The sequence below is a fragment of the Prionailurus viverrinus genome, chromosome E1, assembly GCF_022837055.1.
Source record: "Prionailurus viverrinus isolate Anna chromosome E1, UM_Priviv_1.0, whole genome shotgun sequence".
Lineage (NCBI taxonomy): Eukaryota > Metazoa > Chordata > Mammalia > Carnivora > Felidae > Prionailurus > Prionailurus viverrinus.
Window position 1 is genome coordinate 28,149,468 of NC_062574.1, and position 284,589 is coordinate 28,434,056.

Below are 284,589 nucleotides of genomic sequence, written 5' to 3' on the forward strand. Positions count from 1 at the left end.
CATTGAACTGGATGCAATTTGGCTGTGGCTCAATAGAGGGAGTAGAGGAGCTGAGAGAGGAGAGAGCAAAAGAACATGTCTGGCTCAGTTAAGTGTGCGCGCACTCTAGCCCTTGCCCTAGCCAGCCAGGAGGAGGAGGGGCGGGAGGGGGGGTGGTTGCCTGTAGCTGCTCCACCCTCACTTTGTGTCAGCAGGTAGAGAGCGTGATTGCAGTCCCAGGGGAGGGAGTCAGAGCTAGAACACCAATTACAAACCACAGGCTTCCTCCTCTAGGGAGTTGATCCAGAATTGTCTTTCTGGAAGGGAAGCACTCGAATCTTTCCGAACTTTCCAAGCCCATCCATGATTCAGAGATACTGCTTTCTCCCTCTGGGATTTTCTGTGTTCCTGGTAGTGAATTGTTGCTGATGTATTTTCTACTTTGCTCCTTTTCTCTCTCAAGATTTGATCATTTTATATGCTGTTCGGGGAGAAAAAGAACTTTTGTTAGAAAGGAGATTTCAGAAATGATTTTGGATCCTTTATAAGTGCTTTTAGAGTCTTGGGAACAGTAGCTCTAACCCTGGAGTAAATGTTTGCCTTTGACCTGCATGGATTATTTTTTCAGGCTGCGGAATTTCTCGGCACCTACCTACAGTGTGGGGCACTTGGTTTGGTTGCAGTGTAAGAAGGTGGAAGAATGAGCTGTACTTGGTTAAGCAGTTGAAACCTTTTTTGAGCAGGACCTATAAAAGCATAATTGAATTTGTTTCACCCCCGTGGATTCCAGTGGGCCCGACAGCGCAACAGGTTTGCAGATTTCTTTTGAAATTCTTATTTTTCTCCCTCTGCCTCAGCAAAAGAAAAGGATCTATGTTAACAGGTTCATGTTCAATTGCTTGGCTTTTCAGCACTTTTTCTGAAGACTTTATAAGACTTTTTAACTTGACCTCTGAACACGGCGGGCTTTATGGTTGAAGTGCATTTATATTTACTTAAGGGTGCACATTTTAATATCTTAGAACTCAGATTTTGTTTGTACAAAGACCCAAATTCTCAAGTGTGCCTAGAAATAGCACAGATCTACTCTACTCAGGCTTATTTATACTTTTTCAGGGTGTTCTACTTAGAGCCTGTAGACTAATCACCTCCCTACTCCCCCTATCTTTTATTCCCCGCCCCCTCAAGGAATTTGAAAACGTGTTAGGAATGGTCCTTTGTTTTACTTATGAACCTAGAAAATTACAGATTATAAAATCTGGATAATAAAGTAGTTTCCAAAATCATCTCATGGGAAATCAAAGTACTTGACATTCTCAAGCAGGAGAATAAAAGCTGGAATCCCTAACAGAGAAAGGAAAATAAAGATAGAAATATCAATTTTAACTGGGAAAAATAATTGAAAAGCTAAACTTTTCAAATATTCTTTGAATTTTGAAAGTTGGAAAAAGCGGTGATACTCAGGATTATCCTGTAATATGTGAAGACATATAAATTAGCATCTAATTTATAGACAAATTTAGGTAGAAAATTAAAAATGATAGTATATTTAAGTTCATGAAAAGTATTATAAATTCAATGGGTCTAGAACTTTGGCTACCCTAAAATACAGTTTAATGTGGAAACTTTTATGAATACGTGTTATAGCATCTTTGGACATCCCTCACGGTGTGGCCTGAAATATATTGTACCCTCTCCTTCTCCATTAAAACAAAAATCCTCCTATGACCATTGACAAGTTTTGTGGCTTAAAAAGGACCATCTCTTCATTTTCCGAGCTGGCGTGTTTCACTCTCACCTTCAGTGCATGGCTTTAGTTGTTTACTTTGCCTTGTTTTGTTCATTAACATTGGATTTAGTGGCTCAGCAACTTGATGCATATGGAAGACCAGCACCAAGTGATCTGACATAATAAAAATTCAGGATGTGACATTCAACCTCAAGCAAAGTTGGAAATTCCAAACAGAAGTGGTGATATCTTTACTAATAATAGTGAAGATGGGAGAAAATGACATCCCTGCAGCAGAAGTGGGCTGAAAACACCTTCTTCTCTGCCAGATCAGGAATGCCACCTGTTCTTGGGAATATACTTTAGAGAAAGGAAGGGCCAAAACTACGACTTGGCTTTCAAAAACTGAAGCATAAATTCTCTTTTCCTCCATATTTGTCTGGATCTGAGAACCTGCATTTGGTATTAGCTAGTGGAAGCAGTATGTATGGCCGAGGTGCATTGCTGCAGCTGGTAGCATGAGTGGTGGCCACCAGCTGCAGCTGGCTGCCCTCTGGCCCTGGCTGCTGATGGCTACCCTGCAGGCAGGCTTTGGACGCACAGGACTGGTATTGGCAGCAGCGGTGGAGTCTGAAAGATCAGCAGAGCAGAAAGCTATTATCAGAGTGATCCCCTTGAAAATGGACCCCACAGGAAAACTGAATCTCACTTTGGAAGGTGTTTTTGCTGGTGTTGCTGAAATAACTCCAGCAGAAGGAAAATTAATGCAGGTAAGGATAACTTTATTATGTTTCACTTTCCATCTGTTCGAAATGTGTCTTTCTTCTTTTGTCTCCCAAACCAAATACCATACAAGAGCTTCTGCTGTTGAGTTTTCTGTTTGTTCCATCTTTTAAGGATATTGCGTTATTGGCATTCTAAAGCAAATTCTTATTCTAAAAAAGAAACATACAAATGCCACATTTTAGAAGATAATCTGCTTATTTTTAACTCTGGTGTTACGTTGCCATTTTAGATCCACGTAAGACCTTTCTTTGCAAGTCCAGTACTCTGGACGCTATTTTTTGATAGATTAAATATATGGACTTGTATTTAATTGACATGAGGATCATACTTTATATCCTGTTTAAATTTGAAGTGAACACTGAGGAGGTTGATTTTTTTTTATTGAGTTAAAATTGGTATATAACATTATATTAGTTTCAGGTGTACAACATAATAATTTGATATTGTATGCATTACAAAGTGATCACCACAATAAGTCTAGCTACCATCTGTTACCCATACAATTGTAAGGAGGTTACAATGGTCAGCAGCACCCTGAAATTCTAGAATGCCCTTGGAGCATATCTGATTACTGTGTCACTTTTAAAATTCAGCCAAGCTTGAATGCTATGGCTGGCTTTATACCACGTGGAGCACCCTATAGCTAAGCCCAAAATGGAGAGGACTGAATTACAAAATGGACACAAGGTGTAAACTTGCCTCCTTGGTCTTGTCTATACATAATTTTATTTTTGAAAAAATTTTAATTTAACATCTATTTTTTATTGACCCACAGATCTTTTCAGACACAGTTTCTTAGGCTTTCAGGCTGTGAATTTTGCCTGTGATTCATTCATAGCCTACTCTTTATGTGTTGAATTTATGAACTGACTGGGTCCATAGCATTTCATAGATGAATTACCATTCCCCATGGTGAAGATAGAGCCCAAAGGGCTATACCTTTTTGCTGTGGCGTTCTAGTGTCTTATTCCATAAAATTATGTTGCTTATTGATTACAATTCATCTTATGAAAGGACACTTGCTGTAGCTCCTGGATATAGGTTAAAATGTTATTAAATATGATTTATTCCAGTATCCAAACTCAGATTTTAATTTTGTGATTTGAACAGAACCAAAGTATTGTATGAATTTCAATTTTTGTCTACTTAAAGGAGGTGAGAAAATTTAACAAAGTATAGAACTCTCTTTTCCAAACATGGATTTTAGCATATATGATTTAGTGGTTCTTCATGGTCACTTTTTAAGCAATATTTTGAAACTGGGATAAATTAAGTAGAAGAAGAATTGGATGACATGGAAGGCTTAACTATTCAGAGAAATAAACAGGCAAAGATAATGTATCTGGGAAAAATGGCCAAAGGCTTTTTGGATGAGTCTATACATATAATTTGAACTGTAGGATGGAATTAGGAATATTTAAAAATTGAAGTCACAAAGAATTTTGAATATAATTGGAAAGGAGACTTCCTGGCCTTGCCTAGTTAATACCCTAAAGCATGAGGTATGTGTTCCATTTTCATTTTTTACCCTAAGTAGTTTTACTATAGAACCATATTTTAATATCTCTGTGGTCTTTGGGAGCCATACTAAGCTTTGTGTCTTATTAATGTCCTGTGGCAGCATGTTCAATGGGTTAATTATATGCTGTATAAAATAGTGTCTCTTTTATTTTAAATGTGTTACCTTTTATTATCATAAACCTCTGTGTATTCAGAAAGGAAAAGGTATATAACAGAGACTAGCTGGTGTTCTCTTTGCCATTCATTATTTTACCAATCTTTATCATATCTTCTCTTGCTCTACCCTTTTTCTCTGGTAAATCCTGCCAATCTTTTTATTATTATTATTATTATTATTATTATTATTATTATTAACATTAACTATTAACTTTGAGCCTATCAGTATACTTTACACGTTTCTTTACTTTGTGAAGAGGGAATTTCATTGTATCTATTATTTAGCAAGGCCTTTCACCCTTTATTATAGGGTGGTTTGCATCATTGGCAATTTTTAGTCTTTCTTCACTTTTTCTGTCCACGTAAGCTTCTTTTAGGTCATTAATAAACTTGTACACAGGTCTAGTATTAATCACTGGACACTGTCAGCATTGGTCTTGGTTTATTGTCTATTAACCAATTCTTAATCCACAATAGCTACTAAATTTTCTTAATAGCTTCTTATGAGACTTTATTTTAAAAATACAAAGACAACTATTTGAATAATATGCACCAGTTTTTCTTTATCCACTATTTGATTAACTCTTTCAAAGAACTCTAGAGTGGCGATACATGGTTTCTAATTCTAGCATTCATGCTATTTGTTCCTTATCAGATTACACTACAACTCAGGTTTACTCAACTGTGGTTAACCAAGCCTTCCATTTAACTGAAGTTTATATCTCTTAAAGTTGTGCTTTGCTGCACTTTAGTTTGCTTGATAGATAGCTGTAACCTGGTGTCACAAATCTGAAGACAGTCTTCTCTATTGGCTTTGAGGAATTTTGGATAATTCTATGTATCCTTCTGCCTGTGAATTACTCTAGCTGCCTGTTAAGTTTGATTGTCTTCAAAGATGTTGTCAGGTCTTTTTAAGATTGAGGATGTAAGATTGGGGATGTAGGCGTTGGGAAATGTAAAAGTACAAGAACAATGATTTTAAAAAATAGTAACCTTGTTATGGTTTCTGGAATTCTCAGAGAGCTTCAGAAAATCTAACATTTCTTTACATTTTGCTCAATTAATCCATGTCAAGGAAATTTTCTAGATTTCCTAATTCTTTGTCTATGTCTGATAAAAAGGACTAGATGATAGTGATTATGATTTATTACTATTTTTATTTTTCATTTGAGTATATTCTTTTCTCCTGGTTTATACCATTGCAGATGGAAAATGTGCTAGAGCTTATGCATGGCCTAATTGTCCAGTTTTCTGGTTTATTTACCTCTTGTTGAGGTTTATTTCTATTATTTCTAGTAATGGTGTTGCTACCTCTTCTGTAAATGATTACAGTCCTATTTTCTTTTTCAATTCTTGTTCATTATTTATAAATGTCATTTGAAGGGCCAACTTGAAATCAATCTTTTTAAAAAAAATTTTTTTTATTTTTTATTTTTTTAAGTTTATTTATTTTTGACAGAGGCAGAGTGGAAGCATGAGCTGGGGAGGGGCAGAGAGAGAGGGAGACACAGAATCCGAAGCAGGCTCCAGGCTCTGAGCTGTCAGCACAGAGCCTGACACAGGGGCTCGAACTCATGAACCGTGAGACCATGACCTGGGCCGAAGTCAGACACTTAACTGACTGAGCCACCCAAGCGCCCCTCAATCTTTTTTCTTAAAGCAAAAAAAAAAAAACAAACAAAAAAAAACAAGAGGATTTTAGCATAGCACAAGAGAGCTCAACAATTCTTTGACTATCACACTCTTCCTGCTCAGCTGGTTGTCTTGGATTTTCTTAGGCTGTAGGATAAAGTTATGATCAAGATTAGAATGTACTGTCCTGTGGCTTCATCCCTACAGTGGGAGTTGTGGTGATTTGGCATTTGGCCACTAGCAGTGAACACCTCCTGGACAGATTCCCCCATACACAGTGTCTCTGCTTGTCCCTTAATTTACCTATTAGTCAACAAGTAGCTATCCTATCTTTGCATTTTTGCTTTATTTGTAGTCAGGGCCTGAAATGAATTATTTGAGGAGGGAGAGAAATCTTAATAGTTAAAGTTTTGGCCAAAGCCAGTGAGACGATGCTTTAGCAAACTGTAGTTGACAAAGTGACTACATTGTGGCTCAAGGGATTTGATTTTAGCTCGGGCTCTGTCACTAAGTAGTTGGGTGATTTGGGTCAAAATAGTTACTACAGTTTTCTAGGCTTTAGATTCCCCATCTGTAAAATTGAGAGATTCAAATATAATAATGCATAGCAAATTCGTGCTATTCAGTTTGCGTGTATTAGCTTATTGCATTCTCATAATAACTTTGTGAGAGAAGCGCAATACTTTTATTCTTCACATTTTATGGATAAGGAAATTGAGGCTCAAATATTAGTATCTGCCAAGGTTATGTGGCTAGTAGGGTGGCATAGTTGGAACTTGAACCTGAAAGCCCAAGCTTTTCTTGCTCTAAAATTCTGTACATCAAAGAATGCCACAGATGACCAGAACACCAGTGTAGACTTTGTATAAATGATTTATTTCCAGACTAGAAAGGAATGAAAATGATGAGTACTAGTTTCTGAGGTTGATCCAGAATACACAGTATCCTCCTAGTTTCTAAGAATCTCTGTATTCTGTATTCATTCTATTTCTCTCATTTGTGTTTCATTTGCAAAGATATTTGTAAATCAGAATGTTTATTTAAATTTTTTTCATGTTTATTTGTTTATTTTGAGAGAGAGAGAGAGAGAGAGAGAGAGAGAGAGAGAGAGAGAACATGAGCAGAGGAAGGGAGACAGATGAGAGAGAGGGAGACAGAATTCCAAGCAGGCTCCATGCTGTCAGCACAGAACCTGACATGGGGCTCAATAACATGAACTGCGAGATCATGACCTGAGCTGAAATTAACAGCCAGACACTCAACCGACTGAGCCACCCAGGCACCCAAAGAATGTTTACTTAATCAGTATCTACCTTTGTTTTTAATTAAAAAAAATTTTTAATGTTTATTTATTTTTGATAGAGAGACAGAGCACGAGTCGGGGAGGGGCAGAGAGAGAGGGAGACAGAATCTAAAGCAGGCTCCAGGCTCCGAGATGTCAGCACAGAGCCTGACACAGGGTTCAAATTCATGAATCATGAGATCATGACCTGAGCCAAAGTTGGATGCTCAACTGACTGAGCCACCGAAGCATGCCCAAAGTTTACTTTTTATACCATATTAAAGACATTTCTGGAGCTCATGGGTTTTTTTTTTTTGTTTAAAAAAATTTTTTTAATGTTTATTTTTGAGACAGAGAGACAGAGCGTGAGCAGGGGAAGGGCAGAGAGAGAGGGGATTGTGAAGCAGGCTTCAGGCTCTGAGCTGTCAGCACAGAGCCTGATGAGGAGCTTGAACTCAGAAGCCATGAGATCATGACCTGAGCCAAAGTCGGACGCTCAACCAACTGAGCCACCCAGATGTCCCTGTTTGTTTTTGTTTTTAATAGAAGGCCCTTTACATTTTATTCATTGGAAAATGTTGGAACTTTTTGGTACTTTTTTTCCCTTTAAATTTCTAAGTACAGTAGAGGAAAAAGATGTTATAAATGAGTGCTGTACTATTATAAATGTCCTGTTAGGAACCAGAATTGGTAGTACAGGGTATTGTTAGAGAAGAGTGTAGTAATGATGTTCCATTGAATTTATATAGTAGTTTTCTCCCAAGAAGCTTAAAATGATTCACAAATACCTGCAAGCCAAATAAGAATAGGTGATATATACTCCATTTTACAGAAAAGGAAACGTAATGGGGGAGAGAAAGCAAATAAATTATCCAAGAACAAAGTTGCACAGAGATGGGCCCAATCTGCTTTGCAGGAGATAAAGGAGTAATCCAATTTTTAAGGTATCCAAGGATATGGATTTCTCTGGGATCAATTCTGCAGAGTGGCAATCCTAAAAAGCTAAAATATTGTCAAAGAGTGAAATATCTACTCTATTTGAGCCTATGTTGCTCAGTGTGATAATTCAGTCAAAAAACTATTGGTGAAGCAATTTGCCAACTTTATGTCTCAAAAAGCCCTATGAGCCACTGCTCTAATCTGCATTCATTGTTCTTTTCAGCATTGTTATTATGATAAAAGTCAAAGTCTTTGCAACGACTTGTAAGGCTCATCAGGATCTGACCTGGCATTCTGATGTTTTGCTTCTTCTGCCCTCACTCAGTTCTCATCGCTCTGACCTCCTTGCTGTCCTTCAGTTAAACCAGGCATACTCCCACCTCGGGGCCTTTCCACATGCCAGTCCCACTTATGGGATTTATGCCCCAGGTATTTTCTTCTCTTAGTCTCTCAAATGTCACCCCCCCAAGTGTCAAATATGTCACCTTCTCAGTGAGGTCTTCCTAGACCATCCTATTCTGAAGGGCTCTTCCTATTCCCTCTGGGGCTCATATTCTCCTTCTCTGCTTTGTTTTTCTTTATGAACTTATTGCCATGTAACATATTGTAGTATTTTACTTTTGTACTTGTCTCTGCCCCCTCAGTGAAATATGAGCTCTGTGAAAGTAGGGATTTTTGTCTTCTTAGTTCAGAGCTATATTCTTGGGAGTAATGCCTTAGTATACTTAGTGCCTTAGACATAATAGGTACTCAATAAACATTTATTGAATAAATGTAAGGAACATGATGGTGGTGCTAAGTAACTTAATAGCTGGGAGATAACTTTAGGATAAAACAGATTTATTATGTCATCACATTTCTAAGTATACTGTGAGGTCAATTATTTTGAGTGCTTTGGGTTTGAAAGAACATGCTCTATTCCTTCACTCTGACTTATAGACAGCATAGTAGCTCCTTGATTGCCTCTTCCAAATTGTAAACATGGCTATAATCAATACATTTGCGGTGCTCCTTTACACAGCATTTTTACATAACATTTATTTGATTTAATAGATAGCTCAACATCTGCTTTTTAGGAAATTCTGATTTTCCAAGAAAGATTTATTGAGATATTGACTTTAAATCTGTGATTATCAGATATTGGTATATATCCAAAGGACCTCACCTTCTTAGTCCTTAAGCTTGTGATTCCCAATTCTGGTTTTGAGCTACCCTAACACAGTGATTCTTTATCCTTTTTTGGTGCCACAGACCCCTTTGAGGATTTGAGAAAAATTGCTGACTGCATGTATTTGAACATATAATTTTGCATAAAATCTCAGTGAGTTGAATCTTTGAGATGTAGGGATCTAAGGACTCCAGATTAATGGCTGCTATCCTAGAATAATCCCTATTATTTCAAGAAATGATATCAAATTCTCAAAACTAATTTACCCTCAGTTTACTTAATTTAAAAAGTATTTATAGGGGCGCCTGGGTGGCACAGTCGGTTAATCGTCCGGCTTCAGCCGGGTCACGATCTCGCGGTCCGTGAGTTCGAGCCCCGCGTCAGGCTCTGGGCTGGTGGCTCGGAGCCTGGAGCCTGTTTCCGATTCTGTGTCTCCCTCTCTCTCTGCCCCTCCCCCGTTCATGCTCTGTCTCTCTCTTTCCCAAAAATAAATAAAAACGTTGAAAAAAAAATTAAAAAAAAAAGTATTTATAGGGCGCCTGGGTGGCTCAGTTGGTTAAGTGTGTGACTTTGCCTCGGGTCATGGTATTGCGGTTCATGGGTTCAAGCCCCGCATTGAGCTGACAGCCTGCTTCAGATCCTCTGTCCTCCTCTCTCCCTTTGCCCCTCCCCCACTCCTCTCTCTCTCCCTCTCTCTCAAAAATAAATAAACACTAAAAAAAGTATTTGTATATATTACTTGAAGTCAAACAGACAACAATATTATTAGGCAGTTATAAGAAGGTTGGCCTAAGATTACCTCAGATGTAAAAACTGGCATGTGAGAAAGATCTGCTCATGTTTATTTAGTGAAGGAATTGTGCTTTCCAAATATTAAGTGAAACTCCATCAATTCAAGAAATGCTTACAACCCTTTCATCATGGTGGTTTCACTAAAAGGTCCATAAGAATAAAGGATATTTTACTTATTTGTTTTGATGTAGGTAGAACAATTGTAGCTGTATGTGTCTGTTTGATTACTAAATTCAAAAAACAGGCTGTAACACTAACTTTGGTTACTTTCTATTTTTTTGGTTTCTAGCCTTTAAGCTTCACTTCTACCCTAGGGTAGAATTCTTTGAGCCCTTAAAATTTGCTATAATGGAAAACTTTGAATCTTTTTTAAAAAGGTTTATTCTTTTTTTTTTTTTTATTTAAAAATTTTTTTTCCAACGTTTATTTATTTTTGGGACAGAGAGAGACAGAGCATGAACGGGGGAGGGGCAGAGAGAGAGGGAGACACAGAATCAGAAACAGGCTCCAGGCTCTGAGCCATCAGCCCAGAGCCCGACGCGGGGCTCGAACTCACGGACTGCGAGATCGTGACCTGGCTGAAGTCGGACGCTTAACCAACTGCGCCACCCAGGCGCCCCTAAAAAGGTTTATTCTTGCTAAGTTACTTTATATACTCTAATTTTTGTCTGGGCTCTAAACATTACAGTTCATGAATACATTTTGTTTTGATACTTTTTAGTAAGAGTTTGTGTTTAATATGCAAATTCAGAACACCAAAATAATAAAAATGATTTAAGTTAGAGGGTTTTTTTTTTTTTCCTGAGAATTATAAACACAAGGCTCACATTTTCCTTGGAGATAGGAAATTAGATTCTTTAGAAATTCTAATTCCTAAAGGCAGCTTGGGTAGCTCAGTTGGTTAAGCGTCCCACTCTTGATTTCAGCTCAGGTCATGATCTCACAGTTTGCAGGTTCAAGTCCCGCATTGGGCTCTATGCTGGCAGCATAGAGCCTGCTTGGGATTCTCTCTCTCTCTCTCTCTCTGTCTCTGCCCCTTCCCCGCTCATGCTCTCTTTCTCTGTCTCTCACTCAAAAAAAAAAAAAAAAAAAAAAAATCAAATCCCTGGATTTTGAAGCAGTGGTAGTTAAGACAGCAATATAACTATCTTCAAGACCACTGTATGGTTTTTTTTTTTAATCTAGGATACTTCTATTATGATGGAAATCAACCATAATATAACTGTAATTTAAGTAGCATATTCAGTTGTCATATGCCTGTCAATTTCGTGCATGCTTATATATCAAAAGGTTACTATTATGCATATTTAAATATATGATAATTGAGAAACACTGTTGCTATTGTTATTTCTGTAGAATAATTTGGATGAGACTGAAGGCCTTATGTTTTACGCCTATTTATCTTGCTAGTTCCTAAAAACTGATTATGGATTCCCATTCTTTTTTCCCTAAAAAGTACAGTTTGTGTACAGTCTTGTGAATTAGCCACTCAGAAAAATATTTTACATGATTCAGGTTTTAGGTTTTAGGTCCTTTAATTTTTGTATCTTCTATCTAGAACCATATAGGTATCTGACTTTACAATTCTGTGGCCAGTTTTTTTTAAACTTGGTGAAATACTTCTTTGGACTTACACTACAATTAAGTCCTATTCAGTTTTCCATACATAGGGTAAAATACAGTTTGGAGAGGGGAAGGGCAGAAGGGTAGTCTATTCCATTTATAAAATATAACCAGAAATTTCAAGCTAGAAAAACACCTAATCCAATCATTTGATTTTACAGATGAAGAAATAGACTCAGATTAGTAGTTTGCCAAGGAGCTGCCAATCTACTGCCATATCTTACTGGCCAGCATTTTTAGCAAACCTTATTTATTTATTTATTTATTTATTTATTTATTTATTTATTTATTTAAAACTTTTTGGGGGGGTCATTGCAAGGAGATTAAAAAGCAGATGTTGGCAGAGATTTTCCCCTGAGCATTCCATTAAGAAGATATTATAAACTGCCATAGGGTCTTTCTCCTCTTTGATCCCTAGTCAACCAGAAGGCATACTTTAAAATAAGTGAACAAACATAAAGTATCTTACCACAACTTAGCATTACTTCACATGGTGCTTATGTCATTTATTCTGCTGTAGAGTCACTGTGCACCACATGGCCTGTTGACCTGGATTGTCTCCTCAAAGCAGTGGAGGCTTCTTATGAAATCTAGGCCAAGAACCGTACCCAGACTGGGGGCAGCACTGGAGTCTCTCAGTGTCTTATAATGTGGATCTCCTAGTGCGTACCAAACACTGTGGCAGTTCCTGTAGGAGTACAAAGAACAGGACCCTAGCCTAGTCCATCGGGGGAGAACAGCAGAAGCCAGTATGAGATGAATGCCAAGCAAGAGGCTCAGGCATAGATGCTCTAGAGTGCTGATTTTCATTCTTTCAGGAGTCTTTCAAATGACTGTGGTAGTTCTGTTTCACAGTCCCCTAGGACCAAAGGAAAAACAAACAAAAAACACAAAATTTTAACCCAGACAACTTCAAGTGGCTTAAAGCTAGAGGACAAGTACAACCCAAACAATCATACCTTCTAATTTTACTGTTATCAGTTAAATATAGGTTATAATATTGTCTGTGTAAATATTCCTGTATGTATAATAATCATCTGTAGCATTTTCTTTAGAAATGCTACATTTTCTTTAGTTAGTTGAACTAAACACCATGGTTTTCTTCTCAAGTTGCAAACTGTCTTTCTAAAATGTACAAGAAGTTTCTGTTAAGTTGTAGTGAAATTAAAACAGAACATTTAGCTTTAAACAGAATGCAACGTATTAGTTCTGTTTGAATGGAGAATCTCAGTAGCTCAGTTTTAATTCTTTAATAACTGCATAAAAGAAGAAATAAATACTATGTAAAAGGTGAATATTTGAATATCATCTCTATTCAGCAAAATTTATTTCTAATTTTTTTTAACGTTTACTCATTTTTGAGAGAGAGAGAGAGAGAGACAGAGCGCAAGTAGGGGAGAGAGAGGGAGACACAGAATCTGAAGCAGGCTCCAGGCTCTGAGCCGTCAGCACAGAGCCCAATGTGGGGCTTGAACCACAAACCACGAAATCATGAACTGAGCCGAAGTTGGACACTTAACCGACTAAGCCAACCAGGCACCCCCAGCAAAATTTATTCATAATACCAAGATATTAAAAAATTATTGACTTTAGTCCTCTGTATCTGTTATTTCCATTCTCTAAAATATGTTGTGATTTTAGTATAATATGAGGAATATAGACACTTAACTCTAGAAGAATGTACATATCTGCTATGACAGCAGCAACAGGTTATCACCTGCTCTGAAGTTAGTAAACTGTATGGTTATACATCATATATTTTGATCATTGGAGATTATGTGGAGTGTAATTGTCCCCTTTGTAACTATGCAAAGTCCCTAGGTGCCTCATGACCATTTAAAAAATAAGAGTAAGTTGTGAAACCTATCATCTGTTGGGGTATGGTTGGTCGGGTAAGTAAATAATCTTTAAGATCCTTTCCAGCTCTAAACATTGAGAGTTTATGTTTACTTTAGAAATAGACTTATTGTATTAAAGATACATGTAACTTGCTTATTGATTTCTCTTCCCTGAGATAAAATTTGTTTTGTAGGTGGTACAAAAATCTGACCAAATTCCTTAAAATCACACAACAGATTGGTAGCAAAACGAAGTGTCAGACTCAGGTGCACTCTGGGTCCTCTGGTCCTATACTGCCTTTACATTCAGTTACACACACAAAAAGGAATTTTTCTCTGGAGATTTAGATTTTAAAATATCTGTTGTGGATTGAGGACCCTTATTCTAAATTCTTCATCAAGGTGTCTCAGTGATCAAACCACACTGACTTCAATCATGAGCCTACTTCTAAGTGAATCTGAACCTTTGGAAAGGCTTGGAAAAGCCACGTATAACCTAGAGCCAGTCTGGACCATAGTAGTAAAGGAGGATGATGCATCTGATTCTAAAATATTTGGGGGGGGGGGGGCGCCTGGGTGGCTCAGTCGGTTAAGCTTCCGACTTCAGCTCAGGTCATGATCTGATCTGTGAGTTCGAGCCCCGCGTCGAGCTCTGTGCTGACCCCGCTCGGAGCCTGGAGCCTGCTTCAGATTCTGTGTCTCCTCTCTCTGCCCCTTCCCCGCTCATGCTCTGTCTCTTTCTGTCTCAAAAATAAGTAAAAACATTTAAAAAAATTAAAAAAATATTTGGTAAAGTTGAATTATTGGAGATAAGCTAAATAATTACACTAGAAATAAGACTTTCAGAGCAGCTGGTAGGTGTTCATGTGTGGGGCTGTGGGATAGAGCTCTAGTATATAAGCATCTGGAGGCATCTGGGAGGAGTGGAAATGGGGCCATCTGATTAGTAACTATGCCTTGTTATTAAACCGTGACTTTCTGCATTGTACATCCTCAGAGTTGGAAAACTTCCGCTGGCAAAAAAAGAAGAGAAGGGCTGCGGTGCTGTTACTGAGGGCCATACAGTAGACACAAAAGCGCCTTCTTAGAGGCCTGCAGCAGAGGCAGCTTGTACAGGCAGGCCCAGTCCTCTCAAAGACTGGGAATCAGATTCTTTCCCCAGGGGGTTTCCAACTAGTTTGCACTTCAGAAAAATCTTTTCTTTCTCCTGCTGTTCACGCCCTGCAAAGAATTTTCTTCCAACCAAAGAAATTGTTTTATAATCAAAGATCCTTGTCCTTAGTTGTTGGACATCAAAGAAAGTTTGGAGGAGACTGGGGGATTATGTGAATGCCTCGAATTTATTTTGAATGCAAACTTGCAACATTAGCAGGTCCCCCAAAGAACATACTCCTCTCAGACTTGGGAGAGAGCCTAATATAACTAAGTCTGTATTCTTCCTTGGTTGGATGTGCCCCAGTAAGATACAAATGAGTTGAATAGCTCTATCTGGACTTAATTCCTGTATGTTTGGTTCTTGAGGTTCTTACTGGAAGAGAGACTCTTACTCCACCTGCCCTTTTAAAACCTGATATTGGGAAACGTGAACATTTGTTGGCAAACTTGAAACAACAACAACAAAAATCTTTTTTAACCTTCAACACTTCAACTCTTGGGAATTTGGGGTTTCTCCCAGGGCAGTTGATGATATCACCAATGTTGGGAGCCACATTCCCTGCATTCTCTGCTGTCTCCGAGGTGTTGATGATGTCATTTTCTCTCACAAAGGAAAACCTCAGCACCCTGAGGGCCTGAACTCAGGTCTTGGCAGGTAAATGAAGGAGGAACTTACTTCTGGATTTAAACTGTTTGGCACAACCATGTTAAATACTAGGGAGAATTAACACAGTAACTTTAAGAAATTATTTTCTGGATCAGAGCAATGATTGATTTAATATTTTGGTTCTTGCAATTGGGACATTTATAGGCTGTTGTTCTAAGACATTATGGCAGCTCCTCCTCCTCCTCCTCCTCCTTCTTTTAGAGAAAAAGAGTGAGAGTGTGAGTGGGGGGTAGGGGCAGAGGGAGAGAGAGCCTAAGCAGGCTCCACACTCAGTGAGGAGCTGATGCAGGACTCGATCCCATGACCCTAGGATCATGACCGAAGCCGAAATCAAGAGTTGGATGCTCAACCGACTGAAGGGCTCCTTCTTAAATATCCTCTGAGTCTATGAATTTTTCCAAGCTTTTCTGGAATCCAGTTATAAATTATCTGACTTTCCTTCCTAAAGCAGATTAACAACAACAAAAACAAGAATTAGAGAAAAATAAAGTGATGGATAGGACAGATTTAGGCAGAATTATGCCCTGGGCAAAGTACATTCTTGTTATTTTAATCTTGGCTCTGTGGTTATGAACAGAAGAGAGTATTTGGTCTAGGAGACTTCCAATCTCTTCTGTCCCTTCATTGCAACCACAAAGTAGTGGTTGGAAATAGAATTCCAGGAACACCAAAAATGCTCACAGTTTCCAATAGTGGCAGCTCCAGTGCCCCAACAAGGATTCTTTGAGCACTCTTCCTCAGAAACTTCTTGTGGTGTCCTTGTGGATAGGAGCCTACATCATCAATCACAAAGGCTTGTCCTGAAGACAAACCTGGTAAAAATGTCAGTTGTCTATCTTTGCCACCAAAACCAATCCTTTATGTTTTTACTCTGTTCTAAACGAATATGCTCTATAGGTTTTTAGAGGAAGACAGTTTCTTTGAAGGAATCATCAACTGCCCATTCTCACAAAATTTTAAATGCACTAGTTTGTTCTAGAAAGGTAAGTCAGGAGGTATAGGTTAGGCAGGATTTGACAGAGGTTTTTATTCCACTCAGCAGTGTTAAACTAACTTCCCTGTGTTACTCCAATGCAGACATTAGATAATAGTTTTGGGTTTTTTTTTTTACACTAAGAATATATGGGTAAAATTCACTGAAATACAAGAATATCCCTTTAGTTTATATAGGGGAACAGGGAATTGAACTGAAGGGAAGAGCCTGCAACTCTTCATTATTATAATCTGATGTCTCCTGAGTTGATGTGTACTGGAACTAAATTAATATTATTATATGAAATGCCCTAGTTTTTGCAGCAAAGGTATGGAACAGGATTTGGCATTTTGTTTCCATTTTTATTGTTTTGTTTTCTAAAGGGAAGTTTAGTTGGAGCCTGTCTGGCAGGATTCCATACTTCTACCAAACCACCTGCCCTGGCAGAGACAATGGAATCAAAAGTCAAGTTCTTTATGGAATCAAAAGTCAAGTTCTTTATGGCTGCACCTACCTTGTCAGTGCTACCAGAAGATCTGGTTTTCTCCTGTAGCCAAACTCTACCCAGAAACTATAGTATTTGGCACCTAAACAGTGGGTGCATATACCCCAAAACTTGGATGTCCCAATTTTAGGAGGACACTAGTACTAGTTCTCCATTGACATCTAAGGTAGTCTTTTGTATTGCATTCAGTGACTATTTTATTACTTATCAAATGGAGGAGATGTAACTTTCTGGTTCACTGGTTTTTAAGATTTTTGTCAGGATCTATCAATGATGATGAATCATTTGGTAATTTATGTGTAGAAATTGCCTTGCACAATTATGTCTCTGCTAAGCATGAAGGAGAATTTGAACTATCTAAAAGAGATCAGGAACATGATCTCCAAAGTCAGAACACCATGCAGTGTTTGCCGGGAGAAGAAGCTACCATTTGTCCCTGCTGCTCTTTCCATCTCCCAGAAATGTAAGTTACCCTCTGGGTCACCAGGTGAATGCTCTCTGATTAGGTAATTGTTTTGGAGGCCATCTAACTTCCATGATGAGGACATTTTCCTTTTGAATTATCAGCGTGTGTTTTGGGTTCCCTTAGGGTAGAGTTACTTCATTATGTTCTAACTTTATGTATAACTGGAGGCCTTCTGGCCTAAGAACATAATTTCTGTCACAAATCAGATCATTGAAAATAACACACCCACCAAACTCTTTGCACAGTATTCACATATAATAATATAATATAATAAGGCATAAAGGGTGTTCTAAAATGAGTGGCAACATCTCACAGTAAAAAGAGTTCTCAGTAGTCTTGTGTTTTAATCACAGCTCTAATCCTTAAGGAAAATTGTTGAACTTCTTTGAGTCTGTATCCTCATGATTAAAATGGGGATAATAGTAATAGTCTGCCGACCTGAAATGAAATGAGGATTGTCTTTGGAAATTACAAATGTAAGGTATTATTATTATTATTAATAGCAATTAGACTTGAGCTCTTTCTTATTCACCTAATGACTGTTAAGAAATATGAAGTTTCAGGGTTATGGATTTAAGCTTAGTTAACCTATTTGAATTCAATTTGGCATTATCCTGAAATAACTAAGTATAAGACTATTTATATTTTTTATGTGACCAAAAAGACAAAGCTTTAGATTCAAAATTTGTGGGTTAAAGGGCTGATTAAATGTTACCATAATGTAGTGGCAGGTAGCCTTAATGGCTTAGAGAATGACTAATGGCATATATGTTTTAGGGTGGGAACTTAAGTCCTGTTATGGCCTTGCTTGTGCCATGGTGAATCACTTGCCCTCCCTGGACCTTTGTACATGTGGCTGTTCTGTATTGGTGAGCCCATTAAGTTCCTTCCAGGACCAATGAGGTGGTCACTGACACAACACAACACAGCTACTTTCTAAGTTTTTACTTCTCAGCGTCAGAGGGATCCTAGAACCATATTATACATATTACTCTTACATTTTCCCTTTTGGAAATTTTGGAGTATTCTTTTCATTGCTGCTGCCGTGAAATGGTTGCTCAGAATGCTGAAGCTCTCAGCCTCCTGTGTAGGTTTACAGTTGTTTTCTAAGGGATAGAAGGAAAGGAGTTCAGGATTGAGAAGGGAACTAATTTACCCAGTTCATTATACTTGTACTGTGCTGGTCCCAACATGTTATTCTTTGAAGCTTGGCAGATAAGGTTCTAAAGCCTGCTTGGAAATTATCCCACAGGTCCCTGAGACTCCCAGCTCCCCATCTGAGAAGTGTTAGATCAAAATGAGAATAAACAGTTTTAAGCATAGCACCTATCAAATATTTGTAGCCCGGAAATCATTTTTGGGTAAAGATATCCTTTGAGGCATCTCAGAGACTAATATTCTGCACTATGGAAAAATCTGTATTCCATGCAATTACTTTATGAAGTCTACCCCCAAAATAGGTAAATAATGGGATAAAGGTAATTATGGGGTTTCTCATCTTTTCTGCTTGCCTGTTCCTTGTTGTGATTAAACACATGTGGCTTATAACTCTTTTAGAAACCAACTGAATTACCATTATTATACTTTCAACACTTGCATGGTATTATAATCCATTTCAATCATAGTGCAATATAGTGGGAGTCAGGAGACAAGTGTGTATGGGGATGATGGAGAGGGCAAATGTTTTCTCTTGTGTTGGTTTTGAGAAGTGTCTTTCTTCTCTTAAGGTATTTCTTGGGGAGGGGCGCTTGGGTGGCTCAGTTGGTTAAGCATCTGACTTTGGTTTGGCTCAGGTCAGGATCTCACAGTTCATGGCTTCAAGCCCCGTGTTGGGCTCTGCACTGACAGCTCAGAACCTGGAGCCTGCTTCAGATACTCTGCTTCAGATTCTGTGTTTCCCTCTCCCTCTGCCCCTCCCTCACTTGTGTGTGCACAAACATGAGCACGCCCGCCCGGCACACTCTCTCTCTCTCTCTCTCTCTCTCTCTCTCTCTCTCAAAAATAAATAAGTAAACATTAAAAAAAAAAAAGACTTCTTGGGGAAAGCTGTTTTCTTCCCGAGGCCTAATAAAGATTAGTGAGAGAGGTCTGTAAAGCTTTTGAAGCTCTTTGAAATAAAGGCATGGATAAACACTCAGTACCATTGTTATTATCATTACAAAGGAAAACCCAGCATGTGATGTTTTGGGTCACTTCCAGCGGCATTTTTTGATGTTCCTGATTCCTTTTTTGACCTTTGCCTCTTGATAGCTTTATACATTTATTGAGGCTATTGGACAAAGTCTTGCGATCCTAAGTAATAGGGTGTTAACAATGAATGACTGCTAGCCTCCATTTCTATGGGTCAAATGTCTGAAAATGTGTTTAAAGTAAGTAGGTGTCTGTCTGTCTTTGGATACCTTGTTGTTCAAGTTTGGCAATCTTGGTGGCAAACTTAATTTAATATCTGATCATTTGAATTTTTATTTCCAATTCTATTCCTTAGAACCAGAGTTTTATAGGGAAATTTTCATTAACTACAATAATTACTAAATAAACTGGGATATTTTTCTGTATTGTGCTTATAAGTTAGAGATAAATTAAAAGGAAGAAGCAGATAGAAAGGATATAAAAAACAAATAATGTGAGAACTTCCAGAAATAATACAAGAATTTCCTAGGGGCACCATAATAAGTTCAGCCAATCTCCTATACTTCAGAATATAAATTATTTCATGCTAAAAATGATCATAATGATATCTTGTATACCAAATAAAGATACCAAATAAAGGCTATATTATGTTCAGCATAATGTATTTAGGCAGGAAAGTATACTAAACATTTTGGAAAGGGTTTGTCTGGTACAGATTAAATTGGTCCTTAGCAAGCTAAATAAATCACAAACTTTTATTTTGTGCCTTCTGTATTCAAGGACTCATGCTAATCAGAATATTCTCTTCCCTGATTGGCAGCTATATTTGAGAATTGAGTAGAATTAATGCTCAATTTTTTTTAAATGCTGCTGGTCTTTCCTTTTGAGTTTGTGGGGTTGCTATGTGTTGCTAAAAAAAAAGAAAAGACAACCCTAGTTGATGAGTTGGGGTTTTTTGTTTTAGATTTAAAATGGTTATACACACACATATATTTTCCCCTCAATTTTTTCAGTTGACTTTGTTTTTTTTTTCAATCCCCACCCCAATTTATGCATCTATACACACACAGGTTTTTGTATTTCTAAGCTTAGCTTTTGCCAAAGAAATGTAGAAAAAAGAATTGAATATTTGCATCAGAACCAAAGGAAACTCAACAGATTCTATAGGAAATTGGATATGAGGATGGTATACATTATGCCAACCACTAATATAAAATTATTTGAAATTGGGGTACGTGGGTGGCTCAGTGGGATAAGTGTCTGACTTCGGCTCAGGTCATGATCTCATGGTTTGTGAGTTCCAGCCCCACATCAAGCCCTGCATGGGGCTGTCAGGGCAGAGGCTCCTTCAGATCCTCTGTGCCCTTCTCTCTTTGCCCCTCCCCGTCGTGTGTGTGTGTGTGTGTGTGTGTGTGTGTGTGTGTGTGTATGTGCGCGCGCGCGCAGGCGCGAGGGTGTGTGCGTGGGTGTATGCGCACACACGTGCGCACACTCCCTCAAAAATAAATAAAATCAAAAAATAAAATTATTTGAAATTAACAGCATGTTTAGCCACCCTGAAACTACTAATAATGGTAAATATGTGTTTATGTGTATATACACTTGAAGAATTGAAGATGAGTGTTTAGATTAGAATGAATAATATGTATTAGATATACTTATAAATGACATATTTTTTAAATGTTATTTGCAGTCTTATCTTTTTAAATATATTTTTTAATGTTTATTTTTGACAGAAAGAGCGTGAGTGGGGGAGGGGCAGAGAGCGAGGGAGACACAGAATCTGAAGCTGGCTCCAGGCTCTGAGCTGTCAGCACAGAGCCCGATGCTGGGCTCAAACTTATGAAGCATAAGATCATGACCTGAGCCGAAGTCTGATACTTAACCCACCAAGCCACCCAGGCACCCTTATAAATGGCATATTGTATATGCTCTATAGAGAATATATGTTATTTATATTATATATAGAACATGTATATGGAATATAGAATACATGTATATATTCTAAATACTTATTTTCCATCCTTTATAGGAAGCTTCTTCCTCTATGCGAACCTTAGACCAGTCTCTGAAAACAGTTGCCTTTGGAGACCCTAAAGGCAAATTACTTATGTGGCTTTTGAAATTTTTCCTATTGAGAGGATGGTCACAGGCAAAATGGATAACCTTAGGACAGTCCCCCTCTGTGTCCCTTTTCCCTGATACCTGTCTTTCAGTTAAATTTACCTAGCAGAAAACAATCAATTCTAACCCCAAAGTGGTGTCTTTTGCTTTGTTTCAGCCTTGTCTCAGATTCAGGATGTTGGGGTTGACTTTCTTCTCTTTCTTGTTGACTATCTCCTTCAGAATTTTTATCTACATAATGGTCCTGTTTCTTTTCTCTCATTTTCATTTTGGGGTCATTAAAGAATCTGTGCCCACTGTCAAATCAAATGTCTCTTCTCACTATGAAAATTTGCTATCACTTTTGTATCCTCCATATCATGTTGGTCTTACTTAGTTTGGGATTTTGACAACCAGGCCTGTTTCTCTGTATGCCATGTACTGCACCCGACTCACCGTATAGGTTCACTCATAATTTTGTCTAATAAATTGGTGTGTTGCTGCTATTGTTCCTCTGGAGATAGTTTTCTGCAGGCAGCATTAACAGACAGCTGCACATCAGATTACATACATGCTGACAGCAGTGTCTTCCCATCAGAAAAAAAATCCTTTTTTCCTCCCTACCAAATGAAAGCTCAGATTTTAGAGAAAATTACAAAATACAGAAAATGAAAGAGAAGAATTGAAATCATGGTATCTGTGGTTTTCTCTATCCTTAATGATCAAGCAGCTTCCTAGAGAATTTTATTATAATATATTGATGAAATGTTTATAGTCATCCCTTTGCAGTTTATTTAGAAAGTAGCTTCTAAGCAGCAGTTCCTGCATCATCTAGAAAACTTTTAGCTAGAGAAACCACATTTCTTTTCTTTCTCAAGCTGCAGAACCGGTCTAATCTTTTTTTTTTTTTTTTTTTGAGTTTGTTTAATACTTGATATTTATGGTGAGGGACTAAGTTACATGATCTTTCTTCCAAAAGAATATTTCTCAGATCTTTGTGTTTCATAGCTTTCTGATTTCATTGCCATAATAGATTTACTTGTCAGGGAACTGTGGATATCTCTAGGAGTTCAAGTGTACACAATAATAAACTATCTTTCATGAAGAAGGGATAACTTCATGGTATTGCTATGATAGTAGGTTTGGGTGCATCTTACCATGCATGGACCCAGAGCTCTGATCAAAAATAGTTGAGTCATGTATATGTTGAAACTAGGAACCTACCAACACATTATATTGCCTCATATTGACAATACCGTTTCCATAATCTTTGGATAGATAGGTCATGCTATGACAGACCATTTGGCTGCCTCAGAACTTTTACCTTATATTTTTACTCAAAGGAATTTCAGATCCTATTTAATATTTGCTAGTTTTGCTAAGTAGTGAAGGCATGGAGGTTGTAGTAGTAATCTTGTGAAGAAGGAAATCAGTGTTTCTTATCTATTTTCCATATATTGTCAATCTGTGCAAGTAAACCTATTATATGGAAAACTGATAAAGAACTTTGTTTTCTTCTTGATATACTTGCCTGCACAGCACCATGCCCCACTTTGGAGAACCCTGTGGTGGAGTTTCAGCTTTCTAGATAAGGTGGAATATCTGTAAAATAGCCGAACCATTGTGCTTCCACAGATTTTCACAACCCTGAAGGTGAAAGGAGTTGGGAGGATGAAAGAGGGTCATCCCCCCACCCCCAAGACTCCTAAAATTGAAAGACACAGCTGCTGTTCCAGTAGAACCAGTGCATCTGGAGCAGTCCAATTACTAGAGAGGTGACACTACAGCCTTCCTGGTATCCTCTAAAGTGTTCATCTGGTGACTCTTATCCTTCCCTGGGAATCATCTCCTCAAGTCCTTCTACCCTTTTGTTGGCCTGCTTTGAACTTCTTGGGTATTCCTGTCTTTTACAAAGCAAGGGCTGTAAGCAGTACAGAGTAAGTACTGCAGGTGTACTCTCTTCCATGCCGTATAAGGAGAATTGTTGAACTATCTTGTTTCTGCATATTAAAAACTGCAATAGCATCATCCCCTGAGTTCTTGTTTGTGTGACTTCTTCTGTTTCCCTAACAATTTTCTAAATTATTTCTTTTCATTTGCGCGATATCCAGTGCATTGATTTTTTATTCTATCTGATATCAAGTCATTGGTAACTACCTACATAGAGAGGCTAGAAGCATGTTCTCTTCCTTCTTTGAGGCTATTTTCTAGAAGAGTATGGAGCCATATTCTATGAGATTATCTGGAATTTCCTCATAAAATTCAACATCAACTGATAGGATTTACTTTTGTAATTTTACCCCTCAAGCTTACCACTCACTGGGACATATTGTTTCTATGATTTCTGTGCAAACAATATTTTTATTTGTATTCTTTTTTTTTGTATTCTAAAAATAAAATGGAACTCCATCTAATCTTACCCCAGGAGAGAAAAGTATCCCCATTAGATAGGAGTCTAGAGAATATTGGAGGTGCTTTTTGAAGCAACTCAACAACACCTAATTGTGTTTCTATTCAAGTTTTGTGCACATAAATGCACATGGGTTATGGCCTGTTGTAGAAAATACAAATATTACAATGAATCTCAAAAATCAGGTCAATTTCCTAATCTACACCACAATCAAAATAGTCACGTCACGTTTGCCTCCACCTCAAGGTAGATAGTATAACATGATGGCCTATCCCCTACCACACAGGGTGGGTCACTAGTTGCTTCATAATAGCAACATTGCTCAGCAAGTTAGGACAGGAGGATAAAACAACCGTATCTAGTTGAGGCTGCAAAGGAAATTCAAGGAAACACAATGTAATAATGATGACTATATTTACGTATGAATAGAAGAATATGAATTGCATGCACTGTCTCCAAATTTTCTTGCGAGAGTATTTTGTGATAAGTTATATGATGTCTGTTCCCTCATCAGGCCATGTATGGAAATAAAAAAAAAAACCACCCATATAACCCTTCCTTAGATTTTGAAGATATGTATTCCTTTTGAGAGAGTTGTAGTAATGATGGTAGTTCTGGAGTGAATGTGCAACTGTCTTATGTATTGACTTTAGATTTATAAGGCTTAGTTGTAGAAACTGCCATTTATTCCACTTTCAAATGTGTTCAGGGGCCAATAGTTACTTAATAAAGAAATAGTAGAAATTCCTACTGTCTTTCTTTGGAGTCCATAAGCTAGCATATAGTTAAATAATAACTAGACTTGGTGTTCACTGGCTTTGAGTTCTCTTTAATATTTGCTGCTTCCAGAAAGCTTTTCTGGCATTCTTGGTGTTAAGTCTATTTTTCAGTTATAAGCTAGCCAGTTTTCCATTATATCTCATAATTAGTAGTTGTATGTATTTGTGTGAAAAACATTTTGCTAATGTTCAAACAGCTGCCATTTTGTCTCTTGGGACTCACCTCAGTAGAGATGTCTTCATAGCTCCCTTTAACTTTATTTACTGTCATTTTTGAAATCTCTTATTCTTTCTTAGTCTTGAGATGATGTTCTTTTTCAACTTGTATATTACTCTCAGAAAAAGCAATATACTTCCATCCACCCTCTGTATGCTGCCCCATAGGAAAGCCAGCCTTACAGATCTAATGTCTTAGGGGCTTCTGTGTCCTGTGGTAGGTGCAGATTTCTGCTTCATTTCAAGGGTCTTATTTCCCTACTCTAATCAACCTCTAGATGCCAGCTGTGAAGACTCTTACCTACACCTCCTAAATGGCTTAGAGAGGAATCTGGTTCTTCTGGACTCCGTGCTGACCCTGACCCTTTCCCCAGTCCTGAGCAGTCCTGGAAACTCTGCCCCTCAGCACCTAATTCATGCCTGATATTCTAACTTTCTTGCCCTGGCCTCAGGAGAGAGAGCACATTCTGAACACTCCTCCTTTTGTGTCGGCATCTCTGTGAGGTGCTTTGGAAGGACTCCAGCCAGGCATGGAAGGGTTCTTTGATAATATCTGACGGGTGGGTAAGAATTTCGGGCACCTGGCCAAGATACACATAGCCTGTAATCGTTAACTCAGTCTGTAAACAGTTCAAACGGCACTGAGAGGCCGTCAGTTATTACATTAGAAGAAGCCTTTCATCTCTCTTGCTTAGAAGCCAGGCGTCCAACATTGGCCCCTACTGTGGCAATTGGAACCATAGTGCTCTATGCACAGCCACCAAGGTCCAAGACATGCAGGGACATACAATGGAGCCTGCTCCGACTGACTGACTTCCAAACGTTCAGCATTGGAGCAGTAACTAAATCATTAATTTCCTTTTGCTCTTCACCTGGCTGATGCTAGAAAGAAAAAAGAAAAAAAGAAAATCCTGACCAGAAATAATTAGGGGGAAGGAATTATCATCTGGGATTGGAAATTTCATTCTTCAGCTCAATTTTCCTACCCATATTCGTGTTCTGAAACCTTTACAACCTCACCATTTACCTTTTTATTTTTTCCCCTTTGCTCCAAATTGAATCCAACTTTGGTCCTCAGTATACCCCATACCTTGAATTAGCTTTACAGTTATTCAGTATTACTAGACCCTAGGTAAAAGGCACAATGCTGGGCCCTGGAGAGGGCCCAAAGGAGCATAAGATAACAGACATCCTGCCCTCAAGGTGCTTACTAATTGAGACCTTAAGATAATACTAGATATATACTAGAGATAACTACCACCATGGGAATTTATAATAAGTGCCAACTAAGGTGTACAGTGAGTTTCTGTGGGAGTTTACAGAAAGGAGAAAGAACAGCAACATGGACAGGAGTGATTAGGGAAACTCCCTTCCAATTCTATGACAGGTTTTTTTCAGTACTTTTCTTTTTGTTAGTTTATTTTCTTTCATGTTTCTCATCAATTTTCTTTTGCCTTTTCCATTAAATTGCTCATTTTGCTAGCCACATTTTGAGTGTTCCAGGCAAATAGTAAATGGAATCATTAAGCCTCTTTTAGAATTTTTCTGATGAATAGAATTTTGCAGAAGCAGAGTTTATGAGACCTGCCTTCCCCTGTGGTATTCTGGTACCAAAAGATGGTGCAGGAAAATCAAGCACAACTTATTCTAAGCATCTTAATTGTGGAAGGCCCTTTCCTAATGAATATTTTTGAAGATATTTACATTAGTTTTTAGGGTATTGTTGCTGAAGCAGTTTGTTCTCCATAGCACAGGAGCAAAATTTAGATTAGGCCATAGGTTTTAAGTAGACAAGAGAAATAAAACCCTACACTCATTATATTCAAGGTGAGCACCAAAGCTCCAGATTTTGCCCTTTACACCAGAATCCCAAGTGTAAAGCAACTAGACTCTTTTTCTCTACAAAACAGTGTCTTAACATTTGCCTTATTTACTTCAACTGAAGGAAGATGATAGAGCCATGAAATGTTCTTCCAAAAAAAAGCCAGGGTGGTGTATTGTATAGTCAACTTGACTGGGGCCCTCACGACTTAATTAGTTAGAAAGCTCTGATGTCGCGCCTTTTATTTTCTGTTTTGCTCAGCTTTCTGGATCACCTTTTCATCTCCTATACATATTTGGGGGTTTGCTTCTGACTTACCATCCAAATTTTCTTTACTGTTTCTGAATGTAGCTTTAGGGGAGGGAAGCACGGATAAAATAAAAGAGAAGGCATGGCTTGTGGATGTTCTCTGCTTCTGATTTCCCAATCTCGGATGATGAACATTTTCTGTTATCTAGGATGACTAACACTTTCCCCTACTTCCTAGAAAAAAAGCAGCTCAACATTAAAGAAAGAAGAAAGAAAGAAAGAAAGAAAGGGAAAGAAATCAAATCCTTTGGAAGAAAACAATAGAGAAAACGAAACCAAGTTTCTTTACCATTTGCTCAGCATTGTTATTTGTTCATGGTAAATAAGAGGGTGGTTATTGGAAAAGATGTGTTAAATCACATTTATACAGTAGAGTTGCAGAAACACAAAATTTATAAGGTATTTCTACAAGGAAGTTTTGTGGCTTGCTATCTGATCCACCCAATTCAATGCCCTGCTTAATTCTGAGGTCATTTACAGGTTTAATATGACAGGGAAATAATGGAGGAAGTCCCTGCTCTTCTACCTGAATATAGTCTGTTTTTTGGGAAATGATCATTCTTGAATTTTGACTTCCCATCTTCATCGTTTTCCTTATGTGTGTAGTACGGAAACTTCCTAGAATTATTTTGGTCCCTCTAGATCAGTGCTTCACAGATTTTAATGTATATCAGAATCAGTTTTAGAAGGCCTGTTGGGATGCTTGTGTGGCTTAGTCAGTTGAGCATCCGACTCTTGATTTAGGCTCAGGTCATGATCCCAGGGTCGTGGTATTGAGCCCTGGGTCAGGGTCCATGCTGAGTGTGGAGCCTGCTTAAGATATTCTCTTTTTCTCATGACCCCTCTCTGTATATAAAATGAAATGAAATGAAATGAAATGAAATAAAGATGAAATGAAATAAAGTTAAAATAAAATAAAATAAAATAAAATAAAATAAGGCTTGTTAAAATACAGATTGCTGGGCCCTACTTGCAGAGTTTCTGATTCAATATGTCTGAAGGTGAGGCCTGAAAACTTGGATTTCTAACAAATTCCCAGCTGATATTGATGCTGCTGGGTCTCAAGGACCAAATTTTGAGATCCACTGTTCTAGGTTACTGCCTACTTTATAACCATGAAGACTTTAACAGATATCAGCTGCCTTCATAGGGCACAGCATACAGCTTGCATTGAAGTGGCTGTGGCTTTAATATCCAAAAGTGAACCCTTAGTTATGAGAGAATTTGTCCTACTTGCAGAGAGTAAGTGGTGTGAAGGCTATATCATTTACCTATAGGCACCTGGCAGACGCTTTTTGACTTTTAAGCAGCAGGTAGCTGGTGGGAGCTTACTTTTAGAAAAACTACTAGCTGGGCTATAGAAGTAGTATGACATAAGGAGAATGAAACCCAATGCTTTTGATTGGTTTCTGTATCATCCTCAAAGAGGAGATTCCAAGGTTGCTTTGCCTTTAGGAGTTCTCATTTTTCTTCTCTTCACTGCCCTAAACTATAGAAACTTTTAGGTCATACATTAGATGGTATTAGAAGCTAAGTGAGTGGAATCTCATTCTAGTATGGCAGGCTACACAGCATCATCTCTTCTGGATTTCTTGCAGTGGGAATAGTTCAAGTGAACCAACAACCACAAGCTCTACTTTTAATTGGATTCACTTACGTAGCCGTTTTAACTTTTCCTAAGTGTTTTCATGCATTAAATTTAGTATTTACAATATTATATCCATAGTACTATATCTGAAAGATGTAAACAGTATTTGGCAAATTTGTGTCTCTAGTCCTGTCTTTTCACTCAAACTCTGATTCTTATTTCAAATCGCCTATAGGATTTAAATGTTCATCTCTAATTCAGAATTAGAACGAATTCATTTTCTTCTGTGCAAAATTAATTTCTTTTTCCAATGTCCATCTTTGGATTGATGCAACTCCCCTTCTACCTGCCGCCAGTTCTCCAGGTTTAGAACCTTTAACTCTTTTATTCTTGTGGTTCAGTGTGTCAGCAAGTACTTTCTACATTTCCTTCGTGATTTCTGTGATTCATCCTTTCACCTTCTAACTGTTGCCACCAGGGTTCAAGCTCTCATCATGTTATGCTAGATTCTGGAACAGCTCTCTAACTGGTTTTCCTACCACCAGTTTTCTTTTCATCCCATTATGGTTTTTATTCTGATACTAAATTGTGTTTAAAATACTGTTTTGATCATGAGATCCCCTTGCTTAAGAATCCAGAGTGGTTCCTTTTTCTCGTATGCCAGCAAGGTCTGGCTCTTATCTCAGCATTCAGTGGCTTTCACAATTTGACCCTACCTCAGCTATCTAAACTATCTCTGCCGGTCTATTTTTTAGTTACGTAAGTCTTCTTACTTTGAAGACTTGCGAGAGACTGGTCAAGAACCCCGCTTTTCCTCTCACTTGGCCCCATGTGTTTTCTCAAGGCTGTAGCTGGGAATTTCCCAAAATCCATTAGACAGATCCTGTGGATCAGATCCTGCTTATTTTCCATATGTGGTTATTCTTCTCTTATTCAAATCCTGAATCCCCAAATTCAAATTCCTTAGGGGCTAGCTTAATTCATCCCCTCCACAAAACCCACAGGACCTATGGGCTATACCACACAATGTGGTACTTGGTCATACATCATTTTATGTCACCATTTAGTTGTGTTTATGTGTTATCTCCCTAATAAGACTATAACCCCTGGGCTGGATCAAACATAATTTTGATGTTCATCAAACACTTGCCCACTAAGAGGCCATATTTCAGGCCCATTCTGATGTGCCCATGGGGCAAGACTCCATGTGTACCCATCCCGCATCCACTCAATAGCAACATTGTGTGACTGTCCATATCTTGACAAGGAACATTTGGAAGCTATTGATCTTCCCTGTAACAGTTTGGGAAGAAATTGTAGCAGCTGCTATTTTAGTGAGAAAGATGGCTCCAGAAATAGGCCTGATAGTGTCCAGGCTAAGAATCAAACTTAGTTCCAGACAGCAACTCTGCTAGTTAGGTATTTTGCTAGGAAGGGAGTTCAGCCTCTGAAGCATTTCATGTAGGTGTGGACTCTGCAATTAGATATGCTGCTACTTTCTGAAGTAAGCCTACCTAAAGGCAAAAGCATGGCCTGATGACTGGGTGATTACTCCCGCACTGTGAGTACTCATTTATAGGCTACATGGAAGTACCCACCCGAACAAACACTATGAAGAAGCAAAAGAAAGTGCCCAGGACCTAAGTGTAGTCACTGTGTCAACAGCAATATCAGATAGGGTGATTTTTATAGAGTGGGGGGTGTGGTGGGGGGGAAGAGTCGACGCACCTGTGTTTGGTGATTCAGAAACTTGGTGACCGCATTATATGGCACCATGAAGCCACCTTATGTTCCAGCCACCCCATGGTGGCTGATGTCATATAATTACCCACCCATTTGCTAACTGGACCAAGAGGAAATGGATTGGATGAAAGCCAGAATAAGGTATACCTTGTAGCTGAGCCACAGTCAAAACCTATGAAACCAGATGGCTTTTGGGGACTTTTTCCTATACCAGTGAAGTCATTGCCATTGTCAACCTAATAGTGGTTGGTTTTTATAGGTATCATGCATTTTTGCTTGCCTATTCCTCAGATATGTTCTCATCTGAATTTATTCAAATGAGCTCTGTAGCTCACAAATTACTAAATTATGCTATCTTAATCAGGAAAGGGTCCAGACAATTCCTGTTGGCTGAACTAGGACTGAACTTAATCCTAGACTGACTCAGCTTCTCTGTTAAAGTTGTTTGAAATTCTGATATCCCGCCAGAGACTGTTTCTAAAGAGTTCTCAGTGTGAAGTATGAATCACAAACAAATGGACTCTGGGGAGACCAAAAGCACAAGCTTTCAATGTGAATTCAGCATGCATTTACTGGTTGCCTGCTATTGTTAGGGCATTGTACTGTGTGGGAGAGAAAGAAATCTCTGCCCTCAATTTAGTAGATAAGGATGTAAAGCAGAAGGTGAAAAGTGCCACACAATAAATACAAGCAAGGTGATTGAGACATTTCAGAGGAAAAAGAGATTCTTCATGAAAGAAGTAGCATATAAACATGCCCTTGAATCTCATGGTTCGTGAGTTCGAGCCCCACATTGGGCTCACTGCTGTTAGCTCAGAGCCCGCTTTGGACCCTCTGTCCCCCTCTCTCTCTGCCCCTCCCCTGTTCACGCTCTCTCTTAAACAAAACACAGCACAACAAAATGAACAAACAGAAAAACACGCTGCCTTGAATGATAATAAGTAGCATTTTAAAAAGTGACAGGATAGGAGTAAGGCATTCCAAGAGAACATGAGAGAAGAGTAAGACAGTTTGGTTTGGATAAGCAGTATGGTACATTTAGGAGAGAAGTGGAGATAAAGTTGAAAAGGCAGAGGGGAAGAGGAAGGAATTAATACTTTTTTAGTGCAAGAGATGCTGGTACTTTAAATATGTTGTTTAATCTCTAGGATGATCTTCTTGGGTAGGTAGTGGTATCTGAATTTTTTTTATCCATAAAGAAACCAAGACTCAAGAGGCTAGCCTCCCCACTCAAAGTTACACACATTTTTCAAGTGACAGAGCCAAAATGTGAAACCAGGTGTTCTGATTCCAAAGCCAGGGCAGAGAGGTCTGAAGCCTTGATTTGATAGGCTAAGGAGCTTGGGATTTAATTCAGAAGGCAGTGGGGAGTCACTGATGGTATTTGAATAGGACAACAATATGATTGGTGCCGTATTTAGGAGGATTGCTCTTGCAAAAATACATGGAGAGCTTTAGAACGTTGAGAGACTGGAGACTAGTCAGAAGCCTATTGTAATGGTTCAGACTCCAGGGACATAGAGAGGTAGGTCTCCAAAGAGGAGTTTAAGTGATTGGATGCAGGATGGGGGGGGGGGGGTGTCATAATGACTCTGAGATGCTCGGCCTGGGTCTCTAATGACAGTACCACTAACAAAAACAGATGAGTTACGAGAGGTTATTGGTTTAAGGTGGAGTGCAGGAAGAAGATGATATGTAGGTTTGGTATTATCAGAGTTTGAAGTACCAGAGAGACTTCAAAGAAATAATGTGTGGCAGGCATTTTATAGTGCAGGATAACTGGACTTAGGAAACAAATTTTGGAATTAGCATTGAAGATATTAGAATGAATAAGAACCCCAGAAAAAAGGTAATAGAAATCAGAGAACATATGCTTATGTTTAAATGAAAGGAAGAAGAAAAGAGGAAGGCAGAGGCAACAAACAAATGAGGGACAGTCAGAGAAGTGGAAGAACTAGAACAGCATTAGGTCAGGAATAGCAGCAGGGAGTGTGTCAAGAAGGGATATTCCACAAGTCAGAAGTTAAGTCAGCGATATTTGTCTTGCTTTAGTGTCAATCCCCTTTCTTGGGGAACTGGCACCACTAGGTTCAGATATATTCTTTTTTCCTTTCTCTTTCAATTCTGTTATGGAGGAAATTAGTCAACCAGAACTGTTTCCCTATTAAAGATGTGTTTGGTGATCACATTTAAACTCGTGAGAGCTCTCAGTTTTACTGCTGGCAAAATAAAGTAAAAGTTTCAGGTCTTGACGTTTATTTCCCAAGAAGGCTTTTATAATTTTGATGCTTTTATTCCTTTACTCTGTGACTCTTTCTATGGTCAGCAACATCTCCTCTTGTTATATTTAGTACATGAAATCCATGCCCAGAATTCAGGGCTCCTGGTTGCAAGCCTAATATGCGTTGTGTTGTCTCTTCAACCTAATTTGTGAAATGGGTGGTACTAATAAAGGGAGAATAAAAGAGCTAATGAAGGATTGTAAAGCACTTTGCTAATATACAGCGCAACATAAAAGCCGATAATAGTCTTAATTCAGGGCGAATGATTCCATTAGCAAAGTAAAAATAAAAGGACAAAGGGTAGTGTTGCTTTGTACCTTGATAACGGCTACAAATCAGAAGTGCTGTTATTGATCCTCATTGCCCTGTGAACTCTCAACTCAGGAGTCTGGCTCCCCTCCCTCCTGACCCTCCAAGTACTTTCCTTACCCACTGGGTCTGGTGATGGCATCTCTCCGAATGTCCTGAGAAGTGCAAACAGGAACTTCTGTTCCACAGAGCCAACCTGATAACTGAGAAGACTCTTCTTCCACTTATCAGCACTTTGATTATCTTTTCATATCTCTCACCATCTGCGCTTAGCAAGAAAAATAAAGAGGTTTGAGCAATTAGGAAGTAACAAAGAACTCATAGTTCACAAAGAGCAAGTCAAGGGATGTTTGGAATATTTGAACATACGACCACACTTGGCGTGGGGTGGCCCTCTTACGTCCTCAGGACCAGAGCAGGCTGGAGGGCTGAGCAGGCTGCGGGGAAGCTGAAACCCATGTGGCTCCTCAACTGAAGTCTTTAAAATTCGGGCTTCAGACACTTCAACCCTAAAGAATTTAAGGATGGAGGAAAGAAATATAATTCATCTCTCATTTCATTTAAGGTAAGAAAAAATGTTATTTAAATATGTTACTTCATTTAATGTTAATCTGACCCACTCAGAAAAAATATGGAGTACTATTGGGAGTTAATCAACTCTGAGTTTTTCCAGACCTTCTCCCTGCAGATCACTTGCCTGGGTCCTCATAAAATCTTGGTAGGAACTGAAGTTCACCAGAGACACTCAGCCAACACCATGGCCTAAGGCCAGTGTGGTGGCCTAAGAGTTTCTTTGAATCAACACTATAGGGATAAAAAATAAATAAAACTGTTTTTAATGGTTTCTAAACGGTTCCTATCCTGAAGGAGCTTCCCATCAGATCTGGGAGATTAGGCAGAAGGGCCCAAAGGACAAGAGAACACTTCGAAAACAAAGCACGAGAATAAGTTGGTCTGCCCATTCGTTCTACATTTGCTCAGTATGTATGTGCTGTGACCTGTGAATGTACATTCCCTGTGTGTTGTTGGACAAATGGGCTTGAGCTGCTTGTGTGTGTGCACATGTGTATGCATGGCTGTAGATTTACAGTTAGGCTTTAGTCTCTTGAAAGCAGGAGCCCTTTCCCTTTTTTGGCAGGGGGGCTGCTTTCTCTCCCTTAAGGCTTATGCTCAACTCAGCACATTGATACTGAGGGAAGACAATAAAAGAATAACTGAGGATGGGTTATTAAGCAGGAAGGTTTTCCTGAAAGAAGTGAGTTTTGTTCAGGGTTATGGAGGAGATTTAGGTGTGATATAAGAGGGAAGTGACCTCTCCCTTGCTAAGAGGTAAAAATACTATAAAAGCTGACTTTAAAACTTTAACTTATAGGGAGTATACAGAAGGTTTTTGAAGAGAAAGCCAAAATCTAAAAATAAGCATATCCCGATCAAATGACAAGGCAACCACCAAATTGATTTGACCTCACATCTGTTTATTCAACATGCATGCATTTTTTTTTCTTCACATCTGTGTGCCTGGCATTCTGCTAAGTGATGAATAAGGCCTAGTCCCTGGCTTGAAGTAGCTCAGGATCTACGTTAGAGGGAGGAGGGAAGGACTAATATTTTATTGAAATCTAAGAATCAGGCACTCTACTGATACAACTGTAAGACGTTAAGTGTCATTTAAGAATTTTGAATAAATCTGGGGTCCCTGGGTGGCTCAGTCAGTTGAGCGTCCAGCTTTGGCTCAGGTCATGATCTCATGGGTTGTGAGTTTGAGCCTCGCATCGGGCTCTCTGCTGTCAGCACAGAGCCTGCTTCCGATCCATCCTCTGTCCATCTCTCTCTGCCCCTCCCTCCCTCCCCCTCTCTCTCTTTCTCTCCCAAAAGTAAACATTCACAGAAAAGAAGAAGAAGAATTTGGAATATAACACTTCAGGGGAACAATGGGGGAAAGTGTTTAATTCTGGGGACTTAAAGCCCAGTAGGAAGAGTAGAGAAGACTAGGCTGGAAGGTTGAGGGCAAAAAGAGGGGGAGAGCTGTAGGACTTAGACGTTGGACTCTTTGGCGCCCAGGGGAAGGGGAGGTACCATTTTTCTTTTCTATGCGGAACCAAGGAGATAGGGAAAGGCCCATGAGAAGAAAGTAAAAGGAATTTATCAAAGAACCAAACTACTTTCCCAGCTCATAAATTTTTTTTTAAAGATTTGTTGGGGCGCCTGGGTGGCGCAGTCGGTTAAGCGTCCGACTTCAGCCAGGTCACCATCTCGCGGTCCGTGAGTTCGAGCCCCGCGTCGGGCTCTGGGCTGATGGCTCAGAGCCTGGAGCCTGTTTCCGATTCTGTGTCTCCCTCTCTCTCTGCCCCTCCCCCGTTCATGCTCTGTCTCTCTCTGTCCCAAAAATAAATAAACGTTGAAAAAAATTTAAAAAAAAAAATAAAAAAAAAAATAAAGATTTGTTAAGGGCCAAGACAGTGTTTTTCTGATTTCATTCTCTTTAACTCCTAGAACCCTGCCATAAGAGGCTACTTACATATCTTGCTCTTTAGTTCCTAGGAGCCCAGGAGATGCTGGGAATTACTAGGAATTACTAGGGGTGCCTGGCTGGCTCAGGCAGTTAAGCATCCGACTCTGAATTTTGGCTCGGGTCATGATTTCGTGGTTTGTGAGATCGAGTCCCACATTGGCCTCTGTACTGATAGAGTGGAGCCTGCTTGAGATTCTCTCTCTGCCCCTCCCTCTGTTTATGCTGTCTCTCAAAATAAATATTAAAAAAAAAAAGGAATTACTAAAATAGGGGCGCCTGGCTGGCCCAGTCAGAAAAGCACGTGACTTTTGATCTTGGGGTCGTGAGTTCAAGCCCTGTGTTGCTCATAGAGATTACTTAAAAATAAAATATTTGTGGGGAAAAAAAGAAACTACTAAAATATTCAGAGGATGGAAATACCAACTGGCACCGATGCCAAGGTATCCAGGCACTATCCACGGAGACCCAGTGAAGTGCTGACCTCCAAATGGAAATCTCTTCTAGGCTCTCGCTACACCATCTTTCGCTTTTTCTTTTATCTCCTGCCTGGAAGGCTACACCATGGGTGGGAATAAAAATCTACTCTCCTGTTGCATCCAGGAAGCTGCCAGCAGTCTGTTTGCCTTGCTCTTTGCTGGCAAATCATTAAACAGTCCCCCCAAAGCAGGCCTCTTCCCCAGGGCCACCCCATGGACAAGGATTCAGAGCTGTGGTCAAAGGGCTGTCAGCAGTCAGGCTGGAGCCTTTGGGTTGTCTCCAACACAAGCCTCTTCTGACTGTTGCCTCTTCTGAACAGAAGCCTCCTTGGCCTGGTCTCAACCCCCAGTGGCTTCTGAGGAGAGACTCTGGGCATCTGAGTTGGCTGGTGGCTTGAATAATTTTGTCCTTCCCCTCCTAATGTAATTTCTAAGTACAACTAGGCCCATGCTCCACCCCTCCCCCTTCCCCTTTCCAATGTAAATGCAGTCTTGTGTGTTAGCTGCCCAGGAGCTGGGGCCTGGGATCAGCCAAGCAAATGCCATAACTTCCCATCTCCACTCACAATGTGGCAATTAAAATCTGAGCATAGATTTAGTTGAATTGGCCCATCTGGATACAATATCTGCCCTTAAAGGACTCATAAGCACCACAGCCAGCCAGTCATAGATGACTGGAACAGAGTGTGCAGGGTAACTTGAAATCCCTACAACCCCTGAGCAGGAGACTAGCCTGAAAGACACAGAATGTGGGAAATAACCAGATTAATTTATCTATTTCACACTCTTGTGTTAAACTCACCAAACTTAGAAATACTTGGGTAGTTCTGCCGGTAGTCGTGATATGCCTCTGGCATATTTAAATAAATAACCTGATTTCCTCAAATTTAATTTCTTTGGTCTTTTTTCACAAGGGCTGTCTGGTTTTAGTCTTTGGTCTTTTCAGCATTAAAATCTTAACGTCAATAATTACTTAAAAACAATAATACTAACACTGCTTCCAGCAGATTTCTAAATTCCTACCATCATCTCTGGCATGAGTTTGGCTGCAACAAGAACAGCAAAATCATAAAGCAGACTGTGTCAAGGCTGTTTGCAAGCAGCACATTGGGTTCAGTTGGAGCACTTGTGGGAGTGCAGTTAACTACTGTAGAGTTAAGAGTTAAGGCCATCCCGAGGAGGGGCTCTAGCCAAAGCCTCTAGAGCCCCTTATCCTGGAAATTTGACGGCAAGTATTGCCCTAGCAATACTGCCACCTGTGACAAGACCTCAGCTTTTCTGCAGATGACCTCTTTTAACAAGACTTTGGTAAATGAGGGACCTCAAGTGGTCCTTCCTATAGGATGGAGGTCAGTGAAGGTGGTAGGATCTCCCTGGGACAGTGGTCACTAACTGAGCAGCAGAATTCAGCTGATATTTCAGGACATCTTTGTATAGGAGTCTTGGAGGTTTGATCCCTGAGATCCTAACCTGGTGGAGGAAAGGAGTTCAAACTTCGTGCCTGAAGCATCTTCTAAGATCTTGACCTTTGTGGGCCTGAGAACCTGGGTATCCTATTTCATAGCTTTTCTTCTAAAGAGCACTGATGTAACTAAAATGATATTTAGTGGGCTCCCACTCCTTTGTTCCTAACTTCTTGATTAGCTTCTTGGTGCCCCTATAACTAGAGGTCATTCTGGGCTGAGTCGGGACAAACTCTGTTTCTGTGTGAGAATATAATGGACAAAAATAGCTGAGATTTTTCTCCTTCTCTCTGTCTGATTATTGCCAAATAAGCTTCCTCTCTGATTATCAGTTTATTTCAAAAGCAACTTAGTTAGCTCTTTCTTCTTTCTCCTCCCCTTTTTTTTTCCTGCCCATGACTCTGCTTATGACCCTGTGAACCACCCATACATAGATGCCAAGCAGAAAAACCACACCATGGGAACCATTTTCAGGTCATGAGGTCCATCTACATCATGGAGCTTGGATATGATCTGAGATGAGGATGGGTGAATTTTTTTTAATAATTTTTTTAACATTTTTTATTTTTTATTTTTTTTAACATTTATTTTTTGAGAGACAGAGAGACAGAGCATAAGTGGGGAGGGGCAGAGAGAGAGGGAGACACAGAATCTGAAGCAGGCTCCAGACTCTGAATTGTCAGCACAGAGCCCAACATGGGGCTCGAACCCATGTGCCTTGAGATCATGACCTGAGCTGAAGTCAGACCCTTAACCGACTGAGCCACCTAGGTGCCCCAGAGGATAGGTAAATTTTAAAATTGAAGAATGATGGGGCGCCTGGGTGGCTCAGTCGGTTAAGTGTCCGACTTCAGCCAGGTCACGATCTCGCGGTCCGCGAGTTCGAGCCCCGCGTCGGGCTCTGGGCTGATGGCTCAGAGCCTGGAGCCTGCTTCTGATTCTGTGCCTCCCTCTCTCTCTGCCCCTCCCCCATTCATGCTCTGTCTCTCTCTGTCTCAAAAATAAATAAAATGTTAAAAAAAATTTAAAAAAAAATAAAATAAAATAAAAATAAAATTGAAGAATGAAGTCTTTAATGTGGAGCAAGAGGGGGAAATTGCAGTCTGGCTGAATGACCATTATTTGGGTCCAAGCTTTTGTGAACTCTAATTTCAGGACACACCTTTCTCATCCTAAACAAACATGGACTATTCACTGGGAAAGCATCTCTGAGCAGTGTCTGGATCTGGCTGCCTTTGTTGTGGCTAGGAGAAGAGATGAGATAGGCCCTAGGAGAGAGGAAGGAAGCTGAGGCTGCCGGGAAGAAAGAGCCTAGGCCTGGAGGGAAAATGAGCAGACAGACCTTGCTTCTGTCCTGTTGCTAAGAATGATTCAAGTTTGAGCATTCTAGAAATGGAGGTCATGAAGCCTTTCATCCATTCACCGCAGTACTCAGCAATGTTTGTTGTACCACACAGAATACCTCCCATTGCATGTACCTGGAGGTGGCATGGTAGGGTAAACAGGGTACTGGGATTGAATTCTGGAGACCTCCAGGATTTAACTAGCTGTGTAACCATGGGCAGCCTGTGACTTGAGTCTCAGGTTCCTCATCTGTAAAAAAGGAAGTGTTGAAGGGCCCTTACAGGTATGAACCAGGCTCAGCTGTTAGCAAATCACATCTCTTTGTAAACTGTATGGCAGCTGGATTCAAATGAAATTTTATTCATTATTCCAGCAAAGACCAAGAGCCTCCAAAATGCAAAGCCTCAGACTAGACTTTTGATGAGCTCATTTCCCCCCCTCAGCCTTTGTCCCCCTGCTTCCTGTTGGAAGCTGGCACATCATTTCAGTTCTTCTCTTCTCAGCACTCTTGCTCACCAGCACACCTGTCCACTGGGGAGGTCTTCTGGATCCAGTGAGAAACACTGGAGGCCTCTGTCACCCATCCTCTCTCTGTCAGTCCACTCTCATCAGGGGGCCCAAGGTTGTGCTGCTGTAGCCCCACCAATATTATTTTCCTTCGTACCTTAAAAAAATTACACAATCAAGCAGGAATACATTTTCCTTATAAAAAAAAATTAACAGAATAAAGGGAAACTCCTTTTGACAATTTCCCCAGCCTCCCAACTTAATTCAGTAGGAAACTCAGTCATCCCAAAGACAGTGACAGGCTGAGGTAAGGAAGAGAATGAGGTCTCGAGGTTTCCAAATCCAAGCCTAAACAATCACCAGTAGGGCTTAACCTGCGGATGTGAGCTGGACCTCTTTCAATAAAAAGGACAAAGTGCCCAAACTGGGCTTCAGAGGCTATTTCAGTGCTGCAGGCAGGAAGCAGCAACTTCAGGCTGTTCTGTTTTTCCCAACTCCGGAGCTATAGGAGCTTGACTTTATGATGCTGGTGTGTCCCGGTGCTGGAGATAAGAGTCAGGTGGTTCTAAGTTCAGGTAATGGAGGTTGCATAGGAGAGATGGATTATAAAATCTGAAAAGAGGAAATGGGGGGAAAGGTGCCTTTGATGCCTGGCCAGTATTCCTGATTACAAAGGCAAAGTTGTAGCAGGCAGTAAAGTTACCTGTCCAAGGCCTGGGTGAAGGTCCGTATGTGGAATCAGAGAACTAAGAGATTATTGCAGCGAGGGGGGGGGGGGGGAGGAGGGTGGCTGGAAACAAGAGACAGTAGAGAGTTGCTTGCAAAAGCACACGCCCCAAGATGAGGAGATGCCGTGGATAAAGAAAGACCAGCATTAAGTTTGGGGCTCAGTTGAGCCCTGGAATGCCCTTTGTGAGGAGGTAATGAGATCACATGGCTTCCTTCATGGGAAGGAGGCGGGCTGAGAACTGGAAGAGCTTGTTCAGTGGGGTTTGGAGGGCTGAGCACAGGGGGGAAGTGACCGTGGATAATGAGCTGTCCCAGACTGCGCCTTGTAGAACACTGGCATTCAGAAGCACTGTTGACAATCGCCAAGGGAGTAGCAGTCAGAAGAAGGTCTTTGTCCCTTCCAGCAATAAGGAGGGATTTTATTATTGCAAATACGATAATAAAACAATGACCGTTTAATGAGCACTTATTGAGTGTCGGGTTCTGTGTGCTAGGTACTTATTATATCCATTATCTCCAGTCTTCATGATAATCATCCCATTCTGTAGGTGAAGAATATGAGGCTCAGAAAGCCTAGGTAACCCGTCCAAGGTCACACAGGCGAATGATGGAGTCAGAATTTGAGCCTTAGGTCTATTTTAGAAGGGAGGGGAAAATCAGAACAAATAAGTTAAAGGAGAAGGACAGAGACCTAGAGACCAGATCCATCTGAAAATATGAAGTATAACACATGCCACTAAAAGGACAGTATTCACGTCTTTACACAGGCATGGAAACTATGTGTGCAAAGCTGAGTTCTCAGCCAGAGTGGCCTGGACCCTGAAAGCAAGCTCAGGCTCCTCTTAATTTGCCCCTGAAGGCAGTGTCTGGAACAGGGGCATCCCATCTCCTGACTTTTCAGGAAGTCACAGATAGCCAGTCCTTAAGCCCCTCCAGTTTTCAGGGGCTCTCCCCAACCACACCCTCCCTGAATCCTACCAGTCAACTCCCTTGGCTCTCTCCTGGTGTCCTGAGAGGACAGGTGACATATCCTTATTAGGAGACCTTGCATCCTAAGGAGGCAGGTACATTTGGATCTGTTTTCTCTCAAGGGCCATCTCCCCAGCTAGAATTCCCTGCAGGAGGGAGCAAAGACAGCCTGTGGTACACCCAAGGAAGACTAAAACTGCCTTGCTAGGTAATGAGCAGTGTCCTGGCTGAATGGTCATCTTCTTTTTTTTTTATCTTCTTGGTTTTGTTTCTAATCTGAGCATACTTGAAAAGTCTTACTGTAAAAGAGTCCAACCATACAAAAATGCAGTGAGTATGGTTTTCATACCACAATACAACTATACAAGAAATAGGTTTTCTTGAGAGCTTCCCCTCACAGAGCAGCCAAAACAGAAATATCTAAGACACCCTTCTGATATTTGTCGACACTGGTCACCACAAATACGCTCATTGTTCAAGCCCAAGTGTTCCCTTGAAATCCATGTAGGCACATCATCTTCACCAGGGTCTAGGCTTCTGGGGTCTACTCCTTCTGGGGACAGTCTGGAGATTCCCACATCTTGGCATATCCCCAGATTCCTCCCCCCAATCCCCCAGGATTCCAGGGACTCTAATGGCCCCTGCCCTATCCCCCATACACACTCCTTTATGTCTTCGGGACACTCACATTTTCCTCAAGGAATTCAATCTTTCACAAAAGCCAGGAAGATAGGTCTTTAGCATCACTTGTTTTGGATAGATGCCCCTGAGGCAGGGAAATAGGAGAGGCTCTCTTCTTGGAGTGGCAGGAGAGAAAAGATACAAAATATAAATATCTCTCATTCTTTTCTGTTCTTCCACAACAGCAAAAAAGCAAAACTCAAATTAATATCTCAATATATCATTCTATGATTGAAATGTTCAAAGCAAACCACCAAAGTTTCTCTTCACTATCTCCTCGCTAAATCCTCTCTCAAAGCCATTGTTACCAGAATTTTGGTGTGCATTGTGTTGCCTTTAGAGTTAACTGTCAGCTATCTGGTTGTAGACCGTCGATATTTAATAAAAAAAATATTGATCCGGGTACCTACTGTGTGGCAGGCACTGAAGGGACGGTGGAGGTGAGTTATATATAGCCTGGGAAGAGAGGGAAGTAAGCAAACAACTGAAATACCACTGCATAAGTCGTGATGGGGGAATACAGGGAGCTAAGAGGGCCCAGAGCAGGGGCCTCTGACCTATCCTGACAGAGCAGCAAATGCCAGAAGTGTTTGGAGACATGAAACACGTTATTTCTGGACCATGGGTTTCAAGGGGGGAGAAGAAGTATGGGAAGGGAATGGGAAGCCATGGGGCAAGGTGTATAGGCATGAGCCCAGAGCAGGCAGAGCCTTTTAAGCTGTCTTTATAAATACAGACTTTATTCCAAGAGCTATAAGAAGCTTTTTAAGAGCTTAATGTGGAAGAATGACGCACTCAAGTTAGCATTGTAGATCACTCTGACTTCAGTGTGTAGAACTGAGAGGGGTGAAATGCCCCCAGTTATTTGGAATAACTGTGTTCCCAGTAAATTGGAACAGCAATGATGGTGGCCTATATTAGAGTAGCCAGAGTGGAAACGGAGGAAAGAGGACAAATAAGAGACATGTTTAGGAGATAGAATTGTTAGAAGCTGGTGATTGGTGGCTGTTGCTGGTGGGGGTAGGGGTGAAGGAGACGGAGGAGGCTAGGTGGAAAACATCTGTTTTGGGGAGTAGGTAGATAGCGATTCCCTAAAATAGGGAACACTGGAGGAGCAGTTTTGAGGGATAAAATGATTAGTTCAATTTTGAACATGCTGAGTTTGAGATGTCTCATTTAAAGCTTTTCATGTGCCTGAGTGGCTCAGTCGGTTGAGCGTTTGACTTCAACTCAGGTCATGATCTCGCGGTTCGTGAGTTCGAGCCCCGTGTCAGGCTCTGTGCTGACAGCTCAGAGCCTGGAGCCTGCTTTGGATTCTGTGTTTCTCTGTCTCTCTGTCCCTTCCCTGCTCACGCTCTGACTCACTCTCTCTCTCTCTCTCTCTCTCTCTCTCTCAAAAATAAACATTAAAGGAAAAAACAGTATAAAGTTCTTCGTGCAGAAATGTCCAAGCCCTACCTGTCGGGCATAAAGATCTGGAACTCATGAGAGGTCTGGGCTGCACATGTGTAATCAATGACTTCTGTATGGAAACGAAAGCTATTCACTGGTTGGAGTCACATAGGGGGTGCATGGAGGGTAAAAAGAGAGGAGGGCCTAGGACAGAATCCAATATTTCAGGGATTTGTTTAGGAATGTAAAATTAAGATGGTAAGTTTTCTTGGTCATGAGTTGGGGGAGGCATCGTGTTTTCAAAGTAAAATGGGAAATATTCTTAGTTTATTATTATTATTATTATTATTATTATTATTTATTTTTACTTTATCCTACTTCTTCCATTTCTTCTGATCTCAGCTGTGTAATTCTGGACATGTTACCCTTTTTTTTTTAAGTTTTTATTTAAATTCTAGTTAGTTAACATATAATGTAATATTAGTTTCAGGTGTACAATATAGTGATTCAACACTTCCATACACACCTGATAAGTGGATTTCTTAATCCCCATCACCTATTTAACCCATCCCCCCAACCACCTCCCCTCTGGTTACCGGTTTATTCTCTATGGTTAAACTATAGAATTTATTTCTCAGTTTGCCTCTCTCTCTTTTTTCCTCCCTTTGCTCATTTGTTTTGTTTCTTAAATTCCAGATGGGTGAAATCATATGGTATTTGTCTTTCTCTGACTGAATTATCTCACTTAGCATAATACTCTCTAGCTCTATCCATTCCATTGTGAATGGCAAGATTTCATTCTTTTTTATGGCTGAATAATATTCCATTATATACATACACACACACACACACACACACACACATATATATATATATATATATATATATATATGTATACACACACACACACACACACACACCACAGCTTCTTTATCCATTCATCAATTAATGGACACTTGGGCTGTTTCCATAATTTGGCTATTGTAGATAATGCTGCTATAAGCATCAGGGTGCATGGATCCCTTTGAATTAGTATTTTTGTATTCTCTGGGTAAATACCTAGTAGTGCAATTGCTAGATTGTTGGATAGTTCTATTCTTAACTTTTTGAGGAACTCCCATACTGTTTTCCAGAGAGGCTGCACCAGTTTGCATTCCCACTAACAGTGTAAGAGTGTTCCCCTTTCTCTGCATCCTCGCCAACACCTTTTGTTTCTTGTGTTGTTGATTTCAGCCATTCTGACAGGTATGAGGTGATTTCTCATTGTAGTTTTGATTTGAATTTTCCTGATGGTAAGTGATGATGAGCATTTTTTCATGTATCTCTTGGCCATCTGTATGTCTTATTTGGAAAAATGTCCATTTGTATCTTCTGTCCATTTTTAAAAATTAGATTGTTCCCTTTTTTGGGGGTGTTGAGTTATATAAATTCTTTATATATTTTAGATACTAACCCTTTATTGGATATGTTGTTTGCAAATATCTACTCCCATTCTGCTAGATTGCCATTTAGTTTCATTGATTGTTTCCTTCACTGTGCAGAAGCTTTTTATTTTGATGTAGTCCCAATAGTTTATTTTTGCTTTTGTTTCTCTTGTCTCAGAGATCTGTCTAGAAAGAAGTTGCTGCCTGTGCTCTCTTCTAGGATTTTTATAATTTCAGGTCTTACATTTAGATCTGTAATCCATTTTGAATTTATTTTTATATATGGTGTAAGAAAGTGGGGTCCAATTTCATTCTTCTGCATGTCGCTGTCCAGTTTTTCCAACACCATTTGTTGGAGAAACATTCTTTTTCCCGCTGGATATTCTTTCCTGCTTTGTCAAAGATGAACTGACCATATAATTGTGGGTTTATTTCTGGGGTTTCTATTCTGTTCCATTGATTTATGTGTATGTGTGTGTGTGTGTGTGTGTGTGTGAGAGAGAGAGAGAGAGAGAGAGAGAGAGAGAGAGAGAGAGAGAGTGTGTGCCTGTGCCAGTACCATACTGTCTTGATGACTATAGCTTTGTAATGTAGCTTGAGGTCCGGAATTGTGATGCTTCCAGCTTTGTTTTTCTTTTTCAAGGTTGCTTTGTGTATTCGGGGTCTTCCATACAAATTTTAGATTGTTTGTCCTAGTTCTGTGAAGAATGCTGTTGATACTTTGATAGAGATTGCATTAAATGTATAGATTGCTTTGGATAGTATAGACATTTTAACAATACTTACTCTTCCAATCTATGACCATGGAATGTCTTTCCATTTCTTTGTGTTGTCTTCAATGTCCTTCATCAGGATTTTGTCGTTTTCAGAGTAAAGATCTTTGTCTTCTTTGGTTAGGTTTATTCTTAGGTATCTTATTGTTTTTGGCACAATTGTAAATGAGATTGATTTCTTAATTTTTCTTTCTGCTGCTTCATTATTGGTGTATAGAAATACAATAGATTTCCATACATTGATTTTGTATCCTACCACTTTACTGAATTTGTGTACCAGTTCTTTTTTTTAAAAAAAATTTTTTTTTTTCAACGTTTATTTATTTTTGGGACAGAGAGAGACAGAGCATGAACGGGGGAAGGGCAGAGAGAGAGGGAGACACAGAATCGGAAACAGGCTCCAGGCTCTGAGCCATCAGCCCAGAGCCCGACGCGGGACTCGAACTCACAGACCGCGAGATCGTGACCTGGCTGAAGTCGGCCGCTTAACCGACTGCGCCACCCAGGCGCCCCTTGTGTACCAGTTCTAGAACTTTTTTGGTGGAGTCTTTTGGGTTTTTTATATGTAGTATCATATCATATGCAAATAGTGAAAGTTTTACTTCTATCTTGTCAGTTACTTAACCGCTTAATGCCTCAGTTTCTTCATCTTTAAAATGGAGACAATAGTAGTTTCTACCTTAACATAGCATTGTTACGAGAATGGAAAGAGTTAATACACAAAAGTGCTTAGACCCATCACTGGCCCACTGTATTTACTCAATAAATGTAAACTAGCATTATCATCATCCCCATTAGCTTGGACAATGGAGGGTTGACTCTGGGTTCATTTTGAGTTACAGGACTCCAGAGGCTGGAGTTAGATAGAGCTGGGTTCTAATCTTGTGTGACCTTAACTTCCCTGTGCCTTAAGCCTCTTTCTCTTCTTTAAATGGGAATGATCACACCTACCTCATAGTGAGATAACATCTAGAGGGCCTGGCAGGCAAGAGGTGTTTACTAATGGTTAATTTCCTCCCCCTCCCTCTTCTATAGTCCCTTCAGGATCAGGGAAGTCTGGTGACTCTGACACCAAGTTTTTTCTCCTGCATCACCTCAGAGGCATCCTACAATATAGCACTGCTTGTATATGCTGGTCCCCCCTGCGAGGGCCTGGGGGCAGAGTGGTGGTTAAATATTTGCAAATGTTTCTGTAAAGACAACTCTTGGGGCTCCTGAGTGGCTCAGTCAGTTGAGCATCCGACTCTTGATTTCAGCTCAGGTCAGAATCCCAGGGCTATGGATGGAGCCCCATATTGGGGTCCATGCTGAGCATGGAGGCTGCTTAAGGTTCTCTCTCCTTCTCCATCTGCCCCTCTCACCAGCTCACATGTGCTCTCCCTCTCTCTCAATTTAAAAAAAAAAGAATAAGGAAAAGAAAAGTTAAAAAAAAGAAGACAACTCTTCTCTGAAGTGACTTCCCCCCTCACTTGACACTCTAATCAGTGAGAGGCACGTTGGAATTATCTGGAGAAAGCTGGACCGTGGGTAGTGGTAGGGGAGCAAGCAAAGCAATAGAGTCCCATGGCTACGATTTGTAGTTCCTGAAGATCTCACATCTTTTGTTCTATTGGAACAGCTGACTTCTGACTCCTTACCACTCTAGACAGTCTTCTCTCATCACCTTTCTCAAACGCAAATCTGCAGTCTTCCCTCCTTGGTCTGGTGCTTGCCAACCTTTCTGGCCTCATCTCCTGCCTTCCCTCCACACCAGACCTAAATGCCTGCAGCCCCTCCTTGCCCTCTGCCTGTGCCTCCATGCCTGGGCACAGGCTGCTTCCTCTGCCAGGAATGTACCTTCCCCCTTCCTGCAGATCCAGTGGGTGAACACATATCTACTCAGTACCCAAGGACTCACTAAAGTCACTCTGCTCTCCTACATGGGATACTTAGTCCCCTCTCCTTGAGCCCTCCCACAGCATCACAACATCACAATACAATGTGTTTGTACACTTGTCTTCTGAGCTTCGTTAAGGCAAAGAGCCTATCTTATTTATTGTTGACTCCCCAACTCATTGTACAGTGCATGGCAACAAGGAGGCCCTCCTTGTTGAAGAAATGAATGGATGCATGGTTGGGCAAATGGTTGAATTTGCATGGTTGGGCATGGTTGAATGTTGAAGAAATGAAGAATGAAAAAATGAATGGATGCATGGTTGGGCAAACGGGCAGATGGACAGACTAATGGAACTTGTTGAGACAGGAGCTACAGCTTCAGTGAAGTGAGAACAACCCCTAATCTGGGCCCTGACGCTTTTCTGAGGGGGGTTGGGGTGCACATAGCATTTCTTCCACACTAAACTTTGACGACTACCAGAGTAATTCTCCTTAAATTCTGGGAGCAAGAATGGAACTCCTTCTCATTTCAGCTCCCCCTGCCCAAAGATTTGTATTCACAAGGATAGAATTCAAAGCAGGGTGGTGCTTGTTTTTGAGAACCTACTATGTTCAAGGGACTGCAGTGACATGGTGAGAAGAAATAGCATGGAAATGCTTTCAAAAAGTGACTGTGCTTTTATTTATTTGTATATTTTTAAAGATTTTATTTTTAAGTAATCCCACACCCAATGTGGGCCTCGAACTCACAACCCCGAGATCAAGAGTCACACACTCTCCACCAAATGAGGCACCCCCAAAAAGTGACTGTGCTTTTTAAATCCATCATCAGCACCAACATCTTCATGAATTCAAAATGCTCTCTGGTTCGTCTGATGGTTCTTTCTGGAAGTCCTTTAGACTTCAGCGGCAGTGGAGAAGAAGTATGGGCACCTCCCTCATACAAAATCCCCTTGTTTGCAGGATACACTGGGTTTCCACCACATAGGAACCTCCCACCCATAGGATTATCTAGGGCCAGATAAGTACTTTTTTTCTCATAGCACTATGGGAAGATTAGTTTCAAGTGGGTATTCGAATCATTTTGAGTGACAAGCGAGTATATAGAAGGACATTCTTGTCCTCTGATGGGGGATTCTCTGGTCTGTTACCACACTTTGGGCCCACTTCCCCCTGAGCCATTGCTCTGCACCAGCTAGGCTAAGGGCACAGGGTCTTGGACTGACCCTGCCACACCCTCAGAACATGTGCTGGCTCACCTCCACTGCATCATTCCCGGGGAAAGGATGAGCTCCTAGGAAGTGTGATGTTCAAGGCTCTTAGCCAAGGCTTATCCCCAGATAGTGTCTTCTCCCTGCTTCATCTCAGGATGGGCCCAGGGCAGGGGCAAAGGGAGATATTGAGAAGATCAGGGAAACACAGAGTGAGTAGACCCAAGCCACAGGAAAGATGGAGATGTCAGCGGGCATCCCAAGGAGGCAGGAGGCACCCGGCAGTACCCAGCACTGCCCTGGGAGAGCATGGAGGGAAGGCAAGATTCTGAAGGCACTGATATAGGCTCTTAGCCTGGGGTTTTAGAGCAGGTGAAAGAAGTAGGTGAGAGAGTCTGCGGCAGTTTGAGGGTTGTTGGGGCAGATTTGCAGCAGGCTCTTCATTGAGGTTCCCCCTTTTGGACACCCCTCGTGCCTACCTGCACCCCACCTCCATGTATCCTTGGCCCTGGTGGCCCTGAAATGACAACTGATGCTTACTAGCTTCCTCTGAGGCAATTTAGTAAGAAGGCCCATTAAGGAGGACACTTGGGATGAACGCTGGGAGTTATATGTAGGGGATGAATCACTGGATTCTACTCCTGAAATCATTATTGCACTATATGCTAACTAACTTGGACGCAAATTAAAATGAAAGAAAGAAAGAAAGAAAGAAAGAAAGAAAGAAGAAAAAGGAAAGAAAGAAAGAAAGAAAGAAAGAAAGAAAGAAAGAAAGAAAGAAAAAGAAAAAGAAAGAAAAAATAAGAAGGCTGATTGTTTCATAGCACTAGGAGACCTGCCTGGTCCCTGCCTGGAACAGTGGGGAAGTACTTGGCTCCCACAGCTTACTCCTGCTCCCTAGAGCCTCCCTAACCTCTCTCTCTCCCTCTCTCTGCAGTCCCACCCCCTGTACCTGTGCAATGCCAGCGATGACGACAATCTGGAGCCTGGATTCATCAGCATTGTCAAGCTGGAGAGTCCCCAACGGGCCCCGCGCCCCTGCCTGTCACTGGCCAGCAAGGTAGGTTCACACTTGACCTCCACACACTCTGAACTTCACCCAGCTCCAGGCTGTGAGAGGGCCCTTTGTTCTCTGTCCCCTTCTCACCTAGGAGAGATGTGTCCAATTTGCTCTGGTTTTCCTCATTCATGACTGGTTTGAGAGGGGTGGAAATTCAGGCCTCCATCCTTTCCCCACCAACCATCATCCACCAGCAGAACCTCTGACTGTCATCTAAGGCAGGTGCCCCACCCCATATCCTCCCCCATCACCTGGAAATTCTTAAACCCCTTCCCCTAACCAGCATCAGGGCAAAGAGGCGGTCAGTTGAAGGGCTTTTCCATCTTTCAGAAACATTAACTGAGGATATGCAAGAATAGCAGAAACAGAAGCCATGTTTCCTTAAAAAGTTCACATTCTTGGGGCGCCTGGGCAGCTCAGTAGGTTAAACACCAGATTCTTGATTTTGGCTCAGATCATGATCTCAGGGTTCATGAGATTGAGCCCCATGTTGGGCTCTGCACCGAGAGTGCGGAGGGTGCTTGGGATTCTCTCTCTCCCACTATTTCTGCCCCTCCCTTGCTCACGAGCGCACACATGCTCTCTCTCCTTCTCTCCCTCAAATCAAATAAATAAACATAAAAAAAAGTTCACATTCTTCCTCTAAGATTGCAAACCGGTGGCTCCACATTTCCAGAGGGCATCATTGGCTGGAGCTGGTGGCAGTTGCCAGGTTTCCACCATCGTGGACTGTCTGGTTTGCCATGCTCCTCACTGGCCTGCTACCTCTAAGGTCCTGTGAACATTTGTATTTGTTCTGCTCTAATGTTAGTTACTGTTGTCTGTGTGCTGACCATGTGCCACATGGGACAGATTCTTTATACATTATCCCCTTTATTTTACATGACAATCAGGAAAGCTAGACATTTTATTCTCTATTTGACATGTGAAGCAAGTGAGGGTCAGAAAACTTAAGTAACTGGGGCACATGGCTGGCTCAGTTAGAGGAGCATGTGACTTTTTTTTTAATGGTTTTTAAAATTTATTTTTAAGAGAGAGAGAGAAAGAGTGCAAGCCAGGGAGGGGCAGAGAGAGAGGGAGACACAGAATCCGAGGTAGGTTCCAGGCTCCGAGCTGTCAGCACAGAGCCTGATGCAGGGCTCAAACTCACGAACTCTGAGATCATGACCTGAGCTGAAGTTGGACTTAACCAACTTAACCGACTGAGCCACCCAGGTGTCCCAGAGGAGCATGTGACTCTTGATCTCAGGGTTGTGATTTCGAGTCCCACATTGGGTTGTAGACATTACTAAAAAGTAAATAAATAAACTAAAAAAGAAAAAGAAAAAAAAACTTAACTTGCCAGGGTGACCCAGCTGGGAAGGGGTGGAGCTGTGATTTGAACTGAGCCTTGTCTAGTTCTCAAACCTGGGCTTTTAATCTCTCTGCTCTGTTGCCTCCCATTTTGGCTAGGAACACTGAAAGCATGAGAAAAGATTCTCCTGGTGGCATAAGCCAGAGCATAGTTAGATTCTGTGTGGCACAGTCAGGTGGATTTGGTGGAAGGGGTCCAGCTCCCCGGTGTGGGGAAAGAGGACGGTGACAGTCCCAACCAGTGTGCCCGCTGATTGTACTCAGGCCCAGACTCTCCCTGGTTTCCAGATCCTACTGAGGGCTATTTCCTGAGCCATGAGTCTCAAGGAAACAGCCTGGGCTCTTACCTGGTCCCATGGAGGGGGAAAGATGTGGGCGGGGTTCTGATTGTGGCACCCACAGGTGGGTGGAGATATTCTCCCAGCCCAGGCCACGCTGATACAGAAGAGGGCTACGGAGGAGGTGGGTGGTCGGGGCCAGCACACGTGGAGAGTGTTGTCTCTGTGTAAGACTGGGCAGGTCCTTAATGGCAGCAGAATTTTGTTAGGTTGAAGGTACCCTGCTTTGGGCTATTTCACTTCCCTTGCTTTACAGAATATGGGCAAATGTCATTCATTTGCTCATTTGGTAGATGAGTGCCTAGTGTTACGTGGTATGAATGTGAGTGTGGAGTGTGTGTGAGTGGGTGTGAGTGTGTGTATGTGTGTGTGTGAGTGAGTGTGAGTGTGTGAGATACAGAGGTGGGAGAGGAGAGAAAGATGGGAGAGGAAGGGCTCAGAGAGGCTCTGCTGTTCTTCTAAAACAGTGTATGCGTTTCACACACATGTGAACACTGGGCAACGTGGCAGGACATTGTCCACGTAGGAGGTTTTCTTCTCGCCCCCTGGAGGATCACAGTGCTGTGGGAGGAATGAGTCCTGTGCACAGACACTAGGAAACAAGGAACGTGTGGTCGGTGCTCTTTTTAACCTTATTGGGCCACCACCATAAAATGGGACTTTTATTTTCTACCCCAGTGGTCGTTGTGAGGATGAAAATGATGTCTGTCAGCTACCAAATAGTGCCTGAGCTAAAATGCACAAAGGAACAAAAAGCCATTAGGGGTTTAGAAGAGGCACTTTGGCTGCTGCCCTAGGACCTGTTTTTCTTCCACAGCCTTTGTGGTCACTGCTCATGCTTCCTCCTCCTTCACTAGCTGCTCAGCTTCTCCATACCTGGCTTCTCCCCCACCTCGGTGGGACAGGATAGCTCTAGCCCCACATTCTCCAATTGGTCAGGTCAAGGCTTCCCTTGGGTTTCATCCTTTGACCTGACCAAGCAGCTCCTACCTGAGATCTGCTGGCTCAAAGGAGGTCTGTGAGGGTAGTAATGGAGGTCTTTGAGCTACTTCCAATGTTTCATAAGTCCCACAAGCTTAACTAAAATATTTGTATGTTGCTTTTGGTTACAAGTTATCTCATAGGAAAATGAATTGTACATAATGAATTCAGTTAGTTTGGTAAAATGTTAAAAAAACATATGGTTCCCACAAGCCAGAGGGGAAAGGTGGGTTTTAGTGATAAAAGTTTGAGAAATGCTAACCTCAATCAGCTCTGGAATATCCATCAGTAGTAGTGGTGTCATCACCATCAACAGAGCTGGGGCTCTTGAGACCCAGACAGCCCTGGGTCTGAAGCCTGCCATCTCCACTGCTCCTCAGTGTGACCTAGACATTTTAGCTCGCCTCTCTGGGCCCCTGTTTCCTCATCTGTAAAAGGGGAATAATAATGGGACTTATATCATAAAGTAGTTATGAGGATTTAATGAGACAGTACAGATGGAAGCTCTTATGGAAGCTCCATAAGACAGTACAGATGGAAGCTCCCATGCTAAGCACATAGTAATCACTGAATAAATGATTGCAATTACCACTGTTGTCGTCACTGGCATCATCATCCTATGCTTTTAACAAGATTGGGGTTTTTCTTTCATTCTTGCCTCTCTTGATCTTCTCTGAAACCCTCACCATAATTTTTCTGGACTCATCCATTCTTGTCACCACCACCGACTCCCTCCCCCTATCCGGTCATCCAACTTGGTTTCTGTTTCTCTATTAGCAACTCCACAGCCATCCTTGTGATTACCCAGGCCCTTATCACCTCATGCCTGGACTAGATCAGTGGTCTGATCAGCTGTGTGGCCCTAGGCAAGTTGTTCAGTCTCTCTGAGCCTCAGTTTCCTCAACTCAAAACTGGATAATTGTCTTATAGAGTTTTTGTGAAGAGTGAATGAAATCACATACCCAAAGCATATAGTAATAGCTGATATAACAATAACTAATACTTAGGGGACACTTACTATGTGCTGGGTACTAGCATAAAGCTTTGCATGGATTAACTTATACAGCCTACAAAACAACCCTGTGAAGTAGGGCCTATTATAATCCCCAGTTTACAGAAAGGAAAACGGAAGCACACAGCAGTTAAGTACCATACCCAAAGTCTAACAGCTAATAGTTGGTGGCATATTCAGGACTCAAACCTGAGCAGTCTGGGCAGAGTGGGTCTCAGTAAAGGTTAGTATCCCTTCTACTTCCTCCTACCCTTGCTTTCAAGCCCAGATGAATTGCACCTCTTCTAGTGAATCTTTCCTGACTGGCTCAGCCCAGCTAGCCTATTATGGAGGGATGCCTCTTTTCTGGCACACTGCCAGGGTCTCTGTCCATGCCAGGTTTCAGGGAGGTGCTTTGTGGGGAGGGGGAAACCAAGGCTCTTTCTTAACCCCACCCCCATCCTCAAACTCAGCTGAGTCTTAATCTGTTTTGTGTATTGAAGATTTGCATCAGATTGTGTGTGTGTGCGCGCGCGCGCGCGCGCGCGTGCGTGCGTGTGTGTGTGTGTGTGTGTGTGGTGGGGGATGGGCTTTCTGCAGTGAAAAAAGGTTTGAAAACTAGTGGTCTATTTCATTCATTTGTACTCTGGAATGTTATCAGCATTATATTATGGATATGTCTTTGGATATATTATGGATATGTACATATGGATATGTACAACTAGATAATGAGCTGTTCTAGAGGGCTTGGCCTTCCCTGGCTTGGTGCCCTGGCCACAGTAGGTACCTAGCCAATCTTTGATGAGGAGATTACAGAGACTGTCACTGTGTCTGGAGAGGAAAACCTACAGCCCAGAGAGGTACAGAGGGTAGTGTACGAGTCCTAGAGTGTACTAGTCCTGGTTGCTAGAGGCCGTGGGCAGCTTTGCTTGCTGCCCCTAGAGAGATGGCTGACTCTTTGCAGCCCCAAAAGAGATCTCTGGGTAATTTTTCTAAAGCCGAGTCTTCCCATGCAGAGGGCCTTCCTATTGTCTCTGCCTTCCAGATTCCGGTCTCCCAAGAAGTGCTTTCTTTTCTCCCTCTCTCCCACTTGCTTGGGGGCAGGTGGACCAGAGGGAAGCATGGATAGCCCCAGTGTGGGCTGCCATCTGGCCCCAAATCATGCTTTTTGGTTCCTAGAACTCTGAACACAGATACCCACTGCCTGAAAGTCCTGTTTGTTTCCCCTGTTGGCCAGTACTCTCTCTTTGATCCCTTTTTACAACTTTGTAATTATGGGCTGTAATGGGCTGGGGTGTTTGAACATCAGGGTAATTACTTTCCACTGTTCCTACCCCAGTCCTTCAAAGAGAGAGGGGTTGGTAAGTAAGAAAATCTCTGGAGAAGGAAGTCTGTGCCCTTCTCTCATGCTCTTTCAGGCCAGGCTGGGTCTAGGGTCTCAATCTGGGCATGAGACACATGAGGCCCTGTCAGCATGTAGGACCCAGGAGTCTCAATTCATTGACTACTGAGGTGACCTCCCCATGCCTTGGCCAAGTTCTAGACTATGACATTAGCAGGGGAGCCCCTCTCCTTTTCCTCTGGTGTGGCTCCCATACCCTGGCTTGGAGGGTTCAGAAGTTTCTCTTTGCCTGGGGTCACCTAGTTGGGCTGGACTTCTTGGGAGTAAATGAACAGGAGGACAATGAAGTCTGTGACCTCTCAATTTCTTCAGCAATACCATTCTGGAGTCCTGTGAATTTCCAGTCAATTAGGCTGGCGAGCCTGGGCCTGGGCTGGGCCTGGGTGCTGGTAGAGGGCCCAGCCCAGCTCCTCAGCAGCTCAAGGAGGGAGGGAGAGAGGGAGGAAGGGGGAAAGTTACTCTTCTGACCAAAACAGGGCCCCACTCGAGTGTCTCCACCACCTTCTTCCTGGGGTCCCCTGCCTGTGGGCTGCCAGTTCTGAGGGGGCCCTCTGGCCCCTGCTGCCTCCCGGGGAGTAGGGAGCAGGGAGCTGGAGCAAGCTGCTCCCCTGGCCTGCCTGGCAGGAGACCTGCCCGGACAGGCTCTCTCCGGGAAGGAAAGCAGAGATCAAAGCCCTAAGAGTGTGAGTAAGCCCCAGCCCTGGCTCCCCTTCCTGCCACCACTACTGGCAGAGGGATTAACTCCTTCAGTGCCTGCAGGAAGGCCGCAAAGACTCAGCAGGGCCCTGGGGGCACGAGGTCCCAGCCTGATACCAAGGCAAGATGAGCCTGTGCTGTGGGGAGAAAGGCTGGAGAGTGGCTGTGCTGGGCAGGGAGGCTGTCACAAAGGCAAGGCAGTATCTGTCTGTGGCTCCTTTGCCCTTGCACCTCCACCCCACCCCTGGCTGTTATCTCAGTTCTCTTACCCCACACCCAGCTTCTAGATTCCTGCTTTTTTTCTCTCTCTTTCTTTTTGGCTCTGCTCTGCTCTGCCTGGTTGGCTAGACCCTGCTCTTGGAGCCCTGGCAAGCATGCATGTGCGTACCTGCACAGTTGTGTCCTTGTGGTAATAGCCCCTCAGGTCCCTCCCCACCCAGCATCCAGTGCCACCTTCAGGGAAGGGATGAGGGATAAAGCACTGGACAGAGACTCCATTAAGTCCTTGAATTGTAGCCAGGAAAAGTGTGGCAGGGAGAAAGAGATCAAGAGATGGGCTGAGCCTGGGCTCTGCCATAGAGACCTTGGGTGACAGCAGGGTCCCAGGCCCTTGAAACTCTGCCTGAGCTGAGGGGATGCCCTGTAGGCTCCTCTTGTGAGGCAGGGCTGGATCTTAGAAAGCCCAGTTCTATTCTGAAGGAGTTCTCCACCTGTCTTTTCTCCCTCCCTTTCCAGGGACTGGTCACCCTCCCCCCACTCCCTGGGGTGGGGGTTTGTTGTGGTTCTGGCCACTCCCTTCTGTTCTCACACTTCTTAGTGAAGGCAGACTTGTGGTACTTTGAGGGCCAGGCAATGTCTTATTTGTCCTTAGCTCTAGAGCCAGGTCCACTACCTGACACCTACTAAACCCTTGTTACGGGTTTATTCCATGACAAAATGAAGGATTGAATGTTGTCCTTGAAGGCAGTGGGACCTGGGTGAGCTGAGGGCAGGACACGGATCGCACATGTTATATTTGAGTGTGCAAAGATGCAGTGTGTGCAACGTCCCAGGAAGGGACAGGCGTGTGAGGGGTGAGGCCGGGGCCTGGATGGACAGATGGGCCGTGTCCTTCTCTGACCTCAGCCGGACCTCTGCTGTGTGTCCCTGCAGGCCCGGATGGCAGGGGAGCGAGGAGCTAGTGCGGTCCTCTTTGACATCACTGAGGATCGAGCTGCTGCTGAGCAGGTACCCAGGGACATTGGGGTGTCTGAGGGAGCTGGATGGAGGGAGATAAAGTCATCTGGGAAAAGACAAGTCAGGACATAACAGCCCTCGTGGGCACTTTCCCTCCCACAGCTACAGCAACCCCTGGGGCTGACTTGGCCAGTGGTGTTGATCTGGGGTAAAGATGCCGAGAAGCTGATGGAGTTTGTGTACAAGAACCGAAAGGCTCATGTTAGGATTGAGCTGAAGGAGCCCCCAACCTGGGTAAGCACGCCAGATCTCCAGGCCTTGCCCTAGCGCCCGTTCTCACTGCCACTTTGTTCTGTAGCAACTCCCATCAAGAGCCCTTAGACTCCTGGAGCTAAAGAGTTTAGAAACCCTATAGTTCAACTTTATCCACCAGCTGTGTGCCTCAGGACAGGTTTCTTCCCCCTCTGGGATTCATCTGCAGAATGCATCAATTTGGCCAGCTGAGTTCTAAAGTTGTTTTCAGCTCTGTGGTTTCACGGCACAGAGGAGCAGAGCCAGAATGAAACCCTGACCTCCTAGCCCCTGACACCCTGGCTGGTGTTTCTCCACTAGCTAGAAACCTCACCCAGCTGTGCACTGGGTGGCTTCCACTTTGCAGAGGGTCCTTTTCCTCTTTTTCCCAAGCACACAGGTCTTCAGATAGTACCTCTCACAGCTGACACCTGGAGGACCCTCTCCTATGATTGACCTTGGGCAGACAGGGACCACCTAACCCCACCTGCAGGTTCCTCCTCACCTCATCCCCTCTGCTGGAAGACTCATGGGGATCTCTAGCCTTCACTCTCCTGAGCACCTGAATTTCTCCCAAATTGGCCCAACTCCTTCCAGAAATATGACTCTTTCCATCTCTGCTCACTCCTCCAGCCAGATTATGATGTGTGGATCCTCCTGACGGTGGTGGGCACCATCTTTGTGGTCATCCTGGCTTCAGTGCTGCGCATCCGATGCCGCCCCCACCACAACAGGCCGGTGAGCAGGGTGGGCTCCCTGGTGGAGGTGGCACGTTTATGCATTCGGGAGGGTAAAGAGCAGGAAGGGAGAAGTGAGGAAAGAAGATGCCCTTATGCTCTTGAAATAGTTTACATCTAAATACCCTGGCATCTGACTTGTTGATCTCCAGCAGCCTCTCCACATCAGCTTGCCCATTCATTTATTTATTCAGCAAATATAGAGACCTCCTCGTATGGACCAGGCACTGTTTCAGGTATTGGGGATTGTGCAGTGAACAAAAAGATCCCTCAGGGAGCTTTCATTCTCATGGGAAGAGACAGACAATAAACAAAATAAATAAGTAAAATATGTAGTATTTTAGATGGCGACATGTTCCAAGGAGAAAAATAAAATGGAAGAGGAAAAGGGGAATGTAAAAGGACAGAGTTAATTTTTATTTAAAAAATTTTGGGGCGCCTGGGTGGCGCAGTCGGTTAAGCGTCCGACTTCAGCCAGGTCACGATCTTGCGGTCCGCGAGTTCGAGCCCTGCGTCAGGCTCTGGGCTGATGGCTCAGAGCCTGGAGCCTGTTTCCGATTCTGTGTCCCCCTCTCTCTCTGCCCCTCCCCCGTTCATGCTCTGTCTCTCTCTGTCCCAAAAATAAATAAACGTTGAAAAAAAAATTTTTAAAAAAAAATTTTTTTTTCAATGTTTATTTTTGAGAGATAGAGAGAGACAGTGTGTGCAGGGGTGGGGAGGGACAGAGAGAAAGGGAGAGACAGAGAACTCGAAGTGGTCTCCAGGCTCCATGCTGTCAGCACAGAGCCCGACGTGGGCCTTGAACTCACAAACTGTGAGATCATTACCTGAGCCAAAGTCAGATGCTTATTCAACTGAGCCACCCAGGTTCCCCGGACAGAGTTAATTTTTAAAAGCAAAGCCAGGGGCGCCTGGGTGGCGCAGTTGGTTAAGCGTCCGACTTCAGCCAGGTCACGATCTTGCGGTCCATGAGTTCTAGCCCCGCGTCAGGCTCTGGGCTGATGGCTCAGAGCCTGGAGCCTGCTTCTGATTCTGTGTCTCCCTCTCTCTCTGCCCCTCCCCCGTTCATGCTCTGTCTCTCTCTGTCCCAAAAATAAATTAAAAACGTTGAAAAAAAATTAAAAAATAAATAAATAAAAGCAAAGCCAGAGAAGGCCTTATTGAGAGGACGACATTTACAGGAAAGACCTTAAATGGGTGAGGGGGTGATGTGTGCAGATATCTGGGGAGAGTATGATCGAGACAGAGAAAACGGTAAGGGCAAAGGCCTTGAGGCAAAAGCGTGTCCAGTATGTCTGAGTCACAGCAAGGGGGCCATGTGGCTGGAGTGCAGTGAGTGAGAGGACAGAGCAGGAGGCGAGGACAGAGGGTCCATGGGGGCCCCTTTTACTGGACTGTGTAGGCCATTGGCAGGACAGTGTTTTTTTACTCTGGGTGAAATGGGAGCTATTGGAGAGTTTTGAGCAGAAGTAGTACCATGATCTGACTTACATTTTAAGGCGGTGGGGTGGATATGTGGTTCGGTGGTTAATGGGATTAGGAATTCAGTTTGATGGGCCTATTTGATATCCAAGCAAAGATGTCAAGCAGGCAGTTGGATGAAAATTTTCTCCCATGGGTCATCAAGGAAAAGAAAGCTTGATGGTATGAATGGGGGAGTGGGGTGGGCGGGGCTTAGCCTGCTTGGCAGAGCCATGTATGAGCTTGAAGACAACAAACTCCTAGGAGTAGTCAATCGGCCATATGATCTAACTGGGTGACTGGGAGCCAAGCACAAACTTGAGGTCCAGGGGTGAGGGAAGAGGAGCCCTTGCCCTATTCTGAGCCCCACCCCTCTTCTCAGGATCCCCTTCAACAGCGAACAGCCTGGGCCATCAGCCAGCTGGCCACCAGGAGGTACCAGGCCAGCTGCAGGAGGGCCCGGGCTGAGTGGCCAGACTCAAGTAGCAGCTGTAGCTCAGCCCCTGTGTGTGCCATTTGCCTGGAGGAGTTCTCTGAGGGCCAGGTAAGGCAGGGCTTGCGGGCGACCTCCATGACCAGGCTGGGGAGGGCAGCTGGACTTCGGGAGGCTGGAGGAGGCACTCGGGCAGGTGTGGGTGCCCTGGTTGCATCTGTGTCCCGTGTATCTTGCAATGAGGCAGAGGTAGGAGACAGCACTGAGGTCTGGTTATTTTCCTGGTCTTACAGGGAAAGACAACTACTGTTCGTTGAGTGTGTACCACGTGCTAGGATCTGTAGTGGGTGTTTTAGATGTATTATCTCATTTTAGCCTCATGACAGTGCAGGGTGGGGGTAGGTTAGTTTTTCATACTCATTTTAGAGCGGAAAACTAGAGCATTTCTGTTAAGAAACTTGCCCAAGGTCATGCAGCTAAAGTGGCAAGATCCAGGTTTACCGGACACCAAAGCCCTTACTCTTTCTAGTCTACCATGGGGTATTTTACAAGAAGCTGAGGGCAAAAAGGAGAGGCCAGAGGGAGTCAGGGAAATCCTGGTTACTCCTGAACCTACAGGTAACTTTGGTTTGGACCCCCTTGTTTTCTCTAGGAGCTACGGGTCATTTCTTGCCTCCATGAGTTCCATCGTGTGTGTGTGGACCCCTGGCTACATCAGCATCGGACTTGCCCTCTCTGCATGTTCAACATCGTAGGTAGGAGGTGGGCCAAGTCCTCCCCTATGTGCAGGCAGATGGGTCTAGAACAAGGTTGCTCTCTGAGGGACGGTTTTGTCTTGAAGCTGAGGAGAAAGCAGGTCTGCCATAATAGTTCTTTAAGCTGTGTACTGCTCAAGAGTGCTTCCTGTGAAGGGCAGGGAGGGCCGTTCATACTGTAGACATCTTCATTACTTTAAACATTGTATCTTTATGACAACTTTGTTGATTCTAAATCTGGGTGGTTTGTATATTTATTATTCTGATTTTCTGGCAACAAAGTATCTTATTCTAACAAAACCAGGATATTATGAAAATTTTCTAAAAGATGAAAGTGAAGTATCTTGAGGAAGGAGAGCCTTTTCTAATCTACCCAAAGGTGCACTATGGACTGGTGGTGGCCCTGGGTCAAAGAGCCCCAAGTGGGCTGATGGGAGGAGCAGGGATGGACATACACAGTGGAACTTCCAGGGAGATAGATGGACTGGAAGGAGCCAGGGCGTCCCAGGGCACAGGCAGATTAGGAATGTCCTTGGTCCCTCAACTCTGACCGAACACACAGGCTGTGTGGGCTCAAATAGGTGCTACAGCCACACTCTTCTGAATGCACGCTCCATAGGTTTGTGGGGTCAAACACCTATGCTCTTGGTTCTTTCTTCCAGAGGGTGATTCATTTTCCCAGTCCCTGGGACACTCTCGATCTTATCAGGAACCAGGCCGGAGACTCCACCTCATTCGCCAGCATCCGGGCCATGCCCACTACCACCTACCTGCTGCGTACCTGTTGGGCCCTTCCCGGAGTGCAGTGGCTCGGCCCCCGCGATCTGGTCCCTTCCCAACCTCGCAGGAGCCAGGCACAGGCCCCCGGCACCACCGTCTCCCCAGAGCCGCACATCCTCGGGCTCCGGGCGAGCAGCAGCGCCTGGCGGTGGCCCAGCATCCCTACGCGCAGGGCTGGGGGCTAGGCCGTCTCCGATGCACCTCGCAGCACCTCTCCGCTTGCCCAGCACCCCCACGCCGGGCCAGGCCTCACGACAGCAGCGGTTCTGGAGAAAGCTACCGCACGGAACGCAGTGGCTACATGGCAGACGGGCCAGCCAGTGACTCCAGTTCGGGGCCCTGTCATGGCTCTTCAAGTGACTCAGTGGTCAACTGCACGGACATCAGTCTGCAGGGCATCCATGGCAGCAGTTCTACCTTCCGCAGCTCCCTGAGCAGTGACTTTGACCCCTTGGTGTACTGCAGCCCTGAAGGGGAGCCCCGGGGGGAGGAGACCCAGCCTAGTGTGACCTCTCGGCCCCGTTCTTTGGACTCAGTGGTACCCACAGGAGAAACCCAGGTTTCCAGCCACATCCACTACCACCGGCACCGGCACCACCACTACAAAAAGCGCTTCCAGTGGCATGGCCGGAAGCCTGGCCCAGAAACTGGGTTGCCCCAGTCCAGGCCTGCCATTCCTCGGACACAGCCCCAGCCAGAGCCGCCTTCCCCTGATCAGCAAGCTGCCAGATCCAACCCAGCTGCCCCCTCAGGACAGCTCCCCCATCCACAACGGCCCAAGGCCCTCGTCGAAGCAGCCGCAGGCCCAGCTGATGCCTCCAGTCCCAGTCCCAGCAGCCTCTTCCACTTGCAGAAATCCAGCCTCCCTGTTCGACATCCACAGAGGAAAAGGCGAGGGTGCCTCTCAGAGCCCCCCCCAGCCTCTCGGCCTCAGGACTTGACTGCACACCCAACTTGCCAGGTTTTCCCCCATTACGCTACCAGCTTGGCATACCCTTGGTCCCCAGAGGCCCATCCATTGATCTTTGGACCTCCAGGCCTGGAGAGGAGGCTGCTACCAGAAACCCCAGGCCCTTGTTACCCAAGTTCACAGCCAGTGTGGTTGTGTCTGACTCCACGCCAGTCCCTGGAACCACACCCACCTGGGGAAGGGCCTTGTGAATGGAGTTGTGGCACCCTGGAGGGCAGGTCATGCCCTTACCCACACTGCCAGGTGCTGCCAGCCCAGCCTGGTGAGTTTTCAGGGGGAGAGGGTGTGGTGGGGAGAGCATACTAGGGGTTACTGCAGGATGGGTAAAGTCAGCCAACAAAGGGTTGACGGAAGCTGAGAAGGGTGCAGTGGGGCGACATTCAAAATATTGAACAACAGGCATAGCATAGGATGCTGGCTGAAGCACTCTGACTCTGCCAGGTATTACTCCTTTAGTTGCCAGATCATAGGGCGGCCTCAGGGGAAATACAGTGTGGATGGAACGGCAGAAATCTGGCACTTGCGGTGGTTTGGGACAACAGCTCCAATATAATTGTGTCAATACTTTAATAATTAGTAAAGCTGTACCAATGCACACAGTTCAATTATTAGCTTTGAATACAAAGAAGGCCAAAAAGGGTTCCTCACTCTTGAGGAGAGCATGGAGAATTACTGATAGCCAATGATCCTAGGCAATATGAGGTGTTGTAGGAGAAATAATTGCAGATATCCACAATCCTAGGCCATATGAGAAGAGCTATGTAAATGAGAAAAGGAAGGAAGGAAGGAAGGAAGGAAGGAAGGAAGGAAGGGAGGAAGGGAGGAAGGAAAGGAGGAGGGAAGGAAAGAAGGAAGGAAGGAAAAGGAAAGAAAAAGAAAAAAAGATCACAGATGGTTCTCAGCAACCCTGTGGGTCCTTAGGTTTTCTCCTCTCCCCCTGGGGGTAAAAGAACAACTAAGGCTTCCCTTCTAAGCACCCTTGTTAATAAGACTGACCTCATTTTCCTGGGGCCTCAGTACATCCCTGATACTGTATTACAACCAACGGTGATAATATAAATCCTCAACTTTAACTTGGTGGGTTTTTTTGCTCAAATCCTCCTCTTCTTCCTTCAGAGCCCCCTACCTCCCCATTTTCCCCATCTTCTCCCATAGTGTGGATGACACAGCTCTTTGCCTACAGCTATCACTAGCCACCCCAAAAGGGAACCCAAAGGTCCTGAAACGTAAGACCTCACAGTCCAGGACCCCAACAGTTAAGATCTAGAGCTGTTACCATTCATTCATTCACTTCTTCCCTCCTTTTTTCTTCCTGCACTGTATGTTTGCTCTATGCTAGGTTCCAGGCTAGGCTCTGAACACATGGAACTTGTCAACCAGGAGATCCAGGTCTGTGGGGTCATAGGCATGTAAACAGTTACAGTAGAGAAAATAATTGCTTCCATAGAACCAGGTAAAGTAAGCTTTGGCTATGTGTTTGATGATTCCCTTTGGACCCTGTCATGTGCTGCTGGTCCCAGACCACCACTTCCCCTCTCTCCCATACTCAGAACCTGTTTCAATGTCTCCCTCTTCCCTGCTCCTCAAATCCAATCAATGCCAGATTCTGTTAAATGTATCCTTGATGCATTTTTTACCTTCTTCAAAACTGATGGCCCCTGCCTGTGTCTTGGATGCAGCCTAAAGATGGAAGCAGGAGCCTCCTACCCTTCCTTCCCCTCTTACAGGTCCATGAAGGCTGGGCACTGTACATACAGTGTTGTGTCCTACAGAGTCATGCAGCACAGCTACCCTGCTCACGTACTGCTGCCAGGCTCATCACCCTCAAATAAACTGTCCAGAAATTTCCAAATGTTCTCTTTTGTCCACAGTGAAGAAAAACCCATCCTGGTTTGGCCTTCAAGGCTCTAGCACCAGCTAGCCCCCATCTTCCTTCCCAACCTTATTTTTCCCTCTTCCCCTTCCTGTTCTTCCTGTTCTTCCCTGTTCCATCCTTTTGCCAAACCAAGTAAATACTTCTTGCAGTTCCTATAGCCCAGAATATTCTGCTGCCTTCCTATTCCCATAAATTGAGTTCTTACGTATTTCTGCAGGACCAGCTCATTTATCTTCACCTTCAGGAGGCCCTTCCTGATTGTTCCGCTGGAACATGATCTGTCCCCTTCCCAGGAAAGGTCTTAGGACCCAGTCCTGTCTCACTGGCAGAATTTCCCTTTGCATGCACACCTTCTCTTCTACAAGACTGTCAGGTTCCTGCTTTTTTTTTTTTTTCTGGTCTTCTATTTGGTGTGTGGTAACAGGCCAGATTCATGAGTGCTTAATAAATATTCATTGGGTTAATGAATGAATAGGAAGTATTTGTAACACACTGGTTGCTATATATGTTTCTCTTTCTCTAGCTTTTTTTTCCCCCCTCTTCCCTGTGTCCCAACTGGGACCCCTCCCAGCTTTCGATCTAACTGCCCCTTCTGGACACATTCCCTGATCCCCACCCTGTGTGGTTCCCTGCCAGCCATACTGTCTTGCAGGTGGAACAAGCAAGAGGCTGGCCTGACACTCAGTGACCAATTTCCTCTCCCTCTGTAAACGCAGGCTCAGAGGAGGAGGAGCTTGAGGAGCTGTGCGAACAGGCTGTGTGAGATGCTCAGACTTCACTTCAACCAAGTGTGCTCCGGCTGACTTGGGGGCCCTGTATGGCACAGAGTTATGCTCCTGAGAGAAGAAAGGACCTCGGAAAACACCCCTCTTTTTTGCTATACTTCCTGGAACCTCTGGAAGAGGGGTGGTGATGGTGGGGGGGCAGGAAGTGTTCCCTGCTCCTAGCTCTGGACCCTGCGTGCAGAATGCATTTGCAGGGCAGCAAGTCTGTGTCCAGCCTGGCAACTAGCTACTGCCTATGTGGGCTGGCTCCTTAAGGGAGAGCAGGAAGCTAGGTGTGGGTAGTTAGGTGTTGAAAAGGTGCTGCTTCTTTCCCCAGACCCTGCAGGTCTTCCTCATCCCAAGTCTCATGTGCATACCTGCCAATGGGTCCTTCTTACCTCCTTTCTTGGGTGAGTCCTGCACACCAGCTTTGACTCCTCGGTAAAGCTGCTGCATCAGCAGCAACCTGGCTCTTCTTTTCCTTCTTTGCAAAAGGATCAAGAACATAGGTGAGGCCTGGGAAGCTCTGCAGCTTCTCCAGGCAGTGCCTACCCTGGTGCATAAGGGAGAATGTTTTTCCCTTCTTGTTCTTAATTGTCAGATCCACTCTATTAAGTCAGAGGGGAGACTGTGGGAAGCCAGGGTGTGGAGTCGTGTCCCAGCACCATGTTCTGGCACCATGAAGAACCTGGGATGGACCCTCTGACTTTCAAACTCCCTTCTCTCTCCAGCAACTCCCAGTTCCTCTGGGTATTGGGGGGGGGGGGCAGTGGGGAGGGAATAATTCTTTTCTAGAGATTGCCTATCTCAAAGTCCCAAAGTAGATGGAAAGAAAAGGATTTCTGATGAACTTCGTCTAGAAAAGGGAGGATGGAATGAAGGTAGAAAAGGCAGAATTACAGCTGAACAAGGACAACGATGAATCTGGGGGTCTTCTCTCAGAGCAGGGATGGGAAACGGGAGAACAAAGGAAAAGCAAGGTGGGACATTTGGGTTTAGATGGCCCCAAGGCCCAGCTTCCCATTATAAGCCATATAGGCCAGGGATGCCCAGGAAGGTGTGCATGCAGGATATCTGGCCTGGGTAGCTGGTACTGAGTGGCAAGGGCTGAGGGGCCTCCTGACGGTGACATTCACCCCAGGGCAGCTTGACCATTGCTGGCTCCTCAGGCATTATCCCATTTGGAATGTGAATGTGGGAGCAAAGTGGGCACAGGACCCTACCTGGGAATCTTCTTCCCTCAAAGTCAGTGGGGAACTAGCACCTACCGAAGCACCCACATGGGTATTTATATCTGAACCAGACAGAAAGACGCTTGAATCAGGCACTATGTTGAGAAATGTATTTATTTGCTAATATATTTATCCATAAATGAGGTCTGGTCTTGTGGTTTTGTTCTCTCATGACTGTCACTCAGGGTAACAAATTCATCTTCTCCATTGACAGAAATAAATTATTTCTGGTATCAGAGGCTAGGCTCTGATTTATGAAAGGACAGGACAGAGTGGTAGACTAGGTAACAAGAATTGATTTGTAAGCCCCTAAAAACGATTTGGTGAGATAAGGGAAGGGGGAAGCATGACAAGATTCACACTGTGGTCCAGTCGTTATCAGACTTATTGTACTTTTCACTTCACACATTCTTATGATGCTTCAGTGACTTTGTGACCTTGGGCAAATATTCTGTGCCTCACTTTTTTCCGCCCATAAAATAGGCCTACTTCACAGAGTGGTTGCAGGGCTCCCATGAGATAAGCGTGAAAGTATGTTTGGAAAGTATCCAGTGACAGGGAACATTCTAACCCCAGTCACAGAACCCATCTGAACACACGCCCCCCTTGAAAAAGCTCTGTTTCAGTTGGGACGCCTGGTTGGGAGGATAGAACAGTAGGGCCTGAAACTACTGAAACTATCCCAGAGCTCCAATCCTGATAAACACAAATGACTGTGCTCTGCCTCCCCACGGGACTACGGTTGAGGATCAAGAGCTGGTGCTATGTTGGTATGAATTCCACAGAGCCTGGGGCAGCCTCTGCTCTCATCCTCACAAAGCACATTTCCCCCTCTGCTTCTCCAGGACAGGTTTCCTAGGGGGTGGTCATTGTCTGTTGCCCAGTTTTGAACAGGAGAGCAAAGAAACATCCAGCTTGCTATAGGGTGAAATCAAAACAAAACAAAACAAAACAAAACACAATCTCCAATCCCCTACAGATATTCTGAAGTAAAGGACCTGTGTCTAAATGCTGCACGAAACAAATTATCAGCTGGAACAAGGAAAGTACGTAAAGAGTTTTAAAAAATAATGGGCCTGGTATCCGCCATGGGCTCACAAGCCAGCATTCCCGTGGACGGCGAATGGAAACCCTTTACTGCTCTCAGGAAAGAAAGGGGCCGTCCCTGATTTTCCTCTCTGCAGAGATAATCCAGATGGAGACAGTGGACTCTGGCCCTGCGCTTTTAAAACGGGAAGACAAAAAAGAATCTCGGCTGACATCTGGGATCCTCCTAAGGGGACCGGCGGCCGGCTGCCAGCGGCCTAGATCAAACGGCCCGCCCCGCCGGGAGTTCCGGCCGGAGCCGCGGCGCGCTCCCGCGCAGGCGCCAGCCCCGCCACCCCTCCCCCACGGGCCCTACCCACAGGCGCAACTGCCTTCCCGGCCTCGCCCTCGCGCCCGCCCAGGTGGCGGGTGCGCGCGCCGGCCCAGGTGACTCCCGGCCGGCCCCGCCTCCAGGCGGGAGAAACCATCTCCTTGACCGGGGGGGGAGGGGGGCGGGGGAGAGAGAGAGAGGCGTGAGTCCGCGGCTCCCCACACCGGAACAGGAAGTGCGGAAAACCGGAAGTGGAAGGCATTCTGGGTAAATCGCTGTTTACTTCCTGCGGCTGAGGAGGCCGTGGCCCAAATCTTTGCTGTTCATTTGTCGGAGAGGATGGCCCTGGAGACGGTGCCGAAGGACCTACGGCATCTACGGGCTTGTTTGCTGTGTTCTCTGGTCAAGGTGTCCTTCGGGGAGGCGGTTGTAGGGGCGATGGGGTATCAAGGTGGGGGAAAAGGTGGAACGGAGCTGAGGGATAGCGAAGGGAAAAGTAGGGTCCAGGACCCCGGGGGTTGGCAGGGGATGTGGGAAGCTGCTGGAGGCCGTTGTTTAAGTCGGGAGGAACGCAGGCAGTCTTACATGATTTTGAATCCTCAGCACACAGGTCTGATCCTTAACAGACATTCAGTGAACTTCTGTTGAAGCCGAAGGCCACTGGGATTCAGAGGAGGGTGGGGATCTGCAGCTGAGGGAGTAGTCGGAGAGGATGCCTGACCCTGAGGAGACTAGGGAAAGGAGTAGGTAAAACATAGCTGGTAATAAGAGAGGGAGGACTGTGAGGGTGGAACTTTAGCAATGGGGCTGTGGGAGTGGTGGGTGGGGAATCTGATGAGACAGAGTCAACATAGGGAGGCTTCTACTTGACCAGGTAGAAGTATGGAGAAAGCTACTTCCTTTTTTGGCCTTGTTTATGCTCACTCCTTCTCCCTCTTTTCCCTCTCCTAGACTATAGACCAGTTTGAATATGACGGATGTGACAATTGTGATGCATACCTTCAGATGAAGGGTAACCGGGAGATGGTATATGACTGCACCAGTTCTTCCTTTGATGGGTAAGCCCCTTTAGAGTCCTTTGTTACACCCACCCCCACCCCACCCCATCCCACCAAGTAAATGTGAGGCAGACTTTTGAGACCATAATCCTAGTTGTTCTCAAAGTTATTTTGAGACATAGTAGTCCTGTGCTGTCCAGTACAGTTGCTACTAGCTATGTGTGGCATTGAGCACTTCAAATGTGGCTAGTCCAAACTGAGGTTTGCTCATACTGCAAAATATGCACTAGATTGACAAGACTTAGAACGAGAAAAAAGAATATAAAATATTTTAATTTTTCAAATATTAATTACATGCCAAAGTGATAATTCTTTGGATATACTGGGTTAAATGAGATATGGTATTGAAGTTAATTTCATCTTTTTGTCTTTACTCATAAACATGGCTACTAGAAAATTTAAAATGACTTGTGTGGTTTTCATTATATTTCTGCCGTACAGTTCTTCATTAAAGACGGTCAGCTCATTGTTGGTAGGGACTGTGTTTATCTTGTGCACCATGATTTGGCACAGGGCCTGGAAGGTGGCAAATGGCTAATAAATGTTTGTTGAATGCATGAAGATCCTTTCTGAAGATGAAGGTCAGGTAGAGTAATGGTAAATTATCGCCCGAAAGCTGTTCCCTTTAGATATGTCTAAGAGAACCTGTAAGAAAAATTTTCCCTTAGTGAGATTGTCCAATGGGGAGAAAGGGAAGTGAGAGTAACATAAGTAGCCAGGTCTCCATTTTTCCCCCAAGGTAGGAGCCAAGGGGCAGTATTTTGGGGGGGTTCAGGAGATACTTTAAAGTGTCTCTTGGTCTCCAGGCCAATTGAAGATTTATACACAGACTAGGCTCAAACCCAGTACCTGCTGAACCTTCAAGATGGGGCCAACTCCATCCCCTCTTTGATTTCCTTTAAGGAAACATGAAGAATTGGGCAAAAAAGATGTTGTCATGGAATCTTACTTCCTACACATGCATGTGCATAGGCAGAATCTTCAGTCCCTTCGATTATTTGTTTGCACTGTAACAAAATTGCTAACAAATGAATAAAAGAACTCCCATTTACAGGTAACGTACTGTGTTGGCTGCTCTGAAGGATGTCAAGAGTCACACAGTGATGTATTTACTAGTAAGAGATGCAGTGTAAAGTTTTGCATGTTAGAATTTTTTTTTTTAAAGTTGTAAGATATGTGTGACAGAAAATTTACCATTTTTAAGTGTAGAATTCAGTGGCATTAAGTATATTCACACTGTTGTGCAGCCATCACCACCATCCATCTACAGAACTTTTTTCATCTCCTCATTTCCCCCTCCGCAGAGCCCCAGGCAACTACCATTCTACTTTCTTTATGAATTTGCACTTGATCTTAGCCAAAAGGCCGAGAAGCGATTGAATTTGAAGTATACTGTAGGTGCTTCATATAAGCGGAATCATACAATATTTGTCCTTTTGTAACTGGCTCATTTCACTTAGTGTAATGTCTTCAAGGTTTATCTATATTGTAGCATGTCAGAAGCATTTTTTAAGCTGAATAATACCATTTTTGTATATACCACATTTTATCTATGTGTCGATAGACACTTGGGTTGCTTCTGTCTTTTGGCTGTTATGAATAATGCTGCTGTGAGCATGGCTTTACGAATATCTGATCAGGTCCCTGCCTTCACTTCTTTGGGGTATATATATCCAGAAGTGGAATTGCTGAGTTCTATGTTTAGTATTTCGAGGAACCGTCAGACTGTTTTTCGTAGTGGCAGCACCATTTTACATTCCCACCACCAGTTTCTCTACACCCTACCCAACACTTGTTATTTTTTGTTTTATGTTTTGTTTTGGTTTTGATAGAAGCTACCCTATTGGGTGTGGAGTGATATCTCTTTGTGGTTTTGATCGTCTTTCCCTAATCATTGGTGATGTCTTTTGCTAATCAGTTGTGATGTACTTATTGGCCATTTGTGTATCTTCTTCAGAAAAAAATGTCTGTTCAGGTCCTTTGCCCACTTTTGAATCAGGTTATTTGGCTGTTGAATTGTTGGGAGTTATTTGTGTATTCCCTGTGCATATTAGGTTTTGGAGAATGGGTATGTCAAAGGCTAATGGAGATCAGAGGAAGGCCAGATGAACTCAGCCAGAAGCAGAGGAGATAGCATATGAATCAGGCTCTTAAAGAAGTACAGGTTTTTTGAGGAAGGTGAGGTGAGACAGCATTTTAGAAAAAGCATTCTAAACAAGGGAATGACTTGAGCAAAATCAGGGGTGGGAAAACTAGGGTATGTTTGGAGAATGGTGGGAATTCTGTTTAGATTGAATCATAAGGTTGGGTAACAGACACTATAGGGCTAGAAAGATTGGTTGTGAAGGACAGAGGAGAATATAGTTTTGGTCAGGAGAATGGCCTGCATATGTGTCTGCTGCACATCAGTCTGCCAGGCCAGGGCAAGTATTACCCTGCGTAACCACCCTGGAGAATGGGATCAGTTCCACTCAGTGTGTGACTGAGAATGTAGGATTCGGATGGGGAGGAAGGCCCCCCAAATAAGAATCCAAGATTGTTGCCAAGAGAAGAGGGAATGGTTATTGAGGAGGTAATCAACAAATGTCAGTGTCTAGAACAGACCTGTCACAATAGGCAATCACTAAGCATTTGATTGAATCAACAAATGGCAGAAATGACCTCTGTAAGCTTCTGAAAGTACCTGATGTTTACATGTCAAGCCCAAAAGGCAGGCTTCTAGCTCTTCAGTAGCCTTTCTGTTGCCTGTGCTCTAGAATCAGAGGTATCCTAGGAAAAACTATTAGGATAATAAGGAGAGTTAATGTTTATTCAGCACCTATTCTGTGCTAGGTGCTTTTCATGTATTAGCTTGGTCTTTGAGTTTCATATGTGTGTTAGGCTGCACAGCTCATTAGAGGCAGATCTTGGCCCAGTCTAACTTATTTCTGGTAGGAGGACCCATTGTTTTCATTCACCCTCTGCCTTTGCATTAAGGCCAGCCCCCTAGTGGTCATGTTGGTTGTAATCAGAAGAGCTGGTTTCCCCGGGAGTCTGGGCTAAAGATGTTTTTGAGCCTGGTGAAGCTAGTCCTTTGGGGATGATGACTGACTTGTGATTGGCGGGCAAAGAAACTTTTTCAGTACTAACTTTTGGTCAGCTCCTTCGCAGCATTAGAAGTCACTTTCTCCTGCTTTCTAGCAGAGACTCAATACTTGGCTTTTTCCTGTGTTTCTTCTCCCAGAACTATTTTGCTGGCCTGTAGCAGAGTAACGTGGGCAGTTTCCTCCATCGCTCTTCTCTAGTGGGCAAGGCTCAGCGTGACTTCTGTTTCTTTCCCTTTCCCAGAATCATTGCGATGATGAGTCCAGAGGACAGCTGGGTGTCTAAGTGGCAGCGAGTCAGTAAGTTCTCCCTTCTCCTTTTCCTTCTCCTAGTTGTGTTGTTTCTGTCCCTTGGGTTCAGTGGGGGAGTCTTAAATCATTGGGTACGTGTCCTCAGAGTGAGAAAGATGAGAGTGTCCCGTCCCCTGTCATTTAACACTGTAGCCAAAAGAGGTGATTGCTCTTCTCGCGGCGCTGCAGCATTTCTTTCGTTTTGAGCTTAAACCTCCATTTGGTCTTTAGACTTAACTTACTCTCACTGCCATCCCTTTTCTTCTCTCTTAGGTAACTTTAAGCCGGGTGTGTATGCAGTGTCAGTCACTGGTCGTCTACCCCAAGGTAATAATAATCATAATAGCAGCTGATACTCATTTACTGTGCCAAGTGCTGAGGAAGTCCTTCTTGTGATTGCACGCTAGTCCTCACACCTCTGTGAGGGAACTGAGACACAGAGAGGTTAAATAACTTGTCCAAGGTCACCTGCTAGTTAAGTAAGGAGGTAGAATTTGAACCCAGGCATTTCGGCTCCAGAACCCTTGGTTTCAATGACTACAACGTGTCTTCCGTTTTTCTCTCATTTTTACCAAGTCATTGCCAGACACTTGCCTGAATCTTCAGTGGTAACAAGCCAACCTGGCGGGATCATTGATGAGCTGTCTAGGAACTCCACTTTGCTTAGGAACACGTTTCTTCCCACAAAGTGGTAGTAGAGGGACTTTTCTTATCCTCTGGAATCTTCCTCCCTCACAGAGCTGTTTCTTTTCCTGCCACAGGAATCGTGCGAGAGCTGAAAAGTCGAGGAGTGGCCTACAAATCCAGAGACACAGCTATAAAGACCTAGCAAGATGCATGGCTGCCAGCGTCTTGCCTCTGCCCCACCTCCTGCCTCTGTTTATTTTTTGTTGTGGAACTAAGGGGGCGGAACTTCAGATACTCCCCACCATCCAGTTCTGAGACTCAGCAGACTGTTGAGAGCACAGCGTGTCCCTGGGCCATTTTACCTTTGGACTACTGGTGGGGGTGGTTTGGGTTGGTGGATTGACAGAGACTGAATTGAATGGGAGGTAGGATACTGGTCTTCCTACTCAGAGCCCAGGTCTATGCCCTTACCCATGGGCAAGACTCTGGGTCAAATGCCAATAAACACGAATCTCTAGGAAAGTTCTTAAGCCCATGACAGACGCCTTACCTCCTCCTTCCTTCCTTTTACCCGGGTGCAGTAAAACCCCCTTAACCCTGTAAGCACCTTCCCAGAGCAGCAGAAGCCCTCCTGCTCTCCATTACCCATCTTTCAGGCTCCAGAGTTGCAGCCTTTCTAGTGTGCTTCCTTGGGTCCTGTTGGAAGGTCTGCTGTCCTGAGTCTAGGGAACCCCATCGTGCAGACTTTTGCTCTCTAGACCTGGCACAGCAGGTGTCCCCTGAAAGAAATCCTGAGATTTCATAAGTATTCTTTGCCCATTGACCATGTTTAATACACCGTCCTCCCCACCCACCCCCACACACACACTTTGTTTTCTTTTTGCTGCTCTTCCTATACCTTAGGCCAGTCAGTGGTAACCTTGGCCCTCTGTCCCCTACGTACTCACGTTTGCTGCTTCCTGTAACTGGAGACTGGTGGCTGCTGGGTCTTGGTCTGGTTAGTTTATGCCTCTGTAGGAGTTGGGCCCGTCCCTCTCTCCTTTGGCCTAGTAGGGGGTTTTGTTATTGGTCAAGACAAGTTACTTGTTTTGGAATGAAAATTTACCATAAATTCTTATTTACTTAAATTTCCACAAAGAATCCTATCAATATCCCCATTTTGATACCCTAAGTTTCTTGTTCTCCATCTGTAAAACCATGATAACACTCTGCCTGTTTACCTCAGTATTGTGGTGATTATAAAAATGAAGCAATGTGAAAATTCTAGAACTTAGGTTTTATAAAAGGTAAAATTCACCTACTCTCTTTTTATTAGTTATTTTTTAATGTGCACACAGTCAACCAAAATAGTGGGAGAAATGCCCAGAATCACCACTGCAGAATGAGCTCTTGACTCATAAGCAGAGGTGCCTACACTAGGACTTTGTGTATCTTAGCCACCTGGTGTTTCTAGTGAGTCAGTGTCTCCTGTTACCTGTGGCCTGGAATGTGTGGGAAGGAGGGAGAGGTGCTGACTTGGTACCACTGTCCTTGTCCTCTCATGGGCCCATGGGAAGGAAGCTGGTTGTGGCCCTGGTGGCTCATGTCGCTCACAGATCCTGAAACCAGAACCATTTTTGCTGAGGCCTTCAAGCTCTGAAGGAATGGTCTGTCAACCCCAATTTCAACTGAGTTTTTAGAGGATTTTTCCAACCCAGCAAACTGAAGGAGCTCAAGGGGTGGCGGTTTCTGTTCAGTTTCAATCTGAAAGGATCCTTGGGAAGTAGCCCCCATGAGGCCAGCCTTACGTTCTGGAGGGAAGAAGTGGGTTTCAGCAAGAGTGCCTAAGCTGTGCAGCCAACACCCAACTTTCACTGGCTTTTCTCAAAAAGTCCCTTGGAAATCCCCGGCTGCTGTCCTGCGTGTCTGACCCGGACGTGGCTGCTTGGTGAGAATGGAAACAGTTGTGGGGAGGGGAGACAGGAGGAGCCATGCACAAATAACCACACTCAGGCTGCCTCAGCCCCAGTCTGAGCTGAGGCCCTAACTGTTAGCCTCGCAGGAAGCGAAAGACACAGGCCCTGATGGTTGTGGGGGTGGGGTGGCCAGTTGCTGGAACCGGATCTCACAGACTGGTGCCAAGTGGGCCCTGCCTGGGAGCTGCTTCTGAATTGGCTTTCTTGTTTTCTCTGGTCCTCGAACCTGCTGATGGTGCCACTTGGCAGCTCAGACAGGCACTAAGGTGTGAGAGTCCGATCCCCTGCAGGGAGCCCAAAGAAACTGAAAGAGAGATCTCTGATCCTTCAAGGTTCCCTGGGAGAGAGCAGTGCTGTGTGGGAGAGGTTCCAGGTGCTGGTGCCACTGCCCCTATTGCACGTCCCTGAGGGCTGGCTATGCCTGCTCGTTGTTCCTGTCAGAGGTTCACCCCATTCTGACTCCTGAGGTCTACTTATGGTCTTGGCCTCTTGCTCAGTAATTTGGCTTCTCTTTTCAGCAAGCAAGGCTCCTCCCCCCTAGTTCAACAAAGACAGATGCAGGTCAGACAAGAGTAGTGGCCAGGCTGCCTTCCTCCTTGTCTGCTCATTCCTCATTCTCTACTTCCTACCCACTGTTGCCTGTGGGGTTAGGCTGGCTAAGTGGCAATGCATTGCTGAATGCAGCCTCTGGCCCTAGGCAGTGATTGGTGGCTGATAGAACAAGCCAGAAAATTCCAGTCAGAAGCCGTTTCCCCAAAAGTAATGGGGATGAGCTGGGGAGGGTTAAGCTCAGTCTGGGCTCTTTAGGTTTGGCCTCATTTTCTCTGGGCATGGCCACTACCTTCTTACTCCAAGCCTGTCCATAACTTGCCATTCACTTTTTAAAAAATATTTTATATTTGAGAGAGAGTGAGAGACCGATCATAAATGGTGGAGGGGCAGAGAGAGAGAGAGAGAGACAGAATCCAAACCAGGCTCCAGGCTCTGAGCTGTCAGTACAGAGTCCAGATGCGGGGCTCAAACCCACAAGCAGTGATACCATGACCTGAGCCGAAGTTGGACGCTCAACTGAATGAGCCACCCAGCCACCCTATAACCTGCCGTTCAATCTTCATGCCCCCTCCCTGATACCTGATCCTGCAAGTATATATGAAAGAGACAGGTAAGGTTGAAGAACAGACTGATGTCTTACTTTGGAAGTCTGGTTCATGTTGATCAGTAAAGCCTTTCATTTAAATAACTTTTTACAGTTGACAAAAGGGATTTCATGTCCATTATCGGATCCTCACAAAACCTCTATGTCATAGTTAACATCCTTACCTAGTGATGAACAGACTGACAGTCAAAGTTAAAGTGACTTGGCCACGATCAAGAAGTAGGGCCTTAGCTCAAGAAATACATTGCCGACACCCAAGGTAGGGCTTCTAACTCCTTCCAGCATAGTTATACCCAGACTCCTAGGGCTTGCTCCCTTCATGAGTATTCCACAGAACCACCTATGAGGCATTAGCTTATTGTTGAGTGAAAGTTACATGTCCCTACACATTGATCCCCCAAACACCCTATGCCCACTACTTATATCTCTAGTCCCCAAATCTAAAATTACCCCCAGAGGGGCATCTGACTTGGTCAGTCGAGAGAGCATGTGACTCTTGATCTCGGGGTTGTGAGTTTGAGCCCCACATCAGGTGTAGCGATTACTTAAGTAAACTTAAAACAAAACAAAACAAAACAAAACAACAAAAATTAACCAAAGAGGCAGTCTGGGGAAATGGCCCAGGGAGGTGATCCTTGGCATTTACTCAAGGATCCCTATGTGGGACATTGGGAAACTGGTCCAGCCCTTCTCCAGTTCCCTCCTGACTGCATCTTCTTTTCTACTCCAGCAGGTCTTAGGTATCTGTTGACCTGTGCCTCATAATCCCCAACCTCTTCTGCTTTTTTCCTACCCACACCTTCATCTGCAGCCCAATTATGGCACCTTCACCCTCCACTGGACACTGAAACTCGTGATGAAAACCTACATATATATCCAATTGGGGGTGTTGCTCCTGCCTCCCAGTCACTTCACTGCCTTAAAACAAAGTTTTCTCTCTATAAAATGCAGCTGACAAAACTCTGGTTTAGGTGGCAGGATAGTGATTACCTGTGAAAAGTGGGGGTGGAAGAAGGCACACCAGGGGGTCCTACGGTGTAGGTTATAGTGTCTCCTGATCTGGATGCTAGTTACATAGGTTTGTTCACTTTCTGAAAATTTATTGAGTTATATACTCATGGTTTGTTCACTTTTCTGTTTATATGCTAACTTCAAGTAAAAAGTTCACTTAAAGACAACAGTCCTATCCTGGGATAGTTGTGAGAAATACATTAATTTATGTAAAAGCAATTTGAGAGCTGTAAACTATAAAATGATTCTAAGGAATCATCTTTATCCAAAGTCATCCACCTCTAGATTAGTTCTAGGTAAGTGTGGCAAGAATGTTAGCCCTGTAATATTGTTGGACAATGCGTGTTTCAATACATCTATCATACATAGACATATCACAGCTGAAACATTTTCCTTTAAGCACCATGGCTTTTTATTTTAAAATTAAAAAAGTGTGTATGTGTGTGTGTGTGTGTGTGTGTATGTGTTTTAAATATATACTTTCTTGCTATTTGGATACAGGATTCTGGATGTGATTTAAGCTCTACTTGGCACAAAGTCATTGTTATAAACCTCCATTTCTGTATCATGTGGTGAAATGGTTCTGGGACTGATTATTTTTCTACCTCTTGGATTCATGTCAGCCTGTCAGCAGTCACTTCTGCTGCCCATGTGTAGCTGTCCCTCTTCCAGTCTTGTTTAAACTAAGAGAACAGACAGCCACACTTGGTAAAAATTGCTATAGGTGAGCCAGTAGGCTTAGACTGAGGAAGAAAGCACATGGCTGCCTGCCTGGGCCTTTGGGGCTCAGAGGCCTTACCCAGAGTGTTGGGGCTGTAGAGTTTCAGCAGATCAAACAGAGAAGGTGAAGGCTGGGAGAGTCCTGACTTAGGCCAGCTCCCTTCTCCCCAACACGCACTTTATGGGTGAGAAGACTGAGCACCAGAGACAGTGGTCAGTCTGACCCCAAAGGGGTCACTGCTACTTTATATGTCCTACACTGCTTGGCTTGGTGCCTTCTGCCTACAGATGTTTCTGTTTCTCTTTACTTTAAGATCCCAGAAAGCAGGAACTGAGTGCAGAGAAAACTGCCCTGTGCTGCTGGCACCAAGATGCCAGATCCTCTGAGAAATGTGACAGAAAACCTCTTTCCTCCAGACTTCTGGCACCCCTATTCCCAATACTCCTCCCGGAGTGGAGGGCAGGTGTCATGGGGTCATGGACAGAGGACATAAAGCCCAAGCTTTCCTTGGGGGGGGTCCATCCCACAGATGGAGGCCTGGGCCTGTAAGAAGTCAGGGGCCTGGCAGGCCCATTTTGAGAACTCCTATGTGCTGCTTCCTGCCTGTGCACTCTTTCCTCCACACTGAGCTCTTGTGCTGCAGAGAGAGCTTGCTTAACACCAGGGTGGAGGGACCCCAGCTTCTCTCCAAAATGGATTCCTCATTCTTCCCCAAACCTGACAACTGCCACTCTTTCAACCCTTCCCCCCATCCCGGAAAATACCTGGAAGGAAGTGAGTGCTCTGGGGCCACTAGCAGAGGAAGGGGTTTAACGGTCACCCTCTCCCTGGGGGCTTGAGTAGCAGAGGGCAGAGGGGAAATGCAAATCCGTGCTTGGGAGAAAGAAGGACTCTACAGAGAGGAAGAGGGTGGTGGCCATCACCCAGCTTTCCTCCTGGGCGGTGGTCCCAACTGGGGCTGCAGAGGCCTGGGGCAAGGAGTGATCACAGGTCCTGGTAGAAGCCAGCAGCTGCCCCCACCCTGTGCTGACAGCTGAGACACTGGCACTTTCTCTAGGCAGCTGAATAGACTCACTTCCTCAGCCCTGCATCCCAGGGCAGTAGGGAGATGGGGGCAGGGTGTGGAGCTCAGTGGGGCCAGGCAGGGAAGTTGGGGTGCAGGAGGTCAAGGTGGGCACATCACATCCCTGGTGAATGAGCCTGAGGAAAGAGTGTCTGTTCTGCTTCTGCAGCAGGAGGGACTAGGCTTAGATTAGAAGGACACCTCTGACCTCCACACCTCTCCTCCCCTGCTAGAGACATCAGAGGCCCAAACTGAGAACCACATGGTGTCCTTGCAAAAGGATCTTTCACAGCAATTGGGAGGTAAGAATCTGAGTGAGAAGCAGTTTTTGGGCTTCTAATAATCTACTGTATCAGCATGGCAATTACCAGGTTCAAAAGTGGCCACTTTCATTATTGCCTCTGATCCTCCGTACCACCTGTGAGGCATTATTCCCCTTTCACAGATGAGAAAACTGAGTTTCAGTTCTATCACTTGCCCAAGGTCAGTAGCCGGATAAGGCTACACTGGTGTGTCAGCCCAGCTGTCCTACGGCCTCTCTCGATTTCTGCTATGGCAGATGGGGACGTAGGGCCCATAAGTGGGGCAGAGGTGAGGGGGTCCTCTTTGTCTTCCTTTTGCCCCCTTGAGCCCCAGCCTGCAGGTGGGGCTTTCAGTGGGCGGGGGTCTACTGACGTCAGTAGGGGATGGGGATGAGGGCCTCTGAACACCTTCTCAGGCTCACTCACCCTTGGACCCTTCCTGGTGGGCCTGGGCCCCCTGCCTCAGTCCCCAGCTCCCATTTGGCCCCAGGCCTCTCACCCCGCCCCTCCAGCCACAGCCCCATGACGTGGTTGCACGCGCCCCATTGGTCAGCCTGGGAGCATTTGCCCTTATTTGGCCAGGCCGGCTCCAGGCCGGGCCTCCACCCCCAGCCTGGCCCCCACAGGCTCTTCTCTCTCACTTCGTCTTTTTGAGGTTTGGCTCTGGGGCCCTGGCAGGCGTCGCTTCAAACGCACTTTCTGGTTGAGTCATTTTTTAACGGCTCCAGGGCTGTGAGCTGCTTGCTGTGGCTGCTGGGGGCCCCAGCCTTCGTGGCCAATTCTCCCTCATCTGACTGCCTAACAGGCTCCCAGGGAAGGGGCTGGGGGTGCCATTTGCTGTTGGAGAGATTCTGTAGACCATTCGGTCACCCATTTAGAGCCCTCTGTCTCCCCTCCCCGCCCCCCCCCCCCCCCCCCGCAAGCCTGGGGAGCAGGGACGTCTGCCCGAGTTCCTCCCACCCCTTTTTTCCAATCCCCTTTTCTGGCTAGGTAGGTGAGCAGATGTAGGCCACATCTCCCCTCTCTGTTGGGTAACCCTCTGGGGTCTGGTTCTTCTCAGAGGCACTTTGAATTGAAATCCTTTAGGGGAGAGAAACGGGATGCAGACTGTTGGTTGGTTTTCAGGAAGGTGAAACTTAACCTCGCTGAGTTTCCGGTTCTTCATCTCTAAGTTGGGGATACCATCATTTACATCACTGGCTCAGTGTGAGGATCAAATGAGATTCAGACCAAATGTGTTTTATAAAGTTCTTTAGAGGCCTTGGCTGCTGCCCTCCCCCTCAGCTCTGTGTGTGCAACGTGGGAGTGAAAGAAGAAAGTGAGCCCAGAACAGTGCACAGTGCTGACCTCACCTTCTACCTTTCCAGCTGTCCCTGGGATATGAGGAATGCTGGGGGGGGGGGGGGGCAGAATGCTGGCAGGAGGAGATAGATGGACTAAGGAACACCCCCCCCCACCCGCCCCAGCCCATTGTCCCTTGTTCCCAGCCAAGATAAGGGGAGGATTCTGCTCTAGATCCTTCCCAGCCACCTGCCTTCTCTGAGTAATGGGAGCTCTTGCTCTTGAGCCAGCTGGGGAAATCCATCAGCTACCCAGTAGCTGGGCAGGTCTTGGAACACAGACCTTGCTGCTTCCTCCTCCAAGGTCCCTAGGCCCCCTCACTTTTGAGAACTTTCCAGAGTACAAATAGGTCCTTGGTCAACCTCCTCCTCAGTTTTATAGGTGAATAAACAAAGGACTAGGGGTTGGGGGTCAGATTCTGTGACTGGTCCAAAGTTCTACTGTAAATAGCCACAGGGTGGGGCCTGGGCCCCTAGTAGGGGCCCCTGCCTCCTGGTTTTGCCTTCTGTTTAGTGGTCCTAGTGTTGGGGTAGGGAGTTAGGCTGATGAGAGATCATAGTGGGTTCCAGGCACTGACACCCTACCTGGTCCCAGCTCTTGGGACACACACACAAAACGAACACAGAGTTTATTGGTAGAGGTTAAATCTGGAGCAGATGCAGCAAGTTAAACCAAGCACCTGTGTTGGAGAGAGCCAGGAGGGTGCTTTCTCTGCTTGTGTCCCCGGGAGATCCCAGTGGCCATCTGGTTTCATGGCCCCTCCCACAGCAGTTGGGGTGATTTTCTTCCTCACACCCACCCCCCATTTCTTACCTAGCCCATCCTGCCTCTTCCCAGATGTTATGGAAGACACCCAGAACTTGGCCTCAACTTGCTTTGTGACCTCAGGCTGCCGTCTGCCTCTCTGGGCTTGCAGATCAGTTTTCTGACTCAGGCTAGGTTACTACTCCCTGACCTTGCTGCTTAAAAGGCCTTGAATACTATGGTCTGGAGAGCTGAGCCAGAACCCTGTCCTAGAGCAGAGCTGGCCTCCCAGGGTGCATTGCAGCTGTCTCTCACCCCAGTAGAGCAAGAGAGCATGAAGTTGACCCTGCAGGATGTCTGGGCAGTGCAGACAGGGCTGAGCGGGAAACGTGCCTACTCTCCTCGTCTGGAGGCCTCTCTGCACTACTGGTACTCCCCAAGGCTTTGAGATGAGTCAGGGGACCTTCTTAGGTGCTGAGTTGACCTCTGCAAGGGACAGGAGCTGTCTTAGGTTCTTGAGGCACTTCCTTTTCTCAGAATCTGCTTCCTTTAGCAGCCCTTCCAGGGAGGGTGGTGAAAGGCCCCCACATTTGGGACTGTCGACTCCAATTTTCTTTAGTCCCATTTTGTAATGCTAGGGGCTCAGTTTCCATCCTTTGTAGCCAGGCGTGCCCCCCCATCCCCCCTGCCCGTGCTCCCTTGAGGGCGGGCCTGCTCTGCCTTCTGACTTCCTGTTTGTGAGTGGTTAGGTCCTGTGGCTTCTGTCTTGTTGTCTCCTCACAAGGCAGGTTATCTGGGCTGCCATCTCGGCCTGTCTTGCCAAGGCCCCAGACCTGAGCAGCTGCAGGGAAGACTTGGTTTTCCTCTCTGCCTTCATGTGCAGACAATGCCCTCGTCATTTCTCCAGCTGCTGGGCCTGCTCTCCTCTGCAAGTGTTAGGCCTTCAAAAGACTAATTTCCCCCTGTTTCTCCCCGTTGGCCAGTCAGCTTCTGCCCTATCCCCTCTCTTTCCAAAGCTCTTTCATCTGTGCGTGCCTTCTCCAGGAAGCCTTATCTGATGGGCCCCCTGTGACTCTGAGGTCGCCACTGCAGCATCGGTCAGGGCAGCTCCGTGGACCCCTCAACCCCACCCAGGACGAATTTGCCCTCGTTGCCGTAATTTTGTAAGATGTAGGTACGTGTGGAGGTGTGGAGGTGTGTTCTCCTTCACCTCTCAAATTCAGTGCTTGCTCAGGTAGGAGCTCTGAAGCTCTGGGCCTGCTTTGGTACAAATTGCTCTCACACCGACACATAAAACTCACACATCCTTCATATGTATCTGTGTCTTGTCTCAGACTGAGAGTCCCTGAAAACAGGTCCCATCCCCTTTTCTCCTCAGGCCCACCTTTACCTACTCGCAGCCTCAGCTTGGCACACAAAGATGGCTGCACCCTAGGTCAGCAAGGTTGGTGTAGGAGTGAGGGGTCGAGAGCCTGGAGTCCTCCAGGATCCCAGACCCCGGGGGCCTCAGCCCCGTCACCTGGTGAAAGGCTGTCCGCTTTCTTTTTTTCTGCCCCACCTCTACACCTTTTATCCCGGTCCCTACTTCCTCCTCCCCTTTTGTTACCTCTGAGCAGGAACATGATCCCTGGTCTAAGAGTGTCGGGACTGGGGAGGACTGTGGAGGACACTTCCTAGCAGAGTCCAAACGCGAGGCTGCCCAGTGAGTGTCTGGAGGAGCCCTGACTACTGCCACGGGGCGGAGTTTGAAGACTCAGCTTCAGCCCCTCTCCTCCACAAAGAGAGGCATCCTTTCTCAACCACCTCTTCTCTCAGCCTCTGGCCATCATCTCTCATCCCAGTGGACTGAGGCGACAGGCAGCCTTGGGGGCAGGAGCGGGAGTCCCACCTCGCACACAGAGGTGCCTGTGTTCTGAAGCCATCCCCAGGTCCCTCCGGTCACCCTGCCAAGTGCTGGCCTCAGATTCCCAAGTGAACCTTCCTGAGTGTTTCCGGGGAGGAGACAGGTGTCCCGGATGTGCCGCAGGGCTTCCTCCAGGTGTGTGTGTGGGCCTGAGCTGGGCTGTTACCCACAGCATGTCTGTGCGGCTCTGGGCCCGCTGTGTTTCTCTGGAAAGGAGACTGTGAATCTTTTGGGCCCTTTGGGCCCTGTGTGTCCGTGTCCGTGTGTGTGTGTGTGTGTGTGTGTGTGTGTGTGTCTGCACAGGCACCCACTGCTCTTCCCTCAGGTGCCTGTTGCTCAGTCATGCAGGACAAACATGGGTTGTACCAGCCTGGAGCGCACTTCAAGTCCAGTGCTCCTGTTCCAGTCACCTGGGTGGTTCCTGTGGTCTGTGTGTCCTTATTTCAGACCCGGCCCCTTCCTGGTCCTTGATTTTGTCTTGGGCCCTGTCCTGTTTCTCCTGGTTTGGGGCCCATCAGTGCTGGGAGCCATTGCTGGGCTGGGAGAGAAGTTCAGTGTGCAGCAACACTGAGCCCCACCTCTGTTCCACCTCTCTTCAACCCCAGCCTCAGGATCAGGATGGGAACCAGCAAAAACCCAGCCCTCCAGAAACCTCCTGACTCCAGAAGCTCTGGGGTAGACAGGCTGGGTCTCAGTCTCTCTGCTACAAAAAAAAAAAAAAAAAAAAAAATCAGTGGTGGTCTTTGGCCTTGAGCAGTGAGGACATATAAAAGAAAAGCAGCCTCTGTTGTCACAGGGAGCAGGCATCAGGGACACCTTCACCCTGCTCAGGACAGGAAAGGGGCTGGACTGGGAGACTGTTGAGGGATGTGTGGGTCCCCGGGAGGGAACCTCAGGTCTGACTTGCTGCAGGTCACATGTGGACGGAGTCTATGGCAGATCTGAGCCCTGAAGCCATGCCCTTGGATTCCAGTCTGTGACTCTGGTCTGCTGGGACAACATGCCTCTGAGGTGATAGCTCCAGGGGCACTCTAGGCACAGGGTGGTGGTGGGAGGGCAAGATGCTCCAGGAGGAGGGGCCCTGACGGGTGGGGGTCCAGGAACTCAGGTTACTGCACAACTTTGATATTCTTATCCTCTTATCGTCAAGGGCAGCCACTTCCCCTCCACCCAGGGTCTGAAGCAGTGGTGGTCTGTTAAAGGAGCACTGTCCCATTTCTGGCCAGCTTGCCCTTCTCACCACTGTCTCTTCAGATCCCAGTGGATGCAGGGCCCTGTTCTCCTTTTCTCCATCCCATTTAGGGGCCTGGGATGGATAATAATTCTCCAGGTTGAGGATTGCCTTTCCTGAAGGAAAAATGAGAGGCAATCTATCTCCCCACTGGTCCCTACTCCATGTCAATCCTCTTTTGGCCCTTGAATCTAAGAGTTCCCTGAAGTTTGTGTGGGCCTGACCTTGAATGGGGGTCTCAGAGAAGAGGCCCGTGGCCTTCTGGGAAGGAGTCACTGGGTGATTCTTGTCCACGCCTACCACCCTCCCATTCCCCTAATCTATTCCTCCTGATTCCAGAAACAAGCCCACTGAGAGGCTTGGAGAACCTTGGGGAAAATGCGTGCCCCAGCCCCCCACCCTGCTCCCCACCCCCAGCCAGGGGCCCTGGGATGGGCAGTTTCCTGCCTTCCCCATGGGGAAAGCGGGGGTGGCACGCAGGTGGGCGGGCCCCGTGCCCACATCCGGTGGCTGCCAGAACCTCCCCTCGGAGTCTCTTTCCCTTCACTCCTCCAAGCCCAATGACACCTATGCCCTGTCCTAGACCCTGGTCCTCACCACTGCTCTGCCCTGCCCTCCTATCCCTGTAGGCCTTCCAGGACCCCAAGGAAGCATAAACATCCAGTTTAGTGCCAACAGGTCCACCTGGCCCGAGTGTGACCTCTGTGTCGTGCCGAGGGCACAGGCCAGGTCTTCCAGAGGCTGGGTCTGGGGGAGGGGTCGCTTTGTGGGGTGCTGAAGCCTCTGACTATGTGAAGGATATTGTGATGTGCTGGCCTGGACCTCCCTTCATGCATCTATACCTTTGTGGCCTCTCTAGACAATACATACAGAGGAGCCGTGCCTTGGTCTGAATGTCACTGCTGTCCCAAAGGGAAGGGAGTTTTCTGGGCTAGGGTCATGGGGGTGGAGCTCAAAAAAAAGGTCCTTTTTCTTATGCTGCATTCAGGACCCTGTGTTTTTGGCACTCACCAAAGGCTCTGACAGGGAGTCCTTATCTCCTAGGGTCACCCCCAGTACCCTGAGTCAGTCCCAGGCTCTTGAACCATCCCCTGGACTCAGTGCCATGGGGGAAGGGCAGGCCCGGGGTCCCGGAAGCCACCTGTCCAGGGTGTGTGAGATGGTCTCTTCAGCCCCCCTCCCGCCAATACCCAGGCTTGTCTCTGGTTTCCTGTCAGTCTGTCCTCCCCAGGGAGGGGAGGGGCACGCTAATCTCCGCTGCGGTGTGGGGGCGGGCTCCAAGACCGTTGGGCGCCCTGAGATCTGGCCCACGTGGCCTCGGGGTTATAAGCCCTGCCCGCCCTGAAGGGAACCCCACTTGAGAGCTTGGAGCACAGGGCTTGCTCCGCTGGGCCTTGCAGCATCAGGTAAGGATCTGAACTTTCACTTCAGCCCCAACCAGGGGCTCCTCAACTCTTGGCTTCAAGGGGTGATGAGGGTTTTGGGTTGCAGGCTCTGGGTGGAGATACTTAGGGGAAGGACTTTGAGAAATTCAGTGCCAGGGTTTACTAGGGAAGCTCTAGGCAAAGAGGTGCAATAACCCTCAGGTCTGTTGGCCTTCATGGTGGGACAGCTGCTCAAAATCCTGGGTCTTGACTTCCCTCTAGACAAGGAAGGTAAAATGGCTCCTGGCCCCAGATGACGAAAGGAAGGGTCCAGGGCTTCAACGGATAAGGGCCGGAGAGTAGGGTGGGGATAACAGGGGGTGTCTGGAGGCTGAAAAGTGGGACTCGGTGTCATTGAGAGGCATTCAGTGTCTCCCTCCCCCCAACATGGCCACCACCTCTGCTGTGATCGCCTTGGGCTTCTGCCTAGGGAGCTGTTGGATGATGAGGGAGTCAGGGCCTTGGGCTGGTGAGGAGGCTGGGGACAGAGGCCTTGGTGGGAGGAAGCTGTGGCTGCCTCAGTTGGACTCTGGAGGGTGGGTAGTGTGGCTGGAAGGGGTCACCCAGGGCGTCAGAACTGGGGGTCAGAACCAGAGTAGCTATGGCCTCTACCTGAGTGTTTCCAAAAGGGGGGGGATGGGGTGGAGCTCTAGGGGGAAGGGAAGAGGGAGCCAAAGAGGAAGTGGGGGGAGGGAGGTGGAGGAGGCAAGATCTGGCGCCATGCTGAGTCACCGCCCACAAGGCCCAGAGAAGGCCCTCTGGGGGCCATAGGGCAGGGTGGCAGGGTCTTAGGAAGCCACAGGGAGGGCTGGGGGCTTTCGAAGCAGGAGTCAGGAGGAGGAGCGGGCGGCCTGAAGAGTACTCGCAGACGGACAGACAGACAGTGCAGTCACCCATAAAGTAGAAAGCACTACTAACAGCACTGGAGGGTGTAGTGTTTCCTACTTTATGGATGAGTGTACTGTGGGCTTCGGAGACCACGCCGCCGCCGCCCGCCGCCGACTTTCTGCACGCTCAGGATCGTATGTGTGACAGGTGAGCCCCTCAGGCACTTTCCCGACCCAGCCCAGATCTCTGAAAGGCCTCCACTGCCCCCCACGGCATTGTCCCTCCCGGTTCTGGCCAACCAGGAAAATTCCACATCAGCTCCTCTGCCGCCCAGAGGTCTGGGCGGGCTGCACATTTGGACTTGTCGCAGCTATGGAGAGGCCCCCCGCGCAGGGGTCCAGCCACAAGTGGACAGAATGCCAGGACGAGGAAGAGGCTGAAAAGGAGAGTAGATGGAGGGGAATGAGGGGGGTGCCGGGGATCCCAACACTAATAAAGAATGGATTCTTCTTCTGTTTTGTCTGAGACTCCATTGCTGGGTGGCACGGGGCCGGGGCGGGGGGGTGGGGGGGGGAGGTTGCTGAGTGGGCTTAGCAGGCACATGGATGGGGTGGGGACACAGAGGGGTTGGGAAGGAGAATCACCCAATCCCTTGAGAGAAATGGGCTTGGCCCTGCCTGTGAGACCAGAAGAGACCTCTGGCCTGGCCTGGCCTGGCCAGCCTGGGAGGGAAGGAAGGGTCAGGGGTGGGGTGGGGTGGGGTGGGGTAGTGAGACCTCCCTGCAAACCCAGGAAAGGGGGCAGGACATGGAGGGGAGGGGTTATGAGGGGCCCTCCTACTTTTTTCCTTTGCTCTGGCCCTGCCCTGACCTCTACTTGCTTTCTACACCCCTAAACTGAAGGTGGCCAACCTCCAGTTCCAATCCAGGAAAGTCCAGTGGGTCCTTGGTGGTGTAAGAATTGGGTATAAACACACTGCGGCACACACACAAAGCATCTTGTAGATAAAAAAGGGCACAGATACTCATATACAAAGCATACACAATCATGCATGTGCATTTCCACATAAGGACCCCACACACAGTGACATAACACACGTGACATGGCTGGCATGTCAAATAATGACCCACAGATATAGTCACACTCAGGACACATACATATTCAATAGTATACACACATGCAATGATATAAACACGTACGATGTGTGCTACGCATAGAAGAGCAGACAAACCCATAGTGATATTCATGTAATAAACACATTTGCTCCATACACACTCACTTATACTGACACATTCATACATGATTATAAATATACAATAGATACATGGTGGCACGTATATCTAGATACACAGATCTAAATAAAGCCATGTCATTGTCGTTACATATACTTACATGACTATATGAGAGTGTGTCATTATGTGTTGTGTAATGTCACGTAACGGCACGCATATACATGTATTGTGACATACGTGTTGTAATTTCTACACTCGAAGTCCTCCCTCAAATACACAGAATAGCACACACTGTGGCGAGCAGACATGTATGCAACGGCACACACGTAGAAACATGCATGCATATATATCCAATGAGACCCACAGAAACATAAGAGCACGCATACACACATACATGCTTCTGTGTACATACATAAACTAATACAACGGCCCCCTCCCACACACACTGACATAAATATATGCCTATTCTATACGCATACCTGCAAATAATGGCATGCATATGTCCCCTGACATAAACACCAGCGACATGCGTGTAGTGGTGCACATGCTGATCTACACACTACTTTAGGGAAGTGAGGATGTCACCTCATCCCCATGAACTCCTCGGCTGTTCCGTCAGCCTGGGTGGAGCCCACACGCAGGGGCCCTGTGGTTCAGTGCTGCTGCTGCTATTCCCCAAGGGTGCCACACGAGGGCCCCCAACCTCGGCAGAGACTGGCTTGTGTGCGGTTGGACTGAGTCCCACGTTCAGAGGGGAAAGGGGCTGCCTCTCTGAGGCCCCTCCCAACACCCCTGTCTCTGGGGATCCCATCTAGGCCCCCGCTCCCACATACAAGCTGACTTGTGGGTAGGAGAGTTCCCATGTCCTTGTCCCCCAAAGCCATTTTCCCATAGCACAAAGGCCTAAGGTTAGACGGAAGATGAACTTCCTTGCCGTTTGGGGCAAAGCCAGCCCAACAGCCTGTGTTGTCTCCCCTGTTGGCGCAAGAAGGCCAGATTGCCCCCGAAATGAAGTCTGCCAGGAGGAAGCTGAAGCAATTCTCTCAGTCAGTTTCTATCACTGTCTCTGCTTCTATCTTCCTGTTTTCATTCTTTTGATTTCTCTCTCTCTCTCTCTCTCTCTCTCTTTGTTTCATCTCAAATCCCATTTTTTCTCTACCTGCCCCTCTTCACGGCTGGCTCTGTCTATCTGTCATACCGCCTCCTGTCTCTGTCTCTACTGGTCTTGGGCTGGGGCCGATGTGGGGAGGACCATCTGCAGCCCCCTCGCCTCAGTACAAGGAAGGCGTGTGGGGAAGAGGGGCGGGAGGCCACATGTAGCGGGTACTGGGCTGGGATCCCGTGAGGAACCTGCTCTTCCCTCTGTCCCGACCCTGCCTGCTGGTCCAGCCCACCAGTCCAGCGCCATCACCATGGAAACCAGCAGCCGACTTCCTATTGGTGGGCGGGAGAAGACAGGGAGGGGGAGGGGAGGGCTGGCTCTCCCCTGCTCATCACCCCCATTCTGAGGCTCAGCCCTCCTCTGCGCCCACCATCTCGGGGCTCCGGGACTGTAGGGGACCCTTGCAGTCCCCAGAGCTGAGGCCAGCAGGGACAGAGACTATGAGGCAAGCAGCCCACCGACCCAGGCCTCCTTAGGACCAGCCGACTGCCCAGCAAGCGGGAGAGCAGCAGCAGAGAGAGGGGCAGGAGATAAAGGACCACAGCGGACGGTCGAGGATCACCCCCAGCAGCTCCCGCACACCCTAGCCAGGCTGAGGGTCGTGATGGATAGCCAGACTCACAGACGCTGACGGACACACAATGACACCGATGCACACGGCTGCACAACACTGAGCTGCTCAGACACAACCAGTGACAGCATCACACACTGCCACAGCCCTGCAATACAGACACCCACACACATACAGAAACAACTGGTAACTCCGAAACAGGCAGACGGTGACACACAGAGCCACTACCCCCAGCACACACGAGTGGGGGCACCTGTCCTCCAAACACACACAAGACAGCGCTGACCTGAACAGACAGGGCTGGAGACACACGCAAACCCTCAGCCAGGCGCTGCTGTTGGTGGCCTCTGCACATCCTCCCTGCCCCCACGGGGACACCCTCGCTCCTCCACACACCCGCGCACACACATAGCCACGAGCAAACATAGCTCGCATACCCCTAGCTTCAGCTCTGGAAGCTCGGACTCCTGCAGCCTCCTTTGTGGGTGAGGAAGAACAGCCAGCCTCGGATGGAGCCTCGGTGAAGCCAAGAGCTCAGAGAGGAAAGGGTCTGGCCTGGCATGACCCTCGCCAGCCCCTCCATTTGGCTGGGCGATGTCCCCCGGCCTGGGTCCTGGGGCCCCTTGGCAGTATCATGGAGCAACTGACACCTCTCCCACAGCTGGGGGACCCCAGAGCCATGGAGCCGTGGGCCCTGCCCGCCTGGCAGAACTGGACTCCAGGCCAGGGGAGCGAACCCGGAGGCGCAGCCCCAAGCATTGCTGAGATCCCGGCAGCTGGGCAGGTTGGAGAGCTGAGGCCCGGGGAGAGCTCCGAGCCGGAGCCTGAGGGAGCCCAGAGCCCCGGGGCTATGGGGGGCATTGACCCTGAAGGAACCAAAACCGGGCTGAACAGCCTGGGGCACCAAGCAGCAAGCTCCAGACCCAGCTGCCTGAGGCTGGAGGACGAGGAGGTGGAGGCTCTCCCTAAGGTAAGGGAGCTGGGGAGGGCTGGGGTCTCCAAGGTGGGGCCTCTACTGGTGCCCTCCAGCCTGGGCACGATATGTAACCCTGCTGCCCACTCCTCCTCTCCTGGCCTGTCTCTGTCTGTGGGTCCTTCTCTGTGACTGTGTGTCATCCCTTCTCTGGGCAGGAATCTCAGTGGCTCCATTTTTTGCCATATGTCTGTCCTTCTGACTCTCTGCCTGTCTGTCTACATCTGGCCCTGCCCCTGCCCCTTCCCTCCGTGAGTCTTTCTTTAACAGTCTGTCTGTGTCTCCTCCTCTGAGAGTCTCTGTCCTTGGGGGCTGGAGGATCCTGGGGGAGGTGGGGGTGGTGGGGGTGTATGGCGGAATCAGAGACCAGAGGAAGCAGATTCAAGGGAGGGGGCTCAGTGCTGGGTTGAGCCAGGAAGGACAAGGTTTGGGGTAGGTGGGAGCAGCCTCCTATAGAAGATGGAGGGACCAGGGCTTTGGGGGAAGCAAGGGGCCAGAGCGGCCAGAAGGAGCCTGGAGGGGTGGGGCTGGGAGCTTGGGCTGGCATTTCCCAGGGAGAAATGGGCAGAGATGGAAAGAACTGGGGACTAGCAGAGAGGGTCTCAGGGCTAGGGGAGGCCGGTGGGGGCCCCTTCTAGGCCTCTCATGCTCCTCTCTGAAGGCCTAGGACATGGGGGAGAACCTTCTCGTCTCCATGTCTCCTTAGACCATTGGGGGGCAGAATGCTTCCATAGGAGGGCTTTGACAAGGCAGGGTGTGTTTCTGAGGTGCCGTGTCCTGTCCTTTCCCATGCCAGGGCAAGCTGAGCATGGGCTTTGGGGACAGGCCCAATCTGGAGCTGCTGAGGGCCCTGGGGGAGCTGCAGCAGCGCTGTGCCATCCTTAAGGAGGAAAATCAGATGCTGGTGAGGCTTGGAAAGAGAGTCCTGGGTCCTGGTTGGGGCTGGGGGAAGGCAGACTCAGACACCCCAGCCCTCTGCCCCAGTGCCCTCCTCATCCCATAAAGCATCCCTCCAAGTGGGGGCTGCATGGAGGTGATATGATCCCAAGATGCAGAGAGGGTGAACCCCTACTTAGAGTACCCAAGGACTCCATCGTGAGCCCAGGGCTCCAATTCAAGTCCCGGACAGTTAGGATTGGGTCTGCGGGGTGCTCCCCGCACGCCCCAATTCTGGCTGACCCCTTGTCAGAGGAAGAGCAGCTTCCCTGAGACAGAGGAGAAGGTGCGGAGGCTGAAGCGGAAGAATGCCGAGCTGGCGGTCATTGCCAAGCGTCTGGAGGAGAGGGCCCGGAAGCTGCAGGAGACTAACCTGAAGGTGGTGAGGATGGGAGGCTGCTGGATGGAGGCTGGGTGACCAGGGAGAGGGGAGCCAGGCTGGGCCTGAGGGAGTGGGGTTCGGGAGTCATGGACTCCTGGCACCCAGGAAAGCGGGAACGCAGGGGCCAAGGTGTAGAAAGGGCAAATGCTGGCTGGGCTAGGAGGCTGAGGGTTTCTGGAGTTACCGGAGGGAGGGAAGCGTTGGGCGTTCCTGAACAGGCGGGGAGTTTCTGGATTACCACGTGCTGGTGCTGGCTGCAGCCTCCCGCTGAGCTCATCTTTGGGTGAAGGGCTGGTGGGGGCAGGGATGAAGACCCATGACAGTGGCAGCCCTCAATTAGCAGCAGCCTTTGGGCCTAAACTAGGATGTGGAGTTAACCCTTCCAGTCCTGTCTGAGAATTGCTGGGATGGGGTCAAGTGAGGCTAGTGGTCCCCTAAAGCCCCAGATACAGGGTAGAAGCAGGAGGACATACTTCTAGGTTTTCATCCAAATTCCTCCGTTGGGAGGAGCTGAGGAGTGGGGAGAAGTGCCCCAGCCCTCAGATGACCGTTGGCCTTACTCCTCCTCTGGCCAGGTGAGTGCCCCTGTGCCCCGTCCTGGGGCCAGCTTGGAGTTGTGCCGGAAGGCCCTGGCCCATCAGCGAGCCCGGGACCTCAGTGAGACAGCCAGCGCCCTGCTGGCTAAGGACAAGCAGATTGCTGCCTTGCAGCGGGAGTGCAGGGAGCTGCAGGCCAGGCTCACCCTGGTTGGCAAGGTGCGAGGAGGCCCTGGTCACCCCTTCCAGTTCAGCCCTCCGCAGGGCCACCTGCCTGGCTTGCGGGATGTGGACGAGATGTTGATGAGATGCAAATGAAGCGGGAAGGTAGAAGCTGCTGGGGAGTAGGTTCCCCTGGCAACGGCCCAGGTGGGAGCGGGGAGAAGGAGCCTGAACTGAAGGGGGTGGAGCTATGAATCCCAGACCTGGGAATTTCTGTGCTCCAGGCTTCAGGCTGTATGCCAGCGGGTTTGGCTGTACGAATCCACGCATACCTCACACTTGTGTGGAGCGATGTTCACAAGGCATTTTAGCACAGTGCCGGGCACACCGTGAGTGCCCAGTAAATGAGTTACTCTGACGGTCTGCACACGGGCTCGCGGAAGCATGTGGCTGTGCAGGCGTGCACCTATGGCCAGGCATGTATGCATGGGAGGCTGTGCACGTTCCCGCGCATCGGAGCCGCTCCGACACCGTGGAGCGCGGGCTCCGCCGGGGATGGTGGGGGGCGGGCAAGGGTTAGGCCTGACTCCTCTCCGTGTCCCCCAACCAGGAGGGCCCCCAGTGGCTCCACGTGAGGGACTTCGACCGGCTGCTCCGCGAGTCCCAGCGGGAGGTGCTGCGGCTGCAGAGGCAGATCGCCCTGCGCAACCAGCAGGAGCCACCCCCGCCGCCCCGGCCCCCGGGCCCCGCTGCCCCGGCCAGAGCAGGGGCGCCCGCCCCCGGGGCCCCGGGAGAGGTGAGCTCTGGCGCCAGGGCAGGTGTGTAGGCGTCCGGGGATGGGGGTGGGGGAGGCTCTGGTATCTCTCCCTGCACAGCGCTCGAGCCCCGAGGACTCGGTGGTGGCGTGCGCGCTCTAAGGGCTGGGGAGCTTTCCCGACCCCAGGGGGCAGGGTCGCCCGTACCTGCGCTGAGCCGGACCCGGGCGACTCGGGGTCCGCCCTCCGCAGGCCTGCGCCCCACGGGGCCCGCCCCGTCGCCCCTGCCGCGCCGCCAGTGGTACGGCCCGGCCGCAAATCCGCGGTTGCCCTGGCAGCCGCCCGGGGCCCAGCCCGCGCCGCCGCCTCCCGCCGCCGCCGCCGCCGCCGCAGCGCGGGGACGCCCCCTTCAGCTACCGCCTGGTCCTCCAGGCCCGGTCCCGGCTCCACGGGGGTGGCGGTGCGTCCCCCTCGGCTCCAGGTACGAGCGATCTTCGCTGGGTGCTGGGCGTAGGCGGCCTCTGTCGCGAGGGCTTGCGAGCCCACTCCGGACCCCCAGAAGTTATAGGTCTGGCTCCTCTCCATCCTCTCTACTGGGTCGGCACCTAGGTTCACCTCGTTCTGGAAACAGGGGTGGGAGAAGGTGGATTCCATAGGGACCAAGGCCTCGGTGCGGGGTGGGGGTGGGGGTGCTTCTTGCTCAGATTTTGCCCCTCTGCTTGGCCCAGGGAGGGAGATGCGGCTCCCATCAAGGCCTGTCCTCCCCTAGAGTTTGCACAGATAAATCTGAAGTGCGACAGGGTGGGCTTGGGGGAAGCTAGGAGGAGGGTCTGGCCAGGCTTGCACTGCTCTAGGCAAAGCCCACGTTTGGATGATCCAGAATTCCTAGCTCTGGGAGCACCGCATCCCTGGGGGCTCAGGCAGCCTCCTAGTTCTCTGCCAGTCACTGAAGGACACCCAGGACAGTTATTGAGTGCAGAGCAGGGCTGCTGTTGGAAGCTAAAAAGGGAAAGCTTTGGCCTGGATAAGGGACCCATCTCCCAGGGCACACATGGGTCTCAGGATCTCAAAGCAGTATGTCTGGAGGACACAGGGGCACAGCCTCTGCACTCCCACATCAGCTGGAGGCATGGGCAGGCAGCACCCCCTTCCCTACAGCCCCCATTCCTGGGCAGGGATCTCTTTGCTGACCGTGAGATGGCATGGGAGCCTGCCACAGACAGCCTGGGCAGAGGGGCAGGCTGCTCTGAGGCCCTGTTCTTGGGTGCCAGCCTCCCCACTGCCCCCTGCATTTGCAGGCCAGGCCCCAAGAGGATGTGGAAAACCCACCCACGGGCCTAGGGGAGCCAGAGAAACAGCAGAGGGTGCAGCAGCTGGTAAGTCCCAGGTCAAGGGCTGGAGGCGACCAGTTGTGGGCAGGTCTGCCTTCTCACATGAGGAGCCCTTGGTTCCAACCCTACAGGAGTCAGAGCTCAGCAAGAAACGAAAGAAATGCGAGAGCCTGGAGCAGGAAGCCCGGAAAAAGCAGAGGCGATGTGAGGAGCTGGTGAGCTCCCGAGGGCCTCCCCGAGGCCAGCCAGGTGGTGGGCTCCCTCTCAGCTCTGCTTTCACCCTTCTTGTCCTTCGGGGCTCTCCTGTCCTGTTTGGCGCAGGGTCCAGGTGGGGGAGGAAGACCTTGTCTGGGAGGGCAGGGTCCTCTGTGTGGGGAGAGGAGGGGTGTAGGTGCCAGACCCCCGCCCAGAGCTCCCCTGGTCTCTCAGGAACTGCAGCTGAGAGAAGCCCAGAATGAGAATGCCCGACTCGTGGAGGAGAATTCTCGGCTCAGTGGGAGAGCCACGGAAAAAGAGCAGGTAGCGGTTCTGCCCACGGGCTGTGGGGCTGGGCTTTGCTGGGGCCCTGGTCCCTGGGCAGGGGGCTGTCTTCTGTGCCCCCTGAACTGGGCCAGAGTATGAAGGGTACTATTCCCCCTGGTGAGGGAGCTGCTGGGACAAGGCTCACACACCCAGCTCCCTGCCACTCCCCCCTCTCCAGGTGGAGTGGGAGAATGCAGAGCTGAGGGGCCAGCTCCTGGGGGTGACACAGGAGAGGGACTCAGCCCTTCGCAAGAGCCAGGGCCTGCAGAGCAAGCTGGAGAGCCTGGAGCAGGTGCTGAAGGTGAGGAGATTGCATAGGTGGGGGGAGGGTCTTGGTCGCTGATGCAAGGAGAAAGTGGGACGGTAGAATGTGCCCTATGTGGGGCACTGGGGTCTGAGCCCCAGTCCTGGCACCACCAGCCTTGCCCTTCTCTGGCCTCGGTTTCCTTCTTAACAGAAGGCATCCGGAACACATGGTGTCCAGAGCTCCCACATCTTAGATCTACAGAAATGGTGGAGCCGGGCTCTGGCCTTGACCCAAGGTCTTGTGTTTTAGCACATGCGGGAGGTGGCCCAGCGGAGGCAGCAGCTCGAGGTGGAGCATGAGCAGGCTCGGATCAGCCTGCAGGAGAAGCAGGAGGAGGTCCGGAGGCTGCAGCAGGTGGGGGCAGGGGTGAGGGAAGGGTGGTAGGCTGCTGGACTCCTCAGTCAGCTGCTCATCCAGTGAGCATTTACTGAGCACCCACTGAGTGCTAGGCTTTGTGCTAGGCACTGGGGACAGCGGTGGGGAAAGATCAGGTCCCAGGCCAACCAGCAAATAAGCAGATATGCAAGTGAGGCAGCCCCAGTCACTGACGGGCCCTGGTGGGGGGAAGTGAGCAGGGTGGTGTGACGGAGTGACTAGGGTGGGGCCAGGGGCCACTTAAGAGAGGTGGGCAGGGAAGGCCTCTAATACGTTAAGGGTGTGAAGGAGCCGGCTGAAGAGCACTCCAGGTAGGAGAATTGAAGCGCAAATGCCCTGTGGCAGGAAAGAGCATGGGGGTCCAGACCAGTTGGCTAGATTATAATAGGTTAGAGAACAGCAGGAATAGGCAAGAGCCAGGTCTTGTCAGGCCTTAAAGAAGAGTGGGTATTTTGTTCTCTGAGGGGTTGGAAACTGTTGGAAGGTCCCAAGCAGGGGAGTAGCATGATCTGATTAATCATTTTAGAAGATCACATGAGCAGCACTGTGGAGGGTGGATTGGGGGAGTGGGTGAGGAGGCAGGTGGTCAGGTGTTGGGGCTGCTGCAGTTCAGGAGGGAGATGACGGCTGTCTGGATGAGGGTGCAGGCGATGCAGGTGGAAACAAGTGGAAGGATGTGAAGTATATTTTAGAGATGGAATTGACAAAACTCCATAGGATTCTAGTTGAGCTCCTGCTTCTTTTAGCCATTTGCTGAGTAAACCCTAATGGAGTGTGGGGCTCTTCACTCTCTAGGAGGTGATGGATGAAGGGGCAACAGGTGTGAGAGTTAGGGAGTCCTGAGTTCTGAGTCCTGTCTTGGCTAAGTTTGGGTTATGTGTTAAACATACAAGTGGACACTTCAAAGACAGTTGGATCTATGGGTTTGGAGGCATGGGGAAGTTGGTCATGGAGATAGGGTTCGGAGTCATCAGTGTGTCCAGTCGTGTGACTAGATGGGACTCCTTGGGAGAGCGAAGAGTGTAAAGTGCCCTGTGCCCATCCCTGTGCCCTGTAGCACCCTAACACTCAAAAGGGGCAAAAGAAAGGGAGCAGGTGAAGGAGGCTGAGAAGGAGCGTCCCAAGAGGTAGGAGGGAAACCCAGAGGGTGGATGTCCCAGAAAGAGAGAAACAGTATCAGACGTGCCTCTCCTTGACACCATTACCTTCTGGCCTAAGGTATGGTTCTGGGGTGGGATCTGGGAGGGAGGAGCCCTCAGCCTCCCCCTTCCCAGCTCCCCTTTCCTTTTCTTCCCTTGCTTTGCCCTTACGGCTCCCCCCTCCCATCCATCTCCCTCTCTCTCCTCCCCTGTTACTCACCTTTCCTCTCCAACTTTTGCCTCCTCCTACCTGTAGGCCCAGGCAGAAGCCAAGAGGGAACATGAAGGGGCTGTGCAGCTGCTAGAGGTAGGGTCCTTGGAAGTGTCCACCAGCAACACCAGTCTGGGGAGAAGGCAGGGACGTTCAGAGAGGGCTGGAATGGACTGTGTGGGTGTGGAGGGTGTGGGGTTAAGGAAGGGCCCTTAGGTGCTCCAGAGCCTCGGGAATCCCTTCCACTATTGGCCTACTTCTTAGGCAGGGGCACAGCTGGGCAGGGGCTCCTGGGTCTGGTGGCATCAGCCCCCACTACCCCCCACCCCCAGAGGCTGCCTTCACCTGAAATACCCTTCCATTTAGGAACTGCTCAGTCAGTCCAGGGAGCCGACCAGGTGGTGTCCACTTGGGCCCTTGCTCCCTCTCTCCCTCTCTGCGCAGTGACCCGTAGGGTGAAGGGTTAACCTGTCCTCTTTGCTTTCCTTTCCTGCCACAGTCAACCCTGGATTCCATGCAGGTACAGCCTCCTGACCCCCCACCTCCCTGGGTTGTCCCCTCCCATGCACCTGTTCAGGCTGCCTGAGCTGGGTCTCCTGCCTCAGGGCCCAGTGGTCCCAGCTCTCATGTGGAACAGAGGAGGGTGTAGCAGACCCGAGAACCTGTAGAAGGACTGGCATTCCTGCGGGACGTGTGCGCCACCTCCTCGGCCCAGAGCTGCCACAGTGCCTGGCAGATGCGGGGCCGACCCTCCTCTAAAACATAGCCGCTCAGACCATGAGGAGGTTCCTCACCAGTCTAACCCGTGACCCTCTTGATATTGGCCAGGAGAGAGTCCCAAATGTTGGGACTTTTCTGATACTTGAGAGAAATTCTTGAGAATTGGCTCCTTCCTGCCATAAAGATGTCCCTAGCTCCTGTGCAGGATCTCTCTTGAGGGTGGGGATTTGGGTCACTGACTGAGAGGGTGACAAGCAGCAGAGCCAAAGAAACTCCTGAGGAGACACTGGCAGTGGAGCTGGGAGTGGGAGCCATTCCTTTTGGCCCGGAAGCAACAGGAAGGAGCGAGGGCCACTGCCTGGGGTGTGAGGGTGTGCTGAGTGGGGGGTGGGATTAGCCCTTCTCCGGGAAGGTTGGGAGTGAAGGCCGCCCACAGCTCTGGTGTTTCACCCCCAGCTCAGACACTGCTAAGGCAGTGGGGCAGACAGGTGAGGGCTGGTGCCCAGGCCTAGGGCTGGGTGGGTGGAAGCTGAAGCCTAGTGTGGGGGCTCAGGATGGACTGGGCAGCTTTGCTGGGCCTGGTGGCTTATGGGAGGTCTTGGCCCAGGTCCGGGTTCGAGAGCTGGAAGAGCAGTGCCGCAGCCAAACAGAGCGCTTCAGCCTCCTGGCACAGGAGCTCCAGGCCTTCCGCCTGCACCCCGGCCCCTTGGATCTACTCACCTCTGCCTTGGGCTACAGTACCCTTGGGGACCACCCACCACCCCCCTGCTGCTGCTCTACCCCCCACCCCTGCCGTGGGTCTGGCCCCAAAGGTAAGTGGACCCCAGTGACATTTTGTCTGGAATGCTTTTGTATAGAGCAGACACTTCAGGGTCAGAGAAAGCGCACAACTCACCCAAAGTCACACGGCAAGTTAGGGCCAGGCTGGAATAAGGCTCTGATGGGGGAGAAATGAGATCACAAGAGTGGCTCTCCTGGAGTCTGGCCAGGCATCTCAACCACTGCTCCTCTCCTTCAGCAAGACCTCTGTGGTTATGGCTGGGAATTGGACACTAGGAATCAGCAGCCAGCAGTAAGGGTTTGTAAAGAGCTGGGCTGGGCATCAGTCAGATCCGGAATCCCCAGCTCCTCTCACTTAACAGCCCATGTGATTTTGAGTGTGCTGCTAAACCCGTGAGCTCTGGTTTCCTAAGCTGTAAGATGGGAATAATTCAGTGCACTTCATTGACCTGCTCTGAGGATCATGCGAAATAATGTATGTAAATCACTTCCACCTCTACTTAGTAAGTTTTCCTCAAATATTTCCCTCTTGTAAGGAAACGTGGCTATGGAGGGCCTGACCCCATATCCAAGCAGCCACCCCCGCCCTTGCTCCCCAGTCCCTCCTCAGGTCACAGATCCCATGTGCCATCTTCTCTTTAGACCTTGACCTCCCTCCGGGCTCTCCTGGGCGCTGCGCCCCAAAGTCTTCTGAGCCTGTCCCTGCAACCGTTGTCGGGGTCCCTCGAAGGACGGCCAAGAAGGCAGAGTCCCTCTCCAACTCCTCTCGCTCTGAATCCGTCCACAACAGCCCCAAGTCATGCCCCACACCCGAGGTCAGTGCTGGGGAGGGGCCTGGGGTTGGCCCTATTCTCCTCTGGGGTCCCCAGGGGTTGGGTGGCTGCTGGGCCTTGTGGGGGCCCAAGTTGGGAAGTGGAGCCAGGCCCTGGGAGAGAAGGGCCTGCAGATTCCTCTTTATGGGCCAGGAGCTCCGGTGGAGGCTGCCCTGCTCTCCAGGGCTCACCTGCCGGCCCTACTCTGGGCCGCCCAGCCCCACCCCTCTGGGGCTCACAGAGGCCCTGGAGTCCTGAGCCGGATGGAGGGAGACGCTTGGGCGCCAGGATCCATATAATGAGACTGTTCATGTGAGTGTCTGTAGCAGAAGCAGATGGTTGTGTGAGAAAGAACACGGGTTCTGGGATTCAGATCCCAGCTCTGTTTTAGGCAAGCAAGTGTCTGACTCTTTCTGGGCTTTGGCTTCCTTGTCTGGATTTTGGAGCTAATAGGACCTGCCTTGAAATGTTGTCGTGAGGGTTACATGAAAAGATAAAAGGAAGAGCACTACTGTAGGACGCGCAGTAGGTGCTTAACATGTGGCCGCTATTATTATTACCAAGTGCTTGATCACCTTGTCCCTCTCTCTACTTCTTCCTAAACCTCAGAAATCCGAGGGGGCAAGGCAGGAGCAGCCCTGCCGACCGGGGTTGGGGAAAGCGGTGGAACCCAGCCCCAACCTCTGCTGCCCCCTTGTGGGATGGAACGATGGTGCGGGCTTTGGCTGTGCCGTGGAGGGGCTGCGCTGTCTGCCCCCTGGGTGCCCCCCTTGCAGGGGCTTCTCAGGACCTTCTTTCTGCCTCCTGACTTCCAGCTCTTCACAGTCGGAGTGCTTTGCCGTGTTTTTTCCTTAAAGAGACAAACTGCCGTTGGACACCCACTGTGCATCAGAGTGGTTGGCTTCCTCTTCAGTGGGGAACGTGGTCATATTTACTGGGATGGTACAGTAGAGGCCAGGGCTCAGGAGAGATCCAGGTTATACTCACTCCCCTTTGCCAGGGCAGCTTGGCTCTGCCAGGATCTGCTGGCTTGGGTGCTGCTTTAGAAAACACGGAGGCTCATTGCTGCTGGCCTTGTCCAGCATGTGCTGTCTTTCCCTTCTCAAAGTAGTAGGTCCTGTGGCTCATTCTGGAAACCTGCCTGCTTTGCCGTTGGCCCTGGAGCCTGGAGAGGACTGGCCCTTTCTGTTTGCCTGCAGGTGGACACAGCCAGTGAGGTGGAGGAGCTGGAGGCAGACAGTGTCTCCCTGCTCCCAGCAGCACCAGAGGGCAGCCGCGGAGGAGCCAGGATCCAGGTGTTCCTAGCACGCTATAGGTGGGACCCTCCTCTTGGCCCCCCATTTCCCTAGTGTTTGGGGTGTATGGGAGGAGGGGCTGGGTGAAGATAGAGGCTTCTGGAGGTGGTGGGCGTCGTTCAGGGATCCCAGTTGGACATGTCCTCTTTGCCCAGTTGGGCCAGGTGGGCACAGTTAGCGCTCCACTTGGCTGACGGTGAAAAATCAAGTCTCCATAAAGGCCTAGTACAGCGGGAGAGAGGAGACGGGATGTGGGGGTAAGATGTGGGTCGCTGTCCTCTTCCTCCTCTGCATCTCCTTCAACAGCTACAACCCCTTCGAGGGCCCCAATGAGAACCCAGAGGCAGAGCTTCCGCTTACTGCTGGCGAGTACATCTACATCTATGGCAACATGGACGAGGATGGCTTTTTTGAAGGTAGGAAGGTGGCAGGGTTATTCTGTCCATCCCCCTGCTTTTGAGCCCCTCTTCACAAAGACCTCCATCCACCCACACGGTCTCCCTGGCATGCTCAGGCCACCAGGACGTTTCAGACTCAGCGAAAAGGCATATAGAGACCTGGCAGCCCACACAGAAGGGGTCTAGAAAAGGGAGCCACTGTCTGACTGCAGACCTACCCCAAGCAGGGCAGGGCAGTGCCTGCCACAGTCCAGATGATGAATGGGGTCACGGGGAATTTTGGCTGAATTTGCTTTTGTGCTTCCAGACAGGGCATGGCAGTGCTTAACACTAGTGACCTTGAAGTTGGGCATGTAGCAAAGATCTGAAGCTGGACTCCAGCTGGGTGTGGGGGAGGGAGAACTAGGGTCCAGAGCCCAGGAAAGGGTGTCAGTGAGTAGTCAGCAGGTGTCAGGGCCCAGGCAGGGCGTGGGCTTCAGGGCAGTGCTCCAGGGCCTGTGGGAAGCTCAGACACCTGAACAGAAGCCCCATTACTGAGACTGGGCAATAGGGTGGGGCCTGCCGAAGAAATGGTCTTGGGAGACCCAGGTTGGCCCTGGCCAGATAGCGGGGAGAATGGCCCTGGGGTGAGACTGGGTTGCGGTGTAGGCAGGGCAGGGTGAGGGCCATAACCAGGGGCGGGGATTTAGGAAAGAGGTTAGATCTGAATCCGTAACACCCAAAGCTTTGGGTTTGTAAGGCCAGGTCTTCAGTGCCCACTCAGCATGCCTTCCCCGGGCCCTGCATCTGTTCTTTGAGTAGCTGCTGTGAACTGCGGGGGAAGAGCTAAACTCCTCAGAGGGATGGGTGACCGAAAGTGGGATTAAATATTTCCCAGAAAACGACTTTTTAAATGAAAAAAACAAAAACAAAAACCCAGAAGCCAACAACTTTTCTTGGAGGGGGGCAGCAGGAACACAAATGTTCACTAAGCACAAATGATTAGAATTTGAACTATATGATCTGGGATAGGTTTAAAGACTCATGGAGACAACAGGGGCTGGGATGCCATGTTCGTCATCACACTTAGCTAAGCAACTGCTTCTTCTATGACTGGTCCTGCCTGGACTGCTGTCGGTGGTTCAAGCTTCGGGCATGTGTTCCTGCCTCTGACTAGGGCTCCAGCACCAGCCCAACAGGGCGGCAGATGTGCTTAGCGTGGAGGCTCCTACCTTCTTAAGTGTTAGTGCTGACATTAATATTCTCAGGCTCCCATAACAAATTACCAATAGAAATGTATTCTGTGACACCTCTGGAGGCCAGAAGTTTGAAATCAAGGTGTCGGGAGGGCCACACTCCCTCTGGAGGCCCTAGGGGAGATTCTGTTCCCTGTCCCTTTCAGCTCCTGGTGGTTCCAGGTGTTTCTTGGCTTGTGACCACGTCACTCCAGTCTCTGCCTCTGTAGTTATGTTACCTCCTCCTTCTCTTCTCTCAGTGTCTCTCCCTGTGTGACTCTTATAAGGACACTTGTCATTTGATTTAGGACCCATCCATATAATCTGGAATGATCTCATCTCAGGCCCCTTAACTTAATTACATCCGCAAAGATGCTTTTTCCAAATAAGGCCACACTCACAGGATCCATGGGTTAGGATGTGGACATACTTTTGGGAGGTCACCGTTTGATCCACTACAAGTGCTTATATTCTCTAATGTATTGAAAATCACTATTGTTTCTTCAAGTTCCCATGCTTTCCCCCAACTCCTAGCATAAGCAGAGAGCGAGGGTGTTGGGGAAGCTGGAAGTCCCCCCACTGCAGCTCAGACCTGTCTTCCTCTTCAGCACCCTCTTTCTTAAACCCTGGCCTCTGCTTTCCCTTCCTCCTAATAAGGCATAGCAGCCCTTGGCTCATCTGTCCCCTGGGAATCCTTCCCCTTCTCCCAAATTAGCAGTGACAGGGCATGCTGTGTGCCCACTTTCTTCCTTCCTTGACATCCCTCTGTTGTCATGTGTTCAGGGGAACTGGAACTTACCTTTGGTCAGCGCCTGGACTGACCACCAGTCATGTTCCTAGACACAGGCTCGCTATGGGTCCTCATCCCTTCTGGAACCATATGGGAATCTGTTCTCTGGCACTTAGGCCTTTTGTGGCTGAAGAGTCCTTCCCTCACCCTGATCAGGTGGTGCTTTCCTCTCCCTTTGAGGATGTCTGTTTTCCACAAAGGGAAGTTCAAGGGCGCCCCTGTCCCTACTACTCAGGCCCTTGGAGTTTGAAAGTTTTCAAATGTACAGAAAAATGAAAGAGTAATACAGCGAATACCTATATACTCACCACCTACGTTCAACAGTTGTTAATATTCTGCCATATTTGCTTTTTCCATCTGTAGGTTAAAAATGAAAAGTGATGTAAAAGAGAGTTGTAGACATCATGACATTTCGCCTAGCCCTTCAGCATGCATCTCCTCAGAACATGGTTCTCGGAGAGCCTTGTGGTGCTAGCACCTGGGAGCTTGTTAGAAATGCAGACTCGCAGCCCCACCCAGACCTAACTAAATTAGAATCTGCATTTTAACAAATCTTGAAGCGATTCATATGCACATTAACATTTAAGAAGCGCTGTCCTAGATCACCACAGTACTGTTATTACACCTACGAATATTAGCAATGACTCCTCTACTGCAGATGTTGAGTGTTCTTGCCTTTTAAAAGTGCTCACAGATGAATGTTGGTTTGGATCAAATGCTTAAGATCACCCACTAACCGTTGCTAAAATGCATTTATTGGACTGGTTTTTCTCTACCTCCTCTCTGTCTTCCCCTTCCCTGCCCTCCCTCTGCCAGGGGAGCTCATGGATGGCCGAAGGGGCCTGGTCCCTTCCAATTTTGTAGAGCGTGTGTCCGACGATGACCTCCTGACCTCCCTCCCTCCGGAGCTGGCCGATTTGTCCCACAGCTCAGGCCCCGAACTCAGTTTCCTGAGTGCAGGCGGGGGTGGCAGCAGTAGCGGGGGCCAGAGCAGCGGGGGACGCAGCCAGCCCAGACCTGAGGACGAGGCTGCGGGGGACGAGCTCAGTCTGAGCCCCCAGCCTGAGGGCCTGGGCGGGCCCCCTGCTGTGCCTTACCCACGGGGTCTGGTGGTCCTCAGGCAGCTGGCCCACAGTGTGGTGCTGGCCTGGGAGCCGCCTCCTGAGCGAGTGGAGTTACGCGGCTACCATATCTGCGTGAACGGGGAGCTGCGTCAGGCCCTGGGGCCGGGGGTGCCCCCCAAGGCTGTGCTGGAGAACCTGGACCTGCGGGCCGGGCCCCTCCGTGTTTCTGTGCAGGCCCTGACCAGCCAGGGCAGCTCCGACCCTCTGCGCTGTTGCTTGGTGGTGGGTACCCGGGCCGGGGTGGTACCTAGCCAGCTGCGGGTCCATCGACTGACAGCCACGTCTGCTGAGATCACCTGGGTGCCCGGCAATAGCAACTTGGCCCATGCCGTCTACCTCAATGGGGAAGAGTGCCCCCCTGCCCGCCCCAGCACCTACTGGGCCACCTTCTGTCACCTGCGGCCTGGTACTCTCTATCAGGCCCGAGTGGAGGCTCAGCTCCCACCTCGAGAGTCCTGGGAACCAGGCTGGGAAAGGCCGGAGCAGCGGGCTGCCACCCTGCAGTTCACCACACTCCCAGCAGGTATGCAGGCTTGCTTGGGCTTTGACACTCTGTAATACTCAGAAGGCCAGACCAGGGGAAGTGCATTTTCAGGGAAGTGGGAAACGAGGCTGGTGCCTCTGCAGGTGAGTGTCCTGCATACCTGGGTCTGGTACCGTCCCCCCCTCAGGCCCACCTGATGCCCCCCTGGATGTGCAGATTGAGCCGGGACCCTCCCCTGGAATCTTGATCATCAGCTGGCTCCCAGTAACAATTGATGCTGCTGGCACTTCCAATGGCGTCCGGGTCACGGGCTATGCCATCTATGCTGATGGGCAAAAGGTATGGCCTGGGGACTCTGGGTCTCTCCTTGGGATATGGGTCTCTCCTTGCCGTGCTCAGAGACCTCATCTCCCCAACCTGGCACAGAGATGCCCTGCCGCTGGCATTTGGGCACTGGGTGCCCATTTGGGCAAGCAGATAGGTCGAGGGCATGGGCTTTGAGAGCAGACGACTGTGATTCAAACACCAGGCCACCACTGAAGCCCTGTGGCCAGGAGGATTGAGTGAGATAAGACATGCCAAGGCCTTAGTGTGCTGCCTGGCATCATGCTGACTGCCGTTGCTAACCATCATCGTGTCTTCGACTCAGCCACCTCCACCTCTACCCTCTACCTGCAGATCATGGAGGTGGCGTCACCCACGGCAGGCAGCGTGCTGGTGGAGCTGTCCCAGCTGCAGCTGATGCAAGTGTGCAGTGAGGTGGCTGTGCGCACCATGTCACCCCATGGCGAGTCAGCTGACTCCATTCCAGCTCCTGTCCCCCCAGCCCTAGTGGCGGCCTGCCTACCAGCCACGGTCTCTTGCCCCTCACCGCGGCCGGGCTCGGAAGCCAGACCACCCCTTGCTCCAGCCTCCCCGGGGCCTGGAGACCCCAGCTCTCCCCTCCGGCGCCCTGACCCCCACGGAACTCGAGAGCCCCCCGGGGCCCCCCCAGCAAGCCCTCCCAGAGAGGCAGCAAAAGGATCCCCCGAGGAGCCCCCAGCACCTTGCTCCCAGGTACCCTGCTGGGGAGAGGGGGAACAGGTGGAGGCTGGGACAGAGGCCGAGGGCTTGGGCCCTTCCTCAGTACCCACCATTCCAGGAGGAGGCTGGGGCAGCTGTGCTGGGCACCTCAGAGGACGGGAGGGCCAGCGAGCCAGCTGTGGGAGAGAGAGCTCCTGACCCTGCAGCTTCACCGCTGGCCCAGGAAGAGGCCCTTCTGGCACCCTGCTCCACCCAAGGAGCTCTCGCCCAGCGAGTGCCCTGTGCTGAGGCCTGCCGCGGAGGAGAGGCAGGGTCTGGGCTGAGGCCCAGGGCTGAGGTACGGAGCTGGGGACACATTGGGCCACCCAGAGAATTGGGGCCTGCCTCCCTGCCTCTGCCAGCCAAAATCTGGGTGTCCTCTCCATCTAGTTTCTGTTCTGGTGTGTGCTCTGTGTCTGCTTCTTTGTCACTTTGTCTTCCCAGATTCCTCTTTTCTTTTTGGCTACTATCCTCTTCCCCCCACCCCCACCCTTGTGCACACCCCCCAGTTGGGACATGACTCTCTCTCCCTCTGCCAAGGGACCCCTGTCATTCCAGCTAGGGCTGATCCTACTGGAGCCCCCTATGCCTCCTCAAACCCCTCTGTCTTCCTTTGTCTCACCTCTTGCAGAGGGAGGACACGGCAGAGCTCGGGGTCCGTCTGGTGAACTCCCTTGTGGACCATGGCCGCAATTCAGATCTCTCAGACATCCAAGAGGAGGAGGAGGACGAGGAGGAGGAGGAAGAGGACCTGAGTTCCAGGACTTGCTCTTTCCAGAAGCAGGTTGTTGGCAACAGCATCGGGGAGAATGGGGCCAAGGTAACGGGGTGAGGATGGGCTCGTGGGCCCTAGACCTCTGGTTCTCGGGTCTCTGTCCTTCGTGTCAGCAGCTGCTCCAACCACCACTGAGTGCCAGCAACATTCTAGGTGTGTGGCCTGGGCCCTGTCCCGAGCAGTAGATAGGAAGTTACTCAGGATTCTGCCCTCCTGGGAAGAAAGGAGAGGCTGAGGAGCCCTCTTCTGCCCCTTCTCCTGCTCCAGCCTGCCACATGCAGCACCCTGGTCTCCTGAGATCCTTTCTGGGAGCCTCTGGGGAGGGGTGGGGAGGCCTCCCTGCTGTCACAGGTGTGGTCTGCTCCCTGCTGCTCCTGTCCCTCGGGCCCCAACATCTGTGCAGCCTGTTCCTGGGGTGTGTTCTCTAATTCCTCCTCTGGCTGTGCTCTGGACTTGCTGTGTGGCTTTGGACCAGCCCCCTCTCTGGTCTTTCCTCTTGTAGGAAGCTGAGGGAGGGCTGTGGGGTTGCATGGAACCCCTCCCCTCATTTGAGGACAAAGGTCACAGCTGTCTCCTCTTCCCACGGACCTCTCTTCCCCACTGCCCTTCCCCCCAGCCCCAGCCCCAGCCTGACCCCTTCTGTGAGACCGACAGCGACGAGGAGATCTTGGAGCAGATCCTCGAGCTGCCCCTCCAGCAGTTCTGCAGCAAGAAGCTTTTTAGCATCCCTGAAGAGGAAGAAGAGGAGGACGAGGAAGATGAGGTGGAGGATGAGGAAGACGAGGAGAGGCCAGGGGCAGGCTGTTCTTCTCGAGACCCCGGCCCACCCGAGTCTGCATTGCTGGGGCTGGGCTGTGACAGTGGTCAGCCTCGAGGACCTGGCCTGTGTCCCTTGTCTCCAGAGCCCTGCAGGGGTGGGGACCGCCTGGAAGACATACCAGGACTAGTTGGTGGAAGCATCCGGAGGAAAGGAAGTGGCTCCCCTGAGAAGCCCCCAAACCGCAGGCGGTCCCCAGATCCCCGTGAACACTGCAGCCGACTTCTCAGCAACGGCGGGCCCCAGGCCTCCGGACGACCGGGCCCCACACGGGAGAGGGGCAGCCCCCCTGTGGGCGAGGGGACCAAGGGTGTGCCAGAGGCTGGTGGGAGAGGGCGGCCGGCCCCTTCCCGGAGATGCTCCCGTGGCCGGGCTCCAGAATCTAGCCTGGCCGGCTGCTTCTCCCCCAAGTGCTTGGAAATCAGCATCGAATATGATTCTGAGGACGAGCAGGAGGCGGGCAGCGGTGGCATCAGCATCACCAGCTCCTGCTACCCTGGAGATGGGGAGGCCTGGGGCACGGCCCCCATAGGAAGGTCCAGGGGGCCTCTGAAGGCCAATTCGGGCCCCACCCCCTACCCACGCCTTTCGGCCTGGGAGAAGGGGGAGCCAGAGCGGAGAAGCCGCGGTGCGACTGGCAGAGCCAAGGAGCCACCCTCCCGGGTCCGTGCCCACTGCCCACCCTGGCGGCCCCCTGCCTGCTGCCGCCTGGTGGCTCTGCTTGCTGCCCACCAGCCACTCCCATTCCACGCTGCCGCCTCCATCCGCAGAGGTGGGGCTGGGCCTCTGGGCTCCCTCACCCGCCTCCTCCCACCCGCATTCCACTGCTTTGCTGCTTCTGCCTGTCGGAACTGGGATGCACAATATTCTGTTACCGCTAGTCGCCAATTGCCGCCAGCCAGCCCCCTGCCTCTGGGCAGGGTGGCCCTGTGCTTAGCTTAGTTACGTCTTCAGGACACTGACGGTGATGTCCAGCATCACCCGACCCCGATGCTGAGAAGAGGCCCTCCTCTCCCATGCTCCTCGGCCAGCTCTGAGACCCTCCCTCTTCTGCACTCACCAACAAGGGTGGCCGGAGCCGGGGTCTCCCCTTCCGCTCTTCCTCCCCCCGTGGGGGTGTCTGATGTCTCCGAGAGATTGGGCCCAGGCTCCAGGAGAGGAATGTTGTGTCCCGGCTCTGCTGTGCTGCTTATGCTGACGGGGCAGAGCTGGGGAGCGCGTGTGGGGTCCTGCCCCTGCTGATGCCCCACCAGCGGCTGGTGTGTCACTTCTCTCTGCTGCGCTCTCTTTGCAGGCAACAGAGACTGGGGAGCCCAGAGGGCAGGACAGCTCTGGGCGGAGGGGCCCCCTGCGGAGAGGGGCCCAGGCCCCCAGGACGGGCGGTACCGAGTTGGGTGAGCATCCGAGGGGGGCTGGGTGAGGCCGAAGGGGCCTTTCCTAACCTAACCCTTTGGCGAGACCTTACTGTCATCGCTCTTTCCACAGCCTCTCTGAGGAGCCCCCCGGCAGAAGCGCCGGTTTACCAGGACCTACCTGTCAGGGCCTTTGTGGCTCTGTTTGACTATGACCCGGTGTCAATGTCACCCAACCCTGACGCTGGGGAAGAGGAGCTCCCCTTCCGGGAGGGCCAGATCCTGAAGGTGACTGACTGATTGTCCAGGTCCCCCACCCTCTCTCCTCTCCTGTACTGGAGGTGTCCTAGCCTTCACGGGGGAGACCACAGCTTCCAGAGCCAGAGTCCTGACTCTGACACTTGCAGCTGTGTAACCTTGAGTAGATGCACTAGCTGCTTTGGACCTTAGTTTCCTCAGTGGTAAAATGGGGCTGATGTTCATGTCCACCTCCCAGAGATGGTTGAGGATTAGGTTCAGGGCATGTGGGTTACTTCAGTGGCCCGGGCACACTGCACAGTGTAACTGCTCCTGGTAACGTTACAGTTTTCACTGAGTCTACAAGTATTTACTCCAGGCTTTTTGCTGCTGTTCAGAGGTTACAGAGATCTAGCCTGGGGTAGGCTGGGGCGATGGACGTGCAGGCAGTGAGTGATGCTGTATGAATCCTTATTCTTGGCTGTTTCCCCCTGTTTCCTATTTCACGACCCACAGAAGGTAGAGCATTCTTCTTCAATTCTGAGTGTGGTGCTGTGGGGCTCAGGGCCTTGGAGCCAGGGAGCAAGCCGTATTGGCCTTTTGAGATGACTGGTCTTTGCCTGCAGGTGTTTGGGGACAAGGATGCCGATGGCTTCTACCGCGGTGAAGGTGGGGGTCGGACAGGCTACATCCCCTGCAACATGGTGGCTGAGGTGGCTGTGGACAGTCCCACAGAGAGACAGCAGCTGCTCCAGCGGGGTTATTTGTCCCCAGATATTCTCACTGAAGGCTCAGGTATGTCCTGCTGCTGTCCCTTACCTACCTCCCACCACCCCAGTTCCAACTCAGTCCCTCCTGAGCCATCTGTATGTCCAGGGTGGCCAGGGAACATCATTTATCCGGAGTCTAGCAGAACCTGTAGGGCCTTGTAGAGACCAGTGTGGCCACAGCAGTTCGCTTGCCACGTGGAACGGGGGTCTGTTGCAGAGGGGATGGGCCATGAAGTTTGGGTCCTTCAGGTCTAGGATGGGAGAGGAAAGCCCTTTAGAAACTTGAGCACAAGAACCCTGGCACAGTCCAAAGAGGAGACTCCAGAGACACTATTCTGTCCCCCTCCCTTGCCTCAGTTTCTCTCTTACATATACTTGCTTTTCTGGATCAGGGAATGGTCCCTTTGTGTACTCTACAGCCCGCACAGCTGGGCCTCCCCCCAAGCCCCGCCGCTCCAAGAAAGGTGGGTGAGACCCCCTTCTCCCTCGGGGCCTGTGAAGATGAGTGGGGGTGGGGAGCACTGCTTGGCTTTCTGGGGAGACATGAGTGGGGTTTTGAGCAGGTAAAGGGAATTAGGGCAGACCTTCATCCACATCCATTCCCTCCACTGGGGAGCGTCCTTTTAATGGGGACGGGGAGTGGTTTGCCGGGGCCTCTGCTCCAAAAAGCACCTGACTGTAAATTCTGTGCAGCCTGGAGCAAGTCCTTGACCTTTTCTGGGTCTTAGTTTACTACCAAATCCAAAGGGCTGGGCTCTGTTCCCTGAACATCTTTTCTCCTGTATCCCCTGCGTGAGACCGAGCATCCTGCCTGCCCTGCACCACCCCCAGCCTGGGATGAGGAGGGAAGTGAAGGGCAGGGCTCACCTGCACATTCTCTCCACAGCTGAGGCAGAAGGCTCTGCCCAACCCTGTGCAGGTAGGGGCCATTCCTGTGCAGGGGAGACTGGGGAGAGGTGGGGTTGGGTGGCCCCTCTGGGCTCTCTCCAAGGGCTGCAGCTAGTGGAGAGGTAGTGAATAGGGGCTCAGCAGTGTGGAGGATGCTATGGTGTAGGGGGTCCAGAGAGTCCCCAGTCCTCTCCCCCTTCTCCTGCAGGCCGCCCCCAGCAGGTCTCCTCTGCCAGCTTGAAATCCTCCCGTTCCATGGTGGCTGCATTTGACTACAACCCTCGGGAGAGCTCCCCCAACATGGATGTGGAGGTGAGGACCCCCGCAGACAGCCCAGCCAAGGGGGTGGTGCAGGGCCTCCCCAGGGCTGACGTCGGCCTCTTGGGCTTTCCACAGGCAGAGCTGCCCTTCCGGGCAGGCGACATCATTACTGTGTTCGGTGACATGGACGATGATGGTTTCTACTATGTGAGAACATGGGGAGGGGCGGGGAGTTGCTATATATACCCCCTTCACCAGCCCTTCCAGGGAGGGCTCTACCAGAGCCAGGGACAGGGATGAGCAAGGGTTCCTAAAGGAAACCTGGAGGAATGGACCAGGCATTGACATGGACCAGGCCATGACAGTGATGTTGACCTCAGGCTGTTCCCCCAGGGGCTCCAGGGCTGAGGGGGTGGGGCTGAGGCCTCTTTCCTAGTCTGAGCCTCATCAGCATCTCCTCCCCAGGGGGAGCTCAATGGACAGAGGGGCTTGGTTCCATCCAACTTCCTGGAGGGCCCTGGACCTGAGGCGGGCAGCTCAGACAGGGAGCCTGGGACATCCCAGGCCGAAAGTCAGGTCAGTGAAGAGCTGGGCTCCCAGCTCAGGAGTTGGGGCTGTACCCTGCCAGAGTGGTGGTGGGGGCTCAGACAGTGTTGTGGGAGGGGAGCAGTTGGCTATAATCTGGGGGAGCACTGTGCAGAGTGAGGCTTCGAGGGAGAGCCCTGCCAGGGCCAGCTCCCTCCCAGTATGTGCCGCTCTCTGCAGAGGAATGACGGCTGTGACCCTGATCCCAGGCCCATCTCTCCCAGCTACCCGCACCCCGCGGGCTGATGTCGGTGAGGGGCATTGTGAAAAAGGACCCCTCTAGCCCTCACACCTGTAACTAGTCATAGCCCGGGTTTCAGGGAACCTCCTACCCTGTCTCCCAGGTGTCTTTTAAGCCAGTTGCCCAGCAAGGCCCAGCAAGCTTCCTGGGTCCTTGTTCTTAGAGCTTGCTTCTCCTTGGGGTGGGTGGAATACAGCTGAGTTAACAGCCTGACGGCGCAGGGAGAGGGGATGGGTCCTGGCCCCAGGGGGAAACCCTGGGCATCTGTCCGCAATATTTACAGAAGCAAAGGCTGTGCAAAGCAGGACCAGTTCCTGTGAGCTGAGTGACCTGGTGACTGGGCAGGGAGTATGTGAGTCAGTCCATAACCCAACTCCTCTCTTTGTTCCCTGTTCTTCAGAGAATGAGGAGGAGACGAGTCCAGTGCTAGATGGAGATAGATATATATAGAGAGAGCAACATGTAAGTGGGGGACTGGCCCCCTCTGTTCATGTGACTCCCCACTCCTTACGTCACCATAATCAGATAGCACTCCTTTGTCCTGAATACTGGAGCTGACCTGGCTTCTCTGCTTTCTCCTAGGGATTGGGGGAGGGAGATCTTGCTGTGGAGCCAGATCTGGGTGCAGGATCATCCTCTCCTTTTGTTTTTACCTTGGGCAGTGCCAGCTGCTATAGGAATACATGTCATTTTAGTATATAATGCCCCATATTAGCTGACTCCTCATATTCTATAGCTCATGCGGCTTATAGAATGTGGTGTAACATCCATATTGTGACTCATCTGTGTATTATGATACCATATGACTATGGTATTATAATATTGTGATTATTATTGGTGACAGAAGGATGATATGGTAATTCCACCAGTAATAATAGTCTCCCCACCCTTGTCCTCTGCATCATGACCTGTTAGGGGATCAGATGTATGATTTTACTTCCAATTCTCAATTTTCTCTGCCAGAGAGAATAAAAGGGGGGCTTAAACGATTGAAATCCATAGATAACCCGAAACCATTCATCTCTGGGGCTCAGAGGCCCCTTTGTTTGTTTCCCCAGTAACCCCTCCCTCCTGGGATGCTATGGAAGGAGCCCTGGGAAGGCGTGGCTGGTTAGTAGTAGACACCTTGGCCTCTAGGTGCCGGCAAACCTCTTTGAGGGCAGGCCCTGCCATGTCACCAGGGCCTTGGGTTGGGGGGTCCTAGGCTGGGCACCCAGCTCTCTTGCCTCTGGTCTGGGCTTTATGGCTGGCTCTGGCCAGGAGACTGCCAGGCGGTGGTGGTGAGTCGGGGGCAGGCATTGAGGAAGGGACTGGAGGGCAGGGATGGGGAATTCGTTGGCGGGCAAGATCTGATTGGGCTGTGCCAGGCACAGGAGGTCGAGGTAAGGATGTGGGAATGGGGAATAGGGGTAGGGAGGCTTCCCGGTGGCTCTCCTGTTCACCCAATCCCTGTCCTTTAGGCCACTAATGGCACTGGCTGGGCCTGTGCCAAGAGGAGCCATTCATGGTTGCCAGTGGAGCTAGGAGGAGGTTCAGCAGGGGACATATGCTGACAGAAGCAGCAGGGCAGCCTCCAGAGCTAGCGGTGGGGCTGAGTGGTGCGGTTCTGGCCCTGGCTCCCCACAGCCCTCGGAGAGGTCATTTAAGGAAGAGTCCCAATCTCCTCCTCATGGGACTGGAACACTGCATCTGCTGGACTGGCTGAGCGTGCTGCTTCTGTCTGTGTGGCGGTGCAGGAACTGCTTTCCCTAGTGGGGCAGGGGGGCGGCGGTGGCTGCTTCTAAGTGGTCCTGGTCTTCCTTGCTGTGAGGGGGTGACATGGGGGAATTGGGGGCACCCATCCCGAGGGGTAGGTCTGAGGACTTCTGAGCTCTGTCAGCCCAGTACCCTTTAGGAAGACCCAGAGAAGGGGAGCGGCTTGCCCAGGTTCTGGAAGCAGAACTGGACTCTATGTCTGTCCCTCTGACTTCCAGCTTAGTGTTCCCTCAGCATTCACCTCTCTGAGCTCTGTGTGTTGGGGGAAGTGGGGGGGGGGGCTGGGTAGTGGGGCTCTGGTTCTTGACCATGGGTCTGTGACATGGAGGGCTCTAAGTACCTGAGATTGTAGGGCGAAGGTGTCAGGTTGGGGCAGGGAGCCAGGTCCTGACTTTGTCCCTTTTCTCTCACATTTCAGGACTGGGCCAGCTCAGCACAAGGGCCCCTACTGCCCAGAGGCTGGTCCTGTGCCCCTGGCCCTGGCAGCTTCCCCACAATTGAACTGGGGGGGCCACAGGGCACAAGCGAGAAGGTGTGGGGTCTCCTCTCCAAGGGAAAGCAGCTCCTAAGGAAACTGGGCTCTGGGAAGAAGGAGTGATGCTGTGGCCCATCCTACAGGCAGAAGCGGCCCCCTGAGGCCCCTGGGGTCACGGGGTGGGGAAGGCCTTGGACGCCCATTCTTCTGAGTTAACACTGTGGCACTTGGATGGGAATCAGAGACTCTTTGAAGGTCAGAGCTAGATGAGTCCTCAAGGATGAATCCTCTGGAGGGGCACCTTCCTCTTATAGGAGGGGAAACTGAGCCGCAGAATGAGGAAATCACTCGGTCAAGGTTGCTGAGCACCTCAGTCACAGAGCCAGGACCTGTGACTGCCCGTCCATCCACCTATGCCTACTTTCCCGCCACACGATGCTAGTCCCTTCTTTGATCCTCCCCGCTCCGATGGCGCAGGCTATCCTGACATGTCTTCCTTTCCCTGAAGGCAAGTTTGCACTGGATCCCCCTGGAGCCCCCCTCCCCATGGGGCAGGCGGGCGGAACCCTGTATATATGTACATACTCAGTGCCTCAGTCCAGCCTCCTCCACCTCGCTTCCACCGCACAGGCCCAGGAAGGAGACAGGCCATGCCAAAGCGGGCCTAACCCCGCTCCATAGTGCTCCACCCCTCCCTGCCAGCCCGGCCTCCTGGCCCCTGTGTGTCTCACCCCCAAAGGCCCTGGGGCCAGCGGGCAGAAAGCAGGAGTTGGGTTTGCCTTATTTTGCTCATTGGATTCAACTTCTCGTTTGCATCATTTTCCTCTGGCCCCTGTTGGAGTCTGGGGGCTGAGGAAGAGGACAGATTTATGCAGCTATTTTCATACATTCCCTGTCCAGAATGGGGTAGAGAGCTCTCCACCCTTACCCTCACCACCCCCTCTAATCCTGCGGCTGGGTGAGTGTCTCTGCATGTTTCCTTCACTGTGGTGGGAGATCGTTCGACTGAACCCCCACCCCCGGCCTTGGTCTCCAGGGGTGTGGAATGGTGGGGGTATTTGTTTAAAAAGACATTTTATTATAATAAAGTCTATTTTCACAAAACCCATGCTGGGCTCTAACTGGGGCAAAGGACTCCTCGAGGGGCGGGTCGTGCTGGGCTTTGCACTTGACTTCGGAACTCAGAAGTTACATCCGGGGATGACTGGGGCAAAACCAATGGACAAGAACACCAAGCAGCTCTTGAGTTTCTTTTCCACAGAAGACGGTGTGGCAGCTTCCCGAGCCCCTGGTGGCAGGGCCGGGTGTTTGGAGTTGCGGCGGGGTTCTGGTGGGAGAAAGAGACCTGGCGAGGGGACGGGAAACCCCAGAGAAGGCACCAGTTTCAGGGCGGCAGACTGAGCACCTCCTGCAATGTTGGCTTTCCTGTACTAAGTGCATAGAAACAACAGATGTAAGAAAAATGCAAGGAAACTATATAGTTCCACTTGAAAGCAGGAGGGCGGTGGGTTGGGGGGGGACTCTTAGTAGACTAGAACAGCAGAGAGAGGACAGAAAAACAGATGGGAGAACGTCCCCAGAAACCTCAAAGCAGGGTGTGTGTGTGAGTCCCGTGTGCTGCTCCATGCCTAGAGGTGGTGCAGACAGAGCAGAAGAAACCCTGGGGGCTACTGGCAGCTTGCTTAGTCCAGATTCTGTGTGGGGAGCAACCAGGTCAACTGACTGTTGCACATTCTCCTCCCCAGGGGCCAAGGGGCAAAGGTGAGGGTGTCTGTATTTATTTTTTATTTATTTATTTATTTATTTATTTATTTATTTTTTGAGAGAGAGAGAGAGAGGGAGCAAGTGAGCAAGGGGCAGAGAGAGAGAGAATCCCATGAGGGACAGAGATAGAGAAGTGGGCTTACCCAAAGTGGGGCTCGAGCTCGTCTGCCTCTAGATACAACAGCGGGAGTGGCAGCGTAGGTCAGAGACCAGGTGGTACTCTAGGTGGTTGGCGAGACCCAGGAGAAACCAGAAGTATCACTGCCCAGGCGAGGAGCCACCAAAGTGCCCCCTCCCTCTCTCCCCGAAACCCTGCAGGTCAGCAGCCTTGCTCACCCTGTCTTGCAGGGGCTCTCAACTACTAAGGCCAAGGCAAACTCAACATTGAGACTCGACAAACATCAGTTGGGATAATGTGAACAATGTTGAACTTTCTGACCTATGAACGCAGTACATCTGTCCATTTCTTTAGGTCTTTAATTTCTCTTGGTAATTCGATCTTGTCCATCTTCTGTCCAATTTATCCCTAATTATTTCATTTTTAACGATTTTATTTACTTTTTAAGTTTATTTATTCATCTTAAGAGAGTGCGAATCAGGGAGGGACAAAGAGAGAGAGAGAGACAGAGAGAGAGGGAGGGAGAGAGAGAGAATCCCAAGCAGGCTCCACACTGTCAGCAAAGAGCCCGACAAGGGGCTCAAACCCATGAATCATGAGATTGTGGCCTGAGCTGAAGTGGGATGCTCAACTGAGCCACCAGCTGCCCTAAGGTTTTATTTTTAAATAATCTCTACACCCAGGGGTACCTGGGTGGCTCAGTGGGTTAAGCGTCCGACTTCGGCTCAGGTTGTGATCTCACAGTCCGTGAGTTTGTTCGAGCCTTGCGTCAGGCTCTGTGCTGATAGCTCAGAGCCTGGAGCCTCTTTTGGATTCTGTGTCTCCCTTTCTCTCTGACCCTCTCCTTCTCACGCTCTGCCTCTCTCTGTCTCTCATATATATAAAGGTTAACAAAAATTAAAAAAAAAAATCTCTATACCCACCGTGGGGCTCAAACTCACATCCCCAAGATCAAGAGTCACAGGCTCCACTGAGCCAGCCAGGCACTCCCCTAATTATTTCATATTTTTGATGCTATTATAAATGGTATTGTTATTTAAAATTTCAGATTCTTTGTTCTTAGTATATAGAAATACAACTGATTTTTATATTTTGGCTTTGTATGCTGCAGCCTTACCAAACTCACTTATTAGTTCTGGTAGTTTTTGTAGGTTCTTAAGAATTTTCTACATATGTGATCATACTGTATATAAACAAAGAGTTTTACTTCATCTTTTCAAATTTTGATGCCTTTTCTTTCTTTCTCTCTGTCTCGGTCTTTCTTTCTTTCTTTCTCTCTTCCTCCCTCCATTCCTTCCTTTCTTCCTTCCTCCCTCCCTTCTTTCCTTCCTTCCTTCCTTCTTCCTCCACTGGGTTGGATGGAACCTCTAGTACAGTGCTAAATAGAAATTATAGGAGTGGACACACTTGCCTTGTTCCTGGTCTTAGGGAAAAAGAAAAGCATTTAGTCTTTCACCATGAATAATGATGTTAGTGACATATATTTTTGTAGATACCCTTCATCAGGTTCAAGGAAGTTCTCTTCTACTCCTAGTTTGCAGAGAGTTGGGCTTTTTGATTTGTTTTTTTAAATAGTCAGTAATGGATGTTGGACTTTGTCAAACGATCTTTCTGCATCTAATGGGAGGTTATATGGTTTTCTTTCTTAGTTGTGGTAAATTTCAGTGATTTTTCAGCATTAAACCAACCTGAGTTTCCTGGGATAAATTCCACTTGGTCATGACCTGGGAGGAAGATAGAGGATGAAAGCCTACGAGCTGGTATGTCCCCCTCCTGTTGAGTTTAAAGAGTGTGTACAAGGCACAGATAAGGGCGTTGGTGGGAGACTCACAGCTTAGAGAGACTCTGCGGTTATAATTTGGGCTCATCCACTGTTTCCACCCTGCACTCACCCGGGGGATCTTACTCATTAGGGATTCTCCATGTACTTGTGCCCAAGTGAGAACTTCCCATTAGGTCATAATAGTCTAGTCGTCAGGGTAGAGGAAAGGAGCTATGTTTCCACTCCCAAACCCAGCCAGGGTCCAGCATCACCATGTAACGTCCCCTTTCACAAACTTTTGCTGGCTTTGAGGGGTTGTTTTCCCGCCTTGCTGTCTCTACATGGTGGGCACTGATCTGATGAGGGCTAGAATGTGCAGAGAGGAGGGGGACTGGGTAGCTCCTCCTAGCCCCATCCCCTGCTGGAGAAACCTGGCCCCTCTCCCTCTTAGTCTGTGTTCCCCTTACCAGCACTTTTTATTTTCTCTTCTCCAACAATTTCACTTTTGTGTCTCATTTCTGTGACATCTCCATAGTCAGATTTGGCCGATGGATCCTGTAGCTCATGTTAATTCTGCTTTGCCTGAAATAGGGCTTAATTGAGTCTACTTGTAACAGAGAACTTAATTGTAGTACTAGTTGTGTAAAGACAATGGAGCAATGTCTTTCAAGTGCTGAAGAGAAAGAAATTTGAACTTGAGTTTTATACTTAGCCACATTATCAGTCATGCTACTGAAGTCTCCCACAGGGGAAATGCTTACCCCTTAATGCCACATATGCCGATGCTATCATTTCAATCTTTGGTAGTGTTTGACTTCATATTAAGTAAACCAAAGCCAAAGGAATCCAAAACCACTGATTATGTAAAAAAAAAAAAAAAAAAATCAAAATTTGCTACTTTGGGAAGGTAAGGTGGAGGGAGATGTTACTAGTTTTGTTTTGTCTTGCCTTTTTTTTTTTTTTGGTAATGAAGTTATTTTATTTTCTTTGTGAAACTGTCAAACAGAGGAGCATTGGTTTTAAAATAACCACCCTCCACCCAACCCTTTCAGTTCCATTCCCCAAATGGTAACCATACTTAATAGGCTTCTGTGCCTGTTTCCAGGATTTTCTATGCATATTTAAATGTATATATATATATATATGCCCATAGCATGCATGTGTGTCTGTGTGTTTTGCATGAATTGTATCATGTGGTATATGCTTTGTAACTAGCTCTTTTCTTTTGGCAACATATCTTTCTGTATTCCTATGTATAGACCTCCTTCATTAGTTTTTATTTTTTTTTTATGAAGGCCCTAACGTGGGACCTGAACTCACAACCCTGAAATTACGATTCACATGCTCTACCAGCTGAGCCACCCAGGAGCCTCCCTCCCTCCTTCATTAGTTTTAAAGGTTGCATAAAACACCATTATATGAATGACCAGTGGGTCAAAAATTTTTTTGATGGGGGCGCCTGGGTGGCGCAGTTGGTTAAGCGTCTGCTTCAGCCAGGTCACGATCTCGCGGTCTGTGAGTTCGAGCCCCGCGTCGGGCTCTGGGCTGATGGCTCAGAGCCTGGAGCCTGTTTCCGATTCTGTGTCTCCCTCTCTCTCTGCCCCTCCCCTGTTCATGCTCTGTCTCTCTCTGTCCCAAAAATAAATAAACGTTGAAAAAAAAAGTTTAAAAAAAAATTTTTTTTTTTGATGGACATATGGCTTGTTATTGGTCTTTTGGTTGTTGGAAATGAGACTGAAATGAACAGTCTTGGGCAGGTATCTTTATGATTTCCTAACAAAGCATCTGAAGGATACATTTCTTCTTGAAAGTAGAATTGTTGAGTCAGAACAAATGTACAGTTTGGATTTTGACTGACATTGTCAAATTGCCATCCCGTGTCGTGGGGGCCAATCTGCACTTATATTTTCACATACTGACTAGTGCTGGCTTTATTAGCTTTTTACAATTTTAACTAATCTGATTGGTAGAGTTGCTGTTGCATTCTTTTACTTTGAGTTTAGTGCTTCATGTTTTTAGTGTTTTTTTTTTAACTTTGTCTCATGGACACTTACCCTACCCCCACTACCAATAACCACAGGTATAAAGGGGTTTAATTGAATATCCATTAAACATTTGTATAATCATATCATTTGACTTGTCTTTATCTCTACAATACTACCCGAAACAAATTTGGGAACTATTTTTTGCAACTAACAAAAGCTTGAATAGTCACTTAAAATTTTTTTGTTTAAACCTTGTTCATTAGAGAACACAACCTTTCTAGGATGGGGGTAGGGGTTAAAAATGTCCAATGTTTTTCAGATCTATGTCTCTGCCTTCTAAAGAGAACTAAAAGAAGCATACTAAAACTTTTAAAGAAAGAAAACACTTATACGATTTTACAAGTTCTGTGGAGAAACTTAATGACAAAATTTATATACCTATTTCAAAAAGGGAGTACTTAGGAACAAACCTAACAAGAAGGTAAAACAATAACATTTCAATGAAGAGTATAAAAGTAGACAAATAAAATGATGTACTGTGTTACTCAAGAATGTAAATTCTAGGAGAGTAAGTGATTTGGTAATTGCTCTGTTCCTAGTTCCCAGAACAGTGCTGGACCACAGGTACTCGGGAAATATATGTTGAATGAATGGATGTATATGAATAGGAAGACAATATCTTAAAGATGCCAATTGTCACCAGATTTATGTATAAATTGAATACAATATCAATAAAAATATCAATAGGATTTCTCATGGAACTAGATATTGAAATATTCATAAGAGTAAATATGTTAGAATGTTGAAGATTCCTTTGAAAAGAAGAATGAGGAAGAAGAATTTATCTTAATGGAAATAAAAAATATTAAAAAGTTATGGAAATTGCAATGATAGTGACATAGGAATCAATAGACTAGTAGATCAGTAGAATAGAATATTCCAGAAAAACACACACATTTATGTTAAGTGAGAAAAGGCAGTATCTTATTTCAGTGGGGGAAAAAACAGAAGGCATTGGGACGACTGGTTACCCATTTGGAAATGAATAAAGATAGTCCACTCTTGCACTGTGCACTTACACTTTTCACACTCAAAAATTCCAGATGCTTTAGTGATCTAAATGTGGAAAATCAAAATATGAAGGTATTAGAAGAATATCCAGGAGAGTATGTTTATGTTCTTGAAAAAGGAAAGATCATTTTAAACAAGTCTGAAAAGGAAAATCCATAAAGGAAAAGATTGATCAATCTGACCACTTCGTAAAAAATGGCCCTATAGAGGTGCCTGGGTGGCTGGTCGTTAAGCGTCCAACTTCCGCTCGGGTCATGATCTCTCAGTTCGTGAATTTGAGCCCTGTGTCGGTCCCTGGGCAGACAGCTCAGAGCCTGGAGCCTGCTTCGGATTCTGTGTGTGTGCGTCTGTCTCTGTCCCTCTCCCATTCGTGCTCTGTCTCTCTCGAAAATAAACATTAAAAAAAAATTTTTTAATGACCCTATAAAAAACAAGTGAAAAGTTACAGGCTGAAAAATATTAACAATATACAAAACAGCTAACAGATTAGTATTATTCAGAATATATGGTAACTTTTACAAATAAATAAAACAATGACAATCCGATAGAAAAACGGACAACGCCAAACACAGGACATTTACAGAACAGCTAATTCAAATAAAAAGACGCTGGCTATTATCGAAAGAAATAAAAATTGAACGAATAATGTGATTCCAATCTTTGCCCTTGAGAATTTTGATAAATCTGGAGGACAGTTTGGTATTACGGATTTATTAAAAATTTTAAATGCACAAACCTGTGGCTCACTTCTCAATCTTACCCTGGAGGACAATGTGTGTGTGTGTGTGTGTGTGTGTACAGAGGCTTCTTGCTGCATTGTTTTTAATGGTGAAAAAATGGGAAAACAGTTCCCATCGAGAGGAATGGTCGCATGATGGAGGTATAACTTCACAGAAGAATGCACGAGAGGTTTTTAAAACAGTGAGATTGTTTTCTAAGTAGTATATGGTAGATCTGCAAGATGTCCTGTTGAATGACAGAAGCACATTGCCCAACAAAATGTTTGATGTACTATCATTTGTGGGAAAACAAAGGAAGACGAATATTTCCCACAGATCCATATATAAAAATGAATGTAAAGTAAAAGGCTTGGAGGGACAAACACAAAAATGGCAACAGGGTGTGGGTCTGAGGAGTGGAGGAAGGAGACTGGAATTAGGGATGGTGCAATAACCTAATCTAAAGAGAGCTTTCACAGGATTTGTGACATTTTAGTTTTATTCACAATGTATCCACGTATTACCTGTACAATTCAAAAGTAATTTTTAAAAATTTAAAGAGCAAGAAAAGAAGGTCTTTGGGCCACGTGCAATTGCTGTGTCTGAGGGGTCATTGACCCTGCCTCCGCCCAGCTTCCATAGCCTCCTTCTCTCCAACCACGCGCGCGCGCGCGCGCACACACACACACAGGAAATCTGGCGGTAATCCCAACTGAACTGTTTCCTAAACAGCATTAAGAAAGAGCGCACTGTTTTGCAAGCAGTAGCAGAGGGCCCGTTATCCCACAGGCAGTTGGACTTTACCCTGGGGTGGGGGTGTTTGGGAAGGTAAGTGGGGAGAAGGGAAGGCGCCGGCGCGGGGAGGGCTTGCGGGGGGGGGGGGGGGCGACTTCCTCCCAGGACTATAGTCTTGAGATGGAGCAGTTGCAGCGCCCTCCAGAGGCCACCCCCGGGATGGGAACTGGGGGTAATTTAAGGGCTAGGCTTGGCTTGTTTGGAATATTTCCTCCCACAGACATGGTCTCCTTCTGGTTACTTGCACGCTGAGAAGCCCTTTGGGCCTCAAATATGCCTGGGAGAGACAAACACGGCCTACATGAGGGATCAGCAGAGGTACAGACTGGACAGCATTGCGGTCAGCCCAGTTGATTCATTATTAAGTGGTTGGAAACATTGTAAAAGTCAAGGAGCATCTCAAGTATCTGCAGGTAAATGCAAGCCCACTGCTCCAGCCCTGAGCCAAAGGCAGGTGGTTTGGGATTGTACATCTTAAGAATTCTCCCACCTGCACAGCAGCAGAGAGTGAAGGGTATTTTAACATCATTCGTTGAAAAGGCTTTAGTTTTTCTTTTTTCTTTTTCTTTTTCTTTTCAATGTTTATTTTTGAGAGACAGAAACAGAGCGTGAGTAGGGGAGATGCAGAGAGAGGGAGACAGAATCTGAAGCAAGCTCCAGGCTCCAAGCTGTCAGCACAGAGCCCAATACAGGTCTGGAACTCACGAACTGCGAGATTATGACCTGAGCCGAAGTCGGACACTTAACTCTGAGCCACCCAGGTGCCCCCCCACCCTTAAAAAAATTTTTTTTCAATGTTTATCTTTGAGAGACAGAGCTGGAGCATGAGTGGGGGAGGGGCAGAGAGAGAGGGAGGCACAGAATCCCAAGCAGGCTCCAGGCTCTGAGCTGTCAGCACAGAGCCCAACATGGGGCTCAAACCCACGGACTGTGAGATCACTACCTGAGCTGAAGTTGGGTGCTTAACCGACTGAGCCACCTAGGTGCCCCTACTTGGTCAACTTCTAAACATTCTTCAAGATTGTCTCAAGCACCAACTCCTCAAGAAATCTTTCCTAAGTACCTCCAGTTTGTCCACGTGCTGCTCTTTGATGCCCCCAAAGAACACCGCACAAGGCTCTCATGTGCCATCAGTTTGCCTTTCCGTATTCTCCTGTGTGCTCCTTGAGGACAAAGCCCGCACTGTGCTCAGCAGGGTACGCCCAGTGGCCAGCACAGTGCAAGCGGCCCCTGCAAGGGCTCAGTACTTGTTGAATAAATGCCCGAAAGGTCAGGAGTGAGGTTGCAGAGGCCACCGGGTGAGGAGTGCTGGTGTGGAAGTCAGGAGACCTGACAGCTAGATCATTCTGAGCTGTGCCACACTGCTGCCTTTGACACAGTCGTTTCCTTCACTGAGCTCCATCTCTCTCATCTGAGCTGCAAGGGGCTTAAGTATCTCTGTCCTCTTGAGCCTTGACAATTCCCCTGAAAGGGTAAGAGGACGCTAATTGTCAGAGCTGATGAGGACAACGGGGAACAGGTGCGCTCAGGCATGGCTAATGGAAGGGTGAGGTGCAATCTTCGTGAGGCCACTTGACAATTTTTTTTTTAAAAAGCCTTAAAAATGTTGCTACCCAAATATGCATCAATTTTACATCTAGAACTTCTTGCCTGAGGGAATAACTGAAGATAGGACTACAGATTTAACCCCACAGATGTTGACCCTAGTACTGCTTATAACACTGGAAATGGGAAACAACCCAAGTATCTAACAAGAGAGAATTAGTGAATAATACTAGTACTTCATACACTAGTACATAGTACTTCATACAAAATATCATGCAGATATACAAATGAACTAAGTCTATATTTATTGACAGAGAGAGATGTCCAGGCTAAATTGTTAGGTACTAAAACTAGGTTGTAAGACAAAATTTAGAGTATGTTCTTATCACATTTTAAAATACATATTATATCTAGGAGCAGCTGGTTAGCTCAGTCGATTGAGTGCCTCTTGATTTCAGCTCAGGTTATGATCCCAGGGTCATGAGATCAAGCCCTGTGTCGGGGTCCATGCTAAATGTGGAAACTGCTTAAGATTCTCTCTCTCAGGGTGCCTGGGTGGCTCAGTCAGTTGAGTGTCCAACTTTGGCTCAGGTCATGAGTTTGGCTCAGGCTGGTGAGTTTGAGCCCCGCATTGGGCTCTGGGCTGGCAGCTCGGAGCCTGGAGCCTGCTTTGGATTCTGTGTCTCCCTCTCTGCTCCTCCCCCACTCATGCTCTGTCTCTCTCGCTCTCTCTTTCTCTCAAAAATAAATAAACATTTAAAAAAAAGAAGATTCTCTCTCTCTCCCTCTGCCCTTCTTCCCTGCTCTCTCTCTCTCTCCAAAAAAAAAAAAAATACATATTATATCTACATATAGGATATCAAATTGTTAAATGGGGTTATTTACGAGTAGTGGGATTATGAGGAGTTATTTTCTTCCTGCTTATTTGTATGAAAAATGACAAGCCTGGAAAGAAAAAATTTACCCATAACCTCACTTGATTATAAGTGATTTTGACTTATTTTTATTTTTGTTTGTGTTCTCTAAATTCTCATGAGTGGAAATATATTACTTGTAGGATTAAAAAAGTATTTTCGGGGCACCTGGGTGGCTCAGTTGGTTGGCGTCTGACTTCGGCTCAGGTCATTATCTCATGGTTCCTGAGTTCGAGCCCTGCGTCGGGCTCTGTGCTGGCAGCTCAGAGCCTGGAGCCTGCTTCAGATTCTGTGTCTCCCTCTCTGTCCCTCCCCGACTCGTGCTCTCTCTCTCTCTCTCTCTCTCTCAATAATGAATAAACATTAAAAGTATTTTCAAAAGTATAAAATTCTAGAATCTGATTCACAAGGAGCCACTTGTCCAAGTTCACACATAACAAGTTGTCGGCGGAGTCAGGCTGGAAGAATGGCCTCCTCCTTCATGGGCTCCACTGGGCTCCACTTCCCACAAGTGACAGGATCTGTGGGCATACCAGGAGGGTGTTCTGGATGTGTTGCTGTCCCTTGTTCCTCGGTCAAGATGTGGTCTGAGCATAGATGACAAGAGTGAGGGCAGGAAGGTGGCCGGGGTAGGAGGTGTGGCTAGACCAAATAACAGGGGAGCCTAACAAGGGCCCAAGGAGATGGACAAACAGCCATTAGTCATGGGGTACTTGTCCTGCCTGAGAATGGCAGCTGCATTGCCAGCACTCTTCAGGGGAAGCACTATCTCATTCTATTCCAGAGCTATCCTACAGTTTAGCCCCAGTCCTCTTAACTGCACTGACCTGATCCCAGAGAGGCCCTGGGCTGTGTCACCTAACTGACCACTAACCACATCCAGCTCTGCTGTTTCCTGGTTCCTGAAATCCAGGAGCAGGTGGCAAGAGTGCTGAAGATAGCCAGCTACCCAGAGCCCAGAAGAAAGGGGAGGAGGAGAGGGATAGAGGAAGTTACCTTGGTCCTGAGCCTGTAGCCCCCAGGCTTTCCTGTAAAATTCAACGGTCTTCAGCCAGATTTCCTGTCCCTTTAGCCTTCGCCAAGAATGGGGGGCTGCCAAGGGCCAGCATACTGTTGGGGGTGGGGGACAACCTCCCGAGGCTGATCAGATTGTTACTCCAAGAGTCCCCTACACCTTCCCTCCTCCTCTGGGGTCACTCTATTTCCCATAGTTCCTTAGGCTCTTGGTTCCTGACTTTTGTCCCTTTGCAAGGATCCCTGGACACTAAATTTAAACAGAATTTTGGAGGTGGGTTAGTTGCCTATACACCTGGGGACAACAATTGTCTAGGCACACAATGGGAGCTGAGAAACTCGGGTGGAATGCTAAGTTCAAAGGCTGGGCACAGTTCTGGTCTCTCCTTTCCTGTCCCTCTCTCACATAGAAGCGATCACCTTCTGGGCACCCCAACCCCAGTGGGGGAGGAGAGAGCGTTTAGTCTCCAGGGGCGGGTTTTGTCTGCCCCCCCACTCCCCCCCCCCCCCCCCACTGAGCCTAGAGGACATAAAGGGCTGGATTCAGCTGAACCGCATGGCCAATGCCAGGTGAACTTCAGAGGTGAGGTCCTGAGGGGCTGAGAGACTGAAGCTAGTGAAAGAGGCGTGCTGTGAACCCCTCTGTCCAGGAGGTAGGCAGGACCCATGGAGGTTGGACAGGGGTATGAAGGTGGGAGTGAAGGGCCAGAAGGAGAGGGATGGTGGGGCTCTCTTCTCCCGAATGCACTGTGGGCTTTGGACTTACTGGGCTTGGGGTCTTGTTGCAGAGATGAAGCTGCTGCTGGCGCTTGCAGGGCTCCTCCTGGCCATTCTGGTGGTGCCCCAGCCCTCTGAGGGTGCCGGTCCAGGTAACAAGGCAGAAAGAAGGGGAAAAGGTGGTGTGTTGGGGGTGGTTGTGAGTCCCAAGGATCCCCTTCCTCAGTGCAGGCCACCCTGGGTGGCCCATTCCTGACTTATGTGACTCCTGTTCTGGACAGCTGTCCTGGAGGCAGTGGAGACCTCGGTGGTGCTGACCTGCATGGAGGAGGCCAAGCGGCTAGTGGACACGGCCTACAAGGAACAGCGGGAGAGGTGGGTTACTGGGCACTTCCCAGCTCTGGGCAAGGCTGCCCCAGGTCTTTCGGAGAAGGAACTTGATGCAGGGACTTCGTGGGTACGGATGGGACCCTCCGTCTGCCTGTCAGTCTTTATGTCTTTGGGTTTGAGAACATCACTCCCCATGGCCTTGCCTCTGTCTGGATACCCAGGTCCGTAGTCCGTTTATAAACAGAAACCTGCTTCCTGTCCGTGGGTCTGTCTCCACTGTCCTGCGGGCTCTGCTGAGTGTCTCTGCCCCCACCTTCTGTGGCCTCACTCCTCCCTTCTGCAAACAGCATCAAGCAGCGGCTTCGCAGTGGCTTGGCCAGCCCCATGGATCTCCTGTCCTACTTCAAGCAGCCGGTGGCAGCCACCAGGACAGCCGTGAGGGCTGCTGACTATCTGCATGTGGCCCTAAGCCTGCTGGAGGGGAAGCTGCGGCCTTTGCGGCCAGGGCCCCTCAACATCACCGGTACCGTTGCCCCTACAACCTCAGTCTCCTGCTCTACTCGGGACCTCAGGCATCTCCCAGTGCCCCCCTCCGCCCCCCCACCCTCCGTCTTCCCGGGGGGAGGCTCAGGCACATCGGAGTCTCCTCTCTGTGCCCCCAAATCAAGGCTCCCCAGCTTAGGATAGGAAATGGGGGGGGGGAGGGACTCAATTCCCACATCCCTCTTTCCCCGGCCTCAGACGTGCTGACACCCGCGCAGCTGAATCTGCTGTCCAAGTCCAGCGGCTGCGCCTACCAGGACGTGGGGGTGACGTGCCCCGAGAACGACAAGTACCGCACCATCACCGGGCAGTGCAACAACAGGTGCTGCTGGCTGGGGGCGGCCCCGGGGCGGGCGGCGGACGCGGGGTCGCGTCCGGGTCCCCTACCGGCCCCTGGCGCTACGCCGTGTCAGCGCCCCGTCCGATCCCTGCAGACGCAGTCCCACGCTGGGGGCCTCCAACCGCGCCTTCGCGCGCTGGCTGCCGGCCGAGTACGAGGACGGCTTCTCGCTGCCCTTCGGCTGGACGCCCGGGGTCAAGCGCGGCGGCTTCCCGGTCCCCCTGGTGAGCACCGGCCGACAGAGGGGGCGAGGCCGGGCCCAGAGGCGCGCGGGGCCCCAGGCGGCCCCTGACGCCCCGTGTCCCGCAGGCGCGCGCCGTCTCCAACGCCATCGTGCGCTTCCCCACGGAGCAGCTGACCCCGGACCAGGAGCGCTCGCTGCTGTTCGTGCAGTGGGGCCAGCTGATCGACCACGACCTCGACTTGAGCCCGGATCCCGGCGCCCTGGCGTCCTTCATCACTAGCGTCGACTGCAAGACCAGCTGCGAGCAGGAGCCTCCCTGCTTCCCGCTCAAGGTGCTTCCTCCTTCCTGCCCCGCCGCTGCCTGCCCAGTGGGGATAGGGGCCATCATTCCTGCAAGCGGCCACCTCCCTCTGTGCTGAACCCCTTCCCCAACTCCTGAGTAAGGTTCACCCTGCTCACCCACTCCCCTCTGCCTCCCTGGCGCAGGACCTTCCTGCCTCCCTCCAACCTCCGCGTGTAGGTGCCGCGTGTTCAGTCCCTCTTTCCTCTGACCAGAGAGGGGCACCTTCCCGCATCCGGGCACATTGCAAAGAGCCTGGGCTGTCCATTGCTGGAGGGCTGGAGGGCTGGAGGGGAGTGGGAGAGGAGAGAAAGGAAGGAGAATGGCAGAGAGAGAGAGAGAGAGAGAGAAGAGGAGAGATAGGCAGGGGCCAGAGTGAAAGGAAAAGGATGACGGGGAAGGGTGGGGGGGGGGGGCAGGAAAAGAAAAGGAAGAAAAAGCCAACTGCGAGTGTAGGGACTGCATCCAGAGAACAGGGGAGGGAGGGGCAGACTGGGGGAGAGAAAGAGGGAAAGAAAGTTAAGGTGAGGACTGGCGGGCTCTTCTCCCGGGGGTGCACATCCCCCATTCCAGAGTCCTGGTCATCACCCCTCAGCTCAGAAGCACTCTGCAGGTGCAATCGCAGACGGGGATCGTCTGTGGGACTTGAGAGGCCTCCCTGCCGGCTGAGGGCGGCCAGAAGTCCTGAGGAACCCGCTGTGGTGTCTGGGTCTCCCTGTCTGGTCCTGGGTTCCAGGCTGCTTTGGAGGTGGGATCAAGGCCTTGGGGCGGGGGGTGGACAGGGGAGAGCCACTCTGTCCCTGCCCTTGGTGAGCGGGGCTTGTCTATGTGTCACAGATCCCACCAGATGACCCCCGCATCAGGAACCAGCGTGACTGCATCCCCTTCTTCCGCTCCTCCCCAGCCTGCACAGAGGGCAACATCACCATCCGCAACCAGATCAATGCGCTCACCTCTTTCATGGACGCCAGCATGGTGTATGGCAGTGAGGACCCTTTGGCCACTAAGCTTCGAAACCTGACCAACCAGCTGGGGCTGCTGGCCGTCAACACCCGCTTCAGTGACAATGGTCGGGCCCTGCTGCCCTTTGACAACCTGCATGATGACCCCTGCCTCCTCACCAACCGCTCTGCGCGAATCCCCTGCTTCCTGGCAGGTCAGCCACCAGTAGGAACTTGGGCTGGTGCATGGGCACACCCTGCTGGGGGCGGGGGTGCTGTTTGTGACTCTGTCCTCATCAACTTCATGATACTAATCCAGTTGCCTTGGTAACAAGTTGGGTGGAGCAAAAACCAAAACCAAAAAGCAGACCAACCCCCACCCCCAAACCAAAACCAACAAAAAACAAAAACAAAAACAGAACAAACCTAAGAAGGAGACCCAGGGATAGCCAAGGAGCTTCTTTTCCATCTGTCCATCCCTTTCTACATCTCTCCCTTTCCCTCTGGACTCTGCCAGAGAGTTGAGTCCCCAGGGACAGGGAACTAAGGAGACATGGCACCCTCACTCTCTAGAACTGCATCATCCACTATGGTAGCCACTGGCCACACATGGCTATTTGCATTTACATTTAAGTTAATTAAAATGAACTTAAGTTAAATTAACTTAAAAGTAAAATTCAGTTCCTCTGCTGTACTAGCCACATTTCAAGCATTCAATAACTTCATAGGCTAGTGGCTCCCATATAGGGCAGCACAGATGTAGAACATTTTCATCAATTCAGAAAGTTCTGTGGGACAGTGCTGCTCCAGAATATCACCTCCTGCCATCTTGATTCCCTGTAATTAGAGAGGGTGAGATTTTAAATTTAAATACCTGGAAGCCCTGGGGATATGGTTGGAGCAATAATGGTGCCCATGCCCAGAAACTTCCAATGTTTTTTAATGTAAATCCAATAGTGGATCCAAAAAGGTCCTGAGGCCCTTCCCTCTGGCCTCCCAACTTCTCCTGATGGCTGGCTCCCTGTGGCCTCTCCCCCACTGGTCCTGGGCAGGAGGATCCAGGTCGGCTCCTGTGAGACTTTTCTGGGCTAGTGAAGGGAGAGCAGCACTCCTCAGCGACCTATGGCTGCCTCCATCCTGGCGTTGAGCCACATGTCCTGGGTCTGGATCATCGTGCGCTCTGGCAGCTCATGGGATGGTAAAGCTGCTCCCAGAGTTTCTTTCCCACCAGCCTCTAGAACTTATAAAGACTGAACCCAGTGTCCTGCTAAACGGGCCTGGTCCTAACTCTGGCCCTTCCAGAGAAGGCTTGGGGAGGACTGGAGGGATTAGGGGTCTCACTTGGTTTTCTTTTTTTTTTTTCTAACAGTCTCAGATGTGGACTGTAAAAATCTACCCCCCACCCCGTTCTCTGGATCCTGAGCAGGCTGCAAATTAGCATGCAGTAAGGGCGAGGATGGCAACTCTGATCAGGTCGCTAGTGGCTTTCTAGAGTCCTGTGTTAAGAAGGATTCTGAGGTTGCTTCCAATTTTAGCAGGAGAGAGTGCTGTGATCATTAGCTATGTCTGACATGGGCATGGAAGTAAGGAGTGCTAACATGCATGCTACTTTTTGGTCTGGCCTGAAGCAAGAGAATAAGTCAACCAAGCGATGTTTACGGATCTCCTACTTTGTAGAAGGCACTGTGTTAAACTCCATGTGTCTGTGTGTGAGTTGGGTGGAGGGTCAGATACAAAAAGGGACAAGCCATGGTCTTCGTCTTCAAGGAGTTCTCAGTCTCAGGCATTAGAAGGTGGCAAGTCATGGGGCAGATCTGATGCCTATTGAATGAGCATCTCCAAGCAGCAGTGCCCCTAAACAGAGGAAGAATTTATCATGGTGGACCAGGGCATCAAGGGGGAACCTCCTGGAGATGTAAACTGAACATAGTGTGGAAAGATGGATGGAACAAAGTCTGGGTTTCAGATCTTGGCTGGGGAGGGAGTCTTTGTGGAGCAAGTCCTTTCTGATGGGGTCTTAGGAATGACAGTAGCTTTTGCTTCCCCAAGGGGACCCCCGCTCAAGTGAGATGCCCGAGCTCGCCTCCATGCACACACTCTTTGTGCGGGAGCACAACCGGCTGGCCACACAACTCAAGCGCCTGAACCCAGGCTGGGATGGAGAGAGGCTCTACCAAGAAGCTCGCAAGATCGTGGGAGCCATGGTCCAGGTATGCCGTCCTGAGTATTGATGATGCCAGGGATGTGGCAGGCTTGGGATGCAGATGTGCCTCTGCCACATCCTAGCTGTGTGACTTTGGGCCAGTGTTTTGAGCCTCAACATATTCATCCACGACACTGTAAAGATTAAATGATATATATGAAAACACCTGGCGATACTGAGTGCCTGATGAAGGTTACTTGCCTTCCATCCTCTCTCTCCTAGGCTTGCTCCTATTTCTTCTTTCCAGTCCATTGGGATGGTTTTGGGAGAATTAAAGGGGTGGGTTTGAAGTGCCTGGCGTGTAGCAGCTGGTCAATAAATGCCTCTCCTTTTCTCTCCGACCCCCCACCCCCACCCCGTCTCCTCTTCATTTGGCTCTATCATAGCTCACCCAATCTCCTCACCTTTATTTACCCCTGAAAAATGTTCCTGGTTCTCTCTCCCAACTTTTGATACTTCAACACCCCCATCCTCTCCCCAAGACGTAAACACACACACACACACACACACACACCTGCGTGCATGCACGCACACACCTTTTCAATACTCTCAGACTCCAGAGAGGGAGAGAGTTGCAGGTGCTGATGGTAAGTTTTTGCTTTGCACCAAGAACTTAAGTGAGATTCATTTAAGCCTCACAGAAAATTCCAGACTCTAGAATCAAGAGTGAGACTGTTCCATATTTTCTCTTCTCACTGAGGAAATCATCTAGGGTGGCCCTTTTTTTTTTTTTTTTTTTTTTTTTTTGCCTCCCCCACCTCCACAAACGTATGGAACCTTACTGTGAGCCAAGTGCTTGCTGGGCACTGAGTAATTTCCAGAGAAATGAGCTACAACCCTTGTCCTCAGGAGCTTATAAATTAGGAGAAACAAAACATTAATAACTCAAGGGCAAAGGAGCTATTGACTAACAAAGCCCTTTGTTATTTAATCCTTTAAGTCAGAGGGCAGCATAATTATCCTTAATTTACATTTGAGTAACAGTGGCTCACAGAGGTTAATAACAGGCCCAAGGTCACACAGTAGGTAAGCAGTAGAGCTCTGTTTATAAGCCACCACTCAGGAGCCACTCTGTTGGACCAGAGTGTCTCTGTGGGAGACAACCCTGGCCATAGTCAATGGAGGGGCTCCCCAAGCCAGGAGTGCAGGTGGAGACTCTGTAGAGAAGGTGGAGTGGAGAGGCCACTCTGAGCGTGACTTTCCTTTAGATCATCACTTACCGGGACTACCTGCCCCTGGTGCTGGGACCACAGGCCCTGAGGAAGTACCTGCCGCGCTACAGATCCTACAATGACTCGGTGGACCCTCGAATCTCCAATGTCTTCACCAATGCCTTCCGCTATGGCCACACCCTCATCCAACCTTTCATGATCCGCCTGGATAACCAGTACCAGCCCATGGGGCCCAACCCCCGCGTTCCACTCAGCAAGGTCTTTTTTGCTACCTGGAGAGTAGTGCTGGAAGGTGAGCAGGACCTAGGCCAGGAGACAGTGGGCTGGCAGCTGAGGATGTGGTGGGGTGGGCTTGGCTGCAGGAAGCTAGGACAGGAGAAATACTCTGCCTTCCATCTTTGGGGATCCTACCTGACTTTCCAGCCTCGGTTCACCTGACTGCTTCTGTATATAATAACAAAGGGTGGGGTGGCTTGTAGGGAACTGGCTTCTTCTCGGTGACCCAGGAGACCAGGGCCTGAGTGCATCCCAACTTGCAAGTCTGAATGGCATTATACCTTGAGACCTTGATTCCCTGGTGAAGACCTGCCCACTGGAGTGACCTTGGCACCAGGAGCTGCATGTGCCCAGCCCTCTTCTGCGATCCCCCAACTGCACCTGGGACTTAACCCTGAGTCCAGTCTGAGCTCTGGATATGGAGCCAGATCCTTCCCCAAGTCTTGCTCCTCTTGTCCCAGGTGGTATTGATCCCATCCTTCGGGGCCTCATGGCCACCCCTGCCAAGCTGAATTGCCAGAACCAAATCGCGGTGGATGAGATCCGGGACCGGTTGTTTGAGCAGGTCATGAGGATCGGGCTGGACCTGCCTGCCCTGAACATGCAGCGCAGCCGGGACCACGGCCTCCCAGGTGAGGGGGCTGCAGGGGCCTCCCTGCCCCCCACTCTCAAGCCCTGCCCTCTCCAGTGCCCCGCAGCTGCCCAAGCTTCCCCACTGGCTGGAAAACTGTCTACGTCACATTTCATTTTGCTTCATTTTACATGAACTTTGAGGGGAAGAGGTTATCATCACTTCCATTTTACTGATGAGCTAACTGAGGCTTGGAGAGCTTCAGAACCTGCCCAGGCTCTTCTCCAGCCACATCAGGGATAGAGCTTGAATTTGAACCCAGGTCAGCCTAACCCCAAAGCCTGTGCCTACATTACGGGACAGCTAGTGTGGCTGAACCTTCTAGACACACTTCAAGCCTCAGATCTGAGATCTTCAGAGGGGGACAATGAGATGTCCCTATTCTTGGACCCTGTGGGAGTTCCGGGCAGTTTTGGGTTTTCCTCACAGTGGGAGGGCAAGGGAAAGAGAAGAGTCTTGGCCTCTCAGTTCAGGGTTCTCTCGGGGCTTAGAGCCTGGGAGAAGCCCCTCCGTGGCCTCTCCCTCACGTCCCTCTGTATGTGGCTACGGCATGTTGGGGAGGTGAGTTTTGGGGAACCCACCCACAGCCCCCGCTCCCCGCCCCCGCAGGGTACAATGCCTGGCGGCGCTTCTGTGGGCTCCCGCAGCCCCGCTCGGTGGGCGAGCTGGCCACAGTGATGAAGAACCTGGGCCTGGCCCAGAAGCTGATGCAGCAGTACGGCACCCCCGACAACATTGACATCTGGATGGGCGGTGTGGCCGAGCCCCTGGAGCCCAACGGCCGCGTGGGCCCGCTCCTTGCCTGCCTCATTGGGACCCAGTTCAGGAAGCTCCGAGACGGTGACCGGTGAGGCATGGCGAGCAGTTCAGGCCCGCCGTGTGGTTGCAGGCCTATTCCCCAACCTCTCGGGGCCCTGACTTTCTCCTGTGAAGTGAAGGGCAGGAAGGAATCCGTGACTTTCCAGTGTGTTCCGGGGCCTCCAGGTCATCCCTAAATGCGCCCTGAACTTGCTGGGGTACAGCAAGGAGGGGCCTGGAGCCGTGGGTGTGAAGGGAGACATAGAAACTGCAAGTCTTACCGATGCCTTCCCTGGTTTCAGGGTGCCACCATACAGCAGTCACTCGCTGCTGAACGGTCTCCAAGCCTCTCCTACTAGTGTCGTTTCATCGTGGCCCTGACATGTGTCATACCCGGTTCTTACCTAGCCTGTATTGTGTCCTTGGGAAGATTAGAGAAAGGTGTCCCTCTCTGGGTGGACACATTATAAACCAACCCCAAGATTCTTTCCACCCCCATGGTCACAGCCCTGGGCCAGGGCACAGGGGTCTGTGAGTGTGGGCCCAGCTCCCTGTGTAGCTGGGGGGCCTCCAAGGCCACGGGGTGGGGGGTGGAGGCAGAGGGGAGGCAGCCGGGCAGCTGTGCTTTGTACTGTGAGGAGGGCACCACTCCTTTGAAAACCCCTGGGCTGCCTGAGGGCCTGGAGCCATCTCCTGCTGTGGAGCGGGTGTGTGTGCTGGTCCTCTTCCATCCAGGGAGCAGCTCAAGCCCGCTGATGCCTTCCCAGCCAAGGACAGCCTCGAGTGCAACGTCCCTGGGTGTCACCATGCAGGTTTTGGTGGGAGAACCAGGGCGTGTTCACCAGGCAGCAGCAGCGGGCGCTGGCCAAGATCTCCTTGCCCCGCATCATCTGTGACAACACGGGCATCACCACCGTGTCCAAGGACAACATCTTCATGTCCAACACGTTCCCCCGGGACTTTGTCAGCTGCAATACGCTCCCTGCATTGGACCTGACTCCCTGGAGGCAGAGTGACTAGAGGCTGAGTAAGGGGGTGTGGTGGTGAGGTGAAGCTTGGGCGTCCCTGGGCTGGCCCACTGGGACCACAGGGATTTCCCTTCCCTAGGTGAGCTGTCCCTGTTCTGACCAAGAACATGAATGACTAGACATTCATTCGTGTGTGTGTGTGCGCATGCATATGCAACGTATATAAATTGCATTTCATATGTGTGTGTTTCCTGTGAACGTGGGTAGTGTTTTGTGTGCTGCGTATATGTGTCATTTATGTGTGTGTTTGCTGTTTATGTATTAAGTATAGAGAAGATACTAGAATGGATACAACCTCAGGAGCCAGATTGCTTACGTGAAAATCCTGACTTCGCAGCTCTCCAATGTGTGACTTGAACAAATTACTCGACCTCGCTGAGCCTGAGTTTTCTTCTTTGCTAATAAAAGCTGTCTTGGCTCGTTAGTGGCCCCACTTACATCCTCTAGTTGTTTACCAAACACTGACAGGCACTGTGTAGGCCTGAGAAACATTCAGGGAAAGTCGGACACTTTCTGTCCCCGGGGAGCTTACACTTGACAGTGAACCAGTGACCCCTGGAGGAATGGCCATTAGCAGTTAGGGTGTGCGTGGTGGGTGAGGTGTGGGCCCAGGTGAGCAGGACTCGGTGGCTCCCCGTTTGCTTCCTCACACTGTTCTCTTGCTTGTTCACAGGAGCCCACCTGGAGAGGAACTGGGACGCATTGGCCTTTTTGTGCCATTTGTTTGTACCTGACGTCTATGATAATAAAACACCACTGATGGGAACCTTTACTCTGTCCATGTCTGCTGTGGGGCTGGAGCTTCAGCATGAGGCTTGCTCTGGGATCTCAGTTTGAACCAGTGTGGTCTGTGCCTCTAAACTGGGGGTGAGGTATTGAGGAGCTGTCCTTTGACCCACACATGGAAGGCAGTCAATTCTCAGAAGCCTCCGGGCCAGGTCAGACCATCCTGCCTCTCACCTTCCACCCATGCCACCCCAGAGAACAGAAACAGTGGTCCCCAGGCCCTTATGTTCATTTATTGCTCTGGCAAACACTTGCTACGTGTTCACTGTGTCAGGAACAAAACACTGTGTCCCGCGGGAGAGAAAGAACAGAGGTGTCATGGGAAAGGAGGTCCTTCCCAGATGATGGGGCGCCTCTAGATCCTGCACCCCTGCTGCCTGGCACGGTGGTTCAGAGGCCCTCAAGAGAGTAGACTCCCTCTCAGTCCTGGCTTCATGTAGTTTCCAAGAGCAGGGACATCAGATGGCTGGGACCGGGAGGACAGGGCCAGAGCTGAGGGAAGGGAAGGAGGGTATTTCTCAAATAATCTTGCCTGGAACTTGAGCCCTATATCTGAGACTGGTTGATTCTCCCCTGCCCCTCTGGCTCCCTTTCCCTGGAAGCTGGGAGCCTGAAGGTGTGCAGGATGCTGAGGCTTATGTACCCATAGGAGCCCCAGGCCACAATAGGACCTCCCATAGCAGGAGAAATACTACTCTCCATTTCACTGATGATGAGAGGGATGCTCAGAGAAGAAAGAGACTCATCCAAGGGCTTGAAGAAGTGAGTGCCAGAGCCAGGACTGCAGCCAAGTCTTCGGGGTCCTGGGCTCCTCCCACAGGGTGGCTCCATCCACTCCACCAGTCAGGGGATCTGGAGGTGCTGACTGGGCTGACCTTACCCGGAGGGTCATTTTAAAAGAACACATGAACATGTATTGGGCAGCAGTACAAGGAACATTCTGGCCATGCCCCTTCTGAGATCTCACAGGCTCCAAGGACTGCCCTAGAAGAAGGAGGTATTTCCCAGAAGGATTTCTGAAAGGAAAATCAACTTTAGCTGTAGGATTATCCAGGCTGGGACAACCTTTCTGTTTGACCCCTTGATGGCACTTCAAACCCTCTCCCTCATCTACGGCCATTGCTTCTTTCCCCAGGAGCCCCTTGGCTCCCACTTTTCTTAGAGAACTCTGAAATTTCACCAAACCATGCCTTCTCGCCCCACAGACCCGTGCACACATCTTAGTGGTAAGACGTGTCTGCACTGTAAACATCTAGTTGCTTATTTGGCAGTGGTCCCAAGGCCTGCTTTTGGAAGGGAACAGTGTCATTGCCACCATCATCAGTCAATCATCAGATGTTTATTGAGCCCTTGCTGTGTGCTGAGCATCATGCTTGATGGCACGGGGGACACTGGGAAGCAGACAGAAGTCTCTGGCTCAAGGAGCTCACAATCTAATTTGAAAGGAGAGGAGGAAAGTTAAGAGTGCAAAGACCATGGCCTCAGTCAAGACTTGCCGCAGGGAGAGGATGGGTGACATCCCACAGACAGAGCAGATGGCATGGAAACAGTGGGATTCAGGTGGAAGAGCTGGAAAGGCAGAGGTGCTGGCCTTGGCTTTGAGCGAGGTGTGCATCTGGTGAGTGTCAAGAAACCCAGCTGAATAGAAGGGCCCAGATGGGGTGTGCAGCTCTAAGGGACGGGGTCACTGAACTTGCCTGAAATGGCATCATGGACCAACGGGAGCAAAACTGCACAGTGTGGGGGGCTGGGAAATCTGGGCCCCTAATTCTCCACTGAGGCCCAGGGTGAAAGGTCCAGCTTGTCAATGGCTGAGCAATCCACAAAGCCTTGAGGGTAGTTGTTGGCCTGGAATGGGTGCCGTGGGACCTTGGTGATGTGGGTGTTGTCACAAACAAGGCGTGAGAAGGACATTTTCTGTAGAGAGTCCTGCTGCTTCTCAGTGAAGACCCCAGGGTTCTCCCACCAGAATCTGCAGAGACAGAAGCAGGGTCTGTCCACACAGCTCAGGCGGTGGCCCCTCCCTCCCCACTGTGCCAAAGGGGAAGGAAGGAGGTCACTGGGAACACTCTGAGGTCTGGACTAGTCCTCACACAGGACTTGTCCACATCGCAGAAGGGTCTGCTCACCCCTGCCTTCCTCACAAGGTCTCACTTGCCTGTCTCCATCACGAATCTGCTGGAACTGCTTCCCCAGGAGGCAGGCCAGGAGAGACCCCACTCGGCCCCTCTTTACCAGGGGCTCAGCAATCGCCCCAACCCAGATGTCGATGTTGGCAGGGGTCCCGTAGAGATCCAGTAACTTCTTAGCCAGCCTCTTGTTCTTCAGCACAGCATCCAGCTCCTTGAGTGTCTGGGGCTGTGAGAGGTCACAGAAGCTTCTCCAGGAGTTGTACCCTAGGGCAGAGGGGCTGATGCTGTCTCATCCCAGGAGCTTCTCACCACAGCCCCCCTTGGGGACATACCTGCCCCAGCTCCATCAGCCCCAGAAAGTCTGGACTCCTAGCCTTTGGGACGGGGTGGGCAGGGATCCATTGTTTTACACTTGTGGTACTTCAGGCATGAGAGGGCTAGCAGGTTATGTGGTGCTTACTATGGGTCCAGGCACTATTCTAAGCGCCGTAAAAATATGTAAATTGAAGAACAGAGATGTTAAGTAACTTGCCTAAGGTCACATAACTAGAAATGGCACAGCTGGGACTTGAACCCAGGCAGTTTGGCTTTTAATTACTACATTAAATTGCCTTTCATGGGTATAAAAGAAAGGTCCGATAGTCATTGGTTTCTCTCTATTGTCCTCTCTCTCTCTCTCTCTCTTTTTAAAGTTTATTTATTTTGAGAGAGAGAGATAGCATGAATGGGGGAGAGGCAGAGAGAGAGAATCCCAAGCAGGCTCTACACTGCCAGCATAGAGCCCAATGCGGAACTTGAACCCATGAAGCCATGAAATCATGACCTCAGCCAAAACAGCAAGTTGGATGCTGGAACCGACTGAGCTACCCAGGAGCCCCTCTATTCTCCTCTCCTGATTCATCTCAACACAGGCCCTACTGATCAGTCATCTGAATCGGCACTAGACATATACTATCTTTATCATCGCTGCTCTAGGTCTGTGACTTTTCTGGGATTTTAAACTGGTTTTACAAGTCAGTTGTTGATCTCTTTTTCATTTGAGGAGCTCCAAGATGGTATCAGATATGTTCTCTTGTCTCCACATTAGGGAAAATGGAAGACGCCATTTCACAGATGAACAAAATGAATTTTAAAAACTGCTATCTCTGCCTTATGTTTTAGAATTGGTCAGATCCTTAGGGTTAATGGAAGAGAGTCCCCAGGAACCCTAGAAAGAAGCTAAAAGTTCCCTGGGCCAGGCAGGACCTCAGGCCCACTCACCGGGCATCCCGTGGTCTCGACAGCGCTGTATGTTGATGGCGGCCAGGTCGAAGCCGTGGATCTTGTGAGTGGGCTGGAAAAGCTTGCCGCGCAGCTCTTCTGTTATCATTTTATTCTGATTCATCAGCTTGGACTTCTTGGCCAGCAGGCCCCTGACCAGAGGGTCAATTCCACCTGCAAAGGAGAGCCAGAGGCCGTCCTGGGGATGTGGGTAGCGTGAAGCTATCTTCCACTGCTGGCCCCTCCCCCTCCACCAGACATTTCCTCTCAGGTAAAAGTAGGGCCAGCTGAACATCACAGGTTGGAGGCCGGGAGAGAAGAGCCAGGTGCAGCCTGCAGGGCATGCTGGGGTTGGAGGGCAGTCCAGACTGCCTGCCTGGGGCCTGGGGTGGGGAAGACAGAGGCATTACTGGGGCAATGGCCTGCCTATAAGCTTCAGAAGTTTTCTGGAGCTCTAGCTCAGAAAGCCAGCTCCTTCTCCTTCCATATGTTCCCCCCCGGAACTTGGAAGTATGAGAAGAGGTGGCGGAGGCCTACAGAGAATGGCCCTGACTTGTGAGGCCTGAGGTAAAGCCAGTTGCGACACAGCCCAACCCAAGGTAAAGGGGAGCTGGGGCCCACCTTTGGCACGTGATGGAGGTAGGAAGCCCTAGAGGAGAGCAGGAAAGAGCAATTTATTTCCCAAGCTCATGAATTCTTTGTACAGGGGTCAGAGAAGCCTGAGGCAGGGAAAGCCCAGGCACCTTCGAGGCCAGAGGAGGAGAGAAAGAATAATAACTGATATATATCAACCACTCCCTGTGTGTCAGGAACCATTGTGGGGTGCTCTCACATTTATGCCACTTAATTTTTTGTATATCCTAGTGAGATAGGTACCATCGTTCCCATTTTACAAATGAGGCTCAATGAGATGAATTCACTTGCCCAAGGTCACGCGGGAAGTGCCTGGAGTCTGGCTTCTACGCCAGGCTTCCCTAGAAGCAGGCCACAGAGTGAGACTGCCCGGTGACAGTGCTTCCCCAAAAGGACGTACCCTCTTTGACCATCCTCCAGGTGTTGAAAAAGAGGGTGTGCAGGGGAAGCTCTGCTTCTGGACCCCAAGGCTGATAATTCTCATCCAGGCGGGACATGGTGGAGGGGACCTCCGAGTGGCCAAAGCGGAAGGCAAAGGTGAAGACATTGGAGATTCGGGGGTCAGCAGATTGGTTGTAGCCTCTGTATGGAGGGAGCCACTTCTGCATCTCATCACCGAGCACAATGGGTAGATAGTCCCTGAAGGTGATAATCTGGAGGGGGTGGGGATACATATCATGAGGAAAGGGTAAGAGAACACTTAAATCTCCACAGAGTGAGGCTGGAGGAAGCTGCAGCTGAGAGGGATGAGTGTTCAAAAATCTAGGAGGGCAAATGGATAGCATATGTGCCCATTTCCCTTCCTGTGACCATAGCAGACATTGCTAATTGATCATGACACTCTTTCTGCTGGCCACTCGTGTTATAGATGGAATTGTGTCCCTTCCAAAGTCATATGTTGAAGCCCTAATGTGACTGTATTTGGAGATAGGGCCTATGAAGAGGTAATTAAGGTTAAATGAGATCATAAGAGTGGGGCCCTCATCCAGTTAGGACTGGTGTCCTTATCAGAAGAGAGAGAGAGAGACTAGGAAGGTACACATACAGAGGAAAGACCATGTGAGGACACAGAGGGAAGGCGGCCATCTGCAAGCCAAGGACAGAGGCCTCAGGAGAAACAAAACCTGCTGATACCGTGGTCTTGCAGCCTCCAGAACTATGAGAAAATAAATTTCTGTTGTTTAAGCCTGTTGTTAATCAGTCTATGATATTTTACTATGGCAGCCCAAACAAACCAATATAAAACCTTAACTCAAATCATCTTTAGGTAGATACTTTTCATTCCTTGGATGATTTCCTACAAACATCTCCAGCAGCAAGATTTCTGGATCCAATTTAAAAATTAATATTGAATTATGGAAATTTTTGAGAAGAAATAAAGGGAGATATCTCTCTTTAATGGTTAAAACTAAGTGCTTGGGGCTTCTGGTCCCAGAACAAGATGGAGGAGACTCATTTCCCCCTAATCTTCCACACTAAATATATGTAAACACTCTGGAAATTATTCCATAGACAACATAAATAGACTTTCAAAGCTGGAAAGAAGGTGGACTGACTGACGACCTCAGGACTTGAGGAATGACAGCACAGTGAGTTCCTGTATGCCCCCAGACTGAGTGCAGGAGAGCCCGGCAACCTGGAACCCCCAATAGGAATACACAAAAGGAGCCAAAGGGAGCCTGCTCTTTCTCTCCAAAGGACTGGGATGGGGGAACCCAGCAGAAACCTAGTGGAGAGCCCCCAGACCTACTTCACCACCCAAGCTCTGAGCCGTCCACAACTCAGGCTGGTGGATGGTCTGATATGCCTGCAATGGTGGCAGCAGTGAAACCCCATATCTCTCTGTTCTTCACACAACAGCCATAAAGAGACCAGGTGCAGTGGCTGCTGCTCCCCTAGAAGGTTGCTGGGCAACAGAAGGCAGCCAGGAAAGGGCCTTCCTGCCTTGCAGACTGCATCAGTAGGCACTGAATGTGAACCCCAGAGGCACAGAAAGAATGAAGCAGACCAGAATAGCACCGAAAAGGCTCAGGAAACAACTGTCATGGGGCGGGAGGGGGGGGGGGGGGCGCCTGAGTGGTTGAGTCAGTTGGGTGTCCGACTTTGGCTCATGTCATGATCTAGCAGGTTTGTAAGTTGAAGCCCTGTGTTGGGCTATTTGCTATCAGCAGACAACCTGCTTCAGATCCTCTGTCCCTCTGCCTGCCCCTCCGCTTCTCTTTCTCAAAGATAAATTTAAAAAAAAACTTTAAAAAAAACCTGTCATATGAACTAAAGCCCACAAAAGTATCCCAGACATACATGTTAAACCCAAACAGACTTAAATAGGATCCTGAGTCTCCTAACATAATAACTAAAGTATCTAGGACATCATTTAAAAAATCACTCATAATGCCAAGAACCAGAAAAGCCACAGTTTGAATGGAAAGATAATCAATTGATGCCAATACCTACATGAATCAGGTACTGAGATGATCTGATAAAGATTTTAAAACAGTTGTCATAAAAATGCTTCAACAATCAATTACAAGTTACCCTGAAACACAAAACAGACCATCTCAGCAAAGAAGTAGAATTTATAAAAAAAATACTGAAACTGTAGAATTGAAAAATACTAACTAAAATTAAAACTTGTTAGGAAGACCCAGTAGTAGAGTGGAGATGACAGGGTAGAACTAAAGACAGATCAGTAGAATTAACTCAATCTAAGCAACAGAGAGAAAATAAACAAAACAAACACACAAACGCCTCAAACAAACCAGAACCTCAGGGCTCTGTGGGACAATAACAAAAGAGCTAACACTCCTATTAATGGAGTCCCAGACATAGAGAAGAAAGGGGTGGCTAAAAAAGAATTTGAAGAAATAAGGTCTAGAAACATCCCCAAACTGGTGAAAGACATACACTTACAGATTCAAGAGGCTGAATGAATACCAAACATTATAAACCCAAAGAAATGTACTCCAAGATGCATTACAATTAAACTTCTGGAAACTAAACACAAAGTCTTAAATATCGCCAAAGAGAAGCGACACATTATCTACAAATGAACACCAATGTGAAACCATGGAGCCCAGAAGGAAGGGGCATAGCATTTTCCAAGTGCTGAAAGAAACCAGAAGGAAGAGTAAAATAAACCTGAAGCAAACAGAATAGGCTAAAGAAGAAAAGTCTTATTAATGAGGAAAGACCTTAGACAGAATTCAACGTCTGTTCATGATAAAAACTCTCCATACACTAGGAATGGAGTGGAACTTCCTCAACCTCATCAAGAGCATCCACAGAAGATTTACAACAAACATTACACTTTTTTAAAGTTCATTTATTTTGAGAGAGAGAGGAAGAGAGAGAGAGTGACCACAAGCAGGGGAGGAACAGAGAGAGAATCCCAAGCAGGCTCTGCACTGTCAGCACAGAGCCCAATGCGGGGCTCGAACCCATGAACCATGAGATCATGACCTGAGCTGAAATCCAGAGTCAGATACTTAACCAACTGAGACACCCAACCAACTGAGGCACCCCAACAAACATTATACTTAATGGTGAAAGACTGAATGTTTTCCCTCTAGGATTAGGAAGACAAGGATGCCAGTTCTCACCACTCTTATTCAACACAGTACTGGAAATTATAGCCACTGATATAGGACAAGAGAAAAAAAAACATTTAAAAACATAGATTACAAAAAGAGAGATACAACTGTCTTTATTTGCAGATGACATGATTGCATAGAAAATCTTTTTTTTTTTTTTTTTTTAAATCTTAAGGAATCTACAAGAAGAACTCCCCAAACTGAGCTCAGCAAGGCCAGGGTCAACATATAAAAATCAGTTACATTTTTATGCACTGATAAAGAGCAAGTGGCAGGTCAGAAAAAATGTAATACCATTTATGACTTACCCAAAGAAAATGAAATATTCAGGTACAAATATAACAAAACATGTACAGGATCTGTATGATAAAAATTACCAAATGCTGATGAAGTACAGCAAAGAAAACCTAAACACTTAGGCACACTGCATTTACAGATTAGAAAACTCAATATTGTTAAGATGTCAATTCTTCCTATATTGACCTATAGTTTTGATACAATTCCTATCAGAATCTCAGCAAGGTTTTTTTTTTTTGTGGATGTAGATAAGCTTATTTAAAAATATATAGGAAAGGGACAGACCTGGAACAGCCAAAACAATTTGGAAAAAGAATACAGTGGGAAGAATCATGGTTCCCCATGGTAAGTCTTGCTGTGTAGCCAGAGTAAACACTGTGGTGCTGGTATAGGAATAGACACATAGATTAACAGAATAGAATAGATAACTCTGAGATAAATTCATATTAATATGCCCAAAAAATTTTTGATAAGGAACAAAAGCAATTCACTAGAGGAGGGATAGCCTTTTCAGTAAGTGGTGCTGAACAGTTGGACACCCTGTGGCCAAAGAAAATGAGCCTCACCCTAACCTTCACACATACAAAAATTAACCCCCAATGGATCATGGCCTTAAGTGGAAAACATAAAAGTATAAAGCCTTTAGGAAAAACCCAATAAAAATCTTGGAGATCTAGGACTACAGAGAGTTCTGAGATTTGACACAAAAGCCCAACCCATGAGAGAAAAAAAAAAATGTGTCCTGATTGGACCTCATTAAAATGAAAAACTCTTACTCTGCAACAGATTCTGTTAAGAAAATGAGAGATTGGGAGAAAATATAAGTCACATATCTGATGGAAGATTTGTATCTAGAATATATAAAGAACCCTCAAAACTTAACATTAAAAGATAATCCATCTGAAAATGGGCAAAATATATGAACAGGTATTTTACTGCAGAGGATATACAGGTGGCAGATAAGCACAGGAGAAGATGTTGAACATGATTAGCCGTTAGGGAAGTGCAAATTCAAACCACAATGAAATAACACTACATACCTATCAGAAAGAGTAAAATAAAAAAACAATGACAACAAATCACGACCAGGATGCAGAGAAACTGGATGTTTCATACACTGCTGGTGGGAACATAAAATAGTACAGTTACTCCGGAAAATAGTTTGGCGGTTCCTTTTAAAACTTGAAATGGACTTGCGATATGACCCACTGCACTTGGGCAGAGTTTTCCCAGAGAAAGGAAAACTTACTTGCATGAAGAAATGTATACACGAATGTCTATAGCAGCTTCATTCATAATAGCTCCAAACTGGAAACTCTCCAGATGTCCTTCACTGGGTAAATGGTTAAACAAACCAGGGAATACTACTCAGCAACAAAAAGGAAGGGACTGTACACATACAACAGCCTGGATGAACCTCAGGGCAATTATGCTGAATGTAAAGAGCCAGGCTCAAAAGGATACATACTGCATGGTTTTATCTATGTAACATTCACCAAACAGTACAGATGAAGAGCAGATTAGTGATTGTCAGGGGATAGGGACCTGGGAAGGGGGATGGTGGATGTGGCTATCAGAGGGGGGCAGGAGGGAGTCCTGAGGTGATGGGAGAGTGAAGTATCTTTATTGTGGTGGTGGTGGTTACATGTGATAAAATTGCACAGTGCTACACACACACACACACACACACACACACGCACGCACGATTGCATTTAAATCTGGTGAAATCTGAATAAGACCTTTGGTTGGTGTCAATGTTAATGTCCTGCTTTTGATGTTGTACCATAGTTATGCAAAAACATTAACACTGAGGAGGTTGGGTGTGTGTACTGTTTTTTTTTAACAACTTCCTGAGAACCTATAATAATTTCAAAATAAAATGCTTAAAAAATACGTGCACAGTTAATTCTAGTTAGTCAATCAGCCAATCTACAATAGCAATGGACTCTGCCTGTGACATGTGGCTTAGGTGCGGAGAATTGAAAAAGAAGACAGTCCAACTGAAATAACCCAAAGAGCTCTGCAACAGTCAGTCCCAGGGGATACGGAGCCTTTGGTCCCAGTGATGGTGGCATCTGGGCAGGCACACTGAGTGACCAACAGACAAATGACTCTCCAACACTCTGAGTTCAGGGATTCATTTTGGGGCAGAGAAGCTAAAGAAACAAGAAGGAGGGCTGAAATAATGAGACAGTGGGAAGGAAGCAGCGGAGGAGAAGGGAAGAGGAGGTGCGGAACACAGAGGAGGTAGCTGGAGGGTGGCTGTGGGCAGAGCAGGGGTGGCGGGGCGGGGGGGGGCAGAAGCTAGGTGGGTGAGGGAGGCAGTGCTCCTGAGCTTCTGTACCTGCATGAAGGCTCCCAGGATTTTCCGGGCTTCCTGGTAGAGCTTCTCTCCATCCCAGTGAGGGTTGAGTCTCTTTAGTTCTTTGGCCAGTCGGTTGTGCTCTCGGAGAAGGAGGGTGTGGGAAGCGGCCAGCAAGGTGTGCTCGGAGGCTCGGAAATCTCCTGAAAGTCCAGAAGGCAGGAAGGTTGGTTCCCCCTGAGTAGCCCCAAAACCCAGTAACTTGCAGAAAGAAATACACGATAGTGCCCCCAAGGGACCCTCTCCTAAGCCCCTCCTTCCAGTTAACCTAAGGGAAGTCAAGTGGAATGGGATGGGGGTTGGGATTCAGAGGTTTGAATCTCAGCTCCACACACATGATTTTTAGCTGGGTCACTTTGGACAAGTTACTTGGCATTTCTAAGCCTCAGTCCCTGTATCTGTGAAAACGGGGATAAGAAGGCTGACTGCACAAGACTGTGCTCAAAACTACAGATGACAGGGGCGCCTGGGTGGCGCAGTTGGTTAAGCGTCCGACTTCAGCCAGGTCACGATCTCGCGGTCTGTGAGTTCGAGCCCCGCGTCAGGCTCTGGGCTGATGGCTCAGAGCCTGGAGCCTGTTTCCGATTCTGTGTCTCTCTCTCTCTCTGCCCCTCCCCTGTTCATGCTCTGTCTCTCTCTGTCCCAAAAATAAATAAACGTTGAAAAAAAAAATTAAAAAAAAAAAAAACTACAGATGACATGAAAAAGGAAAATTTTGCTAATTACAATCCCAACTCCTTCTAAGATGGGGCCGTACAAACAGATAAGGGCTTTTGGTGGAGAGAAACTTTGAAAAGTTTTATGAATGGGAGTTTGAGGGCAGGTTCCTAGGTAGGGTCGAATTTGTCCATGTAAGTATCTAGAGATGGGGGCCTTTGGAAGAAAGGAAAGAAGAGAGTGACAGGATAGGAGGTCAGCTAACTGGCAAAAGACCAGGTGTTCACAAGGGGATTTCTTGGGTCCTCTAATCTTTAGGAAAAGTCTATTAAATTCCCAAATGCTTGGTCTTACCGGATATTTTTGTGGAAAACAGGAAAGGGCTCAGTTTTGTATCTGGATTGATGTGAGATATGTGTGAACACAGAATCGAAGAGATCTACCCAAGAGATCTGGGCCTATGGACTGGCTTTCTGCCATGTCCAGGTGAGTGGGGCGGGGGCGGGGGTTATCCTGACAGAGTAGATTTTTGGAAGAGGAAAGGCCTCCAGGAGCCCAAGGCAAAGAGGACCAGGAGGACATGAGGCCCCCAGAATGAACAGAATTGGGGGGCTTTGGTTGTGCACAGGTTGTATGGAGCAGGGGCCTTGTGCCAAGTTTATAAAAAGCCTTAAAAATATGCATTCCTCTTAATCTAAAATTTCTTCTTCTAACAAATTATCTTAATAAAATTATTAAAAATGAGTCCAGGGGCACCTAGGTGGCTCAGTCGGTTAAGCATCTGACTTCAGCTCAGGTCATGATCTCGCAGTTCCTGAGTTCAAGCTCTACATAGAGCTCCGTGCTGACAGTTCAGAGACTGGAGCCTGCTTCTGATCTGTGTCTCCCTCTCTCTTCTCCTCCCCCCTCCCCTGCTCGTGCTCTCTCTCAAAAATTAACAAACATTAAAAAAAATTTTTTTTAAATGAGTGCAAAGATTCATCAACAAGGATATTCATTACCTAAAAACAATAAAGTAAAAATTAAAATTAAAATTAAAATAAAAAAATAAAACATAAAAATAAAAAAAACAGGAAAACTAGAAATGACTTAAGTGTTTCTAAATAGGATTGAGAAAATAAATCATGATAATGTATGTCAGGGAATATCAGGCAGCCAGTAAAAATCATGCTGGAGAACGGGGCGCCTGGGTGGCGCAGTCGGTTAAGCGTACGACTTCAGCCAGGTCACGATCTCGCGGTCCGTGAGTTCGAGCCCCGCATCAGGCTCAGGGCTGATGGCTCAGAGCCTGGAGCCTGTTTCTGATTCTGTGTCTCCCTCTCTCTCTGCCCCTCCCCCGTTCATGCTCTGTCTCTCTCTGTCCCCAAAAAATAAATAAACGTTGAAAAAAAAAATTAAAAAAAAATCATGCTGGAGAATATTTAATGATGTAATACATTAAGTGAAGACATCAGGTTATAGAACATAACTGATAGTATAACCCGAATTATGTAAAACAATGTAGAACTGTATCTATGATTTAAAAAAACCTGGAAAGGTGGGCATTAAAAATGTTAACAATAATCATTTGTGGGTGGTAGGTTTTTCTTATTTGTGCTTCTCTGGATTTAATTGTTTTGTTTGTTTGTTTGTTTGATGGTGAACACATGTTCTTAGATTCTGTATTCATCCGGGCCCTTCTACCAGTCCTGGACCAGTGCCAGAGGCAGTGGGGGCTTGGTGTGCATGTTTCCAGAAAGCATTCGGAAAGCAGCAGCAGTAAAGCCTCTCTGGAAGCTACCTAGCAGCCTCCTGAAGTTTTTCTGGTCTCTCTCTGCTCCCAGTCCTTGGGCCCCTCTGTTCCCAGCCTGGACTCACCTGCCAGGAAGCAGGGCACTTGGGCCGTGGTGTTGATGAACTCACAGGGGCTTGGCTTCTTGATGTCAAAGGGCAAGTAAGCCAGTCCGTGGTCCCAGATCTCCTGGTTCACAGCCATGAGGCCCAGCGGGCTGCTGAGGTTTCGAAGGCGGCTGGCCAGGCTGGGCTCAGGACCGTATACAAGGCTGGCATCCAGGAAGGAGGTCAGAGCGTTAATCTGATCTCGAGCCAGGGACTGATAAGGTGGAGTGGGGCAGACGAACCCAGCTCGGAAGAAAGGCATGCACTTCCCTTGAGTCTTCACCTTGGGGTCATTGGGAGGGAACTGCAGAGAGATTGGGGGGTGGGTGACTGGGCAGAGGTGGAACAGCTGGGATCTGGCAACCTCTCCCCAGGGTGGGTCTGGATGCAGCTGGCAAAGATGCTGATGGAGCCCTCCTGGGACCCTGGGACCAGACACTGATTCCAGATGCCTCCTGCTGACACTATACATCCTGAGCCACAATGTCCTGAAGTTCATTACATTCCACTGTGTAAAAGGTCTGAGGGGAATCATTCACTCTTTTATAGCAGAGGTTCCAAATTTTTGGTGGGGAGGGAGTCCTGAGATCCCTGGACAGGGAAGCAGGACAAGAAATAGGAAAGGCTTTGTTAATAACTACTATGAACGGAGTACTTGGGGGGTTCAGTCAGTTGAGCGACCGACTCTTGATTTTGGCTCAGGGCATGATCTCGTGGTTCATGGGTCGAGTCCAGCATTGAGCCCTTCCCGCATGAGTCCTCCCTCACAAACTCCCCCCTTCCATTAAGCCTCCCCCCAATGAACACTGTGATGAGCCCCTGAGTCCAAGTCTGCTTGGTATTCTCTATCTCCCTCTCTCTTGACCCCTCCCCCATTTGCTTGCATGCACTCTCTCAAAAGAAATAAACAATAAAAAAATTACTAAAAACAGCTACCATTTATTTATTTTGGATCTAACATGTGCTATGCATTATGCATACTTTATCTCACTTTGGTCCTCAAAAAATGTAAGGTAGATAATTCAGTTCCATTTTACAGGTGAGAAAATCGAGACTCAGAAAGGTTAAGTAATTTGTTCCAGAACTTGTAAACAGGAAGGGAAATATATGGGATTCAGATCTAGACTGACTTCTCTCCACAGTCCGTGTTCTTTACACCACAGCACAGAGCCTTGATTTGTTTGAGTGAATAAATCACTATCTAACTGTAAAATAAGAAAAAAATGGGGCACCATTGCAAGTGCCTCTCTCTTCCTGCTGGAAATCCCCACAAATCCCTGCTCTCACTCTGATTCATCCATCAAATTGCAGCTCTTTCTGGGAGCAGCCGTCCCAGACCCCGATGACTTACAGCAGCGTTCTACAAACTTCACTGTGTATAGAACGAATCTCCTAGGGATCCTGGTATAATGTAGATTTTGTTTCCCAATGTCTGGGATGAGGCTTGAGATTTTACATTTCTAAGAAGTCCCCAAGTGATGCCAATGCTGCTGGGCCAGGCACATAGACGACCCGCCCCTCCCCAGAGCTTCCCAATTTCACCATTAGTGGTTACTTGTCCATTTCCCACACAGGCTCTTTGTCCTTGAGGAAAGGAACAGTGTCTTATTCACCTTTGAATCCCCAGTGCTTAGTGCCATGCCTGGCACGGAGTAGATGATTAATGTCTATTTATTGAATAAATGGATGAGTGAATGAATGGATGTGTGAGGCTTGGGAAGCTGTCAAATCAGCATTCGAGATCTACCATGAGGTACCCTGCTACGTCAGGGAGGCAGGGGTTTTGTCACCAACAGCTGCAGGGGCCTACCATGATGGGGAAGCAGTTGTCTCCCTGGATACAGTACTTGTCACACTGGGCTTTGGAGTACTCGCTGCTCCCCAGCTCGGTGTCGGGGGCAAAATCCAGGTCATGGTCCACAATTTGACCCCACTGCATGAACAGCAAGGACGTGTTTTGGTCCAGAACACCCTCCTCACTCAGGTAGCCTGCAATCTTGTTGGAAACCTCGCGGGCCTACAGATGGAGACAGAAGGGGAGGAAGGATTGGAGGAAAAAGTACTTTCAGGAGTCAGATTCAACTGCAGTTTTATTGAACACCCAGGGTATAACAGGTACATTTAATCCCCATGACAAGTTTGTGAGGTGGGTGGCATTACACCTTTTCTGCAGGTGAGGACACTGGAGAGGTGAGGCCAATTTCCAACGGGCCTGCAGCTACAAAAGGGGATAGTAGGGATGGGACTGAACACACGTCTGCGGGAATTGATGGCTTGCAAGGCCAGTGCCCTTTCCACTATGGAAAAGGGAAAACAAAGACAGGCTGCTTGTGAAGCGACAGGGAGGTGCCAGGTGTCTGGGAGGAGGAGAGGGGGCCTGGGGGAGGGGCTGCCAACTCAGAAGAGGCCAACAGATAGGACCTCCGGGCAAACAACAGCTGATGCACCCCAGGGGCCGGGGCGGGGTAAGCGCGGGCAGGATGGGGCAGGGAGGCCATCTGCCTGGGAGACCCCAGGGTATCTGGCCTATGGGCAGCTGGGACGTGACCACCACGTGGCTGGGCTCCGGGCTCCGCTGCCCTCTAGTGGCACTTAGGGGAGCACGGCCCGAGCCCGTCCAAGTCTCCACCTCTCCCTGGCTGCGGGCCCCACCTCGCACCTCTGCCCTCCCACCTATTTCTTCTTCCGTTCCGTGCGCGTTTGGGGGCGCTTCCCGTCCTCTCTGGGTTCTCCCCCCGCACCCTCCCGCTCGGGGCTCGCGCGCACCCCGGGCCCGCCCTCACCGGCGGGAGCGGGAAGCCGTTCCGCGTCCTCCCCGGCGTCCACCCGAAGGGCAGGGAGAGCCCGTCCTCGTACTCGGCGGGCAGCCAGCGCGCCAGCGCCCTGTTGGCGGCGCCCAGAGCGGGGTTCCTCCTGAAACCGAGCAAAACGCGCCCTCAGCCTCGGCCCGCGCTCCGGGCTCCGCTTCTCCAAAGCCCTGGGGGACCCGTAGGGAAGGGGCGGGACTCCGCCCGAGGGAAAGGGGGCGCGGGGGAGGCGCCTCTCAGACGGGGAGGGGGGTCGCTGAACTGCGTCCGCTCTGAAGGCGCGGGACTACGGCGGCCCCTTTGGAAGACGGGGAAGCTCGGGAAGGGTCCAATATGAACGGGTTCCGGTGGGCCGCAGGCCCGGGAGGGGGAGGCAGCGGGGGTTCTGCCGGGAATGGCCAAGCGGCAAAGCCCCTAGCTGGGCCGCCCCCGACAACTGCCCGTGCCCCCTCACCTGTTGTTACAGTCTCCTGTAATGGTTCGGTAAGGATTGTCCTTGTCACATTTCACCACAGGAACGGGGGCACCACAGCCCACCTCCCAAGACAGTGCAGTCAAGTCCAGGCTAGGTTCTGAAACAGAAGGGACGCCAGAGGGGCCGAGTTCTTTCTCCATTCTGAGGCACGGCGGGGGAGGCAGGAAACCGAAAGCAGAGGGGAACTTACTTTTCTGGGAATGCATTTGTCTGTTTTAGGTAAGCATTTCTCAGGTGGTTTCTTGTTTAATCCTGACAACTCATTGAGGTAAGAGGTTTAATTCCCATTTTACAGATGAGAAACAGAGACCACAGCGCTCAAGGGACTTGCCCAAGGCCACACAGGTAGTAACTGTGAAAGTTGCTAGCATTGTTAGTGATTTTTTTTTTTTAATCAGGGCATTCGAATCAACAGATCTTTCTTTTAGAACGAAAATACCCCTGAGAAGGTTAAGCACATGTTAGTAGGAGTTAGTCTGATAAGACTGCTTTTCTTCTTCTAAAGCTTCACTGACATCTAAAGTACCAAGCAAGCAGGAACCTAGATAAGGAAGATGTTGGGAAGATACAGGTAATTTTTAAAAACTGTTTATTATCGAGAGAGGGCAAGTGGGGGAGGGGCAGAGGACCTGAAGAGGTGGCTCTGTGCTGACAGGCTGACAGCAGCGAGCCCGATGTGGGGCTCGAACTCACGAACCACGAGATCATGACCTGAGCCAAAGTCAGATGCTCAACCGACTAAGCCACCCAGGTGCTCCGGGACAGGTAATTTTTAAGTGAGGGGCGCTGTGGTCCTGGGTGGAGTAACATAGTGGGGCTTTACGCAGCAGAGGCTCCCGTGCTGGCACAGAAAGGAGAGAACTGCTAACCTCCTAAAGCAGTCTGTGATCCATCCTGGTGCCTGCATGAAAGAGAAGCAAGGGAATCTTGCTCTATGGGGCTTCTTCAGGGGACCATCTGTGAAGGTTGGCAGGGGCAGGGGTTCAACCCTCTGTACCTTTTGAGTCTCAGAGTCTAAAGTGATCCCTATTTCTCCCTACCTCATCCCAGTTTCCTTCTTTTGGAACTTTGGAATTTGCTCAAGTCCTAAGCCTGCTATCTTCCTGGACCTGCTGTTTTCCCAGGAAGAACTTGCAGCCCCTTCCTCTGGTTGGGACCAAGCCCCTCCCTCCCTGACCCTCCAGAAGCTGTGACATTTGGTAGGGGTGGGAGTGGACGGGTTGGAGATCACAATCAATCCGTCACCTCATTGTTTCAGCTCCATATTATGCAAGACAAGATGGAAATCTCATCTCCTGTGACATAATCCCAGTAAATCCCCCTGATACAGGTGGCTTACATGTCTCCTTTATGGAGACATAAAGCACAGTAGTGGTGACACTGTGGTTTGGGACAGGGAGCCCATGTTTGTTGACTTTAGTACTTCCTCTGGACAGAGGCTTTACAGATGGCATTACACAAAGAGCATGAATGTCCCCTTATTTGGAGTTGGCAGTGTGACCTTGCTGGGCTTGAGTTCCTTTCTCTGCAAACAAAACAAAACAAAATAAAACAAAACCGTACTGGCACAGCTGTCCCCTCAGCCCCTCCTTGCTCTGCAAGCCCATGAATCTGAGCAGGGAGAGCCAAGGAGGTGCTCCTAATAGGGGATACAGCTTTTGGTGACTCCTGTTCACTCCTGCGGGGTCATGGCCCCTTCCCGCCATCAGAGGGTCAGTGGGTTTTCTGTACCTGTGGCATTGGTCAAGGCCACTTTCTGCCTCAGTCTCTTTAAGGATTCCTCCCACACCTGCCCGTTGCGGATGGCTGTGCGCGCCTGGCCTTTGGCATGCTTGAGGTACTCCGAGAGCTGTCGAGTGGTGGGTGCCTCTGAGCTCATGGCGGCCTTTAGCCTACAATGGAGAGCGATAGGAGAGTCAAGACTGGGCCCTCCAGCTCTGAAGCTTTAGAAGGGGTGTAAAGGGATGTGTGTCTGGGGAGGAGCCACAGGGGGTGGCGGCAGCGCGGGCAGGAGACAAGCACTCCCGCGCTCTCAGAATCTTTCTCATTTCCTTTCTGATGCCTCTGGAAAATCTCTTCTGGGAGGAGGAAGCTACAGTGTGTCTTTAAGCCTTGTTGGGTCTGGTTCTGAGAAAGGGCAGGCAGATGGAGGTGAGCGCTTCCTGAATTAGAATCAGAGGGTTGTAGCTGTGCTGGCTGGGTCAGAATTAATTAGAGAAACTTAAAAACACCTAAGCCCAGGATGTCCTGACTCAGACTGAGGAACTCCTGTCATGTAGGAGTTTAGAAATAACAAGAGAATTCTAGAGATAACAAGCCTAGGGGCCTTCAGTTCTTCCCATGGAAACATCCTTAACTACAGCTAGCCCTGGAGTTAGTGTGGAGTTTGCTTCAACGTGGGCTGTAGCGTCCAGCCTCTTGCTGACCATTTTTGGGGCAAGATGTTCAGCCTTTTTATTCTTAATTTCCCATGTGTAAAGGGAGAAGCCCAAATCCCTGCTACTAAGAAGTTTGGGACAAACACAGAGATGACTGAGTGCAAGGTGGTGTTAGGAAAGTGCCTCCATGAGAATCCACCACCCCTTCCCCGTGCCTCAGTCTCCACACATGTGAGAGGAAGGGTTCCGTGGGATGATATCTATGGCTCTGAGACTCTGAAACATTGGAAGTTGCTCAGCTTCTCACAAAAGACAGCTCTGCTTTTGGGGTACAGTTCACTGGCTGCAACAGCTGGCCTGATCTATAGGTTAGGTTCTTAACTATTTCCAGGGTGAGGGGGCATGGTGTCTCAGTCTGAGGGACTTCCTGGGCAGGTGGGACAGGGACAAGGATGACTGGGATGATTGCGCTCTACTTGGCAGGCCTACCCCCGACCAGCCTCCTCCAGCCTCAATTAAAAAGACCCAAGACAGTAAGCCAGACTGTCTTTTTGCTGCTGTTGCAAGAGACTGCGTGGCCCAGTGGCCAGGAGGGCTACACTGTCCAGTATGGTAACTTCCAGCCACAAGTGGCTATTTAAATGGAACTTCATTAAAATTAAATTAAATTTAGTTCCTCACTGGAACTAGCCACATTTTAAGTGCTCAACAGCCACACGTAGTTACTGGCTCCTGTATTGGATGGCCCCGATACAGAAAACCATCACGGAAAGTTCTATGGGCCCGCACTCACCTGGAGTTGGGGCTTAGGAAGCAAGATTTGAACATTGGCTGGTTTGACTTGTGACTGCCACTTACTAGTTATGTGCCCTTGGGCAAGTTACTTAACCTCTCTGTACCCAGCTTCCTTATCCATAAAATGAAATAACGACATTTCGTTGAGCCATGCTATTTGATCATTTTGACCTCAAAAACAAGCTATTTCATGTAGTTCAATTTAGCATTTCATACGGTTTGGGGGAGGAAGGACTGTAAAGCTCCTTGAGCTGTATCTGGCGTGGAATACACACGTGTTAGCGTCAGCGCCACCGTCCTCATGGGCCAGGGCCCAAAGGGCCCCTCACCCAATAAACAAGGTGCGCTGCTGGGCCTTCCAGGGCTCTGCGTGCTTCCCCGCCTGAATGTGGGATCCCTCCTGCTTTGCTCAGGGCTGGGCTCCGTGGGATCAGCCAGGATTTGGGAAGAAGTCTTTACCCATCTCCAGGCCTCCACCCTCATCCTAGCCACCGTCGCCTTCATCTGGACGGCTGTAGCAGCCTCCTGACCAGGGCCCTGCCCCACTCCCCGTCTCTCTCCACCCCCTGCTGTCTATTCCCCGCAGGGCTGCTGGAGCGCACTTAGAGTGAAAAGCAGACCATGGCACTCTGCTTACCCTGGGACATGGAAGAATCCATCTGCTTATTGCACACACACTCCTATTGTGGTGCCATCACTGCCTGTACCTAGTTCCAAAACATTTTCATCACCCCCCAAGGAGACCCTATACCCATTAAGCAGTCTCTTCCAATTCCTCCCCTGCCCTCCTCCGCCAGCAACCTCTAATCTGCTTTCTGACTCTATGGCCCTTAGCGTCCACCTCTCTGGCCTACCTGCACGGTGTGCTCCTCCCTGTCTACCACCTCCACCAGCATTGGGCTTCTTTCTGTTTCCCGAGCACCCTAAGCTCTTTCCCGCCTCAGCACCCTTGCCTTTGTCCTTCCCAGTCCCTGGGATGCTATCCTCCCGGCTCTCTACATGGCTGGCTGCTTCTCATCCTCCATCAGGCTTCCCTGATCCCTGGGCCTAGAGTAGCAACCATCGCTTTGTTTATTTCCTTCATTGGATTGTTTGTGTAACAAGATGGTTATGTGTGATTCTTTATGTCTCCATGAGGCCCCTAGTCCAAGAACTAACCAGTAGGAATGAAGTCCAAAGCATGGCTGGTCAGTGCACAGCTTGCAAAGGAGGTAATGAACACTGATTTTGTGGCCTTTACTGTATCCTTACCTTGGGGCTATAAAAGGATTGAAGTTAAGGAGGGAGAGAGAATTTTTGTTTGGAGATAGTTACTGAAATACCAAGTACTTCCCTACTGCCACCATGGGGCTTCCTCTGTGCTTTAATTCTAGTGATAAGGGACTTAAGAGGTGGGCTAGAGTCATGGCCAGTGGCTGATACCTGCCCAAAGAGCCTACAGGAGTGGAGGCTGGCACCACGCACTTAATAGAATAAGCCAGACAGGGCCACACTGCACGGGATCTGTATATCCTCCAGCAGCAGGGTGAAGCTTGTAGTCTTCTGGAGCCTGCTTAAAAGGCACCTGGCTCAAGAGGGTGTGGGGAGGTGAGAAAGTGAGCCAGATGCTTCTGTACTGAAGGTTGGAGCTGTAAGCTACTGGCCAGAAACTTCTCTGGGTCAGGGAGCTGGCAGCAGAATCTCTGAGACAGCCAACAAGTGCCCAAGGTGGGGAAGACCTTCTGACCCCTTCAGGGCACTAAGTTGTGAGGTGACTTAGACCTTGCCCTTTGCTATCTCTCCTCCACCCCCCCACCCCCCAGCTTAACCCTGAGGAGTCAGAAACCTGTGTTGGGGGATTGGGAAGAGCCCAGGAAGGAGGAACTAGCAGACCGTGCTCCATTTCTCATTATAAACCTAATAAAGCAGCTCTGAGCCCAGGGATGTAGGAAGCTCTAGGCTTTGTCTTCTTACGCTGACATTTAAATTCCTGAAAGGATACTGTTCTTGGGACTAGAAGTGGCTGGAGTATCTCTTGTCTTCTAAAAGTCAAAACAACAGTTATGGAACTGCTTAAAAGTCATTCAAGGGCCAAGGAGGAAGGAAGCCCCAATTCTAGTGCAAAGGGACAGCAAGAGGAAGGAATAAGGTTGTTTTCTGCTCAACACAGTGGTTATTCTTGTCTGTATGCCTCTAGCTTGATGGGCATCCCGAGAGCTGGGACCCAGTCTTCATTGCTTATTTCAAAGATCCCAGCCCCTAACATGTGGTTCGAGGGTGGCTGACTCTGCTGGTGGGCTGTGGGGTCTCCAAGTGCCCTTGGATCTTTTTATGGCATTGGGGTGCTGCGCCCCCTAGCTGCTTTGGGTGTAGTTGCTGACGGCTCACACCTGTACCCTTCTTGTGTGATTACTGAGCCAATCCTTGCTTAACTTCCTTCTTTGACCTTTCCAGCTTTGCCCTCTCACTTCATTTACAGCTCTCCCAAGAGTAATTCTTAATTAGTCACCTGCCCATGAATCCATGTCTCAGGTTCTTCTTCTAGGGAACCGGGCTTATGTCAGTCAATATTAGTTGAATGAATGGAGAAATTCTACCAACAGGCTTTCTGAGACTCTGTAATGCATGACCCAAGGAAACATCCAGCCATGTGGAAGAAAGTGCTTCCAGGATTAGGTTAGGCATCCTCTTCAAGGTAATTTACAGGCTAAGGATTTTAAGACTCCTATTTGTCACACACTCAGAGTTGGGGGGTGGTGGCAGCACAGTTTGGATGATTGCTTTCTCACTGGCTTGTCAGGGCTGGCCTAGATGTGCTCGTCATTAACCGGAAGCATAGCAAGGGAAGTACGCTGTGTCTGTGTCTCACGTACCTGGTCCTGGAATCCAGGAAGGCCTTGTTGACTTGGACCTTGACCTGATTCACAGCATCAGAGATGGCAGCAGTCGTGGTGGCCCGTGCTTGGAGGAGGAGGGACAAGGAGCAGAGTATCTGACACCGTTCCTTTGAGATACCCTCTGCTTCTGTCTCCCTCTTTCTCAGCCATTACCCTCACCCCTCAAATCCAAGCAGGCAGAAGATTGAGATTAGGAAACATTCACAAGAATCCTCAAGGAGAAAAAGAATAGAATGGGAAGAATGCTCTCTGATCCTTGATAAGATGTCAGAATTGCTCTTCAGAGGTCCACTAGAATACCCAGGGAAGGGATTAAGGTGTGTGACCATTCAGGTTGGCTTGGGCTACTGGGCTGTGGGGATTTTTCTGGGTTTTGGTGAGGTAGACACGTAAGTGTCCATCAAAGGGCTTAGCTGATCACCAGGGCCCTGAGGTAGAGAAGGAGTGGTAGGAATTCTTGTTCTCACTTGTATTGGGGTCTGGAGCATGGGAGGTGGGGTGTGGTGAGTTAAATGGTGTCCCCCCAAAATACATGTCTCAGAATATGACCCTATTTGGAAATAGGATCTTTGCAGATGTAATTAATTCAGATAAGGTCATAAAGATACAGGAATAGGGTGGGCTCTAGATCCAATGACTGGTGGTCTTATAGCAAAAGAACACACAGGATACACACAGAGAAGTATGTGAAGAGAGGCAGAGATTAAACTGATGTAGCTATAAGCCAAGGAGTACCAAGAATTGCTGGAGCCACCAGAAGCCAGGAAGAGGCAAGGAAGGATTCCCTTCTAGAGACTTTAGGACCCTGCTGACACCTTGACTTTGGACTTCTAGCCTCCTGAACTGTAGAATACATTTCTGTTGTCTTCAGCCACCCAGTTGTGATCCTTTGTCACAGCAGCCCCAGGAATTCAATATGGAGACACTTACCATTTGTGGCCAATGCTGCAGCCTGAAGCAAGGTCAGGAAAGCTAAGAGGACTGAGAGATGGAGGGCTTGCATTGCTGAAACGAGACCCAGGATCAGATATGAGCCTTGTAGAGCCCCCATGGGAGGGACGGAGTCACAGAAAGGGATGGTAAAGCATAAAAAGCCCAGGGAACAGCAGATGCCCTAATATTGGAGTAGAGGTGGGGAAACTACAATAACTTAAGTTAGCATCAATATCTGTGCAGACCCATGCCTGCTATTGGGAGACATGGAAAGAAGCAGGGCTGGAAGGGAAAGAACTCAGGCTTCAGGGTCAGGAGATCTGGAGTTAAAGTTCTGCATTTCCTACAACTATCTCTGTGACATTGGGCAGGTTACTTAAAGTCTCTGGGCCCCTGTCCTGGCAAGTGAGGGCCAACTGATACAGGATGTCTGATTCTGCCCTGATAGCCTGTGACCTGAGATCCTGTACCTGTCTTGTAACAAGTGTGAGAAATGCTGTTACCAAACCTGGAACAGGTCTTTGGAGTTCCCCTCCTTCCTTCCCCTGGGGATGTATTGCATCCGGGGAGCATGCCTGAGAAGCAGGCACTCAGCTCCTCCCTTCAGAAACCAGCAAGGGCTTCTACCCTTCCTCAAAGAGCCAATTTGATGGGAGCACATGAATGAAAGTTGTGACAAAGCTCAGGGCTCCCCTGGGCCCACAGCTGTGCCCCAGGCTGCCTGGAGAGATTCCAGATCTTAGATTAACCCCTTCATTGTGAGCTTTAACCCTGAATGTAAATCATCAGACAAAAATACCTGCAGCTTTGTTGGCTGATGAGGGGCTTTGGGGGTTAGAGTGTTCATGAGGTTTGGTGGTATAGAACCAAAATACCTTTTAAAAAAATGTTTATTTATTTATTTTGAGAGAGAGAGTGAACATAGGAGCAGGGGAGCAGCAGAGAGAGACAAGGAGACAGAATCCCAAGCCGACTTTGCATGGTCAGCGCAGAGCCTGATGTGGGGCTCAAACTCACCAACTGTGAGATCATGATCTGAGCTGAAATCAAGAATTGGATGCTTAACTGACTGAGCCATCCAGGTGCCCCTGAACCAAAATATGTTTTGAGGAGATTCTGGCTCCAGCCCCAGGAAGCACCCACGGCATGAGATGGAATGATCATTTGTTTATATCATGTTCTCGACAGGCCCCTCAGATTTCACAGGTGGGCATGGGTTCTTCACTTGTTGGATTCCAGAAACACACCAGGGAGAACATCTCAGATTGGCTGCTCCCTCCATATCTACTTGAAGCTTCCTAAGAGAAATTGTGGTTCTGGAGCTTTGCCTGAGAGGCCACCTAGGTGGTCTTATGGACACCCTCTTGGATACTCTCCTCTTGAATTAGGCCAGTCCAGAAGAGGACTATATCTGGACCAGGTAATTTTGGTCTCCGCCACACTTCCCCAGTCTTTCCCTCTGTCCTTTTATGATTCCTCTAACAATTTTTATCTTGTTGAATGTACTTTTTGTAAGCTAACTCTAGAAAAAAAGGCAAGGTATGAATAAGTACCTCTCTGGCCAAGATTCTCCTGGGCACTTTCATTTATTTCCAAGAGGAGTTCTCAAATGGCTTAACCCTCGATGGGATCTTGTTCTTACACTTCTATGATCCCGAGTAGAACCATAGTCTTCCTCTTTGTAATTCGAGGAGAACATTGAGCCAGCCAGAAATCTTCCCTTTCAGGCATATAAAGGGCATGATGGGTTTGGAGTAAAATGTATCATTGATATATTTTTTTTTAATTCTGGTAAAAACGTGTAGTGTAATATTTATTATCTTAACCATTTTTAAAAAGTTTTTATCTATTCATTTTGAGAGACAGAGAGAACAGGGGAGGGACAGGGAGAGCAGGGGAGGGGCAGAGAGAGTGGGGGAGGGGCATAAAGAGAGGGAGAGAGAGAATCCCAAGCAGGCTCTGCACTGACAGCCCCAACTTGGGGGCTTGAACTCAAGAAACGTGAGATCATGACCTGAGCCGAAATTAAGAATAGGACAATTATGGGTGGCCTAGTTGGCTAACATCTGCTCAGGTCATAATCTTCTGGCTCAGAAGTTCGAGCCCCACATCAGGCTCTGTGCTGACAGCTTCAGATTCTGTCTCTCTCTCTCTCTCTGCTCCTCCTTTGCTCATGCTTTGTCTCTCTCTCTTCCTCAAAAATAAATAGGATTTATTTATTTACTATTTATCCATTAAAAAATACATTAAAAAAAAGAGTAGGACACTTAACCAACTGAGCCACCCAGGCACCCCTGTTTTAAACCATTTTTAACCATACAGTACATAGTAGTGACAAGTATATTCATATTGTTGTACAGCAGATCTCTAGAACTATTTCATCTTGCAAAACTAAAACTCTATACCCACTAAAGACCAACTCCCTTTTCCTTCTTCCCCTAGCAACAACCATATCATTGATTTTTAAAGAGGGCTGATGGGCACACAAGTATTCATTATACTGCTTTTTCAATGACTGATGTATTTTGTAATAAATTAAAAACAAAAGTAAAAGGTTAGTCTATGAAAAAAGACATCATCTGAGATAGAGGAAGAGAAATATCATAGTTGAAGACATGACAGTTGAGAAATCTAAACAGGAAAATCAACTTCCATGCTCATTTCTCTTCTCCCTTCCTTGGACCCCCTTCCCCCTCATACTCCTCTCACTGGGAAGGCAGGGAGAGACCTCAAGGCCAAAGCCAAATTATTTTCCATGTCTTGGCCAACTTCCCTGGTGTGTGTGAAGGAAGGATGTGGGACAGAAAGCAGAGCCAGGCAAATGAAAGGTTATGCCACTGTGCTGGAAAAAAAGGTATGCTAAAAGATCCTGACGGGACACTGTCTGTAGCCAGAGCCAAGCAAGGTGGAGGGTGGAAGACATAGGGCTTCAGGTGTAAGAGGTCACCAAGAGGCTTCTGTGATGTTTGGATATTTATCCACATTCTTATCATCATGCTCAGTGCAGAAATTATTTCCCAAGCCCTTTGGTTTGCAGCAAAGCCTGGGGCCTTCTCTGGGACATGAAGCAATATCCTGAGACAGAGTCATAGCCTCTGCCCCTCTAATGGCAGGGCTGGTCCACAATTCCTTGCCTCTATTCACATCCTCTTATGCAGTGCTCTCTCTGCCTGATGAACTATTCGTTCTTCAACAGCCAGGCCAAATTTTGCTTTCTCTGTGAAGTGTAGCAGGTTTCTCCACGCAAAGTTAGGTCATTCATTTTTCTGTCCTCCCGTTGTACTCCACTCATATCACATATCACTGTTTTCATGTCTGTTTCCCCAATCAGACCATGAGCTCCTCAAGGGCTATGTCTTATTTTTGTTTTTTCCCATGCCCAAGCCTAGTGTTGGTACATAATAGGTGTTGGGTTCATGCTGAATAAATGAAACTCCAAGGGCAGAGAAGTTCAGCATCTGGAAGGTACAGAGAGTCATGATGGTGACAGTCCCTTAGCCCACACCTTAATGTGCCTACTAATCACCTGGGGACCTGATTGAATGCAAATTGTAACTCAGAAGGAAACAGAAGGGCCTGAGAGCCTATATTTCCAACAGGCTCCCAGGAGATGCTCCTGCTTCTGCTGGTCTGCAGTCCACACTCTGAGCATCAAGGCCTTCCAGAGTCTGGCTCTCAAACTTGCTGAGAAGTCACCAAGAGGGGCTTCAGGAAAGCCTGAGAAGGGAAGGAATCAGTGGGATTCTTTTCCATGAGTGGCAAGAGCTCTGTTGAGGGTGGTAGGATGAGCCATAGGAAAACTAACAAACACGCCATCACCCCCAAAAAGGTTCTATTTGATCTTTTGAGTAATTCCAGGATCAAGAGGAAAATGGTCAAGAGGAGAAAGTTCTTATCAAGATCTCTTATTTTTTTAGTTAAAAAAATTTTTTTATACTAGGCTTCATGACCTATGTGGGGCTTGAACTCAACCCTGAGATCAAGAGTTGCACATTCTACCAACTGAGCCAGCCAGATGCCCCTATCAAGATCTTCTTAGAAGAAACAATCCCCTACTTCAGCCACAGGGTTTGGGACACCCAATCACATAAAACACAATATGATTCAACCACTCTATTCTTCCAAAATGAAGGCCATCTCATATTGCTGCAATTCATATACCTGATTGAGATTCAGGTGTCCACAAGAGCATTGAAGACATATGGGACTAGGCATTCAGGGCTAACTAGATGTTCAGATATGCTATAAATACCAGGCATAAGATGCTGGAAACAAGATAAAGATCTGAGAGCCCCATCTTAGGAAACTCTTAAAACACTGTAAATTTTCACTCTAGTTTAGAGGTTACATGATAGCAATCTTAACACCACTTGGAGCATCATTCTGTTATTATTTATCCCCAACTCTGTGTGTTATCTCTTGGGCCTCAGTTCCTAAAGATGGTGGATGAGAGGTCTTATGGTACCTTCCAGCCCTAAGAGTTTATGATTCTGTGACTGTTTTCAGACTTGGAAAATCTGCCTTGCTCACATGGATTTAGTCACAATCTCCTTACACCAAACAGGAATGATCTGCCATTGTGGCAGCCAAATCTGGCACCAGAAAATGCCCACTGAAGACAAGTCCAAATGCAGTACCAAGCTTTCTGAGAAGCCTTTAGGAAATTTCATCATCAACTTTGCAGAAATCATGAAAGATTAAAATTAATGAGTCTTACCTGCCAAGTGCCTTGGCCTCTGGTGGCAGCCAGTGGAGTTATTCTGCTAGGAAGAACTGGTGTTTTATAGCTTCCACCAAGAATTTATTTCTGGGAAAGGCCAAGAAGGGAGATTTTGAGGGACTGAGATGGCTTGGAGGTTCAGCAGGAAACACCCTGTGACTCCAGGCAGATGCATGAGGAAACTGCAGGGATTGGTTGATGCAATATCACTGATTGGGTGGAAACAGAACCTCTTCTTCCCATTTTCAAGGTTAAATACATGGTCCTGCTGTAGTTGTGGAAGGCAAAACTCCAAATTCTGAGCACGCTTGTCCCTCTTAAGCCCTTTATGGCATCTGAAAAACTCTTAAATTGGGAACAATTGAATGGCCTCTTCTCCACTCATTTATTCACTGCCTTTTGATCCCTCCCTTACCTTTCACCTGATTCTTTGTAGAAGGAGATAGATTTGTCCTGGATTTAAAGCAATAAAAAAAAAAACCTGACTTTCTTTTTTTTTTCTGTGAATACTGCTCCTTCTTTTGGCCACCAGAGAGGTCACAAGAACCCTGAACTTGTCAGGGTGGTAGGTTAAGTCCCCATTTCTGTCATTTATATGGCTCTGGGAAAGTCATTTCACCTTTTGGTATATCACATTCTCTAGTTAGAAAATTGATAGTTTAAATGATTACTAGGAGTCTGTAACTTCATGCCTTCTATAGGATGGCCATTAAAAAACACCAATATCTGGGAACTTATATGTAATATACCACCCCTACCTCAATGACTTTGAAATTTCAAGTTAACTCCACAAAGGAAGGAAACAGGAAGTTTCCTGAAATTTCAGGAAAATGAAATTTCATTGAAATGTATTTTACAGACAGACAGATAAAAACATAAGCTCTTGGGTGCCTGAGTGGTTCAGTCGGTTAAGCGTTTGACTTTGGCCCAGGTCACAATCTCACAGTTTGTGAGTTTGAGCCTTGCATTGGGCTCTCTGCTGTCAGCACAGAGCCTGCTTCAGATCCTCTGCGCCCCCCTGACCCTCCCCCACTTTCTCTCTCTCTCTCAAAAATAAACACTTTTAAAAATAAAAAAAAAAAAAACCCATATGCTCTTCATGAAATTATGCCTTGGGTTGAAAATACTCTGAGAGACTGTCAGAAATTCAACAACCATGTACCAAACCCCTGGGTTTACCTTCCAAAAAGTGATATCCCTTTTCTTCAGCTTATGGAAGGTAGTTAAAAGCTGCTTCTCTTGTGATTTGCCCAGGCAAATGAGCTGGGTATCCCAGAAAAAGGCAGCCGTCCAGGAAAGCAGAGTGAGGGACTTTAGGCTCTTGTTTTCTTTGAAAGACATTTCTGTTCCTCAGCCAAGCATTGTTTTTCTTTGTGTGACCATTCCTTGAACTTTGGAACATGCTTCTCCAGGCTCTCACCTCTGGGTTTCATGCTTTATGGGTTAACAGAGCTACATCATTAGATGAATCTGACCTAGTTGGTTTCAATTGATTTCAAGATGGAATTTCCTTCTAGAAGATCTATGAGATAACACCACTTTCCTATGTACAATATATAGTGAACTACTGGAGTCAGGGTAACAGCAAAAGGCAGGTCTGACTGTTCTTGGGTCTTGATCATGTTATAATAGGATGTGATATGTCCTAGGTCTGACCTTTTTGTAATGGGCAAGGATGGGGCAGTGTCTGCTCCAGACCAGTGTGGCCCTTGCTTTGTTCTTAGCGTGAAGTATACCTGGAGGCAGTCACAGCGGACATATAACTGACCTGTGGCTAATTTGTGTTTTCAGAACTTTGTTGACATGCAATGACATGTTATCATGGACTTACCTCAGTCTAGTTAAATCTGTTTAGTACAGTTATTTGTCTTCCAATTAGGGAATGGCAAACTGGCCTGAGAAATGGAGACAGAAAGACAGAAAGTCTAGTAGAAGGCTAAAAAGGCCAATAGATTCTCATATAAGAGCACAGAGATTTCAAGATATTTTAGTAATAGAGCATCAGCAGCTGGGAGAACCCAATGAATATAAAGTCCATTCGACCTCAGACATGGTTGCTTTTTTCTATTGCCTTCCAAAATTAGAATTCTGAATGCTACACACAAAACCTTTGGCTGATCAAAGGTTCACTCATGGTCAGTGCCAAAGTGGCCACTGTTTCTATGAGGTGATTGTAGCTCTCACCCTGTCCCATGGCCTCCCCACCATCTCCACCATTTCAGGTGCCATCTTCCTTGGAAGCATTGCCAGTCCCTTCCTCAGTTGTCTGCAGTGATCTCCCAGTGGCTTGGCTGCCATCCAGAGCTGGATAGTTTATTTTTTTCTTTCCTGGTTAAAATGCATTTCCCCTTCTTGTTTCCCAGAACACCAAACAAACAGACTTCTTGTCCCCAGCATGGCTCCATATACCAATGTTTACCCTGTCTGGGCATTGTCCATTTGTTCTACCCCAGGGAAGGAAGGAACCTTAAGGAAGGTGCTCTGGCTTGAGCCATCCTGGCCTCTGGAGTGGGGTAGAGATGATTAAACTTCTCTGAATCTGGTCTCTGGGCAGCACAGGCCCTTCAGAGGCATGGCACATTGCCAGGCAGAACCCATCAGAGCAAGGAGGGATTTGCAGAAGATAAAAATGTCTGGGATAATTTGTGTGCCTCCCTCAACAGACAGGAAGGGGCTCCATTGTCTTTTCAAAGTATTTTGTAGTGGGAAGATTCGCCAAATGTTTGGTGGTTTCTGAGATTGGCATAACATAAGGATTCTGAGTGACAAACTTCATATCAATGAGTTTTTCCAATTAGCCACAGTATGCTGGGAACTAAAGTGCTGGGTCTTGTTAAGGCCTCCCCAGGAACCTTGGTGGAGTGGGTAGAATGTTATCCCTTCCTTCTCTTCATTCAGTGAAAATCCTTTTTTTGGTCAAGACCATTCTCCCATTTCCCCCAATGTCCTGTCCTTCCTTCCTCTTATTCTCTGCCCTCTTGGATATTCATTGAGCACCTGGCCTTATGTGTGTCCTGTTTTGTTTTGTTTCTTACTCTCAATTCTTTCTCTTCTTAGCTTACATATTATAAATTTTTGTAAGTTTATTTCAAATGAAAAAGGCATCAGATCAGTTCTGTGCCTTGGGAGGGTAATGTAGGGATAGGACTGGAAGAAGCACAGACCTCAGAGTTCAGCCAAGACAATTTGGCCCCAAATAAATCCAGAAACAGTTGGGGTAGAGATGGGGAGATAAGCTAACTATCATATATGTCATGAATAAACTCAGGATTTTCAACAAAAGCAACCTTAAATTATTATTGTTATTATGTGAGGAGTCTAATGAGGTATACCTTGGGGGTAAATACACAAGAAAATATCATTCCAATAAAATTCCCGTTGCTCAAGCAAACCTGCGTGTGCACATGCGAACACATAGATGAAACATTAAGCAATAAGTGGAAGAGCAAGGAGTGCTGGAGTAAGACTCAGAAAGTCAGGTCCTAGTCGTAGCTTGCTTCACACGGGCTGTGTGACCTTGGGGAAGTCACTCTTTATTTGCAGGTCTCAGTTTCCTTATCTGAAAAGAGAAGTGGATCCACTAAATAAGTGTGATGCTTCCCGTAGGCTCTGATGTTTAGGATTCTGTCATCAGATCCAGTAGGTCCCAGTACCAGTCTGCCCCTGCCCCCTTGTACAATCCTGTGCAAGTCACATACCCTCACCTACCCTCTTTACACAAATAGGGGACCAGAATCCTATGTTATTCACTTTCAGGACCAGCTGAGATGGGGTTTTCTTTAGTTCTGGGGGACAACTGAAATAAAAGATGAGAGGAATCTTGTTGAGAAAGAGGAAGAAAAATTCTGCAGGGATGTGATCATTCTCTCAGTCACTCAAGTTGGAAACCAGGGAGTCCTCCTGGATGCTCTTACTACTTCTACTTTTCTCCTTCTATTCCTCCTCCTCCTTCCTCTCCCTTTTCTCCTCCTTTTTCTCCTCCTCCCCCCTCCTCCTTCTTCCCCTACTTCTCCTTTTTCTTTTCCTCCTCCTTCTTTTCTTTCTCTTTTTCTTCCTTCTGCCTCACATCTCAGTCACCAACTCCTATACAATTGTCCTCCATAAATCCCTTCCTATGTCTCCAAGCCCATCACACATCACCCCTCTACCCAAACTCTCCATTCCAGTCAAATTCACCTGCTCCTTTTTTCCAACATGCTAAGCACATCCTGCTCCTGTGCCTTTCCTTCTGCCATCCTCCATACCTGGATTGTTCTCTCCCTTCTTTTGCAAGTCCAGTGTTCAGCTCAAGCCCTATCTTCTTTATGAAGCCTTCCCTATCTTCCAAGCTCCAGAGAGCACTGTCCATTGGTTTATTTTCTCTCCCTTTTGCTTTTCCTATTTATTATCTCTTTATGCATCTTTTCTGTTGCCAAAATCAGATTCTCAATATCTTAAGAGCTCTAAGTTATATTGGGTAATCAATAATATTTTTTTTATTATAAAGATGATGACAGTGGTGTAAAAATCACTTGGCTTAACTTAGTCATTGAAGTCCAAGTTCTTAACTGTCAGTTCTAAAGCTGTTTCTAGAAACCATTTCCTAGACTGATTAAAATTCTGTGACTATTTAAGGTGTAGCTAGAGGAAATAATTTCTGGATTTTTCTCTTTTCTCCTTTACTTTCCCCAACTTAGAGCCCCACTGCCCATCCTAAGCTGCACAAAAATAGGGCCAAGTGATCATAAGGAACATCTGAATCTTGGTTCTTTTATAGTTGGGAGAAAAGAGTAGCTTAAATACCCTTCTCAAACTTAAGGTAGAACTTCAATGTCTATTTCCCAGATGGCTGAAGAATCTTTCAGAAGCAGCAGGACCCATGTGACCCCAGTCTTGTAAAGTTGCTTAGGTCTCTGTGCTGGACGGAGGCTGTAGTACTGAATGGACATCCCTGAGAAGGCACCCTGCTCCCCTGCTGACTAGCCCACCACTGGTGGGTGGTGCATGCTGGGTGCCAAGATGTGTGCTTCCCAGACTTACTATAAGTGGATGAGTTCTCACGACTTCTTGATGGGGCTCCATCCAGATTTGGGGGTGTGCAAGAATAACATGCTCTGGAAGATTGTTGTGGAGGCTAGAATATGGTGAGGTGCTTCAGCTAACTCTATAATAGAATCCCTTCCACTCTGGTGGGAACCTGGGGAGGGCTAAGTGGTTATTTGCCTCTTATTCTTCTTGGGGTGCTAAGAAGGGACAGAGGCCCAGGGAGGGCAGTGAAAGAATATTTACTATTCTGCCTTCTTGTTCTTCCCTTAAGAAATAAGAATTCTGTATAATGTCCTTCTACTCTGCAAACAATAGGGCATGGGCAAGCTTTTGAAACATTGCCTCTGTGTACCTCTAACAAAAGAGTACTATGAGCGTGTATCCCTGGAAGAACCTGAGATTCTACAATTTCTTTAATATCTCACACTTTTTAATAGAACTTTTACTTCAGAACACTTTTGGATTTCCAATATTATTGCAGAGGTAGTACAGAGTTCCCTATACCCATATGCAGTTTCCACTGTGATTAACATCTTATGTCACTGCAGTACATTTATCTCAATTAATGTTACCTTATTATCAACTAAAAGTTTGATATCTCACATTTTAACTTTAAAAAGTTTTGCTTTCATGTCCCGCAGAAGTGATCTGTGTTTGTTTTTATATAAACATTTTAAATTTACTTACCATTGGGGCACCTGAGTGGCTCGGTTGGTTAAGTGTCCGACTTCGGCTCAGGTCATGATCTCACAGTTTGTGAGTTCAAGCCCCACGTCGGGCTCTGTGCAGACAGCTCAGAGCCTGCAGCCTGCTTCAGATTCATTGTCTCCCTCTCTCTGCCCCTCCCCTGCTCATGCTCTGTCTCTCTCTGTCTCTCAACAATAAATAAACGTTAAAAAAATTTTAATTTACTTACTATTTAGCTAAAGCAGACACCCCAGTATGAGGCACATTTAGCCTGTGTTCTGTGTTCGTTGGGCTATTCCTGCTCCCCTGGAGAGGTGTCCAGCTAGCTTGGGCAGAGAGGGAACTTGGAGTGGGGCCAGCAGATCTCACTGGATCCTAACAACCCTGCTCAGTAGCTGTCACTTGGTCACTTGATCTCTGAACCTTGGCTTCCTCCTCTGGCAAAAGGGAGCAGTAGCACCAGCATATGTCATAACCTGAGATTGTGTGTGCAGACACATAAAGCATGATTCACATGTCATACCTAGTTATCAAGAAGAGTTCTTAGTCATGGGGGGGAGCAGCTACTGCAGCGTGCCCTTGTTCTTGAATCATCACGTTCCATGTTCTCATAGTCTCTTCTGGCTCTCAAGTTATAGTCCCAAGGAGGGTCCAAAGCTGAAACTAAGAAAGGAAACTGCTTAAATCCTATGTTCTCATTGCTGGGTTGCATGTCACAGATGTGAAAGAGGGAAATGGAAAAAAAAATTTTTTGGCTTCTGCTGCTGGACTTCCTGTTTGCCTTGGTGACTGTAGAACCCCCCTGTGGCCTACTTGGTGTCTGATGAGAAAGACAGAAGTAATGGGGACCATGGAGACCACCCTGTTCCCCAAGGGGTCAGCTCTCGGTTTTCCTTTTGAGGGGATGTGGATGTTCACAGCCTAGGGGATAGCAGCTGGCCCAGACAGGATTTCTGCTCTCGAACCCAGAACCCAGGCTAGCTGCTCCCATCTCTCAGAAGTCCCTGTGGACCACCTACTGTGCAGGTGGTGATGCTTGTCTCCTGGAAAGCAGCCTAGCAGGGTTTCCTAGCCTTACACTTCAAACCAATCTGCAGTGCTGATAGCAACCTGTGTTTTCTCTTTTCTCTTATGGCTGCAGACCTTAGAAGGCCCACCTTCATCTAAATACCTGGGCCTCTGAGTAGATGGCCTCACTGTTACCCTCTCCTGTCCAAACCCTGGAACTTCCTCCTAAACTCTAGCCAAGTCCCTGGGGCACTGCTCCTCCTGATAGTTGAATTCAGTTCAGTACAAGCCAAATAATTATGCATTGAGCAATTGTTTGGGTTATCTGAGGATACAAAGATAAATTGAATCTGGGTTCTTCCTCTCATAAAGCTCACTGGTTAGTGGAGCAGAAAGACATATAAAAAGATAATTGTTCATTTATTGAGCAAGTGCCTACTATGTGCTGGGCTCTTAAGTTCTGGGAATGCTTTGGAACTCAAGATAGACATGATTTCTGCCTTCATGGAACTTAGAGTTGATAGTAATTTTTTTTAAATCACACTTTTAATTGTGCAACTTCAGCTGGATGAATAGTAGGAAATAAGGGTACATATGATCTGAATGCACATGGCAGGGGCCTAATATAGTTGAGGGTGAAGGAGGCTGCCCTGAGCAAGGGGAGGTGTGAGGCAAGTATGAAGGGAAGTGGGCTTAAGTCGGGAAGTAGAGGAATAGAAAGAAGATATCAGACAGAAGGGGCACACTGTATTTATGCTGACTGAGAACTTCTTGTGTGTTGGGAGGACACTAGCCCTGCAGCCCAGAAATACATCCCACTTGATCATGGTGAATAATTCTTTTACTGTACTGTTGGATTCGATTTGCTAATATCTTTTTGAGAAATTTTGCATCTGTGTTCATCAGGGATATTGTCCTACAATTGTCTGCTTTTGGAATCAAGGTAATGCTGGCTTTGTAGAATGAGTTTGGAAGTTTTCCTTCTATTTCTATTTTTTGGGGAAGAGTTTGAGAAGAATAGGTATGAACTCTATTGGTTTTTTTAAATGTTTATTTATTTATTTTGAGAGAGCAAGAGAGAAAGAGCATGCAAGGGGCAGAGAGAGAGAGGGAGAGAGAGAGAGAGATTCCACACTTTCAGTTCAGAGCCCGATGCGAGGCTCAATCTCATGAACTGTGAGATCATGACCCGAGACGAAATCAAGAGTTGGACACTTAACTGACTGAGCCACCCAGGTGCCCCTTAACTCTTCTTTAAATGGCTGGTAGAATTCCCCTGGGAAGCCATCTGCCCCAGGACTCTTGTTTCTTGGGAGATTTTTAATTACTGATTCAATTTCTTTGCTGATTGTGTGTCCAAGCAGCTTTTTCTTATGGTGAGTTTACTTATTCACCATTCACTTGTATTTTCTATAAATATGGAGATACTCTAAAAAGTTGACCAAGATAAACATAATTGCATTATCAGAATTCCAGCCATTTCTTTATTGTAGTTCACAGACTGAGAACCTGTGTTAACAGAGGTGTATTTTCTTCTTTCTCTGTTTGCACACAGGCCAGTGTGAGGCTAAGCATGTCTCTTGTAAAATCTTACCCGGGGTTATAAGTTGCTAACACATTCCAATACCCTGAATTTTGCCCACTATCCTCCTGATGCAACAGCCTGCATGATATAAGGTCCCTCTTTCAGGCTACATCAGTTTAATTCCTTGTTATTCAAAGTGTGGTCCAACATTGGCATCACCTGGGAGCTTGTTAGAAATGCAGACTCTCTAGGGGTGCCTGGGTGGCTCCATTGGTTAGGCGTCCAGCTCCAGCTCAGGTTGTGATCTCACAGTTTGTGGATTTGAGTCCCACACCAGGCTCTGTACTGACAGCTTAGAGTCTGGAGCCTGCTTCCGATTCTGTCTCTCTCTCGCTGCCCCTCCCCCTCTTGCTCTCTGCCTCTCTCTCTCTCAAAAATAAATAAACATTAAAAAAAGGAAAGAAAGAAATGCAGACTCTTGGGGCACCTGGGTGGCTCAGTTGGTTGAGTGTCTGACTTAGGCTCAGGTTATGATCTCAGGGTTCATGAGTCTGAGCCTTGCGTCGGGCTCTGTGCTGACATCTCAGAGCCTGGAGCCTACTTTGGGTTGTGTTTCTCCCTCTCTGCCCCTCCCCTCTTGCACTCTGCCTCTCTCTCTCTCAAAAATAAATAAACATTAAAGTAACCTTAAAAAAAAAAGGAAATGCAGACTCTTGGTCCCCACCCTAGACCTATTGAACTGGAATCATTTGAACGAGACCCCTAAATGATTTTTTTTTTTTTGCCCATTAAATTTCAAGAGGCAGATAAACCAAGTATATCACAATCACCTAAAAAAGGATTGCTGACTTTCCAGCCCATGATCAACCCCTATCTCTTCAGTTCAGCCAATTCCATCAGGCTTATGATCTGTTTGTTCATTTAAACATTCCTACTTATTGCTACCAAATTCTGCATTACTTATCATGCATTTGCTGGGTCCAAGTCACCAAAAAGCCAACTCAAGTTGGCCTAATTAATAGGGAAATTTTTAAGTTGGATGCTAGATACACAAGTAGTCGTTAATACTATTTGTTCCATATTTCTATCATTGTAACTTTTTTTAAATTGTGGTAAAATACACTTAACATAAAAGTTACCATTTTAATCATTTTAAGTGCACAGTTCAGTATTAAATGTATTCACGTCATTGTACAACCAATGGCTGTTCCACATTTTTGATCATCTAAAATACACATTAAAAAAAGAAAAAAATCTAACCAGAAGTCTAGAGATAAGGCGGACTTCAGGATTGACTTAATTCAGTGGTTCTGGCTTCCTTTACTCTACAGTTCTCCTGGCTTTGCCTTCTCCAAGCTTCTAGCCATCCTTCCTTTGGAAGCAAGATGGCACACAACCACATTCAGAGACAGGCAGAGAATCTCACAGAAGAGAGAGAATAGCTTTCCCAGTAATGTTGGCAAGTTTTTTCTCACATCTCATTGGCCTGAATTGGATCACATGCTGGTTTCTTAATTGGCAAAGAGATTTTAAACCTCATCAGATTATTGCCTTAGAGAGGTCACTCTGGTTTCAGTATGGAGAAGAGTTGGATGGGGAAAGACTATAGACGGAGAGGTCAGGTGGGAACCTATTGCTGTCATCTAGGCAAGAGCTAGTGGTAACTTGAAATAAGATAGTGATTGGTTGTCCTGGAGGTGGGGAGCCAAAACAAATTCCAGAGATATTTATGCGGTAGATTAACCTGATTGAGACCTTAACTCTATCTTCTGTTGAAAGAATAAAAATACTTTCCCCTCAACCCTTCCTCAAGAAAGCAATTAAAGTTTTGTGTCCTGGTGGATTGCATTTTCCTTGCCTCCTGGGAAATTAATAAGCGTTTGTTTTACCTAAACAAGCAAATAAATTAACCACCCCCCACACCACCACCACCACCACCGCCAACAACAACAACAACAACAACAACAACAACAACAACAACATAACTGACAAACGTAGCTCACAAAGGTTAGGGAGCTCTGTCGAGGTACTCAGGGGAGGAGGGAAAGTAGAAAGGAGACAGCTTGGTTTCTGAAGGCTGAAGGGATGGAGGGATTGCTAGTTATGTTGGAGATGCAGGGCCAAGAAACAGGGAACTTTAGCTCCTTTTCAGCTTTCCTAGATGGGGCAGGACCTCTAATGGGGTGGCACATGGATATCTGTGGCTAATCCCTAAGGCTGGGGTCCCAGGGGACTGAGTTAGTCATGAGGAAGATGGACATAATGATCAGAAAGTAGCTGCTCCTCGGAGAGTGCAGACCATGACCATCCCAGTAATGACCATGATGGAGTGGATGTCTTTCCAAGGCAGGGGGACACTACTCCAGGGAGTGGAAAAGGCTGCTAATATTGAATGACACTGGATTTCCATCAGCTTTGCTGAGTGGAAGCTTGGAACCAGATCTAATTTAACAATGTATACTATTATAATTATTCACATAATACAGTTGAGAATAAATACAATGCATACCCATGCTCCATCACCCAGATTTGCATTGTTTCCTCTGCTTGGAATGCTTATTCTCCAGATATCCATGTGGCTTGCTCCATCACCATCTTCAGGTATTTACATGAATATCACAGTTCCAGTGAGTGTTTTCCTGATTTCCCTTAAAAAACATTTCAAACTCCTCCCACAATTCTTATCATCCTTCCTTGCTTTATTTTTCTTCACGGAACTGACCACTATATATTGTACCATGTTTTACTTTTTTGTTTACTTTCTATCTACCTGGCCCATAATGTAGATTCCATGAGGTCAGAGACTGTACATCCCCAGGGCTTAACACAGTGCCCCACACATAGAGACTAGCAATACATACTTGTTAAATGAATAAATGAAGTGAATTAATTGATGAATGGTGGAACAAACGCATAACCACCACATCTTGGGCTTGGACAGAATTGCTGAGAATCCTTACTCAAAGTAATTTGCATCACCATCTACTTTCAATTCCAATAACTGTAGCCAAACAATTTTTTTTGAGAGAATAGCCAAAACTTTGAATCAAACTTATTGTGTAGATATGAATATAGACTGTCAAAAGGTCGTTTCTGATTTGGGAAAAGTCAGTAGACTTTAGCAAGATTAAACTTGAAAGAGTCCTGCAGCTGGCAGAAAGTTCTGCCACTTATTAGAATTTATTGAAAACTTTACTTTCTTTGTATTTCCAGGAGGAAATACAAGAAAGGGAGGATCGTGAAAGGTGAATTTTAAAGTCTCTGTATTTCTAAAAATTGAAGCATCTTGGAGGGGGAGGGACCATAGAAGCCAATGTCACCAGAGTCCTACTATTTAGAACACTCCTACTGATAAGAGTGAACAGTCACTGAAGACCTGGGCTAACCTGTTGGGACACACTGTAGGGAAAATGAGGCTGCTCAAGATAAAGGCAGTTAATTACCAGAAACTGAGTATATTTCTTGTGAAAAGGCATTTGAGATCTGACTGGGGCATATGAGTGAACTGATTCAGAAACTCAGCTTCTAGGGGCGCCTGGGTGGCTCAGTTGGTTATGCATCCAACTTTAGCTCAGGTCATGATCTCACGGTTCATGAGTTCAAGTCCCACATTGGCTGTCTGCTCTCAGCACAGAGCCTGCTTTGGATCCTCTGTCTCCCTCCCTCTCTGCCCCTCTCCCACTTGTGTTTCTCTCTCTCTCTCTCTCTCTCTCTCTCAAAAATAAAACATTTTTAAAAAGAAGAAGCTGAACTTCTGGGTACCACTGACGTATTTTCTTCTCCTACCAACTCTGGTAATGTCAGTGTGGAAATACCCATGTAGTCTTACCTATTCCACCTGTTGGTACACTGCCTGGGTGGGGATGCCCTGAGCAAGTTGGCCTGGGTTTAGTGCCACTCCCATACCAGTGTTTCCTAGGATCACATCCCTCCAATATACTTGTAACAGATGCTGTTGTTGCCCTGCCCAGGTCCACTTGATTAGCTGCTGAGCATGTTGGCTGTCAACAGCTAATACATACACATGTCTCAGGATTGCTCTTGGCTGATGGGTGCTTCCTAGCCTAGAGCTGCCTAAGAGGTTCTATTCTGCTTCTTTCAGGGAGTCAATCAATTCTCCAATGAACCCTGATTGCTTTGTAATGGAGTGGTATGGTAGTTAGAAACCAAGGTTTGGGTATGGGAGGGCTTATTTCTACTGGGGAGTCATTACGTCTAGGCTCTCTCAGTGGACAGAGCTAAGAACGCTATGTATGGATGCCAACTCATGCATACATATGTACCTACATTCATTTCTGACCCAGTTTTTATACATTTTTTACATACCCATGAGTTTTTATTGCTAACTCCAACTCTAATTCAGCACCACAGGGTTCATTCTTGCCTTCACCCTTCCCCTTATTTGTAATTTCTATCTCAGGCAGGGAGAAATATGTCTCCCATTATTTACAATATATTTACTTATTAGTTCAAACTTAGTATACACATAAATTAGTTTCAGAATTGCTAACCCACACCCCACCTGAGAAAGAAATTTACCAACTAGAGTACAGCATTTGTGTACAGTTCTTTTTACTTTAGCCTTGGGTTTCCAATCAAAATACTGTTTTCTGGGGCGCCTGGGTGGCGCAGTCGGTTAAGCGTCCGACTTCAGCCAGGTCACGATCTCGCGGTCCGTGAGTTTGAGCCCCGCGTCAGGCTCTGGGCTGATGGCTCGGAGCCTGGAGCCTGTTTCCAATTCTGTGTCTCCCTCTCTCTCTGCCCCTCCCCTGTTCATGCTCTGTCTCTCTCTGTCCCAAAAATAAATAAACGTTGAAAAAAAATTAAAAAAAAATACTGTTTTCTGAGGTTATTTAGGTTGGCTGTCTTTTCCTTCAGTGTGGTTAAGTGAATAACTTATAACACAATTCAATTTCTTTGTCATACTCTGCATTACAGTTTAGGTACCTGTCACAATCTGGTAAAGAGTTTACGTACAATAAAATGCACTCATTGTCATACATGGTTCTATAGGTTTTAATAGTTCCATTACTTCTCAAATTCCCTCCACTGCCCCTTTATGCTCAATGTCTTTCCAACCCCAACCCCAGGCAACCACAGATCTGTGTTCCATCTTTATAGTTTTTATTTATTTTTTTTAGAATGTCATATAAAAGAAACCACACAGACTATATCACTTTGTGTCCAGCTTCCTTCACTTAGCCTAATGACTTTCGAAGATTCATCCATGTAGTTTTATGTATCAGTACTTTGTTTTTAATGTGTAATATTCCATTGTATAAATACTATACAATTTATTTAAATATACACATGCTGGTGGACATCTGGGCTGTTTCCCATTTTTACTATTAGGAATAAAGTTGCTATGCATATTCACATATAAATCTTTGTGTGGACATATGTTGACATTGCTTTTGAGTAAATAATTAGGAATGGGATTGCTGGATCATATGGTAGGTAAATGTTTCCCTTTGTAAGAAATGTCTAGTTTTTCCAAAATGTCTATACTATTTTGCGTTCTGACCAGCAATATCGTGAGTTCTAGTTGCTCCACATCCTTACCAGAATTTGTTATTTTCTACTCATTAAACTTTAGCATTCTAATAGGTAGAATAAATGTGCAGATCTTGGTTTAAAATGCATTTCCTTGATAACTAATGATGTTGAACATCTCTTCATGGACATATTGCCATTCGTATATCTTCACTGGTGAAATATCTGTTCAAATATTTTGGCCATTAAAATATAAGATTGTCCTATGATAACTGAGCTGTGAGAGTACTTTATTTTTCTGGATATGTCCTTTATCACATATGCATTTACAATTTTTTTCCAATATGTTTCTCATCTTTTTGTTTTCTTAACAAGTGTTTTCTAAGAACGGCTTTTCATTTTGATAAAGACCAATTCATTAGCTTTTTTCTTTTGTAGTTTGTACATCTTGGGTCTTAGCTAAAAAATATTTTTACCTGTCAACTATAATTTTTTTAAAAAGAAAGATACAATAAAAAGATGTTAAGAAAAAATTTTTACCCAACTCAGGATCTCACAGATTTTCTCTTGTGTTTTTGTCTACAAGTTTTGTAGTCGTAGCTCTTACTTCAAGGCTATGATCCATGTTGCTTTAACTTGTTAAATTCTATGAGGTAAGGAATTGATTTTGTTTTGTTTTGGGTTTTTTTTTTTTTTTTTTTGCATATAGATATCCAGTTGTTCTGCATTGTTTATTGAAAATATTGTTTTTCTCCATAGAATTACTTTGGGACCTTTGTCAAAAATCTAAAACCTATTGGTTGTAGGGGCACCTGGGTGGCTCAGTTGGTTGAGCGACCAACTTTGGCTTAGGTCATGATCTCATAGTTTGTGAGTTTGAGCCCCGTGTTGGGCTCTGTGCTGACAGCTTGGAGCCTGGAGCCTGCTTCGATTCTGTGTCTCCCCCTCTCTCTGCCCCTCCTCTGCTCATGCTCTGTCTCTCTCTCTCTGTCTCTCTCTATACAATAAATAAACATTAAAAAAATTTAAGATCTATTGATTGTATATGTATGGATCTATTTTGGACTCTATCCTGTCCCATTGATCCATATGTCTACCTTTATGCCAATGGGACACTGTAGTAATTACTGTATTTTTATATTGTCTACAAACCAAATATTGTAAGCTCTCAACTGTTTTTCCTTGTCAAATTGTTTTTGGCTAAGCTTTTGCATTTCCATGTAAATTTTAGAATCAGTTTGTCAATTCTCAAAAAAACCTGGTAGGATTTTTATTGAGACTTAGATCATTTTGGGGAGAGGATTTTTTTTTTTTTTTTGAGAGAGAGAGAGAGAGAGAAAGCGTGAGTGAGCATGAGTGGGGAAGGGGCAGAGAGAGAGAGGGAGAGAGAAACTTTCAAGCAGACTCCATGCTGTCGGTGAAGAGCCCCACTTGGGGTTTGATCTCACAAACCATGAGATCATGACCTGAGCTGAAATCAAGAGTTGGATGCTTAATCGACTGAGCCAAACAGGTGCCTCAGGAGACTATCTTAATATTAATTTTTCCAATCCATAAACCTGTTACCTCATTTAATATACTAGGTCTTTATTTTATCTTACCAATATTTTGAAGTTTTATAAGTCTTGCACATGTTTTGTTAATTTTTCTGTTTCTTTTTTTTTATGTTATTGCAGATGGCTTTAATATTTAAAATTCAATTTCAAATTGTTCCTAATATATGGAAATGCAATTGATTTTTGTATATTGACCTTATATTCTGTGACTTTGCTAACCTTGTTAGTTCCAGTGGTATTTTTGTAGGTTATTTAGGATTGTTTACATACATGATCATGTTGTGTATAGTTGGTGAAAGCAAATATTCTTCTTGGTTTCCAGTTTTAGGGATAGTGTTCAGTATTTCACCAAGTATGATGTTAGCTGCTTTTTGTGTGAACGTATGTTTTTAATTCTCCAAGGTAAATATCTAAGAGTAGAATTGCTGCATTATATGCTAACTTTATTTTTAAGCTTTTGAGGAAATGCCAGACTGAATTTCAAAGCAGCTGCACCAATTTGTATTCCCTCCAACAGTGTATGAGAGTTCCAATTTCTTGACATCATCACCAACACTTATTATCTATCCTTTTATTATAACCATCCTAGTGGGAGTGAAGTGTATATCACTGTGGTTTTACTTTGCACTTTCTTAATAATCAGTGATGTTGAACATCTTTTCATGTACTCTTTGGTCATTTGTATATCTTCTTTGGAGAAATGTATGCTCAAATCCTTTGTTCATATTTTTACTTGAATTATGTATCTTTTTATTATTGATTTGTAGGACTTCTTTGTATATTCTAGATACAGGTACCTTGTCAGATACATTATTTGAAACTATTTTCTCTCATTTTATGAGTTGTATTTTCATTTTCTTAATATTTCATTGTCCTTTGAAGTGCAGAAATTTTGAATTTTGATGATGTCCAATTTATTTTTTTAAATCATTTCTATTTTAGGTGTCATATCTAAGAAGGCTTTGCCTACTGTAGTCATAAAGATTTATGCCTGTTTTCTTCTAAAAGTGTTATAGTTTAACTCTTACATTTATGTCTTTGATCTATTTTGAATCTTTTATAAATGCCCTGAGGTAGGAATCTAACTTCATTCTTTTGCATGTGCATATCCAATTGTCTTGGCACCATTTATTGAAAAGACTACTCTTTGCCGTTAAATTGTCTTGGCATAGTTGTCAAAAATCAATTGACCCAAAAGGTAAAGGTTTATTTCTGGAGTCTCATTTTATTCCATCAATCTATATGTTTATCTTCATGTCAGTACCACACCATCTTCCTTTAGCTTTGTAAATTTTGAAATCAGAAAGTGTGAGTCCTCCAGCTTTAAGTATCCATATAAATTTTATTTATTTTATTTAAATATGTTCTAAATGTTTATTTATTTGTTTATTTATTTATTTATTTATTTATTTTTCTTTTTTCTTATTTTATTATTATTATTATTTTTTGTTTATTTATTTTTGAGAGAGAGACAGCATGAGCAGAGGAAGGGCAGAGAGAGAGAGGGAGACACAGAATCTGAAACAGGCTCCAGGCTCTGAGCTGTCAGCACAGAGCCCAACGTGGGGCTTGAACCCACAAGCCATGAGATCATGACCTGAGCTGAAGTCAGGTGCTTAACTGACAAAGCCACCCAGGTGCCCCAGAGTATCCATATAAATTTTAAAATAAGCTTGTCACTTTCTGGAAAAAAAAGTGAAGCTGGGATTTGGGTATGGATCATGTTGAATCTGTACATCAGTTTAAGAAGAATTGTCATTTTTTAAAATTTCGTTTTATTTTTTGAGAGAGAGAACAAGAGCAGGAAAGAGGGGCAAAGGGAGGGAGGAAGGGGGAGAGAGAGAGGAAGGGAGGGAGGGGAGAGAGAGAGAGAGAGAGAGAGAGAGAGAGAGAGAGAGAGAGAGAGAGAGAATCTCAAGCAGGCTCCATGCTGTCAGTGAAGAGGCCTCTCAGGGTTTGATCTCACGAACAATGAGGTCATGACCTGAGCTGAAATCAAGAGTTGGATGCTCCAACTGAGCCACCCAGGCTCCCCAGAAGTATTGTCATCTTAACAGTATTAAGTCTTAGGATATCTTCCATTTATTTCTTTTTTCATTTTTTGCAATGATATTTTGAAGTTTGCAGTGTTTAAAGTCTTGTGCTTCTTTTAATACATTTATTCCTACATGTTTTGTTTTCTGTGATGCCATTGTAAGTGGAATGTTTAATTTAATTTTCAGATTGTGCATTGCTAGTGTATAGAAATATAATTGAATTTTTATATTGAGCTTATATTCTACAATCTTGATGAACTCATTGATTAGTTCTGATAGTTATTTTGTGAATTTCTTAAGATTTCCTGTAAATATGATCATGTCTTCTGTAGAAATAGTTTTACTCCTTCTTTCCCAATCTGGATGCTTTTTATTTATTTTTCTTGCTTAAATGCCCTGGCTAGACCCTCAAGAACAATATTGAATAGAAATGATGAGAGACATCCTTATCTTGTTCCAAATGTTGTAGTATTTCATTATCGATCATGTTAGGTATGGTTGGTTTTTTGTTTTTGCTTTTGTTTTAGGTGTCCTTTATCAGGTTGAGGGAGTTTCCTTATATTCCTAATTTGTTGAGTGTTTTTCCCATGAGAGTGTTGGATTTTGTCAAAAGCTTTTCCTGCAACTATTCAGATGACCATATGGTTTTATCCTTTCTTCTATTAATATGGTGTATTACACCGATTGATTTTTGTATGTGGAGTCTTACATTCCTGGGATAAATCCTACTTGGTCATGAGGTATTAGCCATTTTATATATTTCTAGATTCACATTACTAGTAGTTTTTGAGGGTTTTTGGATCTATATTTATAAGGGATATTGGTATACATTTTTCTTTCCCTGTTGTGTTTTTTGTCTGGTTGTTATCTTGGTAATACTGGCTTCATGGAGTGAATTGAGAAGTGTTCCCTTTTCTGTTTCTTGGAAGAGTTTGTGAAGGATTGGCATTAATTATTTAAATGTTTGGAAGAATTCACCAACAAAGTTATGTGGCCTGAGTTTTCCTTTCATGGGAAGATTTTTTAAATTAGGAATGCAATTTATTCGTTATAGGTCTATTCAGAGTTTTAATTGATTCTTTGGTCATATTTGGTAGGTTTTTTTCCTTTCTAGGAATTTGTCCATTTCATTGAGGTTATTGGCATAGAATTGTTCATAGTAATCTCTTATAATCCTTTTTATTTCTGTAAGGTCTGTAGTAATGCCCCTATTTAATTCTTGAATTTAGGAATTATGTCTTCTTGATGGATTGACCTTTTTATGATCATAAAATATCCTTTGTCTTGATAACAGTTTTTGTCTAAAGGTTTATTTTGTCTGATATTACTAGTAGAGTCATTCTCTCTCTATTTTGGTTACTGTTTGCTTGGTATACCTTCTCCCATCCATTTACTTTCAACCTATTTCTCTTTGAAACAAAAGTTTGTCTATTGTAGACAGCATATAGTTGGATCATGTTTTTCCAAATCATTCTGCTAATCTCTGCCTTTTGATTGGTGTGTGTAATCCATTCACATTTAATATAGTTATTGATAAGGTGAGGATTTACATCTGCCATTTTTTAAATTTGTTTTCTATATGTATTCTTTTTGTTCTTCTGATCCTTTATTACTGCCCTATTTTGTGTTAGATATTTTCTAGTGTACCATTTAAGTTCCATTACTGTCTTTTTTACTATGTTAAAAAATTTTTGGAGTTATTTTCTCAGTGATTTCTCTAGGGATTATAATTAATATATTAATTAATTAATTAATTTAATGTTTATTTATTTTTGAGAGAGATGGAGTGTGAGTGGAGGAGGGGCAGAGAGAGAGGGAGACACAGAATCTAAAGCAGGTTCCAGGCTCCATGCTGTCAGCACAGAGCCCAATGCAGGGCTCAAACCTACAAACCATGAGATCATGACCTGAGCCAAAGTTAGATGCTTAACCAGCCACCCAGGTGCCCCTATAATTAATATCTTAACTTATAACAACCCAGTTTAGATTAATTCCATTATTATTTCAATAACATACAAAAGCTTTGCTCCTGTATAGCTCTGTTCCCTTCCTCTTCCTTTATTGTCCTACAAATTACATCTTTATTCCTGATAAGTTCATCAACACAGTTTTAAATTCTTCCTTTATGCAATTGTCTTTCAAATCTGATAGAAGGAAAAAAGATAGTACAAGAAAAAAAGTGTACTTTTTTTCAGCTTTATTGAGAAATAATTGGCATACATCACTGTATAAGTTTAAGGTATAAAGCATGGTGGTTTGATTTACATATATTGTGAAATGATTACCACAACAGGTTAACATCCATCATCTCATATAGATACAATAAAAAGGAAAGAAAAATAAATTTTACTTTGTGATGAGAACTCTTAGGATTTACTCTCCTAACAACTTCCCTATATAATATATAGCAGTGTTAACTATAGTCATCATGACATACATTACATCCCTAGTACTTACTCTTCTTATAACTGGAAGTTTGTCATTTGTCCACCTTCCTGCAAGGTGGATTAATTAATTAATTAATTAATTAATTTATTTATTTACTTACTTACTTATGAGCGAGAGAGCACGCGTCGGGAGAGGGGCAGAGGGGCAGAGGGGGGAGAGACAGAAAGAAAGAGAGAGAGAGAGAGAGAGAGAGAGAGAGAGAGAGAGAGAGAGAGAGAATCTTAAGGTCTTTCCTAATTTCCAATATGACTTCTTTCTTGAAAAATTATTTAGAAGTTAAATATCAAATACTTGGAATTTTCTGGATCTCTTTCTGCTTTTGATTCTATTTTGGTCTTGGAATGTGTTTCGTATGATTTCAATCTTTTAAAATTTACTAGGACTTGTTTTATAGCCCAGAAATGGTCTTAGTCAATGTTCCATGTGCATTTGAAAAGAATATACATTCTGCTGTAGACTGAAATGTTCTACAAATGTCAATTAAGTCAAATTGGTTGATGATGTTGTTTAGGACTTCTATAAGCTTACTGATTTTCTCCCCACATATTTTATCATCTACTAAGAAAATATGTTATACCTCTAACTATAATTGTGGATTTTCCTATTTCTCCTTTCATTTCTATTAATTTCTTGCTTTATGTACTTTGAAGTTCTGTTATTAAGTATATAAACATTTAGGTTTATGTCTTCTTGATGAATTGCGTTTATCAATATATAATTAAATTTATAAAATACACCTCTTTATCTCTGCTAATATTCCTCATTTTTAAGTCTATTTGCCTGTTACTAATATAGCCATTCCAGCTTTCTTTTAATATTTGTATGGTAGATCTTTTTCCATCCTTTAACTTTTAAACTATCTTTTTATTTAAAGTGGGTTCCTTGTAGGCAGCATATAGTTGGATTTTACTTTTTATCTAATTTGACAATCTCTGATTTATAATTGGCATGTTTAGGGGCACCTGGGTGGCTCAGAAGGTTGAGTGTCCAATTTCGGCTCAGGTCATGATCTCATGGTTCATGAGTTTGAGCCCTGCGTTGGGCTCTGTGCTGACAGCTCAGAGCCTGGAGCCTGCTTTGGATTCTGTGTCTCCCTCTCTCTCTCTGCCCATCCCCTGCTCATGCTCTGTCTCTCTTAAAAATAAAATAAACATTAAAAAAATTTTATAATTGGCATGTCTACATTTTATGGCCTCTGCCTCCATCTTCAAAGTTGGAGAAAAAGAGAATAAAGCAGAAATCAATCCTATTATGCCTCCTAAGGTTGTTTCATTCAGGAGGATCTCTTCCTGGGACTGGTGAGTTTGAGGGATATTTATTAGGCACACAGCATGGACACTGGGGGACCGAGACAAGTTTTTGAAGAACTATAATAATGTTCTTCCTTTCATGCTTTCCTAAAGTCTTATTAAGTAAGGATTAAGGAGAGCCCAAGTAAGCTATAAAGTACAAGTTGGAGAGGGGAAAGGGACAGTGTTGGACTGTTCTGATGTGGCTCATTGGTTTTGTAATGAAAAAATTAGGGAAGGGGTTGGGGGCAGGAGTAGATATAAGGAAACAGCACAATTCAAAGGAGAGCCCAAACTCCGTGCTGACGGCTCAGAGCCTGCAGCCTGCTTTGGATTCTGTGTCTCCCTCTCTCTCTGCCTCTCTCTCTCTCTCTCTCTCTCTCAAAAATAAACATTAAAAAAATCAAAATGCAAAGAAAAGCCCACAGACTGGAGTCAGAACACCTTTAATATAAGCCCAGGTTCTGTGCTTCCTTGTCATAAGAATGTGAGAAATTTAATTAATGTCTTGGTTTATAAATATGTGATATGAAGGCAATAATATTTGCCCTTCATGATGGTTTGTACAAATGCTTTCTAAACCAGTTTCTCCACATGATGGTGTTATTTTAGGGAGAAGACAGTAAGTGTCAACTCTGAGCCATCCAGATGAGAGTGGTAGGGTTGCTGGTGATGGTTCAAGAGATTTTGTCCTTTATCCGATACAATCCAAACTTTTGACTCTTAACAAGATGTCAGTATATATGTGTAGTGGGAAGCACACCATTCTTGATATCACAGTACAAACTCCTTTCAGAATCTGATAAAAGCCATGAAATTGTTCCAGAAAATGCATGCCACAAAATTCTAGGGAAAGACTTAATAGACCCATTGAGCCTCAGTCATAGACCCCAGGTTTAAGAATCCTGATATATAGATACCAGTAAACAAAGAGAAAATACAAAAATCTGGTTTACCAGTAAAAAAAGAATTCATTTATAGTTACTTATACAAATAACTTATGTTTCCATACCACGTGGTACAGTTCCTATTTTGCTTATAATTATGTCAGATTGACTTGGCTATAAGTTTGATTTGGTTACAAACTAAACTTTTTTTTTTTAACGTTTGTTTTTGAGAGAGAGAGCGCGCACACAGGCAGGGCAGGAGGCAGACACACACACACACACACACACACACACACACACACACACACACACACACAGAATCCAAAGCAGGCTCCAGGCTCTGAGCTGTCAGCGCAGAGCCTGATACGGGTCTCAAACTCACAAATTGTGAGATCACGACCTGAGCCAAAGTCAGGCACTTAACCAACTGAGCCACCCAGGTGCCCCAATAAACTAAACTCTTGATGCATCCTCCACCTTTATCATTTGTTGTTCATGTGGCATAGTGTTGTCTATTTACAACTTTAAAAGGAAAAATTAGACCATCTCTTAAGAGCTAGAATTCTGCCTCCAGTTTCATCTGTTGAAATAATTATTTCTCACATTGGAAACTGTGTGCTCTTATGAAATAAAATGGTGGGTGAGAGGCTGCAAGCCAGACTGGAAGGTGTTCAGGCTTCAAAAGACAGACCTGGGCTGGAATCCCAGCTCCTTCACCATTTACTAGAGTTCAACCTTAATAAGCCTTTTAAACCCTGGCCTTCCCTAATGTCATCCTTTAAATGGGAGTAACCCTACTTAAGGGGTTTCTATGAGGATTAGGGACAATGCAAACAAAGCACCCAGGCTGTACTGGATGCTAAATAAATGGTGCTATTATTATGGTTAAGCCCTCGGTGTTACACAACAGCAGCTAGGTTGCCCAGGGCTCCCAAAGCCATATAATCAAACTGGCAAGAGATTGCTGAGTTCAGGGGACAATTGCTTACTCTGTTGGGGGAGTAACAAATGTCAGAGTTCGATAACTGTTGATCTACCTCAAGGTGCCAGAGAGCCATACTCCATATAATGGTGTGTCTTGCTTTGATGGCCAATGAAATATGACTTTCGAATAGCACTTGGTTGGCTTTTCAGGAGGCTAGTGCAATTTCTTAAGATGGTTTAAATATCCGGAACCAACACATTCAGGGGAAAAAACAGTTCAATAATAACAAATATTCCTTCCTTACTGTTAGCTTCCTTGTTCCTTCTTTCTCCGGCTCAGGGAATACCAATTCAAGGACTAATAACTCTTCTGACACTTTTTTTGTTTTCTTCCAAGAATATATTTTCATGTCTGAATAAGTGCCAACGCCTTCCCTGAAAGAATGGGTGCATTCTGAATCACGTTCACCGATTTTCAGGTCAAAGTTTCCGAGCATCAGTGGAAGGCAGTGTGGCGTGATAAGACAAGTCGAGTCGAGGACCCAGGTCACCTGGGTCTGAATCTCCATCACCATTTCGGAATCACCATTCACCATTGTGAAAGGAGTCGATGGTGCTGCCTTAGTTTTCTCACTTGTAAAGGGCACCAAATCCGGTCCTGGGTGTGAACGAGCTTTGTCGCACGTGCATGCGATAAGGTCGCACGCACATGATCCAGAGGTACCGCAACCTGACCGCACCCAATAGCTCCGGCTGGGTCTCGCCAGCTCCGGTCGCTCGCCTGCGGCGCCGTGCCGGGAACCGTAGGTTGCGCGCGCAGCACCTCCATAGCCTCCCAAACCCCGCGTCTCCGTTGCCAGGGGAACTGGGGGCTGTGCGCTTTCCGGCGCTGTCGCGACGAGTCGCAGCTGTCATGGCGGAGACAGTTTGGAGCACTGACACCGGGGAGGCTGTGTATCGCTCCCGGGACCCCGTGCGCAACTTGCGCCTCCGGTAGTCGCATCGTCCCAGAGCCCTGTGCTTTTATGCTCTCAAATAATTCGAGCCTGAACCTCACTTGTTTGCTGAGTGCCCCCTTCCGCTTTCAAGCCTGATCTCTGCCTTTCTGGTCTCCTCGCGTCTCCCTCACTACCCTCAACCCTCTCCACTCACAACTTCCAGACCTATCCAAGCCTTCTCAAGTCTCTGCCCTTCTCAAATTCCTCGGAGCTCTGTGTACCCAATACACTCTCTAATCGGCACTCTTTCCCTTAGGATCCCGGGCCGCGCTCGCGTGCACCCGGCACACCTTGGTAGCCCCGCCCTCTTCTTCCTTTTGCTTCCCCCCGCCCCCCCCCCCCCCCCCATCTTTGCTCTTTGTTCATCTCCAGGTTGTATGTCTTGTAATCAGTATTTCGGGCTTTTCTTTTCCTGACAGAGTCCACCTGCAAAGAATCACATCAAGCAACTTCCTCCGTTACCAGCCTGCTGCCCAGCCTAGGAAGGACCTCATAGACTTGGCCACTTTTAGGCCTCACCCAACTGCCAGTGGGTGTTTGGTGGTGATGCGACCCTTTGGGGATCTTGGGAAGGGCCTGGGGCGGTAGTAACCTTTTAAGATCTAGTAGACCCGGTTCTGTAGTCTAAGAAAAGGCATAGAGAGGTTGAGTTCCTTGCCCACGGTCACACGGTCACACGGCTGGTAAATGTTGAAGCAAGGATTTGATCCCAAGCAGTTTTAATTGCTCCATTATGTTGTGTATGGAAATTGAGTAAGACCTGATTCTTGCCATCAGGAGTTGATCCGAATTGTGGTCAAATGTAGTAAAATAACAAAGATTATACCTTAGATATGTTATGAATCTGCCTAGAAACCTAAATACTGCTTGGGGCATTTTTTTCTAAGAGAAAATATGCCCCAAATTCCTAATATATGTGTATATTATATATACACACAATTTTAAAAACAACTTAAAAAAATTTTTTAATGTTTATTTATTTTTGAGACAGACAGAATGCGAGTGGGTTAGGGGCAGAGAGAGAGGGAGACACAGAATCTGAAGCAGGCTCCAGGCTGTCAGCACAGAATCTGATGCAGGGCTCAAACTCACGAGCTGTGACATCATGACCTGAGCCGAAGTCGGAAGCTCAACTGATTGAGCCACCCAGGCGCCCCTAAAAATAACTTTAAGTTTTACATATATCTATACCACACACACATACACACTATTTAAAAATAATTCTTAATTGGCATCTGCTTGAAAAGGGAACACATTAACATCAACTGGTGTCTTGCAGTTTACCTTATCTTGGAAGCCAGAAGAGTGAGGAAGAGAGGACAGTGTGTTTGTGTTAAATCACTAATCTCTCTGCTTTTGTTGTTTCTGTTCAGATATATTCTTGGGCAAGAGTGGGCTGGTGGGTTGTGAAGCATGTGTCTCTGAAAAAGGCGTACTCAGCTAAGAGTGTATTCAATTTGGTTCTTTAAATACTCACCTTTCCTCCTCTCTTCTGGCACTTGGTCTCTTAAAGATTATAAGGCTTGTGGTTCTAGATATATGGTTTCAGGAATAGTAAAGGTAAAAACACCAGGGTTCCTATCTAGCAAATGTAGACAGTTGGGATTGAGGAAGAGGTATTCAGCCCATATCTAAATTTGACTCCTGACACTGAATTAGATTAAGTAATTCCTGGGAGCCACGACTTCCTTTTATTCAAATTAAAGTAGTAATTAAAACTTCTTGGGTCCTAATCCTGGCTTCTACATATATCCACAGCCTCTCTAACCTTTGTTTAGAGTGAGTGCTTAATAAATCCCCAAACTCCAGCTGGTTTTGTGGCAAATATTAGAGCAGGGACTTCAGTAATAACCAATCACAGAGCAAGAAGTGGTGCTGATTTGACTCAGACGTTTGACTCACTCTGTGGTCTTTGGAGGTGGACACCGCTCAGAGGAAGAGGAAGAGGAAGAGGTCGTGATTGGGTGGCAGGAGAAGCTCTTTAGCCAGGTGAGCCAGTGTCACTTACCTACCTCTACCTGGTCTGCCTCCACCTGGCTGGTAAGAGGGAAAGATTCTTGATACATATTGTCTAATTTCCAGAAAGTTATAGCAGTTTATACATTCCCCTGATGTGTTTAAAGGGCAGTATAACATAGTGACCAACGCTACCCTGTTTTATGATCCTGGGTAAGGCACTGTTCACCTCTGGGTGAAATCTGCCATCTGTAACAGCAAAGTTGGATTAGACCATCCCTCTGGTTCCTTTTAGATCTAATATTCTTGGATCCCCTGCCCTGCATTAATTCAGATAAATGGAAATTGGCTATGAAAACGTCAAATAGCATTAACTCTATAATTAACTTTCTTTTTAATGTTTATTTAGTTTTTGAGGGAGAGAGAGAGACAGAGTGTGAGTGGGGGAAGGGCAGAGAGAGCGGGAGACACAAAATCTGAAGCAGGCTCCAGGTTCTGAGCTGTCAGCACAGAGCCTGATGCAGGGCTTGAACCCACGATCCGCGAGATCATGACCTGAGCTCAAGTCGGTCGCTTAACCAACTGAGCCACTCACGCGCCCCAAGTAGCATTAACTCTATAGAACTGATTTGACTAAACAGTTACAGGGACAAAAGTTTGACATATTCTCAGTACATCTCTGTGTCCTTGTTACCTCAGTTTGAAGTAGATCTGTACCGAAATGAAGCGGCCTGTCAGAGCCCTTTGGATCATCAGTACCGTCAAGAGATCCTGAAGCTGGAGGCTTCGGGTGGCAGGAAGAACCGACGGATTTTTACCTACACTGACTCTGATAGATACACCAATGTGGAGGAGGTATTGTTTTTTTCTGGGGTCCCATGGCTTCCTTCTCCTTTTCCTCCCCTAGCTTCTGGTCTCACTGGGTTCTGTATGTTAAGCCGGAAGCCTGTTAAGGGGCAACAGACAGCCTATGTAGGAACTGCCTCGTGCTGCTGGCAACCAAGCCGGACAGTGGGCACAGTTTTCGGGTGGTGTGGCTGCTCCTTCTCCACCTGCTAGGGGGCCCGGGGAAGCTGGTAGTGTGTCTAGTGATAGGCTTGCAGACTATGGACCCAAGGGAAGCAGCCCCTGGGCTGGACTTCCTCCATTCATCATGAGAGGACACAGGTGGGTGGAGTCCTGAACCATCTAGATAAAACTCATCAGGGGATGCAGCCACAACTCTGAGTCTGTGGGTTTGAAGAGGGATTCAGTACAGCTGTTGGGAGCGGCTTAGTGCCCTTTGCCTGTGCTCACTTACCCTTGTGGACTTGCTTTACGTGTTCATCCCTGTAGGACATGTTCTTTCTTCCCGGGAAACATTAAGCTCCTTGAGAGTGGAGCCTGTATTTTCTGATTTTTTACTATGACCTTGTAGCTCTGCAAGGAGCAGGTATTAAATGAATGTTTTTGAAAGATTGGTGCTTATGTTAGGAAGGCTCTGGGTTGGTAGCATATAAAATTTGGGTTTTCTATTTTAGAAAGGTAAATGACATTACACTTAGTGCTGAATTACCCATGCAAAGGACTTTTCACGCGATACTTTGTATCCCATTTGTCATCTTCCAAGTACCTGGTAATGTCAACAGCTACCAGGCACACTCGCCCAACTTTTAGTTGGTGTGTACTCAGAGATTGCAGACTCCTTTTAATATTATCATAAAGAAACTCATTTCTGAAGGATGATATGCTGCTAAAATCTTGGAGCAAACCAAGGCATGGTAGGAATCTTTTGTGCCATGTTTGTGCTACTGCTCTCCTCCACTGACACATACAGTTGTGAGGTGTGACTGTTAGATTCGGGTCCCAGATGAGGTTTCAGAAGGAAGGCTTGCCTTCGGTACCTGATCCCATGTGGCCCTGACCAGATGGATCACACAGGGCTGCTCTCTTCTCCTAGCACTGTCAGAAAATGACCACCGCAGCCCGGGAGGTGCCATCGTTCTTGGTTGAGCGAATGGCAAATGTCAGGCGGCGACGGCAGGACAGGCGAGGGATGTGAGTGCAAATCTGTATGGGGGAAGGGGTGGGGGGGGGGCTTTGTAGTCCTTCCAGGCCAATATCTGGATACGTTCACCCACTCGAGCTTCCCATTCTGCAGTAGGCCCTCCCTGGGTGTGCTCCCCTAGATTCCTCCTTTAGGCTCCTTAGGAGGTGCTGGGGAAGTGACCCTTCCTGCGGTGTCTCCCAGGGAGGGCGGCATCCTCAAGTCGCGAATTGTCACCTGGGAACCATCAGAAGAATTTGTCAGGAACAACCATGTCATCAACACCCCTCTTCAGACAATGTACATCATGGCAGACCTGGGGCCCTATGGAAAGTGAGTGAAGCCTCTCACCCCCCAGCTCAGATTCTCCTCCTCTTCCCTCACTAACCATCACCTACCCGTTACAGTCATCCTGGGGTATGTGGGAGGGAGGGACTTTTTCCTCTTTTACTTCTTAGTTGTACTCAGAAGAAGGTATTATGACGGTTCTCGCTATAGCCTCTGTCCTCTCGCCTGACGTGGGCTGACTATGTCTACCTCTGTCTGGAGGTGGGACCAGTGGTCCTGAGCCTGGGTGTTGATTTTCTGGTATCTAGGCTTGGCTATAAGAAGTATGAACATGTCCTCTGTACTCTGAAGGTGGACAGCAATGGTGTGATCACAGTAAAACCTGACTTCACCGGCCTCAAAGGACCCTACAGGTGAGGGAAAGAAGAAAGGGAGAGTGGAGACTGGCATTCCTTCCCTTGGCTTCACTTCTGGCCCCTAGTTGAGATTCTGAGAAGTCCTTCATCTTCTCTGATTTCCTTATTCCCAGGCAATGGTTCGTATTCTGTTTTCTGATAGACTCGTAGGATCGTGGGGACCCTGTTCTCAGAAAGTGTGCAGCTATACCAGTTTGAAAGGGATAACTTCGGTGGTGGAGTTAAGTGAAAATAATCCTCGGTGCCACTACATGAAGGGACCGGCCTGAACAGGGCGAGGGGAGCTCAGCCACATCTCCTCCTCTGGGCTGGCTATTCCTGCCTCCATGTCTTACAATAACAGGACAATAAATTAGAAATGACCTAAACCTACCTGTCTGTTTTTTCGGGTGAGAGAACCGGGTGTCAGGGAAGTTGTGCTTTAGGGCTTCCCCGTGACTGTGAGGCAGAAAGGGGCCCCGGACCTATACTCTGTGTCCACTCTGATGCCCTTTCTGCTCTTCCGCTTTGTTTCTCTCTCCTGCTCATCATTTGGCCTTTTTCATCGTTGGTGAGAGTTGGTCTTTTTGTGGTTTGACCTGACAGGATTGAGACCGAGGGGGAGAAGCAGGAGCTGTGGAAGTATACTATCGACAACGTGTCCTCCCTCGCACAGCCGGAGGAAGAGGAGCGGGAGCAACGTGTGTTCAAGGATGTAAGAGTGAGTTCGTTCCGAGCGCGGGGACGAGCCTTGGTGCCCGGGAGCTGAGCCCACGTCCGAGGTTGATGTGCGCAGTTGCAGTCTTTCTTACATGGGAAGCACTGCTGAGTGTCAGCCACAAGTTTTTGATAACATAACATGATAACAATGACTATTTATTTTGAGTGTTCGTCAAGCTTTGCTAGGCCCCTCACATGCTTTATTTCATTTAGACAATACTACAACCCTTTGAGGTGAATACTTTTATTATTACCGTTTTATAAATGAGGAGACTGAGATTGAAAAGCTAAGAAGTCTGCCCAAGGTCATGGGCTTGTAAGTGCAAAAGCCAGGATTTGGTCCCAGACCAGCAGACTCCAGAGCCTCTGTGCTTCACTTTAAAATGTCAGTGACAGTAGTGTTTGGGGCGCCTGGGTGGCTCAGTCAGTTAAGTGTCTGATTCTTCATTTCGGCTCAGGTCATGATCTCGCGGTTGTGAGATCAATCCCCACGTCGGGCTTCACGTTGGATGTGGCGCCTGCTTAAGATTCTTTCTCTCCCTCTCCCTCTCCCTCTGACCCTTCCCCCCCGCCCCTGTTCATGTGCATCCTCTCTCTCTCTCTCTCTCTCTCTCTCTCTCTCTCTGTGTCTCTCTCTCGTCTCTCTCTCTCAAAAAATTTAATTTAAAAGTCAGTGGCTTGGATGCTTAGGCCTCCAGCTCTCTGCGGCATTTCCTGCCACAGCTTCTTTTCTCCCACCCATTCAGACCTGACCCATGGCCTGGCTGGGGCTGCATCTTTAGTTTTCATGTGGTTTGTTTCCTCAGCTCTACGGCCGCCACAAGGAATATCTCAGCAGCCTGGTGGGCACTGACTTTGAGATGGTGAGTAGCGTGGCTGCCCGCAGCACCACGAGCTGGGTTTGGCCAGGGCATTCGGACTGTGGCTGAGTAATAGCACGTTTCTTAAAGGACATATTCTTTATGCCAGAAGGAAGTCAGAGGATAGCATGTAGAGCACAGTTCTTGTTACGTGTTTTGAAATACAGCATATTGACAGAACCATTAATGAAAAAGAAAATGTCAGGGAAAAGGTTCTAAAAGGGCACACGTGCTATGGATTGCTTTCTCTGGGGTGGGGGTTGGGTGGTGAGAGGGGTACGTCAGGAATGTTTATTTTGCATTCCCTAAACTTAGTAGTTTTACGTTTTTATCAGTGGTTAACACATGCAGGTGTTCCTTTATAATTGTTTTTAAAAATAAATGTAGGGATGAAAAATGTCTTCCTCATTCTTCATGTGGATATTTTTCCTAAGATGCCCCATGGAGAGGGAAGGGGAATCATTTCTGTTTGTCAAATAATTTAGCTCTTAAACAACCAAAACAAAATAGTTTATGTCAGTCATTCTGTGGTCCTGTTCTTTGTCTTCTTTATTCCGGGAGTTCCATTCCTAGGTCAGGAAACAAGCACAGGATTACCCAGCAGTCTCCCTCTCTCCCCAAACCAATTCGTTATTTTTATATTGCATTAACAGTAGACGGGCAGTGTTAAAAAGTTAGATAAGAAAACACAAGTAATTAAAAAAGTGAACTCCCTCCTTCCTTGACCAGGCGTCGAAAGGGAACAGGGGTGTCCTGCTGCGCCCCCCAACCCTGTATGGCGAAGGGCGGCGGTTGTTGCTTCCCTTGGCTATTCCTGTAAACTCTCCATACTTCATTGCCCTCCTCACCCTTTAAATTATGTGCTTTCTTTTCTGTTACAAATTTTAGAAATGAAGGAAACCGATCTGTGGAGTGGCAGGGTAGGGAGGAAGCGCAATAGTGACGCACCCAGATCTGGCGGCCAGTGTCAGGTCTTCCTGGGGTTCGTGGACGGGCTGGAGGAGAAGTGCTGACTCCCCCAGATGCCCTGATCTTTTCCCGCTTCTCTCCACCTTAGACTGCCCCAGGTGCCCTCCGGCTGTTTGTAAACGGAGAGGTAGGTAAGTGCCTTGCCAGACAGAGATCCCTTGATGCTTGGGCAGGGGCCCCGTAGAGCTGCGAAGTAGCTCCTATGGCCGCAGTGGACGCGCCAGGTTGTCTGTACTACTTGGGAAACTCAGTCCTGAGTCTTTCCTGGAAACGCAGAGAGTTCCTGGCCCTCCAGGGACTTGCTTCCTGACGTGTGGAGGCCTTTCAGGACTGAGTTGGGTGCTAAGGGTGATAGGAGAATGAGCTGAAATCATTTCTTGTTTTCTTAGTTTCAGCCCAAGGCTACGAGTATGACAATCTCTATGTGCACTTCTTTGTGGAATTGCCAACCACTAGTAAGTAATTTTCATAAGTCTCTTTTATACCCATTCTGACAATTTTCTAGAGGAATTCACTCAGGCCTCCTTCCCACCTTTTTTCAAAGAAATAGTTATTGTCTTTTTCAAAGTCATAGATCACTTCCAAGTTGTCATATCCTGTGGTGACCTCTGTGCACTCACCCTACATGACCTCTCAGAAGCTCGTGGCCCAGCTTGCATTTACTCACTGAAACTCCTTTAGGCTTCTGGCTCCACACTTCTCTCTTCTTTCTTGTAGGTGGCTCGTCAGTCCCCTTGGTTGTTTGCTCATCTGTTGGTCTTAAAGCATTAGAGTGTCCATGGCTGGGCCTGGGCCTTCTGTTACTCTCTCTTTACAGCCTCTCTAGGTGGTCCCATCCATCCATGACTTGTAATGGCGTCTCAGACCCCCCAGATTTCTCTCTAGCCTTGGCCTTTCCCCCGAGCTCCAGGCTCATATCCAGCTACCTCTTTGTCATTTCTGCTTAGCATGACCCAGAGGACTCTTGATTCTCCTTCCTGCATCAAACCTGCCTTCATGGTCTTCCCCCATCTTAGGGAAAGAGTCCCTTCCCTAAGGGACATGGCAATGTCATTTACTTAGTTGCTGGTGCCGAAAACCCAGGAGACACCCTGAATTCCTCACTTTCTCTAGCTCCTTGCAGCCCGTCATTCCACCAGCAGTTTCTGTCGGCTTTGTCTTCAAAAGATGTCCTGAACATCTGCTCTCTCGAGCACCCTAGACCAAGCCACCTGCATCTCTCATCTTCTGCCGTGGCCAATGCATTAACTTTCTTACTTACCCTGCTGCTTCCTTTGCACCTCATTTGCCACAGGCGCCACAGCCACATGGCTTTGAAAATGGAAGCTAGCTGTGTCTCTCTTCGGCTTTAAAGCCCAACAGCTTCCCCTCCCACTTAGTGTAAGAACCAAGCTCCAGAGCCTGAATGAGCTGGCCCCTGCCTATCTCCCCCTCACAGAATTCCAGTCAGACTTTCTGTTCTTGAACGTGCCAAGTTCATTTCCACCTTAGGGCCTATTGGGGATCATTTCCTTTGTCTGAAAACCTTTCTGTCTATCTTTGCACGAATGGTTCTTCCGAGTTTAGGTCTCAGCCAAAGTGTCACCTCTGAGAGGTCCTCCCTCACCATCCAGTCTAAATGAGCCTGTTTTATTTTTAGTAGAGCATCTGTCACTACCCAATAGCCTCTTGTTGGCTGGTTTGTTGTGTTTCCCCTGCCAACTGGAATGTCAGTTCCATGAGAGACAGGGATCTTTTCTCTCCCCAGTGATGGGTCATAGCACATAGGAGACACTCAGTAAATGTTAAGTGAATGACTGAGTGTGTGAGTGAATGAACCGATAAAGGAACTTTGTCTTTTTCTCAACCACTTGCCTTCCTCCCAGGTCAACTGACTGTATATATGCCCCTTGGCTTTCAGATTGGTCAAGCCCAGCATTCCAGCAGCTCTCAGGAATAACACAGACCTGTGCCACCAAATCCCTGGGAATGGTATGGAAAACAAGAGGGGTATCTGGAGGGGAACGGGACTCCGAAGATTATCAGGACTGGGGAGGATTCAGAGTTGGCTCTGGCCCTTCTCTGTGGGCTCTGTAGGGCTGCCTGGTCCAAGGGCTCCCTCTCTGTCTTTCTGTGGATGGTAGCAGCCTGTATTTGGGCGTCCCCTCCCCTCTCAGCCTCTTATTTCCTATCTTGGGTGAGAGTTTTTCCCTTGTGAAGGTATGTCATCGGCCACAGAGAGAACAAGTTCCCGTTGAGGCCTAGCCTATCCCATGACACCGAGTATAAAATAAAACTTCTCTTTTTTAGGATAAGGTGGCTTACTTCTCCTACCCATTCACATTTGAGGCCTCCTTCCTCCATGAAGACGAATCTGCTGGTGAGTAGCTCAGTAGATCCTGGGCCCGGCATCTCCTCTGGTGGTACCCTCTCGTGGTGAAGGCCTCCTGTGACCTGCTGCTTCTCTCATGTCTCCCAGATGCTCTCCCAGAGTGGCCTGTGCTCTACTGTGAGGTCCTCTCACTGGACTTCTGGCAGAGGTATCGCGTGGAAGGCTACGGGGCTGTGGTGCTGCCCGCCACCCCAGGTGACCTCTTGTCCCTGCCCTCCACGTGGCCTCTGTGCCCCAGCTCCTAGGAGCGAGACTGACACTTCCAAAAGATTCCATCACTTCCAGTGAGAAGTAGGGACGGTTAGGAATTAGACGCATTTAACTTGCAAGATTCCTTGCTCGTTTTGAGGAATTTCCCCCGCTCTGTTAGAGACAACTGAGTGAAATTGCAACTAACCGCAAAGTAGGGCAGCCTGAGCATCTGTGGCGTCCGCTCCGAGCTCCGCTGATTTGACTCGCGGCCTTGAGGGACTGGCTCAGGCAGGGTGGGCTCTCGGCACACATGTATGGGATGGATCAGCATTCATTTTGAAGTAATAGCCACTGTCTTCTGTTGTCAGGCATTGCACTAAGCGCGTCTCGTTTCATTCTGCCGACCTCTCTGTGAGGTCACTATACCGTTGTATACCATGTGTAGGCGCTATACCATTTCTGTTTTACCAGTGAGGAGGACGGAGATCATGGGGGTTAAGAAACTTGACCTGGGTATGCAAGTAACAACTGGCAGAGCTTTTAATTTCTAGCTGATTGATTTCCAAACAGGTGCCCCAAGCCCCCATGATAACCTTCACCAGAGGTCAGGTGTTTTCGTGGTTGGTAGGCCTGTGTCATTGCTGGGGGTCAGTGAGAGACCACATGCCCTTTCTGGCTGTGGCCCCATTGTCCTTTCTGCATAGGCTCTCACACCCTGACAGTCTCCACGTGGAGACCCATGGAACTTGGCACAGTGGCTGAGCTGAGGAGGTTTTTCATTGGCGGCTCTCTGGAACTGGAGGACCTCTCCTACGTGCGGATACCGGGAACCTTCAAGGTCACTTTTGTCTCTAGGCAGACTTCATGCTGGGAGCTTAGGTTCCTGTCTCTTCTGGAGAAGGTGGGATCAGGGTTAAGGCCCCTTAATTGCATCATTATTACTTAGTCCCTTCCTGCCTGTGGTTTAAGCTGGAGGTCATGGCCACATCTTGAACCAGGTACAGACATAGGAGATCCTAGGAAATCTCCTATCCTAGGAGATCTCTGGAAATGAGTATACTCAGAGATTCCCCTGGTCCCGTCAGAGTTACTGGCCCCTCCTTCCAGCCCATCACGGAGGCTTCAGTAATCGAAGGTGGGGAGGATTGGCAGGCCGCTTATAAGGCTGCTATTCTCCAGGGAGGTTGGAATGTCCCCTCATTTACAGTTGGGAGCCCAGTGTTAGCCTTGAGATGATGGAGTCTGGGTGCTGGAATGAGGTTTCCCCATTCTCTCCGAGAATGGGGGTAAGGATGGGGGTGAGGCCAGCGTGCTCCTGGGATCTAGAAGCCACAGAAGCCTGACGCTGTCTTAACTGCACACCACAGGGAGAGCGTCTGAGCCGCTTTGGGTTCCGCACTGAGACCACAGGCAGCGTCACCTTCCGCCTGCACTGTCTGCAGCAATCCAGGTGAGTAACCCTGGCCTCTGCCTCGGGGAGCCTTACCCCTGAGGGCCGGAGAGCAGCTGTGGCCATGTGGTGGGTTTGTGTGCAGGGCCTTCATGGAGTCCAGTTTCCTCCGGAAAAGGATGCAGAGTGTGCTGGACCGTCTGGAGGGATTCAGCCAGCAGAGTTCCGTTCACAGTGTGCTTGGTAGGTCTCCCTGCCCCCCCGCAGCCGGCCACTCAGCACCAGCAGCAGCCACGCTCCTCCCCACAGCGTGGCAGCTGACTGCTATACTTGCTCCCCTCGCAGAGGCCTTCTGTCGCGCCCGGCGCCGCATGCAGGAGGCCCGAGAAAGCCTTCCCCAGGACCTGGTGAGCCCTTCGGGAACCATGGCGTCCTAGCTCACTGCTGCACTGGCCCCTGGGCAAGAGGACAAGATGCGTGATGGCTAACGCTGGTGTCCCCCTACCTTCGTCCTTCTGACTGGTGACCCCATTGACCTGCCGAGAACCAGAAGAGCTGAGAAAATCCCAGGCCGGTGCCTCTGCCTGGTCTTCAGCAGGGTCTCCTCCCTGCTGCGAAGCAATAAAGCTGGAGACCCTATGGTCCCCCTCTTCATATTTCATTTACTGCAAGTGGGAGTCACCCCAAGGCAGACTTATTGGTTTAGTTCCGTTTGGGGTGACCCCACAGTTAGCTCAGTCCTCAACACAGCCTCTTTTCTGGCTTGTCTCACTGTCTCCCAGCGGAGAGCCGCAGGCAACTCCTGGTCTGCAGCCTGCATTACGGATGGAGGTTCAAGGCGCACCGGGGCGGCTCGGTTGGTCGGTTCAGTGTCTGACTCTTCATCTCTCACCTCAGGTCTTGGTCTCACAGTCGTGGGTTCGAGCCCCGCATTGGGCTCTGTGCTGGGCGTGAAGCCTACTTAAATTAAAAAAATGTAAAAAGAACAATGGAGGCTAAAGAAAGGTGAGAGATATCTTGAATTCCCGGCCCGAGAGCCTCAGCCTCCTCTTTCCAGGGTAGCCTGGGCTTGCTGCTTGGGCTTGTTGTGTTTGGAGATACAACTTATTTCTGGAGTAAATGAAGGCTAAAGGCAGTGCCCAGTCCTTTCTGCTAGCTGGGTAGTACCTTTATTGTGTTTTCTTGTACATAAAACTTTGTATATTGACTGAGGTGTCGGCTGGTTTTCTGCTCAGGTTGCTGGCGTGGCCAAGGTGTTCTCCTGAATCTTCCCCTTTTCTGCCCTTTCCTATCCATAGTGTCTCTTTTGGTTCTCTTATGTGAGCCCGCAGGAGAGCCTTAGGGGTTAGTGCCACCAGTGTCCTGGCTGTGCTCCTTCTAGACATTTGGAGCAAAGCCCAAATGTCATGCCCTCCCCAGCCTAACTCAGAAACCAGCTCCTGCCCCCCAGCCGTCCTTTATTGGTACGAGCAGAGCGTGCTGCCCAGCCTGCAGGCTCCAGCAGAGGGTTTGGGATGGCCAGGACCAGGTGTGGGGTGGCCTGCAGCCACGGGCAGGTGTGGGGGACAGGCTGGGAAATAGAAAAAAGAAGCTGGAAATCATTCAGATGACTCTTCCTGCCTGGGCCTCAAGACCTCCTTTCACCCAGAGCTGATGCCTGACCTTCTACCTAAGAGGTTCCCAAGGTGGGAGGGTTCACTGCTGCTGGGAGCCCCAGCCGTGACTCCCAGCCACAGAACCAGCCCTGAGCCATAGCCAGCAAAAGCGTCAGCAGGCGTGCTTGCTCCGGGGGAGAAGGTAGCCTTGTGGTCTTCCCTATGTGATCCTGTGTCCGAGGCTGCAGACGTGGAATGGGCTCCTGCGGAAGCAGCACAAGTGAGCCAGTGTGGAACTTGCTGGGTGTCCAGACATGGAGCTGTGTCGGGGTGTTGATGACTAGGCTGGGGTTGATTCGACACTTCCCAATTGCCCCCCAAAGTCCTGAGCCTTGGATTAACAGTCCAGAAACTAGCATACCGGGAAGCCACTAGGGAAGAGTACCCTGTCTCTAGTGACAAGTTTTGTTGTCTCTGCTGAGAGGCCTAAAGGGTCTCAGCCATCTGGTCCAGGGAAGGATGTGGAAGCCTGGCCCCACCCAGAGCTGTTGGAGGAGGGCCCCCCCCCCCCCCTTACCTGCAGAGTCCTCATTAGCCTTGCCAGGCTGACAGATCCAACCTGGGGATGCGGTGCAGCTTACAAAGCCCTGGGGGTAAGTGTTGGCCCTGAAGATGTCCCTCGAAATGGTGGGGATACCAGTATGGTCATACACAATTCCAGACCAGGAAATCTGGCCCAGGGCCTCGTGTGTTAGGGAGGAATTAACAGGACGGGCACCCATTGCATGCCAGGTGCTTCACATCATTTCATTCACTTCTCCAGAATTCCTGCGAAATAGGTATTATTCCCATCTTATAGACGAAGAAACAGGTTCAGCGGTCAAGTAAATTGCCCAGTATAAATGCACAGTAATTTAGCGGCCAGGACTCGATTTGAACCCAGGTAGATACCAAATCCAAATAAGTCAAGTGTTTAACCATAAGTTTAGGAAGGAAACCAGATTTAGCCCTTTCTGTCCATGTTTTCTGGGATCCACTAGCCAGGAAGAGTGAGGCTGACCAGTCAATCTCATGGGTTAAAGGTGCCCGTAGCTCAGGCAATATCAGCCTTGCCTGGCCCACTGTCTCTCTCCCTCTGACCAGTCTCTCCCCAGAGGAGCCTCCTGGTCTTGGACCCTGTGAACTTGGAAAAAAAATGAATCTAAAAAAGGCACTTTCCCCCTTGCTGAGACTTGAAATGCTAGTGCTTTTCTGCCCTGCCTCTGGGGCTGGTCTCTTTAGGGTAGGGTCACTTACCTGTCACCATTTCAGGCTCTTGTGAACTGGTTTTCAAAAAGAGAAACCAGAAGAGGCCCCACTTGGGCCCCTGGCGAAAGAGGCTCTGCAATGGCCCCAATCCAGACATCAGTATTGTCAGGTGTCCCATACAGATTCAGGAGCTTCCTTGCCAAATCCGGGTTTTGCAGCACCTGGCTAAGCTGTGCCAGATTCCGGGGCTGGGAAAGCCCACAGAAGCGCCTCCGAGCGTTGTGCCCTGTAGGGAAAGGGGCAGAAGCGGATTCAGTCTGACTTCCCTTTAGCTTCTACTTCTCCACAGTTTCTCCTGAGAGAGCTTTGTGATCCGGAAATGTTAGGCAGGACAAGATCCCTGCTGACAGAAGAGGCCCGAACCTTCCAAATGTCGAACCACTGCGCTCTAATTTTCAAAGCAAGTAGACAACCAGGCTTTGTGAGTGTGTCCTAACATAAGAAGCTGCAGTAATCCAACACTCATAACCACAGGGATGTGATTTATTGGGCTCAGGAACATCAATTAGGTGCAAATAAGATAGGACCTAGAACATAAAAGACTCTTAATCAGGTTTGTAGCAGGAATGAGTGAAGAAGTAAATAAGTGAACAAACCAAGAAATGAAATGTGGCTAATCTACTCAGAAAAGGAACACATGCTATGATTCCGTTTACATGAAAGACCCAAAATAGGCAATTCTGTAAAGATAGAAAGATGATCAGTGATTGTCAGGGGCTGGAGTAGGGACGGGGAGGGACTGTTATTATAAGGTTTCTCTGTGAGTGATGAAAATGTTCTGACATTAGCAGCGGAGATCAATGGGCCAAAGACCTTAACAGGCAAAACAAAAACAAAAACAAAACAAAAACAACAATGCACAACTCTAAATTTACTGGTCATTGATAAAGTCATTGAATCATATATTTCATATGGGTGATTTTTGGGATGTGCTAATTATGTATCGATAAAGTTGCTTTAAAATTTGTTTTCAGCTGCTCAGAAATTTCCAAAGACCAGCCATACTGATTTCTCTGCTATTAGGATCCCACAATAGAACCAAGCCCGATGATGGGGTGGGGACCAGCAAGATACAAGAGAGGTTTGGCCCAATCTTGAAGAAATGCTTGCCCAATATTGTCCATTGAACTACAACTCACAAACACCACCTTCCAGCTGAGCAAAGGAAAATGATGCAATGTTTTCCTCACTAAGCACAGTTATGTGATCATCTCTTCTGATCCTCACAATACCTTTGTGAGGCATTTTGTAATCTCCATTGTATCAATGGATATTTGCTTGAGCAACTGTGACTTTTAAAACAATTTTATGGGGGTGCTTGGGTGCTTCAGTTGGTTAAGCATCCAACATCGGCTCAGGTCATGATCTCGTGGTTCGTGAGTTCGAGCCCCGGGTCGGGCTCTGTGCTAACAGCTCAGAGCCTGGAATCTGTTTCAGATTCTGTGTCTCCCTCTCTCTCTCTGCCCCTTCGCCCCACTCACATTCTCTCTCTTTCTCTCAAAAGTAAATAAACATTTTTAAAAAATTTAAAAATGAATGTTTTTAACATTTATTTATCTCATTTTGAGAGACAGAGACAGAGCACAAGTGTGGGAGGGGCAGAGAGAGGGAGACACAGAATCCGAAGCAGGCTCCAGGCTCTGAACTGTGAGCACAGAGCCCTACGCGGGGCTCGAATCCAGGAATCATGAGATCATGACCTGAGCCGAAATCAGATGCCTGACCAACTGAGCCACCCAGGCGCCCCCAACTGTGACTTTTTTAAGGTCACTCCACCATTAAGTGGAGTTCATACAAGATCTTCCAATTCCAGGTTTGGTGTTTGGAATGGAGGAGACTGTCAGAGCTAGTATCTGGAGAATATTTCTGGGACAGCTTGGAGGAAAGGGTATGGGGGGTGGGGGCACAAAAACTGCGTGGCCCTTCGGTGGGGGCTGGGGGCTAGCAATCTCAGCTCTCCATCAGGGTGCGCCCACAGCTCTTTAGTCGTCAATAGCACCCGCGTGTAACTCAGGTTCCTGGGTGCCTGCTGTGTGCCCGCCAAGTGCTGTGTTAGGTGCAGTAGAGACTGCCCCCACTCCGTCATACACGGCCAAAGATTAGCCAAAGCAGATGGGGCTTTGGGTTGCATTTGGACAAAAAAGTAGGGAGTTCAGAGGAGGGAGAGGGGAGCAAAGCCTTCCCCTAACATTGTAGCTTAAACAAGGGGAAGAAAGAAATTTTGAACTTGATTCAAATTTTACTACTTCCTAGTTATGTGGCCTTCAGAAAATTACTAGATATCTTTGAGCTTATTTCCTCATCTATAAAAATGGCTGTAATTGTTGCTTCTCAAGGTCATTAGCAGAACTAAATGATTAATATCCATGAAAATTCCTAGCAGAGTAGCCTACGTTTTCTTCTTTTCTGGGATGAGTTTTTCTTCTTTCCTGGGATTCTTGTGTCGTCACAAAACAGCCGAGGCTGTCTTAATTTTACTCCAACTGTTCCTGCCTCGGAGGCTCTTGGCCTTTCTGCACTTAGAGCAGGAGTCAGTTTCTGTATCCCTGGAACCTGAGTCTTCCTCCTTGGAGCTCGCCTGGGTAAGTGGGGAATGGAGCTGTTCTTCCCCGCCCTTTGGATCTACTGTTTTCTCTACCCCGAAATTCCTGAACTGCTTCGTCCACTCCTGTGTCCAAGTCCTGGCCGTGCTGTGAATCTACAGCCAGAGGCCGTACAGTGGCTGAAGATAGGACAGGATGGCAAAAGGCTGGTCCCAGGGATGCTTTACCACATCAAGCGTGGCCTCGCATGCTTCTCGACCACAGCACATCGCCTAGACAGTGGCAGTCAGAAAGCATGCACCAACGGTCTTCTCCGAAACCCGCTCACCACCAGCAGCAGCAACCCGAGGCCAAAGCCTGGGAGGAGGGACGGGCAGCCCCCCTGACCCGGGAGGCCGCGGTGTGGTCCCGGCTGCGTTGCGTGTCGAGAGCCACCAGGTCCAGCCCGATCCTCTTCACTTGACAAAAGAGCCGTCCCGCAGCTCGTCCACTCACACGGAATCTTGAGGGTTCAGCGTGGCAGGGGTGGCCATGAGGCCTGGGATGATGGGGTTGATGCCACCTGGTGGTGGGGAACGTGAACAGCACACACTGGATCAGCCTCTGGGGAGCCCTGGGGTCATCGCGTGACGCCAAGCTAGCTCAGAGCTGGACAAGCTGGTCGCTTGTATTCTATAATGTTTGTATCCGGAAACAAAGGCCTGGGTAGACTCGAAGTGTGCTGGGGCTGGCAGAGAAAGTAGTGACCCCCACTTCTTAAAGAAGGAGCAGAAGACAAGCTCCTGTGAGGCCCGCAAGCGGCCAGTCTGACATGAGTCTCTTCCCCTTTTTGGAAATCCTCTGATCCCTGAGGGGATGGGATGCCCAGGACCTAGGGTCTTGGTGGCACCCGCCTTGTTTTCACTGCCCTGGGGAGATGATTAGCAGGGGCCTGAGCAGCAGCCTGGCCTCCCAGCACTAAGCTTGGCCCCACCCCCACTCCCATCTGCTCTTAAAACTTGGTCACCTTCATGCACGATTCGCCAGCTGGCAAAGAAGCTAGTCCTAAGAGGGACACATGAGTTGGGTGCTGAGGCACGGTACTGGCTGTCCAAGCGAAACATGAAGGGCTGGAGCATGGTGTGACCAAAGCAGAAGGCCAGGGTGAAGACACTGGCCGCACGACGGTCCACATTGGAGCAAGACCCCCGGTAGGGCCCCAGGGTTTTCTCCGCGGGGGGGAGCCTGGGCCTCGCCCAGAACCAGGGGCAGAAAGTCTCAGTAGGTGATGATCTACAAGAGAAGACCGGAGGAACATAACCTTAGAGGCCGCCCACCCCATCCCCTTGCCTTTGGACAAAACTTCCGCTTTCCAAAGGGCTGCTTAGACATATTAATTCCTTATTGCCATCATGTCAAAAGTGGAAATGTTTCCCATTGGCTGGTGAAGCTCCTGAAGCCCAGATAGCTGGATGACAAGGACGGTGTCACACACAGCCAGTTAGTGGCAGAGTTTGGGGTACAGGTGGGATCTCGGGTACACTCTCAACCACCCAGACCTAGCTGATTTGAGGCACTTCCCCAAAGGATGCATTAGGGGAAGTGGGAGCCACTCCCTCAAATGGTGTCTCAGGCCAGATTGTCTTCTCAGGGATGCTGGGACCCAGGACTCCCCACGTGGACGGTGGCCTCCACGGTCTTCCGGGCCTCCTGGCGCAGGGTGTCTCCACTCCACGGGGGAATCAGGCGTCTCAGCTGCATAGTCCGCCGGGTGTGCTCCTGCATAAACAGGGTATGCATTGCTGCCAGTTTGGGGGTTTCAGATGGTCGACAGTCCCCTTGAAAACCCCGAGTTCAGAGTCACCACAGCCCTTCCCAGAGAAGCCAGAGAAGTGTCTTTCTGCTGAAGCAGGCAGAGCTCTGGGGGCTAGAAAGAGGTGGTAGAACTATGTGACCTGGGCCAGGCTCCCCGCCCTGGCCAGACCTCCGTCTCCTCAACTGTGCTATGAACTTCCTCACTGACTGCCACCCTCCGCTCCAGCACAATGGGTCAGGAGCAGGGGGACTGTGGGTCTCAGATCCCAGTTACTGGAACAGATTCAGGCAGGGTGGGAAAGCATGGAGCAGCTTCTGGACTCGGGCCTGAGGATTCTATTCTGTAAGTAAACGAGACCACGGCTGGCCGAGGGACCCAGATGACTCTGGGAACCTTGGCCTTGGGACTGTGAACCCACCCATCCCATGAACTGTATCCATCGGCACATTCACTGCCGAGGGCTGGACCTTTCCCCAGCTGTGCGCTTGGTGTCAGACCGCTCTCCCCAGGGGGCCCCGGGGAAAGGGAACGAGAGGCCTGTTCCTGCAGCCACAGCTTCTCCTAGAGGCCAGGAAGGAAAGCAAATTCCTGAAGGTGGGCCTTACACACAGTCATCCGCTGCCTTTGAACTAAACCTTTTGTACAAGGTCTTTAATGTACGCTTCAGTAGGCTGCTTGGGGCTGACCTGCCGGGGAGCAGGGGACGCACAGGGAGGGGTTGGTGAGGAGGTAGGGGTCATCACACAGGTTGTCGAAGGGGAGCCGGGCCCAGCCATTGTCACTGAAGCAGGTGCTGATGGCCAGCAGCCCCGGGTGATTGGTCTGGTTGCAGAGCTGCAGGGCGAGGGAGACCTCTCTGCCATACACCATGCTGGCATCTGAGAAGGAAGCGAGCGCACTGAGCGGGTTTTGGACTTGGTTCCTGTTTGGGGGGCATGAGGGCGCTGAACGGAAGAAGGGGATCCAGTCACTCTGGTCCCTGATGCGGGGGTCACTGGGTGGGATCTCAGGTGGAAGCGGAGCCACTGACACGGGGGCCCCTGAAGAGCAAGCTCACTCCTCTTGATCATCCCGCACCTGCATCAAAACCTTGCGCGAAAATCCCCTCCTCTAGGAAGCCCTCCCTGACTCACCCAGACTAGTGCTGCTCGCAGTACTAGTCAGGTCAGTCTGAGCAGCCTTAGCACTTTGTATCGTAGAGTCATGAAAGGTTAGGAACAGGTGAGGCCTTAGATCCCCATTTTACCAATGGGGAAATTGAGGCTCAGAGAGGGGTAGTGACAACTACTCAGCAGGAGAGGAAGGATTAGTTCTCTTGACATTTAGGCCTGTGCTTCTTTTATTCCATTTTATTCGACATTTCCTAAGCACGCTTATGCCTGGTGCTTTGGAGACTACGAAGTTCAACAAAACCCAGCACACGTTGCAGGAAGCTGGCGTTCAGTGAAAACAGATGCACGCATAGAGACGTAACTCTAAATTGAGACACTATTTGCTATGCTTGATCTAAAAGCCAAAAGCAAAAGGTGTGATAGGAAAATATGGGAAGATTCTCCCAAGGAGGTGCTCCCGAACCAGAGCCAGAGGAAGGGGTGAGATTGCAACAGGGAGGAGCCAGCCAGGAGCCCTCACACGTCATGCCCCAAGAATGTTGCCGAATGTGGGAGTGTATACATATGTGTTCCCCCACCGCCCGCCCCAGATTCCCAGAGAGGCTCTGCTCCCTGGAATCCATCCTTTCTTCTCTAGTGTTCCACACCACCCTTGCCTCTCAGCCTGAAGGATAGTGCCCTGCTCACACATGATCTCCCAGGTGAGAGATACAGGGCCCTTGGGCCACTTCAGGAAAGAGAGAAGGGCAAGAGCTAAGGGAACCTACAGGCTCTCAAAAACAGCAGCCCAGAATCTTGCCCTCAAACACGCACAGAACTGAGGGTCTGTCCCGGGCCATGCTTCCTGCCTTGGTCTGATACTCAAACATCATAGACAGCTCTTAAGGAGGGCACAGTAGTCTTCCAGCTCAGGGCCTGGGGTGGGGGCCACATTTGGGGCCTGGGGGACTGGCTGGGGGTAACTTGATGGGGAAGCAGGGGGGCAACTGGGTGCAGGTCCTCTCACAGTTGACCCCCACAGTGAAGGCCACTCTAGCTGGGGGCTCAGGGGTGAGGTCCAAGTCGTGGTCAATGAACTGGCCCCACTGCAGGGTCAGGCCCCGGTGGGAGGTCAGCCTCTCACTGGAGAAGAGCACAATCTGGTTCGAGATGGCCCAGACCCAGTGTGGAGATAGGTCAGTGTGGGTTGTGGGCTCCTGGACCCCACAAAATGTTGGGGTCACCCTGGGACTCAGGGGCAGCAGACTGCTCCTGCAGGAGTTAACACAGTGTCTCCTCTTCTCCCACCCTCCCTTCCCATCCCCACCTGCGGTGTGGCTGTCATTTGGAGAAGGATGGTCTCTGGTGTGGCCCTGAGGATTCCAGGAGTAGAGAAGGGGAGAAGCCAGGTTGGCTGGCTGAGACCCCAAGAGCATTTCCAAAGAGGTAAATAGATCAAATTGATAGATCAATTTATGGACCAATGGATGCCTAGATGACAGGACTGACAGATAGATGCCTAGTTGGTAAGTGATGGATAATAAATACAGAGAGAATTGAATAGATGGAAGAAGAATTGATAAATAGATGTTGGTAGATGAGTAGGTGATTGATTGTTATATTGACATATGAAGAGAAAATTGATAAACTGATAAATGTGAAATCATTTAGATCAATAGACATAGAACAAGGCCCATCACTCTTTATATTTAGCAAGATACTTTGACGCTAACTCTTGTAGAAAAAACAATACTATAATGGCTGGGACTAATAGATCACACCCTATATAGATGCTTATACTAAGCTCAGGAAGGAGCTAGGACCCTGGACCCAGGCCCCTGCCCACCTTTCCTGTCCCCACACATGCTGATGGAACCCCAGCTTCAGCTTCTGTCCCAGGCCAGTGGCTGTGCTCTCCGGGACCAGGAGGAGAAGTGCAGTGACAAGTAAAGGACCATCACTGGGAAATGCAACAACAAGTGGGTTCAGGGGCTGCCCCTGACCCAAAGGTGCCTCCCTTCCCCTCCTCTACCCCTCACTCCACACCGAGTGGCCTCCAGCCCCAGAACCCTCTGACTGGAGCCCACTCACTGCTGCAGGGAAAGACCCTTGCTGGGGGCCTCCAACCAGGCCCTGGCCCGCTGGCTGCCAGCTGAGTAAGAGGACAGGCTGTCACTTCCCTTCAGCTGGACACCCACCAAGAGGTGCAATGGTTTCCTCCTCCCTCTCGTGAGTAGCAGCTGAGGGTCTGGAAGATGTTCCGTCACTTACAAGCATGAAAGTAAAAGCCCAGCCCAGAGGCAGCTTGAATCCAGGCTAGACCCTCGGCCAGCTAAGAGACTTGGGGCGAGTAATATAGCTGAGTCTCAGGTATAAAACCTACCTCATATTGCTGAGCTGGTCTGTTCCACATCTCCCATCCCTGTACCCTCTTTCTTCCCAACACCCCCAGCTGGGCACCCTGCCCTCTCAGGCCAGAGCAGTCCCTGGGACTCCATGGAGGGGCACAGTACCAGTGACATTGAAGGAACTGGATCCCTGGAGTTGTAACTGCTCCTCCAGCAGCCCCAAAGCCACGTGCATACAATCAGCAGCCCGAACCACTGTCCTGGTGGCTGCTAACGGTTGTTTGAAGTAGAACAGGACGTCCGTGGGGCTGGCCAAGCCTCAGCAGTGAAGCTGCTGCTTGAACCTGCAAGAGGAGGGCAAGGGCTGGAGAAAGGAAGCTCAGCCACCTAGCGGAAGTTCCAGCCTGGTGGCGGAGAGTCAGGGCAGTGTGGACAGGATGGATGGATGGAAGGAAGGCTCTCTACCCACATGGCACTCGCCCGAGGTGCCCAGGGGCAGGTGATAGCTGACATGACCGTGGTTGGAGCCCCCGCCCCCGCCTCATCAACCCTCCCAGGCCCACCTCCTGAGTCTGATTGTAGCATCCACCAGCAACGGGGCTTCTGTTACACAGCCCCAAAGGGCCGAGGTCTCCACTGTCCTGGGGAAGGCTGTCCAGAGGGAAGGGGACTCAAGGTCCAGGGGCACCACAGGTTCCCCCAGACCCAAGCACTTCCCCCTCCTTTGCCCTCCTCCTTGGCTGTGCAGAGGGATATCACCTGGAACAGTGCCCTCACGAGGCTGGGCCAGGATGAGTGTAGCTAAGACCCCTGCCAGGGCCAGGAACAGCTTCCTCTCTGCCGTGAGACCCCAGCCACAGTGGGGTAAGGGATTGACACCCACATCCTACACATAGGTGGGTCCCTGCTTCCTTCTCACCTGGAGATCCCCAAACTGACCTCTCACCTCCTCCTCTTTTCTGGAAGTAGCTGGGAAGGGACTTTTATATCCTGTCCTAGGGTGAGGGAGGGGAAGTCCAGCCTCTTGAGGTGGAGCTCTGGAACTTCCCTCTGATCTTCAGTGGACTTGTGAGACTGAACCCCCAGCCCCCTTTGCTACTGAGCTCACTGATGTGTTTCTCCCAAGGCATGGGGCAGCGCCTGGAACAGGCATTGCTTGGTGTGTATTTGCTGGAAGATTGAGGGGCAGCAAGCCTCAGAAGATTGGGCCCAGTCCTGCCACTAAGTAGTTGTATGATCTTGGGCAAGTCACTTCCCCTCTCCAAGCCTGTTTCCACATCCCTAAAATGGGACTTAGGCCAGAACTTTGGAAAGGCTCCTCTCCTCCCCCGGCAGAAATTGGGTCTGCCTTACTCTTGTATCTCTCCAGACCCCTCAGCACAAGGTTTGGCATTCAGCAGATGCTCAATGAATGTTTACTGAGTGCATGAAAAACCTCAGGTCAGTGACTAGGCCCCTCCCCCTTACTCCCTATCCCTGCCAGCTCTAAGATGCCAGGAGAGGGTGAGGTGATGGCTGAGGCAGTGCTGAGCCCTGAAAATTAAAGGGTTGCATCATGGGGCCATCGGGGGAGACAATGAGATGTCACCGGGAACACACCAGCAGAGCGATGGTGGCAGGCCTCCATGCAAGCAGAGGTCCTGTCCTGGGCTCAGTGCTCCTGCGCGGGCTTCCTTGGTGCACATCAGCGGCAGGCTCAAGCTGAGCAGGGGGCCTGGGTCTGGATCGGCTCTGTCACTACCTGTGTGACCCCAGCCGGGCCTCCAATTCCACATCAGAAGGGTGGAAGGCCCCCAAGGGCCACGCCTTCTCACAACCAGGCCTTTCCTCCCATGTGTCCTCCACTAGGCGCAGATTGCCCTTGGCTCCCCCACATCCTACTCCACCTGCAGAGCACATTAGCTGCTGCTCAGCTCCAGGATCGTCGTCCCACCCCACCCCACTCCCCACCCCCGCGCCCCACAGCCTGTCTGTCCTTGTTCCTGCCCCAGGGCCATCCCTTCCTCAGTATCGACCTGCACCTGCTCCAAGAGTCCTTGCCCCCGGCCCTCCTGTCCCCATGCCCTACCTAAACCCAGTCTCCGGCCTCTGCAGCCCCTGCCTCCCACCTCAGCGGCCCTCCTCTGCCCCCCAGTGGCCCCAAGGTTGCCCAGTGGCAACCTCGAGTATCTGGTACCAGGAGCAGATTGTTTTTTGATAGCCCCTCTTTTACATAATGAAAAAAATAATGATAATGGTTGGAAATGTGTGAAAGTTCTCTTAGTAAACTTTTTTTTTTAATGTTTTATTTATTTTTGAGAGAAAGAGAGTGGGGAAGGAGCAGAGAGAGAGGGAGACACAGAATCTGAAACAGGCTCCAGGCTCTGAGCTGTCAGCACAGAGCCCGACGCAGGGCTTGAACCCACGAACCATGAGATCATGACCCGAGCAGAAGCTGCATGCTTAACTGACTGAACTACCCAGGCGCCCCTGTCTTAGTAAACTTTTAAAAAATATTTTTAAAATATAAAAAGGAAAAAAGTATTGGATTAATACTTTTTAATTATGTGACTATGTTTTACATAAAGGGGAGGGGCACCTGGGTGGCTCAGTCGGTTAAGTGTGTGACTCTTGATTTCGGCTCAGGTCATGATCTTGAAGTTCATGAGATCAGAGCCCAGGTGGGGCTGTGCACTGATGCAGAGCCTGCTTGGGATTCTCTCTCTTCCTCTCCCTCTACCCCTCCCCTATTCGTGTGCACACGCTCTCTACCAAAATAAATAAATAAGCATTTAAAAATTAATAAATAAATAAAGGAGAAAAACTACCTACATATTGGTGGTTTTAATATAATATTTAATATATTCTTATAGTTTCTGGTGATTTTTGTTTTATTTTAAAATAAACAATTTGGAATTTTAAAAGAAGAATACATTTCAATGGTAAAGATACTCGAATTCAGTACACCATTCATCTACGAAGTAAAATTTCCCTTTAAGAACATTGTACTTTGCAGTTTACACTCTGTTTCACGGTCTTAAATTTTATACACAACTGATAACTCCAAATAGTCACATAAAGTGACGGAACTGAAGGAACCCAAGTTCTGTCTCTTCGTCTTTGCAATCACCGTGTTCTCACTGCTGTATCAAACCAACTATTTACAAGCAAGAATATGCAATGCTACAGGGGATGGCAGGCATCAAGTGCAACGGCAGCCACAGCCCCGATGGCTCTGAACCTTTAGAATTGCTTTCTTTATGTACATCTGGACAGTGATAATGGTTCTGAATGCAATGGGCATTCTGAATACAATGGGCACAGGATCATTCCAGAAGAGATGCAGCCAGATGCTCCCTCAATGCTCCTCCTCACCACAGCCTTATCACTGAAGGCCTATGGCGTTGGTGGATACTCTCCAGATCCAGAAGGTCAGAGAGGTCTGCTGTTAAGGAACAATATTTACAATATTATGTGTTCATTTATTCTTTGAACAAATATTTGTGGAGAGCCTTCACATTCTAGGTCCTGTGCTAGGCACTGGGGTTAGGGTGGTGAGCAAAAACAGGCATCGAACAGGGGAGAGACATAAAACAAACATCGGCCCCTGCAGGTTTGAGGGAGGAGAAGCCAGAGGTACATCCTCATATAAATGCAAAAGGGTACTCCTGTATCCTTGTGTTGAGAGACTTGCCCAAGGTAACAGATAGTTAGTGCAGGAACTTGAACTAGAATCCAGCTCTCTTTTCTCCAAGTCAAATTTTCACCACCCTCTACCAGGTCTGACCTCTATAACTCATCCTCTGTCCAGCAGCCAACATGACCTTTTTAAAATATAAATTAAGTCATGCTACCACCCCGCCTCCCATCCAAATCTTCCAAAGATTCACTGCACTCAGAATAAAATTCAAACTCTCTCATCATCTGGCTCTTATCTACACATCAATAGTAACTTAAGAATATATTCATAAATTCTTTGACCCTCCTCATTCAAAAGATAGAGTTTAAGTCCCCTCTTTGAATGGGGGCTATACTTGGGTGGCTCACTTCGTCTAACAGAATGCGGCAGAAGTGATGCTCATTGACTTTTGAGACTAGCCACGTGAGCTTCCACCTGTCTCTCTCCCCCAGGACATATGTCCTTGGAACCCAGCTACCAGGTTGTGAGAGAGCCCAGGCCACACGGAGAGGCCAGTCAACTGCCCCACCTAGGTACTCAGCCGATACCAACATCAATAGCCAGACATGTCGGGTGAATGAAAGTCAAGCGATTCCACCCCTCACCTTTGAGTCTTCCAGCTGAGGCCCAAGAAGCAGAGATAGGATGTCTGTGCTGTGCCCTGCTAGAACTCCTGGCCCATGGATCTCATGAGAGATAACATATGACTACTTGTAAGCTGCTAGGTTTGGGATTGTTATGCAGTAGTAGATAATTAATACAACATCTTAGAGCTCACCTCCTACCAAGATCCTCTTTGTTCACCACATTCCTATTATAGTCTCTTTTCTTCTTCCTTTGGCCACCAAGTTCATTCTTACCTCAGGACCTTTGCACTTGCTATTTCATTCTATCTGGAATGCTTGCCCATCACCCAGATCTTGAACTGACTGACTCCTCATTATCCAGATCTTTGTTCAAATATCCCCTCCTCAGAGATACCTTCTCCCACCACATCTTACTATATACTGCCCACCCTACCAGACACATTGCTCCATGCCTTTCCTTCATAGGTTTTGTTCCTGAAATTATTTATGTGTCCATTTATTACTCATCTGTCCCTTCACACTTCTTCCTTCCTCTTTCCAGCACCTCCTGTGGGGAGGATGAAAGGAGCAAATGATGTGTCTTTTTCTTATGAGAGCTCTCACTGCAAAGCAGTAGGTGTCCTGGTTTTTGTGGCTTCTCTGTCAATTCACAGCATGGGGCAAGCCCAAGGGCCTGTGGGCCCCATTTCCATGTTCTTGAGGAGGGCTGCAAGGGGCTCCCTGGGCAGATTCCCTGTCATGGGAGACAGGGCTACAGCTCAAACTTGTCTTTCCCCCTTGGCCTTCACCTCAGTGGTCTCCCCATAACCTTGCTGCTTTATTGACATCAGTACAGAATCAGAGAAAGCATGAAGTTCTCTCTTTCCACTGCATACACTCTCCTCCTTCATAAGGTCTCTGGTCTTCTCCCTTCTCTAGTTCTAATTATTTCTCCCACTTTCCCAGGGTCCTGCCTGTATATCACACACACACACACACACACACACACACACACACACATACACCAGGTTTATGAAGGGCAGGGTGGTGGGAATAACCCACTTGGCAGGGAGAATTTTAGCTCCAACATTGTTTAGAGTTGCCCAGGCATGGTACTTTTTGAAGCACCTTTAGTCAGTTTTATTATTGTTTTAAATTCTCCACAGAAAAAGATCCCTCTATTGCCTGCACAGGCACCCTCTGTCCTTTCCTTGGTATGTCCCTGCATCCATGAGATGCAGGAGATATGCCTGTACATGCCTGTCCAGGCAGGCACCATAGTCTTTGGTGCCTCAGCTGCTTCCTCTCCTGCTTTCAGTTCTCTCGGCATCCCAGCTCCCCCAGCGACTGCTGATGGCTTCTCCTGGATCAGCCACTGCTGCTGCCACATGTGTCTTCTGAGAATGTCCTGCTTCCCCAGGACCCTATCCTCTCTCCCCTCAGTTCAGCCAAGACAAAGACAGTTTCCCTAAGAATCTGGGGTAAAAAGGACAAGTAGAACAGAAAAAATAAATTGGAAAGCACTCAATAAATACTTATTTAATGGATGAATAAACACATGAATGTCTAGACATAACTAATTACAAGTTCCTTGGATGGTGTAATTTAAGGGGTATCCTCCTTGTGCCTTTCATGGCAGATATATCTATGGGGGAGTCTGTCTACCCACATGCTCTTTCTCTGGGAACAACCTTTACCCACAATTCTTGCTGAAGGGACGGACCTTGATGGTTATGCTTCTGTCACATGATCTTCACATCCCCTCAGCCATATGGGACATGTGGCCCAACCTCAGCCAATCAGATTATTTTCATAGGGTTTTGGAATTGGAACCTGAGACACTGAGCTAGTTGATTGCAGAAAGCACAATGGGAAAGTCAGTTTTCAGGCTGAGGCTCCCATCTGAGACATATATAAGGTGACCGCATTAGGAGGGAGGGAGGGAAAAGAGAGACCAGCTGTGTCAGTCCTGACAGCTTCTTATACCCACAATATGCAACTTCAGAGAGAACTTTAAACCTCCTCTTTTTATTGAAAGTTGTCGGGGTTGCAACCCCTTGCAACTCTAACCATAACCTATTTCTTCTCTTCAACTCTAACAACCTGACCCCAAAGTCCCAGTGTGATAGTGAAGGAAAGATATGATGGGTGCATGGCAATGAGGTTTAGGAAGAGAGGAAGCAAGGAACACCAGTGAACTGGGGATGGAGGGAAAGCCCAGATGGATGTAAAGACTGAACTGGCAGAAATCAATGCAGGGAGGTAGAGAAGGAAAAAGGGATGGGGATAAAGAGAAACAGAGAGCCAGCAAACTGTTACAGAGCACTGTCTATGCATAAAGTACTGCAGCAGGCCCCAAATGTATTTTTACAAAAATGAATGAATGAACAAATGAATGGATCTTCCCATTCCTGTTTACAAGAAGTGTTGAGTCTGAAAATGGGGTTTAATGGGTAGATGGCAGGCTCTGATGGTAGTCAGAGTCGTGCAGACACGCCCCTGAATTTATACTCACTCATGAGCATGTTGCATGGCCCTCTGGAGTTCAGCTCCCACCCTCTCCATGCCTCCCTCACCACACTAAGGAATCGCCACCAAACACTTCCAAAACACCGCTCAACCCATGAAAAAATACATGTCAGGAATAATCATAACAATGACAATAACCCTCACATAGGTTCTATGTAAGGTTGATAAAATATTCTTATACACATTTTGGATCTTATAACAAATCTGTGAGATTATTGGGACAGATATTGCTTTATGCCAGTTTGGTGAGGAGGAATCCATGAGTTCAAGAGAGGCCAGGTAGCTTATCCAAGGTCAGCAGTCTGGTAACATATGGGTCCAGGGCTCCCAAGCTAAGGCTATGTCTTCAAGGTCTGTGCTGTCTCTAACACTCTGGACACAGGTCAAAAGGGGTGCTGGGAAGAGAAGTCAAAACACATAAACTAGAAGTGGTTTCACTGGGGGAAATGCCCTCATCACAAAAGGGAAACGACCCCCCAAGAAGGGGGAAAGAAGGGTGTAGCTTTCCAGAGTCATGAGAACACTTCTCAGTGAGCAGGGGTTTTAGAAACCTGGCACAAACCTTAGCCACCAAAGGGGACTTTTCCCTTTTTCCCAAAAATCTGAGTCAGTTGCTTAGTTTCAAAACTCACTCACTTCTATGATGACCTCCACAACATATGCACAAGCTATGAAGACAGCCAGCAGACACAGTAGCTTTCCCTCCATTTTACAAATGGAACACAAAGCCAGAGAGAAGTGACCCACTCATTGTCACTCCCTTTTACAAACCAGCCGGCGCCTCCCTAGTCTCTTCACTGCTGCCTGCACCTCCTGGTTCCTCAGGGTGTAGATCATGGGGTTGAGCATGGGGGTCATGACCGTGTGGCTGATGGACACAGCCTTGTCCATGGAGAAGGGGGTGAAGGGCCGGGCATAGAGGTAAATGCTTGGAATGAAAACCATAGACACCACGACGATGTGGGTGGTGCAAGTGGAAGCTGCCTTCCTCCTCGCCTGCCCAGAGTGGGACCTCAGCATCACCAGGATGACTGAGTAGGAGGTCAGGAGGAGAAAGAACCAGATGACATCCAGCAGCCCACTGTTGGAGATCATGAGGAACTCCAGGAGGGTGGTGTCAGTGCAGGCAAGTCTCAGCACTTGTGGGACATCACAGTAGAAGTTATCCAGGATGTTGGGGCCACAGAAAGGCAATGGGAGCATCAGAGCCAGTTGGGCAATGGAATGGACGAATCCTCCTATCCAGCTAGCCACCACAAGTCCCACACAGAGCTGTGTGTTCATGATGGTCACATAGTGGAGGGGTCGGGAGATGGCAACAAGGCGGTCATAGGCCATGACTGAGAGGAAGAAGACCATGGTGCCTCCCAGAAAGTGGAAGAAGAAGATCTGGGCCATGCAGCCCTGGTAGGAGATGGTCTTCTTCTCAGAGAGGAAGTCCACCAGCATCTTTGGGGCAGTGACAGAGGAGAAACAGAGGTCTAAGACAGCCAGATTTCGGAGCAGAAAGTACATGGGTGTGTGGAGCCGTGTGTCTGAGGTCACCGTGACCATGATGAGGAGGTTTCCCACGACAGTGGTGGTATAGACAAACAGGAACACCAGAAACAGGAAAAGCTGGAGCTCTCGAGTCTGTGAGAGTCCCAGGAAGACAAATTCTGATACCCACGTGAGGTTCCCTTGTTCCATGGCAATTTTCTCCATACACCTAAAGAAAAGGAACCACAGGAACCACAGGATGCATGAAGTTACCACTTGTCTATTTAGTGCTCTGGAGCTCAGAACTGAGTTGTCCAGGTCTATATGATGGCCATTGCATGCGTAGCCCATATCACTAGGTGCTGATGAAATGGGCTTATCTCTAGAGAGTTTACAGGTTGGTGCTGTAATATACATTCATAAGATATCTTAATGCCATCCAGAGACATATCAACCTGCCTTTCAAAGACAGTGGTAGGGAGACAGTTGGAGTCCAACAGAATATCAGTCAAATATCAAGTCTTCCATTTCCTTAAGATTTGACTTTGATTAAGTTTACTTAATCTCTCTAGGTCTATCTCATTATCTGAAAGTTAAGAATAAAAATACTTTATGGCCTCTTCAGATGGCTGAAGTAGAATGATACATACAAAGTTTCTAGAATAGTGCCTGGAAATAAATGGTAATCACTCTCTGTGTAGCCTCCTCCTCTAAAGACATCCTTCCTTCTTCCCATCTCAAATACATTTTTCTTTAGTCACTTTTCACACAATATTGAACACGTCATCATGTTAATGAACTTTTTATATTGTCTGTTTTTCCTCCACAATTCAACCATGTCATCTTACAGACAGATGGTCTCAATTTCACAATATATTTGTGTCCCTCAGTCCCCATCCTCGCTCACAGTTGGTACTTAATAAGTGCCAGATGTTGCCTGCTGGGTGGGTGAGTAGGGTATGCAGGTTCGTGCAGAAGAGCCCAAGGAGGAGCCCATGGAGACATGATTGAACACCTGGGATATCTGGTCTCCCCCACCCCCTAGCATAGGTGTTCCCTTACTTGGTGAGGCTCCCCAGAACATATGTGGACACAAGAGGCAGAGGGATAAGGGACTTTCATGACATCAAGTAATAGGTGACGAATATATTGTTTGAAGAAGACTCCGCTCTTCTGAAAGGACAGCAATTTCAGAAGAGGGTACTGAATCCAGAGGTAGAGGAAAAAGGAAAATATTACAGGAAAAAAAAAGGAAATCGATGAAGAATTAAGGGTAGATGAAGAGGAAGGGCGAAGGAGGAACAGAGCAGGTGAAGGAAGGGGAAATAGGAAGGTAGTGGGCGGGGGAGGGAACAGGGCCAAAGCTGGAGAAGGTGATGGAGGTGGAGAGGTCAACGGAAACAGGGTTAGGGGGGCCTCAGTCTCCCATTCTCTCTTACCTGCCTGTGCAATCCAGTATCTGTTAGAGAGCTTTCTCTTTGAATTGCTCACGTCCATTTGCTTTTCCTCAAGTCCACCTTCCACACAGTACTGCTCACTAGCATTCCTTAGGAGCCACATTGAATACTTTTTGTAGATCATGTCAGAGGGGAAATACATACCTGCATATACGCGCACACCATCCACTCAGCATGTCATATGAGCTGTCAAAATGAAGCCTCCTTCTGCCTTCCTAATCAGTATCTCTGCATCTGATGAACCACTGTCTCTTTAATGGATTGTAGTTTCTCAAACATGCCACATATTTGCTTATTTCCATGTTTGTTTCCTAGAATCCTGTTCCCCACCTTAGCCTTAGAAACTACCCACTCAGACATCACCTTCTCTGCCACTTATTTCACCAACTCTCCCCTGCAGAACTACTATTTCTCAGCTTCTTATAATATTTTTTAAAATACCTCGATTATAGGCTTATCACTCATTTGTTCCATCTTCTGTCAACCAAGTACATTATAATTTCAATATCTCAGTAACCCTAGAACTTGGAACAACTCTGATATGGCAGGTGCTCAATAAATGTTGTCAAATTAATGTCTCAAGTAGGCAACTGATTATGTGGAGAAGTTTTGAGTGATTTTACTTATCCCCTGCCTGTACCTCCTAAGGCCCCCTCTACGCCCGGTTGCTAAAATGACTAGGTTTTACATGCAACCCGAAGCCACTGTTTTAACATCACATTCCCCCTGAATTACTTCCTGAGGCTCTCCTCACGCTTTAGACTTAGCTACCGTCAAGTCTATGTCACCTGTTTATTCTGCCCACCCTCTAGCAGGTGTTTTCAAGAACCCAATTACTGCTGACCTATTGGTAGGTGAGGAAACCCTCAGTCTCTCACCTTTCCTCAGCCCAGAATGGGAGAAGAGAGTTCAGGTCTTACATCTTTCTGGGGGGGGGGTTCTTTCCATGTCCCTTTGCAGCTTCCTGGTGCCAGCCCATACCCCCATGCACCCTCATGGGCGTGACCCTGGGGAAGAGGGCATAATCTCAGGGAGAAACTATTGGACTCAGGAAGTAGAGCTGGAATGATTCCCACTGGGGACAAGGGAGCAATGGGAGTTGTTAAAAAGTTGCTAAGTCTCTCAAAAACACTAGTTGAGAGGTCTGCCTTGAGGGCAAAAAAGACAAAAACAAAAACAAAAACCCTACCAAAGACATTGAAAATTGTAGAGATTCATGAAATATAGAATTAGGAGGACAGAGTCTCTGCAAAAGAATTAACATGCCTGAGACTTTTGGAAGGACCCGTTTCATAGAGCAGTGGTTCACACACTCGAGCATGCATTAGAATCACCTGCAGGGTGCAATGAAACTCAGCCCGCACAGAGTGTCTGATTGAGTAGGTCTTGTGGGCGCCTGAGAACTGGCATTTCTGACAAGCTTTCAGATGATTCTGATGCTGCTTCTCTGGGGCCGCAGTCTGAGAACGACTTACCTCAGGTTTGTCAGCACGTGGACAGTTCTCCCTCACAGCATCACCAACACGACCAGTTTGATATATTAAAAAAAAAAGTATTTGATATTTATCTTAAAAATAATTTTAATTGATCTTAACTTGGGCAATTCATAGGTGGAAAATGTTTGTATACTGCCTTGGAATCTGAAACCATGTAAACTTTGTGGGGTTCTTTTTGCCAACCAGACCACAAAGTTGATTCCCCATCCATATCCAATTCTATTGGGCCTTCTATAAAATTCTAGTACTCTTTATTACTCAGTAAGATCTTTCCTTTCATACAAGGACTAGTACAGGAAGTGCATATATTTTCTTATTATGATGAACTGGTCAGAATTGGAATTGCCTGGCTTCCTAAATTTGGTGCATTATGGAAACTTTGATTTCTTAGAATCTCTCTGTTCCACATGAGGTTTCCAAGTTGGTCTGAGTTCTTTCAGTACAAATATTTATACTTAATAAAATGAAGTCCCTCTGGCATATAGAAACACTATGAAAAGCTTTGGTTTCTTCCAACATACAAGAGCTATAAACTTAAAAAGCTAATTCTTCCCAAGATTAGAGCTATACTCCATTTTAAAATCCAGCTGCTTGTAAAAATAGCCTGTGTTAATGCTGGAAAAGGGAATAGCCTTTATCAATCTCATTAACTATCAGATGTCACTAACTATAAGGTAATTCACAGTAACTAATTAAATTACCTAGATTAAATCCTTATGATTCTGATTTACCTCTCAGTGAGAAAGCCCATGTATGCTCTAGTTTATACATGTCTCCTCTCAAGGCACATAAATGTCTGTAAAATGTCTCCTAAACCACATGTCAACCCCAAAGTTGATTCCTCCGTGTGAGATTATGGATGATTTTTCTGTTTTAAAAATTGATTACACTATGGCTTATTGCTTTAGAGTTTTGTAGCTGGCCTATTTTGAAAATTCGGTAAATGTTTGTTAGCACAAGTGGAAGTTATCCTTGAAGAGCAGGAGAGCACAGAGAGCATGTCTGGGTCCACCTCTCTGCCCAGTGCTGGGGACACAAATATAAGGCATACAGTTTGCTTTCAACGAACTCACAGTCAAGTGGGGAAAACAGACTCAGAAACACATAAATGCACTCACATCAAGGAGGAAACAGCTCTATCAGGGAAGGACTCAAAGGATAAAGGACTGAGCACCTAGCCATGCCTGGGAGAGAAGGGAAAAGGGTTAGCATTTGAACAAAGGGACGGTTCATGCATGTAGGCAGAAGTGTGTTTCTGGCAGGAAGAACAGAGACCCAGAGATGAAATGGCACAGCATCTACTCCAGGAACCCCGAGCACCTCAGCAAGGCCAGAGCACAGGGCAAGTGGTGGGGGGTGAGGGAGGGAAGGAGGCAGGGATCAGACTCTGCAGAGCTTGAAAGAACCAGGTTAATGAATTTAGATTTATCTAACAGGACATGAGAAGCCAGTGGAGAACATGATGCAGGAGAGTGACCTATAGATGAAGGCCTCCACAGCCACAGGGGGAAGGAGATGAGAGGGTGGATGGAACAGACATGGGGGAGCTGTTCCTCCATTTCTTCACACCCCATCTTGTTTCGGCAAAGACTTAACAAGGGCAGTAAGAGCCTGTAACTTTGCCTGTGTCCTCGACTCATCCCATCCCAGCTTCAAAACCGTTAAAGATGTGAGGAGAGTGAAGAGAAGAGAAGAGAGGAGAAAGGAAAGGAGATGGGAGATATGAAAAGAAGGAGGAGGGGGCATCTGGGTGACTTTGGCTCAGCTCATGATCTTGTGGTTGGTGATTTCAAGCCCCGCATTGGTCTCTGTGCTGACAGCTCAGAGCCTGGAGCCTGCTTTGGATTCTGTGTCTCCCTCTTTCTCTGACCCTCCCCCACTGCACTCTGTCTCTCCCTCAAACATTTTTTATCACCTGTTTATTCTGCCCACCCTCTAGCAGGTGTAAAAAATTTTTTTTAATTAAAAAAATTTAAAAAAACAAAAACAAAAGAAAAGGAGGAGAGAAAAAGGTGATTCAGAAAAATCAGGGAGTCAAAGCCAATGAGCCAGGTGGGACCATGGCCCAATGATATCAAGACACCACCTCAGTGACTCTGTGATGCTCTTGGCCTTTCCCTCATGAGCCAAGATGGACTCCATGACTTCAATCATCACGTGTGTCCTCACACACTCTCATTCAAAGGCTAGAGGGAAGCAAAGGGGTGTGGGACAGTTTATTTTTCCTCCTACATCTCTGGCCTTTAATCATGGAGGAAAAATCTTTTCCAAAAGCTCTCTGGCAAACACACTTTTTGTAGTATTTGTCATTCCTGGATCACATGAACATGTGAGCGCTCCTAGCTTTAAAGTGTTCTGGCAAAGTGAACACCTATGAGAGGGACAAACAAGAGAGAAGTGGCTGGGGATGACTGTTGGGTAGGCACCCAAGAGCAATGCTGTATTCATATAAAGCACCTAGGAACAGGAATGAACATAATGGGCCAGAGGCAAAAGGATCTTGACAATGATGCAAAGTCTCTCTTACATAAGAAAATTCGTAATAGCAGAGGTCACAAACTCAGATGTGAGTAATGTACTTGAGAGAGGGATATCAGGTAGGAATCTTTCTATACTAAGAGGTACTGAGGCTCATCACCCCAGTGCAAAATTCTCGCATCTAAGCCAAAGACAGAAAATCAAGATTTTTTTTTCCTTTGGAGAAAAAGCTCTGGAAAAATAGACCTTTATGTGTTGTCACTTGGGGGTTCTTCAGGGGTTCTACCTGAACCCCTGAAGTGAAATCTACACTATACATAGAGGTACCAATTAGCATTGTATTGCCTTACTCTTAAATGCAGATAATCGAAGATCACCAGGAGTTTAAGGAAGACCACCAACAGAAAGGGCAAACACAAAATAAATAGAAAAATAAATGATAAGAAAAAAGAAATGGCCTGGGAAGCAGAAGAAAACTTTTTTTTAATCTCCAGTTTATATAATTAGCATCCTTTGAGAGAAGCAAGAAGGTAGAGTAGCCATAACATAAGAACAGGATGGCATGGACAAAAGTCACAGAACAAAGAAGAGTTCTTGGAAATTAAAATATGTTGACAGGAATGAAAACTGTAATAGCAGAATTTGAAAATAGAGTTGAGAAAATCCCTTCTGAATGTAGAATAAAAACATATTTTGAATGGGGTGTCCATAGGATGTGACCCAGTATGGGCTGTCAGAGCCTGGGTGTCCCCTCCTGGGACCTGCCCATTGTGGGTGTTAAAGCAAGGTGAGGAGAACATCACTCAGTGCAAGGAATCAAAGCTTCGAAGGGATGAGGTGCGTGTTCATGCAGGGGTTCAGTCTGACACCAGGACTTGGAGACCAAGCAGGGCGAGGAGGATGTCCACATGGGGGACATTGTGAGGTGAGATTTTTGGAGCATGAGTAGTGTAAGAAACTGGCTGAGTTGGGGGGCTGGCCTGCAGTGTGATACCAAAGCCCAAGTGCAGTAAGGAAATGGATCTGGTATGGGCAGTGAGTTGTATAGAGGGAGATAAATAAGTTAGTAAATTAAGGATAGAGTGATGGCAGAGTGGGGAACTCCCAGGACTCATCCCTCCAAAGAAACATTGAAAAGATGTATATACCAAAGAATAGAATTGAGAGTCCAGGAATAAATTCATACATCTATAGTCAATTGATTTATTTTTTATTTTTATTTATTTATTTATTTATTTATTTATTTTACAGTCAATTGATTTTCAAAGAACTCTTCAATGGGGGAAAATAGTCTCTTCAATGAATGGCACGAGGACAAGTGGATATCCACACAAAAAAGAGTAAAGTTGGATTGCTACCTTAAACCATATACAAAAATTAACTCGAGGGGCACCTGGGTGGCTCAGTAGGTTAAGCGTCTGACTCTTGATTCAGCTCAGGTCATAATCTCACAGTTCATGAGTTCAAGCCCTGCATCAGTTCCATGCTGACAGTGTGGAGACTGCTTGGGATTCTCTCTCTCCCTCTCTCTCTGCCCCTTTCTGGCTCATGCTCGTGCTCCCTCTCTCTCAAAAATAAATGAATAAACTTAAAAAAATAATTCAAAAAAGACCTAAATATAAGAGCTAAAGTTATAAAACTCCTAGAAAACTAGAGTAAATCTTCATGACCCTGGCTAAATCAGTGAGCACTCCCAGCACCCAGATAGTGACCCGTAAACACCATTCTTCACCAAAATTGCTTTTGGCAGGACTGTTTAGAGAAATACTTGATTCTAGAGCCAGAACAGGAAAATATAAGATAAGCGTGTGCATGACACTGTGCCAGAAAGTAAGGATGCGCTTGAAAAAGCACCTTGAAGAGACTCCAACTGGCCAACTCTGGGACAAATTAGTAATAGATTATAACTCAATTGATTAAAAAAAAGGAAAATACAAGTCCACACAGATAGAAATAAACAAAAGAATAAACTGCAAGTGTGATAAAGAACCAGATATTGACATAGTCTCAAAGTACCTCCTCACAAAATATTTACTATTTTTCAAGAGAAAATGATAACAAAGATCAGAATCCTAACACCTCCTCAGTCAAGTAATCGAAGTGATAGGGCATTAGTAATGAGACAAAGCAACATCAGTCGCACCTCATAACATGCAATAAGAACACACAGCATGGCGTCTGGGATGTCCTTGAAAGAGTGACCAAAATGCATCACCTGAAGCTAATCACCCGAAATATCAGCCAAATCCAAATTAAAGGACATTCTACAGAATCACTGGCCTGTAATCTTTGAAAGTGCCAAGATAACCAAATTCAAGAAGCTCTTCCAGATTCGAGATGTCTAAAAAGACACAACAACAAAATGCAACATGTGATTTGGATCCAGCTTCTCTTTCTAGATGACTTTACTGTGATATTTGGCAAAACTTGAATGGAGGCTGAAAACTGGATTCTAGCAACATATTGTTACTGCAACAGTGTTGATGACTGTGTGGCAGTATCATAGGAAAACATCTTTGCAGAAAATGCATGTTCAAGTATTAAGGAATGGTGAGCATCAGATTGGCTACTGATCCTCAAGCCTTCAGGAAAAAACAGCCCTTCTACTACACTTGCAACTTTTCTATAAATCTCAGATTTTTCAAGAAGTTAAAATTTGTTTAAGTTAAGATAAAAGAAATATGTAGAATATCTTTCTGTCCTCTGGGTAAGAAGCAAATTTTTTTTTAAATTAGAGATCAATGAGTTCATATTGAAATGAAAAACTAATATATCCAACTACATTAAAATTAACACCACAGACAGAGACAAATCACAAACTGGGAGAAGGTATTGTATATAACATAACCAACAATTGATCAGTAATCAAATTATGTGAGAATTCCCACATTCACTAGAAAAAGTTAAGAGAAAAATTAACGAAAGGCATTCACAGGAAAAGTGAAAGCAATAAAAACATGGAAAGAACCATTAGGGAGGAGAGAAATGCAAATGATTACAGACTACAGAGAAAATATTTTTTACCCATGAAACTGGCAAAAATTAAGATGTCTCAGAATATCAACTGCTAGTAGGATGTGAATTGGTGGGAACACTTAGACACCACTTATAGACGTGTAATTTGGTACAACAGTTTTGGAAAACAATTTGGCACCATTTTGTAAAGTTTTGTCTTTGAAGATCTTAAAACCTAGCATTTCCATCTCTCTCTCTCTCGCTCTCGCTCTCTCTCTCTCTCTCTCTTTCACTCTCTCTCACTCTCCTTTTATAGAAAGAGCAAGAGTGGAGGAGAGGGGCAGAGGAAGAGAAAGAATCCTAAGCAGGCTCCACACTCAACTCAGGGCCCAACACAGGGCCTGATCCCAGAACCCTGGGATCATGACCTGAGCCAAAATCTAAAGTCAGGACGCTCAACCGACTGAGCCACCCAGGCGTCCCAGCAATTCTATTTCAAGGTATAGCCCATTGCAGGCGTCCCAGCAATTCTATTTCAAGGTATAGCCCAAATAAGGCAATATTCAAAATAGCACTGTTTTCAATAGCAAAACAAACAAACAAACCTGGAAACAACCCAAATAAGCTTAAAAATATAATGTTGAGTGGAAAAAGAAGTAAATCCAAGAATATTATGTCCAGTAGGATATTTTCAGAAAGCTCAAAATAAAACAAAACAATCAGTATATTTACTGATTATGTAAAAACGTGATAAAAGTGTTTTTGTAAGCAATAGGATGGCAAATGCAAAATTCAAGAAAAGAGTTTCATTGGGGGGGAGAGAGTGAATGTGAGGCAGAGGACCCTGTGGGTAGGTATAAGTTACTGGTAACTTCTATTTCTTAAATCAAGTAGTCTTTCTAGGAGCTCTCACAATGCTATAATGTTCTAGAACTTACATGTATTTTACACATAATCCTTTGTTTGTAACAATTATTATTCTACACTGAAAATGTAATGCAGAAATAATCTGAACATTCATGATATTTTCAAATTTGAAAATAAAATAAAATCATCAAAAAAAGACTGGAAGAAAAAATATTTACATGGTTTGCCCAATGTTTTCTCACATGATTTTTTACTTGATTCTTATAATAAATTTGGGAGGTTTGGAGGTCAGATATTAATTTAAGCAAATTTATTGAAGAAGAAGTCATGAGGCCAAGAGAGGTCAAGTGGTTCATCCCAAGTCATCATCAGTTTGGTAAGTTATGAGTTAGAGATTTTCATTTAAAGCTTAACCTCTAAGTCTTGTGCTATTTCCACCAATCCAGACTCACACCAAAACAGAGTATTGGAAAAAGGGGTCAAAATAAAGAAAATACAACGCTCTTATGGAGAAATGGTGTCATAATAACAGGAAACTGTCCACCAAGAAGGCAGAAATGTGTGAGTGTGGCTTTCCAGAATGTTCCTATGAGAATATATCTTACTGTCATAGAAGAGTTCAAATCATCCATCACAAATAAAAATAAGAATATTTCCTTGAAGACATGCCCCTGAATTTGTGCTCACTCTCTGTTCTCTGTTTCATTCATGGGCATGATGCATGGCCCTCTGAAGTTCAGCTCCCACCCTCTCCATGCCTCCCTCACCACACTGAGGAATCGCCACCAAACACTTCCAAAACACCGCTCAACCCATGAAAAAATACATGTCAGGAATAATCATAACAATGACAATAACCCTCACATAGGTTCTATGTAAGGTTGATAAAATATTCTTATACACGTTTTAGATCTTATAACAAATCTGTGAGATTATGGGGACAGATATTGCTTTATGCCAGTTTGGTGAGGAGGAATCCATGAGTTCAAGAGAGGCCAGGTAGCTTATCCAAGGTCAGCAGTCTGGTAACATATGGGTCCAGGGCTCCCAAGCTAAGGCTATGTCTTCAAGGTCTGTGCTGTCTCTAACACTCTGGACACAGGTCAAAAGGGGTGCTGGGAAGAGAAGTCAAAACACATAAACTAGAAGTGGTTTCGCTGGGGGAAATGCCCTCATCACAAAAGGGAAACGACCCCCCAAGAAGGGGGAAAGAAGGGTGTAGCTTTCCAGAGTCATGAGAACACTTCTCAGTGAGCAGGGGTTTTAGAAACCTGGCACAAACCTTAGCCACCAAAGGGGACTTTTCCCTTTTTCCCAAAAATCTGAGTCAGTTGCTTAGTTTCAAAACTCACTCACTTCTATGATGACCTCCACAACATATGCACAAGCTATGAAGACAGCCAGCAGACACAGTAGCTTTCCCTCCATTTTACAAATGGAACACAAAGCCAGAGAGAAGTGACCCACTCATTGTCACTCCCTTTTACAAACCAGCCGGCGCCTCCCTAGTCTCTTCACTGCTGCCTGCACCTCCTGGTTCCTCAGGGTGTAGATCATGGGGTTGAGCATGGGGGTCATGACCGTGTGGCTGATGGACACAGCCTTGTCCATGGAGAAGGGGGTGAAGGGCCGGGCATAGAGGTAAATGCTTGGAATGAAAACCATAGACACCACGACGATGTGGGTGGTGCAAGTGGAAGCTGCCTTCCTCCTCGCCTGCCCAGAGTGGGACCTCAGCATCACCAGGATGACTGAGTAGGAGGTCAGGAGGAGAAAGAACCAGATGACATCCAGCAGCCCACTGTTGGAGATCATGAGGAACTCCAGGAGGGTGGTGTCAGTGCAGGCAAGTCTCAGCACTTGTGGGACATCACAGTAGAAGTTATCCAGGATGTTGGGGCCACAAAAAGGCAATGGAAGCATCAGAGCCAGTTGGGCAATGGAATGGACGAAACCTACCATCCAGGCTGTCACGACTAGTGCCACACAGAGCTGTGTGTTCATGATGGTCACATAGTGGAGGGGTCGGGAGATGGCAACAAGGCGGTCATAGGCCATGACTGAGAGGAAGAAGACCATGGCGCCTCCCAGAAAGTGGAAGAAGAAGATCTGGGCCATGCAGCCCTGGTAGGAGATGGTCTTCTTCTCAGAGAGGAAGTCCACCAGCATCTTTGGGGCAGTGACAGAGGAGAAACAGAGGTCTAAGACAGCCAGATTTCGGAGCAGAAAGTACATGGGTGTGTGGAGCCGTGTGTCTGAGGTCACCGTGACCATGATGAGGAGGTTTCCCACGACAGTGGTGGTGTAGACAATCAGGAATACCAGAAACAGGAAAAGCTGGAGCTCTCGAGTCTGTGAGAACCCCAGGAAGACAAATTCTGATACCCACGTGAGATTCCCTGGTTCCATGGCGTCTCATCCATACACCTAAAGAAAATGAACGATAGGTATACATGCATGAAGTCACTTTTAGTGCTCAGGGCTCAGAGTTGTCCAGTTCCAGATGCTGGAGCCTCATGTGTAGACCATATCACTAGGTGCTGATGAAATTGGCTTGTCTGTGGAGAGTTTACAAGTTGGTGCTGTCATATGCATTCGTGACATATCTTTAAAGCCATCCAGAGACATATGCAACCTGCCTTTCAAAGATTCCATGTGATACAATGGTAGAGAGATAGGTGGAGTCCAACAGAACATCAGTAAAATTTCAGGGCTTCTGCCTCCTTGATATTTGACCTTGATTAAGCTACTTCATCTCTCTGGGTCTCAGTTTCCATATCTGCAATATAAGAATTAAAACATCATCTTTATAGAATTGTCTAGGGGATTAAATAAAATAACACATGAAGTTCCTGGAACAGCGCTGGAAATAAATCACTCTGGCAATCACTCTTTTCTGGGTAGTTTCCTCCTCTAAATACATCCTCCCTTCTGCCAGTGTCAATACATTTTTCTAGCAATCATTTTTCATGCAACATGTAACCCATCCTCATTTTAATGGACTGTTCCTGTGTCTATGTTTTTCCTCTGTAATTTAACTGAAAACTCCCAGAGGCAGAAACACAGATCTTTATTTCTGCCCCACGGTGCCCATCTTGGTGGACAGTCAACACTCCAAAAGCATGTGGTGTGGACTAGTGGGTGGGAGAGGAGCTATGGGGTATAGCCCCTTACCCAGTGAGGCCAGGGAAGTGATGGAGTGGGTGCTGAGACAAGAGAGTCCAGAGAGAGAGAGAGAGAGAGAGACTCTCTTGGAGCGCCTGGGTGGTTCAGTCAGTTAAGTGTCTGACTGTTGATTTTGGCTCAAGTCATGATCTCACCATCATGAGAAACACTTATAGTTTGGAGCCTGCTTGGGATTCTCTGTGTCCCTCTCTCTCTGCCCCTTCCCTTCTCGCTCAGGTGCCTGTGTGTACTCTCTAAATAAATAAATAAATAAATAAATAAATAAATAAATAAACATTAAAAAAAGAATGCATTAAAAATTAGATGATGAGGGGTGCCTGGGTGGCGCAGTCAGTTAAGCGTCCGACTTCAGCCAGGTCACGATCTCGCGGTCCGTGAGTTCGAGCCCCGCGTCGGGCTCTGGGCTGATGGCTCAGAGCCTGGAGCCTGTTTCCGATTCTGTGTCTCCCTCTTTCTCTGCCCCTCCCCCGTTCATGCTCTCTCTCTGTCCCAAAAATAAATAAACGTTGAAAAAAAATTAGATGATGAATATAGTATGATGGGGACTCAAGGAGATCTTCTGAAAGGAATAAGAAGTTTAGAAGATGTTACTGAATACAAGGGTAGAAGATAAAGGAAGATGTTGAAATAAGAGCAATGGAAATAGACAAAGGAATCAGGCAGGAGATGAAGAGAAGGGAGAGGGAGGAACAGAGCAGGTGAAGGAAGGGGAAATGGGGAGGTGGTGGGCAATGGAGGGGGCAGGGAATGGTGTCAAAGGTGGAGAAGAAGGTGGAAGGAAAGAGATGGAGGGGGACAAGGTTAGGGGTGGGTGGCCTCCCCACTCCTGCCCTGTCTCAGTCCTGTTGTCTCTCACGTGCCTATTGAGATCCATTATGTATTAAAGGTCATTTTAATCTCATCCTTCTGCTTCCATTTGCTTCCACTACAGTCTGGTTCTATAAGACAGTCAATGAGACCTTTCTAAACTCATGTCTGATCACGTTTCTCTCCCATTATAATCTTTCAATGACTGCCTAGAGCTCACAGCTTAAAACTCCAACTCTTAGAAGCTGCCTCACAGGTTTTGTGGATTTATAGAGTTGAAACATGCTTACAGAAGTGCCTGCAACTCCCTATCGGCATGTCACACAAGGCTATGAAATGTAGCCTTCATCTGCCTTTGTAATCAATACCCCTGTTACCCAGGAACAGAATGCCATTCAAGAAATTCATAGCTTCTCACATGTGCCATATGCTCAGTTATTTCTGTAGCCTTGGTAATAAGTTCTGTTTCCTGAAATATCTTCTACTACCTTCTCAACCTAGAAGGACTCAGATATCACCTTCTTGTGACTCCTCCCCATATCTCTCCCATGCAGAATTAATCCCTTCTTTTTCTGGGTTCCAATAATGTTTTATAAATACCTACATTATAGCATCTTCCACGTTCTATTCTTGTCCCTCTAAACTAGATTGTAAATTCAGTAAATTAGCTCCAGCACCTCTAACAGCAACCCTGATCTAGCAGTTGCTCAAAACTTATTTGCTAACTTAATGTATGAGTAAGTATGTGACCTGATTTTATGCAACTAGGTGGGGCGCTTCCTCACGCTCAGCCCTCAGCACCCTCCATCCCTGCTTGGTTGTTAAAAGCTGAGCTTTCCACATGCAACCTGAGGCATCTGTTTTCATCACAGTTCCCCTGAATAACTTCCCGAGACTCTCCTCACACTTTAGACTTACTACCATCAAGTCTATGTCATTTGACATATTCTCTCCATGTTCCAGTAAGTGGTTCTGGGTCCTTCTTGCAGCTGATTTATCTACAGATGAGAAAACCTTGGTCTCTCACCTTCCTTCAGTCCAGAACCGGAGAAAGTCCGCAGGTCTTACATTGTCTTGGAGAGCCTTTTCTTGCAGCGTCAGCTCCCTGGTCACTGCCCACACATCACGTGTGACAGCGGGGGTGACCCTAGGGAAAGAGGGCATATCCTCAGGGAGATGCTATTGGACTGGGCTCTGCTCAGGAAGCAGAGCTGGGCTGATTCTTGCCTGATTCCCGCTGGAGGCAAGGGAACAATGGGAGTTGTTAAAAAGTTTCTAAATGTCTCAAAAACACTTACTCTCTCAACGGTCTTCCTTGGGGGCCAAAAGTACCAAGGACATTGAAAATTTTAGAAATTTTCAGGATGTAGGATTTTCAGGCCACTGTCTAAAAGGATGAGAGTCTCTTCCAGAGAAATGGACTCTGGGAGTGTTAGACAAACCCAATTGTTAGACCAGTGATTCTTACCCTTAAAAGAATCCCCTGGAGATCATGTGAAAAGATAGATTAGTGTGTCCCCGAGGCCTCAGACTTTCTCACTCAGTTGGTCAATAATAGGGCCAAGATTTTGCATTTTGAACAAGTTCTTAGATAATGCTGATGTTCCTGTTTCTAGGGCCACACATTCAGCACCACTGACTGTTCTCTCTCTCGTGCGTGTGTGCAGAATCATCAAGCTAACTGTTTTGATTTCTTTCTCTCTTCTCCTCTCCTCCTTCTTCTCTTTCTCCTTTTCCTTCTACTTTTAAACTTAATTGATCTTTATTTACAGAAAGTCATAAGTGGGGAAATGTTTGTATGCTACAATAGGAACTTATTAAAAATCTTGTCCTTTATTTTACCAACCAGACCCTCCACCCCCGTGTTGATTTACCAACCGTATCCAGGTCTACTCACATTATCTATAGAATGCTAGCATTTTTTACATGTGAATTATTATTACTTCTAACATGAGGATTGGTGCAAGAAAACCCTATATTTTCTCATTATGAAAACAGATCAAAACTGGAATTAACTGCCATTGTAAACTTGACGTGCCATAAAATCTGATTTCTTAGAGCTCTCTGATCTACATAGCATTTCCAGGTTACTCTAAATTCTTTCATTGCAAATGTTTATACTTGGCTAAATAAAGTATCTGCCTCTGGCAGACAAGAATACCATGTGAAGATTTTCCACATTCAAGAGATGTAGATTAAAAAACAAACAAACAGGGGCGCCTGGGTGGCTCAGGTCATGATCTCACAGTTCGTGAGTTCGAGCCCCGCATCGGGCTCTGTGCTGACAGCTCAGAGCGTGGAGCCTGCTTCAGATTCTGTGTCTCCCTCTCTCTCTCTGCTCCTCCTCTGTTCACACTCTGTCTCTATGTCTCTCAAAAATAAATAAAACATTAAAAAATTTTTTTTAAACAAACAAACCACTAATTCTCATTTAGAGCTTCAGTCCATTTTAAAATATAGTCATGTGAAAAAGTGGTCTGGATTGATTCTGGGGAAGGAGACAGGACTTGTGTATTTTGTTGATTATCATGTGGGTGATTTTAAGTTCTGATTCTGGCTTAGCTTTCACTAAGAGAAAGCTGATATGTTCCAATTAATATATTTCCGCTGTCAAGGCACATACGGGTCTGCGGAATGCCCTCCAAACCTAATCTCTTCACCACTGCATCCACTAGCCAATGTAATGAATTCCAAAGACCAGATGGCAGGAATGGAGTATTTACACTAAAGACCTAGTCACGGAAAACTGAACTGAGAAAAGTATTTCTCTATGCACTATATACCCAAGAAAATAAATATTTTTCAGATTTAACTGTTGTTACAACTTCAAACTTAAGTGGATGCAGGATACATACAGAAGGAATTTCATTTATATTCTCATTGAGGGGACCCCGCATCTCTGATAATTAGTTATTCTTACATTATGGTGGTAGGTTTTATATGTCAACTTGACTAGTCTATAGTTCCCAGTTATTCAATCAAACACTAACCTAGGAGTTGCTGTGAAGGTACTTTGCACATGTGATTGATGTCTATACTCAGTTGATTTTTTAAATGTTTACGTATCTATTTTGAGAGAGAGCTTACACATGCGTGCATATACCTGCAAGTGAGTGGGGGATGGGTAGGATGAGAGAGAGAGAGAGAGAGAGAGAGAGAGAGAGAGAGAGAGAATCCCAAGCAGGCTCCGTGCTCAGCGCAGAGCCCAACATGGAGCTTGATCTCACAAACCGTGAGATTGTGACCTGAGCCAAAATCAAGAGTCAGATGCTTAATGGACTGAGATACCCAGGTGCCCCATAATCAGTTGATTTTAAGTAAAAGAGAATTTCCTAAATAATCTGGATGTGCCTGATTCAATGAGTTAAAAAACCTTGGGGGCAGAACTGAGGTTTTCTTGAAAGTGTTCTGGACTGCAGCTTCAACTCATACAGAGTCCTCTCCTGCACTTTCTGATGCCCATCCTGTGCATTTCTACTGGCCCAGGGTTCAGTCTCACATCATGTAAGCCAATTCCTTGCAATAAATCTCTTAATATACATATATCTATATCTGACTGGTCCTGTTGCTCTGGTGGAACCCTGACCAATACACCCCCTTTTATGGATCAAACATAAAATAAAAACACATCTTATGCGAGGTTGATTGAGGTCTTTTCCTCCTCATACATCAATCATCCCTGAACTTGATTATAAATACAACTGGAATGGCAAGATGGACGGATTAATAAGGTTGAGAAGTGAAGTATTCTTTGAGCCAGACCCAATCTACAACCACTGAGCATAACACATAGAGAAGATGATGGGGCGCCTGGGTGGCTCAGTTGGTTAAGCATCCAACTCTTGATTTTGGCTCAGGTCGTGATCTCACACTCATGAGTTTGAGCCTGGCGTGGGGCTCAGCACAGAGCATGGAGTCTGCTTGGGATTCTCTCTCTCCCTCTCTCTACTCCTCCCCACTCGTGCTCTCTGTCTCTAATAATAAATAAACTTAAAAAAAAAAGTTGAGTCATTGTGTTGTACACCTGAAACTAATGTAATATTGTGTCAGTTGAGTATAGTTACACTCAAATAGAAAAGAAATTTTATAAAGATACCAGAATGTTTACTCTTTTTATCTATCTATCTATCTATCTATCTATCATCTATCTATTTATTTAATTTATTTCTTTTGAGAGAGAGAGAGAGCATGAATGAGCAGGGGAGGGGCAGAGAGAGGGAGAGAGAGAGAGAGAGAGAGAATCCCAAGCAGGCTCCATGCTGTCAGTTCAGAGCCCAACGTGGGGCTCGATCTCACAAACTATCAGATCATAACTTGAGCCAAAATTAGGTGTTGGGTGTTTAACTGACTGATCCACCAGGCACCCCCTGATTTTTTTAACCTATCACTGAAATAATTTACAGCCTTCCATCAACAACTTCTAAGAGATCTGTATCTGTTTTCACTAATCCTATGTAAACAAAGTGACTAAAAAGCATTACTTGACTAAACCTGATTATTTAGACCCTAAGGAACCTGATAACTACAGTAAAACTTTGGATTGCAAGTAACTTGTTCTGAAAGTGTTCCACAAGACGAGCAAACATTTCTAATAAATTTTAACTTGATAAACAAGCGATGTCTTGCAATATGAACAATACATGATGCCAGATGTCACCTGATCACAACTGAGCCAATGGTTCTTCCCTCTTTCTCTCAATCTCTCTCTCTCTGTCATGCTGCATGCTTATGGATGATCAGCTCCCATGTGCAGATGCTTGGTCTCAGGCTGTGGTGTCTGGCAGAAATCAGTGATTTTTCAGAACATTGGGTGGTGCCTAAACTGGCATTAGTGTATTTTTTGTCACCTCAAATTACCTATGGACAGTCCTTTGCTTTTACATAGAAAAGCAAGCTTAGGAATGATTTGCTTCATTCTAGGTCAGGCTGCCTGCAGATATAGACCCTTTCTTCTGCCGTATTGCCAGTTACATTATATACAGTATATGACAAGTGTTTAATACTGTACTGTAGTCAACATCCGTGCAAGTGTACACAATGGCCCCCAGGCAGGAAAAGATTGAGAAGAAAGGTGGCAAGAAGGAGATGATTATGGTGGAAGTTAAGAAGGAAATCGTTGAGAAGTACAAACAAGGTATGCAAATGGCTGAAATTGCAAGATTTTATAAGATGCCTACGTCTACATCTTGTCTGCAGAGGAGGAGGGGGAAAAAGCAGAGGAATCCCTCACTTCAGATGAGATTAGGGAGATGTGTAAATTGTGGGAAACAGTGAAAATTTTTGTAGTAAAGCACCACCCAAATAAGGCTGTAGCAGTGTGAACGATGAATCTGTTTAACGACAATGCAATTCACATTTCCACGAAATCCTTGAAAGAAGGCGAAAGCAAGTGTCATTGGATAGGTTCCTTGTTAAAGTTGCATGAAAAGAAAAAGGTTCCACTGAGCCAATAGGTAGCAGTGATTCCATTAGTGATAGTGAAAATCATCCTACACAATAACTCTCCTCTCTCTTGTCTCCCTCACACCAACCACGAAGGTTTTCAAAGGTAAGTGCAGGCTCATTTTTTATTTTTCTTTATTATTTTGTACTATATAACAGTATTGTAATCATTTTTATGTGAATATTTTGGGGTTGTGGAATGAATCATCTGAGTTTCCATTATTATGGGGAAATTCGCTTTGATATGTAAGTGCTTTGGATTACGAGCATGTTTCCAGAATGAATTATGCTAGCAAACCAAAGGTTTACTGTATCTTGGTTTAATTTAAAAGTATTGATGGGAAGATTCCAACTTATACTACAAATCTGTAGTAATCAAACAATATGATACAGGCAAAAAATAGACACATAGATCAATGGAACAGAACAGAAAACCCAGAAATCAATCCACAATTGTATGGTCAATTAATCTTCAACAAAGCAGGAAAGAATATCCAATGGGAAAAAGACAGTCTCTTCAACAAATGGTGTTGGGAAAACTGGACAGTAACATGCAAAAGAATAAAATTGGCCCACTTTCTTACACCATACACAAAAGTAAACTCAAAGTGGATTAAAGATCTAAATATGAGACCTGAAACTATAAAAATCCTAGAAGAGAGCACAGACAGTAATTTCTCTGACATCACTCATAGCAACATTTTTCTAGATATGTCTCCTGAAGCAAGAGAAACAAAAGTAAAAATGAATTATTGGGACTACATCAAAATAAAAAGCTTCTGCATAGCAAAGGAAACCATCAACAAAACTAAAAGACAACCTACTGAATGGGAAAAGATATTTGTAAATCACATATCCAACAAAGGGTTAGTATCCAAAATATATAAAGAACTTACACAACTCAACACCAGAAAAACAAATAATCCAATTAAAAGTAGGCAGAAGACATGAACACACATTTCTCTAAAGAAGACATCCAGATGGTCAACAGACACGTGACAAGATACTCTACATCACTAATCATCAGGGAAGTGCAAATCAAAACCACAATGAGATATCACCTCATACTTGTCAGAATGGCTAAAATAAATAATTTTAAAAAACAAGAAACAACAAGTGCTGATGAGGATGTGGAAAAAGATTCCATGCACTCTGGCAGGAATGCAAACTGGTGCAGCCACTGTAGAAAACTGCATGGAGTTTCCTCAAATAAAAAAATAAAAAATAGAACTACCTTATGATCCAGTAATTGCACTACTGGTTATTTATCCAAAGAATACAAAAACACTAATTTGAAAGGATATATGCACCCCTGTGTGTGTGTGTGTGTGTGTGTGTGTGTATACTCCAACCCCCCCCCAAAAAAAAAATATATATATATATATATGTGTGTGTGTGTGTGTGTGTGTGTGTGTATAGGTATATATATAGGTGTGTGTGTGTGTGTGTGTGTGTATGAATATTTTTCATCCATAAAAAAATTAAATCTTGCAATTTGCAGCAACATGGATGGAGATAGAGAGTATAATGCTAAGCAATATGTCAGTCAGAGAAAGACACATATCATATGATTTCACTCATATGTGGAATTTAAGAAACAAAACAAAGTAACAAAGGGAGAAAAAAAAAAGAAACAAACCAAAAAACAGACTCTTAACTCTAGAGAACAAACTGATGGTTACCAGAGGGGAGGTCAGTTCGGGAATAGGTAAAATAGGTGAAGGGGATTAAGCACACTTACTGAGTAACGTCTAGAATTGTTGAATCACTGTATTGTATACTTGAAACTAACTAAACACTCTATATTAACTATACTGAAATTGAAATTTAATAAAAAGTATTGATGGAAAGTAAAAAAAATAATTTTAAATAGGAATGTGTGGAGGAACTAATATTAATTAAATGCCTACTATATACAAGTACTGTATTGGAATTTTACATTTACCTCACTGACCCACACAACACTGTGAGGAAATACAGCTAAATTTTATAGCTAAAGAAGTAGAGATTCAATGATGTCCAAAAGGAGCACAGCCAGCAGGAGTTAAAGCCTGGATGGAATGCCATGGCTTCAAATCCTGTTATTGTCTCACTATACAATTTAAGACAGCATCAGAACATGGGGAAAGTTTTAATTAAAGCCATTAAAAAAATTTTAAGTAACCTTTACACCCAATGTGGGGCTCAAGAGATCCTGAGATCAAGAGTTGCACGCTCTACCTACTGAACTGGCCAGGCAACCCACAAAAAAATATCCGAACCACTGTTCGGTACCTATAGTACCTAATATCCGAAATGGGGAATTAACTCTTCTCTAAAACATTAGTATTTTATGAAAGTATGCATATATGTAAATATTCCAATTCTCCACATGATAAAATTAGAAAAAAGCCCTCTGTCTTACTAGAAAATTTCTGGGGGCGCCTGGGTGGCTCAGTTGGTTAAGCGTCTGACTTCAGCTCAGGTCGTGATCTCACAGTTCGTGGGTTTGAACCCCACGTCGGACTCTGGGCTGATAGCCCAGAGCCTGGAGCCTGCTTCAAATTCTGTGTCTCCCTCTCTCTCTCTGACCCTCCCTTGCTCTCACTCTGTCTCTCAAAAATAAATGAACATTAAAAAAAATTACAAAAAAGAAAGTTTCTGTTAACCAGAATTCCCAGAGCTCTTTTTAAATTTAAGCCGTTATGAACAACGTATTTTATATTTTTTTCCTCTACATTCTTTATAGTGAGAGACATTGCACCTAACCATTTAGTGTTAATTTATATCTGAGTCACATTTATATCATAAACATAGCATAACTTCAGTAAGAGATGTCTTAAATTCTCATGGATATAGCTATGTTCATCAAAAGGGGATATGTCTCCACAAGTCAGTTCAGAATTGAGTATCTCGTGTTGTGAAATGATCACCTGTAAGATAAATCTGAGGAAATTCTCCCCATTTCTTTCCTTTAGGTCAATGTTATAGATTATAATTAGAATTTCTATGCTTCCTACCATCCTTAGAATTGATGTTCTGGATCACATAAAAGTAAAATTTTCATAAATTAAAAAAGTGACTCAAGATCACTTTTTTAAAAAAAAAATTTATTTTCAACGTTTATTTTTGGGACAGAGAGAGACAGAGCATGAACGGGGGAGGGGCAGAGAGAGAGGGAGACACAGAATCGGAAACAGGCTCCAGGCTCTGAGCCATCAGCCCAGAGCCTGACGCGGGGCTCGAACTCACAGACTGCGAGATCGTGACCTGGCTGAAGTTGGATGCTTAACCAACTGCGCCACCCAGGCGCCCCTCAAGATCACTTTTTAAAAAATAAAACCAGTAAGTGACTTCTGATCATTTATAAATGGAATCAATAGATTGAAAGGCCACAGGAAAATTGACAACCATCAATGAATGCAAAGACATAGCTGAGTAAAGTTACAGAACTCCAAAGATAAAGAAAGAAGATTAAAAGCAGGGAACCGAAAAGAGTGTTATTGTTCCAGGGTTAAGATGAAATTTTTCACCATTTATCACAGATATTCATCCATAGCCGAGGAACTCTTTAGGTTTTCCCTTGTGTTTGTAGGAGATCCCGAGTTTCAAATCCCACCCATAGCCCTACCTCTAAACTTAGAGTCAGAGGAACCAAGTCCCGGCCAGGCTCTGCTACTCGCTATTCATCGTTGAGCAAGTCACTTCTCTCTGAGTTCTCTCATTTGTTAAAGCATTTAATACAATAATAATAATAACATATCCACTATCAGTTTTATGAGAATGAGATAGAAGTGAGAAAGTGCCCAATACAGTAACCTGACACAGGTGTGGGTCCATAGAAATATTGATTTCATCTCAAATGTCATACTCTATAAAGACTTTCCTCCACTTTTCACATGGGAAAACAGAAGTTCAGAGGGAAGACTTGTTATTTTAAAATGAAGATATTTAAATTTTTTAATTTTTTTATTCGAGGGGGGGAGGGGCAGAGGCCCATGACCCTGGGATCATGACCTGAGCCAAAACTGAGAGTTGGACACTCAACCAACTGAGCCACCCAGACACCCCTGAGTCAAGATATTTTAAGTTCACTCCCTGTTACATATCACTAGACGCTTGCCTAATCTCTTCATGGCTGCCTGCATCTCCTGGTTCCTCAGAGTATAGATCATGGGATTGAGCATGGGGGTCATGACCGTGTAGCTGATGGACACAGCCTTGTCCATGGGGAAGGGGGTGAAGGGCCGGGCATAGATATAGATACAGGGAATGAAGATCATAGACACCACAATGATGTGGGTGGTGCAGGTAGAAGCTGCCTTCTTCCTCGCCTGCTCTGAATGGGACCTCAACATCACCAGGATGACTGTGTAAGAAATCAGAAGGAGAAGGAACCAGATGAGGACCAGCATTCCACTGTTGGAGATCATGAGGAACTCCAGGAGGGAGATGTCAGTGCAGGCAAGTCTCAGCACTTGTGGGATGTCACAGTAGAAGTTATCCAGAACATTGGGACCACAAAAAGGCAAGGGGAGCATCAAAGCCAGCTGGACAATGGAGTGAACAAATCCCCCTAACCAAGCAGCCACCACTAGCCCCACACAGAGCTGAGTGTTCATGATGGTGACATAGTGGAGGGGCCGGGAGATGGCTATGTAGCGGTCATAAGCCATCACTGAGAGAAAGAAGACAGTCCCACCTCCCAAGAGGTGAAAGAAGAAGATCTGAGTCATGCAGCCCTGGTAGGAGATGGTCTTGACCTCATGAAGGAAGTCCACCAGCATCTTTGGAGAAGTGACAGTGGAATAACAGAGGTCTATGACAGCCAGGTTTCGGAGCAGAAAATACATGGGCATGTGGAGCCGGCAGTCAAAAGTCACTGTGACCATGATAAGGAGGTTTCCCACAACGGTGGTGACATAGACAAATAGGAACACCAGGAACAGGAATTTCTCAAGGTCCCGGGTCTGTGAGAATCCTAAGAGGATAAACTCTGACACCCTTGTGATATTCTGTGCTTCCATGGGCTCTTCCCCACATGCCTAAGGGAAAACTGTGCAAAACAAAAATTATGAAAATTCCATTGTTTTCCTTTGGAGAATCAGGAATTGGTTGATCAAAGTCACTGTTGAATATATTTCAAGATGGAGTTTAGGGGAGCCTTCCATGGAGATAAATACATTTTCAAGGCTCTCACAGACTTATCTCCCTAACCACACCCTACAATGTATTACAGACATTTATGGATCTTTTCCCCTTTGTATCACTGTCCTCATCCATGGGTTTCAAGTCTGATTCACATCAGATGTGCCCAATGCCTTGTGAACTACAGGCTCCCCAAATACAATGCATCAATGAATGGATGAATAAACATATCAGCAAATACCTGTGCCCACAAACATCATCAACCCGGATGCATAAATCTTGAGAGGATATAAAAACTAATGATTTTAGATAAACACATAGATGCTTTTTCCTGGCAGGGATTTGAAGAGCTGCATGATTCACTGCTGAAGGAAGAGAGGTGTGGATTAGAAGAGATTGTCATGTCCTAATTCGGAAACAAATGTAAAGCAAACAAGCAGATGATCTTGGCTGAAGCTGGGCTGGGATGATTGGCACTTCTCAAACTTTTCCACATAAAAACTCCTCTAATGGTATTTGTTGCCATGGGGCCATCTGTGGGGGTAATTCAAATCAGCCCAGGACAAATGCAAAAATTCCTTGAACTCTCAAGCTTTATATTTTAACACTTACGTAACTTTCTATTATACACATATCTCTAGACAATCTTTGAGAGGCTTTTTAAAATTTAAGTATTGTGGCTTGTAAACTTTGATTGCTAAGGCCAAGGTGTTATAGAAAATATAAGGTAAAGAAGAAATCACTTTCTTTAGTTCAGTAAGTGAAAGTTGCAGAAGGACATTCACTTGAAAAATAAACTGAGTTCTTTACTATTAAAACCCATTCACTTGAGTTACATTTTTCTAAAATTGTTTTCTCTAATCATTCTGGAAAATTTGCCCTGAGGCCCCACCCTGTGAAGATAATAGAACAGAACAAGATTTCTCCTCCCTGGTTCCCACCTAATATATGGGAAGGACAGCAGCAATCGCACTGAGGTACTTTTCACAGGGAATTGAATGAATATGTGTGAAAAGATTTCTACTAGCAAATATGAAACAGAATTATCTCTGAAATTATCTGTGAGGTATTACAGTATTGAAAATACTGTCATGTTTATATTATCTAAAACTCACATTTGTCCCCAATATTTGTGTAAAAGCTGTGTTCCTGGAAGATTCACTCTGTTTATTCTGTGGTTTCACCAACTTCCAGCATAAAACTATTTGAAAAATGTCCCCATGGATAACTAAGAACCCCTGTAAGCCTTTTGGTGGGAAATGATGTGATGAGACAGTTAAAATAGGCTTATCCCAGCACACTAGGGATAAGCCCTGAGACAGGCGAAAGTGGAGCTGGCACTCCAGGGGTGTTGTCAGAGCAACCCCAACAGAGGATCATATGTCTTTGTCTCTGGCTTTGTGTCCTTGCTCTACCACATGGTGTCAAGGTCAATCTGGGGGGGCAGCAGTTTAAATGGCCTGGTTTGACCTCTCTGAGAAAGTTCCTGACCTCCTAACTCTTTACCCCAATCCCAACCCTCCCACCTGATCATGGATTCCAAAATGCCAACAGCACAGTTTTATTATCCTTGTTTTTATCTTTATCCCTATTAATATTTATGCCCCATTAAGGCACTTTTATATCCCTTTATCAGTCAGAAATACACACTGTGTAACGTCAACTTCCTAAAAGACATTTTCCCTCTAGATCCAAACTTTCAAAAATTTTCCCTGGTTCTTCATTGCCTACAAGAAAGAATTCACACTTACATGAGTTTTCAAGGGCTTCCACACAAACTGGCTCCTACCTTTCTTTGCACACCCATCTGTCACTTAGCAGTAGTTGAGGTAGTAAACGTTTCTTGCACTCGTAGCGGGAATCATTGTCGTTGTAGTAGTAGACATTTACTGCGTGTTTACTATGTGCTAAGCACTATGCTAAGAATTTCATAAACATTAGCCTGTTTAATTCTCATATAATCTTTGCATGCTTATAAAATACAGTAAATTCTATTAATTATCCCCACTTTACTGATGGGTAAACTAAGGCTTCAAGTTGGTAAATAGTTTGCCGCAGGTCACACAGAGTGAGTAGCAGAGCTCTGCTACTCTGAGACTCTGACCCAGGTCTGATTAGTCCCAGAATCTGCACTCCTAACTACTATTCTCTTCCTACTTGCTCCCTGATGAGAACCCTTGGCTTCAACCAAACTAATCTCCTCTTCAGTTTCTTAGGCATCAGGGCATTTCATCAGGCCAGTGCCCCACCTGGATTTCCTTCCCATCTTCACCTATCTGAATCTCACCTTTCCTTCAAGGCCCAAGAGTAATTAGCCAATCCATAACATTATCATGGACTAGTATTTTTCCATGAGGATGGTTCTATTTTCTCGCTTGTGTTTGTAATTTCAGTGCAAGTCTGATATGTCGAGTGCTACACAGTTCCTTAGGGTGCACATAGCCTTTCTCATAGATGGTTCCCAAAAGAATGCTTGGCGGCTTGATGGTGGGCGGAGTGCTGGCATGGGCCCCGAGCACTGTGGGAGGTGAGAAGAGAGGGAGTAGCCATCGAATGAAAGAGTTCAGTTCAAGGGAATTTGAAAGGAACCCAAAATCCTAATTCCCAGCATCGCCACATTTACAAAAGCATCATCTTAGCATGGCCAGCATGCTTAGCACAAACTCGTAAGAATCTTTGGAAATGATTCTTCCACCTACATGCAAAGAGAATAGATTTAGATGGAAAATAAAATTAAACAAACAAACAAATAAATAAATAAAGAGATGGATCCCAGACACTTTTCTGTTGTTGCTCAACCTTGTTTCCCATCCATCTTGCTCTTAAGAAATCCATCCACACGGGACTGAAAGAGAGGAGGGGAGGGAGAAAAAGCAATTCCAAAAATGGAGGTGAATCTAGTCTGGGGTCATCTTGGAAGTATTAATAGGTTTATTAACACAAGATTTAGGAGAAAGGAGGATAGAGGTATAGCAATAGAGAGGGAATGGAAACTCAGAGTGGGTGGAAGAGGGGATTTAAAGGGAAACATTAGAGGGTGGGAAGTGTGAGATAAAGACCTGGTGTGTTTTCTTCTAGGTGTGGGAAGAAGCTGGAGCATGTGTGTGGGAGATGGGGGAGAAACCAGCTGCGTCTATATTCTGCTCTCCCTCCCACCCTCTGTCCTAAATTCTACACAACACATAAGCTAGTACAGACCAAAGTCATAGTTCCAGATAGAATCAACTGTTCCCCCAATCCCTTTGCCCCAACATTCTTGCCCCACGCTTTCCCTCCACTCCATGTTTGTCTTACAATAGACTTTGCGGAAGCCTTCTCAGTGCTGACTTGTCCATGGGAAGGACACTGGGGCCATCACCTACCTTCAGCCCAAAGTGGCCAAGGGGACTTAGAGCCTCCACCCTCCAGGTCACACTTCTCCCACAGCTCCATTCTTCTCTTGGCCTATCTCAGACCAAGAACACACAGAGGATTGGCCTAATTAAGGGAAGGGACATTCCTCAGGGTACGAAACTTGGGCTTAATTCATGCAGTGAAGCTGGGCTGGGGCTGTTGAGGGCAAGAGCAATGGGAGTTATTAAAAAGTGTGTGAAATGTTGCATCAGATGCACATTATCATTGAGAAACTGTCTTGGGACCCAACACTCTGGGGGCGCTGATCATAGGACCACGATGAAGAGGATTAAGAGCCCTTTCAGGAAATGAATTCCCAGGGAGGTTTATAAGAACCAAAGCCTTTCAGGTCAGCACCATGGGCAGTGCCAGGCCTCCACCCTCTGCTACCACCACTGTAACTGAAAAAGTGAACTCTATTCTAGGACACGGTGCAGGTCAGGGCTTCGGTAAACTCCAAAGCCTTTTTTCACGTGTCCAACTGTTAAGGTATCTCTCACCCCAGTCTCTGATCTGCTCTCCTCACAGCCAGCGTGACCTTCTCAAAAACAACTTGGCTAAGTTTACCCTCAAGATATCACTCACATGCCATAAAATTCACCAATTTAAAGTGCACAGCTCAGTGGGTTTTCCCATATTCACAGGTTTGTGTAACCATCACCAGCCACTATCTAACTCCAGGGCACTTTCCTCACTCTGAAAGCAACCTTCTACCCAGCCTGTTCTCTCTCTAGGTCCTGGCAACCACTAATCACTAATCTACTTTTTGTCCCTGCAGATTTGCCTATTTTGGACATTTCGTATAAATGGAGTCATAGAATATGTAGTCTTCTTTCTTTTGGCTTCTTCCTCTGAGCACAATGTTTCCAAGGTTCACCCATGTTGTGTTAGTACTGCACTCATCTTTACAACTAAATAATACTCCACTTGTGCACATGTCACTTTTGTTTACCACTAGTCAGGTTGTGGACACTTGGCTTGTTTCTAATTTTTGCTATTATGAATAATGCTGCTATTATATAACATTTGTACACATGTTTTTGTGTGGACATATGTTTTCAATTATCTTGAATATATACCTGGGAGTTGAAATACTGGGTCATATGATAACTCTATGTTTAACCTTTTAAGGAACTGCTGGTGTGTTTTCCAGCAGCTACACCATCTTCTATTCCCACCAGCAGTGTACAAGCAGGGATAATTTTTACACCAACATTTCTTATTATCTGTCTTTCTATTATAACCATCCTAGTGGGAATAAAGTATTTCATAGTGGTTTTGTTTTAATTTTAATTCCCATATAGTTAACATTCAGTGTTATATTAGTTTCAAGTGTACAATATAGTGATTCAACAATTCCATACATCACCCAGTGCTCATCACAAGTGCACTCCTGGGGCACATGGGTGGCTCAGTCAGTTAAGTGTCTGAACTCTTGGTTTTGGCTCAGGTCCTGATCTCACGGTTCATAAGTTCAGTCCCCACATTGGGCTCTGCACTGCTGGTGTGGAGCTTGCTTGGGATTCTCTCTTTATCCCTCTCTCTCAGCCCCTACCCTTGTGTGATCTCTCTCTCTCTCTCTCTCTCTCTATCTCAAAATAAATAAATAAAACTTTAAGAAGAACAAAGAACAACAACAACAAAAACTTAATCTCCATCACCTATTTCACTCATTACCCCCCCCCCCCAACTCCCCTCTGGTAACCATCACTTTGTTCTCTGTAGTTAAGAGTCTATTTCTTTATCTTTTTTCGAGATTTTATTTTTTGGAGCACCTGGATGGCTCAGTCGGTTGAGGATCCAACTCTTGATTTCGGCTCAGCCAGCCGAAATCAAGATCTCATAGTCTTGAGATCTCACAGTCATGAGATCTCACAGTTGTGAAATCAACCCCTGTGTCAGGCTCTGTGCTAGTGTGGAGCTTGCTTGGGATTCTCCGTCTCCCACTCTCTGCCCTCCCCCCACTCACCCTTCTCTCTCTCTCTCAAAATAAAGAAATATTTTTTAAAAATTTTATTTTTAAGTAATCTCTACACCAAACATGGGACTTGAACTTACAACCCTGAGATGAAGAGTTGTGTGCTCTTGACCAACTGAGCCAGCCAGGTGCCCCTAAGAGTCTGTTTCTTGGTTTGTCGCTCTCTCTTTTTTTCCTTTGCTCATTTGTTTTGTTTCTTAAATTTTACACATGAGTGAAACCATATGGTATTTGTCTTTCTCTAACTTGCTTAGTATCATACTCTCTATCTCCATCCATGTTGTTGCAAATGGCAAGATTTCATTCCTTTTTATGGATGAATAATATTCCATTGTGTATATTATGCATGAGATTTTCTTTATCCATTCATCTACTGTTGGATACTTGGGCTTATTCCACAATTTGGCTAGTATAAATAATGCTGCTATAAACATAGGAGTGCATATATCCCTTTAAATTAGTGTTTTCATATTCTTTGGGTAAATACCCAGTACTGCAATTACTGGATCATAAGGTAGTTCTATTTTTTATTTTTATTTATTTATTTATTTATTTATTTTTACATTTTAATTTTATTTTTAATTTTTTTAAATTTACATCCAAATTAGTTAGAATATAGTGCAACAATGATTTCAGGAGTAGATTCCTTAGTGCCCCTTACCCATTTAGCCCATCCCCCCTCCCACAACCCATCCGGTAACCCTCAGTTTGTTCTCCATATTTATGAGTCCTTCTGTTTTGTCCCCCTCCCCGTTTTTATATTAGTTTTGTTTCCCTTCCCTTATGTTCATCTGTTTTGTCTCTTAAAGTCCTCATATGAGTGAAGTCATATGATTTTTGTCTTTCTCTGACTAATTTCACTTAGCATAATACCCTCCAGTTCCATCCACATAGTTGCAAATGGCAAAATTTCATTCTTTTGATTGCCGAGTAATATTCCATTGTGTGTGTGTGTGTGTGTGTGTGTGTATGTATATATATATATATATATACCACATCTTCTTTATCCATTCATCCATCGATGGACATTTGGGCGCTTTCCATACTTTGGCTATTGTTGATAGTGCTGCTATAAACATGGGGGTGCATGTGTCCCTTTGAAACAGCACACCTGTATCCCATGGATAAATGCCTAGTAGTGCAATTGCTGGGTCATAGGGTAGTTCTATTTTTAGTTTTTTGAGGAACCTCCATACTGTTTTCCAGAGTGGCTGCACCAGCTTGTATTGCCACCAACAATGCAAAAGAGATCCTCTTTCTCTGCATCCTCGCCAACATCTGTTGTTGCCTGAGTTGTTAATGTTAGCCATTCTGACAGGTGTGAGGTGGTATTTCATTGTGGTTTTGATTTGTATTCCCCTGATGATGAGTGATGTGGAGCATTTTTTCATGTGTCGGTTGGCCATCTGGTTGTGTTCCTTGGAGAAGTGTCTATTCATGTCTTTTGCCCATTTCTTCACTGGATTATTTGCTTTTTGGGTGTTGAGTTTGATAAGTTCTTTATAGATTTTAGATATTAATCCTTTATCTGATATGTCATTTGCAAGTGTCTTCTCCAATTCCATCGGTTGCCTTTTAGTTTTGCTGATTGTTTCCTTCGCTGTGCAGAAGGTTTTTTATTTTGATGAGGTCCCAGTAGTTCATTTTTGCTTTTGTTTCCCTTGCCTCCAGAGACTTGTTGAGTAAGAAGTTGCTGCGGCCAAGATCAAAGAGGTTTTTGCCCACTTTCTCCTCGAGGATTTTGATGGCTTCCTGTCTTACATTGAGGTCTTTCATCCATGTTGAGTTTATGTTTGTGTCTGGTTGTAAGAAAGTGGTCCAGGTTCATTCTTCTGCATGTCGCTGTCGAGTTTTCCCAGCACCACTTGCTGAAGAGACTGTCTTTATTCCTTTGGGTATTCTTTCTGGTTTGTCAAAGATTAGTTGGCCATACGTTTGTGAGTCCATTTCTGGGTTCTCTACTCTGTTCCATTGATCTGAGTGTCTGTTCTTGTGCCAGTACCATACTGTCTTGATGATTACAGCTTTGTAGTATAGCTTGAAGTCTGGGATTGTGATGCCTCCTGCTTTGGTTTTGTTTTTCAAGATTGCTTTGGCTATTTGGGGTCTTTTCTGGTTCCATACAAATTTTAGGATTATTTGTATAGCTCTAGCTCTAGCTCTGTGAAGAATGCTGGTGTTACTTTAATAGGGATTGCATTGAATATGTAGATTGCTTTGGGTACTATTGACCTTTTAACAATATTTGTTCTTCCTATCTAGGAGCATGGAATCTTTTTCCATTTTTTTGTGACTTCTTCAATTTCTTTCATAAGCTTTCTATAGTTTTCAGTGTATAGATTTTTCACCTCTTTGGTTAGATTTTTTCCTAGGTGTTTTATGGTTTTTTGTGCAACTGTAAATGGGATCGATTCCTTGATTTCTCTTTCTGTCACTTCATTGTTGGTGTATAAGAATGCAACCGATTTCTGTGCATTGATTTTATATCCTGTCACTTTGCTGAATTCATGAATCAATTCTAGCAGTTTTTTGGTGGAATCTTTTGGGTTTTCCATATAGAGTATCATGCCATCTGCGAAGAGTGAAAGTTTGACCTCCTTCTGGCCGATTTGGATGCCTTTAATTTCTTTGTGTTGTCTGATTGCAGAGGCTAAGCCTTCCAATACTATGTTGAATAGCAGTGGTGAGAGTGGACATCCCTGTCTTGTTCCTGACCTTAGGGGGAAAGCTGTCCGCTTTTCCCCATTGAGGATAATATTAGTGTTAGGTCGCTAGTTTATGGCTTTTATCATTTCGAGGTATGCTCCTTCTATCCCTACTTTCTTGAGGGTTTTTATCAAGAAAGGATGCTATATTTTGTCAAATGCTTTCTCTGCATCTATTGAGAGGATCATATGATTCTTGTCCTTTCTTTTCTTGATGTGATGAATCACGTTAATTGTTTTGCGGATATTGAACCAGCCCTGCATCCCAGGTATAAATCCCGCTTGATCGTGGTGAATATTTTTTTAATGTATTGTTGGATCCAGTTGGCTGATATCTTGTTGAGGATTTGTGCATCCATGTTCATCAGGGAAATTGGTCTATAGTTCTCCTTTTTAGTGGGGTCTCTGTCTAGTTTTGGAATCAAGGTAATGCTGGCTTCATAGAAAGAGTTTGGAAGTTTTCCTTCCATTTCTATTTTTTGGAACAGTTTCAAGAGAATAGGTGTTAACTCTTCCTTAAATGTTTGGTAGCACTCCCCTGGAAAGCCATCTGGCCCTGGACTCCTGTTTTTTGGCAGATTTTTGATTACTAATATGATTTCCTTACTGGTTATGGGTCTGTTCAAATTTTCTATTTCTTCCTGTTTCAGTTTTGGTAGTGTATATGTTTCTAGGAATTTGTCCATTTCTTCCAGATTACCCATTTTATCGGCATATAATTGCTCATAATATTCTCTTATTATTGTTTTTATTTCTGTTGTGTTGGTTGTGATCTCTCCTCTTTCATTCTTTATTTTATTTATTTGGGTCCTTTCCTTTTCTTGATCAAACTGGCTAGTGGTTTATCAATTTTGTTAATTCTTTCAAAGAACCAGCTTCTGGTTTCATTGATCTGTTCTACTGGTTTTTGGTCTCAATAGCATTAATTTCTGCTCTAATCTTTATTATTTCCTGTCTTCTGCTGGTTTTGGGTTTTATTTGCTGTTTTTTTTCCAGCTCTTTAAGGCATAAGGTTAGGTTGTGCATCTGAGATCTTTCTTCCTTCCTTAGGAAGGCCTGGATTGCTATATACTTTCCTCTTATGACTGCCTTTGCTGCGTCCCAGATGTTTTGGATTGTGGTGTTACCATTTTCATTGACTTCCATATGCTTTTTAATTTCCTCTTTAACTGTTTGGATAGCCCATTCATTCTTTAGTAGGATGTTCTTCAGTCTCCAAGTATTTGTTACCTTTCCAAATTTTTTCTTGTGGTTGATTTAGAGTTTCATAGCGTTGTGGTCTGAAAATATGCACAGTATGATCTCGATCTTTTTGTACTTAGGGCTGATTTGTGTCCCAGTATATGGTCTATTCTGGAGAATGTTCCATGTGCACTGGAGAAGAATGTATATTCTGCTGCTTTAGGATGAAATGTTCTGAATATATCTCTTAAGTCCATCTGGTCCAGTGTGTCATTCAAAGCCATTGTTTCCTTGTTGATTTTTTTATTAGATTATCTGTTCATTGCTGTGAGTGGAGAGTTGAAGTCTCCTACTATTATGGTATTACTATGGATGAGTTTCTTTATGTTTGTGATTAATTGATTTATATATTTGGGTGCTTTCACATTTGGCACATAAGTGTTTACAATTGTTAGGTCTTCTTGGTCTATAGACCCCTTGATTATGATATAATGCCCTTCTGCATCTCTTGATACAGTCTTTATGTTAAAGTCTAGATTGTCTGATATAAGTATGGCTACTCTGGCTTTCTTTTGTTGACCATTAGCATGATAGATGGTTCTCCATCCCCTTATTTTCAATCTGAAGATGTCTTTAGGTCTAAAGTGGGTCTCTTGTAAACAGCATATAGATGGATCTTGTTTTCTTATCCATTCTGTTACCCTATGTCTTTTGATTGGAGCATTGAGTCCATTGATGTTTAGAGTGAGTACTGAAAGATATGAATTTATTGCCATTATGATGCTTGTAGAGTTGGAGTTTCTGGTGGTGTTCTCTGGTCTTTTCTAATCTTTTGTTGCTTTTGGTATGTGTGTATATATATATTTTTTTTCTTTTCTCCCCTCAGAAAGTCCCCCTGAAAATTTCTTGCAGGGCTGGTTTAGTGGTCACAAACTCTTTTTAATTTTTGTTTGGGAAATGTTTAGTATCTCCTTCTATTTTGAATGACAGCATTTCTGGATAAAGAATTCTTGGCTGCATATTTTTCTGATACAGCACACTGAATATATCCCACCACTCCTTTCTGGCCTGCCAAGTTTCTGTGGATTGGTCTGCTGCAAACCTGATCTGTCTTCGCTTGTATGTTAGGGACTTTTTTTCCCTTGCTGCTTTCATGATTCTCTCCTTGCCTGAGTATTTTGTGAATTTGACTCTGATATGCCTTGTTGATGGTCGGTTTTTGTTGAATCTAACGGGAGTCCTCTATGCTTCCTGGATTTTGATGTCTGTGTCTTTCCCCAGGTTAGGAAAGTTTTCTGCTATGATTTGCTCACATAACCCTTCTACCCCTATTTCTCTCTCTTCCTCTTCTGGGACCCCTATGATTCTGATGTTCCTTTTTAATGAGTCACTGATATCTCTAATTCTTAAATCGTGCTCTTTTGCCTTAATCTCCCTCTTTTTTTCTGCTTCGTTATTCCTTATAAGTTTGTCCTCTATATTGCTGATTCTTTGTTCTGCCTCGTCCATCCTTGCTGCTGCTGCATCCATTCATGATTACAGCTCAGTTATAGCATTTTTAATTTCATTCTGGCTATTTTTTACTTCTTTTATCTCTGCAGAAAGGGATTCTAATCTATTTTCAACTCCAGCTACTATTCTTATTATAATGATTCTAAATTCTGGTTCAGACATCTTGCTTTTATCTGTATTGGTTAAATCCCTGGATGTCATTTCTTTATGCTCTTTCTTTTGGGGTGAATTCCTTCATTTTGTCATTTTGAAGGAAGAAAAGGAATTAATGAGGTAGAAAATTGAAATTAAAAAAAATTAAAATTAAAAAAAATTAAAATTAAAAATTAAACACACACACACACACACACACAAATCGAATAGATGATGCTAGATCCTAGGTGTGTTTTGGTCTGGGTGTTGAAAGTGGTTTGACATATTAGAGAAAAAAAAAGGGAGGGAAGAAAAAAAAGGAAATCATTTGAGAATTTGAAAAAATGAATACACTGAAGTAGACTAAAATGAGATGATGGGGGTAAAATAGAATTTGAAAAAATATACACAAAAGTAAAGAATATAGTAGAAAAAATTAAAGAAAAATATTTTTAATAAAAATTAAAAATAAATATGAATTTTTTCTTTTTCTGTATTTAAGAAAAACGAAAAGAAACAAAAAAGATAAAAAAGATAAAAAAGAAAAAAGAAATCATTTGAAAATTTGAAAAAGTGAATACACTGTAGTAGACTAAAGTAAAATGATGGAAGTAAAATAGAATTTGAAAAAATTTACATAAAAGCAAAAAATATAGTAATAAAAATTAAATAAAAATATTTTAATAGAAATTGAAAGTAAAAATGAAGTTTTTCTCTTTCTGCATCCAAGGAAAAGAAAAGAAACAAAAAATAGAAAAAAAGAAAGAACAAAAAAGGAAATTATTTGAAAATTTGAAAAGGTGAATACACTGAAGTAGACTAAAATAAAATGATGGAAATAAAGTAGAATTTGAAAAAATTCACACAAAATTAAAAAATATAGTAACAAAAATTAAAGAAAAATATTTTTAATAAAAATTAAAAATAATGAATTTTTTCTTTCTGTATTCAAGAAAAAGAAAAGAATTGTAAAAGAGAAAAAGAAGGGAAAAAAAGAAAGAAAATTGAATAGATGAACCTGTTAACAGATTGAAGTAGGACTGAAATTGCTTCATTTTCCCCTAGAGGTCAGTCTATGTAGCTCTTTATAGCCCATAAATTAAGCCTGCGGTGAGACTTGTGTTCTTGAAGAGTGAAGTTAGCCCAGTTGGGTGGTGCTCAGTGTAACGGCTCAGCTCTCCACTAGATGGCGTTGCTAGCCTACTGGGGTGGATTGTTGTGGCACTCATAGGTGGGTATGTGCATGCACGGGAGTGGTGAAAATGGCACCACCCAGCTACCCAGTCTGTTCTCCCAGATCAGCAATCGCACACAGGTCCTCTGTCTTCAGCTCTCGTCCACTCACCACTTTTTCACTCTCCGTGACCAGGCCCCAGGCAGTACCTCTCTCCCAAGTTTTGTCTCAGATGCAGCTGTTTTCCCCGGCCCCTTACTTCTGAAGGACTGAGGCTTTGACCCGTTCTGCCCCTCTGTGGGAGGGTCTCACCGAGCAACAGCTGAAGGAGCAATGCCGAATATTGGCTGCACCCAGGAATGCCCCGCTGGACCCTGCTGCTGCTGGTGTCCTGAGACTGCAGCCAGGTGCCAGCCAACCCCAGAAAAAGTTTGCGAGACAGTGTAGCAGCAGCGTTTCAGGGATTGTGGAAAATCACAACACATATCTGCCACCAGGCTTCACCCTTAGCCTTGCCCCAGCACCAGCAAATGTGGCCGCCTTCCAGGGTCTGCTGGGACCAGGTAGCTTCAACAGTCTCTACCAAATGTCCTTCCAGCAGTGGAACCACTTTTCCCCGTGTGGCCTGAGAACCTCCCAGACTCCACCCTGTTCCTGGGGATTTGCCCTTCCCACCGAGCACCACCAGGTATCGAGCTGCAGAGTCGCAGCCTTTGCACTCCCCTTGTTTACAGTCTTAATGGAATTTAAACCCTCTCCTTTCTCCTTTCTCCCTTTTTAGTTTAGTCTCTGCAGCTGTTTCCAATTTTCCACTTTCTCTCCAGCTGCTTTTGGGGAGGAGTGCTTTTCCCATATTCTCCCTGCCTCCCCAGTCTCCGTCCTCTTTCTGCCCGCAAAAGCTGTTCCCTGGGGTGCCTGGGTGGCGCAGTCGGTTGAGCGTCCGACTTCAGCCAGGTCACGATCTCGCAGTCCGTGAGTTCGAGCCCCGCGTCAGGCTCTGGGCTGATGGCTCGGAGCCTGGAGCCTGTTTCCAATTCTGTGTCTCCCTCTCTCTCTGCCCCTCCCCCACTCATGCTCTGTCTCTGTCCCAAAAATAAATAAAAAAACGTTGAAAAAAATTAAAAAAAAAAAAGCTGTTCCCTACCTTTTGCAGCGTCTTGCTCCCCAAATTCCTATTTTTTATTTTTTGAGGAACCTCAATGCTGTTTCCCACAGTGGCTGTACCAGTTTACATTCCCACCAGAGTGCCAAGAGTTCCTTTTTCTCCACATCCTCACTAGCACTTGTTTCTTGTGTTTTTGATTTTAGCCATTCTGACAGGTATGAGGTGATATCTCATTGTGGTTTTGATTTGCATTTCCCTGATGATGAGTGATGTCGAGCATCTTTTCATGTATCTGTTGGCCATCTGGATGTCTTCTTTAAAGAAATGTGTGTTCATGTCTTCTACCCATTTTTAATTGGATTATTTGTTTTTCTAGTGTTGAGTTATAGAAGTTCTTTATGTATTTTGGATACTAACCCTTTGTTGGATATATCATTTGCAAATATCTTCTCCCATTCAGTAGGTTGTCTTTTAGTTTTGTTGATTGTTTGTTTTGCCATGCAGAAGCTATTTATTTTGATGTAGTCCCAATAATTTATTTTTGCTTTTGTTTCCCTTGCTTCAGGAGATATATCTAGAAAAATGTTGCTATGGGTGATGTCAGAGAAATTACTACCTGTGCTGTCTTCTAGGATTTTTATAGTTTCAGGTCTCACATTTCAATCTTTAATCCACTTTGAGTTTACTTTTGTGTATGGCATAAGAAAGCGGTCCAGTTTCAGGGTGGTTGGGTGTCTCAGTCAGCAGAGCATCTGACTTTGGCTCAAGTCATGATCTCATGGTTTGTGAGTTCGAGCCCCACATCAGGCTAGCTGTTGCCAGCATGGAAGCTGTCTGCACAGACCCTGCTTCAGATCCTCCATCCACCACCTTCCCCCCCATCCGTGCCCCTTCTCCACTCACACTCTCCCTCTAAATATATATATATATATACATATATCTGTATATATGTATATATATGAAAGAAAGTGGTCCAGTTTCATTCTTTTGCATGTTGCTGTCCAGTTTCCCCAACAACATTTATTGAAGGGATGGTCTTTTTCTCATTGGATATTCTATCCTGCTTTGTTGAAGATTAATTGGCCATATAATTGTGAGTTTATTTCTGAGTTTTCTATTCTGTTCCATTGATCTATGTGTCTATTTTTGTGACAGTACCAGACTGTTTTGATTACTTGAACTTTGTAATAAAACTTGAAGTCTGAAATTGTGATATATTCAATTTTGTTTTTCTTTTTTCAAAATTGCTTTAGCTATTCAAAGTCTTTCGTGGTTACATATAAATTTTAGAATTTTTTGTTCCAGTTCTGTGAAAAATGTGATTGGTATTTTGATAGAAATTGCATTAAATCAGTAGACTGCTTTGGGTAATATAGACATTTCAACAATATTTGTTCTTCCAATCCATGAGCATGGAATGCCTTTCCATTTCTTTGTGTCATGTTCAATTTCTTTCATCAGTGTTTTATAGTTTTCAGAATGCAGGTCTTTCACCTCTTTGGTTGGGTTTATTCCTAGCTCTCTTATTACTTTTGGCACAATCATAAATGGGATTGTTTCTTAATTTCTCTTTCTGCTGCTTCATTATCAGTGTATGGAAATGCAACATTTCTGCACATTGATTTTGTATCCTGTGACTTTACTGAGTTCATTTATTCATTCTAGTAGGGTTTCGGTTTTTGGTTTTTTTCAGAGTCTTTAGGATTTTCTGTGTATAGCATCATGTCATCTGCAAATAGTGAAAGTTTTACTACTTCCTTACCAATTTGGATGCATTTTACTCCTTTTTGTTATCTAATGCTGCAGCTAGGACTTCCAGTACTATGTTGAATAAAAGTGGTGACAGTGGACATCCTTGTCTTGTTCTTCTCATTGTGGTTTTGATTTGCATTTCCTAATGATTGATGATGTTGAACACCTTTTCATGTGATCATTGGTCATTTGTATATACTCTTTGGAGAAATGTCTATTCAAATCCTTTGTCCTTTTATAAACTGAGTTCTTTTTGTTGAGTTCTAAGGATGCTTTATATATTCTAGATATTAAACCACTATAAAGATGTGTGATATACAAATATTGTCTCCTATTTTATAGGTTATCCTGTCATATTCTTGATAATGTGCTGATGCAAAAAGATTTTAGTTTTTATTAAATCTAATATATCTATTGTTTCTTAAATTGCTTGTTTTTGTTTAAGAGTTTTATAGTTTTAGCTCTTCTATGTAGGTAGTTGATTCATGTTGAGTTAATTTTTATGTGTAGTGAAGTAGCAGTCCAACTTTATTGTTTTGCATGTAGTTATCCAGTTGTCCCAAACTATTTTTTGAAAAGACTATCTTTTCTCCATTGAATGTCCTTGGCACTATTGCCATAGATGTTATGGTTTATTTCTAGACACTCAATTCCCCTCAATTGACCTATATGTCTATTCTTATGTGCCAGTACCACACTGTTTTGATTTCTGTAGCTTTGTAGTAAGTTTTGAAATTAGGAATTGTGAGGTTCTCCTACTTTATTTTTATTCTTCAGTGTTGTTTTGGCTATTTGAGGCCTCTTATAGGTTGCATATGAATTTGAAGATTGTGAATTCCATTTCTGAAAAAAAAAGCCCATTGGAATTTTGATGGGAATTGCACTGATTCTGTAGATCACCTTGGAAGATATTGCCATCTTAACAATATTGATCCTTCCAATGTGTGAACATGGAGTGTCATTTCATTTATTTTACATCTTTATAAAAAAAAGAAACCCTTATTACTTTTTTTCAGCAATGTTTTTCGTTTTTCATTGCCCAAGTCTTTCACCTCCTGGGTTAAATTTTTCCTAAGGATTTTATTCTTTTGGTTGCTATTGTTAATGGAATTGTTCTCTTAAACCCTTTATCTGATTGGTTTTTACCACTTTATAGAAACACAATGATGTTTCTATAAAGTGTTTTTGGATATTGCACACTGCAACTTTGCTAAATTTGTTTATTAGTTCTAATAGTTTTTTGTGGGTTCTATGGGATTTTCTATATATGGAACCATATCCTCTGAAAATAGAGGTAGTTTTACTTCTTCTTTATTTTCTTCCTGCCTTTTATTTCTTTTTCTTGCCTATTTGCTCTGAATAGAACTTCCAATACAATATTGAATAGCAGTGGTTAAAGTGAGCATCTTTTTCTTGTTCCTGATTTTAGTTGGGAGAGGGGAGGGGAAATTTTCAAGTTTTCACCATTGAGTATGATGTTAGCTGTGAGTTTCATAAATGCCCCCTTCTATTCCAAATTTTATTAGTGTTTTTACCATAAAAGGGTGTTTAATTCATCTATTGACATTATTATAAATGAAGGGTTTTCCTTCATTTTATTAATGTTGTGCATTCAGTGATTAACTTTCTTATGGCAAACTATCTTTATATTCCCAGCATAAATCCATATGGCTATGGTGTATAATCCTTTTCATGTACTGTTGGATTTAGTTTACTAGTATTTTGTTGAGGATTTTTGCTTCCTTATTTATAAAAAAAATGTTGGACTGTAGTTTTATTTTCTTGTGTTACCTTTGTTTGACTTTGGTATCAAGGTAATGGTGACTTTATATAATGTGTTAGAAAGTGTTACTTTTTCTTCCGTTTTTGTAAGCATTTGAGTAGTATTGTTGTTAACTCTCCTTTAAATGTTTGGTAGAATTCGGTGAAGCCATCTGCTCCTGGACTTTTCTTTGCCGGGAGGTTTTTTAATACTTATTGAATCTTTACTTGTATAGATCTGTTGAGATTTTCTATTTCTTCTTGAGTAATTTCTTTGCAATTTGTATGTTTCCAAAAATGTGTCCATTGAATATGGATTATCTAATTTGCTTGCATATAACTGCTCATATTTTATTTAATCCTTTTTATTTCTATAAAGGTGGTAATATGTTCTATTCTAGTAAATTCTTTTCATTCCATAAGGTTGGTTTCTGCTTTCATTTCTGATATTATTTATTTGCATCCTCTCTCTTTTTCTCTTAGTTTAGCTAAGGTTTGTAAATTTTGTTCATCTTTTCAAAGAATGTGTCTATTGGTTTTGTTGATTCTTTTTTTTGTTTCTTTTTACAGTCTCTATTTAATTTATCTTGCTCTAATCTTTATTATTCTTTCTTTCTGCTGGCTTTGGTTTAGTTTGCTTTCTTTTTCCAGCTCCTTAAAGTATAAAGTTAGATTGTTGATTTTAGATTTTTCTTCTTTTTTAAAAAAAATTTTTTTTTAAGCAATCTCTATACCCAACACAGAGATCGAACTCACAACCCTGAGACCAAAAGTTGCACACTCTTAGGGAGCCTGGGTGGCTCAGTTGTTTAAGCATCCAACTCTTGGTTTCAGCTCATGTCATGATCTTGTGGTTCATGAGTTCGAGCCCCGCATCAAGCTCCACACTCTCAGGGCGGAGCCTGCTTGGGAGTCTCTCTCTCCCTCTCTCTCTGCTCCTCCCCTGATTGTTCACTCTGTCTCTCTTGAAATAGACTTAAAAAAAAAAGAATTGCGGGGTGCCTGGGTGGCTCAGTTGAGCGTCCAACTTTGGCTCAGGTCATGATCTCACAGCTCATGAGTTTGAGCCCTGCATTGGGCTCTGTGCTGACCACTCGGAGCCTGGAGCCTGCTTCGGATTCTGTGTCTCCCTCTCTCTCTGTCCCTAACCCACTCGCATTCTGTCTGTCTCTCTCGAAATAAATAAATAGACTCTAAAAAAAGAATTGCATGTTCTACCAACTGAGCCAGCCAGGCACCCCTCTTCTTTTTTAATGTAGGCATATATAGCTATAAACTTCCCTCTAAGTACTGCTCTTACTGCATCCCCTAAGGTTTGATGTGTTGAGTTTTTGTTTTCATTTATTTCAAGCTATTTTCTAATTTCCCTAGTGATTTCTTCTTTGGTCCATTTGTTGTTTAAGACTGTTGTTTAATTTCCATGTATTTGAAAATGTTCCACTTTTCCTTTTATTAATTTCTAGCCTCTTTCCATTGTAGTCAGAGAATATACTTTGCATGATTTCACTCTTTTAAAATACCCAGGAATACTTTGGATGAGATCCTACACTGTAATTTTACAAAATATTACCACTGGAGGAAATTGTGGAAAGTGTACAAGAAGTCTCTATTATTTCTTGCAACTACATATCAATCTACAATAATTTCAATTAACAGCAACAACAACAAAATGTTGGACGAGCATTCAGAAGACATATGCTATAGTGTCAGCTTCACTACAAGTTAACAGTATGTCCTTTGGAATGCCACTTAGGCTTTCTCAACTTCTATTCCAAATTTCCAAAATAAGAGAATTAGAAAAAAAAAAAAAACAGCAGAGCAACAGATAGCAAAGTAAATATCCATGGACAACATTTACAATAAAACTGGATATGGGGCGCCTGGGTGGCGCAGTCGGTTAAGCGTCCGACTTCAGCCAGGTCACGATCTCGCGGTTCGTGAGTTCGAGCCCCGCGTCGGGCTCTGGGCTGATGGCTCGGAGCCTGGAGCCTGTTTCCGATTCTGTGTCTCCCTCTCTCTCTGCCCCTCCCCCGTTCATGCTCTGTCTCTCTCTGTCCCAAAGATAAATAAACGTTGAAAAAAAAAATTTTTTTTTAAAAATTAAAACTGGATAATGAGGTATTTCCACAGTCCCAGACAAGCAAGTGAAGAAAATCCCTGGATAAGGGCTGCATGGCATCAGAATCTGTGAAGGAGGAAGCAGAGGGAAGCAATGGGCAGACCTAAAAGGAAGGAAGTAAAAATAGCCAACAAGTATTATCTGGAAAAGATGGCAGAATACTTCAAAAACAGTAGCTAAAACAGAGTGGTTCTTCCAAATCTAGTGGAGGACAAAGGCAAGAAGCTTGTAGTCAAATCTCCCAGAACTGATAGACCAGAGCCTCTTTCCAGCACACATCCCACACAGAAGAGAAGCTGCCGGAAATGAGATCAAAACTGACCCAGATGAGACAAAAGAGACAAAGGAAATAGAGCTATCAACAAAAATGGTGGGGAAGACAGAGCTAGCTCTAACAGAGCTAGTAAATCTCAGAAAGCAAGAAACCACATTTTCAATACTACAAAAAAAAAAAAAAGAAAGAAAGAAAAAAGAAGGGAGGATGTGTGAACCATGCCCTCTTCCAAAAGTTCAGCAAAACTATTTCTGCCTAAAAATGAGCCACAGGGGGAAAAAAAATCAAGGGGAAATCCCATACAAAGTAGTTACAAGACAATAGCCAAATTATGGAAAGAGCCTAAATGTCCATCAACTGATGAATGGATAAAAAAAATTGTGGTTTATATACACAATGGAGTACTACGTGGCAATGAGAAAGAATGAAATATGGCCCTTTGTAGCAACATGGATGGAACTGGAGAGTGTTATGCTAAGTGAAATAAGCCATACAGAGAAAGACAGATACCATATGGTTTCACTCTTATGTGGATCCTGAGAAACTTAACAGAAACCCATGGGGGAGGGGAAGGAAAAAAAAAAGAGGTTAGAGTGGAAGAGAGACAAAGCATAAGAGACTCTTAAAACCTGAGAACAAACTGAAGGTTGATGGGGGGTGGGAGGGAGGGGAGGGTGGGTGATGGGTATTGAGGAGGGCACCTTTTGGGATGAGCACTGGGTGTTGTATGGAAACCAATTTGACAATAAACTTCATATATTGAAAAAAAAAACAAAGTAGCTATAAGAAATAAAAGACTAAAAAAATACATAAAAAAAAAATAAAAAATAATAAAAGACTAAAAAGCAGAATGATAGCCCGAGGACAATATGATCACACCAGAAGGAGGTGTTCACCAAGCAAATCAAAAGTACAATGTAGAGGTTCTGAAGCATCATCCAACTTCTCCCACTTATCACAGACAAAAACTAAAATCTGAGGACACCAAACTGAAAGCAAGAGCAGGCAGTTTGGGAAGGGAAGTAGAAACCTGAATACTCCCCAGTAGAGTAGCCGGTTCCCTGATTTGTTTTTGCCTTCCATAGCTATTGCCTTAGACTCTAAGAGTCGCAGAAGGATATAGTGGACGTGTACCCAAAAAAAGTCCAAGGAAAGCTCTCTCTTTACAGTCAGAGGACTGGGAAAGGGGCCACTGCAGAACTGAGAATATGTGGGGAAATCTCCATTTCCCCCCATTTCTCCATTTCTTCTCTTGGCCTTATCCCAAGTAAAAAGGCCAGTCATAGAACTACAATCCTGCAGCAGCTGCACAGGCATATAAAACTCTGACCAAAAGCCCTCTCTTGCCAGAGGCCCTGGATCAACAGGCTCACAGGGTCCAAATAGTGTGAGGCAGAAATCCTCATGCTTTTTTTTTCTCTCTCTCAATTTTCACCACTTTACCCCAAACCAGATTTAGTCATAGGAATTTCATAACAGCACAAGGATGTGAAAACGTTGGCTCTGTAGCCAGGGCACCAGGAAGAGGGGTCCCTAGGAGCCAGACGGCATAAATCACAGAGAAAAAGGGGTCCTTAAATCTCCCTACAGGCAACACTGATATGAAGTAGCATAGCAAAGGCTTTAGGAACTGAGGTACAGTGTATACCACCGATGAGGTCCCAGACTGGCTCCTAGGTGCCAGAAACATGGTGCAGACCCAAATAGCAGTGTAAAGGGTTTGAAAAGTCTGCTGACATTTGAAAGCACACCTCACACAATACAGGTCAGGACTAAAGGGTTAACTGACAGCTAAAATAAACAAACAAAAAACAAAATCAGCATTCTCCACAGGATATTGACAGACTCAAGGTCTCACAATGTAATGTTTCCAGGATACAATCCAAAATTACTCAACATTAAAAGAAAAAGGAAACAGGGCAATTCTCCACAACTTGCAAGGAAAAGACAGCCAACAAACACCAACTTTAACATGATGCCAAAGTGGAAATTACCAAAGACTTTAAAGTAGCTATTATCAACATGTTCCTAGAGGTAAAAGTGAACACTCTTGAAACATGTGGAAAGATAGCAGTTTTCAGCAAAGAAATGACAGTTGTAGAAAAAGAACCAAATGCAAATTTTAGAACTGAAAAATACAATAGAAATAAAATATTCACTGAATGGCGTTCAATGGAGATAACAGAAGGATGAGTCTGTGAACTTGAAGATAGAGCAAAAGAAATTATCCAGTCTGAAAACAGAGAAAAAAGACCACAAACTTGGCTGGCTTCACTCATAGTTGGAGTTTTGAGAGATGAGCTTGTCTAGCCCTGGTAATGTGGATTTACCATCTTCCTACCTCTCCAGGGTCTCATTTCCATGTGCGCGGGTGCATGTTCGTGGCCCCTTTCTGCTATAAAAGTCACCCCATGATAAAGTGAATGGGAGTTACAGGAGCTCAAGAGCTCTGTGGTCTCTCACTTCTCTGGTCAACTGTCTTGGATTAGTTTTCCTTATCCAGTTCATTCCTTATCCAGATTCAGTTCATTTCTGCTTTAACCTCAAGGCTATTTTACAGATTCACAAAACTTCCACCTCTGCCCTTGTTAGGTGGCTTTCCTGTCCCCTTGCCATATGTTATCTTTCAAAGATATCTCTGTTTATGGATTCAAACTTTTTTTTTAAGTAAACTCTACTCCTGACAAAGAGTTCAAACTCATGACCCTGAGATCAAAATTTGCATGCTCTACTGACTGAGCCAGCCAGGCACCCTAAAATCAGATTTATATTTATCTCATTCTTGTTAAAGCTGCCTTACTACTCAAGGTTGAAGAAATGTGAGTGAGTTTCATTCTTTTCCTCCTCAAAATGCTCCAAAAAAGTGGCTTGGCCACTTTCCCCCAAGATTTCCACCACTTACACCCTGCATTACTTTTTCTTATAACCCAGATTTAGGTGCAAAGTGTTACAGCTCTGTTCTTTTATTTCATTTACCCTCTAGCCTGCCTGACCCACTCCCTGTTCCTTCCTCCTAACCAAATCTTTCTATCCCAGCAATGGGTGGGGGGCAGGGGTGGGGGGAGAGAGGATAGAAGCCACAGCATCCACTCATTCTGGAGGAAATTCTCATAGAAGAACTCAGATTATTTTGTGGTGTGATTGGGTAAGCACTAGACCAGAAGCCAAAAAACCTGGATTCTTGCCATGGTTCTGCCACAAACAAGCCATATAACTGTAGGGAAGGAAAAATTTTTTCTCTACCTTTCAAGATCTTCCAGCAGGACTAAGAATTAAATTAATATGAGCGAGATTAACAGGAGAAAAAAATAAAGTGTTATTATGTGTGCATGGAAGCTCAACAATGAAATTGAGAACTAAAGAAATAACCAAGGCAGGAAGTTTTAACAATTTTTAGACAAAGACAATAAATCTGTGAGGCATTGACAGGACAAAGAAAACAACATTGCAAGCCTCAATTAGTAAGGAATTCTAAACAGAATTTGGGCTGGGGTAGTAAATTAGTAAAAGTAACAAGTCTTGTTTATACTGCCTTTTTGGTTTTAAATTTCTTGTCTGTGGTGATAAAGGTGTCTCTTCACTTCCTGGTATAGGGAGGGTAATTTTAATATGGGAGACTGATTTCCTGCTTTCAGGGGGACAGAGGAGGAGCTGAGTGTCCTTCTTGCACAGGGTGTCTCTTAAATAACATTTATTTAAAATAATCAATTGGGGGCACCTGGATGGCTCAGCTGGCTAAATGTCCAACTTTTGATTTTGGCTCAGGTCATGGTCTTGTCGTTTGTGAGATCGAGCTCCATGTCAGTCTCTGTACTGACAGCCTGGAGCCTGCTTGGGATTCTCTTTCTCCCTCTCTCTGCTCCTCCTCTGCTCCTGCACACACACACACACACACACACACACACGTACACACACACACACACTCTCTCTCTCTCTCTCAAAAACAAATGGACTTTTTTTAAATAATAAAATAAAATAATCAATATGGCAAAGTGGCACATTTTGGGGAAGCTTGCCCTTGGCTCCTACATAACCTTGAAGAGCACAAAAAGTCATGGAATTCTGAAGATCTATGAAGCCTTGAGAGGTCATCTAATCCAACGTTCTACTTTCAAATATGCAGAAACCGAGTCCTGCAGATATGATATAATCTGCTCCAAGTCAGGTGATTAGTTAATGGCATAGTGGGTCTTACACACAGCACTATTATACCAATGCTGTTTCCATCACCCTTCACTGAGTACCTCCATTTCCTCATCTGCACAGTGGGCACAGTGAGGATTATAGATGAGAGCAAATTAACTACTACTGTGGGAATGTGGAAAATAAAAAGTTGTATTCAAACGATAGCTTATCAACCTCACTGACAATCCCCACTGGAAAATGACTCACTGCTGGGCCCCAGTGGAAGGTCAGAACCCGTGGGAGGGCTAAGCTGGCTCGACCAACTCTCCTGGGCCTGTAAACTTTTAATGGAAGTACCGGGCAGAGAGCCATGGCCACTGCAGCTAATAAGGCTCACTGGAACCACTTTAAAAGTTGTTTTTTTCAAAAATACCTGCAGTAAATACCCAAAACTCAACAATAAATGTGTTAAAGGATGTGGGGCTTTGGATTGTTTGTCCTTTTCCTTTATTTTACAAATTGATTACAAAGTGATTAATTATTTTGGTATATCATATCTGGTCTATTGTGAGCATTCAGCAGACTTTTGTGAAGTATGAAATTCATCATTTGAAATGAAATGTCTTGAAGAATTAAAAAGCAGCAAGAGACATGTCTGGGTCCACCTCTCTGCCCAGTGCTGGGGACACAAATATAAGGCATACAGTTTGCTTTCAATGAACTCACAGTCTAGTGCGGAAAACAGACCCAGAAACACATAAATGCACTCACATCAAGGAGAAAACAGCTCTATCAGGGAAGGACTCAAAGGATAAAGGACTGAGCACCTAGCCATGCCTGGGAGAGAAGGGAAAGCTTCCCAGAGGAGGGGACATTTGAACAAAGGGGCGGTTCATGCATGTAGGCTGAAGTGTGTTTCTGGCAGGAAGAACAGAGGCCTAGAGATGAAATGGCACAGCCTCTACTCCAGGAACCCCGAGCACCTCAGCAAGGCCAGAGCACAGGGCAAGTGGTGGGGGATGAGGGAGGAGAGGAGGCAGGGATCAGACTCTGGAGAGCTTGGAAGAACCAGGTTAATGAATTTAGATTTACCTAACGGGACATGAGAAGCCAGTGGAGAGCATGATGCAGGAGAGTGACCTATAGATGAAGGCCTCCACAGCCACAGGGGGAAGGAGATGAGAGGGTGGATGGAACAGACATGGGGGAGCTGTTCCTCCATTTCTTCACACCCCATCTTGTTTCAGCAAAGACTTAACGAGGGCAGTAAGAGCCTGTAACTTTGCCTGTGTCCTCGACTCATTCCATCCCAGCTTCAAAACCCTTAAAGATGTGAGGAGAGTGAAGAGAAGAGAAGAGAGGAGAAAGGAAAGGAGATGGGAGATATGAAAAGAAGGAGGAGGGATTAATTGTTTTAGGGAGTTGGGGCCAACATGGCGGAGAAATAGGGGGATCCATATTTCCCGCGACTCTCAAACAAGGAAGTGCAGAAGCCAAAAAGGACTTTGAACACTAGAGTCTGGGAGGATAAGAGACTGAATCTTCAGGAAGAAAATGGGGAAGTTGGAAAGAAGATGGGTAGGTAACTGCGAACTGGGGGAAATAAAAAAGGCTGCGTGGGCACGGAGGGGGGACCCCCTCTGCGGAGAGACAAAGGGAAAACAAAGAGTGGCTAGGGAAGTGCAGGACCTATCTGGACAGGAGAAAGACCTTGGACTGAGATTGAGAGGGATCTGACCTGTGACTGCAGGGCTTTCTTTGGACTGGAGCCAGCTCCCTGTTCTCGTACCTGGGGAGGAGAAGAACCAGCCCAGGGTGCGGTGGTAGGTCAGGGGCTCAGTCCGCAGCTGGAGAAAGTGGTTCCCTTCCTGGAGGGCTACGTGGTAGCACAGAATCTGCCTGCGTCCGTTCCCCCCTCCCCCGCACAGTGGCTGGGCTGAGGGCGCAGTCTGCAGGAGGATAAGGTGGCCATTTCCCTGGAGTGCTGTGGGAAAAGACCAAGCCTGCCTGCATCCACCACTCCGGGTCTCACGGCGAGGGCAACGGCTCAGTCCGCAGTAGAAGGCGGTTCTCCCTGAAGTGCGGGGGGCATAGACAAAGCCAGCTGGGACCACATATCGCCGCGCTGAGAGGCGCTTCCCCAGCGCCAGAGCGTCGAGCGGGACTTTGAATCTTAGGGTCAGGGGAGTTGGCAGAGAGAGAAGGACCGCCCCCGGCACAGTGAGGGCGACTCAAACGGAGTTCACTGGGTCAGGCTCCATGGAGAAGATACTGGGGGATCACCATCCCCTCTGCCCCCCCCGCCCCACCACCACCAAGGGCCTCAGGGATCAGTCCCGGGCCCCTAGTGGAGGTGGGTTCAGATTACTCCAAACCACGCCCCCTTGCACTGGGTAACTGCGCATCCACCAGAGTGGCACAGACCCTGTGGACAGCTACTCCCAACAAGCCATGCCTGGATTAACTCTAGGACAATTCTGGATATATAGATATATACCACCCCCCATTTCTCCTCATCTCTTCCCACCCCTAGGCTGCTTACTCTGGTTATTGGTCTGTCTAAATAGACATATTTAATCCATTGTCTTGATACATGTTCTACACCTCCTGCTTTACACTCCCTTCTCTCTCTCTGGAATAATCAAGCCATAGAGTTTCTCTGTCTGGGTAACTTTATCTTCCTTTTGTTTTCCTTGTCTCCTTCTTTATTTTCCTTTCTCTCTCTCTGGATTAAGTCTTTTAGTCTCTCTCCTAGTCAATGTTTATTCCCCCCACCATCCCATTCCTGTCATTTCTCTCCTTGTATGTGCTCTTCCATCAGCACCACCTCCACCCTCTTCTTTACTTGTAGTCAGAGTTTTGGGTTTTTTTGTTCTTAGACTTAAGGTTTTGTCTTTGTTTGTTTGTGTGTTTGTGTGATTTTGTCTCCTGTTTGTCTGTTTTCCTTTACAGGGTTACTCCAAGGAACAAATCAAAGCACACCTGGTGGAGGGTCCAAAATATCACTACAAGTAGGGTAATAAAATAACCAAAGTCACAACAACAGAGAGCAAGTAACAAGCTCCGAAAAAATACCTCCTGAAGGGCCAGGCCCTGGACGGTGTATGACCCTCCTTTAATGTAACAGTGCTTGCAGGTGCAGAGCACACAACAAGTTTTTAAAATGCCTAAGGGACAGAAAACTAGCCAAAATGATGAAACGGGAGAATTCTCCTCAAAAGAAATTCCAGGAAGTAACGACAGCTGACAAACTGATCAAAACCAATTTAAGCAATATAACTGAACAAGAATTTAGAATAATAGTCATAAAATTAATTTCTGGGCTTGAAAAAAGCATACAGGACAGCAGAGAATCTATTGCTACAGAGATCAAGGGACTAAAAAATAGTCATGATGAATTAAAAATGCTATAAATGAGGTGTGAAATAAAATGGAGGTGGACAGCAAGGATTGAAGACACAGAAGGGAGAATAGGTGAATTAGAAGATAAAATTATGGGAAAAGAGGAAGCTGAGAAAAAGAGATAAAAAAGATCCAGCAGTATGAGGGGAGAATTAGACAACTAAGTGATGCAATCAAACAGAACAATATCCTTATCATAGGAATTCCAGAAGAAGAAGAGAGACAGAAAGGGGCTGAAGGTATACTTGAACAAATCATAGCTGAGAACTTCCCCAATCTGGGGAAGAAACAGGCATTGAAATCCAAGAGGCACAGAGAATTCCCTTCAGATGTAACTTGAATCGATCTTCTGCATGACATATCATAGTGAAACTGGCAAATTACAAGAATAAAGAGAAAATTCTGAAAGCAGCTAGGGATAAACAGGCTCTAACATATAAAGGGAGATCCATAAGACTGGTGGCAGACCTATCTACTGAAACTTGGCAGGCCAGAAAGGACTGGCAGGAAATCTTCAATGTGATGAACAGGAAAAATATGCAGCCAAGAATCCTTTACCCAGCAAGTCTGTCATTCAGAACAGAAGGAGAGATAAAGGTTTTCCCAAACAAACAAAAACTGAAGGAATTCATCACCACTAAACCAGCCCTACAAGAGATCCTAAGGGGAACTCTGTGAGTGAAATGTTGCAAGGACCACAAAGTACCAGAGACACCACTACAAGCATGAAACCTACAGATATCAGGATGACTCTAAGCATATCTTTTAATAATAACACTGAATGTAAATGGAGTAAATGCTCCAACCAAAAGACATAGGGTATCAGAATGGATAAAAAACCAAAACCCATCTATTTTCTGTCTACAAGAGACTCATTTTAGATCTGAGGGCACCTTCAGATTGAAAGTGAGAGTATGGAGAACTACCTATCATGCTACTGGAAGTCAAAAGAAAGCTGGAGTAGCCATACTTATATCAGACAAACTAAACTTTAAATTAAAGTCTGTAACAAGAGATGAAGAAGGGCATTATATAATAATTACAGGGTCTATCCATCACGAAGAGCTAACAATTATAAATGTTTATGCACCAAATTCAGAAGCCCCAAATATATAAAACAATTAATCACAAACATAAGCAACCTTATTGATAAGAATGTGGTAATTGCAGGAGACTTTAATACTCCACTTGCAACACTGGATAGATTATCTAGGCAGAGAATCAATAAAGAAACAAGGGCCCTGAATGATACATTGGATCAGATGGACTTGACAGATATATTTAGAACTCTGCATCCCCAAGCAATGGAATATACTTTCTTCTTGAGTGCACATGAAACATTCTCCAAGATATATCACATACTAGGTCACAAAACAGACCTTAATAAGTATAAAAGAATTGATACCATACCATGCACACTTTCAGATCACAATGCTATGAAACTTGAAATCAACCACAGGAAAAAGTCTGGAAAACCTCCAAAAGCATGGAGGTTAAAGAACATCCTACTAAAGAATGAATGGGTCAACCAGGCAACTAGAGAAGCAATTAAAAAATATATGGAAACAAGTGAAAATGAAAATACAACAATCCAAATGCTGTGGGATGCAGCGAAGGCAGTCCTGAGAGGAAAATACATTGCAATCCAGACCTATCTCAAGAAACAAGAAAAATCCCAAATACAAAATCTAACAGCACACCTAAAGGAACTAGGAACAGAACAGCAAAGACACCCCAAAGCCAGCAAAAGAAGAAAAATAATAAAGATCAGAGAAGAAATAAACAATATAGAATCTTAAAAAACAGTAGAGCAGATCAATGAAACCAAGAGTTGGGTTTTTGAAAACATAAACAAAATTGATAAACCTCTAGCCAGGCTTCTCAAAAAGAAAAGGGAGATGACCCAAATAGATAAAATCATTAATGAAAATGGAATTATTACAACCAATCCCTCAGAAATACAAGCAATTATCAGGGAATACTATGAAAAATTATATGCCAACAAACTGGACAACTTGGAAGAAATTGAAAAATTCCTAAACACCCACACACTTCCAAAACTCAAACAGTAAGAAATAGAAAATTTGAACAAATCCATAACCAGTGAAGAAATTTAATCAGTTATCAAAAATCTCCCAACAAATAAGAGTCTAGGACCAGATGGCTTCCCTGGGGAATTCTACAAGACATTTAAAGCAGAGATAATATCTATCCTTCTCAAGATATTCCAAAAAATAGAAAGGGAAGGAAAACTTTCAGACTCATTCTATGAAGCCAGCATTACTTTGATTCCCAAACCAGACAGAGACCCAGCAAAAAAAAAAAAAAAAAAAAAAAAAAAAGAGAGAGAGAGAGAGAGAGAGAGAGAACTACAGGCCAATATCCCTGATGAATATGGATGCAAAAATTCTCAATAAGATACTAGCAAATCAAATTCAACAGCATATAAAAAGAATTATTCACCATGATCAAGTGGGATTCATTCCTGGACTGCAGGGTTGTTCCAATATTTGCAAATCAATCAATGTGATACATCACATTAATAAAAGAAAAGATAAGAAGCATATGATCCTGACAGTCGATGCAGAAAAAGAATTTGACAAAATTCAGCATCCTTTCATAATAAAAACACTCGAAAGAGTCGGGATAGAAGGAACATACTTAAACATCATAAAATCCATTTATGAAAAGCCCACAGCTAATATCATCCTCAGTGGGGAAAAACTGACAGATTTCCCCCTGAGATCAGGAGCACAACAGGGATGTCCACTCTCACTGCTGTTGTTTAACATAGTGTTGGAAGTTCTAGCATCAGCAATCAGACAACAAAATGAAATCAAAGGCATCAAAATTGGCAAAGATGAAGTCAAGCTTTCACTTTTTGCAGATGACATGATACTCTACATGGAAAACCTGATAGACTCCACCAAAAGTCTGCTAGAACTGATACATGAATTCAGCAAAGTCGCAGGATACAAAATCAATGTACAGAAATCAGTTGCATTTTTATACACCAATAATGAAGCAACAGAAAGACAAATAAAGAAAGTTATCCCATTCAAAATTGCACCAAGCATCATAAAATACGTAGGAATAAACCTAACCAAAGATGTAAAAGATCTGTATGCTGAAAACTATAGAAAGCTTATGAAGAAAATTGAGGAAGATACAAAGAAATGGAAAAACATTCCATACTCATGGATTGGAAGAATAAATATTGTTAAAATGTCAATACTACCCAAAGCAATCTACACATTTAATGCAATCCCAATCAAAATTGCACCAGCATTATTCTCAAAGCTAGAACAAGCAATCCTAAAGTTTGTATGGAACCACAAAAGACCCTGAATAGCCAAAGTAATATTGAAGAAGAAAACCAAAGCGGGAGGCATTGCAATCCCAGACTTTAGCCTCTACTACAAAGCTGTAATCATCAGGACAGCATGGTATTGGCACAACAGACACATAGACCAATGGAACAGAATAGAGACTCCAGAAATGGACCCACAAATGTATGGCCAACTAATCTTTGACAAAGCAGGAAAGAATATCCAATGGAAAAAAGACAGTCTCTTTAACAAATGGTGCTAGGAGAACTGGACAGCAACATGCCGAAGAATGAAACTAGACCACTTTCTTACACCATTCACAAAAATAAACTCAAAATAGATGAAGGACCTGAATGTGAGACAGGAAACCATCAAAACCCTAGAGGAGAAAGCAGGGAAAAAACCTCTCTAACCTCAGCAGCAGCAATTTCTTACTTGACACATTCCCAAAGGCAAGGGAATTAAAAGCAAAAATGAACTATTGGGACCTCATCAAGATAAAAAGCTTCTGCACTGCAAAGGAAACAGTCAACAAAACTAAAAGGTAACTGACGGAATGGGAAAAGATATTTGCAAATGACATATCAGACAAAGGGCTAGTATCCAAAATGTATAAAGAACTCACCAAACTCCACACCCGAAAAACAAATAATCCAGTGAAGAAATGGGCAGAAGACATGAATAGACACTTTTCTACAGAAGACATCCAAATGGCCAACAGGCACATGAAAAGATGCTCAACATCGCTCCTCATCAGGGAAATAAAAATCAAAACCACACTGAGATACCACCTCACGCTGATCAGAGTGGCTAAAATGAACAAATCAGGGGAGTATAGATGCTGGAGAGGATGTGGAGAAACGGGAACCCTCTTGCACTGTTGGTGGGAATGCAAACTGGTGCAGCCGCTCTGGAAAACAGTGTGGAGGTTCTTCAAAAAGTTAAAAATAGATCTACCCTATGACCCAGAAATAACACTGCTAGGAATTTACCCAAGGGATACAGGAGTGCTGATGCATAGGGGCACTTTCAACAACAGCCAAATTATGGTAAGGGAGGGCCTAAATGTCCATCAAATGACGAAAGAATAAAGAAGATGTGGTTTATATATGCAATGGAATACTACTTGACAATGAGAAAGAATGAAATCTGGCAATTTGTAGCAACATGAATGGAACTGGAGAGTATTACGCTAAGTGAAATAAGTCAGGCAGAGAAAGACAGATACCATATGGTTTCACTCTTATGTGGATCCTGAGAAACTTAATAGATGACAAGGAGGGGAGGGGAAGGGGGCAAAAAAGTTACAGAGAGGGAAGGAGGCAAACCATAAAAGACTCTTAAATACTAAGAATAAACTGAGGGTTGATAGAGGGTGGGGGAGAGGGGAAAGTGGGTGATGGGCATTGAGAAGAGCACCTATTGGGATGAGCACTGGGTGTTGTATGGAAACCAATTTGACAATAAATTACATATATTTTTTTTTAAAAAGAAAGAAAAAGAAAAGAAGGAGGAGGAGAAAAGGGTGACTCAGAAAAATCAGAGAGTAAAGCCAGTGAGCCAGCTGGGATCTATGGCCCAATAATGTCAAGACACCACTTCAGTGACCCTGTGATGTTCCTGGCCTTTCCCTCATGAGCCAAGATGAACTCCATGGCTTCAATCATCGTGTGTATCCTCACACACTCTCATTCAAAGTCTGGAGGTGAATAAAGAGGTGAGGGGAAGTTTCTTTCTCCTCCTGCATCTCTTGCCTTAAATCATGGAGGAAAAATCTTTCCCCGAAACTCCCCAGTGAGCATCCCTATGTCTTATTGGTCATTACTAGATTGATCACATGACTGCTACTGGCCGCTAAGTGGTCTGGGAACATACATACCTGTTTTTCAGCTACTTTGGTAGGAGACAGGAGAAACATTTGGAATGGCTGCTGAATAGGCAACTTTCAGTATCTGTCATGTTGTTGTAAAGTACCAGGCAACAAGAATGAAGGTGGAGGGCCAAAAACAAGAGAATCTTGAGAATGGTACAGAGACTACCTTGTACAGAATACCATGGGTCACAAACTCAAATGCTGATAACGTAAACGAGAGGATGTGGGTGAGAGTTTACTTCTCTGACTAAAAGAAAATTTAGTTTCACCTCACTCCTTAACCCAGTACAAAACTCTAACATCTAACTAAAAGGTAAAGAACCAAGGATTCTCTTTGGAGAAGCAACAACCCCAGAAACATAAGCCTCAACTGGCACTTGGAGGTCCTCTACTGAATTGCTGATTTCCCACTTGCTCGCCTAAAGAGAAGTCTATCACTATAAAAGCCCCACCTATACATAGAGGTTTCAATCAACATTTCAATGTCTTACTCTTTTTTTTAATGTTTATTTATGTTTGAGAGATGGAGAAAGAGCATGAGTAGGGGAGGGGCAGAGAGAGAGAGGAAGACACAGATCTGAAGCAGATTTCATGCTGTGGGCTATCAGCACAGAGCCCGATGTGGGGCTTGAACTCACGAACCATGAGATCATGATCTGAGCTGAAGTTGGATGCCCAACCAACTGAGCCACTCAGGCACCCCTCACTGCCTTACTCTTAAGCGGACATAAACAATCAAGGATCAACAGGCATTTAAGGAAGGCCTCCAAGAGAAAATAAGTAAATGAGAAAAGAAGTAAATGAGAAGAGAACAAATGATGCAGGGAACATAAGAAACTTAAAAAAAAATCTCTGTTTCATATAACTGGTATCTTTAGAGAGAAGCAAGAAGATATATCTATAAAATAAGAATAGGAAAAAATAGAAAACAAGAAATAGCTCCTAGAAATTCAAATATATTTACAGATGTAAATATACATCTTCAACAGAAGAGTTAGAAATTAAAGTTAAAATTACCTTTGAATGTAGGATAAAAAGCTAAGAAGTGGTAAAGAACTGGAGAGAATACATAAGAGGCTTAGAAATTAATTCAATAGGAATCTCCCCAAAGAATGGCAATCACAGAGGTGGAAAAAGCTATTGAAGAAATAATACAGGAATTTTTCCAGATTGCAAAGGTCCATTAAATATCAGCAGAAGAAATAAAATTCATACTAAACACTTCCTTGTAAAATTTCAGAACACTAAAGACAAAAAGGAGATTTTGAAAGGATAAGAATAAGAGATAAGAAATGGGCCACCACAAAAGAACAAACAGAACAGCTTCAGAATCCTCAGAGCATACTGGATGCTGGAGGAAAATCAAAGAATGTCTTCAACATTTGGGAAGAGAGGAATTATTTATTTTCAATATACAGTTCCAATCTCAGCCAAAACATCAATTAAGTGTCAAGAACTAATGAAAGAACTCTGCAATGGACTCAAAGTTTGAGTCACCCTCATATTCATGTGTTGAAGTCCTAGACCCAACATGTTGGTATTAGGAGGTAGGGCCTTTAAGAGGTAATTAGACCATGAGGATGGAGCCCTCATCAATGGGCTTAATACCCTTATAAAAGGGACCCCAGGGAGCTCTCTCACCCTCCTTCCACCATGTAAGGCCACAGTGAGAAGACAGTCATCTATGAACCACGAAGTGAACCTCACTGGACACTACATTTGCTGGCATCTTAATCTTAGACTGGCCAGGATCCAGAACTGTGAGAAATAAATTTCTGTTGTTTATAAGCCACAAAATCTATGATATTCTGTTATAACAGCCCAAACTGACTAAGAAAGACTCCTATTGACCTCTTGCTTCAAATGTTTAATAATCCCTGCCTAGGCATTTATGTGTAAGAAGCTGTGAGAGTTGAAAAGAGCAAGGATGCTCATTTTTATCATTCCTATTCAACATCCTACTGGAAGTCTGTGCCAGCAAATAAAAGCAATAGAAAGAAATAAAAAAATCAAATAGATTATCCCTATTCTCAGAAAACATGATTGTCTGTATAGATAGATATTCTCAAGGAATCTACAAAAATACTCCTAAAATTAATAAATGAGTTTAGCGAGATGGCAGTGTATTAGCAATGAACTATTTAAAACCAAAATGTAAAGAAAAACATTTAAAATAGCTCTAAAAATGAAGTATTTAGTATAAAGCTAACAAAATGTGTACAGGATTTGTATGGTGAAAGCTGCAAAATGCTGATCAAAGAAGACCTTAAAAAAAAATGGAGAGACCTACTGTCTTCATAGACTAAAAGACTCAGTATTGTTTAGCTGTTAATCATTTCCCAATTGATGTATAGATTCAATGAAACGCAATCAAAATCCCAGCAGATTTTTTAGTAGATGTTGGTGAGATGATTCTAAAATGCACATGGAAAGACAAAAGATCTAGAATAGCCAAAACAATTTTGAAAAGAATAGGTTGGAGGGATCACACTACCTGATTTTAAGACTATAAAGTCAAAGTAATCAAGATTGTGTGTATTGATAAAATAATAGACACATAGATTAATGAAAGAGAATAGAGCCTAGAAATAGACCCACATAAATATGGTCAATTGATTCCTGACAAAGATGCAAAGCCAATTCAGTGGGAAAGGATATTCTTTCCAACAAATGGTGTTGGAACCATTGGACATCCATAAAGAAGTAGATGAACTAAGCCCTAAACGTCACAATTTATACATAACATATTCAAAATGACTTATAAATATAAAATTATAAATCTTTTAAAAGGAAACATAGAAGAAAATCTTTGTGACCTGGAATTAAACAGAGTTTTTAGACATGATAACAAAACCATGATTTATATAAGAAAAAAAAATTGGAAGTTGAACTTTATCAAAACTTAAATTTGGGGGCACCTTGGTGGCTCAATCAATTAAGTGTCCAACTCTGGATTTTGGTTCAGGTCATGATCCCAGGGTCATATGAGGGATTGAGCCCCGCTAAGGATTCTCTCTCTCTCCCAGATACTGCACCTTTACGCCGCTCACACTGTCTCTCTCAAAATAAACAAATAAACAAACAAACAAACAACACTAAAATTTTGCCCTACGAAAGGCACTGGTAAGAAACAGAAAAGACTATCTCACACTGGTATATAATACTTGTAAATCACATATCCAAAAAAAGGATTTATAGTATATATAACAAACTTACAAAACTCAACAGTAAGAAAACAATCCATATTTAAGATGAGCAAAAGACATTTCACCAAGAGGATTTACAGATGGCCAGTAAGCACATGAAAAGATGCTCAGCATTGTTAACCATTAAGGAAATGCAAAATAAACCACAATGAGAAACTACTATCCACCTATTAGAAAGGATAAAATAAAAGAATATTGACAATACCAAGTGTTGACAAGAATGTGAAGCTCAAACACTGCTGACAGGAATACAAAATGACATTGCCACTCTGAATAACTGTTTTGCAGTCTTATAAATTAAGCATACACTTACCATATAACTTGGCAATTGCACTCCTAAGTATTGACCCTAGAAAAATTAAAAAAAACCTGTTCATACAAAAATCTATAAATTTACAGATTTATAACAACTCTAGAGTAAAAGCTGAAAACAACCCAAATGTCCTTCAGTGGGTGAATAGATAAAAATATGCAGTACATCCATATAATAGAATACTGCTCAGTGAGTATGAACTACTGATATATGCAGCTACTTGGATGATCTCAAAGGCACTATGCTAAGTAAAAGAAGCCAGTCTCAAAAGAATACATACTATGTGATTTTATTTACATAATATTATGAAAAAGACAAAACTATAGTGATAAAGAACACATCAGTGGTCGTCAGGGCTTAGGGGCTGGAGGAGAGTGTAACTATAAGGGGTAACATCAGGGAATTTTTTTGAGGTGATGAAACTGTTCTATATCCTGTGGTGTTACATGAATCAACGCATGTGTTAAAATTCATAGAACTGTATACCCAAAAAGTCAACTTTCCTATATGTAATTTAAAACTAAAATTAAAAAATAAAAAAGCTGGGAGGATAAAGACATTTCAAATGTGTCACGTTTTAAAAATTTACCACAACATACCCTTTCTCCAAAAGCTACTGAAAGATGTTCTTTCATAATATCATGATGAAAAGATTAAACAAGAAAAAGGAAAACATGGTATCCAGACAACATGAGGATCAATGCAAGAGAAAAATAATTCAAACTTTCTGAGTAATATTTAATAGAAGTGCCAAGAAGACAGACATGCAACAGGTCTATGAAGTGATCTGTCAAGTTTGTAGTAAGTGTAGTAAGAGTACATAGAGGTCCTGGAGGACTGATATCATGAAAAAAGTGGAATAGATAGCTCATTTGGTGTGTCTGGACATAAGCTCAAAGAAGATTTTCAGTTCTGGTGACAATTTTAAAAATGAATAAGTGTATAGAGACCTAAGTAAATAAAAAGGAGGCAATCATCATCTCCAGGAAATAAAAAAGTTGAAATGTAATTACAGTACAGTGTATGCCTTGCCTATCAATATTAATTGCATTATGTTGGTAATAGAAGCACTGAACCAGTAGCATACCTAAAGCAGGATGATGAGAACAACCTGCCCCAAGCACAAGCAATAAGGGGCAGCAATAATTCTCTGCAGGTAACTTAAAAACAATAATATAACTTACTAAAAGTCAGTATGTTTTTCACTGTCCCTATGTACTAGCAATTCTAGATAATGTCAATGATAAAACACTCCTCCCCCACACACAAAAAATATATTTTATGTGTCTAATTTATAAATAAAATTTTAAATTACTGTTGAGATTTAATAACATCTGTAGGCTTCAAATTAACACATTTTTATTATTTATCTTTTAGTGAACATTTTATCTTATATGAAAGTTAGGTTGAGGAGTTTCCAGTTGTACAGATGGTCTCCAGCACACATGGGGTCAGTTATATGCAATTGTTTTGAGAGTAAATTTCTAATGGTTAAGAATCATTGTTCAAGTTCATTTTAGGTACACTTCATGTCTCCAATCTTGTGGTACCACATATCCTTGCTCTTAAACAATCATGGTAATTGTAAGAGCAAAGAAACAGAATTTGGGTTACCTTAATTATCATTTCATGCAATGACTCAGAGTTTTTATTTGTGATTAAAATATAAAACAGTGAAACATTGTAAACTGCAAGGTGTAATATATTTGGTTGATAAATACAAATTTTAGTTCATAATTTTTTACTTAATTTGAATAATTTAAAATGTATCTTCCTAATTATCAATTTTTTAAAGCTAAAGAATGGATCCAGAAAACTAATGACATTAGTAGTGTGAGTACTAATTTCTTATGTACCTTTTGGAGACATTTCAGTTTTATTTTTTAAAAATCACCTAATAGTTACTGGACAATTGTTTACCTAAAATATTATTATACCAGACTATATCCCAAAGCTACAAAGTCTATTAAATAGATATAAAAACTCATAGATAAATAGTTGTGATTTTTTTCCTACAGGAACTTCGGAGAGCCTCCAGTCATTTGCAATACTGTGAATCCAGCAACTGATTCAATTCATAATTATTTTGAATTTCATAAATATTAATATTGTAGGAGATGGGGATTACTCCCTCAGAGCATGGAGATTTGGATTTGTAAGGACATGGAGCAGAGAAATGCTATCTTGCACATAGAGCCAAGTGGTAAAACTTGACTTTTTAAACTATGTGCATGTATTACTTGGAAAAGAAAGAATTACAAAATCAAAAGAACTTGAGAATGGGGAAGTCAGTGTAAAAAGACTAGGCAGTCAGCTTTAGATACATTAATTATATAATATGGAAATTATAATTACAGAACAGAATGTGAATACTATAAACCCTGATGAAAGGAAAAGCAACAGAAGTAACAAAACTGGGAGGTTGATAGGAAGTGTAACTGCACTAGCCATGGCACTTATATAGCAAAAAATCAATCAATACTGTCTCAAATTGAAATGTGAGGTTTGAAAAATCAATGACTCTAACCTCTTTATGGTTTTATGGTTTTCATAATCATTTTGCCTTAACCTTCGGGAGGTTTTTTGGTAATTAATGTCTCCTGTGGTGGAAAAATATTTAAAGTACATCATTTCCTTCAGAACTACTTCAATTTCTTTCTCTTCTGTTGGATTTAATTACAATTAAGCGTATGTGTTGATAAAATGTAGAGTGGGGATCAACTTTTACAAAATCATTTTGGTCTAACTTTTTAAAAAATATTTTATTTTTTTCAAAGTTCATTTATTTTGAGAGAGAGAATATAGGAGGGGAAGAGAGGGAGAAGGAGAAGGAGAGAGAGAGAGAGAGAGAGACCCAAGCAGGCTCCACACTGTCAGTACAGAGCCTGATGCAGAGCTCAAACTCATGAACCACGAGATCATTACCTGAGTCTAAACCAAGAGTCAGATGCTTAACCGACTGAGCCATCCAGGCACTCCTTAAATATTTTGTTTTTAATTTTGGAGAGTGAGGGTGGGGAGAGGGGCAGAGTGAGAGAGAAAGAGAGTTTCAAGTAAGCTCCATGCTCAGCATGGAACCCAACATGGGACTTGATCCTACAACGCTGGGATCATGACCTGAGCCGAAATCAAGAGTCAAACAACTAAGCCACCCAGGATCCCCCATTTCAGTCTAACTTTATTGAAAACTTTCTTTCACTTATTCATCCTTCTTTGTGAGCATGAAGAGAGATTTGAAATAATGTCTGTCGGAGTTTGTTTTCATCCATTCTAAAATACAGATTTATTTTTTTCTCATGTAAACAAATGTGAAATCTAGTGAGATCCTACAAAGGCTGTTGGCCAGGTGCCAGTAGTGAAGTAGTTGTTTTTGCTGACATCTTCTGGTAAGATCAAGAAAATGCCAGCATCAGAATTTCATACCTGGGTATCAGTTTTTTGAAGGAAAAGTCCAGAGATGTTAGCTGAGCACTCTTTTAAGAAATGCAATGCTCCATTACCTGTACTCTTGGAGCACAAAGTGTTATATTGTATTTACACACACACACACACACACACACACACAGTGACTTAGGGTCAAGAAGTGATTCAAGAGTTAAACTCTAAATGTGAAATAGTTTAGGAATATATTGTCCAATTTATTTCACTTCAATTTGTCTTTTTATGTTTGCATAGAATAATATATTATAAAATGTATGTTTCAGTAAGTCTAAAGGAATTCTTTCAATAAAAAAACTATGATAAAAAGCATTGTGTCATGGTTTAATTGGAAGCATTTTTTATCAGTATAAAAAATGATTTGTCTTAGAATCAAAACCTAGACTTGATGAAATATATATGCTATTTCTGTGTGATACAACTGGATAGTTTGTTGCTTTCTTCTTTAAGGTGTTCCATATGGCTCAATTTTGTAGGAAATATATGATAGGGAACATTATTGATCTTACATGTAATATTATATAATTCTAAGTGTATATCAAATATATTTTATGCATAATATATTATATAAAATATATGATACATTATATATGATGTTCATAAGACATATATATCACATGATAGCTATAAATATGCATATTACATAATATGTAAACTTTTCATATGGCTTTAATTTAATAATAAAGAAACAAAAACTGTGGGCTCCTTAGTATAATAACTGATATTATTTCACTTGAACCATCTTGATATTATTCTCCCAATCTTATTCACACTCATCCACATTAGCTTAGCTTTGGGTACAAATTTCTCCATATTCTTCAGCTTTTCAGTATTTTTGCCATAGTCTAGATCGAAGGTGGTTTCTTTCATAGTAGGAATAAATATTTCAAAACCAAAGAACCCTTTGGCCTGTGCCCCTCTAACAGCCTCTTTGTGTTCTCTCTCTCTCTCTCTCTCTCACACACACACTTTCAATGTCTCTCCCTCATCTCTTATTTTTCTCCACTCTTATTCCTTACCTATTTCAGGATCCCTGAGAGATGTCCCACGAGAGTCACTAGTGTTCCCTGGGTTAGAAGAAAGTCATACCCTAAAGATCAGTGATGGCAGTTCAGGACCACGGACAGTACACATGGCCTTGGATGCCAAAGGAGCTCCCAGATTTCACCCTGCAGGTTAGACCAGGATCTGAAAAGCAGCAAAGGACACCCTTCTAATCCCCAAATAGTACCTTCTATTCTTCACTGCCTCTACCCCACAAGGTTTTCACTATTGAAAAATCGTCTCTGCGCCTAAGGTTTCCAAGACTCTAGTAAATATTATAGTAAATATTTAGTAAATATTTACTAGTAAATATTATCCAGGAAGGCTAAAATACGTTTTCCCTACCCTAACCAAGATTCTCCAGAATTCTCCAGATTCTCCATAAATGGCAACTCATCCAAATTCTCTTGGGCAGAAAAGGAAAATTTACTGTGAGGACACAGAACATGGCAGCAGGACCTCCCAGGGGTAGAGAGTAAGTTGGTGTATTTTGAATCATCTTTCTCTGGAGCATTTCAAGAAACAGGCTCTGTGATTGGTCAAACACAGATGAGACAAGGTATGTCCCCTCAGGAAGGTGCAGCCTGAAAGGAATTATCAGACACAACACACAAATTAGAGCAAAGGAGGGAGGTGTTACAAGGGAGTAGGAGTTGGCTATGTACGGATGGAGAAGAATGACCCAGGGACCAAGCCCAGAAGGGACAAAGCCATGGTGTCCTTGGCTAACTTATGGAGCAATTGAACATGTGTGGTAAGAAATAGGATGGGAAAGTCGGTTAGGATGAGATCATATGGGGCTTGAGTACCAGGAAAATGAATTTAGCTTTTTTCTAGCAAAACCAATTAGAAGCCAGTGAAGACTAAAGACAGTAGAGTGGTGTGATCAACATGGGCCTCAAAAGGGGCCCTGAGAGGGGCCCTCATCTTCAACCTGAATGAGGAATGGGGACACGGAAGACTATGGAGGCAAGGAGGCCTTTGGAGCAGCACAGAAAGGAAGGGACTGGCCAACAAACTGAGAAACAAGCTGGATGGGGACAGAGGTCATCAGCCCTTGCAAGCTCCCCTACACATAGACACTGACACACAGATGTCTCCTTCAGAGCATCTGTCACCCCCACAGGGCCCAAGAGGATGGGACCTGGGCCAGGGCCTTTCTTTTGTGGGGGATGGGAGAGAGTGTCAGGAAGCTGCATGGGCAGCCCCAGAGGCAACAGGGACCAAAGTGGCCATGGACACTTAATGGTGTTGAATACAGATATACTTAATCAGAATCACACACATGCACACACACGCATGCACAAGCATACACCACCCCAAGCACACAGGGCAGTGACTAGGGCAAAGGCTCAGTCAGACAGATGCTGATTTAAATCCTGACTCTGCCTTTAGCTAGCTGTGAGATCTTACACAAGTCTCTCAACCTCTCTGAGCCCCAGTTTTCTTGTCTGTGACATGACAATAAGATCTACCACCTGGCTTGGATGAAATAATAATAGCTGTGAAGACGAACCTCTAAAAATGGCTACACATTCTTGCCTTCCCATATTTATGCCCTTGCACTGTGACCTTGTACCTCATCTCACCAAGAAACTATTTCTCAGCTCCTTGAATCTGAGTTCGTGACATGCTCTGGCCAAAGGGACAGTAGCAAAGGTAATGCTAGAATAGAACTGAATGTTGCTCATCATGGGGTATTGCTCTCTTGGAACCCAGGTGCCGTATGAACAAGCCCAGGCTAGCCTGCCTGATGATGACAGACACATGGCCCAACTGTCCCCATCATCCTGGCCAACAGCCAGCAAATGTCTAGGATGGAAAGCCACATAGTTGACCTGCAGCTGACTGCAGACTCCAGGGTTAGCCCAACCAGAACTGCCTGGGTCCCAACTACCAACCTGCCAAAACATAAGGAAGTAAATGGCTGTTTTAAGCCACCATATTTGGGGTAGTTTGTTACGCAGCAAGATCTAACTGATAGACATATGCTTCTGCCCCAGATGAAGTAACAGGAGTTAGATGTATCTTCCTACCTGAAGCAACCAAGATAACCAAGCAAGGCTCTGCACACTGGGTGGGTAATGAAGGACTGTGATCCCCAAAAGACAGCAAAATAAATGATGTGACAGCCAAGACTGCCCCAGCTTACTGCCTAGAAAGTTTCCAGATGGCAGTGCAGATGGTGGGGGGTGGGGGGGAGGCAGATGAAGTCTGGGGAAGCCCTGAGTTGAGGAGACATAACTGAGTGTCTAAAGAGACCAAGGTAGGTAAAGCTCTCAGGACAGAGCGTGGAGGAGACAGACCCCTGGAGATGTGCAGAGGGTGCCTCTCGGAGGACTGATCATCATATGCATGTGAGGAAATTACCCGAGGCCAGGGAGATAACCCTGTGAAAGGAGGAAAAGAGCAGTGCCTTGCACTCTCGCAGGGCCAGAAATGCAGTCTGCTGCCACCAGCCAGACTACAAAAACTCATACTCACAGGGCATTGAGTAGAATATTCAAGAAGCTCGTGCCTCTGTAGCAGAAAACACTTAGTCCTAGATGGACCACTCCTCCAGACCTGCCTCATAAAAGCAAGGTCTAAACCAGTCAAACTGTTTATAAGTAACTTCACTGCATCCTAGAAAATCTACCTAAACCTAAAACTGATGGAACGCTTACTCTTACTATATTCCAGCAATTTTACGTATGTTAGCATTTTACGTATATTATTATATTCATATTACTTTATTTATAATGACCCCTTCAAATAGCTGCAATTATCATCTCTATTGTACAGATGATGGAGTTTAAGACAGTACATATTAAGTGCCTGACACATAGTGTGTTCAGTAAGTGGTATTTCCCTCAACTCCCCACCCTTGCTCCCTGGTGCAACCAACAGCCAAATGATTTTTTTCAAGTTCCACTTCCACTTCAAAGAGATTGTGGCTTTAAAAAAAAACAAGCCAAAAATACAGCCTTCAGGAGGAAAGTAGTCTCTGGCTGGGGTTCTGGGAAAAGCCCTGAAGAAAGAGTCAGGAGTGTTGGTTCCAGTCTTGCCACTGCACTACCTTGCACGGTGACATGGCGACACTGAGCCAGCCCTTCACCTGAGCCTGATTCCCCTATTTGCAAGGAGGGAGGCTGGGGATGGTTTAGATTCGATTTCTTCAAAGCAACCCTCTCATTCTAGCGGCCAGGATGCCTCAACCATTGCCAGGCTAAAATTCTAACGGTGGAGGGCTGCAAATGTGGAAAAGCAGAGTGCTAACACAAAGGCGCGCGCGCGCGCACACACACACACACACACACCCAACCTCTTGTTGAGCTCCCGTCAGAGGTTTCTTGCACCCGAGAGAATTAGCTCCCCGACCCTGCATTACCCACGTAAGCCAGAAGATGGTGCTGCTTCTCCGTGCCCGTTCAACTGCATTTCTGTGCACAAAACGTGCTGCGTACAGAGCGAGTTTGCTTGACAGCCCTTCTTTTAAAAACTTGGCATTCTGTTTATGCTCAGAGATGATAAAAGTATGAAGTAGGTACTTGGTAAATGTTGATTTCCACTTCTTTATAGTTTCACAGCATGGGGCACTTGGCTGATGATCGGTAAGTTTGTATTGATTGAGTTTTAACTGGAGATAGAGACCCAAAGCCTAAGGCCAGAGTGGCAGGATCAAAGAGCATTCAGGGTGCCTGGTCTCTCAGTCGTTTCAGCATCCGATTTCGGCTCAGGTCATGATCTCACAGTTTGTGGATTCGAGTCGGGTGAGCCCCTCTTCTCTCCGTCTCCCTCCCTCCCTCTCTTTCTCTCTCTCTCTCTCTGCCCCTCATAGGACTCTCGCGCGCTTTCTCTTTCTCTCCCTCTCTCTCTCTGCCCCTCGCTCACTTGCGCCCTCTCTCAAAAAAATAATAAAAATTTAAAAATAATAATTAAAAAAAAAAAAAGAGCATTCAGTCCTCTAGATGCAAAATGAGGCCCAGAGAGAGATGGGAAGAAGAACAATGTGCCTGGCACAAAGCAGATTCTCCCCAAACATCTGCTGAATTAATAGATAAAGTGCCTTTGCCTATCTCATTACTTATGCGGCAAGGTGGTAGTTTCTAATCCCCACTTTACAGGTGAGAGAACTGAAGCAACCATAAGGGATCTGGCCAAATCACCAGGTAA

General features: G+C 45.8%; 8 protein-coding genes and 1 pseudogene across 17 annotated transcripts; 5 read left to right on the top strand and 4 right to left on the bottom strand.

Annotated features, from left to right (window-relative positions):
* Positions 1–202: 202 nt before the first annotated feature.
* On the top strand, positions 203–67,968 carry RNF43 (ring finger protein 43). 4 transcript variants are annotated; one of them, XM_047832885.1, is made up of 11 exons: positions 203–789; positions 1,839–2,478; positions 49,196–49,318; positions 56,232–56,306; positions 56,418–56,549; positions 57,180–57,284; positions 59,127–59,288; positions 59,830–59,932; positions 60,595–61,944; positions 64,275–67,178; positions 67,863–67,968. In XM_047832885.1, the coding sequence occupies exons 2-10, from the start codon at positions 2,227–2,229 to the stop codon at positions 64,319–64,321; spliced, it is 2,349 nt and encodes a 782-aa protein (XP_047688841.1). In that variant the 5' UTR covers positions 203–789; positions 1,839–2,226; the 3' UTR covers positions 64,322–67,178; positions 67,863–67,968. The 4 variants fall into 4 exon arrangements, with proteins under 4 accessions (XP_047688841.1, XP_047688840.1, XP_047688842.1 ...); XM_047832884.1 differs by having other exon boundaries at positions 203–2,478; XM_047832886.1 differs by lacking the exon at positions 1,839–2,478.
* On the top strand, positions 67,189–72,492 carry SUPT4H1 (SPT4 homolog, DSIF elongation factor subunit). Its single transcript, XM_047832889.1, has 5 exons — positions 67,189–67,319; positions 67,863–67,969; positions 71,297–71,352; positions 71,617–71,670; positions 72,105–72,492. Exons 1-5 carry the CDS (start codon positions 67,251–67,253, stop codon positions 72,170–72,172), a joined length of 354 nt encoding a protein of 117 aa, XP_047688845.1. The 5' UTR covers positions 67,189–67,250; the 3' UTR covers positions 72,173–72,492.
* Positions 72,493–90,393: 17,901 nt separating this feature from the next.
* On the top strand, positions 90,394–114,182 carry TSPOAP1 (TSPO associated protein 1). 4 transcript variants are annotated; one of them, XM_047832744.1, is made up of 31 exons: positions 90,394–90,491; positions 90,777–90,905; positions 91,481–91,660; positions 92,214–92,399; positions 93,657–93,734; positions 93,821–93,904; positions 94,119–94,208; positions 94,390–94,512; positions 94,768–94,872; positions 96,289–96,339; positions 96,743–96,763; positions 97,571–97,775; positions 98,386–98,558; positions 99,755–99,870; positions 100,157–100,266; positions 103,069–103,899; positions 104,048–104,199; positions 104,539–104,916; positions 105,002–105,220; positions 105,554–105,742; positions 106,314–107,177; positions 107,809–107,908; positions 108,000–108,154; positions 108,730–108,898; positions 109,266–109,337; positions 109,760–109,792; positions 109,970–110,073; positions 110,158–110,229; positions 110,488–110,598; positions 111,249–111,310; positions 113,022–113,158. In XM_047832744.1, the coding sequence occupies exons 1-30, from the start codon at positions 90,396–90,398 to the stop codon at positions 111,276–111,278; spliced, it is 5,226 nt and encodes a 1,741-aa protein (XP_047688700.1). In that variant the 5' UTR covers positions 90,394–90,395; the 3' UTR covers positions 111,279–111,310; positions 113,022–113,158. The 4 variants fall into 4 exon arrangements, with proteins under 4 accessions (XP_047688700.1, XP_047688699.1, XP_047688697.1 ...); XM_047832743.1 differs by lacking the exons at positions 90,394–90,491; positions 90,777–90,905; positions 91,481–91,660; positions 111,249–111,310 and having other exon boundaries at positions 92,372–92,421; positions 93,821–93,941; positions 113,022–114,182; XM_047832741.1 differs by lacking the exons at positions 90,394–90,491; positions 90,777–90,905; positions 91,481–91,660; positions 92,214–92,399; positions 111,249–111,310 and adding an exon at positions 92,818–92,926 and having other exon boundaries at positions 93,821–93,941; positions 113,022–114,182.
* An 11,083-nt stretch (positions 114,183–125,265) lies between these two features.
* On the top strand, positions 125,266–135,034 carry MPO (myeloperoxidase). Of its 2 annotated transcripts, XM_047832746.1 has the most exons (14): positions 125,266–125,418; positions 125,554–125,634; positions 125,764–125,857; positions 126,160–126,335; positions 126,554–126,677; positions 126,790–126,919; positions 127,005–127,211; positions 128,057–128,375; positions 130,210–130,370; positions 131,572–131,827; positions 132,273–132,443; positions 133,052–133,289; positions 134,053–134,267; positions 134,942–135,034. In XM_047832746.1, exons 2-13 carry the CDS (start codon positions 125,556–125,558, stop codon positions 134,258–134,260), a joined length of 2,163 nt encoding a protein of 720 aa, XP_047688702.1. In that variant the 5' UTR covers positions 125,266–125,418; positions 125,554–125,555; the 3' UTR covers positions 134,261–134,267; positions 134,942–135,034. The 2 variants fall into 2 exon arrangements, with proteins under 2 accessions (XP_047688702.1, XP_047688701.1); XM_047832745.1 differs by lacking the exon at positions 125,266–125,418 and having other exon boundaries at positions 134,053–134,262.
* A 1,352-nt stretch (positions 135,035–136,386) lies between these two features.
* LPO (lactoperoxidase) lies at positions 136,387–186,640 on the bottom strand. The gene is made up of 12 exons (XM_047831842.1): positions 186,400–186,640; positions 157,171–157,258; positions 152,877–153,037; positions 151,125–151,242; positions 150,647–150,776; positions 149,674–149,880; positions 147,843–148,167; positions 145,311–145,471; positions 139,480–139,732; positions 138,447–138,620; positions 137,213–137,450; positions 136,387–137,026 (listed from the first exon to the last, which is right to left on the bottom strand). Exons 1-12 carry the CDS (start codon positions 186,638–186,640, stop codon positions 136,819–136,821), a joined length of 2,304 nt encoding a protein of 767 aa, XP_047687798.1. The 3' UTR covers positions 136,387–136,818.
* On the top strand, positions 186,626–199,097 carry MKS1 (MKS transition zone complex subunit 1). Of its 3 annotated transcripts, XM_047833748.1 has the most exons (18): positions 186,626–186,718; positions 187,143–187,252; positions 188,642–188,712; positions 189,379–189,534; positions 190,619–190,716; positions 190,910–191,038; positions 191,302–191,406; positions 191,995–192,103; positions 192,915–192,971; positions 194,026–194,068; positions 194,327–194,392; positions 195,838–195,908; positions 196,227–196,296; positions 196,396–196,503; positions 197,205–197,338; positions 197,868–197,950; positions 198,036–198,133; positions 198,236–199,097. In XM_047833748.1, the coding sequence occupies exons 1-18, from the start codon at positions 186,639–186,641 to the stop codon at positions 198,325–198,327; spliced, it is 1,680 nt and encodes a 559-aa protein (XP_047689704.1). In that variant the 5' UTR covers positions 186,626–186,638; the 3' UTR covers positions 198,328–199,097. The 3 variants fall into 3 exon arrangements, with proteins under 3 accessions (XP_047689704.1, XP_047689705.1, XP_047689706.1); XM_047833749.1 differs by lacking the exon at positions 190,619–190,716 and having other exon boundaries at positions 186,633–186,718; positions 191,345–191,406; XM_047833750.1 differs by lacking the exons at positions 186,626–186,718; positions 187,143–187,252; positions 188,642–188,712; positions 190,619–190,716 and having other exon boundaries at positions 189,396–189,534.
* Positions 199,098–215,866: 16,769 nt separating this feature from the next.
* On the bottom strand, positions 215,867–217,027 carry LOC125151729 (olfactory receptor 4D2). The gene has a single exon (XM_047833131.1). The coding sequence runs from the start codon at positions 217,025–217,027 to the stop codon at positions 216,077–216,079; it is 951 nt and encodes a 316-aa protein (XP_047689087.1). The 3' UTR covers positions 215,867–216,076.
* A 9,835-nt stretch (positions 217,028–226,862) lies between these two features.
* On the bottom strand, positions 226,863–228,650 carry LOC125151720 (olfactory receptor 4D2-like; annotated as a pseudogene).
* A 10,910-nt stretch (positions 228,651–239,560) lies between these two features.
* Positions 239,561–240,496, bottom strand: LOC125151753 (olfactory receptor 4D1). Its single transcript, XM_047833169.1, has one exon. It carries the CDS (start codon positions 240,494–240,496, stop codon positions 239,561–239,563), a length of 936 nt encoding a protein of 311 aa, XP_047689125.1.
* Positions 240,497–284,589: the final 44,093 nt, after the last annotated feature.

Bases quoted from the DNA above. Each gene is read 5' to 3' on its own strand.
- TSPOAP1 (XM_047832744.1), top strand. From the start codon at position 90,396: ATGGGCTTTGGGGACAGGCCCAATCTGGAGCTGCTGAGGGCCCTGGGG. The intron at 90,906-91,480 runs GTGAGGATGGGA...TCCTCTGGCCAG, and splicing joins AGGAGACTAACCTGAAGGTG to GTGAGTGCCCCTGTGCCCCG. The intron at 93,905-94,118 runs GTGAGCTCCCGA...CTGGTCTCTCAG, and splicing joins AGAGGCGATGTGAGGAGCTG to GAACTGCAGCTGAGAGAAGC.
- MKS1 (XM_047833748.1), top strand. From the start codon at position 186,639: ATGGCGGAGACAGTTTGGAGCACTGACACCGGGGAGGCTGTGTATCGC. The intron at 186,719-187,142 runs GTAGTCGCATCG...TTTTCCTGACAG, and splicing joins GTGCGCAACTTGCGCCTCCG to AGTCCACCTGCAAAGAATCA. The intron at 192,104-192,914 runs GTAAGAGTGAGT...TTGTTTCCTCAG, and splicing joins AGCAACGTGTGTTCAAGGAT to CTCTACGGCCGCCACAAGGA.
- LOC125151729 (XM_047833131.1), bottom strand. From the start codon at position 217,027: ATGGAGAAAATTGCCATGGAACAAGGGAACCTCACGTGGGTATCAGAA.
- LOC125151753 (XM_047833169.1), bottom strand. From the start codon at position 240,496: ATGGAAGCACAGAATATCACAAGGGTGTCAGAGTTTATCCTCTTAGGA.
- LPO (XM_047831842.1), bottom strand. From the start codon at position 186,640: ATGACAGCTGCGACTCGTCGCGACAGCGCCGGAAAGCGCACAGCCCCC. The intron at 150,777-151,124 runs GTGAGGGGGCAC...GCTCGGTTTCAG, and splicing joins ACAGGAGACTGTAACAACAG to GAGGAACCCCGCTCTGGGCG. The intron at 149,881-150,646 runs GTGAGGGCGGGC...CTCCATCTGTAG, and splicing joins ACGGCTTCCCGCTCCCGCCG to GCCCGCGAGGTTTCCAACAA.
- MPO (XM_047832746.1), top strand. From the start codon at position 125,556: ATGAAGCTGCTGCTGGCGCTTGCAGGGCTCCTCCTGGCCATTCTGGTG. The intron at 126,920-127,004 runs GTGAGCACCGGC...CGTGTCCCGCAG, and splicing joins GCGGCTTCCCGGTCCCCCTG to GCGCGCGCCGTCTCCAACGC. The intron at 133,290-134,052 runs GTGAGGCATGGC...GTCACCATGCAG, and splicing joins AAGCTCCGAGACGGTGACCG to GTTTTGGTGGGAGAACCAGG.
- RNF43 (XM_047832884.1), top strand. From the start codon at position 2,227: ATGAGTGGTGGCCACCAGCTGCAGCTGGCTGCCCTCTGGCCCTGGCTG. The intron at 56,550-57,179 runs GTAAGCACGCCA...TCACTCCTCCAG, and splicing joins TGAAGGAGCCCCCAACCTGG to CCAGATTATGATGTGTGGAT. The intron at 59,933-60,594 runs GTAGGAGGTGGG...TCTTTCTTCCAG, and splicing joins CTGCATGTTCAACATCGTAG to AGGGTGATTCATTTTCCCAG.
- SUPT4H1 (XM_047832889.1), top strand. From the start codon at position 67,251: ATGGCCCTGGAGACGGTGCCGAAGGACCTACGGCATCTACGGGCTTGT. The intron at 67,970-71,296 runs GTAAGCCCCTTT...TCCCTTTCCCAG, and splicing joins ACCAGTTCTTCCTTTGATGG to AATCATTGCGATGATGAGTC. The intron at 71,671-72,104 runs GTAATAATAATC...TTCCTGCCACAG, and splicing joins CACTGGTCGTCTACCCCAAG to GAATCGTGCGAGAGCTGAAA.